At 49.0% G+C, this 288,358-nt stretch overlaps 3 protein-coding genes, 1 long non-coding RNA gene, 1 other non-coding gene and 1 pseudogene across 11 annotated transcripts; 3 read left to right on the top strand and 3 right to left on the bottom strand.

Moving 5' to 3' along the window:
• Nucleotides 1-64,898: 64,898 nt before the first annotated feature.
• On the top strand, nt 64,899-79,174 carry USP1 (ubiquitin specific peptidase 1). The gene is made up of 9 exons (XM_055137881.1): nt 64,899-65,313; nt 67,643-67,877; nt 70,276-70,396; nt 70,923-71,027; nt 71,611-71,771; nt 73,185-73,879; nt 75,200-75,364; nt 75,985-76,186; nt 77,734-79,174. The coding sequence occupies exons 2-9, from the start codon at nt 67,708-67,710 to the stop codon at nt 78,467-78,469; spliced, it is 2,355 nt and encodes a 784-aa protein (XP_054993856.1). The 5' UTR covers nt 64,899-65,313; nt 67,643-67,707; the 3' UTR covers nt 78,470-79,174.
• Nucleotides 79,175-81,055: 1,881 nt separating this feature from the next.
• Nucleotides 81,056-269,044, bottom strand: DOCK7 (dedicator of cytokinesis 7). Of its 7 annotated transcripts, XM_055137873.1 has the most exons (50): nt 268,877-269,031; nt 250,912-251,017; nt 241,804-241,979; nt 241,562-241,630; nt 236,789-236,918; nt 236,481-236,693; nt 236,102-236,187; nt 228,187-228,253; nt 226,692-226,841; nt 224,560-224,640; nt 222,091-222,256; nt 216,194-216,336; nt 213,654-213,747; nt 212,529-212,691; nt 172,683-172,800; nt 168,032-168,102; nt 164,236-164,374; nt 163,227-163,328; nt 155,844-155,930; nt 154,430-154,661; nt 151,833-151,997; nt 149,889-150,058; nt 144,292-144,384; nt 143,089-143,178; nt 141,807-141,902; nt 138,151-138,291; nt 137,884-137,997; nt 135,295-135,465; nt 132,925-133,064; nt 128,309-128,478; nt 126,470-126,624; nt 123,778-123,960; nt 123,525-123,660; nt 121,140-121,236; nt 115,969-116,065; nt 115,537-115,671; nt 112,672-112,824; nt 109,574-109,732; nt 108,594-108,694; nt 107,049-107,241; nt 104,485-104,628; nt 102,379-102,510; nt 100,473-100,487; nt 91,141-91,266; nt 88,384-88,473; nt 88,058-88,294; nt 87,214-87,357; nt 86,796-86,902; nt 82,547-82,714; nt 81,056-81,489 (listed from the first exon to the last, which is right to left on the bottom strand). In XM_055137873.1, the coding sequence occupies exons 1-50, from the start codon at nt 268,912-268,914 to the stop codon at nt 81,447-81,449; spliced, it is 6,396 nt and encodes a 2,131-aa protein (XP_054993848.1). In that variant the 5' UTR covers nt 268,915-269,031; the 3' UTR covers nt 81,056-81,446. The 7 variants fall into 7 exon arrangements, with proteins under 7 accessions (XP_054993848.1, XP_054993849.1, XP_054993850.1 ...); XM_055137874.1 differs by lacking the exon at nt 100,473-100,487 and having other exon boundaries at nt 91,141-91,275; XM_055137875.1 differs by lacking the exon at nt 143,089-143,178.
• LOC129405207 (U6 spliceosomal RNA) lies at nt 90,565-90,671 on the bottom strand. Its single transcript, XR_008630390.1, has one exon. It is a non-coding gene; the product is annotated as a U6 spliceosomal RNA (small nuclear RNA).
• On the top strand, nt 185,811-198,260 carry ANGPTL3 (angiopoietin like 3). The gene is given in 9 exon segments (XM_012932394.2): nt 185,811-186,336; nt 186,966-187,076; nt 190,772-190,889; nt 192,784-192,882; nt 193,425-193,541; nt 197,366-197,630; nt 197,938-198,082; nt 198,084-198,114; nt 198,235-198,260. Coding segments are annotated over 9 exon segments (1,407 nt in total). The 5' UTR covers nt 185,811-185,841.
• Nucleotides 204,008-204,628, bottom strand: LOC129405132 (40S ribosomal protein S10-like; annotated as a pseudogene).
• A 117-nt stretch (nt 269,045-269,161) lies between the features above and the next one.
• Nucleotides 269,162-272,850, top strand: LOC129404833 (uncharacterized). Its single transcript, XR_008630165.1, has 3 exons — nt 269,162-269,273; nt 271,248-271,857; nt 272,398-272,850. It is a non-coding gene; the product is annotated as an uncharacterized LOC129404833 (long non-coding RNA).
• The last annotated feature ends 15,508 nt before the right edge of the window (nt 272,851-288,358 follow it).

Below are 288,358 nucleotides of genomic sequence, written 5' to 3'. Positions count from 1 at the left end.
GAGGTGGTTTCCACCACAGTCCTCCCTTGCTGAGTCCAGGCAGCCCCGGGAGAAACTGTCGGGGGGTCTGTGTCAGACTGTGACAACAGAGTGACTATTGCACTAAAGTCCAAGTCTCAGGGCTCCGCAATGAGCCTGCTTACACTATACTGCAGGCTTGTGAGACAGCGTGTTATCTAGGAAACAATGTCCACATCTTAATTTAAAAAACACTTTGTTTGGGGGCCACACCCAGCAGTGCTCAGGGCTTGCTCCTGGCTCTGTGCTCAGTGCTCAGGAAACACTCCTGGTGGGCTCTGGGAACCATATCGAGTGCCAGGGATTAAACCTGGGTTGACCTCGTGTAGGGCAAGTGCCCTACCTACTGTACTATCACCTGAGCTCCCAATTTTTACATATTCCAAGGCTGAAAATACGACAAAGAGGCCCAACGGTCGGGGAGGGGTGGGGGGAGACGGTACCAGCCCACCGCAGCCGCCACTCGGTATGAAACGCAGCATCTGCAGAGCACGATCACGCGGAGCCACGCTCTGCGGCAGGCGCGGGGAGCAGCAGGCCTGTGGTCGCACAGGACCTGCAAAGTCATGGGAACTGCACCTGGCCCGGGATGGGACAGGCGTGATGCTTCCTGACACCTGTACTGCATGGCCTGTGAAGGAGGCTCTGAACATCAGAAACGGCAGTCGGCAGGTGTAAAGGTTCACCCCCACCCCTGCTCTACCGGGCGGGGGGGGCCACTCAACGCGCACGGGGGTGTCCAAGACCAGAGTGAAAAGGCAGTTTGCTGGGCCTGAACTCCGGAGTAGAATTTCTTTTTGCTTTTTTTTTTTTTTTGCTTTTTTTGGGGGGGGTCACACCCAGCGATGCTCAGGGGTTATCTCTGGTTCTGCACTCAGGAATTACTCCTGGTGGTGCTTGAGGGACCACATGGGATGCTGGGGATTGAACCTGGGTCGGCTGCATGCAAGGCAAACACCCTCCCCGCTGTCCTATTTCTCCGCCCCCCACTCCCCAGTCAAATTTCTCTGTTCAAATCCTCTCTCAGTCCTAGGTTGGGTGAGACACTGAGCTTCGGTCAGGGCATGATCTAGGCCAGGCTGCGACAACAAACTTGATTCCTCCCCGCCTGGTGCAGTGTGGCCAGCCCAGTCCGGTCCGGTCCACCACAGGTGATGGAGATGGTGCTTCTCCGGCAGGAAGACAGGAGGAAATACTTCCCACCTGACAGGACACACTTTGCTCCTGGTCTTTGCCAAGCGGAAGTGGCACTGAGGCTGGGGATAGAAACTCATCGTCCGTGCTAAGGCAAGAAGCCCACATGGAGGTGCTTGTTTGGTGTGCATGGACGCAGAGGCAAATGTCCAGGCTGAGCAGATGGAGTGAGCTCTGTCCCACCGGCTCAATCTATACACTTCTCAAGCTTTTGCAGAGGTAAGCACTATTGATTCCTCGTTGAGGACAGCCAGAGAAACGCCGCCGCCTGGATTCTGCACGGCAGGCATTTCTCGGCTCGTCCGCACGTAGTCAGGAGACCGCAAAGAGTTCTGGTTACAAGACTCACAGCATTTCTGGAAAAAGTAATCACTGTCTCACACCCAGACCCGAGCAGCCCCTGGCCCCATCCCCTTTTTCGGCCACTGCATTATGCCCCTGGGTCAGGTTCTCCCTTTAGCGCCTAAGAGACACAAGGGGACTTTGTCCCACATGAGGGCCAGAATGCTTTTAAGTTGTTTTCTTCTCCTTCTCCTTCTTCTTCTTCTTCTTCCTCCTGGCTCTGCATTCAAGACTTACTCCTGGCAGTGCTTGTGGGGCCATATAGGGTGCCGGGGATTGAACCCAGGTTGGCCACACGCAGGACAAACGCCCTACCCACTGTACTATTGCTCCAGCTCCGATTCTAAGTCTTTTAAAAGTGTGTGTTTCCGCTCACAATAGTCTTTGGCCATCACTTCTAATTGCAATACCTTTTCATCACCCCCAGTGGGAGCATGGTACCCCATTCAGGTCAAGCACTCATTGACACCCAGAAAATAAGTGGCAGGGACAGAGTTCTGAATGGAGCAGTCATGTATTTCCTCCCACTTCTTGCCGCCTCTCTAATAAGATGCATATCTAGGTAAGAATGGCTGCAGGAAGCTGAGAACTGCCCCAGCCTGGGGAAGGAGGCCTGGGCCCTGAGCCCAGTGCGGCCCGACCCGGGGGAAACACACCCATGCAGAACAAGACACGTCGCAGTCAGAACGGCCCGAGCCAAAGAGAGGGGTGGACGAAGAGGCAAGAGAGAAGCTAAGCTGCGGTCTTCGATACTGGGGAAGCCACACTAAACTCACCTCAGACTTCCCAGGCGAAACCCTGCAAACACCCAGAGAACAGAATGACATTGTCAGGAGCACTGAGTGGAAAGATCTGTGACTCGCTGCTCTAACAGGGTCTTCCCAACCCTCGTAGGGAGGCGGGTGCAATTCCAAAGCTGGCAAGCAGCTGCCAGAGGTCGGAGGCCCGTAGCCTCGGTTCACTCAGTAGCATTCCACAAGCGTTAATGAACACCCTGGATGTGCCAAGGGCACAGCCCCCTTGCAGTCGTCCATTCAGGAGAGAAGCCAAGTCAGGGGCAGTGGGCCGCCCTCAGCATTCCATTTCCTTCCTCTTCCATAGAAACACACACACACACTACACATACAGACACATACATACACATATACACATACACGTACACATATACACACGTACACATATACACACAGACACACATACAAACATGCACACATATACATATACACACATACATACACACAGATACAGACACACATACAGTCACATATATACACACACATATACAGACACATGCACACAGACACATACACACATACACAAACATACACACATACAGACACATATAGACAGATACACATACACACATATATACACATACACACATACACACAGACACAGACACATACACACATACAATCACATACATACACACACATACACATAGACACATACACATATGTACACACATACACACATACAGACACATATAGACAGATACACATACACACATACATACACATATACACATACACATACACACAGACACACATATACACATATACACACATATAGACATATACACATATACAGACACATATAGACACATACACATATACATACACATACCCACATACAGACACATACACACAGACACAGACACATACTCATACACACATAAACACGAACATATACACATATACAAACACATGCACACACATACACACACACAGGCACATGCATGCACACACACTCACACGCACATGCATGCATGTGTGTGCGAACTCAGATCGGGATTTCTAGCCAGGCTAACAGCTCATGTCCAGTTGCCTTGGGAACTTGCTCATTCCCGGGCGCTAAGCGCTGGCCGCTGAGGGGACCTACCGGGCTGTGTGACTTCCTGCACGGGCCTTGCGGAAGGCACCCACTTTCCTTCTGTGCAGTGTTCAGGAGCTTAGGGACCCCCAGGTCACACCCACCCCTGACGCTCTGAAAGGAGGCCTGTGCCGGGCTCCCTGAAGCCAGGCGCTCTGTCAGGCCGGCCTGCAGGGCCTATGGCGGCTCAAGGCAGAGCTACGGCAGGACAGGCTCCATGGCCACCACCAAAGCTTCCCGAGCACTGTGATGGGGGCCAGGGGGGATGGCGCGGGGCCCTGGGAGGAGGAAGGGCTCAGGGCTGCATCCTGGGCCTCCTGGGGGCACTGTGCCCTCTCCAGCGGCAGGTGGGCTTGGCCGCAGGTGCTAGATGCCCCGAGGGTCTCTGTCACAGGCCTGCGCCCAGACCCTGGCTCCAGGGGGCGGGGGTTGTGCTCCGGCCCCTCAGTGCTCAGGAGGCCTCGGCAGCTCAGAACAGAGTCACGAAGGCTCTCTGCCCGAAGCTGCCCAGCACAGCGAGAGCCACACCTGCCAGCCCTCCCGGTCCCCACCAACATGTCCCTTATCTGTCGGGGCTCTCAAGATGGGGTCTCCGCCGGGCTCTCCTGACACCCATGTGGGTGCCTGCCTCAAACTCTGGGGCCAAACATACAAGAGAGCCACCCCAAGGAGTTTGCTGACGCAGACTTGCTAGTGAGGTGGTCCGGTCCCAGGGCCTGCAGCCTCACCAAGCCTCAGCTTGGCAGACCGAGGGCTTGCCGGCTTCTCTCCTTTCGGGGGAAGGGACAGAGCGAACCTGTGATGCTCGAGGGAGACTGCAGAGCCTTGGATGGGACCCAGGGCTCCTCCAAACCAAGCCTGCACCCCAGAGGCCGGAGAGAGAAAACTGGAGGGAAGGCGCGTTCCTCTTGCCTGCCCTGTATGTGCCCGACTAGGCGCGTTCCTCTTGCCTGCCCGCGTATGTGTCCGACTAGGCGCGTTCCTCTTGCCTGCCCTGTATGTGCCCGACTGTGGTTCAGTCTCTCATGGCTCCCTGGGCTCCACCAGGAGTGACGCCTGAGCACAGAGCCAGGAGGAAGCCCTGAGCATCTCAGCTTGTGGCCCCCCAAACCAAACAGGGTGTGTGCTGGCCTGCCCTCTTGCCTCTGGCCATCTCCCCAGCCCCTCGGAGGCCTCTGTCTCGGAACCACAGCACTGCCACCGCCTCTTTTCTGACCTGGAACAAGACTGGTTGGCACACAACTGAGAAGCGCTCCATCGGGAGGCTGAGTATGGGGCCAGGGGGGCCAGGCGCTACCCTGAGCCTCAGTTTACTTCTCAGTAAGGTGATTCCTGTGGTCGGGCAAGTGAGGAGCCAGTGTGTACAGACGGCTGCCTTGGAGTGTGGCAGGGGTGCCCCGCTCTGGTCGGCTGGAGGAAGGAGCATAAACATATACTCAGGGGCCCTGGACCCGTTCACTGAACCTTGTGACGAATTTCATCTAGTGACCTTGGCTTTGTCCAACATTCCCGAGGCTTGCCGGAAGGGCCGGTTCTCTTGTCCATGTAGCATCAGCCAGGATTGGGGGTTTGGGGGGGTAAAGCTGAAATCCCCCCAGTTTTTTCCTTTTGGTTTAATCCAGTCCCATTTTGTTGCTTGTGAATGCAGGGCAAGAGTCTCCTGACAGAGCCTGGCTCCGGCCCCCTGGGGTGCAGCGGGCTTGATTTAAGGATGTTGTAGAAATAAACCATCGGCAGCCGGGCCAGCCAGGCAGAGCAGAAGAAAGACACGAGGTGGCAGGAATGAATGGATGGTTTGTCCACGCACACCAAGGTAACGGGGGGTGAGGGTGGCAAGAATGCCCGTGGCTATCTTTTGGAGTGGGGAACAAACATTCATTTCCAAATAGTCCGGGAGGCTGTGTGGCAGAAGGCATCAAAGACTGGGTTAGAATCCAGCTTAGAAGGGGCTGATTCTGGGAAAGCGGGCACAGCCCGGAATGACAGGGTGTCCACTTCCGTCTCTGTCAAACCGCCACCTCGGCGTGTTGGGGTGCTGAAGGGTCTGTGCTAGGAACTAAGGGCAACTGAGGCTTAAGTCAAGTAAATATCACTATTTTGGAGTCAGTTAACTCCCGTGTTACAAAGGCATAGCACCAACTGCCTTCCTGTGTCTATACCAAAAGGACATTGCTAAATGAACCGTGCAAATGACATCAAGGAAAGAGAAAAAGCAATATAGGATTATTAGTGCTTGATGGAAGTGGGAGTGCCTCAGGGGACACTGCTGTGGGAGTAGCTCAATGAACCTTAAGCTCCCTGCGGGAGGAGCAAGGACAGCCCAATGCTATCCAACATCCAAGGTCTGCCCAGGAGACACGGGCAAAACCATTGGAAATAGGCCCCGCCGAGACAGCTCTGAGGATGGATGGATGGCATTTCCCACGCCACACACCATCCATCGCTGCTTAGTGCCAGCTGCTCAAGACAGCTAGTCCTTGGCTCCAAGAGAACCAAGGTGGCGAGCAGGGATGGGGCACGGGAGGGCAGTGCCCTGACAGCAGGGATGCCTGTTCCTGTGCTGGTCAGGTTGGTGCACTGGGAGGGCTTACACACTGTCGGGGAACGAATGACTCCATACAACTCAGGAGCTGCGTGGCATCATTCAGGACTCAGGTCTGGGCACCAAAGAGGGAAGGCACTAACAGGATGAAATGAATGAGAACAGTGAGTTGGGTAAAGAAAGAAAGAAAGAAAGAAAGAAAGAAAGAGGGGGCTGGAGAGATAGTACGGCAGGAAGGACGCTTGCCGTGCAGGCAGCCAACCTGGGTTCTGTCCCCGGCATCCCAGAGGGTCCCCTGAGCCCTGCCAGGAGTGACCTCTGAGATAGAGCCCTGAGCCCTGCTGGGCACGGCCCCCAAACAAGCAAACAAACAAAAACCATTCCAGGAAATAAAGTAGGTGGAGCATGAGAAACCTTCCTGGGCTTTCATAGAGAGAGGTATGAAAGAAGGTATAGGAAAGATTTTACACGAACTGGAGTCACTTTTTCTAGAGACTCATGTTCCAAGGCCAAAGAAACTCTGGAGATTTAAAATTCCCATCACCTGCAGATAGGGTGAGCGACGAGATGGTGAGCCTCAAATAGCTCCAGACAGAAACTCTGGCTTGCAACTTGAATCTAGAGCCTGGTCTCTCAAATGAATATATGAGCATATGTCCACTCTGTGCAGCTGGGAAAAGTAACTTTGCTACTCAGGAAAGTATGTAATCTACTAGTACAGAGGCCAGGAGGAAATTCAGTCTGGGGCCGGAAATTTAGCACAGGGGTTCTAGTCTTCCAAGAAACAGGAGTAAGCCCTGAGCACTGCTGGGTGTGGCTCAGAAGTCAAAAAAGAAAAACAAGAAATTAAAACCATGAGATGAATGAGGCCCATTGTTGTTACATCAAGATCCTTCAGGAGCTGTATTATGGATTCACCACCAGGATCTCATCATTCTACAAGGAAGTGATCACTGACATAAAGAGAGGGGTTTGGCAGGGTGATACCATTTCACTGAAACTCTTCAGTGCCACCCTCGAGAATGTCATGTGACAACTGGAATGGGAAGGAATGGGAGTGAAGATAGAAGGTTGGCAACTACACCACCCCTGCTTCACTGATGACATGTTCTAGTAACACCAAACATTAGCCAAGCGGCACAAATGCTGGCCGACTTTGACCACGAGTGTGGAAAGGTCAGACTGCAGCTGAATCTCAGCAAAACAATGTTCATGAAAAATGAACGAGGAGTGCCTGATGTTCCATTTGCTCTCAATGGAATGGACATCTCCGAGTGCAGGAGCTATGTGTACCTGGGTCGAGAACTCAACATGAGGAACGACTTGGTGCCAGAACTGCGCAGGAGGAAGAAAACAGCGTGGAACACCTTCAAGAGCATTGAAGAAGTGGTTAAGAGGACAAAGAACCTCCAGCTCTGGGCACATCTTTTCGACTCCACCGTTCTTCCTGCACTAACATATGCCTCAGAGACCTGGGCCCTATGCAAACAGGATGAGAATGCTATTCGGGTATCCCAAAGAAGAATTGAAAGAGCTATGCTTGGAGTATCACGTCTCACTCAAGTGAGAGAAGGAATTCAGAGTTCTGACCTCCATCGACGGTCAAGAATCAGGGACACTGTCTCATTTGTCAAGGCATCAAAAATCAGATGAGGCGGACATGTAATACGATTCAGAGGCGACTGCTGGACCAGAACTGTTACGGACTGGATTCCACGGGATGTCAAAAGACCGAGTGGCCGCTCACCAATGAGATGATCAGACTTCTTTGTCAAAACCCTGAATGAACGGTTTGAAGCTCTTCCTGTTCCTGGAGTGAGCAGATACCACTGGGCTACACTAGCACGCAACAGGGACGAATGGAGACGTTACTGGAGCCCACTCGAGCAAATCTAAGATCAACAGGATGACAAGTGATACAAGTGACAAGTGAGATGAATGCTTCCACGTCACATTTAGAAACAAGTTTCACAAGATGGAACAAAACAGTCAATGGTGACTTAAAAGTCTTTGGAGCCATTAAAGAAAATCTGACATGTTCCTCTTGTGAGTTTGAAATTAAAGTGCTCAGGCAATACAAAATAGATTATGTAGGGCCTGCTCTTGGGGCAGGTTGGGTGGTGGTTGGGAAAATTCTAAGTAATGGTGATGGAAAGGTGTAATGGTGGTGTGATTGATATTGGAATATTGAGTGAAATAAATGATTGGGATCAACTTTATAAAAATAAAACTGAAATTGAAGTACTGAAATTTTATTGAATGTTCTTTAACTATTTGGGCTAGAACGATAGCACAGCGGTTGGGCTTTCGCCTTTCACGTGGCCAACCAGAGTTCGATTCCTCCGCCCCGCTCGGAGAGCCCGGCAAGCTACGGAGAGTATCGAGCCCGCAAGGCAGAGCCTGGCAAGCTACCTGTGTGTATTGGATATGCCAAAAACAGTAACAATAAGTCTCTCAATGAGAGACATTACTGGTGCCCGCCCGAACAAATCGATGAGCAACGGGATGACACTAATTGTGACAGTGACAGTTACTTTCAAACGTATGAAGAGGGGCTGGAATGATAGTACAGTGGGTAGGGTGTTTGCCTTGCACACGGTCGACCCGGGTTCAATTCCCAGCATCCCATATGATCCCCTGAGCACCACCAGGAGTAATTCCTGAGCGCAGAGCCAGGAATAACCCTTGAGCATCGCTGGGGTGACCCAAAAAAACTAAAAAAGAAAATAAATAAATAAATAAAATGTATGAAGAGTTGTTGCATTTGGCAAACAACAGTATTTGACTGTTTCAAAGTTAGAGATGTTTTTGGTTCTTCCAAGCTAATGAGAAGTGTCACTGGAGTTTTTGTACCATTTTTTTTAATGGTGAAAAAAAGAAAAACCCAAAACGTGTGTTTAGAATTAGCCAGCTGGACTCAGATTAGATGATCCCAATTTTGTTGGCAACATCCAAAGCAACCGAGGCAGGAGCCTACTGCCAGATGCTTTCTCTCCATCAGCTCTGGTCAGGGACTGACCTTGGCTGCCACATCAGTGCCACAGAGCAGCTTCCAGCCAGCTTCACCTGGTGCTTGTTGGCCTGAGGTTCCTTGCAGAACACGTGTGTGCAGCGGTCTTTCCTCTCTGCGGCTACGTCAGGGGTCGGAGGGACCTGGAGGGCGGCAGTGAGGCCGGGCTCTTCCCAGTATGTTGGGGCTGCCTTAGACACAGCCACTGAGGGGAGATGAGTGTGGATTTTTTTCTTTTCTTTATTTTTTCCCCCCTTAAAGCTGTGGATGCCGTTGAGTGCACCTTTGGGGGCTTCAGCTCTGGGAAGAGCAGGGGCTTCCTTCTTTGCTTTTAGCCATCCTCTGGGAACAGCTTTTTAAAGAAGATTGGGCCGAAGTGATAGCACAGCAGTTAGGGCGCTTGCCTTGCACTCAGCCAACCAGTGTTTCATTCCTGGCTTCCCATATGGTCCCCCAAGCAGTGTCAGGAGAAACTCTTGAGTACTGAGCCAGGAGTAACCCCTGAACATTGCTGGGTGTGGCCCCAAAACAACAACAGCAAATCAGATTTGTTGATCATATTAGTATATCAGTAGCTACTATCAGTAAAGCAGCCCTCTTGAGGTCTGATGCACTTGAGAGAATCAACTACAGGGTATTATTTATATATTTATATTTATATTTAATCAACTATAGGGTTATATTTATATATTTATATGTGAGTTTCCCTCCCCATCCCAAGCAGACCCCCGGCAGCCAAAGACTTCTGGAACCCAGCCACAGCCATGCTCAAGGCCCCTCTCCACATGTTCAGACGAGCCTCACGCATGAAGGAACTGGCAGAGGAACCAGGTGTGTGGGACCCGGGGCTGAGACCTCCAAGCCTGCTCGGATCGGGATTGGGCCTCTTCCACCCAGATCCCCCATCTTCCAGTAGCTTGGCAGTCACACCCAGACACTGCCCTCAGCGCCTGTGCAATCCCATCATTGGCCAACATCCAGAGACTATAAAACCAAGCTCCCGGAAGCGACATTTTATAGCCTAGTTCTCCCTCTTGGAGAACCTGGCAAGCTACTGAGAGTTTCCTGCCCGCATGGGAGAGCCTGGCAAACTCCCTGCGGCATATTCATATGCCAAAACCAGTAACAATGATGAGTCTCATTCCCCTGAACCTGAAAGAGCCTCCAATGTGGCACTGTTGGGAAGGACAAGTAAAGAGAGGCTGCTAAAATCTCAGGGCTATGATGAATGGAGACGTTACTGGCCCCACTCAAGCAAATTGATGATCAACGGGATGATGATGATGATGATGATGATGATGATGATGATGATGATGATGATGACGACGATGATATTTATACTAAGGGTTATAAGTGTATCTGAAGGGAAGTGTGGGAGAGGTGAAAGGTAAATTGGGTAAAAATGTCAGTTTATTGGGGAAGGATGAAAGCTAACTGGGGGGGGGCAGAGAAGGGGACTGGCAGAGGGATATACAGCAGGTAGGGCATTTGCTTTGTATATGGCCAACCTGGGTTCAATTTCCCATATGGTCCCCTAAGTCTTGCCAGAAGTAATTCCTGAGTGCAGATCCAGAGGTAAGCCCTGAACACCATCGGATGGTCCCCCAAAACAAAACAAAACAAAACAAAACAAAACAACAACAAAGAAAACTAACTTTTGGGGTTAAGTTTATACACAGATGTTGATTTTTTAATGCACACCTGAAACCTCTATAATATTACAGTGTGTCGTGACATCAACAGAAAAAGGGGTTTCAGTGTTTAAGGGGGTTTCATGAACCTTAGTAGCCAAAAGGGCTTAGTAGCTTAAGGAAATATTATCTGCTAAATTTAGTTCAGTACTAATTTTTAAAAGTGTGATTTTAATGCAATATTTGTAAAATTAACTAGACTAATACACTGAACTTAAAGACTCACACTCTTTAAAAAAGAAGTTTTAGAAGGGCTATTTTGGGGGACCAAGTTCAGTGGTGCTCAGGACCTGCTCCTGGCACAGTATTGCTCCCGACAGTACTCAGATGACCGTGAGGAGCCAGGGATCAGGTCCAGTGCTCCTGTATGAGAAAATATATGCCCTGCCCTTTGAGTTATCTCACTGACCCTAAAAAAACTGTGTAAAACATCACCATATTAAATCAAATATCTATGAAAACCAGGCAAGTATAAGTAATTCTTTCCAGGTAGAAAGCATCTGTCCTTAAAACAGAATCAACCAACTTAATTACTGATTACGAAGTCCTGGAGGTGGAATTTTCCTGTTAAAAATTGTGGGCCAGGGCCAGAGTAGTAGTACAGCAGGTAGAGCTTTTGCCTTGCTCGTAGCCAACCAGGATTTGATCCCCGGCATCCCAAAATGGTCTCCCAAGCACCACCAGGAGTAATGCTTGAGCACAGAGACGGAAGTAAGCCCTGAGCGTCGCTGGGTGTGACCTCCAAAGCCAAAATTAATTAGTTCATAATTTTTTACAAAAGTTGTAGAACTTCCTTTCTGTCCTTGTCTCATTATGACATAGGATACTGGAGAAATAGTGCAAAGGGTAAGGCTCTTGCTTGCATGCGACCAACCTGATTTTTATCCCCTGCACCCCAAATGGTTCTTAAAGGCCCACCAGGGGTGATCCCTGAGTGCAGAGCCAGGAGTAAGCCTTGAACATTGGTGTGTATAAACCCCCACATCTGCCACCAAAAAATAAAATAAAATAAAACCTTAGGTTTATGTAACTCACTTTAACACTAGTAATAACCCCCCGATGTCTTATCTTCTCTCTGCATGCGCGCGCACACACACACACACACACACACACACACACACACACACAACCTGTATACCTACCTCCCCAATGTCTCCCTTTCCTAAAATCAACCTCTACCCTTTTTCAAAACCAGGCTTTGAATGCATGGTGTTGCATTATTTCATTGATCACACATTAAAAAATTCTGCCTCAGGAGATTCAGTAAGAATGGTGCTAGATATTGAGGAGAATTCTGGAGATCTTTAAATATATATATATATATGCACACACACATAGATACATGTAACATATATCTATGTATACACACGTGTATACATATATATGGGGGCCAAACAGTAGATAAGCTGGGGATTTAACTCGGGTCGGCTGCATGCAAGGCAAACACCTTCCCCGCTGTACTTTCTCTCCAGACTGTGAGAATAGTTTTAAATGGTGCATGGCCTTACTGGCGTTGACTGGGTGGATTCCCAGATCCCAGCTGCCTGTGGTCATGAGACAATCCCATGTGGGGTGAATGGTACACAGCAAGATTTTCACATGTCTGCAGGTCTTTGGTATTGGTGAGAAAATCTAGTCCGAATCTTACTGTCATATATATATATATATATATATATATATATATGTGTGTGTGTGTGTGTGTGTGTGTATACATATACATATATATATATTTCAAACATACTGAAAACTGCAAATATATAATTGCTATCCATAAGCCAAGAAAAGATATTTATTATATTTGAAATGTTACCAGGAATTATTGATCGTTTTGGGAAAATCACATCACAGATGATCAAGCAGCTCTGGTATCGGAGTCATCAGTCTACCAATACTAACAATTTGAATACTGGGATGTCTGTCAGCCATGATGACTGCGTATATGAAAGCAAAAATATCCCTACTCTATTTTGCTCCTTGGCTCAGTGCTCAGTGGCTGTTCACTGCAATGATATCGTGAGGACTTGGAGAGGGGGCTAAGAATATCACCACTTTATCTTTCCTACCCTGATGCAGGGGGTGGGGGGTTGTTCCCAAACCTTTGCTTACTGAAATACCCACAACTTAAGTTAAAATTAAAAAAAAATATTTTAGTTTTTGATCCACACCCAGTGGTACTCAGGGCTTACTCCTAGCTCTGCACTCAGGAATTACTCTTGGTGGTACTTGGGGGACCATACGGGATGCCAGGGATTGAACCTGGGCCAGCCACATGCAAGGCAAATGCCATACATGCTGTGTTGTCTCTTGGGTCCCCCACAAAACTTAATTTTAAAACTCTCATTTATCATTATATGACACTCGAGTCTTAGATTCATTGTTTTAAAAATCATAGGTTATCAGTGAGAATGGCATAAATCAAAGTACTGTGGGGGGGGGGGGTTGCTGGAAGCCAGAGAGAGAGTATAGTGGGAAGCACTTGCTCTGCATGCAGCCTGTCAAGCTTAGCCCTGGAACTGCATGTGGACCCCGCCACTAGGAGTGATCTCTGAGCACAGAGGCAGGAGGAACCCTGAGCACAGCTAGTTGTGTCCTAAACAGCACCCCAACAAAATAAAAATAAACCAGTATTGGTGGGGATCTGGTTTTAAAAATGACTCTCATTCACTACTGGTGGGAATATTGTCTGGTTCAGCCTTTTGGAGAGAGTTTGGGGATGTCTCAAAAAAGAAAAAAAAAGCTAGGGCTTTCTTGGGACCTAGGGGTTCCACTCATTGGCTTCTATCCCCAAACACACACACACACACACACACACACACATGAATGCAAAAAGATCTATGCACATGTAAGTTCATCGCAGCATTTAGCACAATAGCCAGGATATGAAAGAAACCTAAATGTTCAACTAACAAATGAATAACAACGTTTATATATATAGATGTAATGGAATTATACATACATGTACATATTATAACAGAATAGTATGCAGCTGTATGAAAAGATGAAATCATGCAGTTTGCTGCGTAGATAGTGATATCAACAAGTTATAGTGAACATATCGTAATCGCAATCACTTAACCAAGAACTCAAGTTCGTGATGATTAAATACAAATATCAAGCCATAAAGGAGAAAGAGAATGGCTGTCTAGCGGTAGCCATGCAAGCCAACAGATGTGGGATAGATCGATGATGAAGTTGGTTAATCACTATTTGATGAGTGGAAGCAATTTGAGCAAGAACAGTCAGTGGAGGCTATTAGAGGTAGGTGAAATGTGGGTGAGGAACAAGATATTTACATGATCTCAATCTCTCTCCCCACAAGCTCCAAAGGGGATAAATAATAAATTTAGAGTGGAGAAACCTGGCAGACAGCACTTACTCAAGTGCCCACGGTAAGCCCCATCAATAATGGCACAAACTTTCAGTCACACATCTTGAGACACAATGTCACTTGTCCGGTGTTTCTGCCAATGTTGCAGAATTGGAATTCAATCCTGAGGGAACGTCAGATAACCCTAAAATGAAGGGCATCCTACAAAATAATTGGCGTGCATTCTTCAAAAATGCAAAGGTCACTGAAGTGAGGAGCTGCTTCAGATCGAAAAGCATTAGGTAATGTAACGCACTTTCCTGGATTGGCTGTTTCAGAGTTCTTTTTCTGTGACTACCTGGGGCATTATTAGGATAATTAGCAAATATTGGCGTTGCAGATAGATGAGATTGTAGTATCTCACTGTTGATCTGCTTTTGACAATTGTAAAGTGGTTATGTAAGAGAATGTCCTTGTTTGAATTGCACCCTGAAGTATTCAACAGGGAAAGGGCTTGGGGCTGGGGAGAGAGCCCATGACGTAGAACACGTGATCGGCCTGCACCACTGCACCAGCCCCACCCCCCAGTAAGATCCCCAGCACTGAATGTTCCCCACCCCCGCATTGCTTATGCAGCCCTGGTGACCCCCCTGCCAGCCCCCCAAGAACCATCAGGAGTGACCACTCAATAAAGGAAGGTGCAGCATATAAGCTACTCTCAAAATGACCGATCAAATGATAAAATTAGAATTCGAGAGAAAAGAAGGCCATGAAATATATATTTTTTATGACTTCTAAACCTTCACCTCAAGTCTTTTTTTTTTTTTTTTTTGCTTTTTGGGTCACACCCAGCGATGCTCAGGGGTTACTCCTGGCTTTGCACTCAGGAATTACTCCTGGCGGTGCTTGGGGGACCATATGGGATCCCAGGGATCGAACCCGGGTCGGCCGCGTGCAAGGCAAACGCCCTACCCGCTGTGCTATCGCTCCGGCTCCCACCTCAAGTCTGAAGTGATTGAAAAGTTGGGGTTTTGGGGGAAGGGTGGGAAAGGGCGGTTATACCGGGGATATTGATGGTGGGGAATGTGCACTGGTGAAGGGATGGGTGTTTGATCACTGTGTGATTGTAACCCAAACATGGAAGCTTGTAACTATCTCAGGGTGATTCAATAAAAATTTTTTTTAAAAGTTGGGTTTCTTGCTTTTTCTTTTTTCTTTTTTTTTTGGCAAAATAGTGCATTTCTTTGCAAACCATGCTGCCGTTTTTTGTTCTTTAAATAGAAGACTTTGTTTTGTGGGTGTTTTTTTTTTTTTTTTCATTTCACTCTTGGGAAACTTGATTGTACTTATTCAGTATCGATTTTGGCATCTATTTCATGCTTGCATCTGTGGACACTTGCTTGAGAGATCACAGAAAGATGAAATCTGGGGGGAACAATGAAAATAGTGTAAAGGGTTGTGCAGCTGAGCTGACGGAGCCGCGTTCCCACCGCAACACATGCACTCATGTGCTTACCCTCCTTGCTTACGCTCCTTGCTTACGCTCCTTGCTTACCTTCCTTGCTAATCTTCCTTGCTTACGCTCCTTGCTTACCCTCCTTGCTTACGCTCCTTGCTTACCTTCCTTGCTAATCTTCCTTGCTTACGCTCCTTGCTTACCTTCCTTGCTTACCTTCCTTGCTTACGCTCCTTGCTTACCTTCCTTGCTTACGCTCCTTGCTTAAGAGAAGGCCACGCAGTGTCCCTTGTCCTTTTACAATGTCCTTCCTGCCCCGCAGGAGAAGGGCAGCCACAGGAAGCCGCAGACAGCAGCTGTGCCGGCCTGACGCTCGCTGCATGCTCCCGTCCAGAGGGGTAGGAATGAAAGAGGGATATAGTGGCCCGTGTGTGTTTTTTAATAAACTAAGAAATGTTCCAGCCTGAAAAGCAATAAAGTCTGCCGTGGAGGCAGGGCACAGCCTCAATCCTCCTGTTCATTACAGAGATATACATCTAGGGAATTTGGAACCATGTTCTTGGTGTCTTTTTTTTTTTTTTTTTGAAATTTGAACAAAAAGCGGTCTGTTACAGGGCAGCTCTGAAAGGCTTATTAATTCTGATGATAATTTCCAATGAATGCATTCGGCCCTTCCTGGTGTTCTGAAATCATAAGTTTGGAAAGCAGCTCCTGGAACCTGGGGTGAAATTTTAATTGCTGTGCTCTGAACGGATCCCACCTAATCTGGCCATTTAATAAAGCGTGACACAGACCCAGGTCCGGGTCTGAGATGAGTGATTTGTAAGAATATTCTCCTTGTGCGCAGTCTTTGGGATGGGCACGCCTGAGGCTGCAGGGGATATGAAGGATGCCATGGTAAATCGAATCGGATCTGGAGTTTCCTGACTGGGGGGGCACAGGGAATGATCCAAAGGTAATAATGTAGCACTGTCCTCCGGTTGTTCATAGATTTGCTCAAGTGGGCGCCAGTAATGTCTCCATTGTGAGACTTGCTGTTACTGGTTTGGGCATATCAAATACGCCATGGGTAGCTTTTTAGGCTCTGCCGTGCGAGTGGGATACTCTCGGTAGCTTGCTAGGCTCTCGGAGAGGGACGGAGGAATTGAACCTGGGTCGGCCGCCGCGTGCAAGGCAGACGCCCTACCTGCTATGCTATTGCTCCAGTCATAGCTATTGCTGTGCTATTATTACCGAAGGTAATAATACATTCATCAAATAACCTCAAAGTTTCCAGCCTAACCTGTCCGCTGCAGAGGGAGGAAGATGGAGTTGGGGAGGAGGTGTGGTGGAGAGTTGAGAAGGACACGTTTTCTGGAAACTTCTGCTCTGTCCTTGCTAGCATGTCAACGCTGGTGGTCCCCTGGTCTGTCTGGGGTGCCTCTACTCTCTAGATTTTTGCCTTCCCGCTAATCTGGCCCCTTGCTGTGACTGTTTCTCAAAGCTTTTCTAGAAGCAGCAGGAACCTCTGCCCCGTCGGCTGCCACACCTAGTTTTAGGCTTTTAAGTGCAGATCTGTCCAATTTCAGAAAAGTGGATGTGGAAATGTTTTCACCCACAGGCAAGTAAATTAAGAAATAAGGCTCTGTACTATAAAAGAGTTTCTCAGAAAAATCCCTTGGAAAACCCAGCCTTCCAGACAAGTCAGCGGTCAAGTTGGCAAAGGGCAATTTCTCAGGGTCCCTGACTTCAGAGGCCCCTCCAACATGTGGGTTTGTACATCACGTGCTTCAAACTATGGATTTTCATTTTTTAAAATTGAAAACACCATGAAGCGGTTTTCAAACACCATCTGAAGCGGTCATCGAAGCCCTAGCCAAAGAGGGTGTTCAAACTCAGTACATCAAGATCCTCCGAGAGCTGTATTACGGATTCACCACCAGGATCTCACCATTCTACAAGGAAGTGATCGTTGACATAAAGGGAGGGGTTCGGCAGGGTGATACTATTTCACTGAAACTCTTCAGTGCAACCCTCGAGAACGTTATGCTGGACTGGAATGGGAAGGAATGGGAGTGAAGATAGATGGTCGGCAACTACACCATCTCCGCTTCGCTGATGACATTGTTCTCATAACACAAAACATTAGCCAAGTGGCACAAATGCTGGCCAACTTTGACCTCGAGTATGGAAAGGTCGGACTGCAGCTGAATCTCACCAAAACAATGTTCATGAAAAATGAACGAGTCCTTGACACTCCATTTGCTCTTAACAGAACGGACATCTCCGAGTGCAGGATCTGTGTGTGCCTGGGTCGAGAACTCAACATGAGGAACGACTTGGTGCCAGAAGTGTGCAGGAGGAAGAGAGCAGCGTGGAACGCCTTCAAGAGAGTCAAAGAAGTGCTTAAGAGGACAATTAACCTCCAGCTCTGGGAACATCTTTTTGATTCCACCGTTCTTTCTGCACTAACGTACACCTCAGAAACCTGGGATCTACACAAACAGGATGAGAACGCTATTCGGATATCCCAAAGAGGAATCGAAAGAGCAATGCTAGGAGTATCATGTCTCACTCAAGTGAGAGAAGGAATCTGGAATTCCGACCTCTGTCCACGGTCAAGAATCAGGGACGCTGTCTCATTTGCCAAGGCATCAAAAATCAGATGGGGCGGACATGTAATGCGATTCAGAGATGACCACTGGACTAAAGCTGTTACCAACTGGATTCCATAGGACGTCAAAAGACCGAGTAACTGCCCACCAACAAGATGGTCAGACTTCTTCGTCAAAACCCTGAATGAACAATTTGATTGTTCTGTTCCTGGAGTGAGCAGATATCACTGGGCTACTCTAGCACTCGACAGGGACGAATGGAAACGTTATTGGCACCCGCTCGAGCAAATCAAAGACAAGTGATACAAGTGATACAAGTGAAAACACCATGATGGGGCTGGAGCGATAGCACAGCGGTAGGGCGTTTGCCTTTCATGCAGCTGACCTGTGTTCCATTCCTCCGCCCCTCTCGGAGAGCCCGGTAAGCTATCGAGAGTATCACGCCCACCCCGCAGAGCCTGGCAAGCTACCCGTGGTGTATTGGATATGCCAAAAACAGTAACAATAAGTCTCACAATGAGAGACGTTACTGGTGCCCGCTCGAGCAAATCGATGAGCAACAGGATGACAGTGACAGTGATAAGTCCAACCATCCCCACCCCTAAAACATATGTCGCTTGGCTGGGACAGTATCTCTGTGGTAAAGCACATGCTTGGCACGTGTGAAGCCCTGGGTTCCAGCCCAGGCACTACTGAAAAGAATCTTAAACTCTAGAAAGGTCCCATCTCGAACCCATCAGTCCATAAGTGTAGCTTGGTGGATTTTCATACTGGTTTGAAAAGCAAACTTTATCAACATGATTAGTCGTTGATTAAAACCTCTCCTCACAGACTGTAATAATGTCACATTATTATTATTACCGCCGCCCGCCTCTGCTTTGGTTTGTTGGGCTTGATTTTGCTCTCGTCCCCATAAACATGTGACCAACTTTCCCTATGAAGCCAGACTCTAGAGTTCTAGATTCCAGAACTTCCGGATCCCAGCCAGTGGCTGCTCAGCTGAAGGTCATCAGAGACTCGGGATTTCTCCATCACACCTGACTCTGCACAGGGGTCATGCTTGGCGGTTCTCTGTGGGGGGAGGGGGAGTGTATGTGGTCCCTGGGGAATCAAATTGGGGGTAGCTGCCGGCTAGGAAAGTGCCGGACCCACTATACCATCCTCTGGTGCAAGATTTACTTTTTCAAAGTTTTCTAAAGCATTTATTTTTTGTAAGAGATTTTCCAAGTCCCCACCAGAGAGCCTGAGTTGCAATGATTGAACTGAGTGAGGAGGGTTGGACAGACTTGAAGGTGAGCCTCCAGATGCCTTTCTGGGTCCAACAGACGGGTCTTGACCTGCCAGGGACGGTTCAGTTGCTCCCTGAATAACAATCATCACATAAGGAAACGCCTACTTTGACCAGCTCACCAAGCTACTTCACTTAAACTTCGTCATTCCTGTCTTCGGTTGCTCTAAACCCTAAAGTTGTTTTTGGCAAATTTCTAATTGATTTATACTTAAATAGTTGGACTTTTTGTTTGTATGCGTGGTTGGTGGATAATAGTGAGATAGTGTGTCCTGAATACTTAGCACCGCTGTGTTCATTTCATTGCACCTAAGATTTTGATAAGTGCCAAGTCTATAGGCCGCCTCTCTGGTTCTCTTCCTTGCTTCTTCTTGCACCTATTTCCGGGAGACAAATATCAGGGCTGGCAAGTGGTTTAGTCAGGAGGTCACTGAGAGGCCCAGGAGGCTATGAAGCTCTGGAAGCCAGTCCACCGGAAAGAGATAGTACAGAAACTGAGGCATCTGTTTAATGGGCTAACACAAGTTCAGTCCCCTGTGTTGCATGGTCCCCTGAGCATAAAGTCAAGCAAGACCCCTAAGGACAGAGCTGGGAAGCTGGAGTAGCACCTGAGCACCCCTGGGTGTGTCCCTGTCCACTCTCCCCACCCAAAAGAGAAAGTCCAGAACTGGAGCCATAGTATTGTGGATAAGGCACTTGCCTTGCACATGGCTGACCCGGGTTCAGTTCCCGGCATCCCATATGGTCCCCCAAGCATCTCAAGGAGCAATTCCTGAGTGCAGAGCCAAGAGAATCTCCTGGGCATTGCCAAGTGCACCCCTCCCCCCCGGCCCACCCGCCCCCCACTCCAAACCAAAGAGAAAGTCCTGCCCTCACACTTGCATCTGTACATGAGCCCACTCACTCAAACCCTCATTCATAAACTCGGGGTGCGGAGCATTCCAGACCCCATCGCAGCTGCCCTATTCCCCCTCCCCCTGGCTTGGGGGACACCATATGCATCCGGCTGGCCTGTCACCCAGGATGGGAAGTGCCGTGGTTGGTCGGTTTAGGGTCTTTACTGCTTTCATTTGGCCGAGATGACTTTGTATAAGGGTTTTGTGTCTTTGTCCGTTCTTCCAACCCCTTTCCACACAAGAGCCTCTCTCTCTCCACCATGAAATCTCCCATTTATTAAGAAAAGCCCCCAAGGTCAGAGGGGACATCTTGTCTCAATCTGGCCCAGCGCGGCCCTGGCAGGCAGACAGTATCTGATCTGACCTCACAGTAGAGCCGCTGCTGGCCTGGTTTCCAATTCCCCAGCACCGGCCTCGTGTGGTCCAGGCTGGACACGGTGCTCCAAGGGCAGGCCAGTGAGAAAGGAGGGGCTGAGAGGAGCGTCCGGTCGTACGGCCCCATGTCTTGACGGTCTTGGGACAATTGCCTAACCTTTCTGGGCTTCTCCGGTTTCATCTGTGGAACAGACCCAGATGACTAATTCCATTCGTGAGCATCAGTAACAAGGGCTTGTGTAAATTAACGTAGAAAACACTTTTTAAGAAAAATGTGCTTAGCCCACGTAATCACTAAGCATTCACTTAGAGTCTTAGGTGTGGTTCTGGGTTACAATACTAAGTAGTAAATTGGCTCTATCAGACTTATGGACATAAGGTATTGATTTCAGGTGTCTATAACTGGGGTTGTAGCACTTATTTTTTTTTTAATTGTTGGTGTTGTGTAGCATTCACACCAATCAGATGCGTACAAGTTGCAGGCTTTCCACTCCCTTTTGAATCTGTTAAGCATTTGTGCACGGCAAAGAGAGACTAAGACACAGTGCTGAAGTGGCCGGACCAAGGAAAGCGGGTGAGTTTCTTACATCTCTATTCTAGCTTTTAGTAGAGTCTGAAACTATTGCTGACAAAAATACATTTAGGCAAAAAACTGAAGCCTCTGGGGAGATGGCCAATAATGGAGACTGCAGCCTGGGAACAGAGTTATTGTATCAGACACTAATTTAGAGGTGAGCTTCCCAGCAGCCAAGGGGAAAGGGGAAACCATGTGTCCTGCAATGTTTAGAGATGAGCCATTCATGTTTGTCTCCGACGTACCATGGCCCTGGATAGCTCTTTCCTTGCATGTGTGAGGCCTGTGTTCAATTCCAGGACCAAAAAAGAAGGAGGAGGAGGAGAAAAAGAAAAGAAGAAAGAGGAAGAAAGAAAGAAGGAAAGAGAGAGAGAAAGAGAAAGAAAGAAAGAAAGAAAGAAAGAAAGAAAGAAAGAAAGAAAGAAAGAAAGAAAGAAAGAAAGAAAGAAAGAAAGAAGGAAGGAAGAAAGAAAGAAAGAAAGAAAGAAAGAAAGAAAGAAAGAAAGAAAGAAAGAAAGAAAGAAAGAAAGAAAGAAAGAAAGAAAGAAAGAAAGAAAGAAAGAAAGAAAGAAAGAACAAGAGGAAGGAGGGAGGGAGGGAGAAAAGGAGGAAGGGAGGGAGGAAGGAGGGAGGGAGGAAGGAAGGAGGGAGGAAGGGAGGAAGGAAGGAAGGAAGGAAGGAAGGAAGGAAGGAAGGAAGGAAGGAAGGAAGGAAGGAAGGAAGGAAGGAAGGAAGGAAGGAAGGAAGGAAGGAAGGAGGGAGGGAGAATATGGGGGCTGGCCAGGTGGCTCATCAGTTGAGCACTTACTTGCCTAGCATGTGTGAGGCCCTATGTTGGATCCCTGGCACTGTAAAAAACAACCGCCTCCTCCCATCAAAAAAAAAAAAATTCTGAATCAATTCATGCTCTCCTTTTCCTCATGTTTCTATTTGTTTACTCGTCAATAAGCTCTAGTAACCATTTACCTTTCCAAAACACTTCATTCCTTCAAAAGACACACAACACCAAGTTCTCAGCTTGGTTGTGTGTGTGGTAGTGTGTGTGGTAGTGTGTGTGTGTGTGTGTGTGTGTGTGTGTGTGTGTGTCTGGGCCCCGCGCTGCAGGAGCACATGCTAGATGGGGCTGGACGCCGCCTTTGCAGTGGCCAGGGGAGACACAGGAAGCGGAGTCCCCCGCGGGAGCCGAGCCGCACGCATGCGCAGGAACCAACTCAAACACCTCCCCAAGGGAGCAAATGCACAGATTTCAGAGTGGGGCTAGAGAGTTAGCACAGGCTCAGGGCATGGGCCTTGCCCGTGACTGACCCCAGCTCAATCCCCGACGCTACGGGTGTGTGTGTGTGTGTGTGTGTGTGTGTGTGTGTGTGTGTGTGTGTGTGTGTGTGTGTGTGTGTGTGTGTGTATAGAGGTCCCTGGACACTACTGCCAGGGCGGCACTGGAGTGGCAAGGAGCACCACATGTTTGGTTCTTGCATTGAACCACTCATTGACCTGTAGGGTGCCCAAAAATAAAAGATTTGAGAAGAAACTAGAGAGAAACTATTTTATAAGTATTAACTTTTTTTTTTTACTTTTTGGGTCACACCGGTAATGCTCAGGGGTTACTCCTGGCTCTGCACTCAGGAATTACTCCTGGCGGTGCTCGGGGGACCCTATGGGATGCTGGGAATAGAACCCGGGTCAACCCGCGTGCAAGGCAAACGCCCTGCCCGCTATGCTATTGCTCCATCCATTATTTTAACATATTTTCTTTTTTATGTTTGTTTGCTTTGGGGGGGCCACACCCAGTGATGCTCAGGGTTGCTTCTTCCTGGCCCTGCACTCAGGGATTATTCCTGGCAGAATTCATGGACCACATGGGATGGATGACAGGGATCAAAGCCAGGTGGTCCACAGGCAAGGCGGACTCCCTCCCTGCTGGACTAGCACTCCAGCTCCCTTAACAGATTGTCTTGAAGATTGGAGTAAAACCACAGAAATACACAATTTTAGTTGCGGGACTTCCTGGCACAGTTCACCGAGGAAAAGGGACCAAAACGCAGGCTGCGGGCGAGCAGACAGCGCTTCCGGGCTCCTGTGTGACCCTCGGGGATACTCGAGAAGGCTGGTGCTCAGGGAAGAGAAACCAGCCATGCCAGCTTTGGAGGCGCTGTGCTGCCTGCCCCACACAAGGGGCTTCCTCCTGTGCCTGTCCAGGGTCCCATTCCTTTTGGAGATGGGGAGGGAGGCTGGGCCACCCCTGGCAGATCTTAGAAACTGCTCCTGACTCTGTGCTTAGGGTGTTAAGCCCGGGACTATGGGTTCCCAAGCAGCGAGACGGGCAGAAATACTAACCCAATAATGCAAGAGCAGTAGGAGTTTTGTTCCAGTAGACTGGGCTCAACGATCTCACCCACAGAGTGGTCTCTTGATAGCGACCCCGACTTCAGGCAGCGAGCAGTTTACATAGGGTTTGGTTACATAAGCAGTATACGCCTTATTGTTTCAGAAAAGAATCTTATGTAGTTACCAAACAAAGGTATTTTGGCAAGTGTCTAGGGTGACAGTGGTTAGGCAACAATTAAATAATAATTTTCAGTATCCCGGGATTAACCCCTGGCAGTGCTCAGGGAGCCATACGCGGGGCTGGGAATTAAACTAAGACCAGCTGCATGCAGGGCGAGCACCTTGGCCCCTGGACTATTACTCAGACCCCAGGATTCTATTTCTCTGTCCTGGGGTACAAGTGCAGGAGGCTTAAGAGCTCCTTCCCAACACTGGTAGCTTGGGGGCCAGAGTGATAATTCAGAGGAGAGAGCATTTACCTTGCATGCAGTCAACCCCTGTTCAATCCTCGGCATCCCATATAGTCCTCCGAGCAACACCAGGAGTAATTCCTGAGTGCAGAGCCGAGAGTAGCCCCGGAGCACCGCTGGGTGTGACCCCAAAGTAAACAAAGAAAGCCCAAAACCAAGACTGGTAGCTTTTTGGGTCACACCCAGTGATGCTCAGGGGTTACTCCTGGCTCATGCACTCAGGATTCACTCTTGGCGGTGCTCAGGGGACCATATGGGATGCTGGGAATCGAACCCAGTTCGGCCGCATGCAAGGCAAATGCCCTACCCGCTGTGCTATCGCTCCAGCCCCAAGACCGATAGCTTAATACCACATTTTCCAAACCTCCACCAGAACCAATCCTTGTTAGCAGCACCTATGCTCACTGGTCTCACGTCCCAAGTACGCCTAGGTGAATAAACTGGCCAGCGTCCAACGCAAAGGAAACCATTCCTGTACTGTGCTTCCCACCTTGCCTTTCAAGTATTAGTTTTTCTTTAAACAAGGACTTTCACTGTCATTTTTTTGGTGCAAGGTGAGCATTCACTGTCATTTTTTTTTTTTGTGCAAGGAGTGTTTGCATTTCCAAATCTTCTATCTCTCTCTAAAGCTAAATTCTAAATATATGTTGGCTGTGAGAGCCTTTTCTGAGATAATAATTAAAGCTCAAACCAAAGCACAGTCAGTGAGTGAAAGCTCACTGCCCGTGGAATTAGCCCAGAGGGAAGGCAAAAAAAAGAAAGGACTTCTGGGTAATCTTCTCTGTCTATAAATCAGCCTGGCAGCTATGATGCCAACACGTTAGAGAAGCGTGTACGACCATCCCTGTGTGGTGGCTTGGTGGCAGTGACCCTCGAGTCTGTGTCTCTCGGGAAAACGGATTAGTCTCCTCCAGTTGGGGGACGTTGACAAATCACTTTTCCATGCTGGTGCTCATCCCGCCATTCTGAAAAATGAGGGTGTTGGAGGAGGGCACCTCAGAAATCCACGCCCAGGTAAGAAACTCCAGGGTCGTAGTTGCATACTGAGCTCACTCTGCCCTGGATGGAAATTCTGATAGAAAAAAAAAATGCATCTGGGCTCTTGGCTTATATTTCCTGTGTGCTTGCTCGGTTACCTGTCCGTTGTTTTGCTTTTGTTGCCTGTCCACTGGTTTGCTCTGCTTTGTATTTATTTTTTGCTTTATTTTGGGCCGTGGACTGGAGCGGTAGCACAGTGGGTAGGACGTTTGCCTTGCACACGGCTGACCCAGGTTCGATTCCTCTGTCCCTCTTGGAGAGCCCAGCAAGCTACCGAGAGTATCCCACCCACACGGGCAGAGCCTGGCAAGCTACCCGTGGCATATTCGATATGCCAAAAACAGTAACAAGTCTCATAATGGAGACATTACTGGTGCCCACTTGAGCAAATCAATGAACAACGGGACGACAGTGCTACAGTGCTACAGTTTTGGGCCACACCTGGCAGTGCTCAGTACTTACTCTTGGTTCTGAGCTCAAGGATCTTTCCTGGTGAGCTCAAGAGATCATACGGGGGCCAGGGATCGAATCAGCATCAGCCTCATGCAAGACAGCCACTCTACCCACTGTACTATCTCTCCAGCTTCCATTGGTTTGTTTTCCAACCGGGCCCCTGGGTTCTTTAGCTTAGAGACCATTGACAAGGTGGTCAGAGGACCCAGGGCTGACTCCCTCTGCAGCACTGCAGTAATTTTGGTTCATTGAGGATTAACCAACCAAACCAGAAGCTACCAGATGAGACCTTGGGAAGGTTTTCCTTCTTCATTCCTCCACCTTGCTGCAGGTCCTCAGAAACATTTACATGAAAGACAGATCTGCTTTCTCATCAACCTTAAGATGCTAAGCCTGTGAGAAGCAACAAATAAATCCTCGTTTTTGTGCTTGTTCTGACATAGACATTCTTTTTTTTTTTTTTTTTTGCCTTTTGGGTCACACCTGGCTCTGCACTCAGGAATTACCCCTGGAGGTGCACAGGAGACCATAGGGGATGCTGGGAACCGAACCCGGGTCGGCCACGTGCAAGGCAAATGCCCTACCCGCTGTGCTATCGCTCCAGCCTCTACATGGACGTTCTTCCCATTAACTCTTCTTATATAGTCTTCTAAATCTGAGTCCCACTTAGGGTCCTCGCATCCGTCCTCCTCCCAAACACCCAGAAACGGTGCCTGATCCCCCCCACTCTGTGCGTGGCTCCCGAGCTAGAGTGGGCAGTGATGTGTGGTCAAGCCTCCAGCCAGCAGACCTGTCCCCTCACGTGCGCTAGGCGCCACTCGAGTCCTCAGACTGCTGTAAGGACCCATTCTGGTGACGGTGGGAAGCAAAGTGGCGCTCTCTGAGGCACATCCCTGGCCTCTGTTTCATCTTTCTTTTGAAAACTTTTTGTGTGTTTTTGGGGGGCTCCCTAGTGATTCTGGGGGTCACGAGGCTGTACTGGGCAGAGATCGGTTCATGTAGTGCTCGTGTCCAGAGCACACCACGTCTGTGCCCCAGCACGTGAAGCTTGCTCCCTGGCCACCTTCTTTTGTCTTAAAACAAACCGAAAAAAAATTATTTTTGGTTTTGGGGCCTACAACTGGCTGTGCTCAGGGCTTCTTCCTGACTCTGTGCTCAGGGGTCACTCCTGGCAATGCTTGGGGGACCTTATGCACTTGTGATATAAAAACATCACATACACATGTGCATAGATCACATACATATGTTATCTATGCACATGTGTATGTGTAGATATGCACACAAATATGTAAATACATATGTTTGTGTATCACTATTAATCACATAGGACTGGAGCGATAGCACAGCACATAGGGCATTTGCCTTGCATGCCTTGCACGTGGCTGACCCTGGTTCGATTTCTCCGTCCCTCTTGGAGAGCCTGGCAAGCTACAGAGAGTATCCCACCCGCACGGCAGAGACTGCCATGGCATATTCGATATGCCAAAAACAGCAACAAGTCTCACAATGGAGACGTTACTGGTGCCCACTTGAGCAAATCGATGAACAATGGGACGACAGCACGACAGACAGTGCTATGCAGTGCCAAAGATGGAACCAGGGTCAGCTCCACACAAGGAAAGTGACTTAACCCCTATCTCTCCAGTCTCTAGTCTTATACTCTCACCCACTGATGTAACAAAAGTAGCACACAATTGTTTGGTTTTAACACACATGCTTGTAATATCTTACATAAGGGCTTAAATAACTCCACGATGAAATACAACAATCTTCACACACTTTCCTCTTATGGTGGTGGGAAGGTGCATGGCGGTGGGATTGGTGTTTGAATACTATCTGTAATGAACTATTGTGAACAACTTTATAAAAATAAAATATATTAAAAAAGTTTTTTAAATAACAAAAAACTTTAATTTTTTTCCCCTAAGAAGTCTTGCAATGGAGGGGCTGGAGCAATAGTACAGCGGGTAGGGCGTTTGCCTTGCACGCAGCCAACTCGAGTTCAATTCCCAGCATTGCCAGGGGTGGTTCCTGAGTGTGCCCGCTCAACTGATGAACAATGGGATGACAGTGTTACAGACAGTGCTAAGAAGCAAATAATCAATCTGGTTAGAGAGAGAGAGGGGGGGGGGGAGAGAGAGCAAGAGAGAGAGAGAGAGAGAGAGAGAGAGAGAGAGAGAGAGCGCTCACCCAAGATATCGACTAGAGCCTCTAAACCCCATTTTCCACCCAAAGGAACCAGGACTCCTTGGAGAAACGGCTGTTTCCACATCTGGGGCAGAAACTGTCACATGGGCCTGGACTGTACCGTGCTGAAGAACCAGGTAACCATCGAAGCCAGCTCGGATAAGAGCCCAGAGAGGCCCAGCCACTAGAGTAGCTGCCTTGCGAGCTTAGGGCTGAGAGTTCAACTCTTGGTGCCAGCCAGTCCGCCGAGCCGGACCTGGCTGCACTGTGCCGCAACAGTGCGGTCTCCTGCCCGCGGCCAGAGGTGTGCGAGTCCACAGCTGAGAAGGGCAGCCCCCAGCGAGCACCGCGGTAAAGGGAGGCCAGGTGTGGCAGGTGTGGGGCCCAGGGGAGCGCCGCACGTGCAACACAGCGACCCCTAGCGGACCTAAGGACCGAGTGCACAAGCCCCCATGCGAGGGAGCACCCAAACCTGGGTGTGACCCTCCTTGGGCGATGGCGGCGACAATGAAGGGAAAGAGCAAAAGAAAATCTTACGCATTTTTTTAAGGGTCTGGGAGATAGCACGGGGGTTAAGGAACATGCTGGAATCATCCCTGTCACCTCGTGCTTTGTGCCTCCCTGCCCCCTCCCCCCCCCCCAAGCATCCCTGAGAGCAGCCCTGGAGGCCCGAACACCGCACACCGCAGGGCCCAGAAACACGACAGCCCCAGGCCCTCACGTCAACAGACGGCCCAGCTAAGTGAGAATCACCAGCAGTGGCCCCGGGCCCCCTAAGCACCACTCGAATGGAAGGGAGCAGGGGAGGGGAAGGAAGAGAGGGACGGGAAGGGAAAGGGAGGGGAGGGAGACCTCTGGGTTCATGTCAGAAGGAATTGGAAACTTAGGATGCCAGGGTCAAGGATGGAACAGGAAGTGATCATAGCGGGCTGGGGAGAAAGTAAGAGTTGAAGGCGCTTGCCTTGTATATAACCGACCGTGGTTCAACCCCCAGCACCAGGTATGGTGCCCTGAGCTCTGCCAAGAGTGATCCTTGGCAGAGCACGGAGCCAAGAGTGAGCCCCGAGCACATCTGGGTGTGGCCCTAAAACAAACCAAAAATTCACTGCATGGACTGGGGAGAGAGCTTCCCAGCAGTGCTCACAGTGGCATGTGATCTCCCACTAGCCACACCCCTGGCCCCTGTGAAATGTTCTTGCCAAGAAATTCTAACTGGAATCGGATCAAGTCTCTAGACCATACCGCAAAAATATATACAGGGATGGATGGAAGATGGAATCTTCAAAATACAGGCCACAGAAAACTCTCTAAGACACTGATCCGGTTCCTCCAATGAATAACTTGCAAGGAAGAGGAAAAACAGGGGAACTTCAGAATTAAACAGGCAAACCAATCAATCACACAATACACAAATTTTATTGAGATCCTGATTGTAACTGAAAATAGTGAATAGTTATGAGAAAATAAGGGAGTAATAACATTGACTGGCTAGCTAATGATATTAAATCCTGTTCATTTTATTAAGTATAAGAATCGTTCTGGCTATGCTAAAAATAGTTCTTGTATCTTAAAGAGTCCTACTCATTTGTGGGGGAAAATTATATAAGGCCTGATATTTGCTTCAAAATAACCTAGTCTGGGAGAGTAGGAGGGTAAAAAGGAAATCAGATGGGGTAAGAGTTGGCATAGTTACTTGACAACTGGTTATATTAATTTCCCTGCTTTTGTGTTTGGTGCAATTTTTGTGTCATGGAAAGAGCTAAGAGATTTGTTCTTCCCAGCTCTTGGAAGGATTCTCTGGGCAGGACCACCAAAGACACACCCCTTGGTGCTTGAGGGAGGCCGACAGTGCCTGCGGTCAAGCACAGTGTAGTCCAGGGGGTCCCCTCACTCCTGATCTTTTTTTTTTGCTTTTTGGGTCATACCTGGCGATGCACATGGGTTACTCCTGGCTTTGCACTCAGGAATTACTCCTGGCGGTGCTCAGGGGACAATATGGGATGCCGGGGATTGAACCTGGGTCGGCTGTGTGCAAGGCAAACGCCCTCCCCGCTGTGCGATTGCCCTTCACTCCCGATTTTATGGGATGAGCTGAGATGGAGGTGACAGAGGCAGGACAGCTGTATCCCTCAGATGATCCTTTAACACTTGGGCTCTAGGGGCTGGAGCCACTGTCTAGCAGGTAGGGAGCTTGCCTTGTGCATGACTGACCCGGGTTCAATCCCTGGCAGTCCACAGGGTCCCCCAGCACTGCAGGGAATGATCCCTAAGTGCAGAGCCAGGAGTAACGTCTGAATGTTGGTGGGTGTGGTCTGCCCCTCCAAAATAATATATATATACATATATATATATATATGGAAGATAGTACTGAGGTTAGGGTGCATGCCTGGCATCTCACCTTCCTGGATCTGACCACAGGCACTGCATATAGTCCTCAGAAAATCACTGGGTGTGGCCCTGGAGACCACCAGTGCTGGGGGGGTGGGTGGACAATCCCCCACACCTCAGGGGCTGGGCAACACCACAACTTCAGGCTCTTGCATCAACCCCCTGCCCAGGCTGGCTGAGAAAAACCAGGAGGGTGCCCAGGTTTCTGATCACCACTCAAGAGGCCCTTTCCCCAAGCAAAGCAAAGGAAGCTTTGAGCCTTTAGAAATAAGGGAATTGGGGGGCAGGAGGAATAGTACAGCAGGTACAATATTTGTTGCCTTGCATGCCATCAACCTGGGTTTGATCCCCGGCATCCCAGATGGTCCCCATGTACCACCAGGAGTAGTTCCTGAGTGCAGAGCCAGGAGTAGTAACCCCTGAGCATTGCCAGGTGTGACCCCAAAAGTAAAAAAGGAGGAGGAGGAGGAGGAGGAGGAGGAGAGGAGGAGGGAGAGGAGGAAGAGGTGGAAGAGGGGGAGGGGGGAGGGGAGGGAAAGGGGGAGGGGGAGGGGAGGAGGAGGAGGAAGAGGAAGAGGAAGAGGAAGAAGAAGAAGAAGAAGAAGAAGAAGAAGAAAGAAGAAGAAGAAGAAGAAGAAGAAGAAGAAGAAGAAGAAGAAGAAAGAAGAAGAGGAAGAAGAAGAAGAAGAAGAAGAAGAAGAAGAAGAAGAAGAGGAAGAGGAAGAGGAAGAGGAAGAAGAAGAAGAAGAAGAAGAAGAGGAAGAGAAGAGGAAGAGGAAGAGGAAGAGGAAGAGGAAGAAGAAGAAGAAGAAGAAGAAGAAGAGAGAAGAAGAAGAAGAAGAAGAAGAAGAAGAAGAAGAAGAAGAAGAAGAAGAAGAGAAGAAGAAGAAGAAGAAGAAGAAGAAGAAGGAAGAAGAAGAAGAAGAAGAAGAAGAAGAAGAAGAAGAAGAAGAAGAAGAAAGAAGAAGAAGAAGAAGAAGAAGAAGAAGAAGAAGAAGAAGAAGAAGAAGAAGAAGAAGAAGAAGAAAAGAAGAAGAAGAAGAAGAAGAAGAAGAAGAAGAAGAAGAAGAAGAAGAAGAAGAAGAAGAAGAAGAAGAAGAAAGAAGAAGAAGAAGAAAGAAGAAGAAGAAGAAGAAGAAGAAGAAGAAGAAGAAGAAGAAGAAGAAGAAGAAGAAGAAGGAAGAAGAAGAAGAAGAAGAAGAAGAAGAAGAAGAAGAAGAAGAAGAAGAAGAGAAGAAGAAGAAGAAGAAGAAGAAGAAGAAGAAGAAGAGAAGAAGAAGAAGAGAGAAGAAGAAGAAGAAGAAGAAGAAGAAGAAGAAGAAGAAGAAGAAGAAGAAGAAGAAGAAGAAGAAGAAGAAGAAGAAGAAGAAGAAGAAGAAGAAGAAGAAGAAGAAGAAGTTGGATGAACATTAGCATTCAAAAACAGTATTTCCAACATATGATGGCTCAGCTGTCAGGGGTCGCCAGAGTGGTCACTGAGGATATGATGTCAGACTCCATCGAACACAAAACCTTCCTGTCTTCAGGGGAATTGAAACAAGATTTGCGTTTCTTTCTGAGACCCAAAGGAAGGTTCCGGGCCCTCGTCCAGCACCTCCCTTTTGAGGCTCCTTCCTCTCCTTTCTTTAAGAATGGAGAACAGCCCAGAACCTGGAAAGCATTAGATCCCCTGGACAGAAATGAAATGTGAACATACGGTGTCCATTGCTCAAGGACACTGTCGCCAGGGCGTCCTTTTCCTCCCAGATACTGGGAGAATCTTTTGCTCGTGAGCAGCCCAACCCCGCAGAGGACAGGATGTGGAAGGAGGCCAGAGCCAGGCCGACTGCAGCATCTCAGGCCCGGGCAGGGGGGCAGGGCAGGGCCACCGCCTGGATCCCAGAGGCTTCCAGAGTCTCCTTCTTCACACGCTCTTGGAATTCCTTCTGGGGACACACCAAGGACACACAGTCTAGTTTATGACAAATGTCCCTTTTTAGACTTGAAATAAAACATGCATTTGGGGGGAAGGAGAGAGAGCTCGAAGGGCTGGTGTGCAAGCTGAGCATGCCAGGAGGTCCAGGTTCCGTCCCCAGCAACGCATGGTCTCCCAGCACAGATGTGACCCCTGAGCACAGGAGTCACCCACACACTTTGCAAACCTTGCGCACCGCCAGGTGCAGCCCAAACACAAAACTGAGACATCAAAGACTGACACACACATTTCTCTGGACAGGAAGAGCAACAAGCCCAATGTTGCACAAATGGTTTCCTTCATGTGCGGAGCCCTCGTCTCTTGGCTCCAGACACAAATGCCTATTCCGTGGCAGCCTTTGCATTCATTGGCTGGTGGATCTGGCCCCCATCTTCCCCATAAGCCCTCCTCTGTCTCTCCTGAGACCTGGGGTCAAGGTGGAGGAAGTTGTGGTTAATCACCCAAATGAGCTAATCTCAAGCACAAAGCATGCGGAACTTTCTCCATACCACTTCCTAGTGTTTTGTTTTTTCTTTAACTATTATTATTAGTGCTCACACTTCTCTCTGGAGAGAGCGCTTGGCCGAGCCTTCCTTTCACAGCTGAAGAAATGGAAACTTCCGGAACTTGTAAGAGGTTATGACTAGAACAAATTGCTGTTTTACTCCAAAACTCAAGCCTCTCTTCACAGCGATAAACCTTTTTATCAGCAAGCTTCAAAGGAACTTGGATATCGGTGTTGAAAGTAGCAACACTTTGCAGGGGACGTGCCAAGGCAGCAGGCCCCAGGGAGAGAGGACACAGGGCGTCCACATCCGGGCATGAGTATTATGCCACTTAGCTCAAGAGGTGCCATACAAAAAGAAGAAAAGGTGCCATACTTCACAGAGCTGTGGAGCCAGCACCTTCAGGACTGAGCAGGGTGCTATCTGCAGAGTCCCAAGCCTTGGAAGGGCATGGAATTTTACATTTAAATAAGCTCTTAGGGGGCTGGAGTGATAGCATAGCGGGTAGGGCGTTCGCCTTGCACGCGGCCAACCCGGGTTCAAATCCCAGCATCCCATATGGTCCCCTGAGCACCGCCAGGAGTAACCCATGAGCATCACCAGGTGTGACCCAAAAAACAAACAAATAAATAAATAAATAAATAAATAAAATAAGCTCTTAGTGGACCTGGAATGATGGGGCGTTTGCTTTTCGTGCAGCCAACCTGGGTTTGATCCTCAGCATCCTATATAGTCCTCCGGGCACCACCAGGAGTAATTCCTGAGTGTAGAGCCAGGAGTAACCCCCGAGCACCACTGCGTGTGACCCAAAAGCCAATAAAGAAATAAGCTGTTAGCATCTTTGATTTAGATCTAAGATCCCTGGGTAAGTGACTTTATTTCTCTAAGCTCTATTCCCCGCAAATGGGGGTCTTCAACAAACACAGAACTGGTGATATTCAGATGAGAGGATGCCGCTGCCAGGTGCGACTTCCGGAACGTGCCCATCTGTTGTTCGTAGGGAGTGACTTCCGCCCAGTGCTCCTGCGGGGGGGGGGGGGTGGATCAAGTGGGTCTGGGCCTGGCTGAGTCCAGCGCTCCCTTGCCCAGTCTCGGGGGGTTGGGAAGGCGGGATCCAAGGTGGCCCCGGCTCTTTTTCTGTCCAGAGCTCAGCTTTGTGACATCTTATCTCCCTCTACTCATTCTCTAGGTGCACAGTCCAAACACCAACCCAACAGGGAACTCCAGAATTCTATTCCCAGTCCTCTCCTCTTCTAAGGCTGCAGATTCTAAACCTCTCTTCACATTCCCACTCGGCCATCTGCTTGACCTCTAAACTCAACCTAACTTAAAGTCCTAGCCCCAACCACAAAAGCAAACGTAAGAAAGTGAAGGAATCGAGCTTCTAACAATTCCACTGAATATCAACCCCCCCCCCCCCAAAGGCCCAACAACTATCCAGGAAAGACATCTGCACTCCTGTGTTTTCACTGCAGCACTATTCACAACGGCCAAAACCTGGGGGGGCTACACCAAGTGCCAGTGACTGGTTAAAGGGGCGAAGGCACATATACACCATGGAATACTACTGGCTTCTAGGTAGTATTGCAACCTGTTGCTATGTGGACAGAAATGGAGAGTGCTGTGCTCAAGGATCACTCAAGGATCACTCCTGGCCAGCTTCTAGGGGAGACCAGGATCGAACCCCGTCAGCCATGTGCAAGGCAAGCGCCTCACCCACTGTCCCCAACCCACGTCACCAGAGGTGCATCCTGAATACCAAATTGCTTTTATTGCTCTTAACCTCAAACCAGCTCACAGACATCTCTCTTCTCACAGCCTCGGTTTTCCCCTAAGGTACTCTCTGCCTTCTCATTCCCCAACATCCTCCCCCCAGACGATTCTTGACCAGAACCCAGGAGATTCTCTAGACCTTCTCGCAGTGGGGGTCTCTGGTGGCTGCTCATCCCTGCCCATGGGCACCTGAGGGCCCTACCTGCTGGGCTCCTGCCCACCCCTCGAGCACAAAGGGGGCAGCTCTCCTCAAAGACTGCATCTCCGTCTGCCTCCACCCTCCTTTCTCCTCACTCTACTGCCCTTGGCATTTTGCGGGGGGCGGGGGGAGGCTTCCCAAGAAGCCCTCAGTGGGGCTGAGGCCCGCTCTGAGTGATACCAGTCAGACCGGGCAGTTCAATGATGCAAATGGAGTTGCCCAGACCTCTCCAGGCCGAGGATTGTCAGGGACATGTGGGCAACACTGGGGCCCTCCAGGGTCATGCCAGGGGCGAAGGATCTAACTCAGGTCCCTGTGTGTACAGATCATGTACCCGCCACCATCTCCCGCACCTTACACCAACGGTCCTTGTTTCAGTTCGGTTTGGAGGCCACACCCAGTGGCACTCAGGTGCTACTCCTGGATCTGGGTGCACAAGGTGTTTGAGTGGTGCTCAGGGACTTACTCCTGGCTCTGTGCTCGAGGGTCACTCCTGGCGGTGCTCGGGAGGCCAGGTGCGGTGCTCGGGGTCTACGCCGGGCGTCTAGCATGCCGAGCCGACACTCAGTCCTGGGAGCCGGCCCCAGTCCTGGCCAAGTTCTGACATGTCTCATCGGTCCGTCTCCTTTGCCCCTTTGAGAGAGGCCTGCATGGCCACTAGCGCCAGCCCCTCTCGTTCCCGGATGGGCTTGGCCAAAGAAAAGCCATGATGGGAGACGAATGAGAAGGGCATGGGAGAAAGAGGACCAGGGTGCTCTCTCTCTCTCTCTCTCTCTCTCTCTCTCTCTCTCTCTCACACACACACACACACACACACACACACACACACAGATACACAGACACTCAGACATGCACATGCACACAAACAGACACACACATACACAGACACATTCACACAGACACTCAGACATGCACATGCACACAGACACACACACAGACACATTCACACAGACACGTGGACATGCACACACAGACACATGCACACAAACAGACACACACACAGACACATGCACACAAACAGACACACACACAGACACATTTACACAGACACACGGACATGCACTCACATTCACACAGACACACGGACATGCACACACAGATACACGCACACAGATACACACAGACACACACAGACACATGCATACACACATAGACACACATAAACACATACAGACACACAGACATGCCCATGTGCATGCACACACATGTACACACAAACACACACATGCACACACAGACAGACAAACACGCACACTCATACACACGCACACACACATACATACACTGGTTCTCGGTGGTTTTTGGCCTCCCTGGCTCAGCTCTTTCACAGCCGGGAGAACTCTCTCCTCTCTCCTGCTGGCTGTGGGAGTTAATGGTTTCCAGCTGTTGTCAATCCCTGGTGGCTTCATCCTCCATTAGATCATTCCTCCATGCAGACCCCAACCGGAGCCTCTCTGCGTGACCCCCTGAGCTTGCCATCTGCTTCCTGTTGGCTCCCTGGCAATGCAGGACATTAGTTTCCTTACAGAGTGTGTGTGTGTGTGTGTGTGTGTGTGTGTGTGTTTTGGGGGAGATGGCACCCACTTCCGGGGACTGTTGGGAAGCGGCCCTGGAGGTTATGAGCACAGACGCCCAGCCCAGCGCCCAGCGCGCCCAGGGAGCCTGAGACGCGCCCCCCGCCTCCCGCCCCTTTCTGCTGGCTTCCGGAGAGCCCAACTTCGGGGGTGCAGAGACCCGGGTGGAGGCAACATCGTGCAACATCGGGCTTGTCCAGGGATGAGGAGCCGCTGTGAGCATCCAGGCGCCGTCAGCGGGCACTGAAGAGGCCTGACCTGCAGGTCCCCAGCGGGACCCTGGGAACAGAGGCCCCTCAGAGGGCGGGGCAGGGAGGGTCAGGGCGCCCTGTGCCCAGCGTCCCTGTGGAAGAAAGCTGCCTCTGTCCTGCCCCAGATGGTCTCTACCCCACACTGGCCAATTGTTCCCCAAGGAGGAAGCCCGTCCAGTCCCCAAACCAGTCCTTGGCCCCCCACTCAAGTGACCTCGTGAGTTGGAATCGGGGTGCTGTTCGGGGGGAGGAGGCCCTGGACGCTCATCTCAGCACATCTCCCCCCAGGTTGACCTGGGGCCTCTTGAAAAGGGGGGCCAAGAATTCTGCTGGGGGGTCCATTCCAGGTAAGTAGGACTTGAAAGCAACGGAGTTGGAGATCCCTGGGGACAGACTGGACAGAACGTCTCTGAGTGCGTCTCGGACCTCGAGTCCCCTTGAGGCTCGCCGCAAGCACTCGTCAGGGGGCACTGCCCAAGCTCAATGTCACCGAGCAAACGCGTTCTCTCTGCTCACCTGCACGCTCCGTTGTCCCACTTAACTTGACTGCCCGGACACAAGGGCGGAGATAAAACCATGAAGAACATCAGCCACAGAGTAACCAACCAAGCCCAAGCCTTATGGGTCTATGGAAGTGGCACACCGGGGCCCGTACCCCACACCTGCCACCATGTCCACTCGCTCACCGGCTCTGCGCCACCAAATCTTGACTAAATCTCCTAGGAGATGAGCCCAGCAGCTAGACCTTATGAGTCACTGGTCCCCACAGCTGAAAAGCCCGGAGCACCCATGGGAGGGAGGCAGGTGGGCCCAATACCCACCAAGCCAAGGCTCCGGCAGTAGGACCCGTCCCCACAAATACAGCTACCCCCGGGCTCAACCGCACGGTCTCACGAATAGTCTCTTCAGAGATGCCGATCTCTGAATAAGTCCAGTACCCGGTGCCGGGGTTGAGAACTCTGGTGTTTTCGGTCATTTTTGGAGTTGGATTGGACAGCCTCTCCCCCACCCCCCATACTTCGGGTAACCCCAGCAGCTCCGACCCCCTCCCACGTCTCCCCTTGCCTTTGGTCCAGTCCATAGATCTGGAACTGTCTGGATGGCGCAGTCACATGACACCCCTTGAATCAGCAAAAAAGCTTAATAAGTTCTTATTCAAGGACTTACCAACCCTGCGATAACAATGTTCACGGAAACTTACTTTCTAGATCGTGTTATCTAATCAATCTTCATCCTAGAAATGTTTCAAGAGTTGCCATACACTTTTTACATTAAAAAATTCTTTTTTTTTTTTAAAGTGATGAGATGCTTCTACAAATGCACAGTGGGGTAGCTCTTCATGGGGCCAGAAAATCTCATAAACAAAGGCACGAGGGGCAGGGGTGAGGGGTGCGGCGAGGGCTCTTGTCTTGCCAAGCCAACTCAGGTTCAGTCCCAACAGCACATTTCGACTGCCAAGCCTGCCAGGAGTGATCCCTGAGCCCCTCTGGGTATGCCCCTTTTTCTCCACTGCAAAAAAAAAAACAAAACAAGGTATTAGGTGCAAGGATGGAATCCCCCAGATTGGGCAATGCTGGGAGATCTCCTAGGGCCTATGGCGGGTGAGCAGGACCTTGGAATTATGGCAGGAGTTCATGACCTCTGACCTTAGACTCCTCAACTCAACAAATGCTGCATGTATGAGAGCCACAGCAGGTCAACCCTAAAGAAAACCCTCTGTGCAGATGAGGAAACGAGGTCCAGAGAGGGGAAAGAACTCCCCTAACCTTTCTGAAGGTCTCAGGACTCATCAGATCCCCGTTTGGAAGCCCCCTGATGGGTCTCACCTTAGAGAGAATGGTTGAGACCAAGACTTCGTGTCAGGCTGCCTCTCTTCAGCCCAGGAGGAACGCCGTCGACTCTGAGGTGTGGCTGCCTGATATCCAGAGCTGCGTGCTCCAACCTTCCCACATCTGCCAGACGGTACCTGTTGCGCCTGTAGGTCCATGGACCGGCAGTTACAACCACGGCAGTAGACTGTGACTCTTTCAGTCTTCCTGTCGTGTGGACCGGCAGTCATGAACCCTGACCTAGACTCTACCGGAGTGGGGTAAGTTCTAGAGGGAAGAGAGCCCGATGCGGGGAGGCGAGACATGATAGTAGTAGAGGAAGGTAGATTCGGAGGAGAAATAGCTCGAAGGAAGAACCCCAGCAGTTGGGATGACGGGTTGGATATGGGAGTTGTGCAAAGGACAGGGAGTGGTGGACAGGCTATGTTCCAGGCTTAGAGAGGTGAAGGGTGGCGCCCTTTATTGTCCCTGGAGAATTCTGGGAACAGCCAGGTGTGATGGGGTGATAAGAACCTGGGGACGTTGACACATTCGGGTAGAAATATCTCGACGGGAAGATGATGATGTGCCTAGTCCTGGAGCTCACAGGATATTATCTGCCTCATGATGGTCACTGATCTGTGGGGATGTGGATAAGCTTACATAAGGAGAGAAATTTGGGGACCAGAGAGACAGTATAGCAGGTAGGGCACTCGCCTTGCATGCAGATAACTTGAGTTCGGTCCCAGGAACCACACATACGGTCTCCCGAGTCCCAACAGGAGTGATCCTTGAGAGGCAGAAGTTAGCCCTGAGCCCTAAGCACCAACAGGTGTGGTTCAAATGAGAGAGAGAGAGAGAGAGAGAGAGGAGGAGAGAGAGAGAGAGAAGGAGAGAGAGGGAGAGGGAGAGAGAGAGAGAGAGGTTGGCTATTTTTTTTTTATGAGATTTGCCCACATTTCCACCTGAGAGGTGTATTTTCAGCCTTTCTTTCTCTTCTATTTTTCCAAATGAAACTATTTTACTTAAAAAAGAGGAGGAGGAGGAGGAGAAATTGGAGGGCGATGATAGCACAGAACTATGGACTATGTCTTGAGGAATGTTTGTTGAACAACCCAACCATGACAAAACGCATAAAAACTGGCTAAAACCTGAGGTAGAAAGAAAGCCAGGAAGCAGAGGGATTAAGAGAGTATTAAATGGGGGGAGAAAATATGGAGACAATGAGTTACCTTCAGAGAAGCTTGGCTTTTATCTGTTTGTGCAGGGCGGGGCCCACGCAGCGGTGCTCAAGGGCTGTTCCTGGCTCTGTGCTCAGGAGTGCCCCCTGGTGGTGCTGGGAGCTGGGTGTTCCCTGCTGGGGCTTGAACCAGGGTTGGCTGCGTGCAAGGCAAGGGACCTCTTCCCTTTCCTCTCTGCCCCAGAAAACGGTTTTGACGGAGCAAAGCGTGCGGGGCCAGAATGGAGGGAGGAGGACGACACAGAGGAGGAGGACACGGGGCGGGGAGCGTTACGAGGAGCTGTGAGAAGCGGGAGGACAGTTGTCTGGGGCAGAGACAGACAGGGCTTTGAGAAGAACTCCACCAGGCCACGGGAAGGGATACTGTGCACCTGGGACATAGTAAGTGTTCAACAAACACTAGCTTCAGAGAATAGCATGAAGTGGGGGTTTTATTTTATTTTTTCTTTTTGCTTTTTTTTTTTTTTGCTTTTTGGGCGATGCACAGGGGTCACTCCTGGCTCTGCACTCAGGAATCACCCCTGGCGGTGCTCAGGGAAACCACACGGGTTGCTGGGAATCGAACCCGGGTCGGCGGCGTGCAAGGCAAAGGCCCTGCCCGCTGTGCCCTCGCCCCAGCCCGAGGCGGCGTTCCAGAGCCCACCCGGCCTCCTCGCGACCCTCCCGCTCCTGTCCCGCGCGCTGGCCGCCCCCAAGCCTGGCAGCAACGAGGCCGGCCGGTGAGGCGCGCGCGGGACTGCCCAGGGGCGCCGGATGGGCGGGAGACAAGAACTCCTCTCACGCGGCGCTCCGTGGGGGTCCTGAGGGTCCTTTTGTCCCGCGGCGAGCCCCCGCCCCGCGCTGGGCACGCGGGACCAGAGCCGCGGCAGGACCGTGGTGCGAGCGCCACCTACCGCCCAGGCGCTTCCCCGTCTCGGCGTCGGGCCCGGCCCGAGACTCCAGCGGGGCGGGTTGTTCAGCTTGCCAGCCGGCCCCTGAAAATGCGAGAAGTTCCAGGGCGGGAGAGACAATGCAGGGGTTCGGGTGCTGGCCTCGCACGCAGACACCCAGGGTTGACCCCAGGCACTGCATATGGTCCCCCGAGCAGGCCAACAGCCCCCCTGGGCACAGAGCCAGGAGTGAGCTGGGTGTGGCCCAAGCCCCTGCTGCGACCCCTCCCCCCACCCCCAAGTGAGAGGAACAACTTAGAATGCAAATTTTTTTTTAAAAATAAAATATGGAAAATTCCCTTTAACTTTTGACTAGTTTAATGGCACGGATCTGTGTGTAGTCCTACTTTTAACTTGAAAACTCCGATTTAGCGCCTTAAGTTTGAGGTTTTATAAGCAAAAGTACTTATATTGGGATGGGGCTGGAGCGATAGTACAGCGGAGAGGCGTTTGCCTTGCACCCAGCCGACTCGGGTTTCATCCCCGGCATCCCATATGGTCCCCCAGGCGCTGCCAGGAGCAATTCCTGAGTGCAGAGCCAGGAGCAATCCCTGAGCATCACTGGGTGTGACCCAAGAAGCAAAAATAAATAAATAAATAAAAATAAAAATAAAGTACAGATAAGGACCGGGAGGTCTGCCCCACAGCTTAGAAACTGGCCTCACATGCTGGGGGAAAAGGCAGCTGAGATAGAGAAGGGAACACCAAATAGAGGACGTTGGGAAGACCCATTTGGGTTGAAAGATGCGTGCTGAAAGTAGACTATAGACCAAACAGGATGGCCACTCAATACCTCTATTGCAAACTACAGCCCCCCAAAGGAGAGAGAACAAAAGGAAACGCCTGCCACAGAGGCAGGGTGGGGTGGTGGGGGATGGGGTGGGGGTGGTGTGAGGGATACTGGGAACTTTGGTGGAGGAGAATGGGCACTGGTGGAGGGATGGGTAAACGATCACTGTATGACTGAAAAGCAAACACGAAAGTTCATAAGTTTGTAACTGTACTTCACAGTGATTCACTAATTAAAAATTTTTTAAAAAGATGTTTTAAAAAATAAAAAGGGAAAAACTTAAAAAAAAGTTATATTGGGGCCTGAGCGATAGTACAACGATAGTACACACTTGTCTTGCACACGGTGTACCCAGGTTCAATCTCTGGCACTCCCCATATGGCCCCCAAGCTGCGAGGAATGATTCCCGAGCATTGAGCCAGGAGTAGCCCCTGAGCAAAACCTGGGTGTGGTCCCCCAAAGTGGTTCAAGTGACTGAAATCTCTAGACTGGCTTAATGCGCCTGCATCTGTGCTTATAACAGAAAACTTCATTCCCCGGGCGTGGAATAGGCTCAGTGAGTTTGACTCAAGAGGCCGCAAATCAAACTTCAACATCTTCAACCTCACCTTTTGTTTGTGTTTTTGTTTGGGGGCCACACCCAGTGGGACTCGAGACTTCCTCCTGGCTCTGGCTGCAGGATCTAGGCCTGGCAGTGCTCAGAGAGGACCATTTAGGGCCCCAGGGACCCTGAGAGGGCCACATGCAAGGCAAGTGTCCTACCCGCTGTACTATTGCTCTGACCCTCCCAGTTCCATCTTCTTGATCCCTTTCTTTTGGGGGGCTTGGGCACACCCATAAGTGCTCAGAGCTTATTCCTGGCGGCAGTCAGGGGACTGTGTGTTGCCGGGCAAGCACCTGTCTCTCTCTGTCTCTGTCTCTGTCTCTCTCTCGCTCTCTGGTTCCCTTTCTGTTTTCTTTTTCTTTTTTTGGTTGTTGTTTTGGGTCACGCCTGGCAACGCTCAGGACTTTCTCCTGCCTCTGTGCTCTGTGCTCTGGGATCACTCCCGCCAGGCTCAGGGGACAATGTGGGATGCCGGGTATCGAACCTGGGTCAGCCATGTGCAAGACAAACACCCTCCCTGCTGTCCTATGGCTCTGGCCCCTGGTCCTTATCCATTCCTGAGCTCTAGATACTACAGATACAGAGGGCGTCTGCTTGCTGGGTGGAAAGTACTCAGAGATACTCCTGGCTCTGTGCTCAGGAAACTCCTGGCGGGGATCTGGGGACGTATGAGGCTGGGAACCAAACACTGCCGTGCAAGGTAAGTGCCTTACCTGCTGCACTATCTCTCTGGCCCTGTTTGTTTTTATTTTTATGGTGATCACGTGGTGCTGGGGGAATTGAACCCCGATCTCCTGTGTGCAAAGCATGTGCTCCAGCCCCCTGAGCTGTCTCCCCTACAGCTTTAAATAGTTTTCACACCATTTTCTCGACAGAGAGCAACTGTTATTAAAACGGCAACCCAGTTCTAAGTGCTAAAACGGGATAAACAGGGAACAGAGGCAGCAACGCGCTGAGGGACCCTTAGTTCCACTTGAGACTCTGCAGAGGGAACCTCTCTGCGGACAGAGAGCTCACAGGGTGCGTGTTCTGGAAGAGTCTCGGCCTAGAGGAAAGGCAAACCCAGATGCTCCCCTCCCTGCCCCCAGCACAGGAGCAGAATCAAGTGAGTTCACTCGGAACGGAGACGCGAATATCCAAAGGCCCTGTTACCCAGGCAGACTCCGAATCCAGTGGCCAGTGAAACAGGGAAGAAGGATGCCACCTGAGTCCCACTGGAACAGGAGTTCCCCCAGGGAAAACTTGTTCTTTCTTGTTTCGGGAACCCCTGGGCCCCCTCACGAGCCAGCTGTCAATCAAGGCTGGTTGAACCCTGTGCGCAGACTAGGAAGGACCAAGAAAGGCTGGTTGTGGCAAGGTCTGCGCTAACTCTTGGATTCATGTTGAATGTTAGTAGTTTTGTTGGGCTGCTGGTTTGCTTTGTGTATGTGGCGGGGGTCGGCGGGGGGGGGGGGGAGGAGAGGTTCGGGGTAACACCTAAGTGAACCCAGGGCTTCTTCCTAGCTCTGTGCTCAGCCATCACTTCTGGCAGTGCTGGGGGACCATACAGGGATCTTGGGGTCCTGCATGTAAGGAAAGTGCCTTAACCCCTGTACTATCTCCCTGTCCTTTACGAGCCTGTAAAACTTAACAAATAACAGAGATGGGGTGAGCGGGGGAGGGTTACTATAGAGAAGAAAAAAATCACAGCTCACAGGGGAAACAACAAATTGGTATATTTGACTAGTAGATGGATGAGGAAAGAATTGGGCCAAGCAAACTAGAGAAAGCGAGTGAAACACAGGCAGGACCATCCTGTCATGCTCGGGAATTCGGACGTGCCTGAACACGGCCCTGTGTTAGGAGGCCTGATGGCAGCGGGTCAGCGGGAGGAGTCTACATAGGAAAAATCTCTTTTTAAAGCGGGGAGACTGACAGCACAGCAGTATGGTGTTTGCCTCGCATGCTCTTGACCCAGGTTCAATCCTCGGTGCCACATATGGTTCCCCACCTCCACCAGGAATGATCCCTGAGCACAGAGGCAGGAGTAGACCTTGAGCACTGTCAGGTATGGTCCAAACACGAAACAACAACACAAACCTGGGAGATGATCTCAACAGGCTGATGCACACACTTTACATGCAGGGCGCCTGGGCTTGCTCACCAGCAACTACAGGGTCTCCCTGAGCACTGCGAGGGGACCCCCAAACACTGAGCCAGGATTAGCTCCTGAGCACCACCAAGCATGGCTCAAAAGTGAGAGAGAGAAGGGAAGAACGAAAGAAAGAAAGAAAGAAAGAAAGAAAGAAAGAAAGAAAGAAAGAAAGAAAGAAAGAAAGAAAGAAAGAAAGAAAGAAAGAAAGAAAGAAAGAAAGAAAGAAAGAAAGAAAGAAAGAAAGATTGGCTGAAGCTAGGCACAGAGACAGAAATGACAGGTCCAAGTGGTGTTTGTGATGTCCATGTGGGCAATATGGAAGCATGAAAATCTTCTGGGCGTGGGATTAAAAATTGCTCCACCAGGCGGGTTGACCTGGGGCCTGCCCAAACAGAGACCCCGACAGCCGCTTGCTTCCACAATCCAAAATCACTGCCATACCTCCGGCCTGACTCCACCGTGTCAGGACAGATCTCACCAAGATATAATCTGCTGAAAATTCAGGTGTGTGGGTTTTGTGACAGAAATCTCCAGGCTTTCTCGTGCTTGAGATAGGCTACCTTCCCCCACCTCCCTGTACTTCCAGAAGCCGCAGCAGTCACATTCACACCACAAAGTGGCCACCCAATTGAAAGGCTACTCCAGCCTTACTGTCCTGATAAAAATACTAAATTCCCTGAATAAACACCATGACCTCTTAGCACCTGTACTGCAAACCATAATGCACAAAAGGAAAAGGAGAGAGAGAGCAAGAAGGAAAGTGTCTCCCATAGAGGGAGGCTGGGGGTGGGGGTGAAGGATTCGGGGATGGTGGTGGGGAAATGGGGGACATTGGTGGTGGGAAATGTACACTGATGGAGGGATGGGTGTTGGATTACTGTATGACTGAAACCCAATTATGAACAGCTTTGTAATGGTCTATCTCACAGGTATTCAATCAGAAAAAATTTTTTAAAAAGTAATGTGGAGTCCATGCTCAATTCAATCAGAGCTGAATCAATAGCAGTACCCCTACATTTAAAAAAAATTGCTCCACCAAGTAGGAATAACTTTCTCTCCCTCTTTTCATCAGATGAGCTTCAAGAAGGAAAGAGAAAGCTACCAGGCGGGGGAGAGGTGGGAGCAGAAGGAGAGGAGAGGTGGGAGCAGAAGGAGAGGAGAGGGGTATGGAATCAGTGTGTGTGGATGGGGAGGCCACCAGCTAAACTAGAGGCCCTTGGGGGCCCAGGGCGGCTGGGCACCCACAGCCAGGCCCACCCAGGCAGGGACCCAGCAGAGAACAGTGCTAGGTACAGGCAGGACTGGAGGGGCAGTAGGGCACGAAGGGGAAGGACAGAAAAAGTCCTCTGTGTTGGCCTTGGTTCAGGCAGAGGGTTCAGAGGGGAGCAGGAGGAAGGGGTGTGGCATCACACAGGGGATGCTGGGTTAGGAGCCCTGCCATTGCGTTTTCTCCCAAACACTGCTGGAATGCCCTCGCTTCCTTGGAGTAACCCACACATCCCAGCAACCCGGGTGCAGCCCCAGTTCTCTGAAAGAGAGCCAGAGAGAGCTCAGGCTAAGGTTCTCACCTTGCATGCAGCCGACCTCAGATCAACTGCCATCACCACTGTAGGATAACACGGGGTTTGTCCTTTCAGCCTTGCTGCAGGGAACTTAGTTTACCTTAAAGCAATGTCCTTTCTGTATGGACACAGGAAGACAGTTAATGTTATGCTTTGTAACTTGGAAACTGATTGACTCCAATAATATTTACTCCTGGGCATCTGCTTTCTCAACTCAGTTGCCCTTAGTTCCTAGCACCCCAGAAGCAGGGTCCCGATGAGGGACGGAATGGACCCAGGGCAAGCTCTGAGCTACCCTGGCATCGAAATGGGCCAGGCCAAAGCGCCACAATGCTCAACTATAAGTTGAGAGCATGGTCATAGACAAATGCCATCGTGATCCAAAAGTAACAATGAGACTAGGACCCTGCTGGGGTTAAGAAGACTAACCTGACCTGAGGACTGTGGTCTGGAATATATAGTGAATGTCCTCAGGAAGAACCAAACTTTAAATCTGATATATCTCTTACTGTGCTCATACAGAATGACATTGCTAGAAATATTAGAAGTAAATTCACTATAACTATTTAAGCGGATTACTAGCTGAGGAAGGAAGAAAGAGACACACCCTGACACACCCTTGTTTGGACCCCACCCTTGAGTGGATCTCCTAGTAATCTCACCAAACTCCTTAGATGAGATTTTGTTAATCTCCTCGAGAAATGGTCTTACCCTTCTTTGCTGATTTGTTAATGTTCAACCCACCTTTGTGTCACCACCCTATGTAATTTGCTGTATAAACTAAGACTGTGGGGCACTGAGGGGAGACAGAGGAAGAAGACAGAAGAGACAGAGAAGGAGACACACGAGAGGACACGAGAGAAGAACGGAGAAGACACAGAGGCAGACACAGAGGCACAGGGGAGACACCGAAGCAGAGCACAAGGTGAAAGAAGTGAGAGTGAGGGGCGAGAGAGACAGAGAGAGAGAAGCAGAACGGGAACGGAGATTGGAATAAACTGCAACTGATACCGACCAGCCTGGCACTCGTTCCTTCCTTCACCTGCCCATCTCCATCAGCCTCCCCGGGGTGGGGGGAAACGGCGTGAGACTACTGAATGCGGGCCGCAGGAGAGATAGAGCCCCGCGGCCCCTGCACTCTTTTGTGAACACACAACCACCAGGCCTCACACCTGAGCACAGAGCCAAATGACTCCTGAGCACTGCTGGAAGTGGCCCCCAAACCCACCAAACCAAAAATCACTGTATCACTGTATCACTGTCATCCCGTTGCTCATTGATTTGTGCAAGCGGGCACCAGGAACGTCTCCATTGTGAGACTTGTTGTTGCTGTCTTTGGCATATTGAATATGCCACGGGGAGCTTGCCGGGCTCTGCCGTGGGGGTGAGATACTCTCAGTAAATTACCAGGCTCTCCGAGAGGGGCGGAGGAATCGAACCCGGGTTGGCCGCATGCAAGGCAAATGCCTTACCTGCTGTGCTATCGCTCCAGCCCACCAAAAATCAGTTTTTTTGGTTTTTGTTTGATTTGGGTGCCACACCTGGTGATGCTCAGGCTTTACTTCTGCCTCCGTGCTCAGGGATCACTCCTGGTGGGGTTCAGGAGACCGTATGGGATGCTGGGGCTCAAACCCAGGTCAACTGCATACCTGCTGCACTGAATCTCTAGCTTGAAACCAAAAATCCTCAAAGAAAGTCTGCCCTGGAAATTTTGGTGATTGACTGTCTCTCATATAGGTTTTGGTCTAAGTCTACATTTCTCCTGAAGCCCTGAGCCCAGGTGGGTGAGGGCCAAAAGAAATTTTAAAACAGAGAGGCAGGGGCCAGAGCGATGGCACAGCAGGTAGGGCATTTGCCTTGCACACAACCTACCCAGGTTCAATCCCCGGCATCCCTTATGGTTCCACCCCAAGGAACCCAGCCCCAGCAGCCAACCTCCACTACCTAACCACCGCCACGCTCCAGGTCACTTTCTGGACACTCTGGCCGAGCCTCACGCATGAATGACATTATAAGACACTTCCCACCCATTTTCCATAATTACCACACCATATTTGATAGAGGTCAGACAGTAGGCAACAAATCATAGAGAGTAATATATATATATACATATATATATATATATATATATATATACACACACACATGCCTCTCGGAGAGCCCAGCAAGCTACCGAGAGTGTCCCACCCGCACGGGCAGAGCCTGGCAAGCTACCCTACCCACGGCATATTCAATATGCCAAAAACAGTAATGATAGGTCTCATTCCCGTGGCCCTGAAAGAGCCTCCAATCATTGGGAAAGACAAGTCAGGAGAGGCTGCTAAAACCTTAGGGCTGGGAGGAATAGAGACGTAAAGTGCATCACATCCTTCCTTCCTTTTGCTCAAGGTTTAACCATTTAAAACATCATTTCACATACTTGGTCTCTTTGGGTTCTCACACCATCTGAGAGGAAAAGCCAGGGAGGCACTCTGAGCTTCACTTTAGGGTGAGGAAAGGAACCCAAGCAGCTGAGAGCCTTGTTCATGGTGATTCTATTCCAAGGACGGAGCAAGGGCCACACCCCTTACATTTCTCTTTCTACTATTCTGTATTATACCCTGCAAAACTAGCAAGGGTTAATTGAAAGGGAAATCAAAATTAGCTGCATGTAATATTTAATGTGGTAGCACAGCGGGTAGGGCGTTTGCCTTGCACTCAGCCAACCTGGGTTCAATTGTTCCGTCCCTCTCGGAAAGCCCGGCAAGCTACCAAGAGTATCCCACCAACACGGCAGAGCCTGGCAAGCTCCCCGTGGCGTATTCGGTATGCCAAAAACAGTAACAACAAGTCTCACAATGGAGAAATTACTGGTGCTCACTCGAGCAAATCGATGAGCAAATGGGTTGACAGTGATATAAGAGAGAGAAAGAAAAATCGAGAAAGAGAAAGAGAGAGAGAGAGAGAGAGAGAGAGAGAGAGAGAGAGTGTGTGTGTGTGTGTGTGTGTGTTTATATCCCCCTCACCTCCACCCTGTCCCATGTGTGGAATTCTTTTCATGCAGCAAACATTAGCTTTACTGGTATTAGCTGCAGACAACCCTCTAGGTCATTGAAGTGTTGCTTGGTGATAAAGCGTATTTAAAAGACTAAAGAGTAGCACCAGGGAGAGAGCTCTGCGGGGGGCACATGCCCACATGCCGAGTCGAGTGAGGCCCTGAGTTTGGTCGCCGGCACAGCAAACCCCTTCTCCAGTGCTACCCCTCAGAGCCTGGCCCTGTTGACCCTGGACATGACCCAGGCATGACCACCAACCCCCACCCCACCCCGCAACTGATTGAAGAGGGAAAATATCAAATGTTTTCATTTCATCAAAAATGTGCCCTCTTGGCCTATAGGAATAAGATATAATTTTGAAATTACAGACGTTTTCAGATCTAATCTTTTCTCCTCCCAGCTCCACCATTAATTGTGAACTGTTGGTAAAATTAAATTACAGTCCAGCCGATCTTCACGGTGTGAAGCTGGCTTATTTCAAGTCTGAGGTCCTTTGAGGCACTCTGTTTCCCAGATGCATAACTAGATGGAAAATCCAACCTTGGCAATCCACTCAGAGAGCTTTTCAAACCATGCCCGGGGACCTTGCTGGAAGAGGTCCCACATGGCCGGGCTCTGATCCGGGATTAAGCCTCAAGGGAAAGAAAGGTGTGAAAATCATGTCTACACTTAGGGAAGACTGCGGTCCTCAAAAGTGTGTCTCCCTGTGCGGCTGGGGATGAAGCCACTTCCGATTACATGGAGATGGTCAAGCCAAGTTCAAAACTGGATTCAACAGGCTGAAACCAGCCTGGGATGGTGAGTTCAGTAAGCAAGTGTTTGCCTTGCCTGTGTGAGGCCCTACCTGTCACCCCCATCCCCACTGCAATTGGTGGGGTGTGGGGGCCACACCCCACAGTGTTCAGGCCTTGCTTCCGGCTCTGCACTCAGGAATCACTCCTGGCGGTGCTTGGGGGACCATATGGGATGCCGGGGATTGAACTCAGGTCAGCTGTGTGCAAGGCAAATGCCCTACCTGCTGTACGATCGCTCCAGTCCCCTAATTATTTTAAACAACAACAACAACAATGCAAGGTGTTTTAATGATCCCAGAGGTGAACCTGCCAGCCAGATCTGGTTACCCTTCTCCAAGGGGTCTTTTTTTTTTCTTTTTGAGTCACACCCCAAGATGCAAAGGTTTACTCCTGGCTCTGCACTCAAGAATCACCCCTGGCAGTGCTCAGGAGACCATATGGGATGCTGGGAATCAAACCTGGGTCAGCCGCGTGCAAGGCAAATGCCCTACCCGCTGTGCTATCGCTCCAGCCACTCTCCAAGGAGTTTCAAGGGGTGAGGACCTAGAAGGTTCTATCTTTACATTGAAGAAGACGAAGAATAGACACAGTCTGAATATGCTCCCCCTGCATGAAGTGAGGGAACAAACATACCGGATACACTAAGACTGGGTTGTCCAGGGAGAGTTCACTCGCACGAGAACTGAAACATAGAGATTCGCAGGATGTTCTTATTCACAGCCGCAGCATCTACGTTGATGTGGATCGATGAGTTGTGTGCCCTGTGCTGTCAGAAATGCACTGGGGCGTGGGGGGCAGGCACACCCAGAAAACCCTCTGGACTCGACTTTGTGTGAAGGACCATCGAGTTGCTGGAGAAACTTGATGGAAGGAGTGGGGCAGGGGCTGGGGGTGGAAATGTCCAGGATCTAAAAGGTCGGTCAAAATTCTTCCTCAAAATCGGGTTTAGAGTGCACCCACCTTCTTACACCCCCCTGACAAGAAGATAAGGGAGTGAACGAGATGGCAGGAATTATTGCAGGTTTTTATAATTCAAAATGAGGGGAGATTTTTGTCTTTGGAGAATCTTTGTTCTGTTTGAAAGACAAAGGATTAAAAGAGCCTGGTCTGAAAGCCATGTCATTTGCACGGTAGCACTGTCTTTCATTGTTCATCGATTTGGTCGAGCGGGAACCAGTAACGTCTCCATTGTGAGACTTCTTGTTACTATTTTTGGCATACCGAATACACCACGGGTAGCTTGCCGGGCTCTCCGAGAGAGACGGAGGAATCGAACCTGGGTTGGCCATGTGCAAGGCAAACGCCCTACCTGCTGTGCTATCATCAGTCCAGGGCCTTATAATCTGAGGGTTTGTTTGCTTCTCTGTTTTTTGGGCCACTCCTGGCTGTGTTAGGGCTCACTCTAGGCTCTGTGCTCAGGAATCACTTCTGGAGGGCTCAGGGGACCATACCTGGTGTGGGGATTGAGTCTGGGTTGGCTACATGCAAGGCAAACAGCTGGACCCACTATACTATCTCTCCAGCCCCCATAAGGTGAGTTTTAAAGAGGTATTTGTATGTCTCCTCTCCTCAGAAATAATTGTTTGGAAAAGGTTTCTTATAAGAAGCCAAATGAAATCTTTAATTGAGAACATCAATCTCCTGCTGGTTGTAGAAGGCATTAAAAGCAGGTAACTTGAAGATGTCTGTTTATTTATGTAATGTTTTGTGTGCAAACCTAGAGATACAATTTTTACTGGTATTGTGAAAAATCGTTGAAAGCAGAGGTGTCAGGAATGAAAAAGTTTTTTTTTGTTTTTTTTTTTAATAAATTTATTTATTTTTAATTAATGAATCACCATGAGGGTACAGTTACGGATTTATACACATCTGTGCTTATGCTTCCCCCATACAAAGTTCGGGAACCCATCCCTTCACCAGTGCCCATACTCCACCACCAGTAAACCCAGCATCCGTCCCATCCTCCCCAATCCCATCTCCCCCCACCCCACCCTGTCACTGTGGCAGGGCATTCCCTTCTGTTCTCTCCCTCTAATTAGCTATTGTGGTTTGCAATAAAGGTGTTGAGTGGCCACTGTGCTCAGTCTCTAGCCCTCATTCAGCCCGCAACTCCCTTCTCCCACATGGCCTTCGACTACATTATAGTTGGTGATCCCTTCTCTGAGTTGCCCTTTCCCCAGAATGTGAGGCCAGCCTCCTAGCCATGGAGTCAACCTCCTGGTAGTTGTTTCTACAATTCTTGGGTGTTAGTCTCCCACTCTGTTATTCTATATGTCATAGATGAGTGCAATCTTTCTATGTCTGTCTCTCTCTTTCTGACTCATTTCACTTAGCATGAAACTTTTCAAGGAATGAAAAAGTTTTAACTAATAATTTGTTTTTTAGTGTACAAGGACCAAAAAATTTAAAACAAAAATTACATTATGCTGTACTAACTCTGCTAAAATTCATATAAATAACATACCCCCACCCACAGTCCTACATATCTGATAACATGTTCCTCTTTTATTTTTTAAAAAAATTGGTTTTTATGTAGGTGCTGAGAGACTCAGTGCTCAGAGTCTGGCCATGCCTGGCAGTACTGGGGGACTTAGTGGTGCGGAATTGAAGGGCTTCCTGCATGCAGAGTGCACGCTCAGCTGTTGGGCTGTCTCTCTGGCTCTGCTGTTAACATTTTTTTTTTCGACCTTTTTCGGGGGGAGTCACACCCGGCAATGCTCAGGGGTTACTTTTGGCTCCGTGCGCAGGAATCCCTCCTGGTGGTGCTTGGAGGACCATATGAGACCCAGGGATCAAACCCGGGTCAGCTGCGTACAAAGCAAGCACCTGCTGTACTATCTCTCCAGCCCCCCCAGGTGTTACGTTAAACCTTTTAACCAGCAAGTCAACCTGTACCTGTGGGGCGAGGGCATCAGCAGCCTGGTGGTGCCTTCAGGCTTCCTGATATCCCAAAATTGCCGCTTGCCTCTGGCCAGGTTCCAACAACTCAGGACCAAGTTTCCAGAGAAATTAGAAGGCCAAAAGCTAGGTATGTGGGAGTCACACCAACAAACCTCCTCTGGAGCAGCCCCTAAGGACGAGGGTGCAGCTTCCTTTTTTTTCTTTCTGGGTCATACCTGGCGATGCTCAGGAGTTACCCCTGGCTCTGCACTCAGGAATTACTCCTGCCGGTGCTCAGGGGACCATACATACAGGATGCTAGGAATGGAACCCAGGTCAACCGCGTGCAAGGCAAATGCCCCACCCGCTGGGCTATCACTCCAGCCCCGGATGCAGCTTCTTGAAGACCCTTGAAGACCCTGGAGGCTGAGGTAGCACCCAGCCCTCTTGCCCTCTCCCCGGGCTGGAGCGCAGGATTTGCATGCACGAGGCTCAGGGTCCGTCCCTGGCACTGCATGCTCACTTGAGCAAGCTGAAGTGACCCCCGAAGCATGGCGCTGGGGGTAGCCACTGAGCACCATGGGTGTGTCCCCAAACCCAAATACATAAAATAAAAGGCAGTCCTGGAGGGAGCTGACAAAGCCGAGTCACAGAATTGCAGGGAAGCAGAAAGGATTCTTTTCGGCCACCAACCCTTGGGGGGGTCCGTTTCAGGGCCAACACCAAATCTGAACCCGAGATAGGGTGGCAGAGAGGAAAACCCACACTGGAACCATCCAGTTCTCACATTGGAGCAATTGTTCTTACCTGCTCGAGAAACACAGGGGCTCTTGACCCCGACACCCAGAGGGAAATGGTAAACTGTGATAACACAATGATAACACAGTGAATGTTATCGGGCGTGTATTTCAGTGTGACGGATTTATTTTTGAGCTGTCTCTTTCACATCCACGTGGGGCTGGGCATCAAAGCCAAGTCCCACGCGTGCAAGGCCTGGGCTCAACCACTGAGCCACACCCCCAGCCCAGGTCTATGTTTTAATTAGGGCTTGTGAATCTTTAATAATACTTCAACCTCTAATATGGCAAAACATTTAATAGGACATATTCATTACCAAGAAAAAAAGGTGTGTGCATTGCTAGGAATCAAATTCAGAGCCTTACACATGTGAGACGAATTTTTAATATACAGATGATTTTTTCTTTTTTTGGCTGCTTGTTTTGCAGTCACACCCGGTGGTGCCCTGCACTCAGGAGCCACTCCTGGTAGTGCACAGGGACCCTGTGGGGTGTTGGGAATCGAACCTGGATCGGCCGCGTGCAAGGCAGGAGACCTCCCACTGTGCTATCTGTCCGGCCTACACAGCCTTGTTTTTAAACAATCCCATCCCCTCCCTTCTGGTGCCATTACTGTGATGACGGGGTACGTGGCACACCCGAGTGGTGATAGCCAGGACGGCTCCCTCAGCTGTGGTCCTCACTGCTGGAACCTCCTGCAGTGCCAGGACCACACCCAGCAGAGCCTCTGGTATTTGGCTGGCACCTTTGGGGGCACTGGGGCCCGAACTCTTGATCTCACACTCGCAAGGCTGGTGATGGAACCATTGGTCCCAGAAAACAGCTTTGAAAGTTGGGCGTAGAATTGGGCAGAAGGCAAGGATGCTTTCAAGACATTGGGAGGGGCTGGCTTTTCGAGTCTGCCTTCTCCCTTGAACACGCATCTCACTTGCTTGTCTCAATGTTTCTTCGTTCACCTATTTCCACTCTGGAGAAGCTCGTGTTCCCTTTGAACACACATTTCTCCCTCCGTCTTCCATCACATCTTTCTAAATTAAGTTCCAATAAAATCTATCTTGCTTCACCGAAAAAACAAAACAACCCCCCAGACAAACTCCACAAAAAATTTGGAGGGAGTTTATTTACTATTTTTTTTCTTTTTGGGTCACACCTGGCAGTGCACAAGGGTTACTCCTGGCTCTGCACTCAGGAATCACCCCTGGCGGTGCTCAGGGGCCCATATGGGATGCTGGGAATCGAACTCAGTTCGGCCGCGTGCAAGGCATACGCCCTCCCTGCTGTGCTATCACTCCAGCCCCCCAGTTTATTTACTATTATTATTATTACTATTTTGGCTTGGGGGCCACATCTGGCAGTGCTCAAGGGTTATTTCAGGGATCATTCCTGGCAGGGCTCAGGGGACTCTATGGGGGTGTTGGGGATTGAATCGGGGACAGCGAGGCAAGCACCCTACCCACTGTACTGTGTCTGTAGCCCCTAGAGGCGGTTTAAAAACCAGTTCATTTTACAGGCTAAACTGGGGTTCCTTTTCCTTGAAGAAGAACTTGAAATACTGAAATAAGACTGTAGAAAGCCCTGACTCTGAGGACGCACAGAGGAAAAGGCGAATCTGTTTTCCAGTCAACTGGATCCAAAGAAGAAAACATTGGGAATGTTCAATCATTATTTTTTCCCCAGGGTGGAGTAAGTATGCAAAGGATAAGAGAATCGGGTGCCCTGAAATATAAATAGGCGCGAGACTTCCTGATGGGCCCCGCGCACCTGCCCTCCGCCGGACATGCATCTGCTGGGCGGTTTCCAAGGCGGAGGAGGCAGGGCTGGGCATCTCTCTTCTCCCCCTCACCTGGTCTCCACACTGTGGGAAAGACTTCAATGCCGAACGTTCAGTGCATTTTGCTTTTTTTTTTTTGAAGCGGACTTTAATTGGTGGAAATGACCCTTTTGGTTAATTTTAGTTAGTGTGTTTTGCAGTTGTTTGAGGTTGCGTTGCCTTTTGTAGGTCACTACAGATGCGGGATGGTGGCACACATGACCGAGCCCTCCTTGAGCCTGGACTCAGGGGCTGGAGTGGGAGCACGGGGGAGGGCGCTTGCCTTGCACGTGGTCGACCTGAGTTCTATCCCCGGCACCCCATGTAGTTCACCGAGCACCGCCAGGAGTATTTCCTGAGTGCAGAGTCAGGAGAAACGCCTGAGCATCGCCAAGTGGAGCCTGAAATCTCCCCCTCTGCAAAATCTGGACCCAGAAGGCAGAACTGGGACCCCAAGACCAGCTGATTCTACCTCTGCGGATCCTATTTGCTCTGCCCTTTCCCGGGTGATGAAATGAGGAAACAGTTCGTGTACAGTGGGGATCTTTTGAGGGTCGGGGTGGGGGTGGCACCAGGGATCCAACCTAGATCCTCCTTGGGGGCAGAAATTCTACAACTGAACAGACTCCATCTGTTTTTAAGGAAGAAAATTTCTTTTTCCAAAGTTATACATGTGTACAGTTTAGAGAGTTAGGTCATTTCCGTGATACCTTGTATTACCGTACCAAGGTAATATTCCCGCAGGCTGAAGCGATAGCACAGCGGTAGGGGGTTCACCTTTCACGCCGCCAACCCGTGTTCGATTCCTCCGTCCCTCTCGGAGAGCCTGGCAAGCTACCGAGATTATCGCGCCCGCATGGCAGAGCCTGGCAAGCTCCCCATGGCGTATACGATATGCCAAAAACAGTAACAATAAGTCTCACAGTGGAGACGTTACTGGTACCCGCTCGAGCAAATTGATGAGCAACAGGATGACAGTGACAGTGACAATATTCCCGTTCCCCCTCCCACACACAGAGACACATGTATTTTATTCACCACCCCGCCACACCCTGCCCAAACATATCTAGACATGTTCCTAGTTGTACTCCGTGATTTCTCAGCTAGCCACTGACTTCTCCACATGGGACGGTCAGGCTCTAGCTTCCTGTCGCTCCCCACTCTGCACTCGCATGGTGCACGCAGGCATCGAGCTCTGCCCAGGGTGCAGTGCCCTCGACATACCCAGTGAGTGTGCGCCGCATGGGCAAGTTCTGGCCTCTTCAGGGGGGTCATCATGACAGAGGGCGGGAGTGCTGAGCCAGCCCTGGGCCAGCGTAACCGTGTACGCCTACTTCTCGGGAAGCTGACACCTCGGTTCCCATCTGATGCTGGCCCTAGAGAACAGCGCATTTGCTGAACCCGTGCACAGACCTCGGCAGCTCTGCCAGCCTTCGGGGGCAAATACCGCAGGTCGAGCTCAGCAGTGCCCACTGGGCCTCCTCATTGGTGATCCCATCCATGGTCCTACGTCAGGTTCCAGGGGGTTCTCTGCAGCCCCCCCTCCACACACACACACTGTGAGTCAGGGCCAGGAGGGAAGCAGCCCCTTGGCATTCTCTCCGCTTTCCAGAGAGGCACCGAGGCTGCCGGCCCCTCTGGTGAAACTAAAGTGTTCCCAGCAGCTGCGCCCCGTGACCTGAGAGGTAGCTCCGAACCTCCCACCACACACACACACACACACACACACACAAAGGTCCTAGTGGGTTGGAGCCCTCAGGGGAGCCCCTCTAAGCAGGACCCTGCCGTGGCCTCTCAGTCGCTCCCCTGGTAGGGCCAATGTGCTGTTTCCAGTCTCTCGACATCAGGGGACAGTCTGGACCCCCATGTCTTACTGTCCTTGAAACGGGTGGGTGGGTGGGACACAATTAAACAGCCTTGGAGAGGGACGAGGGTGATCAAAACAGTTGACTCAATATACTTGCTAAAGAGCAGCAGGGTCCCTCTTCCTGGGGGCACCACGGCCCACAAATTCCAGTCTAGAAGCTGCCTTGGGTGAAGGAATTGTGACTGTTTGGCATGACAGTCGCCTCCTGCTCATCTCTCCTTTTTTTGTTGTTGTTGTTTTTGGGTCACACCCGGCGATGCACAGGGGTTACTCCTGGCTCTTCACTCAGGAATTACCCCTGGCGTTGCTCAGGGGACCATATGGGATGCTGGGATTAGAACCCGGGTCGGCCGCGTGCAAGGCAAACGCCCTACCCGCTGTGCTATCGCTCCAGCCCCTCATCTCTCCTTCTTATTTTTTATTAAATTTTTTTTTCTCCTCCTTGACTGACACACACCAAAAGGACTCTGATGGCCATCCTTCCATCGGCCCACATCGAGCACAGCAACAGGCTTATTCACTCTTTGCTGACGGGGTGTCAAGTCCTCCACCTCAGGGCGCTGACTCCCCCGTTTCCGGTCATTCAGCCCTTTGCTCCTTGTTTTGGCTTCCTGATGCCTCTGATACCGTCGGCGAGCCACATTCCTAGAGACCTCTGCTGCTGTCAGCTGCAGCTCAGACGCCGCCCCACTCTTTAACCCACTCTTTTATTTACTTTTGATGTGCTGTCACATGATCTTGGCTCAGTAGAAGTGTTTGAGTAGGAGGGAGTAGAGTCAGATGTTGAAAACTAAGGACTATTCTTGGCCATCCGCAAGATCGTGGTGGCAATGAAGGGAAATAGTCAGGAAAAGCCAGAAGCTGTTAGCAAAGTTCTATGAAAGATGAATTCAGGCAGGGGTCCCCAGGCTGCAAGCAGAGACACTTGCTAAGAGAGAAACCGCCTGCAGTCAGTGAATATACAAGCTCCATAGTTTGGGGGTTGGAGAAATGGCTCAAAAGCTTTGCATGCAGGAGCCCTGGGTTTACTCCCTCAAACACCACAGGCGGGATTCTAAAATAGCAGCACAACGAGCACCAGATTCTAGAGCCTTCCTTTAAAGGCTGAAGCCACACTTGGATGCTTCCCAACTGAGCACTACAGCTCACCTGAGCACAAAGACAGTGCCTGCAAGCAAAGCCGTGCCAGGAAATACGCCTTCCAAGCAGCTGCGCAGAACTGACACAATAGGGCATTACTGTGCTGCTGATCTGTTCAACACCAGTTTCAGGTGCCCCTAAGTGAACTGACAGGAGAATGGGGTAGCCATCCCACACCAGGGACTCAAGGCATTAAAAGCTGTGCCTGTAGTCCCTCCCCTCTGGAGCTAACTGGAGCCTTGGACCAGAAACATATATCATTTTTGCATGGATTCCATTAGCAGAGCGACGTCAAACTGCATGTGCATGACCAAGCTCACGCTGTTGATAGTTGGTGTTGATAGTTGGTATATGCTTGTTTGGGGGTCACACCTGGCTCTGTATTCAGGCATTACTCCTGGCGGTGCTGGGGGAACCGTATAGCATGCTCGGGATTGAACCCAGGAGAGCTGTGTGCGAGGCAAGCGCCTTCCCCGCTGTCCTGTCTCTCAGGCCTTGTGCTTAGTGTTTCTGAAGTGCTGACAGCAGGAGTTTCGGTGCTCCGAGTTCTGAGGGCCTTGACAGGCCGGAGGACTCGGGCATGCGTTGTGCTGGCGTGGATGTGCACTATGCGCCCAGGTCTCGGTCTGTGGTGGATTCTAACACACAGTATGTGTCGTTCAGAAGTCACCCCCCATCACAGGCACGTCCCTGCTCCCTGGCTGGTCTGGTTCTGTCAAGATTCTGGAACTGACTCCTGAAAAGCCAATCTGAAGAGTCTGGCAGGGGCCGTGGCTCAGTGGCAGAGCACAGGCCTGGCAGGCGTGAGACCCTGGGTTCGATGCTCTGCCCCATTAACAGGTTACTTTGTCAACACTCCCTACTTAGACCAGCTCGAACGGACTCTGCAACCACTCTCTGAACAGCTGCTTGACAGTAGGAACCGCACCGATGGACAACTGGCTCCAGGAAAAAGCATCTCAACTGGAGTAGGAAAGAATCGGGAAAGTGGAATAAGAAAAGTATTCTACGTTATCCATCCTGGGAATTTTAAAGACTTTGCTGTACTGGAGAACAAGGCGCCCTTGTCCATGTATACCAGTGGCAAACCAGGAGACTGTCCTGTAACCACAATTCTGAATCCTGTCAATATATACTCTTTGACTATCAACAGTAAAAGGCTTTTTAAACTTTATTTTAAAATATATTTTTATAAGGGTAGGGCGTTTGCCTTGCACGCTGCCGACCTGGGTTTGATTCCTCCATCCCTCTCGGAGAGCCCAGCAAGCTACTGAGAGTATCCCGCCCACACGGCAGAGCCTGGCAAGCTCCCCGTGGCACATTGGATATGCCAAAAAATAGTAATAAGTCTCACAATGGAGACATTACTGGTGCCCGCTCTAGCAAATCAATGAAATCGATGAAGGTTGTTCACAACAATTTATTATTCAATATTCCAACACCAATCTCACCACCGTTACACCTTAACCACCACCATTAATTCAAAATTTTTCCAACCACCACTAAGCCTGACCCAATAGCAGGCCCTAAATAATTTATTTTGTATTGCTTGTTATAATTCTCTAAAAAAGTTTTCCTTAGAAGACAGTGTGTGAAGATTGTTGTATCTGACCCTGGGCTATTGAGCCCTTGTATAGATTACTAACACGCTCTTACAGGTTGAGCCCTGCATGCTAATATTTTTTTAATTGAGATTGGTTGCCCTCTACCTTACATCCTGTCCAATATGTGCTACTCCTGGGACAGCAGTGGTAGAGAGGATGAGATGTCACACTCCAGGAATTCTAACATTTTAAATACGGTGATGCGACTGGGTGGTGACTCTGGGATCTGAGGCATCTCTATGGCTTGTGGATCTCTTCCAAGATTTCTTTGCGAGTCTTTGGATGACGGCTAGTTAAGGAGCTTATCTGGTGCCAGAGGCAGTTCATGGGCATGGCTGCCAGGCTCCTTGAAGAACAGGGCATGGGGAGAGGTCACCCATCCCCAACACCGCGAGAGCCCAGAGATTTAGGTCACAAACCCCGCCTATCGTTTTTCAACAGATTCCTGGATGAGGCTCATCTGAGCCTGGGGAGATCGGCCGTGAGCACGGCAGCGATTGGGTTCTGGAGGTTTTCAGCTGCCGGGGCTCTGTTAGGGCAGGTGAGGACTCACCCGCATGCCCCCACCCAGGGTATCCGGGATATGAGATTCAGCCTGGCGCAGTCTGGAGGCATCTCTGCAGCCTGCTGATTTCTTCCAAGATTTGAGTCTCTTGAGTTTCAACAGTTTACTGGCCTCCAAGTGAGTTGGGTGCCTTCTGCCCCCTGCCCCACCCCCGCCCTTTCATGCACAAGGCAGAACCCAGGCCCTTCGCATGCCAAGTGTGGGCTCTGCTGTTAAGCCACATCCCTGGCATGTGGGTGCGCTCTCTTCCTCTCTCAAATGGGAAGAATCCTTCTCTTTGAAGCAAGCCAGGGAGACAGCTGAGACGGCCGGGAAGTACTGAGGCGGCAGGGCGATGGCCCCCAGCACCGTTAGGCTTGGGTAGCTAGCTCCACGTTGCCACGCTGTCTAGCACGGTCAGCCCAGTTCTCAGGAGTGGCACCTGGGAACCCTCCCTTCCAGCTAACCTAGTTTGAGCCCATTTTACCAGGTGCATTGTAGCATCACTTTCCTTGAGGCAACTGAGAGAATATTGTGCTTCTCAAGCAGTGCCCAGGGCCTCCCCGCCCCCACCCCAGGGGCCTCCCTCAGACACTGTCCGCTGATCAGGCCTCAAGGTTCAATGCTCAGGCCAGATATGTGGTGTTGCTTGGGGGAACCTATGGTGCTAGGGCCAGAGCTCAGGGTCTCTGCAGGCAGGCGACTGTCCCAGCCCTCTGGCCATCTCTGCTGCCTGAAAGTCTCTGGGGAACCACATGTGGTGCCAGGCTCAATCTGGGTTGTCACCTTATGTCCTGTATTCTCTCTCTCTGGCCCCTGAAGTCTCTCTTATTTTTTATTTTTTTTTTGCTTTTTGGGTCACACCTGGCATTGCACAGGGGTTACTCCTGGCTCATGCACTCAGGAATTACTCCTGGCCGTGCCTGGGGAACCATATGGGATGCTGGGAATCGAACCCAGGTCAGCCGTGTGCAAGGCAAATGCCCTACATGCTGTGCTATCACTCCAGCCCCTATATTTTCTTTTTAAAAGAAAAATTTTAGGCACTGTGATACATAGTGCTACTTATGGTAGAGTTTCATTAGTACAACGTCCCAATATCACACCTCCCTCCAGAGAAAGTCTCACTCTTAAAACCAGGTATTTGCAATGAACATGGAGTCTAGGGCGGGTAACAAGTGGCAGTTTCTATGGATTTGGGGCTTGGTAAAAGGAAGGCTTACAGACACCAAACAGATTTTCTTCTTTTCCCTTTGTTGTTGGTTATGATCTGGGTCTGGCGTTGACTTGGTTGATGTACTAGAAGTCAGGGTGGGTGGGAGAGGATTCTCCACACCCCCCTGCTGTAATATGATGTGAGGCAGCACAGGAAGGAAACTCAAAGTGAGCTATACACCCAGTCCTGCCTTACAGACCTTTTAGTGCAAATACTATCACTCTAGGTGATTTCTTCTGGTCCTCTGGTTTTAGGGACCACTTGGTGACTCCCTTGTCTAAAATTCTCCTAAGCTCCAAACTTGGTAACTGCTGGCTGCATCAGTCAGTACGTAAAATCAGGCACCTTGGTCTTCCATTCTATCAACAATGGCCCCTTAAACAAAGCCTACAGTTGCTCCGGAGTTTCCCAACTCAGGAAGGACCACCACGGTCCAGCTGCAATAGTTACAAAGCCAAGAGATGGTGCTGAGGGCATGTGCCTTGCACACGGCAGCCCAGGTTTGATCCCTGGCTACCCCTTCCCTCCTACCAACCCTACAGGAGTGATACCTGAGTGCAGAGCCAGGACTAAACCCTGAGCACTGCTACTGTGGTCCCAAAAAGAAAAAGAAAAAAAAAATCCTGCTGCCTGGGATGTGGCTCAAGGCACAGAGCACACGCCATGCATGTATGAAGTCCTTGGGTTGGTCCCCAGGCCGGATGACAAAATCAGAATTGGAGGCATGTGGTCCCCCTCAGCAGAATCTTGTGGACACCACGGAACTAACGTTACAGATTAAAGATGTCATTGCTAAGAAAATCGCTTTGCCACCACAGAATCGAGTTCTTCCAGCAGCTGCAGTCACCCTTCAACTAACAGAAAAAATGGTGAAAATGTTGCTATAGCAACTTTTTGTTGGCGGCGTTTCCAGTGCTATATTGTCTGGATGGATCACCTTTTATGCCACATATGACATCAATGCGTGGAGTTGGAAACAATGCGCTTGTCTGGGCTCCCGAAGGACTGGCTCCTGATGCAAGAAAGTGAACATCATATTAAAGTCAGTTATTGCGTTTATCACTTAACAAGAAAGCCACAACAACATCCTCTGACTCAAATCATGAGAAGATTCAATGCAATGTATGCTGCCGTGAAACAAGGCCTTCAGCCACCAGTCGTCGAGACTAATCCAGCATTTGACTTCAGAGAGGCTGCATTATGGGTGATATTCGCAGGATACGATATCTTCGTTGTAAGAAGCAGCATTTTAGAACTTGAGAACCGACTGAATCTCAATGATACTGGAAGAGCAATGATTGTGCAGATCAAGCTGATTGTGACATATGCTGAAGTGACCCCATACATAACAACGAAAGCCTTTCTCAACGAAGGGCTATCTCACGGGGCAATGCTACCTGGAGTGGCAGCCGAGATCGAATCATTTCTTGAGATTGAGAAGGCCTTGAAGAAGGAACATGGAGAAGAGAATTTTCCATATTTTAAGGCTTTGAAGTTGAGGGGCCATGAGGGACTCATGCCAGAAAAGTTCCCGAATTTGTGCAAAGTGGCAAACACACGGAAACAGAAAATGGATGGAACATTTCATGCTTGTAAGTCTACAAAGGAATCCTTCTCTACTTTAACAGACAAGGAAGTTGAGGATGCAGTGTTGAGGCCACCAATCAAGTGATGTGGTGTAATGCCATCTGACATGACGGCATTATCAAAAAGCGTACAACAATACAACTCGTGAGGAGAGAACAGAAGTATCAGAAAGCTCAGCAGAGGGAGAGACAGGTTCTGTCTTCACAAAGATCCCTGATGCACTCAGAGGGAGACAACAGCATTAAAGAAACAAACAAACAAAAGAATCTTGGGCTGGAGTGATAGCACAGCGGGTAGGGCATTTGGGCCAATCTGGGTTCAATTCCCAGCATCCCATAAGGTATATGGTCCCCTGAGCACCGCCAGGGGTAATTCCTGAGTGCAGAGCCAGGAATAACCCTTGTGCATCGCCGGGCGTGACCCAAAAAGCTAAAAAAAAAAAAAAAAAAAATCTTTTTTCCACAGGCCCGCTTCCCTCTTGAAAGCCAACAGTGGGGCTGGAGCGATAGCACAGCGGGTAGGGTGTTTGCCTTGCACACGCCCCACCTGGGTTCGATTCCCAGCATCCCATATGGTCCCCTGAGCACCGCCAGGGGTAATTCCTGAGTGCAGAGCCAGTAGTAACCCCTGAGCATCGCTGGGTGTGACCCAAAAAGCAAAAAAAAAAAAAAAAATAATAAAACAGTCATCCATGACCAGGAGCCACTTTACAAATCTTGCCACTCACCAAAGCTTGCGACTGCCTTGGCCGGCTTCACCAGCGCCCTCCCGGTGTAACTAAGTCCCATCCTCTGGCCTCACCCTAACGCTCACGGTGCTTTAGGCTTGGCCCCTTCATCCCGCCCCGTTTGCCCCAAGGCTCGCTCGGCCCTCTCAGCCCTGCTCAAATGCTAACGCAAAGGTGGGTGGTCTTTCCGGATTCCCCGACCCCAAACAAGACCCTCTCCTCTTCTCATCATCATTCTGCTTCACTTTTTCCCCTTCCGAGAGCAGGTGAAGGTCCTTTTGGGGGTGGACGGCCAGGCGAGCTGGACAACGCCGGGCGGCTAGAAAAACACGTTTGCATTCACCAAGATCAAGGGCGGGTTTTGCCCAATCTAGCTGCGGCTGCTGCTTTCTCACGGGGCCAGACACGCGCCGCCGGGAGCAACCACAGCAGCGAGGCAGCCTGGCCGTCCCCGAGCCCGCGGCGACTGCAGAGCCAAGCGCCCCCCGCCCCCAAGTGCGCTCCCGTGTCCTTGTCCTGCAGGAAACGGAGAGGGGGCACCAGAGCCGAGTCCCAGAGGGGGCGAGGAAGGCGCCTCGGCTCCAGGTTCCCGGCTGAGAACTGACAGTTACCCCGGGGACTGCAGCCGCGACTCGGAATATATATTTAAAAAAACCCTCCAAAACCCAAACACCCCAGCACGGAGGCGGCAGCCGGCACCAGCCACTTGCCCCAGCAGAGTTCCCCGCCCGCTCGCGCACGGACGCAGGGAAGGCAGGCGGGGCTTCTGGCTTCTCCCCACCTCCGGAAGCCGCGCCCTCCCACCTCCGGGCCCTCCCGCCGTCCTGGGGATTAACAAAACGCAGCTGAAATTTAACAGTCGCCGAGAAAGCGCGCACGCGAGCGCCAATAAGAGCGGAAGGAGGGGGGGGGGAACCGTGGCGGCAGTCTGTATGCTCAGCCACAATTGGCTGGAGCCTTCCTCCTTCTTCTTGCTATTGGCCTAGCTGCCTTTCGTCCCGCCCGCCCAATTGGCTTTTTTTGTTTAGGTACTTCTGATTGGGTCCTCCTCGGGGGGGAGGGCGGGGCGCGACTGGGGGCGCTTGCTCCTCGCGGATTGGTCGATTTGAGCACCGGCGGCTGCGGAGGAAAAAAAAAAAAGAAAAAAAAGGCCCGTCCTAGCTTCCCTCTGTCCAGTCTCCCGACCCGTACGCGGTTTCCTTAACTCGCGCGCACCAATGGCTACAAAAAAAAAAAAAAAAGGGTGTGAGGCTCGAGCGCGCCAGCCAGGCCTTTAGTCCATTCCCCCCCCCCCCCAGCGCGCGCGCCTGGGTGAGGACCCGCGCGGGCTGCCCGTGACGATGCCTGCGCTGTTTGAAAGTGCGGAACCCGTTAGGCTCCGGGGAAAAGCACCGTTCGGGCGGGCTCCGGCGGCCGGGCGGGCCGGGAGAGGGGGCGCGAGACGGCCGCGCGGCGGCCCCGGCTCCCCGGCGTGCCTGCAGCGCAGCGCCGCGGCGCCGGCGTTCGCGCAGGACGCCACTTCCCGTGGCGGCGCTGGCGCGGGCGGAGGCGCTCCGCCGGGGGTCCTGAGACGGAGGAAAACGCGCCAAGTTCCCGTCGGTGGCCGAGAGCCGGGCAGACCCCGGCGGTCCGGGCGCGGCGCGAGCCGGCCGGCTTGGGGCGCTCCTCGGCCTCCCGGGGCGGGCGCGGGCGCGGGCGGGCGCCGGCTCCGGGGATGTAGTGGGCGGCCGGCTTCCCGCTCCCGAGAGCGAATGGTCACTCCCCCGCGGGGCAGGGCCAGCCCAGCAGCGTTCCTCGGGGGCTCGGGCGGTGCGTGCGCGCGGGGCTGCGCGCGTGTGTGTGTGCGCGGGGGGCGTCCCCGCCGGCCCGGGCCCGGTGCGTGTGGGGGCTCACCTGGGGCCGCCCGCTCTCGCCCCGACTGGACTCGCCGGCGGCCCGGCCGCGGACCTCGCTTCGGGTCATGAGCAGGTAACGGCGGGGGGTCCCGGGGGGCGCGCGGGGCAGCCCCCCCCCGCGAGGCTCCGGGCGGCAGGTGCGGGCGGCCCGGTGGGGGCCGGGGCGCGGGTGGTGCCGGGCGGCAGCCGCGCAGCCCGGCGGGGGACGGTCCCCTCAGCCCCGGGGACGCGGGCGCAGCGCGCACTTGAACTTTTTCCTTGCGTTGTGTGTGCGTGTGTGGCTGTGTGTGTGTGTGTGTGTGCGCGCGCGCTTGTGTGTTTTTTCCCCCGAAGTCTTTGGAACGCCACGTGTCTTGAGACCTTTGTCGGGCGCGCGGGGTGCGGGGCGCCGCTCCACGCCGGGAAGTTGGCTTCCCGGGCTTGATTTATTTATTTACTATTTTGCCTTTAATCCCTCCGCCGTTTTTTTTTTTTCCCCCTTTTTAATTTCCCGCCGCGGGCCCGAGCGGGCGGCCGCGCTGTCACCCGGGCAGGCGGGCGGGCGGGCGGCGGGGGCGGCGCGCGGCCGCGGCCTCGGGGGCGGGGGGCGGCGTGGGGGGCAGCCGCCGCCGAGCCGCGCGTTGGATGGCAGCCCCCAGCCGCGTCGGGCCGGCGGCGCGGGAGCGAGGAGCGGGGGCGCAGGGCCCGCCGAGCCCCGCCGAGCCCTAGCGTCGCCGTCCCGTTAAGTCGCGGCTGCCCCGGGCAGGGTGGGCGTCCCGGGGCGCGGGGAGGTGTGGGGGGGGTGGGTCCGTTATTCCAGCTTGGCGCCGCCGCCCTCCACCCTCCCACCCTCCCGCACACACGCCCCCCGCGCCCCCGCTGGTTTAACCCAGTGACTTGGACACTTTTCCAGTCTGGGAATTAGTCTCCGGGGAAAAAAAAAAACACCCCAAAACAAAACCACACACACACACACACAGACACACACCAAGAAAAACCCAAACATCGTTTCCCCCTGGAAGTGGGAGGATCCCGACGCCTCCCGCGTTGGGGCGCGGCTGGGTTTTGCCATTCATAACTTTCTGTTTCCTCGGCGGCGCCGGGAGGGCAGCTGGGAGCCGGCCGCTTTCTAGCAATTCTCCCCGTTTCCAAAAAAAAAAAAAAGAATAAATAAAAATGCATTCTTGCCTCCCGCCGCCCGGAGCAGTGCGCAGGCCGGGCGGGGTGCCCTGGAGGGCGGATTCGCCCCCGCGGTCGCCCGTCTCTGCCCGGGTGGCACCTGGCCGGGGTGGCGCCTGGCTGTGCGGGCGTGAGGGCGCGTGGTGGGCTCCGGTGATGCTTCAGGTGGTGTCGGCGCTGCAGACATAGGTGGGAGGAAGGCAGTTCACGCTGCCGGGTGCTCCCGTGTGTCCCCCCCCCACACACACACACGGTTCAAAAGTTTTACAAGGAAAGGAAGGTGGCAAGTATTGGTTTGTTTGAAAAACTCCCGGTGGTGTCTGTAAATCTTGCGAATTTACAGATTTGCAAGAAAATGAAGAAAACGTTGTGGATTTCTTAGATAACACTCAGTGCAGCACAATTTTTTTTTTTTTTTTTGCTTTTTGGGTCATACCCGGCAATGCACAGGGGTTACTCCTGGCTCTGCACTCAGGAATTACCCTTGGCGGTGCTCAGGGGACCATATGGGATGCTGGGATTCGAACCCCGGTTGACTGTGTGCAAGGCTAACGCCCTACCCGCTGTGCTACCGCTCCAGCCCCCAGTGCAGCACAATTTTATACCACTTTTGCACGTGTTTTAGGTGGTTGTATTGGGTAGTTGTTCAGCTGATATTTCTTATTTTATTACTGTTTTTAAATTTTTATATAAATCACTGTGAGGTACAGTTACAGACTTACAAACTTTCTCGTGCTTGCGTTTCAGTTACACAATGATGGAGTGTCCATCCCTCCACCAGTGCCCATTCTCCACCACCAATGGTCCCAGCATCCCTCCCACCTCACCAGGCCTCTGTGGCAGAGCACTCCCTTTTGTGCTCACTCTCCTTTTGGGTGTTGTGGTTTGCAATATAGGTATTGAGTGGCCATTATGGTCGGCCTGTAGTCTACTTTCATCAGCTGATATTTTTGAATGAGTCAAGAAATGAAGCTTTTGCTCCCATGCTGCTTTTGCTAGGTCGACTAATGTGGGTTATTTTGTGACCCTTTATCGTCTAGCTGCGCTCCGATAATCACTTGAGCATCTGATATTTTTTGTTGTTTGAGAAAATTAAGGATAAATGACAAGCGCTTTAAGATTGTCAAGCATTAGATTGTCAAGTAGAAAGTTTTTATTAGTGCTATTCCTTGATAAACTTACTTTCAGAATTTTTCTTGTCTACAATTGATAACACTAATGATACTTTTATCTCTGATTAACAGATATGATTGGTGATTAAAAGGTCCCTGTGTAAATTCTTGTCTACTCCTTGGGATTTGAAGTGAAAATGCCTGGTGTTATACCGAGTGAAAATAATGGACTTTCAAGAGGTAGTCCGTCGAAGAAAAGCCGACTTTCCTTGAAGTTTTTTCAGAAAAAGGAAACTAAGAGGGCCTTGGAGTTCACAGATTCGCAAGAAAATGAAGAAAAGGCTTCAGAATATAGAGGGTCTGAAATGTATGTATTTTGTTGTATTCTAGGCCACACCCTGTGGTGCAGAGGGCTATTCCCAGTTCTCTTCTCTCAGTCAGTCCTGGTGGTGCTCCGGGCCTCCTGCTCGCGCCCAGCCTGTGTGTATGAAATGTGTGGACTTTAAGTTTCATGTTCTGATTTACTCAGTATGCCAAAAACAGTAACAAGAAGTCTCACAATGGAGACGTTACTGGTGCCTGCTTGAGCAAATCGATGAACAGCGGGACAACAGTGCTACAGTATTCTGACCTGTAGAGGCAAGCTAAATAAAACAAGAACAGTCTTATTTAGAGCAGGCTCTCATGGGGAGAAGAGAGCTGGTGCTCCCCCGAAGGGATCACATACATGGGCTAATCCATTGCTGCTTGCTTAGCCTAACTTGGTGAAATACCGAAAATTATTTTTCCAATTCAAACTTAGCAGTTTGGGGGAGGTGGAGATGGAGAGCTATTTCAGTGGGGTTAGGTGCTTGCTTTGCACCCTGTCAGCCCAGATTCAATCCCCAGCACACCACATGGTCTCTCGAGCCCCACGAGGAGGAGTGATTCCTTAGCGCAGAGCCTGGGTAAGCCCTGAGCACAGCTGGGTGTGGCCCTAAAACAAATGAACTTGTGAAGGACCATTTTTTTTTTAAGGGTAAAGAAATGGGTAGTTTAGGGCTGGAACAACAGTGCAGCAGGTAGGGTTTTGCCTTGCATGCAGCTGACCTAGGTCTGGTTCCCAGCATCCCATATGGTCCCCAAGCTCCCCAGTTACTCAGGAGTAATTCCTGAGCGCATGAACCAGGAGTAACCCCTGTGCAATGCATTGTGTGACCCAAAAAGAAAAGAAAAGAAATTGGCGGTTAATATTTACCTGACATTGAAATTGTTCTTCATTTACAAACAAATTGTTTTGGGCATACAATTTATAATTATATTAAAAACTTGAAATGCTTTTGATGCAAACAGAAGTGACTGAAAAATCAGACAGGATGGAATGCTTTATTTCACCAGCATTTGCACTGTTTGAGGGCCTACATCTCACTCCTTATTATAAAAAATAGGTGGGTACTCTGCTGTATCTAAGCCTAAAGTGGATTAGGTCCCATGTGTAATTTTTGAATATTTACCAGTAATTGTTTTGGAAGGTAGTGTGAACCTTTTGATTGCTTGTATTTAGCTTATAGACACTTTGAGGTATTAGAGTAATAGCTAGTAGGTATAAATTAAGTAAAAATGTCAGGAAAACCCACCGTTTGTTCAAGTGAGGTAAAAGAATTATAAACAGGAACGCTTGTGTGTGTGCCGGGATTGTATCCTGGGCTCTACCTACAGCACTGAGGTGCATTCCACACTGACGCTGGATTGTGGACCGTGCCCAGTGATGCTCCGGGACTTGGTGTCTGGTTGGGGCGAAGTGGGGGGTGGACAGATCGCTACTCTCTGGGGCAGGACTTCTGCATCAAAGCATGCACTCCAACCCTTTGAGAGATCTCCCTGGCCCTGAAAATTGAATTTTAAGTGAAGGGACAACTGTTGAAATCTCTTCATGGATTATTTCCTCTTTTGTTTGAGATTGAATATAGGTTCACACTTTTGTGGCATGTGGTTTATCTGAGCCACCATCATTGAGCCTTCCTCTTAATCTTTTATTAGTGGAGTCATTCTCTCCCTTCCACCCTTCTTCCCTCCCCCTTCCTTCCCTCCTTCCCCACTCTTCTTCCACACCAGGTGTGCTCAGGGCTTACTCGAGGCTACAGATGGTGCAGGGGATTGAGGTGGGGTCAGCTGTGTGCAGGACAAGCCCTAACACCCTGTGCTGTCCCTCCCGCTCTGTAATAGTGTTTTAAAATGTTTATTTAACTTCCATTCTTGATAGATGAATAGCAGCTTTTGAGCCTGTCGTGTCGATTTCTTCTCATAGTAGTCTTTGAGGGCTGGAGAGATAGCTCAGGTGGTGGAGCCCGTGCCCGGCATGCTCCCGGCCCCGACTCTGGCCCCTGCACCGCGTACCCCTGGCACCTCCGGCTTTGACTGATGGCAAGCGTCTACAGGCCCCTGTGTAGCTAGGAACACTCCCTGTTTTCTTTTAAAAAAGTGGATAGAATATATAATTTTCCCATCACACAACTTTATTTTTGCTTTTGTTTTCTGGCCACACCTGGTGATGCTTAGGGATTACTCCTCACTCTGTGCTCAGAATTACTCCTGGTGGTGCTCGAGGGACCATGTGGGATTCCGGGGATCAAACCTGGAGTGGCCCCTGTAAGGCAGACGTCCTACCTGCTGTGCTGTCAGTCCAGCCCAGCTCAACCCATTGCAGGACCTTTGAGAAAAGGGAAGTAATATTTCCCCTTAGTCCTAAGAAACTGTGTCATTGTACTTTCTCCCTTCTCTGTTAGTGACCAAGTTGTTCCTGCGGCACAGTCCTCACCTATAAACTGTGAGAAGAGAGAACATCTGTTACCGTTCGTGGGACTGAATAATCTTGGCAACACTTGTTATCTTAATAGTATACTTCAGGTAAATCAATAGTTCTCTGTAGTAAGACTTGAGTAAGCATGTAATTACGTAATATATAATGTTTGAGGCTTTCACATCATGGGGAGATGGTAATTATCTATACTATCTTTGTTTTTGCTTGTGAATATGCGAATAGTAGGGCAGGTAGTGAATGTTATAAACCTCCATAAGAGATAAGTGATGTAGTAAATGAAATTGGGGTCACAAATGGAGTGGACTTTGTGTAAGTGGAAAGATGCCAGGATGCTCTAGTTTCTCAGCGTCCCCTCCTCCCCTCCATTCCTGGGTGTGCTCTGTGTTTCATCCTCACAGCCATGATCCTTGAGCAGCAGCACCTCCAGCTCAGTGCTCTTCTGCCAGCGGGCTATTAGCTGGAGTAGGAAATAGTTTTTTGGCACAATTCTTAGAATTTTAGGTTCTAAGTAATGCACATTTAAAGGTGTCCTATAAAAAGCATGATTCTATGTCAGTGATGATAGGTGTATTGCTTTTGTTCAGTAAACACTCTGTCAATCCCGTTTTGTAGGTATTATATTTTTGTCCTGGTTTTAAATCTGGAGTGAAGCACTTATTTAATATTATCTCAAGGAAGAAAGACGCCCTAAAAGATGAAGCCAATCAAAAAGAGAAGGTAAAAAGTTAATAAAATGTAATATAAAAATACTTGGAAATTCCCCTTGTTAGAAACAACAAAGATATTGATATACAGAGGGTTTGGGATATAGTTTATTTCTCTTAACAAGCTGCTACTGGGAATTGAATTTCTCATTATCTTAATAGCAGAAAGGCAGTTATTTTTTGTTCTTACAGGATAGCTAACTATATCTTTATCTGTTATTTACTAATAAACATTTATATACCACCCACACAGTTGTTCCCCCTGTTACTATCTATTGCATTTATACTGACTCAGTTTTAAAATTTAAGTGAATGTCACAAAAACCTTGTGTTATAGGAGTAGAAAATCTTTATCCACATAGAAAGTAAGCAAAAATATTCCTGTTTTAATTTTACCCCTATAAAAATAGAGCTATTGTGAGATTAATTTAGGAAAGCTAGTAGTGTTCCCGTGAGACAAAGATAAAGGGAACTGCACTTGATTTGTTTATATACTAAAGTTTTTATATATATATATATATATACATATATATACTTACTCACATTTATATTTATATATTCATTATATTTATATGGGGGTTTGTATTTTTTGGCAGGGAAATTGCAAAGAAGATTCTTTGGCAAGTTATGAACTGATTTGCAGTTTACAGTCCTTGATCATTTCAGTTGAACAGCTTCAGGCTAGTTTTCTCTTGAATCCAGAGAAGTACACTGATGAACTGGCCACTCAGCCACGACGACTGCTCAACACGCTCAGGTACAGCGTAGGATACAGTTTCAGGGTTTCGGGTGAGCTTTTTCTTTAGAGGCTGGTGATGAATGAACACATGACAAGGAAATGATGGAATCTGTAGGTCTCCTTATGTCATGCTCTGGGAGTCTTTTATTTTTCGTGTTTTGGGCCACTTCAGCAGTGCTCAGGGATTACTCATGGCTGTGCACTCAAACATCACTCTTACTGGTGCTTGGGGGACCCTACCACATTTTTAAATAGAAAATAGTAGCACTGTAGCACTGTTGTCCCATTGCTCATCAATTCGCTCAAGTGGGCACCAGTAACGTCTCCATTGTGAGACTTGTTACTGTTTTTGGCATATCGAATACACCACGGGTAGCTTGCCAGGCTCTCCATGTGGGTGGGATACTCTCGGTAGCTTGCCTGCCGGGCTCTCTGAGAGGGATGGAGGAATCGAACCCGGGTCGGCCGCATGCAAGGCAAATGCTCTACCCACTGAGCTATTGCTCCAGGCCAAATAGAAAATAGTAATGTGTTTAATTATGGGGTATTGCCTGTATTTTATTTTACTTGTATCATATTTTTTAATTGGAAAATTCCTGAATTTTTGTTTATTTGGACCCTAAGGGGCTCAGATTATGAATTATAGGTTTATATTCAAAATATTAAGTATAAGAAGAATAAATTTCAGATATTGTGTTAATGTATGTTTAGAGGAAAATTACTTGGATTAATTTGTAGTGTCTAAAAAAAGGAAATATATAAATGTTCTAGACAAAAGAATAAGGTCTTTTAAACATTATATCATTTAATTTAGGAATACAGGTAGGTGTAATAAATTGATTTGGGGGTATGGCTTGGGGGTGCTCAGGTGCTGATAACCTAGGGATCATGTGCCAAGGATCAAACCTAGAACCATCTCCTCGGCCCACACTGCTGTTTTCCTGTGCCGCAGTATGTATGGTGGCCAGGAGCAAATCTGAGTCTTGGCTTCCCGTTTCAGTTTGCTTTTCACTCCTAAGGTACCTATTGTACTAAAATGGTGATTTAATGCGTACTTCAGGGTTATTTATAGTGAGAATTATACAGAACAGTTTGTTCCATACAGAGCAGTTTGAACAAAAATTGGTACATGTACTAGCTATTAAAATAGGATCAAAATACTTATGATAGTGAAAAAAATGAGTGTCTACACTAGCTCAGAGGTGTAGCCTAGGCTCTGCATAGGTGAGATCCTGGGTTTGCTTACCAGTACTCAGGTCTTATTTTTACTTTCATTTGCAAGATTATAGATTATAGATAAGAAATATCAACTGAGCTGAATAAGTGCTAGTAGATTTTTAAAAGTATCTGTGATAGGCTTATGGATTAAAAGTTTTTCTTTGTATTATATTTCCTAACTTGAATGGATGAAATTGAAATTTTCGTTTATAGGGAACTCAACCCTATGTATGAAGGATATCTCCAGCATGATGCACAGGAAGTATTGCAGTGTATTTTGGGGAACATCCAAGAGACATGCCAACTCCTAAAAAAAGAAGAAGTGAAAAATGTGGCAGAATTACCTACCAAGGCCGAGGAACAACCTCATCAGAAGGAGGAATTGAGTAGCATGAAAAACATAGAGATGGACAATGTAAGGTATCCTGAGGACTGTAAGGATAAACTTCCCAAAGGAAATGGGAAGAGAAAAAGTGATACTGAATTTGGTAATACGAAGAAAAAAGTTAAAGTGTCCAAGGAACACCAATCATTGGAAGACAACCAGAGGCAAACCAGATCAAAAAGAAAAGCTACAGGTGATGCGTTAGAGGTTCCTCCTAAAGTAAACCCCAAGTACATTTCTGAAAATGAGAGTGCAAGATCCTCACAAAAGAAATCAAGAGTCAAATTAGATTGGTTGAAGTCTGCAGCGAAGCAACCTAGCATTCTTTCTAAATTCTGTAGTCTGGGGAAAATAACAACAATCCAAGGATCCAAAGGACAATCTAAAGAAAACGAGTACGATCTTGATGAAGAGGACCTGGGCAAATATGAAAATGATAACACGGCTAATGGTTGTGGACTTGAATCTCCAGGGAATGATGTTAACCCTGATGCTCCTAATGAAGTTAAGCCCATAAACAAAGGTTGGTGTAATTTATTCTCAGGTATTGATAACTGGAAGTCACAACTGCAGAAGTGTAATTTTCTACTGTCAGGTGCATGTGGAGCATAAATATGGCCCGAGTTTTGGGTTTGGGGCATTTGGGGTGCTCTGCAGCTCAGATCGGGCCAGAGTTTGAAGGGAGAATGAACACAGTGTGAGCAGGAGAGTTTTTGACTGGAGACCATACCTGCCAGTGCTGCAGACAGCCCGGGGCGGGGTCCCTCCCAGCTGGCGCCAGAGGGGACCCCGTCCTGTGCCAGGCCTGCTCCCCGGGCCGACTGTGGTGGTCGCTGCTTGACTGTGCTTAGGTGGATTTTGGGAGTGTATGTCTATCTCAGGTTAATTTTTCACTTATAAATGAGGGGAATTTAAGACACATTAGTAGATGAACATACTTTTTTACTCCTTGATGCATTGTGCTTTGGGACCACCCCTGGTGGTGCTGTGGGCTTACTCCTGGTGGGACCAAGGGGATGTACAGGGTGCCAGAAAGAGAACCTGGGTTTGACATGTGAAAGGCGAGAGCTTTAGCCACTGTACTATGTCTCTTCCCTCCCCCCTTATGTATTTGTTACAAACCCCAAAAATTATATTTAGTGAAGTGCAGTTTTTAAGTAGAGAACTAAGAGTTAATACTATATTGAACATATTTCGACCGGGGGCTAGAGCAGTACTGCAGCGTGTGGCTGACCTGTGCTCCACCCCTGGCACCCCATTTGGTCCCCTGTGCTGTCAGGAGTAAGCCGTGAGCACTGCTGGATGCCGTCCCAAAACCAAAATAATTTCTGCCTAGTTTTGTTGGGAGCAAAATTTTCGAAAGTGAGGTAATCCGATGCCACCCCCAAGGGGTACTGGAACCATCCAGGAGAGTAGTGGTACTCTCAGCTCAGGTGAAGTGAGGGCTGGAGGGAGGCTTTCTGCTTGTTCCCTTAAGAGAGGGAGATTTCTAGTGGGTGTGCACCGAGGCATTTTTTCCTAAAGTGTTTGGGAGCCTCTGGTATAGGTTTACAGATTTCAGAAGAAAGTTGTGATAACTGGTATAGTTAAACACTTTCCAGGTTTAACCCTATTGGGAAATTAGGTATAATGGGTGTCTTTCAGGGAATTGACAAAATTTTCAGGGTTTGAGACAACTATAATTCAGATAAATGTTTTTTAGATAGGGAACTTATACTTCATAAATGTAGATACGAAAACCAGCTATAATGCATGATGCAATTAATTTAACTGGGGTTTGGTTATGTTTATACCAAAGAACTGATCTATAGACTTGACATATACCTTTTTTTTTAATGCACAGAGCAAATTGGTTTTGAATTGGTAGAAAAATTATTTCAAGGTCAACTGGTATTAAGAACTCGTTGCTTAGAATGTGAAAGTTTAACAGAAAGAAGAGAAGATTTTCAAGACATCAGTGTACCAGTACAAGAAGATGAGCTTTCTAAAGTAGAGGAGAGTTCTGAAAGTAAGCAAAATTGGAGTCTTATGTGGACTGTACAATAGTTTTTTAGGAAAATTGTCTGATTAATTAGCTTAAAATTATTACTGACAAAACCTAATGTCTGGCATAATTTTTCAGCTTTTAAAATACCACTTGTTAATAGTATGTATATATTTGGTGGCATCTTATATTTTGATGTATAAAATATGTTTTGATGGGACAGTGAAATATATTAACTTGGGGACTGCAACCACTGACTAACATTAACTTGATTAACATATTTAACTTGTAATGTTTAGGCCACTGTTTTGTCCGGTTTAAGTTTCAGAAAGTCTGGAATGTCATGGGAAGTTATTATGAGACTAGTTTTAGCTTCTCAGGTATTTAAAATTGTTTATGGAAAGCCTCGCTAATCAATAGGATTAATAACACTTATTATTTACTGTCCTGCCATTTACATTTTTTCCCTTTTTCTGTTGATCAAATCGAAATATATAAAAGGTGTGTGCACTACTGGAAAAAAAATTAAAAATACATTATTTGTGAAATCAATTGAAGTGTGCAATTTAATTTTAAACACTGAATTTTATAGTTTTATTTTAAATGTCTGAGTTTTTTATGAATAAAAGAATTCTTTTTCGTAGTTTCTCCAGAGCCAAAAACAGAAATGAAGACCTTGAGATGGGCAATTTCACAGTTTGCTTCAGTGGAGAGGATTGTAGGAGAAGATAAATATTTCTGTGAAAATTGTCATCATTATACTGAAGCCGAACGAAGTCTTTTGTTTGACAAAATGCCTGAAGTTATAACTATACATCTGAAGTGCTTTGCTGCTAGTGGCCTGGAGTGAGTATTATAAATGGTAGGGGTGGGGAGAAGAGTTGCTATATGAGAATTTTTGTTTAAAACCTGTTAATAGTAACAAAAGTGTAATGAAGTATAAAGTACTGACAAATAATTTACAAGTTACCTTAGAGAAGTACTCTTATGAGCCTTAGCCTTTTATATGGAAATGCACTAGTTTAAATCCTTTTGGTACGAATATGTATTCTATTGTTTCCCATGCTTTTATTTTTATTCCTTATTAGATGAAATTGTAGCAGGACTGCTTAAAAGGGAACAGATATTTTATATGTTAAGATTTGTGTTTTGTTTTTGGGCCACACCTGGCAGTGCTCCTGTCTGCACTTGGGAATCACTCCTGGCAGTGATCAGGGGACCATATGGCACGCAGGGAATCGGACCTAGGTCAGCTGCATGCCAGCCAAGCTCTGTTGCTCCAGCTCTCAAGATTTCTTTTTTCCAAATTTTAATTTTTGCTTTTTGTGTCACACCCAGCGATACTCAGGGGTTACTCCTGGCTCTGCACTCAGGAATTACTCCTGGTTGTGCTTTGGGGGGACCATATGGGATGCCGGGGATTGAACCCGGGTTGGCTGTGTGCAAGACAAACGCCCTACCCTCAAGTACTATTGTTCCAGCCCCCCTCAAGATTATTTTAAGGAAAGACAAAATTATTTTAGTTTTGGGATAACCCAGGAAATAAAACTAGGTTTTGAACAGTTTAAGAGATTTTATAATTGAAAGTTGAATTATCTGAAAGCTATTTTAAAAAATTCTCGGGCCGGGGGATGACTGAGGCCTGTGTGCATACTTTGTATGCTGGGGCCCTGGTGTGATTCCTGTCTCCGGGGCCCAGCGATAAGTACAAAAATGCCAATTATATTTTGGGTGCTTCTGGCTTTCTGACACATCATAGTGCAGAGTTTTCTTCATGTGTTCCGGGTGAGGTGGTTGTGGGGGGGCTGATGCTCTCTGGCCGTGTTCAGGAGCTGCTGGGGGATCATGCAGTGTCCGGGGTTGAACTCAGGCCCTTGCCCGTCCCTGGCTCCACTAATTTATTTTATCTCCAGATCTTAGGAGAGGTAGGCTTGGTGTTAGAAGGACTTACAGTGAAAGGTTCCGATTTGAAGTGTTTCTTAATGTCATTACTGTAGAGAACAAGGGAAATGAAGATGGAAAGACTCTTCTTGGAAGCACATGAATCATTAGCAGTAATTTTGCTCTTTTGTATGGAGATTTTCAGTTTTTTTTTTCCTTTGCTTTTTTTGGGTCACACCCAGCAATGCTCAGGAGTTACTCCTGGTGATGCTTGGGGGACCATGTGGGATGCTGCGGATTGGACCCTCGTGCAAGGCAGAAGTCCTACCCGCTGTACTACCGCTCCAGCCCCTTGTATGGATATTTTAAAGGTGGCATCTTTTGGTTTTGTTTATTCATATGAGCACTAAATTATTAAGGGTTCATTTAGACTTAGTTGTTTTCATGTTGAGTGTAAAATGAGTATATTTCAAGTACAGTTGCAGAAAACTTTTTTTTTTCCCCTCATGAAGGTTTGATTGTTACGGTGGTGGACTTTCCAAGATCAACACGCCTTTGCTGACCCCTCTGAAGCTGTCCCTGGAAGAATGGAGCACAAAGCCAACCAATGACAGCTATGGGTTATTTGCAGTGGTGATGCACAGTGGCATTACAATCAGTAGTGGGCATTACACTGCTTCCGTTAAAGTCACTGACCTTAACAGTTTAGAACTAGATAAGGGGAATTTTGTGGTGGACCAGATGTGTGAAATAGGTAAGCCAGAACCATTGAATGAGGAGGAAGCAAGGGGTGTGGTAGAAAATTATGACGATGAAGAAGTATCGATTAGAGTTAGTGGGAATACACAGCCAACTAAAGTTTTGAACAAAAAAAATGTAGAAGCTATCGGACTTCTTGGAGGACAAAAGAGCAAAGCAGATTATGAGCTATACAACAAGGCATCTAATCCTGATAAGTTTGCCAGTACAGGATTTGGTGAAAACAGAAATTCTGAGACTAACAATACTAATGGGATACATGAGTCTGATAGAAACAAGGAATCCATTGACCAGACAGGCATAAACATTAGCGGATTTGAGAACAAAATTTCATACGTAGTGCAAAGCTTAAAGGAGTATGAGGGGAAGTGGTTGCTCTTTGATGACTCTGAAGTGAAGGTTACTGAAGAGAAGGACTTTCTAAATTCGCTTTCCCCTTCCACATCTCCTACATCTACTCCTTACTTGTTATTTTATAAGAAATTATAGAGTGTATTTTCCTTGTGTATATATTAAACAGATCTGGACAAAGATAAAGTTGATTACATCTATAGCTCATCTTTTCGAAGCTATTGGATATTATTGGTCTCTAGGTTTTTATATAGTGAAATTTAAATAACTGAAAACCATGTTAATTCTTAGAATTCATTTTTCTTAGAGACTAGTGATGCATTAGCTTCTGGGAACAAACTTGTATCAGTTCTTAATTGAATTGCAAAAATAGGGGAAGCATTTAAATACTCTGAATCTACACCTATATTTTGTTTGCTTTTTAAAATAAAGTGCTTGTATTTGTATCTCCAAATTTTGGAGTAATTATATGATGTTTATAGGTCCTGTGGTTTTTCAACTAAGCAGAATCTCATTTCAGTATAGTTTTATAAAAGTCACGAAGCAAAATCTTTCAATGGGCCGTTTGGGGGCAAAGTCTGGACTATGTGTATTTTATGCCTTGAATCACTTTAAAAAGTGTCTCAAAAAACAGACAGTCCCTTTCTGTCTTCCCAAGAATTTTATATGTATTTATGAAGATTATTCTGTAGTAAATCTTTTGGGCATGGACTAATTTGTATTTCTTCATAGTCATACTCTGCACGTTCTGTATATATTACATCAAACCTAGAGGTGTGACCTAAAATTTAACGTTTTTTTTTTTAAACTGGGTGGTTAATAAAACTTAAACTGCTTAGCAAATATGTACACAATGCTTGAATTATTTTTTACTTGAATATTTTTACTATAAATGTAGCTAGGGAACAGGATATGTATACATATAATACATATGTTTACATACACAATATGTATTATACATATACACATCTAAGCATACAGGGTTATCTTTAATAATACTCAGACAATGGAAGTTGTAGTAATTTTCAAATGGAATAGTACTTAATTTTCCCTAAGTCACTTTACAGTAGAAGCTGTAAAACACACTTAATGCTTTACAGCAGATATATAACTAACTCTGGAATCCTAACCTGGAGAATTCAAGATGTTGCTTTAGACGGATTTAACTGGGTTAAATTTCGTTTTGAATTGGAAGACTTGTAAATAACTTAAGACATTTTTTATTAAGAATGTTAAAAAGATTCCTAAGGAACATAAAAGGGCTGTGAAGAATAATACTCATCTCCCACTTCAGTAGATTACCAGTCAGTAAGTTCAAGTCTGTTAGAAGCAACTCTGATGACCAATTATGTAATCTTATGATGGAGTATGGGAATCACTGATCAAACCTTTAAATGTAAATAGCCCTGAACAAAGACACTCAAGCTGAATGAAGCCATGTAGGCTGGATAGAGCTTGGGCCTCTTCAAGGTTAATTTAATGAGAGGAAAGATTGTTTTGAGAAAGCTGAGGTACGTAAGAAGTTGAGAGGTATGTAGTATCGTACCAGCATTTCATTAAGTGGGCAAAAACAGTCTTCTGACTTACAATTGTATGATAATTATGTCAGAAGCAATTCAGTATTTTTTGTTGTTGTTTTGAGTTAAATCTGGGGCCTTACACTTAGAAAGCACGTGTTCTATCAACAAAAATGTACCCTATTGAGAAGTGGCCCGAGGAAAATAACATCTCTACTCTGCACTCCTTTTGAAAGCATCTTAAGTTCCCTGTTGTCACTGCTGGATCCTCATCTTCCCCAGATGTTTTTTAAGGTTATGCTGGCTTTTCACTTAAATTTTGGTCCAGCTGTGAAGACTAATCTGAAAACCCTTTGGGGGATTTAGTTTTTTAATTTCTACATAGGAATTTGAAACAATATTACTCATAAAGGTAGGTGCAGGGGAAGATAGAAAACTATCAGTAGACATTTTTCAGGTCTTCAAGAATTAATCTGTACAGTTAAATTTGATTCGTGTGACTTCACTGCTCATTAGGACAAAGGTAGGCTCTCGATAACAGTTTTCTCTGAACTACGATCCTACACAAACCAGTAAGCACCTGGAAAGACAAATTTACTGAAAGATATTTTTGAAAAATTCTGCAAAATTTTACGAGTTTATAATTAAAAATTCTTTATTACAACTAAAACAGCTAATTTTACTTTTTTACATGTACTTTATAAATCCATACAAGTATCTGAAAATAACTTCCCATTCAACTGGCAGATTAAAATTAAATGCCAGTTCTGTTGATTTTTATAGGGATGTAAGAGCTCGAATGCTAATTATCAGCTTAGTTTAGATCTTAACACCTTGACCAGCTTAGTTTAGATCTAAACTAAATTGATGACTGCCTTGTTCAGTCCGAAACAAGAGTTCGTTTTTGTTGCTGGGAGTGACAAGAGTCAAACATCAATCTGCCATCACTGGTATCGCTGTCCCAATCTTGAGTTTTACTATGTAAACTTACCCTGAATTTTAATTTACATTTTTTGGTGTCCAAATAGAAACCAGGAACCAGTTTTCAGCCATCAAACGAGACCTCAGTATCTTCCCCCTAGACTTAGTTCTGGGCTCTTCTGCAGGCCCGAGAGCAAGGACAATGTTGCTTTCGTTTTACTGAGCTCTGAGTCAATTCTTAATTTCTAATCCTTGTCAAAAACGGTTGAAGTCCCACTCAGTAAAATTAGTGTAAACGTCCACATATTTAATAGTACCTTTAAAATAACTGCATTACTACATTTAAAATGGTTCCAAAATGATTCTATAAATGATATAAATTAAAAAATACAAACTTAAGGTAAATAACATTAGCTATGTTATAAATAAGGTAAATGTATAGTGTACCTTTGAGTCATTGTGTCTTAAAAAAAGCACAGCATATACCAGCACTTTTGAAACCACAGCCATGATTCTCACGTCAACACGCTATGTGTGGACAGTTTCGGCCTCTGCCTTCTTCAGTGACTATATTAGTGCTACACTCCCCAGAAATCAGTCCCAAGTCTAGTTTTCAGCAGATCTTAACTTCACACTCTGAATACATGGCTCTTTTCAAACGAAGAGAACAAGTGCTTTTAAAGGTCCATTTTGCGTAGGCTCATTCGGCTGAAGGAATCTCTGAGGAGAAAAATGAGAGATTATTTACACGCGCACTTAAACTTTTATTTCCTGCAAGTTATTTTAAAATCTGACATTCACTTTGAAGTCACATGATCATCCTCCTGGTTAACATATATTCTATAAGTCCTACTGTGGGGCCCAAGAGGACAGTAGGTAAGGCACCCAGCATACAGGGGACCCGAGTTTGACACGTGGAACCATACAGGGTCCCCCCAAGCATGGCCAAGAGTGACAGCCCTGAGTACCCTTGGGCTTGCTGCAAAAGTCTACACCTACCACTCTGCCAAGCTCATTTGTCATTTACTCCTCTGGTCATGAGGGACATTGGGGCCTATGGTGAAAAGGGCCCAAGGCCCCCTCCCCCCAAATAGAATAGCTGCTCAAGGGGTCCAGAGAGATAGAACAGCGGGTACAGCATTTGCCTTGCATGTAGCCGACCCAGGTTTGGTTCCCAGCATCCCATATGGTTCCTTAAGTCTGCCAGGAGTGATTCCTGAGTGCAGAGCTGGGGGTGACCCCTGAACACCACCCCAAAACAAACACAAAAACCAAAAAATCCCTACTCGAGCTAGACCTAGGATGGCTGAGTGGAAATTCCGATTTGGCGGCGGTGGTGGTTGGGGCGGGGGTGGGGAACGGGCATGGCTGGAGGCTTCCATGCTCGGGGCCTCTGCGACGAGCCCGGCAGTGCTGAGGGTGGGACTCGGGTCTCCCGGGGCCCAATGTTCAGCCGGTTTCATTTGTCACACAGAACTCAAGGCTTCCAGACACCTCACAGGGGACAAATCTAGGACACCGGCAGGACCGGGGGAGAATCCCCAAGTCAGAAAGTGCGCCAGGGTTTTGGAAGCAGCTCCGGGAGGTGGGGTTTCCACGCGTGCGGCTGCCCTGGCTGTAAGAGCCTCCCAAGTGGGCTGTGCTCACGTTACACAAAGACCTGACTATGTTCCTCCTGACAAGAGGCCGGACGCCAGGGTCACGCAGACAGCGCCCGGTCCCCGCTGGCCGGGGCAGGCACGTTCCTGCACAGAGCAAGGCCTTGGGCAGCACATACCTGTGGCAGGTGATGGGGTGTGCGGCCTTGTACAGCTGGGGGATCTTCCTGTTAATGAGTGGCTGCAGGGCCTCTTTGAGCCGGTGGTAGTTTCTCTCCAGCTCCCTCTGATACTCCTTTTGATCGGGTCCGATCAAGCTCTTATTTTTCCTCAAGGCATCCTCGCACCTGAGAAAAGCCTTGTGTGAGCAAGGGGCTCCTTCCGGGCACCTCGGGGTGGCTTAGGGCAGAGGGCCCTGATCTCAGTCTACTGCCCCCCCTTTAAGAATATAAAAGCACTCACCAACCCCCCCACCCCGCCCCCCCAAACACACCTGAATTCTACCTTAAAGAGCAATCCCATCACTGCCCCTTGGAACATTCCAGCACAGCCCCCAGCCTTGTGGGTGTCACCCACTTCGGCAAACACTCTTAGTGTCACAACCACACACACAAAATAGGTACTGATTTTCCAGGCTGAGAGCAGCGTTTTTATTCAGCTGGATATTAAATATTATCCTCTTGGTCAGACTCACTACCGGGAACAGATAATAAAAGGAGTTTCCTTAAGTTCTAACAACTGTGGGTCAGGGGTGTGGCTCTTATAAAAGGGAATAAAGGGAGTACCTCAGACACCTACAAGTCAAACCTAGAAGTAAATCTGAAATCAATAAGTTAAATCTAAAATTTTAAAATCTAAAAGTGGGGGCCGGAGAGATAGTACAGTGGGTAGGTGCTTGCGTGGCATGAGACCAACCTGGGTTCGACCCCCCCAACACCCCAAATGGTCCCCTAAGCACCGTCAAGAGTGATCCCTGAGTGCAGAGCCCGGAGAGAGCCCTGAGCATCACCAGATGTGACCCCAAACCAACACCCCAGAAAAGGAAAAAAAAAACCACCAAAAAGCTGAAAGCGAAATAAAAAGCAAAGTGGGTTTCTTTAAGATCATCCAGCAGCTGTGGCTCAGCGGTGCAGCACTGGCCCTGTGTAGGCGAGGCCCTGGGTGTGAGCCCCCAGCACAGATGCCCCTCAGAAAGCTGCGGTCCCCTTCAAAGGTTACCACGCTTCATAGCAGAAACGCCACGGTCCGGGGGAGTGGACAGACGGGAATTCCCAGCCCAGAACACGCCACGATGACGAAGAAATAAAGGCTTCCTGAGGCCGACCCCATCAGACAGGCCTCCCAAGGAAGGCCAGAGCAGCCGGACACAGACGGGACAGAAGCAGACACAGTCCTGAGATGCCGAGGGCCGAGTGACAGACCAGGGCCAGGGCGCTTGCCTTGCCCGTGGCGGGCTCCTGTTTGATCCCCCGCACCACATGTGGTCCTCCGAGAACCCAGAGGAGCGACCCCTGAGCACCGTCACACAATCCCCAAACGGAAACAACGCGAAACCTCGGGAAGGTGGAAGGCCCAGAAGATGGCCCCCGGGCCTTGCATGAGTCCGACACGGGGGTTCTGCTCGTCCCACTCCTGTCCTTTCTGTAGACTCAGTGCACTTCTGTGCACAGGCGTCGGGCACTGGGGCTGAACCACTGGGGTGAAATCCAGTCGCCCAGGAAGCTGTGCCAAGACAGCAGGGGAGAGTGCCCTGGGGACTGCGGTGGGTCTGAAGTGTAACAGGACACAGATGTGACGGCAGGATGGTGTGCGCAGCCACACAGTGGGCCAGCAGACAGCTCTGGGCTCCAGGGGTCAGGGGCGGGGGGAGGGGGAGTCTTCCTGGGCGGTGTGGCCCCTGGTTGGGAGCGGGGCTGCAAACTCTCCACTGTCTGTGAGTCCCACAGCCTGGGCGGGAGGCTGGCCCTGGGCTCAGGGGGGCCCAGGCAGGGAGGTGACCCGCCTGCATTCCAGACCAGGTGGGTGAAAGGCTGTGGCCTGCGTGAGCCAATGACCAAGACCGTCCCCTTCCGTCCCCTCCCCCCCCAGCACCATCGGAGTGCAGCCGTTGACTCGGAGGCAGAGAGGAGACAGACCAGGGAGGAGGAAGGGCCGGTTCCGGGGCACACGGAGCCCCACTCTCAGCACTGGTGGGACTGGGTCCCGGGGAGGCTGCGCCAGACAGCACTGCTGTGTCTGCCGTGGGCGGATGTGACCCAAACCCAAACCCAGGGGCCCTGTGTGGAGCTGGTGGAGGTGAACCCCTAAAGGGCTACCCCAGCCTGCGCAAAACCTGACCTTCACCCCTCACCCCTGCAGCGCGTGGACACGAAGAGTGGAGGAGTCCACGGAAATGAACGAAGACAAGAGCCCGGAAAGGTCCCCCAAGCCCCCGAGAGCAGCATCACGTCTCGGATGAGGACTTCAGAGGGACCCGAAAGAATCAAGGCAGCAAGCCGCCAGCGGAGACAGAGAACGTACGAGAAAACGGCAAAGAGGAGTCCCTGAGCTGAGGAGCACGGAAGGAACGTGGGAAAACCCACTGTTGAACTCAGAGGCTCAGGCACAGAAGACAGGGAACCAGTCAGGGAGCCGCGGAGTAAGACACAGGGAACCACCCGGGGCAAAGCACGGAGAGACGCGGAGACACGGCGGCTCTGGCATGACTGCACAGGGCTGAACAGACGCTGTGCCTGCGGAAGGCCCAGGGTCCATCACTGGTCCTGACCAGTCCCCTGAATCCTGCCCGGCAATGATCCTCCAGCACCGAGCCAAGCACAGTCACGGAGCACGCTGGGTGTGGTCAGAAACCAAGGACAGAGGACAAGGGCCAGAGAGTACATAGCTTCACGGACTGTGCCCCGCTGGCGTGCAGGAGGCCTGGCTGGTGCCCAGGGCACCACCAGGAGTGACCTCTGCGGACACACCTGCCAGTCGCCTCCAAGCACTGCTGGGTGTGGCCCCCCAAACAGACACGAAATGGAGGCAGTATCAGAGAATGATGGGGTGACCCAGTGAGAGGAAAGAGAATGGGGAAAGGGCGGCTGGCCCAGGAAACATCATTGCGGAGGATGTAGGCGTCACAGGTCTAGATCCAGGAAGCTCAAAAAGTTCTACAATAAGACAAACCTCAGGAGATGAACTCCAAGGCACACTGTAACTAAAATGACAGAAGTCGAAGACGGCGCCAGAGCCCAGAGAGAGAGCCGTGGTCAGATGAGAGCAGCAGCACATACAAAGGACGGACGGAATCCCCACGGGACTCCCTCTGTATCTATCAAACGCACCTCTGCGGGCCGGGAGAGAGGGAGTCGGCACGCTCACCGAGCTGGGGGAAGGAGACACCCCCGAGAACCCTCACTTCAGCTGGGTTCGCGTCCCCACGCAGTGGAGTGACACAAGGATTCGTGAACAAACAACAGCCAACCAAGGCCACAGCCACTAGTGGTCTGGGCTGAAACGGCACCGAGGGGAGGGCCCTGGGCTTGTTCACAGCCGACCTGGTTTGATCCTTGGCACCCAGCCCTTGGTCCCCTGAACCGGGTCAAGGAGTAAGTCCTGAGCGCAGAGCCGGGGGGAGCCCTGAGCACTGCCAGGAGTGGCCCCAAAGCAGAGGCAAAAACACCGACTACGGAACAGTCAGAAACTGAAAACCTAAAATGGGGAAAGGAGAGGAATCGTGGCATCGTGGACAAGGCACACGAGGCTCATTTGCTTTGAGTTCAAGTGGGGTGTGTGTGTGTGTGTGTGTGTGTGTGTGTGTGTGTGTGTGTGTGTGTGTGTGTGTGTGTGTGTTTGGGGTGAGGGTGGCAGGGGGTGGGTGAATACACACAGGTATTTTGCTGCCAAGTGCGTAGCTTGTACGTCTCCAAGGAAACTCACACTGAAGGGGCATGATAAAATAGCTCTTGAGTTAAAGAGTCAAATAGGGGGCTGGAGTGACAGCACAGCGGGGAGGGCGTTTGCCTCACACGTGGCCAACCCGGGTTCGAATCCCAGCATCCCATATGGTCCCCTGAGCACCGCCAGGGGTGATTCCTGAGTGCATGAGCCAGGAGTGACCCCTGTGCATCGCCGGGTGTGACCCAAAAAGCAAAAAATAAAATAAGATAAAATAAAATAAAAAAATAAAGAGTTAAATAGGTTCAAGTAAAACAAAATAATCCTGAGTTTTGGCATTGGATGCTTAAAATAAAAAACAGGTGGTCCTCTTGCCAGTGAGGGGGTGTGAACGCATACCAAAGGAATAGTAAGCTTTCTCGGCCTCTTTCTCACTGAGAGAACCGTGTTCCCAGTGGCTTCTCTCTCCAACACTCCCTGCGGCCCTCGGGTCCGACTGAGGCACGGGGCATTTTGGACCAAGTGCTGCACGTCAGAAGCCTGGAGTACCTTTTAGTGAAATCTTTGAAGCAGAGTCGCAGCTTGTTGTGATGTCTGAAGAGCTTGGGATCGCTGGGAATTTCCGAAAGAAACACTTGGGCAACTTCCAAAGGCCCCTATAAAGTAAGGGGGGAAAAACAAAGTGAGTTTTTGTCTTCTTGAAAAATCACAGAATTCAGATTTTTCTTGGCAATGGAGCTGGTTGCACGGAAGTGAAAAGCCATTTTGCTTCCGCCTATATTCAAGCTCTTTAGAGACAGGTTCTAAGAGACACGTTTGTCGTTTCCCCTAAAGCAAAATCTGTATCCTTCGCTCTGCCAGGGAGTTAGTGGGGAACCGTTACTGGCTGAGGAGCGGGCCCGTGCTTGCGCCACCGCTGCTGTTGGCGGTTCTGGTGTCGCGTTATCTGGGTGCCCCCCCCACCAACCTGGTTCACGGTCGTGCCCACTGAGCCCTGGAGAACCATCTGCAGCATCTTGGGGTCTGCTGGGTCCTGGTGGGTGGCGAAGGCCAACTCCTGCGTCTTTTTCTGCATGTCTTCGATGGCCACCTCAATGGGCGTTAAGATGATCTGGGAGAAAGAACAGTTTATGAGAGGGCAGGGTTTGGGCAGAAAACCATTTCACAAGAGCGACAGAATATCACGGAGAAACATGCGGGGTGGGGAGGCGGCTGGAGTGACAGCACAGGAGGTAGAGCTTTTTTGCCTTGCATGCGGTAGACCCGGGGGTTCGATTCCCATTCCCAGCATCCCACACGGTCCCCGGAGCACCGCTAGGAGATAGGAGTAATCTCTGTGCATTGTTGGGTGTGACCCAAAAAGCAAAAAAAAAAAAAAAAAAAAAAAAAAGAAACACACAGGGGGAATAAAGTAGAGGCAACTTAAGGATTATTATCTCCTAATGAAATACCAAACTCTAAGGGAAAACCAAAATAAGTGCCAGGAACCAGAGAGACAGCACCATGGGTAAGGAGCTAGCCTCACACGCGGCCGGCCAGGGTTCGATCCTCGGTAGCCCGCAGGGTCCTCTGAACACCGTGAGGAGTGATCTCTGAGCACAGAGCCAGGAATAACCCCTGAGCATCACTGGATGTGACTCCCTCCACAACAACCAAACCAAAACAACAACAACAACAGCAGCAGCAACAACAACTCGACCTTTAAATCAGTGGCTGAGGGTCGACTTTAAGGCACACCCCAATGCCAGCAGGGACTCCGAGGAGACGCGGAGGGTGGAGGGCTCCCCGGGGGCGTCTGGGCGAGGACTGACCTCCTCCTTGTGGGTGACGTTGACTCTGGTCTTGATGTAGGGGAAGGCGTGCGACGTGGTCAGGATGGTCTTGCGCTTGAACTGCTCGTGCAGCTCCCCGTGGGCGCGGCCGTCCAGCGTGAAGGGCGTGCAGTACATGAAGCGGCGGAGGTTGTAGTTCTTGTCGAAGTACGTGATTCTGTCCTTCATCTCGTACGTGTCGAAGTAGGGCTCCACGTAGGTGATCTGGATGTAGGCCTGCGGGAGGAAGACGCCCCTTATTTTGTGCAGGGGGGGTCCCACACCCGCGGCGCCAGGAGCGGCTGCGAGCAGCTGGTCGACCTTACCTTGTTGGGGTCTAATTTGCACTTGTCCACTGGGTTGGAATCCTTGATGACTTCAACCACGTCCTCTCCAAATCTCTCTCCGTAAAAGCCCTATGAAATATATCAACAAACATGACAAAAAAACCCCACAAAACCCCACATCTTTACACATGAAATCAACACGTAAAATGTAGAGAATTAAAGGAGGTTCCAGGGAGACTCCTGAGCACAATTATGCCATTTAATTGGTTCGTGTCACTATTACAAAACATTGGATTAAGGGCCAGAGAGACAGCACAGTGGGTAACGCTTGCCGTGCACACGGCCAGTTCAATCTCCAAATAGTCCCTGAGGACAGACCCAGGACTAAGCCTTGAACAGCCCTAGGTGTGGCCTTAAAACAACAACAACAAAAAAAACCATGGGGGGGGGCGGGGCAGAGAGATAGTAGAGAGGATAAGGCCTTGCATGTGGTTGAGTGATTGACCCCGGTTTAATTCCTGGCATCCCATATGGTCCCTGAGCACCACCAGGAGTGATCCCTGAGTGCAGAGCCAGGATTCGCCCCTGAGCATCGCTGGGCGTGGCCCAAAACAACAAAAGAATTAGGTTCGCAAAAATTCTATTTCCTCTCTCAAGTGAGCAGGCCTCAGGGGCCAGGAAGATAGTACAGTGGGTAGTCCACTCTCAGGCTGGATCTCAGCATCACCGAGGGCCCCCTGAGCACTGCCGGGAATCACTCCCGAGCACAGAGCCAGGACTATCCCCTGAGAATTGCTGGATAGGGCCCCCCAAACAAAACCACCTCCCTCCCCCCAAACAAAAACAAATCAGTAGGTCTCAGCCTATTTGCATTATTATTTGCATGTACTTGCATTAGATAATAAAAAATTGGGGGAGGAAAAAAAAAGTTGAATCTATCCTATTGAAAATAGAGAATTCCACCACCAGAGGTCCTCAAGGAAATAGAGAATTAGTCCTACAAAACAGGACTAGAAGGCTGAGGCCCAAGAAATTTCTTCACTGACAAGTGCTTACTTCCCCTGAGCTCCCCGGGGCTGACTTCTGGCAAACACAGGCCAGTGAACAAGCACTCTTTCTGTGGGTGATGTAACTCAGTATTTCAGACATTTCAAAGGAAAGCGCTGACCCAGTCCTGTTAAGTGGACAGCTTTCGGACGGGCAAGACTGGGTCAGGTACGCCGTGACTTTTTCTTATGACACCGAGCGGCAGAGACCGTGGCTGGAGCGATGAATAAGGGAAAATGACATCAGGATCTACAAAAAAGGATGAATCTCCACTGCTCTCCTAGAGGAGTGCTTTTTTCTTTTTCTTTTTTTGGCTTGAGTACGTGTGAGAAAGCTGTCTTGAGATTTCCTACGACCGACTGGCTTCATGAAAAGCAAAGCATGACAGTTGAAGTCAGTTAAAGGAGGCTGAAGTCTCATCAGCTGAGCACGCCCACAAGCTTTTTAAAGTCTTACGTGAAAGCAAATCATCTGGGGAATTTACTGAAATAAAGGTCTGGGGCTGGGGTTATGGAGGACCTAAGTCTTGGTTCCTGGCACTGCTAAATTTATCATTACCATTATCATTATTATTATTATTATTTTAGTTTTGGGGCCATACCGGGCGATGCTCCCGGGTTACTCCTGGCTCTGCACTCAGGAATTACTCCTAGAGGTGCTCAGGGAACCATAAGGGATGCCGGGATCAAACCCAGGTTGACTGCATGCAGGGCAAACGCCTTACACACTACTCTCTCTCCAGCCCCCAAATTAAAAAAAGTTTTGATTCAAAATATCTAGTTGAGGGCCTGAGATTCTGCATTTCAAACCACCTGCAGGTAAAGCCAAGATTTCTGCTCATGCCTCACACTTTGAATGACAAGAATGGGAAAGGCTGGAAAGAATAACTACAGAAGAAAAAATTAAAAAGTAAAATAGTAGCCTCACAAATATAAAAAAGCCTAATTTATGCTAAGAAATAAGAAATGATAAAGGTTAAGGAATTCTAAGATGTGTTTTTAGGGTGTGATTTCAAATCTCTAAGTGCTAAAGACGTCTCCCTGGGAATCAGTTAAGTCTAAGAGATAACACATTTGGATCAAAACTTCCTTGGGTGTTTAGTTTTTTTTTTTTTTTTTTTTTTATAGTTTATTTTTAATTAGTGAGTCAACGTGAGGGTACAGTTACAGATTTAAAAATATGGAACGCTTCACGAATTTGCGTGTCATCCTTGCGCAGGGGCCATGCTAATCTTCTCTGTATCGTTCCAATTTTAGTATATGTGCTGCCGAAGCGAGCACTTGGGTGTTTAGTTTTAAGAGGAAGTGCTAGCTATATTTCCCGTGTCTGTTTCCTACAAAACGTAAATAACACTATCCATTTCTATGGAAATCAAAGTAATTTTAAAGGGCATGAGGGGTTCCAAAAAAATGTGTGAAAACAACACAAAAATAAAATCAATATTAATATCTCACTGGTGTTAAATATAAAAAGACTTGAAAGAGTGAAAAAAAATTCAGTATAGACTCTATCAACACCCCCCTCTTTTTCTGAACACAGAAAAGATTGTGTTGAAATGGGGAGAAGGAACCCTCCCATATTACGGAAGGGATCTCCTAAGCAGAATTCCTCTATCAACATTTATACTCTAGAGAGTCATTTACTGAGCAAAAGCTGGCTTAGTAAACTAGACCCGGATCTTAACTTTTTTATTTTTTGATCACACAGAATAAAAACGAAAGATGGTATTTCATGAAGTATAACATTCACCTCCAATCTGTGAGATATCTCTGCCAGTTTGGTTATTGCAGGTTCCTTATAAACAAATTCTTGTTCATCCAAATCTCCAAACTTGGTTCCATAAAAACCAACACGAAAATAAGTGCCAAACATCCGCTTACCATCCTAGGTTTGGGAAAATAAAAGACATATTAGTGCGAAGTCATTTTGTTTTTCACATGGAATTTAGATCATATAAAATTCCTACAGTACTGCACAGTCACAATATTTTACTTATCAAAGGAAGATGAAATAATCTTCCTTTATTATTATTATTATTCTTTCTAGCACAACATTACATGATTAGGGTTTTTTTTTTTTTTTTTGCTTTTTGGGTCACACCCAGCGATGCTCAGGGGTTACTCCTGGCTCTGCACTCAGGAATTACTCCTGGCGGTGCTCAGGGGACCATATGGGATGCTGGGGATCGAACCCGGGTCGGCCGCGTGCAAAGCAAACGCCCTACCCGCTGTGCTATCGCTCCGGCCCCCCATGATTAGGATTTTTACCAAGTCACATAGGGTGTTTTCCAAAGTTCACACCTAGTGACCACCTTCCACTGGTCTGGAGTAAATCATACCTTTACAACAAATTATTTCCCTATTTTCAAGAAAAGATGCTTCAAATAACATGACCTGTGTCTTATCTGCCGGGACACTAGTGCGTGCTGAATGAAGTCCAAAGTTGGGAACAACACTAGCATCTGGAGCTAGCACTAGCCTGTGCATGATCTCTTTCCACACAACCTCAACCACACGAGTTAAGAGTCACACATGGCACCCAGCAGAAGCAGGTGATCAGGAAACATCCGGGCCACTCGGATGCACTCAAGTGATGAGTTACGAGCATCCTTCTGCCAGTGAAAACCTTTCTAGGTGGAAGGGGAACTGAAAATGGGGTAGAGAGGAAAGACATGTAGGAAAGAGGAAAAGAGAAAAAAAAATGGGGCGAAGCTGGTTTCTCTAGTCTCCAAGCCACACTCTGCAAACATAACCACACACTCAGGAGCGAAGGTCGCTGGCGAAAGCAGATTCGGATGCTAGTGTTTATTCACTCCACCCACACACTTGTTCCTGTGTACTCCTGAGAATACTGTACAAAGATGTTGCAGAAGGATTTTGTGGCCTGTAAATAACCTCTGAATTCTAAGCTTTCTCTGATCTATATTTTCCCCTATTTTGAGTCCTGACTTGGAAGTCAAATAGGCACGTAAAACAAGCCTTAAACGTCACAGCTGATCAAGCAAACTGGGAAACTGTGATATATGTTTTTGTTTTTTGGTCTGTTTAGTTACACCCGGCGACGCTGAGGGCTTATTCCTGATGGTGTTTGGGGGACCATATGGGATACCGGGGTTCAAACCCAGGTCGGCTGCGTGCAAAGCAAATGCCCTATTGCTGTCCTGTTGCTCCGGCTGGATTCTTAAGCTACTTTTTTTTTTTTTTAAACAAGCAAGGCAAGTACTTTACTGATGAGCTATATCCCTGCCCTTAATTTATTAGTGGTTGGGGGGGGGCCCTCCATTTGCTTATGGGCCACACCTAGTGGTGCTCAGGGGCGGTCTTGTGGACAATGTGATGCCAAGGACTAAACCCAGTATCCCTCTGGCTCTCAATGTATCAGGTTTGCTTGTTTGTTGTTGTTGTTATTTTTTTTCCTTTTTGGGTCACACCTGGCGATGCACAGGGGTTACTCCTGGTTCTACACTCAGGAATTACCCCTGGCGGTGCTCAGGGGACCATATGGGATGCAGGGATTTGAACCCAGGTCGGCCGAGTGCAAGGCAAACGCCCTACCCGCTGTGCTATCTCTCCAGCCCCTTGTTTGTTATTTTGGGGCCACACCTGGCAGTGCTCGGGGCTTGCTCTCCACTCAGGTGTCACTCCTAGCAGTGCTCGGGGATCAGGCGTGGTGCCAGAGATGGAATCCGGGCTGGCGGTCGGCAAGGCTCGGGGCCTGCCCGCCGTACTATCTCTCTGGCCCCATTCATGTACCAGTCTTATAGGGTGAAAAGCTAGCGTGCTTGAACATGTCTACCCCCCACTTCTGTCCCAAAGGAGGAAAATGTTTGTGTTTGGGAGGCCGCGCCCAGTGGCGCTCTGGAGAGACTCCAGATTGGTCGGAGCGGTGTTCCGGGGCCCCTACAGGGGATGGGGGTCGACTTCAGCCTCGTACTTGCACGTGCTCCAGCCCACGCAGCTGGACAGCCTCCGAGGAAGTCAAATTTCACAAAAAAAAAAAAAGTTTTAGGAGGAAAAGAAACTTGAGGTCTCCAGTGAAACTGGATCATAACGTATTTCAAAATTTAATGAAATAATTAGTTTCTCAAGCGAATGAAATTTCCCTGATAGGAAATTCTGATGGAAACCCATCATATAAGTTAATGGAACAATGGCAAGTTTTTGAGAAAATTCATATGCTTTGTGACTAATTAATTTTGGGTTTTGAGTCACACTGAGAGATGCTCAGGGCTTATTCCTGGCTCTGCACTCAGGAATTACTCCTGGCGGTGCTTGAGGGAACATACAGGATTGTGGGGATTGAACTGGGTCGGCTGCGTGCATGGCAAGTGCCCTACCCGCTGTCCTGTCTCCCTGGAACTGTTTGTGGCTTTTTTTTTTTTTAAATAAAAGTGTCATAAACAGTTTTGCATTTCTATTAAAGTTTTTTTTTTCTTTTTGGGTCACACCCGGCAACACACAGGTGTTATTCCTGGCTCTGCACTCAGGAATTACTCCTGGCGGTGCTCAGGGGACCATATGGAATGCTGGGAATCGAACCCGGGTCGGCTGCATGCAAGGCAAACGCCCTACCCACTGTGCTATTGCTCCAGCCCTGGACAGAGGTTTTGAGTTGGGGTTTCTTGACTTTTGCAGGCTGGCATTTTGGTCAGGAGCTAAAGCAGAGTGTGTGTGATGGTGTGCCATGGCTGGTCCCCAGCAAGAGGAAAAGACACACACACACACACACACACACACACATGTAAATACATGTAAATATATAAGAGCTGGATGCCCCAGAGCGAACAGAGCGTGCTGGTGCCGCGCTCTGCCCTGGGGAGCCAGAGGAAGGAGAGGTCTGTTCTGCGGGGAGTCTGATCGCCAAAGAGGTGACACAGTCAGTGTTCTGGCCAAGGGGGTGGGGGACGGAAGGCAGGGACAGTGTGGTGTGAGAGAAAGAGACAGGAAGCCATGAAGCAGGCGGGCCGGACAGACAGCTCAGCGGAGAGGGCCTTGCGCGTGGCAGACCCGGGTTTGATCCCTGGCACCCCAGAGGTCCCCCCTGAGCCCACCAGCAGTGCCCCCTGAGGGCAGGGTCAAGAGAAGGCCCTGAGCACCAACTGGGTGTAGCCCCAAAACTGGAGCAAAAAGAAAGCCATGTGGGGGCCGGAGAGATAGTACAGTGGGCAGGGCGTTTGCCTGGCACACGACTGATCCGGGTTCGATCCCCGGCAACCCACATGGTCCCCCGAGCACTGTCAGGAGTGATTCCTGAGCGCAGGTTCAGGAGTAACCCCTGAGCATCGTGCTGGGTGTGACCCCAAAAGTCACAAATAAATAAAAATAGGAAAGCCACGAAGAGAGAGACCAATCACTCGTCTACTCGTGTCTTTACTAGGTGCCTAGTAGGCGTCGCCAACTGCTCCCGACACCCCTGGGATGGTGAGGGACTCGGAGGGAAGGTGACGGTTGAGCAAAGGCAGGTGGGGTATGAGTCACTCACGAGGCACAGAGGCAGGGCCAGGGCAAAGGTCCTTGGAGGACAGGAAGGAGACCCGGGTGGCACAGCCGCGGGCGAGGCGAGGCCGGAGAGTGTGCGTGCATGGAGCGGGGGCAGAAGTGGGCAGGCAGCACGTTTCGGGGAGTTTCTCTTTCTGGCTCCTGGGTCCCGCTCAGGGTGTCTGGGAACTACTCCCACCTCTGGACTGGGGGGTTTCTCCTGGTGGTGCTCAGGGGACCATGGAGTACCAGGAACTGCGCCCAGGGCCTCCCACACGCTCTGCCGCTGGGCGTCCACTCCCGCCCTTCACGGAGAGCTGGCAGCCCGTTTCCTTCCGGAGTCTTCCAACCTCCTTCCTGAGGATTTCTGTCTATATTTTTCTAGCGTTACCCCCCTTTCTGACAGTGAATTCTCTTTTTTTTTGGGTCACACCTGGCGATGCACAGGGGTTACTCCTGGCTCTGCACTCAGGAATTACCCCTGGCGGTGCTCAGGGGACCATATGGGATGCTGGGATTTGAACCCGGGTCGGCCGCGTGCAAGGCAAATGCCCTACCCGCTGTGCTATCGCTCCAGCCCCCTCTGACAGTGAATTGTATGGTTCCCAAGCTTTAACTTACACGGCCTTAGCAGCTCAATCTATCGACACCACCACCTTGTGGGGGGTGAGACTAGGAAATCCAGCTACTCATGTGACCTTCAGAGACTCCCCCCCCCCCCCCCCGCAACCCGTCCTCTGCTTCCCTCAACTGACTCCACGTGGGCAGGGTGGGCTTGATTCCACAGAGTGGCAATCACTTTCCCCCTTCTTCGGTTAAACTTCCTTTTTACCGTTTTTGAGTCCTAGATCTCCACTCGGAAACAGAACGCCTCTTAGGTTTTATGAACCGAATGGTGCTATGATTTCCAGGGGCCGCAAGAGAATGACGACGTGAACGATTCAGTACAAGAGAGGCGACTGACTTTTCACAGGATCTGAGTCTGCTTCGGGCTACACACTAGCTCTCCAGTTCCTGTGCGTCCAGTCAGGTCTCACCCCAACTGTGGGACGCAGGGTACCATTATTTTCCCCTGAATTTTATAGATTCGAGAGAGAGTCTTTTGTCCACGTTTACCCTATCAGCTCAAGTGGCTCTGGATTAAATGCCAATATGCCCCAAGCTCAGGCCTGAACTAAGCTAGATAAGCGCCCCCTATTCTTGTACCTAGTTCTATCACCATCGTGTTTTTGTACCAAGTACGAGCCCTGAGTCCTCCTCCGTTTCCCTGAGTATTTCAGAAGTTCTCCGAACGTCAGTAGTCTCGTGCAAGTTTCCGGTGCCTCTTCCTTGCTTGCAGCCCTTCTTACATGCCGGCGTCTATCCTGTCTACTCAGGATTGAAGGTTGCTGGCGTACCGGCTAAACTCACTCTTTTTGGATAGGGCAGGACAGAGCAATCTCAGATAGGAGATCTCCATCTCTTATAGCCCTCTGGTGATGCTCAGGGGTTACTCTTGACTCTGCACTCAGGATTCGCTCCTAGTGATGCTCAGGAGACCATATGGGGTGCCGAGGATCGAACCGGGGTCTGCCGCGTGCAAGGCCTTACCCACTGTGCTATCGCTCCAGCCCTGTCAGAAGTCACGCCTCAGTCTCATTTGCTGTGGGAAGTGTCCGCTGTCTGTGTCTTTTTCTCTCCGAAAGCACAGCGGGCTGAGCACGGTCAGGGCAGCTCCTCCCCTGGTGCTCCGCCACGGGTCTCTGGCAGTTCCCTGTTTGGGCCACCCCCTCTTCAGAGAGCACCTCCACCCAGAGACAGGAAGGCTCCCCCTCCCCCCCACCACTGTGTTTTCCTTAACAGCAAATCTCACTTCCGGGTCTGTGGGCAAAGCCCCGCGGGGTGTCCCCCCGTGCGCTGGTCTCACTCCTTCCTAGTGGCAGGGCGAGGCTGGGTTTCCCACGGGGCTGCCTAGAAATGCTGATGTCGGGGGAAGACGCTCTTGGGGTTTTCTTCCCATGCCCTGCTTTCAGCAATCTCCCTCCAGCGCTTACCTGGGCTATTCTGAATTCTGCTCCCCCTTCTCCGGGCTTGGGTAAGTAAGGAAAAAGTAACCCAGCGCTCCGAGCCAGAAGGACGGCCTGGATTTCTGAACTTGTGCAGACGGACATGGGGACGCTGCTCCTCGCTCTCAATGCCGGGGCTCCCCACTCCTTTGTGACCCCTTGGAGAAGCGAGCTTAACAAAGGCCGCCTCAGCCTCTCTGGGCACTGTCAGATAAACCTACTTAGCTAGAGACGCTCCCCTCCAAGAAGTATCATTTTTTTTAAAAAAAAAGTTTTTAATGATAAAGTATTATGTGACCATGTTATTAGTGTTTGGGGCTTAGTTTTACTGACGTAACTAAACTTGCATTGATCGACTGTTCTGTTTGTTTTGTTTTGGGGCCACACCTGGCCATGCTTATTCCTGGCTCAGCTCAGGGGTCATTCCGGTGGTAGTTGCGGGACCAGATGGGATGCTGGGGATTGGTCCCGGGTTCACTGTCTGCAAGGCAAGCGCCCTTGCTGCTGTACTATTGCTCCAGCCCCCAGCCCTGATCTACCTTTAAATACAAACGGATTAAATATATAACCCTCTCTCTCTCTCTTTTTTTTTTTTTTTTGCTTTTTGGGTCACACCCAGCGATGCACAGGGGTTACTCCTGGTTTTGCACTCAGGAATTACTCCTGGCAGTGCTTGGGGGACCATATGGGATGCCGGGGATCGAACCCGGGTCGGCCGCGTGCAAGGCAAATGCCCTACCCACTGTGCTATCGCTCCGGCCCCTAACCCTCTCTCTTTTGTTTCTACATTCTGGGGCCTCCCAACAATGCTCAGGGAGTCTGGGGGCTACTCTTGGGGACACACCCCCACCTGGGCTGGGAGTGCAATGTCGGACTCCAGCAGTGCCGGGCCACCAGAACCAACCTTCACAGTGCTGGAGCAGTGGGGGGAGGGGAGAGTTGGTGCTCGGGATCAAGTTCAGGGCCTGACAGGTGCCCAGCACGGACCCTTGACCTGGAGCTATCTTCATGGCCCCATAATTGCTTCTTTGGAAACAAAACAAAACATAAGGGCCAGAGTGAGGTAGGGCATGGCAGGCAGGGCACTAGCCTTGCACGCAGCTGACCAGGGCTTGGTCCTCAGCATCTCATACTATGGCCCAAGCAGCACCGGAAGTGATCCCTGAGCAGAGCCAGGAGCCCCCAAACCAAAATAAATAAGGAACTAAACAAAATGAAACCTACACACATAAAATATGAGACGGTTAAAAAATTTTACAGAAATTCAGTATATATATATATATATATAATATTTTCTCACACAATGATTTAAAATGCAGCCAAAAGAATAAAAAGAATTTCCATTTTTATTTGCTCCCTGTTTTCTTAGGAAAAATAAGTGGGCTTGGGAGAGAAATGAAAATAAAAGGGAACACTAGCTTGTCTTTCCTATGCTGAAACTCAAGGAGCAGACGGAGCCCGGGTGAGTTATCCAGGCTCGCTGGTGAGTCATTCTGCACAGTAAATACTTAACCACATCGTTAGGCGTCAAGTTTTAGCGTTATCTCTTACACACAGACACACACACACAGACACACAGGCACATGTAATGAAAAACGAAAGCAAAAGATATAATTTGTGATCTGGGAAGGACTTCTCCAGGACCGAGTTATATCAGGAAGTAGTTCTAGGCAAAGAACCTTTCTACAGTGTGAAACCAGATTATTGAATTCTAATGAGCTGAGAGTTCTTAGAGAATACTAAGAAATTAGCTAGGAAATAACAGTTTTTTAGAAAAATGAAATCATCCAAGTTTTCCCAGAGCCAAAAAAAAAAAAAAAGAAAAATATTCACAAGATAGGAACTTACCACAATAGACAAGAGTAAAAGTAGGGAGTAGGGCCAGCAACCAGGGGCGAGAGAGAAAACAGAAAGCATTTTAATTAGGGAAATTTCAAAACAAATGAGCAGCATATGGTAGCAAACACATTTTTTTTGTGGAAAAAAAAAAAGAAGAAAAATGCAAGCATCCATTTAAGTTTTACACGGGAAAAGCAAAAAACAAACGTGCAACCACTTTAGAAGCTACAAGACTAAAAGTCCAGTGAAAGGTAGTGACAAGAATATAGATGAGAAAATAAAGTCTACGTGCCTTGGACCATGCAGTAAACGTGACGAGAGAATGGTATTAATGTCATAACCGGTGGGGGAGGGGGGAATACGAGACCGATCAGGGGTCGATTTAGCATCAGACAGACAAGCGCGCAACTGCTCAGAGGTTTCTCCAGACCTTCTCTCATGCCTCCTGCTCAAGCGAGTTCCCCTTCCGGTCGGGAAGCCCACAGGGAGCGTCAGCCCTTGCAGATACCCCAGGTGGGTCTCTACGGCCGGCCTAACTGGGGGGGCGGGGTAGGGGGGGCCAGAAGTGGGAGGTCTCTATCCTCGGGGGTTCATCCAGGCCCTTCGCCTCTATTCTGGGGAATGAAGGAAAGTCAAAGGAGATGCGACGGGCTCGTTTTCTCCTGGGCTTTCTATCTGACATGCCCCCGTCGGGCAGGGGGGCCCCGGATGACGGAGCCCACACAAACCCAACTACCAGGCGGAGGCGAGGGGGCAGACGTGGAGCTGGAGCTGGGGGCTTCGCCTTCCGCCAGCCTGAGCGAGCGCCGTCTTGCTTCACCTGCGCTGGGTAAGTCAGGGCACACTGCATCCAATTTTTTCCTATACAGGAAGATTTAGAACGATGCCTTCCTGGCATTTTTCAAGTTAAGAATTGATTTATATTAGAACTTTTTACGAGCCCTAACTACCACATAAAAAAGCAGCGCGGTTCATCTTCATTAAAGACTAATTATCAAATGCTGTCAGAATGAGGTCAAATGAAGATTTCAGGCGCTCCTGCAATCTCTCCCCACCCCCCCCCCCAGAAAATTTAAATGACAAAAATGATTTTTTCCCCCCTCCAGAAAGGTGTACACTCAAGGTGAAAGGATTCAGCAGCGAAGGAACACATCCTCCTCTCAATTCTAAGATGAGGGTTCTGGCCTACATTTATTTCAACTGACAGAGATGTGTGGGTCCGTACATAGGTGTGTTCTGGGAGGGCGGGGAGGTCTATAAAAAACAAAACATCAAACGATGGTGTGTCTTACAACTGATGGGCCTTAGGCGGGATGAAATAAACTTTCTACTTAACCCCTCTGAGCAGTAACACATAAATCGACCACTGTAAAATGAGGTGAAAACAATATGGTTAAGAAAAGAAAAATCTTGTGTATAAACGCTGATGAAAGAAAATGTTCAAAGGATAAAAACAAACTGAAGTGAGGACAAAGTGGCTCATTTACCAAAGAATCTCATTAGTGTAACATATGGATTTCCATGCACTACCTAGACCCTCTGAACGGCAGCTTTCCTCAGGATAACTAAGAGCGTTTGAGCACTTCTTTGGTTAATGAATTCAGCTGACAGCAGATAGCAACAGACTGCCCACAGCTAGCACATGTGGGCGAAGCATCGGCAAAAGAAATCTGATTAAATCAATCTATAAGTGTCTTGAACTAACTAAAACATTACCTACCTCCCAGCCAGTACTCTGTATGATAAAAAGTAAAAAAAAAAAAAAAAAAAAGGGCAAGTCACCAAAAAAAATTCGTGCAAAGGCCAAAGGAAGTTAGTTGGGTTCTGTCAGGCACCAGACGCCATGAGCTCTTCTTCGTGACAAGCTGTGGGAATTGCCAGCACCTCACTCCTCACTTCAGACCCGTGGTGGCACTAAGGACCTTGCGTTTCCGACCCGGCAGCTGCACCTGCACTTCTGAGCAGTGCCAAGAGTGCCCGTCTGGGCCCAGGCACTGGCGGCTCTTTCCTTTGATGCTCCTGAGACCGTTAATCACGCCTCCCAGCTACCCCGGGGAAGGAGGCGGCAGCAGGAACTGCCCCTCTGCGCGAATGTGCTTGTTGCTTGGAGCACTGGGAGTTCCCCCGGGGGTGGAGGGGGTGGAGCGGGTGCTTGTACTCAGCCAGGTACGGTTCTGGAGGCTAGTGATGAGGTTCTTTTGACCCTCTCCAAAGGCTAAAGAGACCCACCTGTTTGGAGCACGGATCCTTGTCAACCTTTTTGCAACTTCGGTGTCTCAGAGAAGGACCGCAAAGTCCTACCAGCACTACAGCGGCCCTGTTTTAAGACTTTTTTTTTTTTTTTTTTTTTTTTTGCTTTTTGGGTCACACCCGGCGATACACAGGAGTTACTCCTGGCTCTGCACTCAGGAATCACCCCTGGTGGTGCTCAGGGGACCATATGGGATGCTGGGAATTGAACCCGGGTCAGTCGCGTGCAAGGCAACCGCCCTACCCGCGGTGCTATCGCTCCAGCCCCCTGTTTTAAGACTTTTTTTCAGATCAATGTCTAGAACAGCCTTGCATCCGGGAAGAAAGAGCAGGCCACACTGAGAGACATCAAGAAAAGGCCTTCGAGCCATGAGTGCACCACCTCTTCCTCAGGGGCTAACGGGGGCAGGTACTAGAGGTAGGACAGGGGATGAAAAGGCAGGGAAGGGGGAGGACGGGAGGCTACAGAGCATTCCAAGGAGGCCGAGGATTTAGGGTCAAGATATTAACCCCTAGTCGTCTACTATTTTTTTTTTTTTGCTTTTTGGGTCACACCCGGCGATGCACAGGGGTCACTCCTGGCTCATGCACTCAGGAATCACCCCTGGCGGTGCTCAGGGGACCATATGGGATGCTGGGATTCGAACCCGGGTCGGCCGTGTGCAAGGCAAATGCCCTACCCGCTGTGCTATCACTCCAGCCCCATATTTTTTTTTTTTTTAAAAAAAACCCTTTTATTCTTTCCTCTATACTTCACTCTAAAACCAAGTTTAATCTGATTTTAATTTTAGTGATAATAGGTAAATCTCATAATCGCCAGTACTGAAATTATACTATTGTAATGACCAGACAACAACCATTGCACAAAGTCTTTTGGCCAGTGTCACCTGCATTTTAGAAATACATCAAAAGAAGACTAAATGGAAACATCTCAGAAAAACAGGTAAAGCTTCGAGGAAGTGAAAAATATTCACTCACTGAACTTTTATACATCACTTAATGAAAAATTAATTTAAATATAACAACTTATTTTGGGGGGGTAGCAAGGAGTCAGACTCAACTTAGAATTCAGATTCTTCAGCCTAACCTGTACCGTGCAACAGAAACTATTTCTAAAAAATGTGGCAACTAGTAATAAGTGAAAAAAAGTGAAGAGGAAACGCCCCTCCCCCCAAAAGGGAAAGTGACCGTGGAAAGTGAAAGGGGATCATGAGCTCCTTTAGGTAAATTCACTGTACATTGCTAAGGAGTCTTGCTGTGGCACTAACCACCACTCTGCACTGTCTGCCCGTGACCTGCTCACGAGGTTCGCCTCCCGGCCTCTCCTGTCCCCAGCTCCCTCCACTTGTTCAGAAGCCAGAAACGGGAATTGTTACCTGATGGACAATTTTGCTGAACGCCTCCTGGAGTTTACCGTGAATGGTGGACAGCTTCTTGGCGTCCCGGTTGGCTTCGTGGATAGGAATGAGGACTTTGTAAACCTCGTTCACGGCTTCGTACATGCCGGCCTGTGGGAACAACGTGGAGGGGTTGCTGCCTTAGTGAAACACATCGGCCCGGCGTTTCTCTCGTAGGTGGAACAGAAACAAGCAAACGGCCTAACACACCCCACGCACAGCTCTTGAGACTGTGAAAAACAACGGTTGCTAGAGGAGAGGAGAGAGTAAGCAGGAGCAAGACCTTTTTTTTTTTTTACATTTTTTTTTGTTGTTGTTGGGGTGGGTGGGCCCCAGCCTGCCACGGCCAGGGTTGCTTGGGGTGGGTCGGAGCGCTGGGGGCCCCTTCAGGCAGCTCGGCCACCGGGAAGTGCATCAACAACTAACATTCTTCCCTTCGAATCAGTGCAGTTAAGCTGGCTGAGTGCTGATAACGGTGGAACTGATGACCGTGGCCAGCAGGCTGGTACTGACCCCAAGCCGAGTGCCGTGATAAGCACTTTCCACGAGCACTCACATAACCCGGCTGGCAAGCTTATGAGGTAATTCCCATTATTTAGAGCTTCAGGAAAGTGAGATTGAACAGTTGAGTCATTTGTGCCGAGATGACAGATCGACTAAGGTCGCGGAGCCGGAGCCTGCAGGGCCGCGGGAGGTCAAGTCAGGCCCTTTGCCAAGAGATGGCCGGGAGGACTGGGCCGCCTCGCGCACTCTCCTGCCCAGCCTGGGCCTCGAACCCGACGCTCAGCAGAGAGGCTGGGGAACTGTGACCCGCACAGGGGCCGAGACACAGGGCCGGGAGCCCACCTCCTGCTCTGACAAACAGCCGCCTGAGAGCTGAATGCATTCTTCATGCGCCGAGGGGGAGGCACAAGCAGAGGGTTAAGGGGCCGGGTGACAGCACATCGGGGAGGGCGTCTGCCTTGTGCGGCATCCCATATGGTCCCCCGAGCACTGCTAGGAATAACTCCCGAGTGCAGAGCCGGCAAAACCCCTGAGCACTGCCAGGTGTAGCCTCAAAAGACAAAAACTGAAAAAACGAAACAGAAGAGGGTGAAAGCCTGGGCGAGTGGGTCCGGGAAGTGAGGACACGGCTGGCTGGGGCTGACAGGGCGCCTGGCAGGGAAGCGCCAGGACTCGAAGACTATTTTAAGAGGCTCACAAGCAACTAATAGGATGAAAGGTGGCACTTTCCTTAGGGCCAGGCCCCCCACACCCAGGAGATCTGCTCTTTTCTGAGGGCTCTATTTCCAGTGCCATATTCGGTCACCCAAACAGGAACTGAAGTCAGCCAGGGGCCTTTGTGTTTTGTACGGCTTTTTAAAATGGAAGGTCTTAGAAAATGTTTGGTGGGAAATGTTTTGGAACACCACCAAATCCATACTCTACCAAAAACACAAAACAAAACAAAAAGAACCAGCTAAAGATTAGAACTGGTTTGATGGTTATCTATTTTTTTTTTAAATTTTATCTTTATAAAGTTGTTCACAATATTTGGTTACATTTAATATCCAAACACCAATCCTGCCACCGTTACAACTTCCCACCACCACATCTCCAGTCCAAACCCCAAACCTTGCCCCCCAGGCAGAACCAAAATAAGTTTTGTATTGCTTGGTATGAATGATCTGCTAAAAAAATGAGACAAAAACGGTTTTTTAGAGGAAAGAGTGTGAAGACTGTTGTATTTTACCCAGGAGTCAGTGGTATATCTTTAACTGATGTATTCCTACAGAGGCTTTTTGGTTTTTTTTTCATTGTTACTGTTGTTTTGGGACTCCACCTGGCAGTGCTCAGGGCTGATGCCCGGCAGGGCTCGGGGACCATAGGGGTCATCAGGGACTGAACCCAGGTCAGCCATGTGCAAGGCAAACGCCCTACTCGCCGTACCCTTTGCTAGGGCCCTTCCTACAGGGTTCTGAAGGTGCTTGGGAAAAACCACCGTCAAGGGAAAGCAGGATCCCAGGAGAGGCTGAGGCCGCCTGTGTGGACGCGGGTAACTCTGAGGCCCGGGACTGTGGGCGAGAGCGAGTGAGAAGCCCCTACCATAGAGAAGGACGCGGCGGCCTGCTCCAGCAACCCCACGAGTCCGGACTCGGTGAAGTACTTTCCAGAGCAGATACCCTCTTCATCTGGAGACACCACGTCGTCGGAGACCGCGGACTCTTCTAGAACATTAGATGAAATATTCTAGGGGAGAAACAAAAGGTGTGTAAAATAGAAATAATTTTCTCGCGTGGAAGAAATGTATATGCAAGGGATAATGGAAGCTAAAAGGTAAGGATCAGCTTATGGTAAAATAAGTAATTGATAAAAGACATATCTAAAAATATGTCTTTTTTTTTTTTCTGCTTTTTGGGTCACATCCAGCGATGCACAGGGGTTACTCCTGTCTCATGCACTCAGGAATTACCCCGGCGGTGATCAGGGGATCATATGGGATGCTGGGAATTGAACCCGGGTCAGCCGCCTGCAAGGCAAATGCCCTACCCGCTATGCTATCTCTCTAGCCCCTCTAAAAATTTTTTTTTTTTACAATAAAATAGCAACATCATAGATGTCTTTCCACAAATAAAAAGTTGTGAAAGAGAAACTAAAGAAAATTTATGGGCTATGGAAAACAGAGATAAGACAAATGACATCTAAGAAGACCTAACAAGGGGCCGGAGCGATAGCACAGCGGGTAGGGCGTTTGCCTTGCATGCGGCCGACCCGGGTTCGATCCCCGGCATCCCATATGGTCCCCCAAGCACCGCCAGGAGTAATTCCTGAGTGCAAAGCCAGGAGTAACCCCTGAGCATCGCTGGGTGTGACCCAAAAAGAAAAAAAAAAAAAAAAGAAGACCTAACTAGTATTCTTGGTTTTTTTGGGGGGTCATACCCTGTGGTGCTCAGGGCATACTCCTAACTCTGTTCTCAGGGGTCTCTCCTGCCATAAAGAATCCCAGGACGGAACCTAGGCCAGCCTGTAAGGGAAGTGCCTACACTCGGCCCCCAGTCTTTATTTTTAATTTGGTCTTGTCAAAATTCCTTATAAAGGAAATTAAAGCCATAAAAATTGTCTGTCTGGCTTATCTACATAACGCTGAGTTAATGAAACAAACAAATATTATAAAATCTGCTTAACTCAATGAGATTGGACACAATATCATTTCTTCTAAAAAAGAAATGCTACGGAGGGCTAGAGCAATAGCACAGTGGGTGGGGTGTTTGCCTGGCACGCAGCCAACCCGAGTTCGATTCCCAGCATCCCATATAGTTTCCTGAGCACCGCCAGGAGTAATTCCTGAGTGCATGAGCCAGAAGTAACCCCTGTGCATCGCCGGGTGCGACCCAAAAAGAAAGAAAAAAAAGAAATGCTACGTACATACCTTAAATACTGTATTTTAACCTAAACAGACACTCAATTATCAATTTGGGGGAGTTGGTCTAAGGTTTGTCCCTGTGTACCGGTTTCCAGATGGGAGTTCCGTTTGCTCTCTCTCGATTCAATAGCTGTAACTGAGGGCTGGAGCGATGGTCCCGTGGGTTGGGAGCTTGCCTTGCATGACCCACTTCAACCCCTAGCACCAGATGTGGTCCCCTGAGCATCACCCGGGAGTGACCTCTGAGTCCAGAGCAGGAACAAGCCCTGAGCATGCCGGGTATGACCCCCACACCAAAGAATCCAACTAAATTAGAGGAGTTACTGCGGCTGAGATGAAACATTTATTTTTGCTGTGTGGGGGTGGTGGAGGGATGTCTGGGTCACACCCAGCAGTGCTGGGGTGGGAGTGGGGGGTACTCAGCTCTGTGCGCGGGGGACCACGTGTGGTGTGGGGGATCTAACCAGGGCTAGCCACATGCTAACACGTGGCTTAAGGTCAAGCCCTTCGGCCCGTGTCCCCTGGCTGCTGCACTGTCATTACGGAATCATGGCATTCCAGACAGGCAACAGGCGTGGGCTTATTTGACTTGTTGCATTAAGCAAAAGCAGTCTAAGAGTTTATACCGGATCTCAGTATTTTGTTTGGTTTTTGTGGTTTGGGGGCCACACCCAGTGATGCTCAGGGCTCGTCCTGGCTCTGTGCTCAGGAGTCACTCCTGATGACTCCTGGCTGTGCCTGGGAACCATCTGCGGTGCCAGGGACTTGCACAGGGGTTGGCGGCACGCAAGGCAAGCTTCTCACCCTGGCATTAAACACTTTCTAGCCAGAATATTCTTTTCTTTATTTGGGGGCGTGGGGGGTGGTGGTGAGGGCACATCTGGCTGTGCTCAGGACACCCCACGCGGTGCCCGGGAGGGGACCTGGTTTGGCGTGTGCGAGGCTAGCTCCTAACCCACTGTGTATCCCTGGGGCCCCGATTCTCAGTATTTTGAGGACACTTCATGGGTGCTGTGACGCCTCCGTTGGGACAGGCCAAGGGAAGACAGGAGACGGCGCAGTGAGGACGAGAGGGAAGAAACCGTGGGAAGCAGAAGGGAGGATTTTAAACAATGGGCTGCGGCAGTGACGCCGAAACGTCCACGCATCCCCTGAAAACCCAGTTCCATAGTGAAGGGGTCGTCACGGCAGGGAGGCAGGCCAAGCCCACCCCGCTCCCTCCCCAAAGGCCGTCGCGGGGCCCTACCTGGAAGGTGACGCAGCCCACGGGCAGGTACTTGCGGTCCTCCAGCATGCTCAGGTACTCGGCCACCAGCGCGGCGGAGTGCACCAGGCACTGCGCGGCCTCGGCGTGGTTGCTGCGCTCCGAGTGTTTGCCCGCCATGTTCTGCAGCCACGTCAGCCGCAGGTCCGGCGACGTCTGGTAGCCCTTGGCGATTCTGGTTGGGACAGAACGTCCCTGCCGTTAGAGGCGCCCGGCAGGCCGGCGGGGGGCTGGGAGTGCTTGTTCCCCCTCGGCCCAGAAAGTCCCAACACATGGGCCGGAGAGAAAGCACGAGACAGCACAGCGAGGAGGGCGTTTGCCTTCCACGCGGCCGACCCGGGTTCGATCCCCAGCATCCCATAGGGTCCCCCGAGCACCGCCAGGAGTAATTCCTGAGTGCAGAGCCAGGAGTGACCCCTGAGCATCACCGGGTATGGCCCAACAACAACAACAAAGCGAAGGAAGTCCCAACAGAACCCACTAAAGCAGGTTTTCGGGGGCTTTGAAAATGTCCTTGTACCCGTAAGAGAAATAACTGGCTCAAGGAAACGGGGACTAGAGACATTTGTTGATATTCTTAGTGTGTCTGTGTGTGTACGGGAACACGTAAGCTTTAAAAAGGAAGTTATATCATATTAAAATCTGCTAAGGAAAGAAGTGGAAAATATGGGAATTTATGGGTTTATTATGAGAATGAAAACTTAAGAGATGAACAAAAAATATTGGGCTTAAGGCCTTCCCAAAAAATCCAGGGACCAGGACACCAAGGTTTTAAATATGTACTACAATTGTATTGTATTTTATTTTATTTATTTATTTTTTACTTTTTGGGTCATACCCAGCAATGCTCAGGCGTCACTCCTGGCTCTGCACTCAGGAATTACTCCTGGCCATGCTTAGGGGACCATATGGGATGCTGGGAATCAAATCCGGGTCGGCCGCGTGCAAGGCAAACGTACTACCCGCTGTGCTATCGCTCTAGCGTCCTACAATTGTATTTTAAAAATCTTCTTTTTGTAATTAACAAATATACTACATAATTGTCATCATGGTTCTTTTTACTTTTTTGTTTGGGAACCAGCCCAGCGGTTCCAGGGCTCACACCTGGCTCTGCCTCTGACGCCCGAAGGATGGGAGGGACCTTTGCGTGCTGGGGATCGAATCCAGGCTGGCTGTGCACAGGGCGAGTGTCCGAGCCCCTGTGCTCTCTCTCCACCCCAAGTCCTTTTCTGGGGGGTGGAGGCAGCTGGGGAGGGCAAACCCAAGGGTGCTCAGTGCTTCGCCCTGCCTCTGGGCTCCAGAGTCCCTCCGGGTGGGGCTTGGGGTCACCCCGGGGCACGGAAGGCAAATGCCTCAACCCCTGAACTATCTCTGGCTTCGTCAGAGTTCTTCAAGCAGTGTCACGGGACGTTTTGAAAGAGCCACCAGGACAGAGTGCCTTTGGTTTTCCGGTTCCTCTGCCGGGAACGGGGCCCTGTGTTCCGGTGCTACGTCTGCTGAGTCTCCCCACACCCCGCTCAAAGGTACCTGTACATCAGATCGATCAGCATCTCGGGGTCCTCCTGGTGCTCTTTCATCTTCACAGTGTCAGAGAGGATCATGTGGAGATTGAAAACCAAATCTTGGACCTGCGGCGGAGGGCCACACGGGGCACAGGTGTTAGTGGACACTCACGGGCACCGACGGCGTCTGCAGCCGGAGGGCGCTGCAGAGCAGGACCCGAGTGGGACAGTGACAGCCCTACGGGGGGTGGGCGATCGCCGGGATGGCGGGGGAACCTGTTCTCGAGCAGACTTTCCCCAGACCCCGTCAACTGGGAAACAAACGACAAATGAAATATAAGGAGAGAGAGGGCATGGCCAAATAATTCAGGAAGAAATTGCTTCTGTTTTTCGTAAAAAGCAACTGTAGAAACTTTTGCTTTTATTTTTATTTATTTATTTATTTGATATTTTGGGTCACACCTGGTGATGCTGTGGGGTTCCTCCTGGCTCTGAACTTAGGAATTACTCTTAGGGGACCATATGGGATGCCGGGTTCAGCGTGTGCAAGGCAAACGTCCTACCCGCTGTACTACTGCTCTGGCGTGAAACTTTCGCTTTTAAAAGCACATGGCTAAAAATAAATAAATAAATCAATAAATAAAAGCACATGGCTGTTTTATTGGGGTGTGGAATACTTCCGTCCTAAGGCTTTTTGCTGTATAGACTTATAAATTCACAGAACGAAACATCAGTTTTATCTGTTCTAAGAAGGAATGGAGGCTTATTAAAACAAAGAAGATGAAAACAAATACTTTTTTTTTTTAAGGAAGATGCCAAAAAAAAAAAAAACATTAGAGGGAAAAAAGAAGACCCAAGCTTAACGATGGTATCTGCCATGTTGGCTGAAAGAAACAGGGAGGTTCCTTCGCTAAAAACCCAAAGACCCCAGCGTGACTGCACCATCTGGAAGTTCCTGCTCGGAGTCCCGTGCCCGTCAGCGAGGCAGATGGCGGCGCTCCTGACCTGGTCGGGGAAGGTGGTTTCCCGCAGCTCCAGGTCCTCCTCGGCGTACGTGAGGATCGTCTTCAGCGAGCGCCGGAGGAACTCTTCGTTGAAGTTCTGGGATGTGCCGACCAAGGAAGACAGCGACATGGTGACCTGCATCTTGACTCGGGCGAAATTCTGAGGGAGAAATCGCCAGGGGAGCACTTACGACCAGAAGGCCGTGAGGAACAGACTCCGAGCCTCTTCTTCCTCCTAAATGACAGGCCCGGTGGACAAAACGCCGTTCTGGGACGGGAGCGTGTGGTCTGCGGCAATTGGACCAGCGGCACGGTGAGCCACGTAAGTCAGGAGAGAAACGGCCGCTGACCTCACTTAGCCGGGGCAGACGGGAGCACAGCTGAGGGAGGCCTTGCGCGTCCCAGTGCCTAATTACAGAACTGAGAGGGACAGTGGAGAACAGACACCCAGCGGGGGATGGAGGCAGAGATGGATGGAAAGTCGGGGGCGGCCAGGGCTCGGCCCATCGGCAGTGTAGAGACGTGGGATACAGATACACCGAAATCACAGAGCCGAGAGCACAGAAAGCGTGAAATTCAAACTAAAACCACCAAACTTCAAAAAAAAAATGTGTCTGCCAAGGAAGCAGGCGGGGGGGAGGGGCCTGGGGACACTAGTGACGGGAAGTGGGACTGGCGCTGGGAGAGCGTATGCGTGAAACGCGACCGTGAGTGAACTTTGTAAATCGTCGTGCTTTATTTATTTTTAAAATACCACTTCGAGTTAAATTTATTTTTGGCTTTGGGGCCACACCTGGAAGAGCTCAGGGCTTGCTCCTCAGAGAGAGGGTGAGCTAATGTTTCCGATGTGGAACAGGAAGCCGGGTGCTGCTGGTGGAATGGGGACTTCGTGGACACTGGTCTGCAGGGGCCTCGAGAGTAACGGAACGTCCCCAGGGCCCTAAACACCGCTCCTAAGTATCCGTGCGACAAGTGTGGAAACACACGCGTATACACACACATACACACACACACACACACACACTCACTAGCATCCCCCTGCTCACAAGCAGCCTTCGCGCACGCGCACACACACACACACACACACACACACACACACACACACACACACTAGCACCCCCCTGCTCACGAGCAGCCTTCGTTACTGTCAGAGTCAGGACAAGGGGAGCGCCCAGGGCCCACTGACGGGACAGGGAAGTTGGGGCACGGCTGCTTAACAGAACCACTGGGCTATGTCCGGAAAGAGAGCCCTCCCCCCACCTCGGTGACAGCGGGAATGGAAGAGGGGAGCAGAGCAAGTGAAATAAGTCAGACAGTGAAAGGCAAACACCAGTCCCAAGTATTTCATGCCAAAGGAATGTTTCTGAAATGAACTGAGATGCATACAAAAGGCACCAGAAGAAGATGAACAGAAGTCAATGCTGTTACACTGACTAGAAAAGGGGCACTCAGTTTGCTTTTGGTTTGGGGGGGCCATGCCAAAAGGGGTACTTAATTTTTGGTCTGGCGGGGGCTTACTCTTGCCTCTGCTCAGAGAGAAGACGAGCCTTCCTGAAAGGCCGCGGCCACTCGTAAGGACACTGCCTGCTGGGGGCCCAGAAAGACGGTCACAGCGCAGGGAAGGAGAAAGAGAACGTGCGCTGGACAATGACACGGAAATGAAACAGGGGAGAACGTCAGAACCTTCAAACGGAAACTTGTTGGCCAGGGAGAGCGTGCAAAGGGCCGAGCACAGCGGAGAAAGAAAGGGCACCCACATGTGACCCTCGGCACCCTCGGTCCCCGAGCACAACTGGGTGAGGCCCCCAGACAAAAACAAACAGAAAGGACAGTCATCTCCTGGAGCCGGAAAGAAAATACACATTGAAATTCTAAAATACCCACACAAAATGTGAACATCGAGAGGCCAGAGCAACAGCATAGCTGGCGGGATGATAAACCATGGTGGGCTGAATCCCTGGCACCCCATACATTCCCTGAGCACCCCTAGGAGTGATCCCTGAGTGCAGCCAGGAGTGGCCCCCAAACCGAACAAAAAATATGAGAAGTACTGAGTATCAGAACCAATGAAACACTAAAAGCAGTAAAAACAGATATAATATCCACTCATTTACATACACGAGCGACAGTACCATAGCTAAGCTATGCATCAACCTAGGGCCCAGCGACAGGTGAAAGGGTTATGAAGACGTGGGATATATACACACGGAGAAGCACGCAGCTGGGAGCAATCATGAAATCATGCAGTTTCCTGCACGGCGGCTGGAGCTGAATGAAGGAAGTGAACCAGAAGAAGAAAGACAGACAGGATGGTCTCACTTCTCCGTGGCATGCGGCACAGTGTACTGCAGTAAAGGGGATGCCGGGATGGTGCCTGCCCACAGTGCTCAGAGAGGAGGACTAGGAAGGAAGGAATCCAGGGGGCAAGCAGAGATCAGGAAGCAATGGGTGAACAGGCACCGGGCTCCAGGCAAGCTGGGGGTGTGGGTGAGTGGCCGAGCCACACACCCCACACACAGACGCAGCAACGCTACCAACAGGAGACCTTAGCTGAACCGCCGGGACTCTGTCACGTGCCTGTCAGGATGACAGGTGGGCGTAGATGGAGTGGGGGCTGGGGCGGGAGGGACTGCGGGAACACAGGGGGAGGGAAGCTGAACTGGGGCTGGGACTGGTGTTGAAGTATTACATGCCTCAAACTCAACTGTGTAAATCACAGTTCTTTAGTAAACAAAGGAAACAAAAAAGAAATACACCGGTGAAAGTATAGGAGTGAAACATCTGGCTCATAAAAATCAGAACAAATACAAGACGCATTATAAAAAAAAAAAAAAAATTCTATTCTTAAATAAGAAACAAATTAAAACCGAGTTCTTCCAGTTGCATAGAATTACGGAACAGTGAGCCAAGATACGCCCCCCCCCCACCGTCACTTTCACGTCACCCCGTGATAATGCGCCTCGCAGTCACACTCCTAGTGGAAACCAGAAGGACTCTAGGTTGTCTCCGGTCCAGGAAGCAACCCGGTGAGGAAAATGCTCCGCCCCAGAGCTCCATGGCCCCGCCCGGCCCCGCTCCTAGGCCGTGGGTGCGACTCACGTTGCCGATCTCGAAGTTCTGTCTCATGAGCAGGTAGAGCGAGGCGCTGGCGTGGGCGCGGATGGTGCCCACGCTGCTGCTGCAGTGGCGGAGCAGCCGCAGGCACAGGTCCGCACACTGCTCCGTCTCCTCCTCGAACAGCAGCTCCGGGAACTGAAACACACCGCAATGCCCTGCTTAGACAGAGGCTTATGTGGGTAGCGTGGGTCGAGACGGGGCGTGGGGGCAGGGAGAGGCAGAGGCATTATGTGTTCATTGCAGACCCATTCGCAATAGTCAGAATCTGGAAACAACCCTAGTGCCTGAAGAAGCTATGGTACATCTACACAAGGGAATACTATGCAGCTAAGAAAAATGAACTCATGAAATCTGCCAATCCATGGATGGACACTGAGAACTTAATGCTGACCAAGAGGAGTTAGAGGGTGAGGAACAGGCACAGGAAGACATAGCATCATCTCACTCATTTGTGGGACTATAAAGACACACAGTAGGAGAATGATACCCAAAGAGAGTAGAAACGAGAGCCGGGAGGATTGATCCTTAGTAGGAAGCTTGCTGCAATGGGGGGAGGGTGGTTAGGACAGAGAAGGGACCAATATGACCAGGACAGCTGAAAGGGGATAAACTGATATGCATGATACCCCTTTCAGTAACAGTATGGCAAACCACAGTGCCTAATGGGAAAAAAACAAGTGTCTGTCACAGCGGTAGGCTGGGGGCTTGGAGGGGGATGGGGGACACTGGTGGAGGAAAGTGGACAGTGAAGGGATGGGTGCCTACTAACTATTTATGACAAACTCAATCATGAGCAACTTTGTAACTGTATTTCATGATGATTCAATACTTTTTTTTTTTTTTTGCTTTTTGGGTCACACTCAGCGATGCACAGGGGTTACTTCTGGCTCATGCACTCAGGAATTACTCCTGGCAGTGCTCGGGGGACCATATGGGATGCTGGGAATTGAACCCGGCTCAGCTGCATGCAAGGCAAACGCCCTACCCACTGTGCTATCGCTCCAGCCCCGATTCAATACATTTTTTGAGAGAGAGAGAGAGAGGGAGAAAGAGGGAGGGAGAGAGGGAGAGAGAGAGGGAGAGAGAGAAAGAGAGAGGGAGAGAGGAAGAAAGAGGGAGGGAAAGAAGGAGAGAGGGAGAGAGAGAAAGAGAGAGGGAGAGAAAGGGAGAGAGAGAGGGAAAGGAGGAGAGAGAGAGGGAGAGAGGGGGAGGGAGAGAGGGAGAGAGAGGGAGAGGGGGAGAGGGACAGAGAGAGGGAGAGGGAGAGAGAAAGAGACGGAGAGAAAGGGAGAAAGAGAGGGAGAGAAAGGGAGAGAGAGGGAGAGAGGGAGAGGGAAAGGGAGAGAGAGGGGGAGAGGGAGAGAGAGAAAGGGAGAGGGAGATAGAGGGAGAGGGAGAGAGAGGAAGAAAGAGAGGGAGAGGGAGAGGGAGAGAGAAAGAGAGGGAGAGAAGGAAAGACAGGGAGAGGGAGAGGGAGAGAGAGGGAGAGGGAGAGACGGAAAGGGGAAGCGCCGAGGAGAGGAGGGTCTGGAGGACGGGGTGGGGGAAGATCTCTGGGATGCTTCTGACGAGAACAGGAGCTGGCGCGGTCACTATGGAAACGGCAGAGACTCCTCAGAGAGATAAAAAATGGCAAGTCCCTGGGACCCGGCTTCTTCTAGGGAGGCCATGAGGACACGCCTGTGGAAGGCCGCTGTCCCGCCGTCGTCACAGACATGCTTCCCGGCAGCCCGGACACGGAACCCGCCCCAGCACCCCCCAGGGCCGGGGAGCAAAGCTGCTGTGGAGACATGCTCGGTGGCGACGGCTCTGCCGTTACCAACCACAACACCGGGCCCCTGGTTCTGACTGGACAGAACCTGGGTCACGTGAGCAGGGATAAGGAAGTGAAGGGCCGCGATCAGATGGTCTTGGCAAATGTGGCCTCGGAGCGACAGGTCAGCCCTGGGCGAGACCCGGCAGTCCTGGCTGCCAGGCTCGGGGAAGACTGCTGCTCAGAGGAGGGAGGGGGAGGAGGGGGCTGGGCGCTGGGACCTGGGGTGAGAGTGGTGACGATCACACACACCCGAGGCCGAAAACAAAGACCCGAAATTCCAGAACCTTGTAAATCGGTAAGCCAACGAGAAAATAAAGACAAAACCAAATACTAAGATACGAAGACACCTAGGGGGCTGGAGCGATAGCACAACGGGTAGGGCATTTGTCTTGCACGGGGCCGACCCGGGTTCGGTTCCCAGCATCCCATAGGGTCCCCCGAGCACCGCCAGGAGTAATTCCTGAGTGCATGAGCCAGGAGTAACCCCTGTGCGTTGCTGGGTGTGACCCAAAAAGCAAAAAAAAAAAAAAAAAAGATACGAAGACACCTGATCGTTCCAGTCTCCCTGTCACACCCAAGCACGGTTCTTTGGGATCTGTTTTAGGGGACACACCTGGCGGTGCTCAGGGGCTACTCCTGGCTCTGTGCTCAGGAACTACTCCTGGCGGTGCTCTGGGAACCATCACGGATGCTGGGGACCGGATCTGGGTTGGCTGTGCACAAGGCAAGTGCCCCCCCACCCCCCACGCCCAGCGCCACTGCACTATTCCTCTGGCCCTAAGGCCGGAAACTAGTTCAAGGTGAACCAGTAAGAAGCACTCAGCCCCTGTTACTCTGTTGCTCCGATGCCACATTCGCCAAGACCATTTGATCGTGGCCCTTCACTTCCTTGTTCAAGGAAGGAATTCCAAAAGGCATGCAGCAGGAGGAGGCCAAGAAACCGTCCAGGGTCGTGGGTGTCCGGTTGACTCTGGGTCTATATTCGGGAACGAGGCGACGAAGGGGTCTCGGGACGGGAGCCCGGCACTGACCTTGGAGACCAGGGCCCGCTGGGTGGCGAAGCAGTGCTGCAGGTAGAGGGCGCTCTGGTTGCAGGCGAGGCTGTGCAGCAGCACCTTCAGCACCCCGCCCAGGATGCTCTCCTTGGACTCCGTCACCGAAACGGTCTGAAAGAGCAAGTGGGCGGAGACCGGGCTGAGAGCTGGGCGGGGAGACGCGGCGCGTATGGACAGACCCGGGGACGGACGGACGCTCGCCTGAGGTGGCTAGCGAAGGGGAGGGGTGAAGAGCGCGAAGGGAAGGGGTGAAGAGCACGGAAGGAGTAACTGAGGGGGCGTTGGGGGCGGGGAACTCCCCGTACTGAAAAGCAATCACAAAGCGCAAGGAAGGACTTTCAAAGCCCCACTCCAAGTACCGGGCCCGGGGATCAAGTCTAACCCCCGCATCCCTCTGACTTGTCTTACCTGGACGATGATCTCTAATGTGTCCAAGATGATGAGGTTTGCTTCAGTCGCCAGATTCCCGTCAATCAGGGCCTCGTGCTCGATCTCTGCTCTTGACCTAAAGCAAAATATTATGGGGGGGGGGGGAAATCCACCTTTTGAAAAAGCCAAGGCTGGCCCAGGCTTGATCCCCGGCATCCCCTATGCTCCCCCGAGCACCACCCGAGTGCGGAGCCAGGAATAAGCCCTGGGCATGGCCAGGTGCGGCCCCAAACAAGTCAAATTAAAAAACAAAAAGTCAAGAGCTCCACAATTCAAAAAGATTCAGAGATGGTATTGTTATAAGGCAATCTTTTTTTTTTCTTTTTGGGTCACACCCAGCGATGCTCAGGGGATACTCCTGGCTTTGCACTCAGGAATTACTCCTGGCAGTGCTTGGGGGACCATATAGGATGCCGGGGATTGAACCAGGGTCGGCCACGTGCAAGGCAAACGCCCTACCCGCTGTGCTATCGCTCCAGCCCCTAAGGCAATCTTTTTTGCAATCCATCTTTTTTTCATATTTGAGTACAACGAGAGTCTCTTGACTGAGTGCCTGGCTGTCTTCCCTGGGGCCCCTCGGAGGGGATGGGCTCCAGCTTCCTTCCCCGCTCCAAGCAGAGCTACCGGCGGCCGAAGACCACTGGAACCTAGCTACAGCCATGCTCGAGGCCTCTCTCCACACGTTCGGACAAGCCTCACACATGAAGGTACCGGCAGAGGAACCCAGGTGTGTGTAATCCCATCAACGGCCAACATCCAGAGATTTAAAAGCAAGATCCCAAAAGCAATATCTTATAACCTACTTCTCCCTCTGGGAGAAACTGGCAAGCTACTGAGAGTTTCCTGCCCACATGGGACAGCCTTGCAAGCTTCCCATGGTTGTATTCATATGCTAAAGCCAGTAACAAGCTGGATCTCCTTCCCCTGACCCTGAAAGAGCCTCCAGTGCGACATCGTTGGGAAGGCCCAGTAGAGAGAGGCTTCTAAGATCTCAGGGAAAGGATGAATGGAGATGTTACTGAGCCTGCTCGAGCCACTCGACGATCAACGGGATTTCGTGATTCATGATGACAACATTACAAGAAAGGCAATATTTTCACTTAATAGAAATGTTTTATTTCGCCCTGGTTGTGTGTGTGTTTGTGCGTGCACGTGTGCACATGCTCGGGATTGAACACGCAATGTTTGCTGAGCCACAATCCAGCCATTTTAACCAACATTTTGTTTGTAGGCTTTGGTTTTCTGGGCTAAACCTGGCGATGCTCAGGGATCAATCCTGGCAGGGCTCAGGGAACTGCGCCTCACTCAGCGTGTGCAAGGCGAGCGTCTTACTTGCTGTGCTCTCTTTCCTACTGACATTTTTATCAACCGTCCTATTCCCACAGGAGTAGTGTAAACGGTCAGCTTCAGGGATGCCGCCAAGAGGCAGTGTTCCACTCAGACACTAGGTGGCGCTGTGTTACCGAGCCCGCTCCCTACAAAGCCAAACCCTAAATGCTTGCTAGTCCCCTCCCCCACCCGGGGTTCCCAGTGAGCTTATCTAGGTGAAAGCACTTTACTGTTTCCCTAAGTTTCATGTAATTCTCTACATGAAAAAAAATCTTTTTTGGTAGAAATCTGATGTCAAGAACCACGTCACTCAGAACTGGATAAAATCACTCATTAGAAACAGAAGCACACCAGTTCAGTAGCGGGGTTTACTTGAACATCGATGCTCATAGAAAAATTACCTCCTTAAATAAAAAATTTTAAGAATACGTGATTTATGAGTATAGCTGACATTTTTCTAAAAAAACAAACAACGACAGAGAGAGAGTACTGAATACCTCCAAGCAGCCAGGACACCAGCCAAGGCAAGGGCGTTGGCATAAGGCACTGACTTCCTAACGCCCTTCTGTCTCCCAGTCTCTGGCTCTTTCTTACATTTTGAAAATGTAAGCGGGAAATAAAAAAAAAAGCCCCAACATATTTATTTATTTTTTATTTTTTTGCTTTTTGGGTCACACCTGGTGATGCACAGGGGTTACTCCTGGCTCTGCACTCAGGAATTACCCCTGGCCGTGCTCAGGGGACCATATGGGATGCTGGGATTTGAACCCGGGCCGGCCGTGTGCAAGGCAAATGCCCTACCCGCTGTGCTATCTCTCCAGCCCCCCAACATATTTATTAGAGTGAAATCAGAAAAACAGCAAGTCCAACCTTAAAATTCTGGCAATATCTTGTGATCTAAAAGAATGACAAGATACTTATTAGATATAATAACTTTTCCTTATTAGATAATAAGGAAAAACGGCCCCCGAAAGACTTCCTCACAATTAGAGCAAGATCAGCAGAGAACATGCTATCAAGCTGCGGCGAAAGCAAACCCTCTCGTGATAGACAGTGCCTGGCTGCTTGCTGATTTCTGAGAAGACACAACACACGTGGGAAGAGAAAGAAAAGGGCGAGAGGAAGTTAGGAAGTTAGTATCTGTGTTCCCCTCCCCCACGGGCCTCCACCTCCTTCAGGCTGGCCCTGGGGACTGCGAGTGGCTCGAAGAGTGCCTTAACAAGCGCTAAGACTGCAGCCTGGCACTGCATGTCGGGTCCCAGCAAACACCACTGGGAATCCGTCTCTGCTGTTGAGAAGCAACCGGCCGGGTGGCAGTAAGCGTTTCAGAGCTCCGGGCTCCGATGATGCGGTTCTTCCAGGACCCGCTTCCCGGCCTGTGGTTTTACCCTGAGAATTCCCTGAAACTCAGCTGACGGTGGTTCTCAAACAGGGTGACGGACTGCCTGGGTGAGAAGGTGGCAGTGCTCAGTGGGAGAGCAGAGGGCAGATTTAATGAGTTGGTCACTGTGTTTCCAAGGTTTGGGGACCAAGTGACCAGAGAGCTAACCTGTCATCAGGAATTCTTAGGAGAATCACACCCACGCCAGCCTTCAAGTCAGGTGGCTTGACCTACAGTAACGGGGGAGTTAGATGCTTCTCTCTGTCTCACTCGCTGTCTCTGTCTCTGTCTCCATCGCCCTCTCTCTCCACTCAAGGGACAATCCTGGTGGCGCGCAGGGGATCACTGGCAGTGCTGGAGGTCAAACCGGGGTCAGCTGGGGTCATCTCCATGCAAGTCAAGCGCTTTAAGCCCTGTACTACCTGGCTCTCTCTCTCTTTTCCTTCTGAGCTAAGAAAGGCTTTCCATTACAGATGTGTGGGGGGGAAAAACCCTACTATAATAGAATAGCAAATTCCTACTTGCTTCAGGCAAAAAGAGCAAACACAAAAGGTCTGCTTAATGACAGGGACAAATCTGAAACTCAAACAGTGGGAAAAAAGAAAGCATGCCAAAGCACTTGAAACTTCTTAAATGCAACTTTAAAACGTTTGGTTGTACAAGCTACACCCCATGCAGGACAAATACGGAACAATCTCTCGTATCTGTGGTATAGAGAATATATATATTTATATATATTTGCTTTTTAGGTCACACCCAGCGATGCACAGGGGTCACTCCTGGCTCTGCACTCAGGAATTACCCCTGGCAGTGCTCAGGGGACCATATGGGATGCTGAGAATCGAACCCGGGTCGGCATGTGCAAGGCAAATGCCCTACCCGCTGTGGTATTGCTCCTGGAAAAGGGAATGCCAGGTATTAAAGGGGGCCTGACAAGATCACCCCTGGCCCCAAACTATAGGAAGGTGAAGGTCAGAGGGGAGAGAAATTGAGGTGGGTAGCAAGAAGCAGCAGAGGATTGTGAAATAAATTTTCCAAAGGAATTTTTGGGGGGAAGCAAACAGGGGTTACAATGCATAACATCTGGTCCTACTCTATCACATGAAAACACCTTTCTCCAACCATTTTTTGGGGGAGATCTGGGCCACACCTGGTCCAAGGGTGCCAGGGTTCACCCTTGTCAGCTGCCTGCAAGGCACGCTATACTATCTGGTTGCAACCGTTTTACCTTTAAAGGTAACAAATGTCTAGGGGGCTGGAGCAATAGCACAGCGGGTAGGGCGTTTGCCTGGCACACGGCCGACCCGGGTTCAATTCCCAGTATCCCATATGGTCCCCTGAGCACCGCCAGGGGTAATTCCTGAGTGCAGAGCCAGGAGTAACCCCTGTGCATCACCAGGTGTGACCCAAAAAGCATAAACAACAACAACAACAACAACAAAAAGTCTAATAATGCACATAAGATCTTAAAGATGCATATTAAACTCCATCTATTGAACTTGGTATACTATAAACTTTATACATAAGCTTCACCATTCTCCTTGTGTATCTGGAGTACAAGGAGCCATCTACTGTATCAATAACACAGACGGTTACAGGGCAGGCACGGTGAACTAAGAGGGTCAAAAGCAGCAAAGCTCCAGGGATCGAATGCAGAAGTCAGGCTGGGGAGAGAGTCCCCGGGGCAGGAGTGCACGCCATGCCCTTGGGAGGCCTGGCATCACTCACCGGCACCACCTGGTCCCCCGCCCCTGCACCGAGGCAGAGGGAGCCCCCGAGCACAGCCGAGATGGCCTAAAACCAAACATCTCCCCCAACCAGGTGACAGGCAGTTAGTGATTACAGCTAAGCAGGCTACGCTGGATATCTGAAAGTTGAGAAGAGGGCAAATTCCCTGTTGGGGCGCAGAGCTGGGGGTTGAACCCAGGGTCCCAAGTACCAGGACAATCAAGAGTTCGGCCTGTCTGGGGGCGGCGGGTGCTGAGGGTGTTTGTCCTTCATGCAGCTGACCAGGCTTGATTCCCAGCATCCCACGGGCCTTTCGCAGTGACCCCTGAGCTCGGAGCCGGGAGCAAGCCCTGAGCACCGCTGGCTCAAACCTCCCCCGCCCCCAGAGTGAGTTTGGGCTGTAGGAAGAAGTCTGCAGCTGTGCATGGTGACAGATGGGATGAACGCTGACTAAACTTGCTGCCTAAAAATTCCCAATCGGGGCCAGAGAGACAGCAAGGAGGGCATTTGCGTTGCACGCGGCCGACCCGGGTTCCATTCCCTGCATCCCAAATGGTCTCCTGAGCACTGCCAGGAGTGATTCCCGAGTACAGACCAGGAGGAACCCCTGAGCATTGCCAGGTATGACAAAAAAAAGCCAAAACGAAACAAAACACCGCATCACCCGCAAGCATGTCCCGTGCCCCCTCAACCGTGATGGGAGTCACATTACTTGTCGAGTTTCTCCGTGTTTTGGCGCCAGTGAGTCATGTCCTTCCGCCACCTCAGGTTCTCCTGACTTCCAAAGGCACTTCCGGAGGGGCTTCTCTCTGTCGGGGGAATTCCACAGCCACTGGTCAACGCGCCGTCCGTGGGCAAATACACACATGCGCAAGTATACCCATCTATTTGCAAACTTGCACAAAATACTGCACAATGTCACTCACTGGGCTGGGAGCCATTTTATCCTCAGGGTGAGGAGCCAACCCAGACAATGGTGGCGCTTTTCATTAAAGATTTCCACCAGAGAGACAGAAGCAGGGCTGCAACAGGGAACAGCATGTGTGTGTGTGTGTGTGTGTGTGTGTGTGTGTGTGTGTGTGTGTGTTAGTGGTGTGTTTGGGTGTATGCGTGTGTGAGTGTATAAGTTTGTGTATGTATATGAGTTTGTGTGAGCGTATGAGTCTGTGTGAGTATGAATGTGTGAGTTTAAGTGTGTGAATGTAAGTGTGTGTGTGTGTGTGTGTGTGTGTGTGTGTGTGCACGTGCGCAGACACACATGTGGTCACTAAATCAATTTCCCGACGTTGATTTTCTCGAAGTCCGCGGCAGGGCGCCCAAGGCCGCATGTGACAGGACCTCCCTTGCTGTCACGCTGCCCCCTGCTCACGCCTCACTGTGAGGATGCGGCCCTGGGCGTGAGGTGATCGTCCCCCTCACCCGGCTCTTCTTCCCCCGGAGGGTCACTGCTCGGCCACGTATCTCCGGCCCAGAAAGGCTCCACCCGCCCTCCTACCCTGCCTCCACTGTGCTGTGCACCGGCTCTGTTGCTCTCTAGCCCGGGTGGTGGCGAGCACTGAGATGCTGAGGAACGGAGGGGAAGTCCACTCTGGCTTCCCACTTCATGCCCAGTGCAGACAAAGGCTCGGCACTCACTGGGAAGCCGACAAGTCTTAGGCTGACAGGAAGACAGAGCAAGACCTCCCGGCTGGGGAGACAGTATGCGGAAAACACGGGCCGGCCTAAGGCTGACCTGCTTCATCTCCCGCACCACAGGGGTCCCCGAGGCACTGCTGGGTCCCTGAGCACCCCTGGACACGATCGGGTGGCCCTGGTGGTCCCTGGCTCTGCAGCCCAAAGAGCACCACCACCCGAGTCTCACCCTGAACCAGCATCACGGCTGGCTGAGAGCGCTAGGAATGACCGCCACACTCCTGAGCACTGTGGGACCCCCACTCAGCCCCCACATAAAAATAACTCCTCAAGGGGACATGTCCGTGATGCACGGGCGGCAGGACGCCACTTCTTCCTCTGCCGGGTAACGACGGGAGGCTCCCGGGTGGAGCCCACGTGATCCAACAGACCCGCCGAGTGGGGGGTCTGAGACGCGGTGAGAAAGGGACTGTGAGTCCCAACCTCCAACACCCAGGCTAGGAATGTGGGTGTTGTGCACGCGCACACAAATTGTTTCAAAATTAATGTATGATTTCAGTGAAAGAGCGTCCCTTTTCCCCCACATCCACTCTAGCACTGGCTGCTTTTGTTCTTTTGAATGTGAGAAACACTAACATCTTATCCCACACCATATTTGATAGAGTTCAGACAGTAGGCAACAAATCATAGTTTTATATATATATATATATATATGTATATATATATATATATGTATACACACACACACACACACACACACACACACACACACACACACACACACACACCCCTCTTGGAGAGCCTGGCAAGCTACCGAGAATGTCCTACGCTCATTAGCAGAGCCTGGCAAGCTCCCCATGGCGTATTCGATATGCCAAAAATAGTAACGATAGGTCTCATTCCCCTGACCCTGAAAGAGCCTCCAATCGTTGGGAAAGACGAGTAAGGAGAGGCTGCTAAACTCTCAGGGCTGGGAGGAATAGAGATGTTACTGGTACCCACTCAAGGAAATCGACGAGCAACGGGACAGCAGTGTATCACCATGACAGGGATACCTATTTTATTTAATGGTTGGTTTGGGGGCTGACGGCCGTGGTCAGGAGCCCACACGCAGTGCCAGAGCTCGAGCTGGGGTCTGCACCACGAATGGCAGCACCTTACCCCCTGTCTTATAACTCTTGCTCCTACATCTCTCTTTCTCGGTGGAAGCAGGGGCAGCCCCAGCAGTGCTCAGGGATCACCCCTGGCAGGCTCAGGGGAGCAGGCGGGGGTGCTGGGGACCGGACCCCGTGGGCCGTGGGCAAGGCAGGCGCCCCACCTGCTGTCCTATCACCCTGGCCCGCATCCTCGCAGTCTCAGACCCTCCTTCAGAGGGCAGGGCTGTCACCGAAGCCTCGCCATGCGGGCTGCGCTCAACACGGCCCCAGGAAGCGGCGCGACCACGGGGAGGGGCGTGTGCACGTACCGAGCTGCCCGCGGCTCCGCCGCACCATCTCCTGCCGGGCCCCGATGCTCCCGAGAATCGCTTCCTCAAGCTTGGCTCTCATGTCCTTCGATTTCTTAAAGGTCAGACTGTTCATCCGCTCGAACACTTTCTTCCCCTAGGGTGGCAACAACGGGAGGGAGGGGGGACAAAGCTTTGGCCGTGAGCACCCTCCCGGCCTCCGCCCCCCGCCGGGGGCTCCCCGCCGGCTCTCCGCGCGGGCTGCGGCACCCACCTTGTACTCAAAGCAGGACACGCAGAGATACAGCAGGTCCAGGAGCCGGTTCAGCTGGAGCACCGAGAGATCCGTGAACCACTTCTGGAGCACCGTCTCGTCCGCGTTCCTCAGCACCCACAGGAGGCAGATGAGGAGGCTCCGGCTGGACTCCGCCGAGAAGGCCGAGTGCTGCCGGCCACTCTGAAACGGGCAGAGCAGAACCCCGCCCCTCAGTGCTGAGCGACCTGCAACCATCCCCGCCTCACTTATTTCATTCTAAACAAGTAAACCAAACCTTGCTGAAATAAAATTTCTTTTTTCTTTTTCCCTCCTTGTAGTGAATTCATCCCAGTTCTTTTATTTAGAGGTGGGGGAGGGAGGTTGGTCAGCCTACACCCAGTGGTGCTTGGGGGGACCGACACCAGGCTTGCCGGGATGCTGACCCCAGTACTCTCTCTCCAGCCCGGTGTGCTGGTGTTCTCCCCCAACCCGTCCCTTGGGAGCTGAGTTGCTCCTGCACACGGGGGCGGGGGGGTGCCATGCTCTGGGCTCTGTGGTGCTCACACACCTTCCCAGCTGCCGTGCTAACCGGGGAGGCGTGGAGCTTGCACCCACCTTTCTTGGGGAACACAGATGCACGATGGTGCAAAGATCCTCAGCAAAACACTAGCAAGTAGGATCCATCCCCAGGATGTAAGAATGGTTTAACATTCACAAGTCAATCAACATACCACCCCATATCAGTAAAAGGAAAAATAAAAGTCGTATGACCAGATCAATAGATACAGAGAAAGTGAGTGGGGTTGAGGCACTGTGTGTCCACTGCAGCACCATCCATAAGAGCCAGAATCTGGAAACAACCCAAGTGCCCGAGGACAGATAACAGGGTAAAGAAACGATGGTATGCCTATACAATGGAATATCATGCAGCTGTTAAGAAAAATGAAGTCATGAAATTGGCTTATGTGTGGTTGGACTTGATAGTATCATGCCGAGTGAAATGAGTTGAGGGAGAGGGACAGAAATACAATAATTGCACTCATTTGCAGAATTAAAAAAAATACATAGTATGAGAATAACACCCAAAGATGCTAGAAATGAGGGCCAGGAGGACTAATTCCATGGTAGAAAGCCTGTCACAAGAATCTGGGGGGTGGAGTGGGCAGTTAGGACAGAGAAAAGACCACTGTGATGATGATGGTTGGAAATGATCACTCTGGACAAGAACCAAGTGCTGAAAGGAGGTAAAATAATATACATGATACCTTTTCAGTCACAGTATTGCAAACCACAGTGCCTAGGACAGATAGAGAGGAGAGGAAGGGAGAGGAGGGCAAGGGAGAGGAGGGGAGGGGGTAGGAGAAGGGAGGAGAGAGAGAGAAGTCTGCCACAGAGGCAGGCTGGGGATGGGAGGGTGAGAGGGAAACTGGGGACATTGGTGGTGGGAAATGTGCACTGGTGAAAGGGTGGGTGTTGGAACATTATATGACAGAAACTCAATTGTGAACAACTTTGTAGCTGAGTACCTCACAGTGATTCCATGAAAGAAAGGAAGAAAGGAAGAAAGGAAGAAAGAAAGAAAGAAAGAAAGAAAGAAAGAAAGAAAGAAAGAAAGAAAGAAAGAAAGAAAGAAAGAAAGAAAAGAGGAAGGAAGGAAGGAAGGAAGGAAGGAAGGAAGGAAGGAAGGAAGGAAGGAAGGAAGGAAGGAAGGAAGAAAGAAAGGAGGAAAGGAAGGAAGGAAGAAAGAAAGAAAGAAAGAAGAAAGGAAAGAAAAGAAAGAGAAAGAAAGAGAAAGAAAGAAAGAAAGAAAGAAAGAAAGAAAGAAAGAAAGAAAAGAAGGAAGGAAGGAAGGAAGGAAGGAAGGAAGGAAGGAAGGAAGGAAGGAAGGAAGGAAGAGAAAGGAAAAGAATATCAACTTGCTTAAATGCAAAAAAGTTGACATTTAAGTACAAATCTTCATGGACTGAACAAACAACACATACTTCAAGTGCTAATCAATGAGATTATTTCTTGGGCTGATTAAACAAAACCGACTGTGGTACTGAAAATATGTATGAGGAAAAAAATATATGTACAAGCAACCATTACTAACTGTATTGTAAAGGATGGAACCTCATTTTAATTTTTTCAAAGGATTGAAAACTCAGAGCCCACCAGGGCCCGGAGAGAGTTTGGGGGACGCAGTGTGGAAGGTGCGAGTCTGAAGACCAGACCCGTGGAGCCCCCCACGTGGCTAAGCACTGCCACGTGCTCCTGGGCCACAGCGAGAGAAGGAGCCTGGCACAATGCAAGCAAGGATGGGGTCCCGCACCGCTGCAATGAAACGAAGGGAAGGGACAATTTCTTTCCCCCTGGGAAACAAAGGTTATGACAGGGCTGGAGAGACCCTCACAGGGCTGAGCGCATGCTTTACAAGTGGGGGGCTCCGGTTCCACCCTGGCACGTGTTCCCTAAGCAACCCTAGGAGTGCTCCATCTCCCTCCTCCACCAAAAAAGATATAGGTCATACATAATAAAGCGATCTTGAACATTCTGAACGACGAAACACAGCTTTATACTCATACCCTTTGGGAGTTCAAAAACGTCATATTGTCGTAATGTTTTCAAAAAAATAAACTCAGTGCTTTGCACTGGCCACTGTTAGCAATCTCAGCTGCTAGCACAAGCTCCGCACGTCCCTGCAAACAGGGGGCTTGCAGGGCAGTTTTACCGTGGATGTGAGCAGGAAGCTGCCGGGTCGTGTGAGCTGGGGGACCGAGGTCCCCGCAATGGCCATGGCGACGGTCTGGCTGATCATGCTTCCACTCTCGTTCTCGTAATCATCGGGGGCTGTGCAGATGGGCCTTCCTCGCTGATTGTGGGTTTCTGAAAAAGCGACCCTCAGTGAAATCACAGAACTTCCGGTTCAGAGTGACCACACAGCTGTTCCATCTCCTATGCTTGGGTACTTTATTTTTTTTTCTTTTTGGGTCACACCCAGCGATGCTCAGGGGTTACTCCTGGCTCTGCACTCAGAAATTACTCCTGGCGGTACTTGGGGGACCATATGGGATGGCGGGGATTGAACCCAGGTTGGCCGCGTGCAAGGCAAACACCCTACCCGCTGTGCTATCGCTCTGGCTCCTCAGTTACTCTTAAAAACATGTGCATACGCAATAGCCTTAGGTGTACTTCTTGGAAACAAAGCTGGACAAAAAAAAAATGGTTTTTGTTTTTTTTTTTTACTTTTTGGTGATGCTCAGGGGTTTACTCCTGACTCTGCATTCAGGAATTATTCCTGGCGGTGCTCCGAGGACCATATGGAATGCCAGGGATCCTGGGTTGGCTGTGTGCAAGGCAAATGCCCTACCCACTGTACTATCCCTCCAGCTCCCAAACAAGACTGTTTTAAGCACCAACTTGTCATCCTGATAATTTCTGTTTGTTTGGTTTGCTTTTGGGGCCACACCCGGTGGTTCTCAGGACTCACTGCTGGCTCTACACTCAGGGATCACACCTGGCAGGGCTCAGGGGACCCTACGGGGTCCAGGGGATCAAATTTGGATAAGTCACATGCAAGGCAAGCACCCTACTCACTGAACTATCTCTCTGGCCCCAATCATTTATAGCTTTTAAGAGAATTTGAACTTACTTATGAAAGAAGACATGACATATAAATATTTCTGACTTCAGATAAGAAATCTCACCTCAGTGGGCAAATTACTGGGAAAACTACTCGATATTCCGTCACTCACTCTACCCCCTCAAAGGTAAGGCGTTGGTTGCTTTGTATCGCCAGCATCTCCTAACGCTTTTCAAATACTTATTCAGCACTCCATAAATGTTTTGTTTTTACTGAACTGGAATTACTTTATTATGTTACTTGCTAATCTACATACCAAGCTATTGCATTGGATTAGGACAAATAAAGGAATTTAAATAACCTTTACATATTAAAAAAAAGCAAGAGCATTAAAACTTGACCTCATTTTTTAAAAGCATATAACCTCAACTTATTCAGAACATAATCCTTGCGGGGCTGGAGCGATAGCACAGCGGGTAGGGCGTTTGCCTTGCACATGGTCGACCCAGGTTCGAATCCCAGCATCCCATATGGTCCCCTGAGCACCACCAGGGGTAATTCCCGAGTGCAGAGCCAGGCGTGACCCCTGTGCATCGCCGGGTGTGATTGAAAAAGAAAAAAAAACCCCATAATCCTTGGTATCCAGGTGAATTTGAATTTCAAGTACATAAGTGGATACAAACCACATTCGGCTGAGGCTCACAGCCTATGTCCAGGGCGGCTGAGCGTCTGCCTACACGCAGTGCACACCTGCAGAATGCTCAGATTATTCTGAAAGGGACCCAGGGCAATACCGAGAGTGGCTTTAAAATCTGCCATTGGGTTTTGTGCCCTCTCTGAGGACACTCCTCCCTCACACGGCGTCTGTCAGCCGCGGGCCCAGGGCTCAGTTAGCTCAGGTCAGTGGACATCGGCTGACTTGGTGTCCCTCGGTCACAGCGCTCTCCCGAAGGCTCCTGAACCCTCTCCGTCCCGCGCGCCGAGCACCTGTGAAGTCGTACAGCTGCGGGACGGTCTCCATGACGATGCCGATGAGCGGCAGGTAGAGCATGGCCACCCGCGCCTTGGTCTGCGGGTCCGAGTACCGGGGGTCCGAGTCGTGGCTGGACAGCAAGTTGTGTACCATGTTGATGACTTTCTTGTGCAATCCAAACAGTCTATTTAGAGAGGAGAGGAGAGAGAGGAAGCGGTAAGGCCACAGAGACGAGCTGCTATTTTTAAAGCAAACAGCGAGCGCCGGTGCCCAATCGATCCTGCTGGACACCTGAGGGCGGGCTGCATGTCCGCGGCACTCCTGCAAGCCCGCTCTCATTGTTAAAACACTTTGAAACAGACTTGAATGTCCCCTGACGCAGAGACGTTATCTGTCCCTGTATAAAGAACTGAATAAATGATAATAATGATCATTGTCCCTGTATAAAGAAAGGAAAGGAAACGAAAGAAACTGGTAAAGGTAATTTAGAAGGAAACCTGAGTTACGTTTCCATCAACTTATTGTCAGCTCGTCCTGATATAACATAACCCAAGGCCAGTTATGGGATACTTTAGAGGAAAGCAGGGTACATTTCAGTCGCTATAAATCTTTTTTTTTTTCCTTTTTGGGTCACACCTGGCGATGTTCAGGGGTTACTCCTGGCTCTGCACTCAGGAATCACCCCTGGCGGTGCTCAGGGGACCCTATGGGATGCTGGGAATCGAACCTGGGTCGGCCGCGTGCCAGGCAAATGCCCTACCTGCTGTGCTATCGCTCCAGCCCCCGCTATAAATCTTATTTACTTAAATAAAACCTTTTCACATTAACTGGATTTTTTTTTCTCCCCATAAGGGCCGCGCCCAGGAATGGTCTGGGCTGTCAGCCCTTTATCTGACAGCTCTCAGGGGTCCCACGTCGCACCGGGATCCACCCCGGGCCTGGCACACGCCCAGCCGGTGCTCTGCCACTTGAGCCACATCCCTGGCTCCCGCAAACACATATGTGTTACCTGGAAGAAAGAAATCTTCAACTTTTCAGTCATGTAGGAAATGACTCAGCTCCCAGGCGGGGGACGTCCCTAGTTCGAGGGGACGGCCTTCTTCGTAGGCCTCTCGGGGGCCTCACAGCCACTCGAGAGCAGCCTCTTCAACCTTTCCAACCTGTGGGCCAGCACCCGGCTGCACCCGGGCCCACGGGCCAGCAGACAGGAACAAGGCGGGGATCGGTGGCTTTTCCACCTGTCTACACCTGCGGACCAGGTAGTGCTTGTTGAAGATCAACGTGGTCGACAACTCAGTTTTAGTGGGACCCACCCGCTAAGCAGAGGCGGCCCTCAGCCCCACGCTTGTCTTGCTCACTCTCGCTGGGGTACGAGCCTCCGGGAGGGGCCAATCTTTCCGATTAAGACGGACACGGCAGCTGCTATGAACCATCCTTCCTCCTGAGTCCTCACCGTCAGTCTCAGGGTAAGGGCTGTTATTTATTTATTTATTTTTTTGGTGTGTGTTTGATTTTTTTGTTTTGTATTTGCGATTTTTTCTTTCTTTTGTGTTTTTGGGCCATCCGCAGCTCTGCTCATGGCGTACTCCTGGTTCTAAGTTCAGGGGGAACACAAGGCAGGCCTCAGGGCCCACCCCGGGATGCCGGGGTTTGAACCCGGGTCAACCATGTACAAAGCAAGGGCCTTCCCCGCAGTACTGTTCCCGCACACTGAGTAGGAGAGCTCATGCCCAGCTCTCCAGAGACGAGCCACTCTGACTCTCTCCAGTGGGATCAATAGCGCCCGTCTACGTGCTACACAAGGTACCCTATCTCTGTCTCGAAGAACCTCGGTCTTCTTTCTCTCAGAAAGTGACTTCGACGAGCCTCATCTTTCTTCAACAGTTTCAATAGCCCCCTGCCCCCCAACTTCTTCCTTGTCCTCAAGCGTTTTGGGGGCTGCAAATACAAATTCTTCAGTCATTTTTGAAAATCTTTTTAATTGAATCACTGTGAGACAGATCCTTCCAAAGCTGTTCATGATTGGATTTCAGTCACACAGTGTTCCAACACCCACCCCTCCACCCGGGTACATTTCCCAGCACCACTGTCCCTCCCAGGTTCCCTCCCATCACCCCCACCCCACCCCCTGCCTGCCTCTATGGCAGGCGCCCCTCTCTCCCTCCCTCTCTCTATCCCTTTCTTTTCCTCTCTTTCTCTCTCCCTGTCTCTCTTTCCCTCCCCTTCTCCCCCCCCCCGGGCATTATGGTTTGCAATATTGATACTGAAAAGTTATCAAGAAAATCCCTCTACCTACTTTTAACCCTCAGCTCTTGTCCAGCGTGATCATTCCCAGCTATTGTTGTCACACTGGTCTCTTCTCTATCTTACCTACCCTCAGCCCCACACACCCTTGTGGCTAGTTTTAACCACTGGCCAGTTCTCCTGTTTTCCCTAGCCAAGGATATCAGTCTTCTACTAGGTATTTTTTATATACCACAATCGAATGCGGTCATGACATCCCCATGCCCTTCCATTGATGGCAAATTTCACCCTTCGTTCATTTTTGCAGAAGAGTTGGAGGAAGAGGCGGGAGGAATGACACAGTGTCGCGGCACAGCTGTGCCGGACAGAGCGTGGGGCTCGGGCCAGAGGCGGTCTTCTGTCCCGGCCTCTCCCTACCCGAGTCACCTAAGCTCTTTCCTCTTCCTTCTGCTTCTCTTGGTCGTCCTTTACTCAACTTGGAAAGGAACTTTCTGCCCGACGTCCCCAGGTGCGGCGTCTGCCCAGGACTCACTGCTCCCTGCTCCCAACTCCCTTTCTCGGTGCTGGAGTGCTCACCGCTCGGAGCCCCCAGACACTCACTGCCTGCCTCCCTGTCCGAGCAGCAGGGTCACAAAGCGACTGTGATGTCTGTGAGGAGTGAGCACTGTGACCTGAGGAAGTGGCTTCGCCCAGCACCCCGCAAATCTCCCATCTCTTTTAAGGCCCCACAGACTTGAGGGCAGCCCCAGGGTGATGAGCACTCCAGAGCCCTCGATTCGCTCATTTATCACCTGTTCCTCCCTCGAGGGCACAAAGGACTCGATCATCCCCGTCCTTTGGAGGCAGACAGAGGAGATACGGCCTCCGTGGGTCTTGGTGCCTTGGGAGGATTTTGTTTTTTGTTTTTGTTTTTTGGGTCACACCCAGCAATGCTCAGGGGTGGCTTTGCACGTAGGAATTACCCCTGGCGGTACTCGGGGGACCATACGTGATGCTGGGAATCGAACCCGGGCCGGCTGCATGCAAGGCAAATGCCCAAGCCCCTGTGCTTTCGCTCCAGGCCCTTGAGAGGAAATTTTTCAAGGGGGGACACCCCCAGCTTGGCTGAGGGCAGGGTGAGGGGCAGGGCCTCCCGGACGGCGTATCAACTGCTGCCTCCAGAGCTACTTTCAAAACTCTGTCTGGGCAGACCTCGCCCAGGGACTGTCACTGTCACTCTCATCGATTTGTTGGTCATCGATTTGCTCAAGTGGGCACCAGTAACGTCTCTCATTGAGAGACTTATTGTTACTGTTTTTGGCATATCCAATACGCACGGGTAGCTTGCCAGGCTCTGCCGTGCGGGCTCCATACTCTCGGTACTCTCGGTAGCTTGCCGGGCTCTCCGAGAGGGGCGGAGGAATCGAACTCGGGTTGGCCGCGTGAAAGGCGAAAGCCCAACCACTGTGCTATCACTCCAGCCACAGTATTTCTTATTTCCCTCACAGTGGGGAGCCTGGAAAGCACTGTAACCCCACTAAAGAGGTCCAGAGGACAGAAGGGGAGGGACGAGGGATCCCTCTGAGCGGGGACAGAAGGCAGGGGCAGGGGGGCCTGGCTCGGAGGTCAGGGTCATGAGACCACAACACAGCACTTTTTTTTTTTAATTAACCCGCCGGCTACTGTCCCCTTTCTTTCTGACAAGTTCCGTTTCCCAAAATTCTCCGAGAGTGCATACAAGCGGGGAAGCCTCTGAAACGGAGGAACACTGGCTCGTCAGGAGAGGCCGGGAACAGAATGCTGTCATAGAGACGGTGGCAGACGGGACGCTGTCCCCGAAAGGCCTCCAACAGAAACTAGTCTGTTTCCCTTGCCCGCAATGTGCCCTCTGTGCAGCAGCAAACGCAAGCGGGGAAAGAACCTAAGGCGTGTGGGGAGAGGGGAGAGGGTGGACACTGGCCAACAGGACATACAGACCCACGATTTTAAGACAATCTTCAAATTCAGAGATGCCTTCAAATAAAAAGTATTTGAAATAGCCAAACTAAGGGGTCCCCCACCCCCAAATATTAAAATACAGAAGCATGAGAATGGGTGTACAGACAAGTCGAAGCATCGGGAAAGAATTTTCTTGTGATTTTTTTTTTTTCCTTTTTGGGTCACACCCGGCGATGCACAAGGGTTACTCCTGGCTCTGCACTCAGGAATTACCCCTGGCGGTGCTCAGGGTACCCTATGGGATGCTGGGAATCGAACCTGGGTCGGCTGTATGCAAGGCAAACGCCCTCCCCGCTGTGCTATCGCTCCAGCCCCTTTCCTGTGATTCTCAGGCGGTGTAAAGGGGGCTGCCTCGGGCCCTGTCCCAAAGTCTAGCTGAGACAGTCCCGCTGGGGAAGCGGCCACTCACCCTTCCGCGTCGGGGTCCAGGATGACGGCCAGCTCCGTCAGGACGAGGCCGGCCAGGTAATGCTGCTGGCGGAAAGGCACCGACAGCTCAAACATGTTGGCGATCTTCTGGTCTTGCACGTTTGTGGAAAACCCAGAGCTCTGTGTTGGGGGCAGGGGGAGAGATAGCGTGGAGCTGTAACAGCTGTGCGACACGGTGGCGCGAGCACAGCGCAGGACAAGCACGGGGCAAGGCGAGCCCCGTGTGTAAGTGACATAGTGACATCCCCACCCCGTCCCTGTCATCAGCCCGGGGCAAGCTGTCAAGGAAACTAGGGCAAAATGCTACTCTCTTGGAATGTTTCTAGTTCCTTCCCTTCATGCTGAAATTTCCCCATCTGGTTATTTACAGGTCGGTGTGGGGGGGGGATCAAGACCAGAGACCCCCACACCTGAGGCAGGTGCTCTACCACGGCGCCACAGCCCTGGCCCTTTCTCCTTCAGGCCATGAGCCACTTCACGCTTCCAAATCACCCTCCGAGAGGGGAACAGAAGGTGACCGCAATTAGATAATATACTATGTCGTCACCGCTAGGTACTCGAGACGTACTGTCAAGGCTGCTACTGGTTTTCAGCAAAATCCCACATACTAGTCAAAACGTTTTTTTAGAATCACTTTGTGGCTGTTTTCGGTCATGTTTTTCAACACTGCCAGATAACACCCTGCAGAGAGAGTTCAAAGCAGGAAGTGTCCACAACTCCCACCCGTCTGCTGCATATTCTGGAAGCTTCAGAGAAAACTCAATACAGAAATGATCTTCCCAACACATACACACAACTCTCCCTGTCCCACCCACCCAAAGTGGCCTCTCTGGCATGTATCGGAATCTGAAAGTTATGCAGCCCGATGCAAAGTGGGAGCAATCAAATGCCAGAGGGTGTGAATTTCTCAGCTGAATGGGGCATTCCGCAGGGCGCTGGGCATACATCACTGTGTCTGATCAAAAGCTCGCCCGATTTATCTCCGACCGTGCAGCTCTATCTCTGGCTGAGGATGGGGAAAGGGAGCAAGTGGTGAGTCTCAGGCCATCCAGGAGCTGTGTGTGTGCCAGGGAAGTGAGCACGTGGAAGCAGGTGGATGTATATGACCTTTAGCCAGGCTCAAATGAAAAGGGGAGGGTTTTTCTCTGCTGCTTTCCAATCTTTCTAAATTGATTTAAATTTTTTCTTTTATTAAACATAATTAAAATAGTAATTGTTAAGCATTTCACCAAAAAAAAAAAAGGTTAAAAAACCAACTTTCGCTTTAGAACTTCAGGAAGTAGTTGTTTGCCTTGACAAAAATGATTTGTCAGTTGTTTCCCTTTTCATTAAAAGGCAAAAGGAAACTGTACTGACACTAACCCCACAAAATCACTTCCTCTCCGTAGGAACAATGGGTCGTAGAATTGCTCCGACAACCCCTTAGCATCTTTAGAGAAGCTACGGCTGGCTGAAGTCTAGCATAACCTAGAAGCATCGATCTTGTTTCTTTGGGGTTTTTCTGGTGGGGCGGGAGCAGGCCTGCCGCATACTCTGATTCTCTGCTCAGTCGCTCTTCATCCCCCTTCGTCCTGCTGGGACCAAGCCCTAGGACAGAGCTTACACCCACAATCTGATCTGCATTGATCTGTTTGATGGGTTTCTGGAAAATGGGGATGCTGTAGAAAACAACTAAACGTATGAGTGTCCAGAAGTGGGTTCATTTGAGTGGGCATGAATCTGCAGTAGGAAATACCCAGAGCTTAAGAGGGGGGAATCAGGAGCAGAGTTGATGTGGGCCTGGAGTCAACCCAGGCGTTTTACTGTGTGACCCTGGGCAAATTATTCACTGTCACTGTCATCCCGTTGCTCATCGATTTGTTTGAGCGGGCACCAGTAACGTCTCTCATTGAGACTTATTGTTACGGTTTTTGGCATATCCAATATGCATGGGTAGCTTGCCAGGCTCTGCCGCTCGGGCTTGATACTCTCGGTAGCTTACTGGGCTCTTGAGAGGGGCGGAGGAATCGAACTCAGGTCGGCCGCGTGAAAGGCGAACGCCCAACCGCTGTGCTATTGCTCCAGCCCGGGCAAATCATTAACAATAATAATTAACAAAATAATTATTAAATTATTAATCTGCTTCCCCCCCCCTTTTCCCACCCTCTACCCTAGCGATGGTAATAACAGCATTTATCTCCAAGAACTGCTCTGAAGATTAAACGGCTACTGCTGATAAAATCCTCCGAAGGCACTTAGCCCAGAGCCTGTCACAGGGCTGTGATTTCTCACAGTTTTTTTGGCCTGCGTTTAAAATGTCTTTCCACAGACGTGGCCTGTGAGGACGTCTCGTCCCACACAGCCCGCGTACCTGAGACGTGGCCGAGGACACAGAAGGGGAGGGCGAGGCAGGGGGAGTCAGGAGGCTGCAGGGCAGGTTCAAGGTGACGTAGTGCTCGTGGCTGCAGACGATCCGCAGGAAATCCAGCCTCAGAGACACCAGGACGCTAGGGTTTGGCAACGAGTAGAGCTTTGAGGAGACCTTGCAGTGATGCAAAAAATAAAAGAACAGCAAGTGACTAGATGGTTTCGCTAGTACCACTACCAGGAAGATGACGAGAGGGTTAAAAGAAAAGCTGTTCTGCAGGCAGACTGGGGTTCCGGAGTTTACAAAACCGGATCAGTTTCTTTTCACTGTTACACCATAAAAATATGGAACTGAGACTCACTGCCTAAATTCCCTGTACAGAACTAAAAGCCACTCGCATGTATTTCCAATATAGCACCAGTATGTCCAGGTCTCAAAGATGCACTTGATAGAAAGGAAAATGAAAATTTGCAAAATAACTTTATTAAAGGTTATCTATTCTTCATCAACACCCTGTGTTTGCCTATTTTTGTAACTTCTTTTGCAAGTTTATAATAGCTACAAACTATTAGAACACATTGAACAGTTAAAATATTAACTTATCATAAACTAATAAGGGTTTTTTTTTTGTTTTTTTGCTTTTTTGGGTCCTACCCAGCAATGCTCAGGTGTTACTCATGGCTCTGCACTCAGGAATTACTCCTGGCGGTGCTTGGGGGACCATATGGGATGTGTGGGATTGAACCCGGGTCAGCCGCATGCAAGGCAAATGCCCTACCTGCTGTGCTATGGCTCCGGCCCCAGGTTTATAGTTAAAAACTTGAGACACAGACACTACCTTAAGAGCTTTAGCCTCCCTGCAGTCTAGCTGCATGTCTGGCCAGTGCATGCGGCCAACAGCCGAAGAATAAAGACAACACTGAATAAAGACAACATTGTTTTGGGGGAAAGTGGTCTATGGGATTTGAGAGGGAAAGTGAAAATAATATATATGATTGCAAATCTTTACAAGTGGGTCAGTGCCCACATGAAATTTTAACTGCCCTATTAAAGAAACACCTTAAAAGCAGCCAGGAGAGTATGGAGAGATATTCCAGCAGATAGGGCGTTTGCCGTGCATGTGACGAACCTGGAGTGGACCCCCTGCACCCCATAAGGCCCTCAGAGCCCCTCGAGCAGTGACCCCCGACTGCAGAGTCAGCAGTAAGCATTGGGTATCGCCAGATGTGGTCCCAAAACTATCAAGACTTCAACACCACATCCTTAACCAGTAGTTCCCCCCAAACTCATCGGTGGACTGGGTAGGAAGTGCTCCCAAACGCCATGTGTTTAACTTCTCCGTAATACCGGGTGGCTGGGGAGATCTGGAGGCTTTCAAAGCTTGTTAAAAAGCCAAGTCTAGAATCATTACGCGGCTCGTTACCCAACTGGTCTATCAGGCCCAGTAACTAATGTTCTCCCCAAAGCAGGTTTCATTAATTAAGTTGATAATTTTTAATTTTTTAATTTTAAAAACAAAGCCAGCGTAACCAGCCTGTAGCAGCAAAGTTTCAAGTGGCTTTTGGTTTAGCAAAAGCAAAATCATGACTGAGATGTGGGGTCTGGAGGCTAGAATCTGTCATTGTCACAATCATGGGCTTGAGTGACAGGAACATGCAGTAAAATCCTCTGTTCTGAAGATCACTCAAGACACAAACCCCAGGGGCCCACAGGACAGAGGTAGGGCATTTGCCTTGCACGTGGCTGACCCAGATTCAATCCCCGGCTTCCCATATCCCCTGAGCACCACCAGGAGTGATTCCTGAGTAAGCCAGGAGTAAGCTCTGAGCAAGACCAAAGCTTGGTTAGCTGCTCATACCATACCAGTGCTCCTCCTGGGTACCATCTGGAGGCTGCTGTACTTTCATTTTTATTGGGGGCCAGGTGTGTGTGGGCGCCTCTCAGAGATCTCAGCCAACAGGGCTGGTGTTTCAATCAAGGCCCCGGGGGGAGCAACGCTGCTCAGGCCTTGCCTTTCTGGGCACACCGGGAGACTCAGGCAGTACTTGGGGGGCCCTCCAGGGTTGCACCCAGTGATGCTTGGGGGACCACATGGTGCCAGGAATGAGACCTGGGAGAGGCACGAGCTAGGGAAGCCCCCTCACCACTGTCCTGTCTCTCAGCCCCTCCGTGTTTTGATTCCTGGCTGGACAGTGGGCTCCAGCCCCGGGAATGACAGGTCAGGAGGGGGCCAGCAGAACCCGAGGCATAGGTCAGTGGTCCGACAGTAGCTGGAGTCCTGAGTCCTGAGCAAGCAGACGAAAATTACCATCCCTTTGATAATCAGGCCATGAAATACTTGAGGGATGCATTTTGAATATCCTAATTCCATCCCAGCAGACAGCAAGCCCAGTGTTCACTGACTGGCTGGGGTGGGGGTGGGGGCTTGAGGCCACAGCCAGTGATGCCTGGCGGGGCCACTCCCAGTTGGGCCGGGGAACCCAACAGTGCCGAGGACCAAACCAGGGGTGGACACATGCAAGGGTCATCACCTCTCTGGTCCCGAGCCCAGTGTGTATCATGTTGGTTCCGGATCGGTTCCAACTCTGTTACCTGTTTATAGCAGGTCTTTATCAGGGTAAAGACAAATCCTCTGTCCATCACAGACAACAGGTCATTGAGAAAGAAGGCAAGACTTGTGTTGAGCCTCTCGACCATTTCTGTGTCCTTGGGAAAAACAACGATGACAATGAAAAGCACAAACAAGTCAAAAAAGAAAAAAAATACCACAAACAAGTTGGTTGACAATTAAGGCTGAAAGAGGAATTTAACTGAAAAAACACAACACAACAAAACAACCCCAAACCAAGTCGTCCTCACCTTCTGAAACCGGGACACGATGTCACTAGCGATGGTGCTGACCAGCGCCGCAATGTCATCCATGAAGCGTTCTGGAAAACGGTTCTTCCGCGGGGTATCGAGTTTATCATTGAAATATAAATGATGCACCATGCTCTTCACCTGACCAGAAACGGACAAGCCACAGTTCACATACGTGTAATGAACAGTTACAGGGACTGGAGCATGAGGGTCATTTTTACAGTTGACTATGTGACTAAGTAGGGGGGGAACTACTTTCAGCGCCCCATGTTTTGAAAAGGTTGCCGGCAATATTTCAGGTACAAAACCAAGAGCGGACTGGCTACCCCTCAGCCACTGACAGCTGTCACCACCGTCCTGGCACTAGGCAATGCATTTAGAAAAACTCACTCAGGAGCTAAACATTATATAAGCAAATGAAGAAAATCATTCTGTACCTCAGGTTGATGAAAAAAAAATTTTTTTTCACCCTTTCAAGTTGTTTAAAAGTAGGGGCTAGAGGGGCTGGAGAGATAGCACAGTGGGTAGGGCGTTTGCCTTGCACGTGGCCAACCTGGATTCGATTCCCAGCATCCCATATGGTCCCCTGAGCACCGCCAGGAGTAATTCCTGAGTGCAGAGCCAGGAGTCAGCCCTGTGCATCGCTGGGTGTGACCCAAAATGAAAAAAAAAAAAAAAAGTAGGGGCTAGAGCCATAGTATGGCGGGTAGGGCGCTTGCCTCGCTCACGGCTAACCCAGGTTTGATCCCTGACACCCCAGATGGTCCCCGAGCACTGTCAGGACTGCTCCTTGAGCACAGAACCAGGAGTAAGCCCTGAGCACCATCGGGTGTGGCCCCCAAACCAGTCAAGTATGAAATCGTATCAAGACTCAACCGAGTCAGCAGGCTCCGAGACAAAAAACCTGGACTCCCTGGGGCCCTTAGCAGCACACCGAGACACACGGGGGCTCACATCAAACGTTCACAGTATTGTCAAGGCCGGGGAGATGCTCAAAGGACTGGAGCATCTGGGAGTCCTGAGACTGATCCCTGGGACCACGCGGTCCCCCGAGCAAGCACTGCTAGGAGCACCAAGCATCCCCCTGGGGTCAGCCCCTGAATTCCGTCGTATGGAGCCTGCTTGCTCCCAATATGAACGGAAAATAATAACTAGGCAAAAATTAACCATTGCGGGACTTCCTTAAGCTGACGAAGCCGTTTCGAATACAGACCCGTATCACAGTGATGAGGTAACGGGAGGAAAGAAACTTAAGTTCAGGGAATACTGAAGGCCAGGCTCAAAGTTCCTCAGAACAGCGCCCGGAGTTCAAGTGCAGCGCTTCCACTACTTAGGTTTAGAGAAGATCATGGCACTCTGTGAAGGCTGCCAAAAATAAGTCAAAAATTGATCTTTTTTTTTTTTTTGCTTTTTGAGTCACACCCGGCGATGCTCAGGGGTTACTCCTGGCTCTGCACTCAGGAATTACTCCTGGCGGTGCTCAGGGAACCATATGGGATGCTGGGAATTGAACCTGAGTCGACCACGTGCAAGGCAAGCGCCCTACCCACTGTTCTATCGCTCCAGCCCCTCAAAAATTGACCTTATCGGCAAAGCGCGTCATTAGAAATGTGCAGTCCATTATCTTGGGGGAGGCGCGAGATGCGTATCACTGGCACGTGGTCCCTGACCTCTTTCTCTCTAATTTTCTGACTTTATTTCCTTGTCCTTGCAGATCAAGACACTCCATGGGAAGTGTCTTATCCTCAGGGACAGGGACCAGGGCTGAGGGTGAGCCTTGGGCACGCACGACGCTCCCTTTGTTCCTTCACCCTTTCTGGTTCTTGGGTCTTGCTCTTTTCTTCTCCTTTTGTTTTGTTTTCCTGGGGCTGGCAGTGCCCATGCCCTGTTGTGCCCTCCTACTCCTGACTCTACACACAGGGCTCATTCTCCGGGCAGCTCGGAGGACCATATGGGCTGCTGGGGGTTGAACCCGGAGCAGCCACATGTAAGGCCAGCACCCTACCCACTGTATTATCTCTCCTGCCCCTCTTTTCGTTTCTTACTCATCTTTTCAAAATACTTCTTTCGGAAGAGAACATGTCAATGACTTCAGCCTTCGAGGGCCAGGGGACCAACTACGAGTGTTAGGAATCCCTGCTGTGTGTGGCCCAAGCTGTGTGTACTCAGACATGTTGCTCCACCTCTCTGATCCTTGCCGGGCAGGGGGTTTCTGCTCCGAGTGCACCTGAGTGCTTACATGCATACCCATATATTAGATATTAAATATGCACGACCTCTTTGCAAAGGCACTTAAAATGAAGCAAGAAGGGTTTCTTTTTTTTGTTTTTTGTTTTTGTTTTTGGGTCACACCCCACACCCGGCGATGCACAGGGATTACTCCTGGCTCTGCACTCAGGAATTACTCCTGGTGGTGCTCAGGGGACCATATGGGATGCTGGGAATCGAATCTGGGTGGGCCATGTGCAAGGCAATGCCCTACCAGCTGTGCTATAGCTTCAGCCCAAACTTCTTCTTCTTCTTTTTTTTTTTTTGGTTTTTGGGTCACACCCGGTGATGCACAGGGGTTTCTCCTGGCTCATGCACTCAGGAATTACTCCTGGCGGTGCTCAGGGGACCATATGGGATGCTGGGAATTGAACCTGGGTCAGCCGTGTGCAAGGCAAATGCCCTACCCACTGTGCTATCGCTCCAGCCCCCCAAGAAGGGCTTTTGTTTGCTTTTCCTGGCTCGACCCAGGGTGGTGCCTTAGACCTCACCCACACTTGGGCCATGGCTAAGCCACCCTCTCCCGGCCCAGATTTCACTGGCCATGTAACGGATATTGCCCTAAGAGCCTCCTCGTTACAAGAGCAAGGGGTGTCTATAAAGTTCTTTTATAAATCTTAAAAAAAATTTCATTTAAAGAACCATGATTTACAAAGTTGTTCATAATCCCGCCGTTTCGGGCCTTCAATATTCCCAAACCAACCCCACAAGGTGCCCTTCCCCCCCCACCAACTGCCCACATTTTCCCAGCTCCCCGCCCCTGCCTGCCCCATTAACAGGCACACAATAAGTTGTTGTATGTGCTTGTCACAGCCAAATGGCTAGAGGAATGATCAGAAATGCCTCCGTAGAGGAGTAACCTTTGTGCAAACTGTCCCAGCTCACCGCGGGGCAGTCTATTTGGTAAGCGACTCCGCAGCGCCTCAACTCCAGACGAAAGACTTTTGTCTCCCGACTAAGACAGCACCGTAGGCTCCTCCCCTGGTGCTTTTTGTTTTGTTTTGGGGCCAAGGCTGGACTCTCGGGGAATCTCTCCTGAGAGGGTCTGGAGAATCGCATTTGGGGTGCGAACCTGGGTTGGCCCCACGCCAGGCAAGCGTCCTACCCTCTGTGCCACCTCGAGGGACCCTCCCGCAGCCCCCACCCGAGGCCTCCTCCTTTTTCTACGCACGGCTGCTTTCTGCAGCACCCCCTGAAGTGAGCTAGGACGGCTGTTAGCTGGACGACTCCACCACAGTGCTCGGCGCAGCCACGGGCAACGAGACCCCGGCCGTGGGGGGTCTGGAAGGCCCCTGGGAAGAGCGCTTGTTGGGGGGGGGGGTGGGTAGCGCGAGGGAGAGACCCTGGCAGGGCGCGGGGAGGGCCGACCCGGACGCGGGGTTGCTCACCATCAGCTCGAAGAAGAACCAGGCCTGCTGCAGCGCCGCCTCCCGCACGCTGCCGCTGCACACGACCCACTGCAGCGCCAGCTCCTCGTGGAACAGCTGCGCGGAAGGAAAGCCAGGTCAGCGCGGGCGCCGCGGGCCGGGGGCGCACACACGGACGGATGGAGGGACGATGGCATCGGCCCCGGGGGGGGCCGGTGAACGGTCATGGATGCAGCGACCACGGGCGCCCATTAACGAAACGGCGACGCACAGGTGAGACGGGGACCCGCGCCCGCTCCCTCCGGAGAGAAGACGCGGTGCGGGAAAGGAGGGTGGGGCGGGGCCCCTGCATTGTACCTGCAGGCAGCGACAGGACAGCGACTCACGGCTGCAAGCGAGACCCCGTTTGCGCCTTTGCACACGGACTTCAACAGGGGCCGACACATTCGGGAACTTTGCTGGTACAATGTAGGAAACACCCTTACATTTTTAAAAAAAAATTTTTTTGATAAAAAGCCATTTTAATTTCCATCTTTTCAGGTAGTTTAAAGGTTTGTTTTTTTTGTTTGGTTTGGTTTTTTTTTTTTTTTTTTTGGTAAATGGAGTGGTGATTTCCTGCCTTCCAACGGCTACAGACACAAAGCACTGGCATAGCCGTGTGTACTGGTATGAAGGACCCGCGGGGCTGTGCACGAGAAGCAAATCGACAGATCTTACTAAGAGAGACAATTTTTCTAACTCATCTTCCTTTCCCTGGAGATTTAAAACAAAACAGGAGTTACAGGAAAAGAAATAAGAGTTGATACATTTCTTTTTTTTTTTAATCTCTTTTTTTTGGGGGGGAGGGTCAAAACTGGATGATCAAAATTGAATTCACTAGAATCCCCCCAAAACAGCCAAGTCCAAAGATTATAAATTATCTATCATCATAGTGTGACGAGGCTGGCGCTGAAGAGGCAGACCCTCTTCAACAGGTACCGGCCCAGCAATGTGGCTCAAATATAATTTTTTTTTTTTTTGCTTTTTGGGTCACACCTGGTGATGCACAGGGGTTATTTCTGGCTCACGCACTCAGGAATTACCCCTGGTGGTGTGCAGAGGGCCATATGGGATTCTGGGAATTGAACCCGGGTTGGCCACGTGCAAGGCAAATGCCCTACCGCTGTGCTATCGCTCCAGGTCCCAAATATAATTTTTTAACCCAACATGATGACCGCCAGATCTCATACTGGCTACATGAATGGCCTTCTTAACCGTGGGAGGTAGGTACCCCTTGTAACAAATTGTCTTTATATAAATCTACCTTTTTAGTTGGTAAGCGTCCCGTTAATGTTTGCAAGAAACTTGACGTCTCAGTGTGCGAAGACATACGATTACAACTTCGATCCACAGCCTATGGAGTGAAGATGAATGAATGACGAAATCACATCAAAATCTGTTGTGGGTGACTTTACACAGGACGTTTTAGTTTCACTGACCAGGTACATCCTACTCATCTCATTTTCATCATTTGAGCTGAATTAAGGACAATGCACAAGAAGTACCAAAGTGACTTCTACATAGTTTTAGTCTTTTTTTTAAAATGCGTATTTTAGCAAATATATAAATTCAAAGTGCTGCAAAGAATGAAACTTTTTTTACCATGTGTTTTAGGAACATGCACATAGCTAATAAGAAAATGTAAAATGCAAAAAACATACTTCTCAACTGGTCTTAGTCCAAAAAAAAAGTAAAAAATAAACATCAAGAATTTTATATTCCATAAAGAAAATAAAAAATTTCTTTTAGAACAAATTCTTTGATTTTTTTTATGATTTACACACATTTCCCAAATACGTCAGATACGCATTGTTTATAATATAATACATGGACTTCCCTCCCGCCCCCATCAAAAAAGAACAAGAGCATTTTTGTCCAAACCCAGTTCACAGAGGAGAAGTATATTTGGATGTATCATGCAGATCAGCCACCAAGCAAAGGCAAGACGCAAAACCTAATTTCACGGGGCTACACCACATTTCATACTTTGCAACACAGGACAAATGAATGCATCTGACAGCCTGGGGAGCATAGGCTGTCCGTATTTAATTTCGGCGGGTCGCCAATGTTTCTGGCCCGTGGCTAGGAAAAGAGAGTGACCAAGAGAGTCAATGTTAAATGAAAATGACACAACGGCTACACTTAGAGCGAGCGCCAGTGGAAAACCACCCGGGTCTTTTCCACACAGAATTCTTTGCACTCCTACCGAAGACACGAGGCCTTACGGTAGAGACTCACTTGCACGGGCAGCAGGCCCTGGGGCAGGCAAGGAGGGCGCGGCGGGCAGGGGGAGGGACAGGGGGAGGGGCAGGGCATCGCAGGGGCAAGTGGCGGCTTTCATGCAGAGCGGCTGGAAGATGCGCTATGGACACACACGGAGAGACACTTTTCAAACCACAGCGGACACTAAGAAAAAGGAAGGTTCTAGAGGGGAACAGCATCAGCCAACCTCTAATAGAAACACCACCTGTGTTGATTCTGTGCCTGGACCGGGGTTGGATCCCCAGGGGGCCGCTTTGGGACCACCAGTGTTAACCCAGGAATTGGAGCGATCTAAACCCTAAGCACACAACAGAAAGCAGTTGGAAAGGATAGAAACATCACACGTGGCATGCCATACATTATTCCTGAGGTAACTCGGAATTTCTAAGGCAGACATGAGTTCTCATTAGTACTGTTAAGGTGATCAGAGATTTCAGTCATTACAGAACTGCCATATCGATAAGTCAATAAGAACAGTGAGCAGAGGCATTGAAATGTAACTTCTCTTTATGTAAAGGGTCACCCTGAGGTATCGAAAAGTTACGTTTCCACGGCATCACGCTCACCACCTCCACACCCACTCCGGTGCACGCGCACACACACACATACACACACACCAAACACAAGCTCTATTTCAGGACAGGCTGCACAAATTAATAATGGGTAACTTCCTCTGTATTTTGACGGGAGTTTAAAGGAAATATGCCATTCGTCTCTCTTTTTCTTTTCTTGTTTTTGTTTTTGGGGTCACATCTGACAATGCTCAGGGGCTACTCCTGGCTCTACGCTCACGGATCTCTCCTGGGCGGGCAGAGGGGACCATAAGGGATGCCGGGGATGGAACCCAGGTTGGTGGCACGAAAGGCAAGCGCCCTCCCCGCTGTACTGTCACTCCGGCCCTCCCATGCTTTTCTGAACAGCTTGTTTCTCGTTCTGGATCCACTGAAAAGCTCTGCACAGTGTTTCCCCCTTACTGCATCTGGTCTTGTCTCCTCATACTGTTTCTTTCAGGGACCAATAGCAAAGTGAAGGGGAGGGGGGAGGATGCTTACAAAACAATGGCCACCCTTGGCCTTGGACTAGCAGAGATCACAGAGCAGTGGGGAAATCGGGCAAAGGGGGAGGAAGAAGTGGACTGAGGCGACAAGGCGGCAGTGATGGGGGAAGGGTGTCTTCGGGGCTTCTGTGGAGAGAGGCAGTAACTTTGTACACTGAAACCATGAAAAGCTGACACTATCTGTAACTGTTACCTAAATAAAAAATTTAAAAATTAATGTAAAAAGTGAGCCGGAGCGACAGCACAGCGGTAGGGCGTTTGCCTTGCATGCAGCCGACCCAGGTTCGATTCCTCTGCCCCTCTCGGAGAGCCCGGCAAGCTACCAAGAGTATCCCACCGCCAAGGCAGAGCCTGGCAAGCTCCCCGTGGTGTATCTGATGTGCCAAACACAGTAACAACAAATCTCACAATGGAGATGTTACTGGTGCCCGCTCGAACAAATCGAAGAGCAACAGGATGACAGTGACAGTGATAGTGACAATGTAAAAAGATGCCCCAAGTTTCTCCTCCCTAATATAATGATGATAGATTTGGGGCCACTGTACTTGTTGCAATTAAACATAGCGGGTTAACTATTTTATCTAGTTATTATAGGGAAAAACTTTAAGCTGGCGCTATCTTTAGGAATCTTCCTTGTCACTATACGATTATAGATAATTTAGCAGCTGCTAATGTATCCGATATACTTCTGTCCTCGGAAAGAGGCTAGTAGGTCCTCAGGTGAAGGGTACAGGGGCTTTACTTCAGCGTCTTAAACCTGACTGATGACTAAAATCACTTGAGATGCTCTAGACTCCAGACCCAGAAGTCGTGGGCCAGCCTCCGGGCTGGATCCTGAGAATGCACGAACCCCTGGGACAAGCTTAAAGGGGGCAGGGGTGGGGGATAAGAGAATTACTGGGCAAAGAGAGGCCAATCCAAGAGGGACCGACCTCAGCAACAGAGCACAAGCCCGGGACCAACCCGCGGAGGCTGAAAGAGGGGCAGAGAAAAGAAGAGACAGAGGAGTGACGGAGGCAGCAGGAGCCGGGCCCTCGCCCTCGGGGTCGGCCAAGCCCCACACGCAGGACGCTTTCGTCTCGGAACAGCTTGCTCAGCTCTCCGCCGTAACTCAGACGCCGTGGAACTGAAAAATCACATCAAGTGGCCCTACGTGGGGACAGGGAGATGGCTCAGCGGGCCGGGGCCCCAGCTCGATCCCCAGGCCCGAAGGGGTGCGTTCCAGCCGACAGCGTCCTCGGTCAAGTGACTCGGCACTATCCCAACCCCAGCTTCCTGAGCACTTCCTGGACAGTCGCTACTGTCCCAACCCCAGCTTCCTGAGCGCCAGCCAACAAGGAGCAGGCTAACTGAGTATCTGCATGTGTAAGTGAGCACGCCTGTCAAGCCCACGTAACATTACCGCCTGGTGCCGCCAGCACATGAGCTCCTGGGTCAGAATCCACATCTACACTGGCGCTGGGTGAGAAGGGGAGAGAGAGCAGTGGAGAGTAACGGGCGTGCCAGGGGTGGGTGAGGCTGCGTCCCCAGACGTCCCCATGCAGGAAGGAAACAGGGGCTGAGCAGCTGGCGTGGGTCCAGGTGCAGCGAAGGGGCAGGGGAAACTGGCTGATGAAGCCCGTGGCGAGGACAGCGGCAGGCAGATGTGCTGGTGAGTCTGCCACAGAGTCCTTGACTTGGTGGCCTGCTGAGGCAGGGCTGGGGTGACAAACGAATCCACAGAGCCCCTTTCTGGGACAGTGGGAAAGGAGATGGAACCCAGGCGTGCCAGGTCTAACTCGGAGACCCCCCTGGGCTCGTGGGCTAAGCCCAAGGGAGTGGTCACGGGGCTTGCTCAGGCCAGCTGGCGGCCCATGGGAGCTAACAGGGTGCTGGAAGTCTGAGGTTTAGTGGACAATGGAACAAGAGACGACGGGGAGTGGGGTGCAGGGGCAGGCTTGAGCAGAGGGGGACAAGTACAGTGACTGGTCATGGCTTTTAGTGGCAAAAGAGCAGGAGAAAGAGAAAGGGCGTGGGACGCAGCAGAACACCGTATGATCGAGTCAGTGGAGCCCTCACAGCGGGGAGAGAGATGATGAGAGCTGGGGCAGCAGAGGGCGGAAGGAGACGAATAGTTAAACAAGAGGCATGAAACCGAGATTCCGAAAAGCGCAAGATGTAGGACCAGGCGTGGGCTGGGGTGAAGGACACCATCACCGCAGACGAGGTTCGTGAATTTCCAGGCCAGTAAACTCAGAATAAATGCACAGCAGCTATAAATAAATTTCTGATGCGCTGAAAGTCAACTCTGAGACAAAATTATATACCATTATTATTAGGAATTATGAATAACTGATAGCCCAAGAATCCTGCAAGGAAAAAGAGAAGACAGAAGCCATTTAAATAAAATTTGATGAGGATAAGGCTGAGTTGTCATAAGATAAATTCTCGTTTTTCTCATCTTCTGATGGCTCTGAAGTCTACATATATGTCATTACCATCAAAAATACGTCTACATTTTTATGTGCTGTTTTATGAACTTCTTGGAAAAATGCAAATCATCATTCTAGTGTATGTAGACCTCCGTGCTAAATCTATCCTTGATATTATAATCAAACATATCGCATAAAGGAAAATTCTAGAATTAGGATGCTAAATGAGGCATAATATAAAACCTACAAAAACTGAGACATTTTAAGTGTGAAACCTTGAAGAAAATGGTATCAATAGCTCTTTAATGAAAAAACTTTTTATAATTCATACATCAGAGATATTCCATTGAAAACTATAGTACTTTACAGTACATACATAATACTAAGTACTACCTCTATTACAATGAAATAAGATGAAAAGCGAAGACAAGGATTTAAAAATTTGAATTCTTTTCTAAACACAGAAATATATGTGGGGGAGAAACAAACTTGTTCTTTGATAATAAAATTATGAATCACATAAATAAAACTTGTCATATTACTCAGGTTACTCTGTAAAATAAAAAAAAAAATAAAACTAGGAATGCCATAGCTCAATAAAAGCTTCTGGGCCAGAGAGAGAGCACAATGGGTAGGGCCCTCCCACCGCACCCGGCTGAACCAGGTCCCATCTCTGCACCCCAAGTGTCTGCCTGACCCCCCAGGCCACCTGAGCACAGGGCCAGAAGGAGGGCCAGAGCACTGCCAGGTGTGGCCCAGAAACAAACAGAAAGCTTCTGAAAAAGCAAAATATACTTAACTATTCATAGATATTTCTGATGTTTGTGAGCACCGCTGAAATATATCACCTAACAAACAAAAATCATCCACATCTTTAAAATAGAGTTCTAATAAGTTCAAGCTTATGTATCTGTGTGTATATATGTATGTATATACATATAAATATATATACATATATATATATAATATAATATAAGCACAGGCCCTAGAATATACTGACTATTTTTTCCACAGATCCTAATACACAGACTAAAATACCCAAAGGGCTGGCCATGACTCCGTAACAATGATCTCTTCTTTTTTTTTTTTTTTTGCTTTTTGGGTCATACCTGGCAATGCACAGGGGTTACTCCTCCTCTGCACTCAGGAATCACCCCTGGCGGTGCTCAGGGGACCATATTGGATGCTGGGAATCGAACCCGGGTCGGCTGCTTGCAAGGCAAACGCCTTACCCGCTGTGCTACCGCTCCAGCCCCAGATCTCTTCCTTCTTTCCAACAGGAAAAATACGTTTGAATTTGTTTGGTCAATGTCCGATGTGACAGGATTTCCTGGCCTACATCTTAGCCGACACCTTGGCCTACACTGTTCTTTTGCTCAGCTTTTCAAACATAGAGCTATTTTTGTTCTTCAGATATGGAAAAATAGTTACGATTTGGTCCTTGAGTATATTTGGGGGTTGACAAAGACATAGGCGCTACAGTCTACGGCTGGACAGTAATAGATGGGCTGGCCATTCCTTGCTGTCTGGGACAATACTAGGCATCGTTCGGGAAGACCTACTTTTTAAACTCTGAGGTAGCAGACACAGTTTTAATGTGACATGCTCCCGGAGTAACACACCTGGCCAATCCATGCTCCTATTGTTTCTCTGTGCCAAGGAGATAGCTCAATGGGCCAGGGTGTGCTTTGTTGTTGTTGTATTTGGGTCCCACCTAGCAATGCTCAGTTGCTACTCCTGGCTCTGCACTCAGGAGTTACTCCTGGCAGCGCTCAGGGCAGACCACATGGGATGCCAGGGATCAAACCCAGGTCATCTGAGTGCAAGACAAACACCCTACGTGCACAGAAGCACAGAAGCCCTACGTGCTGTACTACTCACTGCGCTCGCCCACGACAGTGCATGTTTGGATTGTGGGAGACCCGGTGTGATCCCCGGGAGCCTACGTTGGCCCATCAGAGAGTGAAACCTCAAAACAAATATGCAGGAAAAAAAAATCAACAGGGACCTGGCCCTTTAGCCCTGCAATCACACAGGTATCTTTTCATTCCACAGAAAATCAATCTCGCTGTTTTTCTACATGCAGAAGCATCAGACAGACAAGAGTTATACGTGACCAGCTGCCCTGGCAGGTTTCAGGATTTGGGAGGTGTTTCTGAGCAGAGCTCCAAAGACATATTAATAGAAATGTGAAACAGTGTTTCTACCAAGACAGTGAAAAGGTACAATATCATATTAATAAGTCAAATACTTTGTGAGATTAAAAATAAAATTAAAGCTGGACCTTCCCTCTATGGTTGAGAGCCGCACTTCTGCGGGGAGGGTCTTGCTTACCTTGCTGCCGATGATTGAGCGGACCTCATCGTCGGGGGACGTGGGAGTCCCGGAAATGTCAGGGTTGCTGTTACTGAGGCTCCGGGAACGGCTGAGGTTAAGGCTGGCAGGTCGCACAGCAGATCTGGCCATTGTGGCATAATGCACGGACCCGCCCAGGCCCCCGGGCCCTGAAGCCGAAAATAAGATGGAATCAGACAGACTCGGCCACCGACCCGCCAAAGGCTCGGCCACTTTCTTAGTATTCCAAAGATCATGAATTGTTTTTACTTTAAAGTGAAAGATAGTATGATTAAGGGAAACATTCAAGTACTAATGACAGAAGTTGCTATCTTTCATAAGAGTTGACAAAGTGTATGAATCTCCAATAACATGATGTTCTCGTGAATGTTTCTAAGATTGTATGTTCACTGTATCACTGTCATCCTGTTGTTGGTCGATTTACTCAAGCGGGAACCAGTAACGTCTCCATTCGTCCCAGTCCTGAGATTTTTTAGCAGCCTCTCCTTACTCGTCTTTCCCAACGATTGGAGGCTCTTTCAGGGTCAAGGGAATGAAACCTGTTATTGCTACTATAAATACAAAATAGAAAGCACACATTTCACTTCTGCTGCCCACATGTTCCTGCTGATATCTGCTCCTCTGTCCTGTCCTCCTGCACAGCACTTTGAGGGTCACTAGAGAGAAAGCCAATTTACTACTCACATGTCTTAAATGAGCCTTTTGTCTTCATGAATGATAATCTAAACTACAGACAAAATGGCATCTTTATAATAAACATTCAAGAAACAAAGGATAATTCTCCTAAAAGAACAGATTTTATAAAAAGGCAAAATGCCTTCTTTACATACATAGTAACCCAAAAGACTATGGATTAGTTGGCAGAGGAGTTATTTACCAATATGGCACTTTGAAAGAAGTTTTCTTGGGGGCACCATACCCTGTCGTGTTAGGGCTGACTTTTGGATCTGTGTTCGGGGATCACTCCTGGCAGTGCTTGAGGGACCATATGCCAAGGATCAAACTGGTGTCAGCTGCATGCAAGTAAACACCTGAACCCCTGTACTGTCTCTTTTAAAAATTGGGAGGGGGGAGAGTTAAAATCAGTAAAATTACAGATTTATTGCTGGACCTTTGGTTAAAAGATAATGTTGGGTTTGATTATAGCGAAAAAGGCACTTCTTTGCCTTTTAATCTAATCACTAACTGAACTACTGAGGATTTATTCAAACTCTGGCATCCCCTTGCCCTCCCAGCACTGCCAACCAAGGTTACACAAAGAGCAAGTAATGACTCTGGATTCTAATTTCCCGAATTCTATTAATACTTTCTGAACATGATGAGCTCAGAGTTGTATCCTAGAGAATAGTCTCAATTACTGTCGCTTTCACAAGGTTATCAAGGAACAGCTGAGCCATCACAATCCTTCATTAATGTCACCATCACTCTGAATGACCGACAGAACATCCTAGTTCTCTTTTTGTTATTGACGGTGGTGTCAGGAACTGAACTCAGGACAGACACGCAGGGCAAGTGCTCTACCACTGAGCCACATCTCCAGCTTTATATTTTAGAGTTTGGGGGGTCACACCTCGAAGTGTGCAGGGGCTAGTCTATTTCCACCACTGGGGATGGTACGTGGTGCCAGGGATTAAGTCAGGTTGGCACATGCGACGCCAGGGCCTTCTTAAAAGCCTACGCCATCTCTGCAGCCCACCTTCTCTTGATCTTAGAAAGGAATAACAGAACGCTTCCGGAGACCTAACTTTCAAGTTCATTTCCAAGAATGAATGCACCCAGGATCTAAGTGAGATGAGAGAACGCGATGCACACAGGAGGGCTCCACAACCCAGGCCTGCAACTGAACGGACACACCGCAACGGGCCCCCAGGGTGCTCGCCTCCCTGGCCCGAGGGCATGACCTGTGCGAGACAGGACTGATACCTGGTGACGGAGAGTTCGGGTAAGTGTTGGGCAGGCGGAACACGTAGTAGATGTACGAGGCGAGGAGGCTGTTCCGGCCGTGCTGGTCTTGGCTGCCGTCCAGGTTCTTGTGAAGTCGATTGATAATCGATGCCATGGCTTCAAAGGAGGCTTGACCTAGGTTCACTTTGAAAGCGGAGGACATGCTGGCATGAATTCCCAGACAGTTAAGCTCCGAAACAAACCCCCTTACGTGCGTTACGTATCTAACAGGTATCAGTTAGGCAAAGCGCATGAGGATGTCTGATGCTGAGTTTCCTATTTTAGGAGCGCTGAGTCAAAACGGCTTTCATATAAAAATGACGAAAGTCGATTTAATGTGAAAATGGTAAAGGTTTGGTAGTCAAAAAAGAAAACACCAGCCAACCATTAATTGTAACGACTGTCAGATATAAAGCTGCAGATTAAAAGGGGGGGAAAAAAAGAAACTGATTTGTTGCATTACCTCTGACAAGTAACTACTCATTTTTTTGGTTTTTTTTTTTGGCTTTTTGGGTCACACCCGGCAATGCACAGGGGTTACTCCTGGCTCTGCACTCAGGAATTACCCCTGGCGGTGCTCAGGGGACCATATGGGATGCTGGGAATAGAACCTGGGTCGGCTGCATGCAAGGCAAATGCCCTCCCCGCTGTGCTATCGCTCCAGTCCCTGTAACTACTCATTTTTAAAGATGACTTTTGAAACCTAAGTAGCATGTCTCATGTCTCATAAACTCTTGACGTCTTTAAGACTTTCCTACGAATCATCAGAACCCATTTTCCTCTCCTTTCCGAGGGGAACGGGGCCTCCTCTCTGGACCAAGCTACCACGTTTCCTCTCCTCCAGGCTTGCTTCACTGAGGAATGCTCTGGAAGCCTTGAGCTGGTTTTAGTCTCTCCTCAAACCCATGCTCAGTGCAGGTAGCCATACCCGGAACTCTGCAATTCTCAGGCCTTCACTCACTGCTTTCTGCTCTAATGACATGCCTTTGAGGAGCAAAATAAGCTGTTCTAGCTCTTTCATCCTCGACTGTTGACTGCCTACTTCTCTGCATCCCCCAGCAGGCCTTTCCCCAGTGAGGCTGAGGCAACTGCTTGGCCTTGCATCCTCTGGCCTTGAGCATGACACTCATCAACTCCTTCACTAACGAAAGGGTGTGGGGAGTAAAGACCCCGCGTTGTTGAGAGGGTTTCATGCAGCAGCACGAATAAAGCCCAGAGCACAAGCCCCAGTGCATGGTGCTCTGCCCGGGTCCGTTACTACAATAATATTTCACTACACAATCCCCAACAATAAACAGCATTCACTTTTTTTTTAAAACTGTCTCCAATGTGCTCTCTTCAGTACTTTGTGACCCGCCCCGTCTCCTCTAGCCCCCATCCCTTCTGACCCCCATCTCACTGGCTTCCTGTTGCTGAGGCCCCACAAGATCCTGTCTCCCTGCTTGTCGACTCTCCACTCTCAGCCCTTCTCCACCCAACGATCATTGCTGCAAAAACCAGACGAGTCACGTGACTTTGCTAACTGCCAAGACCCTTCAAGCATGACTGACCCCCACCAGAGAACAGTCCCCGGATATCACGAGGGCCCTGCGTCAGCCCCTCACACCATCTCTGCCCACCAGCCCTCTAAGTTCTGAGAATCCCCAGGACCCCGAAGGCTGGCGCTGGCCTGCTGTTCCATCCCTCAGGACCCGAGGCTCCCTCTCACCTTCAAATGCTCAGCCCAGGCCGTCCCTCCACTGAAACCCCTCCTCCCTCAATCGGATCCCTACAAGGCTCAGTGATGTTCTTCTCTGTGTCACCACTGAACACAAAATTGGGAGTCTCAGGACTCTCAGGTGGTACTCAGGAGGTCCAGGGCCACTACCCATGACTCTCACCAACTGAGCCAGTGGTTCAATGAGAGGGTCCTCGGGTGAGGTGTGGCGCAGGCCCTGCAGTGTCAGGCCATCAGCCAGACCACCGTGAGCACGGAGCCAGGAGTAAGCCCTGAGCACCTCTGGGTGTGGCCTCCAAACCAAAACAAATAGCCCAGAAATAGCTATCTCTTTCTGGCATTAGAAAGACGCCAAGAGGGGCTGGAGCAATAGCACAGCGGGTAGGGCATTTGCCTTGCACGCGGCCAACCTGGGTTCGATTCCCAGCATCCCATGGGGTCCCCTGAGCACCGCAGGAGTAATTCCTGAGTGCAGAGCCAGGAGTAACCCCCATGCATTGCTGGGTGTGACCTAAAAAGCAAAAATAAATAAATAAATAAATAAACAAGCTAAGAATCCACCAAAAAAAAAAAAAAGGCGGAAAATAGAAACAAAACGCACAGAAAATATGGTTCTTATGGACTGTGCTTAAATTTCTACAAAGTCAGACCTTAAGAATACAAGTTCAGGGGCTGGAGTGATAGCACAGCAGGTAGGGCGTTTGCCTTGCATGCGGTCGACCCGGGTTCAAATCCCAACATCCCATATGGTCCCCAGAGCAAGGGGTGACTCCTGAGTGCATGAGCCAGGAGTGACCCCTGTGTATTGCTGGGTGTGACCCAAAAAGCAAAAAAAAAAAAAAGAATACAAGCTCATTACCAATTTGCCCAGCAATGACAGGAGGTCGGACGACTAAGAGTATCAGCTTATCAAGCAGAAGGTGAAGGAATCGAACCACCGGTTCCAGCTGGGACGAGCTCAGGGCGGAAATACTGCTCTTCAGCTCGTTCTCCAGGTTATTCTCCATGATGCGCATGTCTCCGATCCGGACCGGGAACATGTGTTCGTCCAGGGCATTGACCAGGGCAAAGAACTTGTCGAGATACGGGTCCTAGAACAGAGCCGGGAAGAAAGCGCAGGACAGTGATGAAACTCTGCCTCTCCCCGCCCCCGACCACGAACCTCGAACAGAACCTGATCCTAACTGACCACACCGCAAGGTCCCTGGGCAGACAGACCCCGCCGCTGGCCACACAACCAGTGACTCAACACATGGTATAAAATGGCCCCTCCGCATCCCAGCCATCACTCGAGAGATCAACGGACACTGAGTTGGGATTTCCTTTCTCTAGGGAAAGGCTGCCGTCCTGAAGCTCAGCCAGGGAGCCACGGAGTCAGGCGTGTCAGCAACCCACCCACGCACCTGCAGGATTTATTCACCCCCCCCCCCCCCGCCCCGATCTTTGCCACATTCTGCAACCCTGACGCTGGAATAGCTGCACATCGCCTCTGCTGGCTGACAGGGCGTGTGGGAAGTGGTGTGCCTGGTCTGCGGCCGGGGAACGGACTTCCTCCTCCCAGGGGTCCGGTGTGGTCAGCGGGCGTGAAGGCTGTGGGTCTGAGGGGAGGGCAGGCGCAGCGGCAGCCACCGCGGTCCCCAGCAGCCCCCTCTCAGCCCCTCCGAGGCCAGAGCACGGTGGCCCCGGGGCCCCACAGAAGTGGCAGCGCCCACACTGCAGCCTCAGCTCAGCCTTCGGAATCGGCCCCGTCGACCTTGTCCCTTTCTCGGAGTCTCCGGCTCACGCCACGCAGGAGGAGACGGGTCACTGGCAGAGGGCCCAGGAGCCCTTGATTGCTGGTCCCCGGCTGGTCCCTGACCGGTTCCCTCTCCTGCCTCAAGCTCTCCCTCCAGTCACGCGAACAGTCCGGGGCGAGGGCTCGCCCTGCAGCTCTGAGAGTCAGGGGAGAGAGCGGGACTGAGGACCCCAAAGGGCCTTTTCCCCTGAGACCCCTGAGACCCCGGAACCTAGGAGAGGCCAGGGGAGGTGGGGGATGAGCTTCTCGGCTCAGGACCAGTCCCGCACAGGGCTTCATGCGGGCTTGGGGACTCGGACACGGTGTCTGCTTAGGAATTGGGCACGTAGGAATGCCCAATGGGGCATAAAAATAGACTCCAGAAGTCTTCCAGAGAGATAACAAGATCCTATCTAAATACTAGCCAATGTGTTCAATCCATTCAAGTGAATTCAATTATAAAAACTTTTTATTTTATTTTTTAAAAATAAACACTTACTTGTGTATGGATAGAAGAAACAGCAGCAACTTCCACATTAAAAACGCCTTTGTGATTATCTACCCATTTCATGCCAGGAAGCGGAACCTATAAAATACGAAGCGGAACGATCACGGACGCGTCAGCAGCTTACGAACTCTGAAAGCAAACACAAGCTCAGTGCGGAAAGAATACTGAAGGGAGGGGGAAATACTTTTTATGCATTGTGAATAAATTTACAAGTTACGGCTGGCTCTTAAAATTGATCTATCTTTCCTCCAAAAGGCGTAAAAGGCTTAGAGTGTGAAAAAGCAGCAAATATCAACTCCAGGTTTCATCATCCCGGAGACAAAGATCCCTTCCTGTCATTTCCAAACACTCCTCCACACACATATATTTTTATACACACCCTTTTTTTTCCCCCCGCCTGGAGGGGCAAGACACACCCACTGGGGCTCAGGGGCTATTCCTGGCTGTGTGCTTAGGGGTCACTGCGGCTATTTATACACATTCCGATGTGCTGAGAGTGAGGGAGTGAGTCTGGACAGATTCCTGCGTACGTAGTTCCTTGAGTGCTGTCCCTAAGGTCAGCAGGCGACATGGCAGAGGCTCCTGATTAGCTACTGAACCACCGAAGAAGGCGGTTCTGGTTCCCCTGATGCCGTGTGTCGTAGCTCTGGTCTGTCCCTGCAGGATCTCCCACAGAGCTCCTATTCCCTGACCCCGGGACCCCGGGACCCCGTGCTGGCCTGAGGCCGCAGCTCTGCACAATCCGCTCCTCACTGCTGGTGTCTCCTGACGCTCTCGGTCCTTCTCTTCCCTGCGCTCGCCGGCCACACCTCAACACGCACGGGGGATGACCACTGCTACTTCTCCTAGGAAATGTTTTCTCCTGCTGGCCCCAGCAACTCCCACCCTCTCTTTGCTGGGCATCGCCCCTAAGTGAGCAAGAAAATGACCGGCTGTACTTAATTAGATTTATTTATTATTATTATTTTTAAATCATCTGACTCTAGATTCTCCATTTTTCTTTTTTTTTAAAATTTTATTTATTTATTTTTGCTTTTTGGGTCACACCCGGCCATACACAGTGGTTACTCCTGGCTCTGCACTCAGGAATTACTCCTGACGGTGCTCAGGGGACCATATGGGATGCTGGGAATCGAACCCAGGTTGGCCGCGTGCAAGGCAAACGCCCTACCCGCTGTGCTATTGCTCCAGCCCCTGTACTTAATTTGATTTAGATGATCTGGTGCCTCCTCTGGGACCTCTCCCCTTTCACCCTTTTGTGTGTTGGTTTTGAGTCCCACCCAGCAGTGCTCAGGTCTGACTCCTGGCTCTGTGCTCAGAGGTCACTCCTGCTGGGGCTGGGAGGATCAAATGGGATGGTCCCGTGCAAGGCAAGGGCCTTCTCTGCTGCACTATCGCTCCAGCCCTCCCCTCCCACCTTCAGAAGAACAATCAATTTATTCTGAAACCTGTTTCTCACATGATAAACTCTTCAATCTCTTCCTGCCAATCAATCTAGATTTCAGTGGCCCTGGAATGGCTCACGATCGTCTGTTTCCTTTATTTTAAATGCATGCTGCCTTAATGGAGCTTAAAATCTTCACAAGTGAAGAAGCCTATTGTTTTAAGGATTAAAAACTGGGTTCTGATGTAAATCGCTAGGAATGTTAATGAAAATATTATCCTAAAATTGTTTTCATTCCATTGGTTATGTAATTAGACTGACTGACTTGCTTTCGTTACATGGTAGGCTTTGGGTTGGGGGTTCTTGCTGTTTTTGTTTTGTTTGGGGGCCACGTCTGCTGGAGCTCAGGGCTTACTCCTGGCTCTGTGCTCAAGGATCACTCCTGGCAGGGCTCGGGGGACTCTCTGGATGCCGGGATCTACCCCAGGTAGACTGTATACAACGACAGTGCCTGGACTACCCTCTGCTATCTCCTACCCAGTTCCTAACTCTGCAACACAAGATGTGCTTTCAGAGAAGAGGAAGGAGAGACAGAAGGAGAGGGGAGGGAGAGAGGGAGGGCGAGAGAGAGACAGAGAGAGACAGAGACAGAGACAGAAAGACAGAGACAGAGAGGGAGGGAAGAGGAGAGACCCATGGAGAATGAGACCCACATCTCCCACAAGTCCTTAAAGGTCGGAGCCAGGGAGAGCGCCCCGAGGGCTAGGGGACATGCCTTGCCCACGCCACAGTGCTGAGCTTAAGTCCTGGCACTACACAGCCCCCCATCCCCAGCCGCCCCCCACAGAGCAGCACCATAGGGAGGGCTGAGCATTCAACTCAGGTCCAAGGGCCTGTGTCACTGGAAGTGACTGCAAGAAACCTGGGGTGACCCCGCACCCCCCCCCCCACGAAAAGATCTTAAAAGTTTGATTTGAGAATCAGCAGCATCAGTGAAATCAAGGTATTTGTAAGAAATGGAATCAGGCCAAATTCCAACCCAGATCCACCACGGCAGAAACTCCAAGACTTAGGTTCAGAACTGGGGTCTCCGAAAGTAGAGAGAGTATGGGTGTCTGCCATGGAGGCGGGGGGAGGGGTGGGATACTGGGGACACTGGTGGTGGAGAATGCGCACTGGTGGAGGGATGGGTGTTCGACCACTGTATGACTGAAACTCAAACATGAAAGCTTTGTAACTGTAGCTCATGGTGATTCAATAAAAGTAAAAAAAAAAAGAGAACTGTGGTTCCGGGGCCAGGCAGACAGTAGAGCAAGGTAAGGGGCTCGCATCTGCCTTGTGTGCTGACCGACCCAGGTTCGATCCTTGCCATGAAATACGGTCCCCTGAGCACAGAGGCAGGAGTAAGCCCTGAGCACCACCGAGGAAGGCCCCCAAACAGAAACCAACCGGAAAAAACATGGGTTCTGATAAACGCTCCAGAGATTCTGAAACCATCGAAGGGAAGAGCTTACGCCCGGAAACACTGGAGCGAGCAGTGTGGCAGCGGGAAGAGCCCACAGCAGCAAGCAGGGGCGCGCCCCTCACAGCACCGAGAGCCCCTCTGAGCTGCACCCGACACTACTCTACTCTAGCAGTGACCCGCTAACCCTGTATTTATACGGGCAGTAACGCTCATCCTCTATTCACAACTGAGCAAATCCAGGCCAAGTCCTCCTGGTCAGCCCGGCTGCTCTGACAAAAGGCCCCCTTGAGGTGGCTCAATAACAGCCTTTTGTTTCATAAACCCAGGGTCAAGGCACTTCACGGAATCCGGACAGTGAGACTCTGCCCGTTTACAGAGCCCTGGGATCCCGGGGGAGCAGACCGCTCCCTGGGGCCAGCTGACCTCACTACCCCCCAGACACTCCCCTCCAAACGAGCAGGCGGAGGGGTAAGGCCTCAGTCTGAGGAACTGAGGGTGGGGAGGAGGTTTACTCGGTTCTAGTCGAGAGAGTGACAAATTCACCCCAGGCACACAGGGAAGACCGGAGCGGCCGGGAGGAAGACTCCCTCTGCGAACACAGCCTTCACGACCCCAGAGCCCTTCAGGAACTCACCGGGCTCACCAAGCATTTCCCATGCTCTTCCTGACATGCGCTTTACACGCTAAGTCTGGCTGTCAAGACAGGGTTTGTGTTTGTTTTTATTATAAATGTCCTACTGGGGATCCAAGAGACATAGTACTTGGTAGAGTGCTTGTTTTTTTCCTTTTTTTAAAAAAAAATTGAATCACTGTGGGGCTGGAGCAATAGCACAGTGGTAGGGCGTTTGCTTTGCACACGCTGACCCAGGTTCGATTCCTCCGTCCCTCTTGGAGAGCCTGGCAAGCTACCGAGAGTATCCCGCCCGCATGGCAGAGCCTGGCAAGCTCCCCGTGGCATATTCGATATGCCAAAAACAGTAACAAGTCTCACAATGGAGACGTTACTGGTGCCCGCTTGAGCAAATCGATGAGCAATGGGATGACAGAGAGACAGAGAGAGAATCACTGTGAGCTGCAGTTACAAAGCTTTCATGATTGTGTTTCAGGCAACAATGATCGAACACCCATCGCTCCGCCAGTGCACGTTTTCCACCACCAATGTCCCCAGTATCCCTCCCCCACCCCTCCCCCTGCCTCTATGGTGGATAATTGCCCTCTTTCTCGCTCTCTCTACTTATGGGTATCATGGTTTGCAATACAGACTACAGATACGGAGAGGCGTCATGTTTGGTCCTTTATCTGTTTTCAGCACACAGCTGCCATCCAAGCGAGCGATCCCTCCAGCCATCGTTGACTTAGTGATCCCTTTAGAGTGCGTGTTTTGCATGCAGCTGACCCACGTTTGAGCCCTGGCATCCGGTATGGTCCCCAAAGCCCTGTCAAGCGTGATCCCTGAGCACAGAAACTGAAGTAAACCCTGAGCATCGCTGGGTGTGGCCCCAAAACCAAACAAATAAAATGTCTTACTGGAATATATTTAAAGCACCCTCATTTTTGTTAACTATCAACGAAGCACCACTTGCAACAATGCTTGTGGGGCTGTAATGGTTCCTGACGGCTTCACGGGCACCAGGCCAGGGGCTGGGGGCGGGGCGGGGGCGCTTGGTAGGGGAAGGTGTGCCGGGGCTGGGGCAGGTGTAGGCCACACCAGGGATCGAACTCGGGGCCTCACACACGCAAGGCCTGTCGTGTTCCAAACCTTTGAACCACTCTCCTGGCCCAACAATGCTTTCTTTTAATTTTTTTTTTCCTCTCAAGAAAAAACAGGGCTGGAGCGATAGCACAGCGGGTAGGGTGTTTGCCTTGCACGCGGCCGACCTGGGTTCGATCCCCAGCATCCCGTATGGTCCCCTGAGCACTGCCAGGAGTGATTCCTGAGTGCAGAGCCAGGAGTAACCCCTGTGCATCGCCGGGTGTGACCCAAAAGCCAAGAAAGAAAGAAAGAAAGAAAGAAAGAAAGAAAGAAAGAAAGAAAGAAAGAAAGAAAGAAAGAAAGAAAGAAAGAAAGAAAGAAAGAAAGAAAGAAAGAAAGAAAGAAAGAAAGAAAGAAAGAAAGAAAGAAAGAAAGAAAGAAAGAAAGAAAGAAAGAAAGAAAGAAAGAAAGAAAGAAAGTTTTATTTAGAAAATCTCAGAATATCATGCTCACGAGAGAAGTCGGCTTCCCCAAAGGGGAGAGCTCTGTACCAGGGCGTTCCTCAGGTCACAAAGTGGTCCAGAGGACGGGAGGGAGAGTGCAGAGGTTAAGCCGCCTGCCCTGCTCAGTCCCAGCGCCCCATGTGGTCCCCCCAACCCCAGCACAACCAGGAATGCTCCCCAAGTTCAGAGTCGGGAGGAAGCCCTGGGCGTGGCTAGTAAACCACTGGGTGTGGCCCCAGAACCAAACAAATAAATTAAAAACAAAAAACAAAAAACGGAGGAGCAGAGACACGGATCTAGGATTCTAGCTCTAGCAGCCTGACTTCCTGGGAGTCGGACCCCGCCCCTGGGAGCGCCTTTTCCCAGGCCCCCGGACCCCCAAAGAGCTGGGACAGCGGGGGCTGCACACGGGGGCTGAGGGGAGCAGAGGAAGACCTCGAGCACGGGGTTACACAAAGCCAAGCCAAGCGTCCCGTCCTGCTCACCCGGCGTGAAGGCGGAAGTGAGTCAAAGGTCATCAAGGAAGTTTGCTGGGTAGGGTCTGAGCATACCTGGAGGACAAGTGTCACCGCTCGAGGGAGCACAGACCCAGGCCTGGCGCTGAGTCCGAGAGTGCTGGTCTCAGTCAGGATGCAAAGCCACACCAGCAAAGACCCCTGAAGCCGAGCGCCGTGTCACACTGAACTCGGAACGATCAACACGTTATAGCAACATCACGGCGCAGGAGCGAGGAGAAAGCGGCCAACAGCCCTTTGGAAAACTCGCTTGCGTTTGTGAACCAATGAAGAACAAAAAAATGCACCATTCTCTTTTCCTTCAAAATATCTCCTTCTGAGCTAATAATTTTGCTCCAACAGGCAAAATTGTTAGCTCAATTGCTCTCAGGAGTCACAGCACAGCGGGTAGGGCGTTCACCTTGCATGCGGTCAACCTGGGTTCGATTCCTCCGTCCCTCTCGGAGAGCCCAGCAAGCTACCGAGAGTATCCCGCCCGCACAGCAGACCCTGGCAAGCTCCCCGGGTGTATTCGATATGTCAAAAACAGTAACAACAAGTCTCACAATGGAGACATTACTGGTGCCCGCTCGAGCAAATCGATGACAATGACAGTGACAGTGACAGTGAGCTGACAATGCTGCTTAACAAGGCTCATTGAACCTACAGAAAAAGACCTGATCCCTAAGAAAATGATGGCTGGAGGAATCAGTCGGGATGGGAGATGTGTGCTGAAAGTAGCTAAAGGGCCAAACACAACAACCTCTCAGTTTCTGTACTGCAGACCATAATGCCCCAAATAGAGGGAGAGTATGGGGAAAACTGCCATGGAGGCAGGGAGAGGGTGGGAAAAGGGGGAGATTGGTGGTGGGGAATGTGCATCGGTGGAGGGATGGGTGTTTGATCATTGTGTGATTGTAACCCAAACATGAAAGCTTGTAACTGTATCTCACTGTGATTCAATTAAAAAAAAAAAAAGAAAAAGAAAAAGACGTGATCCTAGAAGGCAACCTTTGGGGGTGCGGGAGTCCTGTTTCTGTCCCGGTGTATTGAGATTTTTTTGTTTGTTTGTTTTTGCTTTTTGGGTCACACTCGGCGATGCACAGGGGTTACTCCTGGCTCTGCACTCAGGAATTATTTCTGGCGGTGCTCGGGGAACCATATGGGATGCTGGGAATTGAACCCAGGTCTGTCAAGTGCAAGGCAAACATCCTACCCGCTGTGCTATCGCTCCAGCCCCAGTACTGATATTTTTTTCAAAAAAAATTTTTTTAAGTCATTGTCATTAACAACATTGTGACAATCTCTTGCACTGCATGGCTCTAGATACTTAAGTTTTGGGTGTATAATCAACTAAAAAAAAAAGGAATCTAAAAAATTTTTAATCTTTTTTTAAATGTATCTTATTTATTGAGCTACCATGATTTATAGTACTGTTAATGGTAATGATACTTTTTCCAAGCATACATTGTTCTAACACCACAACCATCACCTGGGTGCAAAAATCACTTAAAATCTAATCTTTCCTTTAACTTTAAAGTAGAATGCTGCCTGCAACAGAGCAGGAATGCTTACTTAAAGAAGATTCACATGCAACAAATGGAAAATCTCCCAATTTATCTTTTCTTCAAGAAGTTACTTCATATGTTTCGGTGACAAAATGTACACACCTAAGTTTCTAGCATTCTATAATCTAAATTACAGGAGAAAATAATGCTATTGCTTATATGTACACCTAAAGAAGGAAGAAAAGAAGCGACGCCTTGTGTGAGACAAACGACGCCGGAATACGAGACCGTCTGACCGACCTAGAGCCTCGGTGTAGAGATACTGACCTCGGGGGACAGGACCGAGTAAGCCTGAGGCGGCTTCTCCAGGGAAACGGGCAGGCAGAACTGGCCCGTCTTCAATCTTCCATTCTGAAGCATTGGGATCCACTTTTAAATGAAAAGGAAACAGCATTAGGCTACGTGTCTGTGACCAAAGGAATTTCGGTGGAAAATACACTGAAGAACTGGACGTGAGTCCAATCGTTCGGGCCCCACTGACCATCCAGGAGCTTTGATTACGTCAGATAATGCGCCTTCCTGACTCCCACAGAGCTGGGGGAACTAGCTAACTCCGTGGCAAAGTCTTGCCTTACACGTATGTCTCGGGCCCTGGGTTTGGTCCCCAGCATCTCCTTGCAAACACACAGAACGGGAAGCATGCTAACTCTAAAGAAGTGTTCTACAGCAATATTCTATTAAGGAGGAGCTCCCCCAAATTTGGAGTTAGTGTTAAGGTGACCAGGCAGGGCCAGCGACTGAATTCTGGTTGTCCACATTCAGTCCTTTGGAACATCTCTCCGTCCTGCCTTTCACTTCTTACACGTATCCAAGTTCGTGTTCCCGGCTGGAAGTGCCAAGTGAATCCGATGTGGATTATACTCACAGCGAGCCCAGTGGCCTTGACCTAGGGTTGACCCTTGCAATGCAGTGCTAAGGAATTTCCAAAACCACTCGGCACTTTTAATTGCTTTCATCAAAGGCAATTTAAACAGGTGTGAATAGCAAGGGTCTCCTTCCAGTGTTACTTTCAAAAAGGCTCTCTTTTGAAGAATCCCCACATTTATTGTACTTACACTCTATTATTATTGGGTAACCCTACAAAAATCAGGACCAGTGTCCATACATGTTATTTAATTACGTTACTGAGTAACGCTAGGACATTTCCACCAAACCAATGTGTAGAATCATGGAAGGAAATACCCTAATAATCTACTGAACAGCAACTGTATTTCTAATCTTTATAATTCTTTTTAAGAGGAGCAAGCTAAGCATGAAGTTAGAAAAATATACTTACTGTATAACCAACTGGAGTTTCAAGAGGGGTATTTTGTTTTTGTTGACAACTAACATGATAGAAAGTAAAAAGCAAGTGATGGTGGTCAGTTAGAGTAGCAGGGAGTTTAACCTTGATTTCTTCATGAAAATCAGGAGACCTTCATACAACAAAAACAAAAGACAACACATCAATAAGGACAGTCAGTAACATGTTCAAAATAAAACATTAGCCATTTGCTTAATGAACTTTTAAGTTTGGGATTCATGCTTAATTTTTCTCTTACTCCAAAATACTTTTTTTTGTTTTTTTCTCCCCAAATTCAAAGTAACTAATTTTGTTTCTGAAATTTCTCATCCATTTTTATGGATGCGTTGAATAACCTTACTATTTGTGGATTTACTAGTAATCCCCACCTTGATGCTGAATCTTCATTACACTGAAAACTGTGTAGAAGACTAGAGTGAAGTTTCCTATATTTGTAAACCAATTCTGATGAATATTACATAGGAAAAAAAATCGAGCTGCTTTAATAAGTGTGTATTTTTAAACCATATCATAGAAAAATATTTTCCTCATATAGCCTTAAATAAGACTAACTAGCATTTTTCTTGTTTAAAAAAGGGGTAGGGGATATTTAGATAATTCAGTTATCAAGCTGAGCGACCCGCTGAATGTTTTGTATCAATTATTCCATTACTAGAGAAACAATGTTTGCAAACAAGGACTAGTCTATTTATTAGTAACTAAAAAAAAAAAGGGAGGGGGTCAGCGAGCACCCACCAAATGCCTCCGAGTTTAGAAACACTCCCTGCCTCTCTGCCAGTACAACAATATCATGCTCGAGCAAGTCAAGGGCACCCTCCGCTCAGTATTTCTCGACAATGGAAACCAGGAGCATTTTAACAGGGACACGCTGCTGCTACCGTGATACAGACATTGACAAAAATCGGACCCTGGCATCTGACCCTTCCGTTTTCACCATCGCTCGGCGTTCTAGTCAATGACAACGCACACACACTGCACGGTTCCATCTGCCTTGAAGGGCATGGCTGTTCCAGGCGTTCTCTTTGATGCTAACAGATCCTCCATTTCCAAGAAGCCTCAAAAAATGCTAGCAGCGTGGATGCGATCACAGAACTACTGAGGGGCATGAGGTGTTTGGAATCCCAAGAAAGAGAGACCGTGCCAGCCCCCTGAGAACCTGACGCCTCTGGTGAAGAAAAGATGTTAATGCATCTTTGCCAGTGACCTCATTCGTCAGCCCTGGACCTGAGAAGGCTGAACTTCCCACGGGCATGGTCGGCGTTGTTATTTTATGCCTTGCTAACGCTGTGCAGTAAAAATACAGATCTCCTTACAAATGGAGATACTTCTGAAAGCATCTTCGTGGGTAACGTCTTTCCACCTCCATGTGTTTGAGTTTGCCTTTTCCGTTGTGGAAAGGTTTTCGTGGAAAAATAAACATCTACAAATTAATCAGCCATCGACTATCTCTCACTGCCCACCTTTAGGCTAAGCCCTGTATGACTTCTTCTGCAGTGGTTTTAAAGATGAACATGAAAAAAAAAAACTACCCTCAAAAATACGTAATTAAAAATATGTAATTTTGTAGAAATAGAAATAAGACTCAAACGATAACTGCGCTATAGAGCACAGGGGTGGCAAGCTGTGACCTGCAGGCCAAAAGCAATGACCTAGTTCTGCAGAGTAAGAATGTTTTTGACTATTTTTTGTTTGTTTGTTTGTCCCTTTGTTTTGGGGGTCACATCCAGAAGTGCTCGGGTGACTTGTGGTGCTGGGCCTCGAACCCAGGACTCCCAATGCAAAGTCTGCACTATGGCCCATTGAGCCTTCTTCCCACCTGGTTTTCACACTTTCAAGTGGTTGGGGGAAGGAGGATAAAAGTAATAGCATTTCATTTAAAAATATTATGAAAAATTTCAAATTTCAATGCCCACAGTCAAAAATTTACTGGCAGTCTGACTCACCGTCTGAGGCTGCTTTGTGCCCTACCAGCACTGTGGGGGCAACCGAGGCCACATGAGGATCTAAAACGAGGAATTTTGGCCTTCCTCAAAAAAAAAAAAAAGTTGACCACCCCTTGCTATAGAGCATATAGGTGTAAGAGCTTCAGAAGGGAACTAGAGAAGGATTTCCTGTTGCAGGCCAGGGAACGTTGTACAGGAAAGGATCAATGATCTGGGGCTTCAGCCGCTGGGTAGGAGTGCGGCAAATAGAAGGGACTAGAATTGTAATTAAGAACAAGATCGGAGAAAGGCTCTGGCACAGGATGTGTTTGTTATGGGATGAGTTAGTAAGAAAACCGCCAGGAGGCAGATGCTGATTGGACATCAGAGGAAAGAAAGGAAAGATGCCTTAGATTTTGAGTCTGAGTTGCCTTGTAGAATGGCGGTACTATGAGCAATGCAGAGTGTCAGGGTGTTAGGGAGACTGCAGAGGCAGCCAGGTATTCAGTGAGTATGTGATACATGAGCCCACCAACATCATGTTTGGCCTCAGAAGGAAGACTAGGGCTGAAAATAGAAACACTCCATGCGCAAACAATAAAAAGCAGCACTCTTGTTGAAATTAACTGAGATGTATGATTAAAACTCTTTGGGAGAGAATAGGAAAAAGAAGAAGGGAAAACTGTGTGTGGAATGTAGATACTTACAAAGGATAATCCGTGTGAATTTGCAAAAGCGTTCAAAGAAGGAGAACACTCAGAAAACCATAAAGCAAAGGTGAGAAAGAAGAAAGTCTTAAAGGATGCTAGGAAAAACCATGCTCTACGCCAGCGCAGAAGACAGATTTGCTTTGTTGGCATCTTCAGTACAGGAAATGTCAGCTGTTGTTTTGTTCTGTTTTGTTTCTAACAAGAGATAGAGTCAACGAAGACTGGAGGAGCAAGAAAAGGAGCGACTGGTGGGAGATCCTTCGGGAAGAGGAAGAGGGGGAGAGAGGCACAGGAGGGGTGGGGTCATCACTACCTCAGAAGCGAAGGATCAGCACAAAGACAGGAGGAGAGGAAGGGGGAGTTGTTGGGTCCCAAGGTGGACGGTCTCAGAAGTGGGAGTGTTAGGGGACATACAGGAGCCAACAGGAGAGCAGGAGGAGCTGGTGACAGAAGAGGAGGAACATCACTGCCAAGCAGAGAGTGTGTGTGTGTGTGAGGGGGGTGATGGCAAAAACGGTTACCAAAGTGTGCTGCTGAGTCAAACTGAAATCAAGTGATTTACTGAAAGCCCCGCCCCTTGTGCAGTCAAAGCAAATCAATGTGGCATAATCCGGATTTGGTACAGTTAGTGGTTTTTCCCAACAGCATCCAAATAATGCTTTTTCTAAAGAGCAAAAATAGAAGGTTATCCAAAATTAGGTATTTCCCAAAGAAGCGAAGTGGAGAGTTGCTCAGCACAAGGATGGCTGAACGTTAAGGTACCATCAATCTGAGTGACTAACCGAGTCAGGGTTAAGGAGGATTATAGAGTACTGGAGGGGTGGGGCTGGGGGACACAAGAAAAGACCAAAGAACCAGGGGTGACAGTGAAAAATCAATAAACAACATCCCGAAAAGGGTAAGAGAATCTGCTAGGAAAGATGTGGGTGTACCAAGTCTCACACTGGAGATGTCCACAGAGAAGGCATCTCTAGGCTGAAACTCGTAACTTCAATGTCAATCGCGTCTTGAATTTGCACAATCCGTGCAGCCAAGCATTTGGTAAACACACGAGTGTGCGTGCTAACACACGAGTGTGCGTGCTAACAGTGCTACTGAGAAGTGAGTAACTTTGAAAGAAATAGTTGAATTCAGTACCTGTTATGATATACTACGGCTGTATAGGCTTCCTTTGAAAATTCTGAACAGCTAGATTTACCAAAGATTACCTGTAACAAATAACAGCATGTTGAAACTTTGTTGTAATAAATGCTGGATGTTTCATTTCTATGTAAGAACTTGTCTGATTTAATAACTATTTGAGAACAAAGGGCAAAATTAGCCCAATGAAGAACAATGTGCCTACAGGCCCTTATTAATAAGCTCAATTACTTAACTTTTCAGCGACAGACCCAACTGACATTCAAACACATTCGAAAAAATTTCTATCCATTATACTTATAGCTATTGGACAACAAGGTACATTTAATGACAGTGTAAAATTCACTTGAAAATCAGATGTGGCATATAACTTAGAATGTATATGAGAAACATGAGCCTTGAATGAACCATATCGACTTAACAAATCGATATTCACTCCAATAAAACAGCAGTCATTCTGTAAGCCGAATAGAAATCATTTGCAAACGGTATTTATTTCAGGTGAGACTCTACCTTTGCCCCGAGTATCCCTGTAAAGCTATTCTAGTGGGGGTAAGTTCCAGTCCTATATTCTTACATGGATGTTTAAAAACAAAATGAAACAAAAATCCATCACGTTGAAAAAAATAAAATAAAACAACTACGACGTGTGGAGATTTAGATATTCAGTCCAATACATTTGCCTCAAATTCTCACAGCAACACCTTGACTCGCTAGGGGGACCTGCTGGAGAAACGGCTGGGTGATGGTGCGGGCATGGCGGAGATTTTGATGGGAAGCGGGCTGGCTTGATGCCAGCTCCTACCTGTGTGAGGTAGCAGTTGTTTTATCTAACCAGAGCTTGCAGCTTACGTCTGCCCCAGCCACCTCTATGGGTGAATGGACAGCTAAACAGGCGTGGGTCACTCCATCAGCAAAGCCGGTGAAACAATCCAAGTTTTATTCTTTTTTTTTTTTTTTTTGCTTTTTGGGTCACACCCGGCGATGCACAGGGGTTACTCCTGGTTCTACACTCAGGTATTACTCCTGGCGGTGCTCAGGGGACCATATGGGATGCTGGGATTCGAACCCGGGTTGGCTGCGTGCAAGGCAAGAGCCCTACCCGCTGTGCTATCGCTCCAGCCCCCAAGTTTTATTCTTAAGGGCATGGTTAGTTGGGACCATCCTTACACAAAAATGATTAGTGTTAAAAAAAAATCAAAAATTTTAATTTTAATTCTGATTAAATTAAATTAAAATTTATTAATTGCTTATTAATAAATAAAAATTTTAATTAAAAATTTTTAATTGATTAAATTAAAAGAACATAATTACAGGCATTTGAGTTTCCTTTTCCACATTTCAATCCAGTCCTAGTAAGTTAAGGGTGTGGAATAATTATGTGAAAATATATCTAATTTCATCGACACATGTCTAATTTCATCCATCCGCTCATAACACAAAGTTCTGATTCAAAACTCCCAGTGCCAGGATTGTGAGTGACAATTTATGGTTTGCTGACCAATTCTATGATCACCTGATTACGTGACTACAGAATTACCCCCGACCTCTCTGAGCAGATCTTATTTTAAAATATACACATTAGCCCACACTGTATTGCATAAATCCTTCCAAACCGGTCACGGACATAGACACAGAACATGACTAATCAAGACATGACAGGAATGCAGGCCCATGCTTCCCCTCCCCCCAAAGCTGTGACCTCTCCCCCCAGCAGCTCATTAACTCTCCAGGCCCCGAAAGCTTTAGAGGGTGGAAAGTGTTTTTAATCCGTCCTCGTGGCGTCAGTGACGTGCCTCACCCCGGTAGGAGCTGGGCATCACGGCGGGGCGGAGACATGATCCCTGCCCTCGAGGAGCTCACAGTCTAGTGGGCAAGGGGAAGAAACCAACGTCGGACCGGGCAGCGGGTCCCCTAAAAAGTGGAGAGAAGGACTGTGCTGGCATCCCCAGGCAGGCGCTCCACACGCCAACGGGGGCGGGGGCGGAGTCCGCAGGGAGTGGCAGCGGAGGCCGCAGGTGGGATTCGATAGATGCTAAGACAGGGGAGAGTTTGTTGGGCAGACAGTCAAGGCAGGCGTCACTGACCACCTGTCATAAGCTGGGGTTCACGAGGGCAAGTCACAGAGAGGGTGAGGGGACGCCACCTTCCCGTGCTTCAGGACCTTCTCACCAATTGTGAGGCGACAGTCGGTTCCTTGGCAGGACGGAGGAGCTGACAAGGACCTTGAAACACTAATTCCGAACCTCAAAAATAAACTCCATAAAAAAATATATATATACATATATATATATATCGGTTTTTGGTCATACTGGCGATGCACAGGGGTTCCTCCTGGCTCTGCACTCAGGAATTATTTCTGGCGGTGCTCGGGGGACCATATGGGATGCTGGGAATCGAACCTGGGTAGGCCGAGTGCATGCTATGGCTCCAGCCCCAACTCCATAAAATATTTACTCGACGTGCATCACATGCACAGAGGTGAGAGGGCAGCCCGAGGGGGAGAACAGGGAGACGAGCAGTCTGGGCGGGCTGTTTCCAAAGTCTCTACCCGCTGATGAATCCCAGGCCAGGTGAGGCGGGAAATCGGCTGCTTCCCAGTTAAGAAACGGGAGGGACTGGCGCTGGCCGACGGCAGACGGGGAGGCAGACAAGGGCCTATTTTTAGCTTATTTTCCTTTCGCTCCAGTTCTGGGAGGGCAAACATGGCTGGCCTCGTGCCTGACAGCTGCTCCGCAGTTCCTAGCCGCAGTCCAGTGTCTAGGGTGGGGTGGGAGAAAACGACTCCGTGGGTGATGCACGAGTCCTGCTGGGAGGACAGGCACTGTCCCTGGCACCGCATGGTCCCTTGAGCACCGAGGCAGAAGTGGCGTCTGAGCACTGCCAGGTGTGGCTCCCAGCAAAACATAAAATAAATAAATAACCTGGAGCAAAGGAACTTGTGTTTATTAGGGTCCCGCCACCGCTAACTAACTGCCAAGGGAGGAGAAGCGCCGAGCACTGTAGAGGTGGCTCCCAGCAAATAAATGAATAAATAAGCCAGTGTAAAGGAGCTTGTGTTTACTGGGGTCCCACCACCCCGCCGACTAACTGTCGGGCAGTCAGGAACGGCCCCAGCCTCACGCTCTGCGGACAGCTTCCTCACTGACCTCTGTTTGGGGACAGGCGCCAACAGGACCTGCCTTTCCGCTTCTCTCCCTCCATGCTCCGGCCCCAGGGCCATGAACAATCTCCTCGGCTCTGGCTCAGCCTGGCGCTAGCCCCCTTCAACTTTCCTGTTACATCCCGGAACGCTTGCAAGCGTTTCTCTCGCCCTCTGCACACCTCATCTCGGACTCCTCGGGTCAACCCCAAGAACCAGCGCAGACCTTGCTCCTCGGTCTTGGGTCCGAGACGGAATCCCTCAGGGAGATCTTATGCCAGCGATACCTGTCTGGATGCCCTGCCCCCAAATCAGACTCTAAATCGGGATAAGACACGGTCTGGGCACTGGGATTTTTCTTTACTTTAACTGGGGAAGGGTGGAGGGGAGCCACAGTCCGAGGTGCTCAGGGCTTTGGGGGCTTACTTCTGGCTGTGTGTCCAGGGATCATTCCTGGCAGTGCTGGGGGCGAGGTGGGGGGGGTCCGTGGATTAAAGCTGGGGTCTTAGCTGGGGCTGCTGGACTCCGGCTTTATCTCTGCGGCTCCTGGCATTCTTAGTTAAAAAAAATTTTTCTTTTTTTTTCATTTAATTTGGGGTTCTCACCAGCGGTGTTTGTAAGTTCAGAGGCAAACAGGGGATATATGCCCAGGCCGTGCAGGCTTCACGGTCCAGCTCCCAGTACTGGAGCTCGGGGGGCCTAACTTAGGGCCTCGAACAGGTAAGGCAGGCACATCGCCCTGGCCCCTGGGGGATAGCTTTCCTTTTCTTTCTTTTCTTTTTTTTTTTTTTTTTAGTTTAATATGTAGCCAAGGTAGAAATCAGTATTGAACATGGATGGGGAAATGATGTATATTAAGATCACCTGTGCAGCGTTCCCAACGGACACTGCCAACTCCTATGCCATTCCGCCACTTTTCCACCACGCTTTCATCCCGAGGGCACTGTGAACCCAAACCACAGCCAGCCACAGCGGAGAAAGGTGACCTGCGCCTCACGGGTACACCCACATTAGTGGTTTTGAGGGGAGCACCTGTCCGGCACCTGTCGTGGCCATGTTACAGTATTAACACGGATGCTGACTAGTCATTGGTCAACACCACTGCAGGGGAAGGATGGAAGAACGGTTTTTCAACCACTTTATGCCTGGGACGAACACCAACAGGGGACAAGGATCACCGCCTGACACGCTGCTATTCTGATCCTTTTTACCATCTTATCGTGTTTTTTATTTGCCTTATATTTTCTGCATCGCAAGTCTGACTCATCTTGGTATCTCTGGGAGAGCCTGGCATATGCTAAGTTCTCAATCAAAAAAAAAAAAAGATTGCATTTTTTTTTTAAATGAAATTCTGAAAAATCCACTGCTATCTGCAAGATAGCAATGCAGTTAGAAATTTCGTTTTCAAAATCATGGGTATTTCTAGTTTAGTGCTGCCAACCAAGTGGAACCAAAGAATGTCTACAGGAGAGATAAAGAACAGGAGGAACAAAGGACATTTCTTACCGGCATAGCATTACTCGGGTCCTCCCCATACATAAACTGGACCTTCACGGTTATATTTCTGGCAGAACCTTGGCGATTGGCAAAATTAAGACTTTGCGGGTAGATGTAGAGAAGATTTCTGTGAAAGCAACAGCAGACATGGCAATGAACTCATTTATAATACTCAATAATGAAAAAACAAAAATTAGAGAGAAACAAAAATACTTAGAATTTGCTAGCCAACGTGCCAAACATTTTTACACACAGTATTTAATTGATTCTCGAGCAATTACATTAAGCAAATGTACCCCATTTCTTAATTAATAAGGCCCAGAGGATTTCAATGATTTGACACACAACCAAGTTAAGTAGCAGAACTGAACTCAGAACACAGAAGCGCTAAGCTTCAAAACGCAAGCTCTTGCTTCTTCAACACACTTCGGGGCAATACGGATTAAAACAATTCAGACGTTAAAAAGCAGGGGCTGGGGCGACAGTACCACAAGTAGGGTGTTTTCCTTGCATGAGGCCGACCTGGGTTTGATCCCCAGCATCCCATATGGTCTCCAAGTGTGATTCCCGAGGGCAGAGCCAGGAGTAACCCCCGAGCAGAGCTGGGTGTGCCCCTTCACCCCGTCCCCCCAAAAGAAGTTAAAAAACAGTTCCGATATTATATCTCGGACTATCCTCCAAGCAAATAGCAGAGGATACATGCACACAAGTCGCTTTCATATAAGCAGGGGCTGGGTCCCAGGCGCTGGGATACTGCACATTAGTACCCGTGGCAGACCATCACACGTCCCGTGAAACAGCGACCACCACCAGACGGGCACGGGTGGCTGCACTCCTCTGACGTCACGTCCTGCTCGTGATCTAGCATCTCACCCCACACAGTGATCCCTGCTGCCAACAGAGAGGACAGGAGTAAAGACATCTGGGGGGAGCGAGGGAGGGGGAGGGAGAGGGAGAGAAAGAGAAAGAGAGAGAGAGAGAGAGAGAGAGAGAGAGAGAGAGAGAGAGAGAGAGAGAGAGAGAGAGAGAGAGAGAGAGAGAGAACCTTTGTTGCTTGGGAATGTTATGAATTGTTTAAATATTACTAACAGGATCACTTTCATTTACGTCATGGTGTTTTCCCATCATTATATGACCTGCTCTTAGAAGTTTTAAAATTGCTTTTTCTAATTTTTATAGCTCCTGATCTAAAGCCTCCTTTTTGCTTTTTTAGAATATGGTCTCGGTTATAGCACTCCTTTGTTTTATTATGCTCATCTGAAATTTATTTTGAGAAAGCAGTGAATTACGAACTTGGTCCCTGCGAGGAAGAGAGGGCTCTCTCCCGTCCCCTTGCCCTAAGCGTGTGCAGTGGCACGGGAGCCCCTCGGAGTGAAACTGGGCGGCCACAGGCTGCTCGGGGGCCCAAGGGCTGAGAGCGGAGACACAGCCCTGGGCTGACCCACGCCACTGTCACCCAGAGGCTCCGTGCGAAATGGATGAAGCAGGTTCCAGAGGAAGTTGGAGATCCAGAAACGTGTGAGGAGAAACTGAGAAAGTGGAAGTCAGAGAGCCAGGAGCGAGGATGGGGAAGACGCTTGTCTGTTTGTTTGGTCTTGGCTTTCCCCGACCCCCCCCCCCCACCGCTTTTTGGGTCACACTCGACGACGCTCAGGGATTACTACTGGCTCTGCACTCAGGCATTACTCCTGGCAGTGCTCGGGGGACCATGTGGGATGCTGGGAATTGAACCCAGGGCGTGCAAGGCAAACGCCCTCCCCACTGTGCTATCGCTCCAGCCCCTTGGTCTTGCTTTTAACATGTTTATGTCTGCGGTTGCTTTTGGTTTGGGGCCCCATCCCGTGGGACGGGAGGCTGCTCCAGGTCGGGGCCCAGGGGTCACTCGTGGTGGTGCCCTGGGGGCCGTGTGGTGTTGGGGATTAAACCCTCGGGCCCCACCGGCCAGCATGAGCTGCAGCTCTCTGACCTCTCCTGCCTGGCCTGAGGCTGTGACATGCCGTCTGGTTTCACCCTGATGAAAAGGATCCAGATGCAACGGGCCGCCGCGTGTGCTAGAGTTTCGGGGAGCAGATGCCCAAGAATGGTGGGAGACGAGGGGGCCCAGAGCTGAAGCACGGGCCTTCGTGGTTTTGGTGAGCATTTACTTAGTAGAGAAATGAAAGATGAAGGGCTTCCTTCACAGACTCACGGTCTAGGGTGCTTTTTCGGTTTGGGGTTGTTTTCATTTTCTGTTTTGGGGCCACACTTGGCCATGTCCAAAGGTTATTTCTGGCTCTGTGCTCAGGAGTGACCCTGACAGTGCTCAGGGGACCACAAGTGGTACCTGAGATTCGAACCTGGGTCACAGTTCTAACAGCCGCATGCAAGGCTGCCTCACCTGGACTCCCTCCGGGGACATTACTTAACCGTTCCATTTACAACTCAGAAACAAACAACCTGTCTAACAAAAGTCTACAATGCCTTGTTTGTTCATTTATTATATTATTATTATTATTATCATCATCATCATCATTATTATTAGGTTTTGGTGTTACACCTGGTGATGTTCAAGGGTTACTCCTGGCTCTGCACTCAGGTATTACTCCTGGTGGTGCTTGGAGGACCACATAGGATGCCGGGGATCGAACCCAGGTTGGCCCCGTGCAAGGCCTTACCCACTGTGCTACCACTCCGGCCCTCACTTATTTGAATCTTTCCAACAGGGCGAGGGCTTTATCCAGCAAGTTGAATGTTGTATCCCCAGTACCAAAAACAGTGTCTCATCTTTACGGAATGAATAGTGAAGGATGAACACAAGTATTTAGTCATTTAACACTTTCCTGAGTTAAATTCCAGGAAAAAAAAAAAAGGGAATTGGCTGCATATTACTTATATTGCCACGTGTCACTTCAACTGTGGGCAACGAACTTGAGACAGGACCTGTCTCTGGAGGTGGAAGGCGTACAACATGAGTCCAGATTCCTTTCCATTTGATGGTCTTCTCAGGAGTCAAGCTGCCAAGAAACCAAGGACAGCTTTGCCTCGGGTTTCAATGAACCTCTCAGAGGAATTTCAAATCCACAGAGAATAAGCAGGTCAAGTTCAAGTGTTGAGATACCTAACCAGTCATTCAGAATGAATTCTTTTTTTTAAATGTATTTTCGGGACACACCGTGGCAGTAGTCAGGGCTAACTCCTGGCGAGGCACTCAGGGACACTCCTGCTGGGCTCGGGGGACGATGCGTGATGCTGGGGATCAAAGGTGGGTTGGACGCATGCAAGGCAAGCAGCCTGCCCGCTGTACTAGAACTCTGGCACTTATTTCCCCCGCTTTAGCTTTTGGGGCAGAATTAGTGATGCTCACTCCTGGCTCTGAGCTCAGGAATCACTCTTGGCAGCGCTCGGGGCACCATATAGGATGCTGGGAACTGAACCCAGGTCAGCCACAAGCAAGGTTAGCGCCCTACTGACTCTACTAGGACTAAATTTTTTTTTAATATACTTTTTTCTTTTTGAAAATTTTATTTTCATAAAAGTTGTTCACAATACTTTATCACGGTCAATATTTTATTTTATTTTTTTTTATATCACTAGGTATGAAAATACATGTTGTATATAAATGTAAATGAACAAAAATGAAAGCATAAATGTAAACTTACTATCTTTAACAATAGTTATGCAATGTAGAATTACAATCTAATTTAGATGGCCTAATATGCTAACACTTTGGTTTATTTTCCTTAAGGTAGTTTGCTTTTGCCTTCATTTATTTTTTTTTTATTAAATTTATTTATTTTTAATTAGAGAATCACCGTGAGGGTACAGTTACAGATTTATACACTTTTGTGCTCATACTTCCCTCATACCAAGTTTGGGAACCCATCCCTCCACCAGTGCCCATTCTCCACCACCCGTAAACCCAGTGTCCCTCCCACCCTCCCCAATCCCATCTCCCCCCCACCCCACCCTGCCACTGTGGCAAGGCATTCCCTTCTGTTTTCTCTCTCTAATTAGCTGTTGTGGTTTGCAATAAAGGTGTTGAGTGGCCGCTGTGCTCAGTCTCTAGCCCTCATTCAGCCCGCAACTCCCTTCCCCCACATGGCCTTTGACTACAATGTAGTTGGTGATCGCTTCTCTGAGTTGACCTTTCCCCGGAACGTGAGGCCAGCCTCGAAGCCATGGAGTCAACCTCCTGGTACTTATTTCTACAGTTCTTGGGTGTTAGTCTCCCACTCTGTTATTCTATATACCATAGATGAGTGCAATCTTTTTATGTCTGTCTCTCTCTTTCTGACTCATTTCACTCAGCATGAAACTTTTCATGCCCATCCACTTGACTACAAAATTCTTGACCTCCTTTTTTCTAACAGCTGCATAGTATTCCATTGTATAGATGTTATCACGGTCAATATTTTAACACTAATTCCACCACCACTACACCTTCCCACCACCATTATTTCACATTTTCCCACCACCACCCAAGTTTGCCCCAAAGACAGATCCTAAATAATTTATTTTGTATTGCTTGTTATGAATAATCCACTAAGAATGATCCAAACTTTCCTTAGAGGAAAGTGTGTGAAAATTGTTGTATGTCACCTTGAAGCCAGTAAGCCCTTGCATAAGAGATTACTAACATGTTGTTACAAGTTGAGGCTTATGTGCTAATATGTGTGTGTATGTGTGTGTGTGTGTGTGTGTGTGTATTTATCAAGATCAGTTGCATCTATTTACACTTCATCAAATGTGGTGCGATACTCCTGGTACATCAGTGGTGTAGACTACGAGATGTTGCTCCAGGAATTCTAAAATATTAAACCTGGTGATAGAGCTGGAGTTAAACTTTTAACTGGATGGTGACTTTGGGGTCTGGAGGCATCTCTGCAGCTTGTTGTTCTCTCCTGAGACTTATTTGTGAGTTGTTGGATCATGGCCATTAATCCGCTAACATGGCGCCAGAGGCAGTTCGTGGGTGTGACCACCAGGCTCCTAGAAGAACAGGGAGATGGGAGGAGGTACCCATTCCCAACTTCGTGGAAGCCTGAAGATCTGGTCACAAATCCCGCATAGCTAGGCTCTTCAGCAGATTCATTCTCCTCCTGGCACTAAGTTTTTAATTCATCCCTGGTGACAGAGCAACCTCTCGGGGAAGAAGGTGCCAATGCAGCAAGATGCCCTACTGTCTTATTTTAAGAAATCTTGGCACTCACCCCAACCTTCAGCCACGGACACCCCCATGCAGTCAGCAGTCACCCGGAGACAAGACCCTCCACCAACAAGAGATCTGGCCTCGGAGGAGAGATCAGATGGCGGCAGGCAGTGCTTAGCCACCGAGCCTTGATGCTTCAAGTATCTTCTTTTCCTCCTTCTTGCTGCTCCAACGGCCAGGGCGCGTGCGCAGCTGGCCAGGAACGGTGTTCTCACTAGGTTTGCAGACCTGGCCACAGTGTTGGTTTGTGGTGCCAGGGACCCCAGTGGCAAATGCCACCAGACTCGGTGCACATGGAGGGTGCCGGGGGTGGAATTCGCCGCCTCACGCTTGCAAGGCGGGTGCAGTGGAGACTGACTGAGCATTCCTTGAGCCCCGGAAGCAAGGTCCGTCCTGCTTTGTTGGAAATCTTATTTTAGGCACTTCTGCAAACCTGTCAATGCAGGGTTTCGTGCCCAAGACATGCCAACACCACGACCTCCACCGGTGTCCTCTTCCCTCCACCACTATCCAGGTGGCCCCATGCCCAGGGGAATCCTGAAGGCTGTACACTGTTTTTATACCAACGTCACTGCACACTGCGTCTACACCACACTGCATAACACACTGCTCAACACAACAGGCTCTAGCACGGTATAAATGTTTTGGGGTTGTTTTTTTATATATATAGGCTGGGAAACAAAAATGCATGTGACTCACTTTATTGATGGATTTTTCGTTTGTTTTTTGGACCACCCCCAGTGGGGTCCAGCACTGGCTCTGCCTGTGTGCTCAGGGATCACTCTTGGCGGTGCTTGCGGGACCATACTGGGTGCCAGGGATTGAACCCAGGTCAGTCACTTACAAGGCAAATGCTCAACTTTCTCTCTGGGCCAGTGATCCACTTTTCTGCCACAGTCTTTACTGTGTGGGCATGAAACTGAGCCCAGGATCTTGTACATGGCAAGATCTAATCTGTGCATGTGTGTGGGAGGGGGTTGGGGATAGGGAGATACGCTGAGCTCACCAGCCAGGGAACCGGGCAGGAGAGACCCCCATAATGTTAACAAGTAAAATCAGAACCTTTATTTTTTTCTATGAGTTCCTAAAATGTTTCCACAGTAAGTTCTTTCAGCACAATTTTATTTCTATTTTTATTTCAATTTAATTTTTAAAAACTGCTTATGAGAGGGGCTGGAGCAATAGCACAGCGGGTAGGGCGTTTGCCTTGCACGCGGCCGACCCGGGTTCGATTCCCAGCATCCCATATGGTCTCCCGAGCACTGCCAGGAATAATTCCTGAGTGCGTGAAGCAGGAGTAACCCCTGTGCATCTCCGGGTGTGACCCAAAATGCAAAAACAAACAAACAAACAAACTGCTTATGAGGATTCGTAACATTCAATATTCCAACCCCAACCCCACCACCATTGCACCTTCCCACCACCATTTTTTCCAGTTTTTCCCACCACCATTCAAGCCTGCCTCAAGAACAGGCTCTGAATAATTCATTTTATACTGCTCGCTAGGAATGATTCTTTCAGCACAATTTTAACATTTATTAACCGTGGCTAAGAAATGTAAAGAAAGAAAACAGACTGGGGGAATAATTCAGGGGGGGAAGGTGCTTTCCTTGCTTTCCTTTCTGGGTCAATCCCGAGCACCCCATACGGCTCCCTGAGCACCGCCGGGAGTGGTGCTCTGAGCACTGCAGGGTGTGGACCACCCGCCACCCCCACATGAAACAGCAAAACAAAACGGAAAGCTGATGCTTTCCTCTGCTGACCGGCACCATCCAGCAGACAAGGCGGGGTGACGGGGAGCAGCTGTGTGTCTGCCGTCACCGTAAGGTACGCAGGTAATGAAACACAAACCACACCTGCAAGCGCCTTATAAAAACAGACCCTAAACGCCCAGCATGCTCAGACTGATCACCCACTGAGACAAACTTTCTGATGTCCCGCTCCATTGGACTGGAGCGACAGCACAGCGGGGAGGGCGTCCGCCTTGCACGCAACAGACCCAGGTTGGATTCCTCCGTCACTCTCGGAGAGCCGGCAAGCTACCGAGGGTTTCCCGACCACACGGCAGAGCCTGGCAGCGCCTGTCAAGCTACCCATGGCATATTCGATATGCCAAAAACAGTAACAACAAGTCTCACAACGGAGACCTTACTGGTGCCCGCTCGAGTAAATCGATGAACAACGGGACAACAGTGCTACAGTGCTACTCCTACATGATGCAGACATAAAGTCATGTCACTTGTGTGTGTGTGTGTGTGTGTGTGTGTGTGTGTGTGTGTGTGTGTGATTTCACATTTTTAAACTCGCACTGCATTTCCTCTGGACGGCGCTGTCTGGGACAAAGAGAAAAAGGGAAACCGGCAAGTGAGTGCTCCGACTTTCTGCTCTCCCGGGGCTGAGACCCACATTTGTACTGAGAAGCGGGTTTTTCTCGGCTATGTTCAGACTGCTGCTACCAGACACACTAATTCAAAATCAGATGCTCACAGTGCAAAGAAACAAGAAGGGGGAATTATGCTCAAAGGGATCATGGCCTCGTATTTCACCTGGAAGCCACCCCTCCGTGCGGTTGCACAAGCGGGGAAGGGTCAGGGACTTTGCCCCGCCGGAATCTAAACACAGCTCCTGACTGTCCTTCGATGTCACGCAGGTCAGCAGTTCCATATGCTAGTTCTCATGGCACCTTCAGAGGAGGATCTGATTTTGCTTCAATATTTAAAGATTTTATAAACATGCCTGCTTTCGTTGGGCGGAGGATTCAAGCTCCCGTGTACACACCGTGTGTACAGGGGCAGGCGGCTTCAAAGGTGGCTGTGAAAGGGTCTCAACGACTCTGATTCAGTTCCCCGTGCTGGCACTCACTCGAAGTGTGTGATTAAGCCAATTATTTAACCCAATTTAACTGCATTCAATAACAGCCAAACTACTACAAGAAAGGGGGGGGGGAGGGAAAGGATCCAGATATTCCTCCCTGGAGACAACAGTCTATAAACCAACAATAATCACCTGTAGTGTGTCACTGTTCCATGTGAGCAGTTCTATAAATTGTGTCAAAACTGAGAGCATTTCGGGGCTGGAGCGATAGCACAGTGGGTAGGGCGTTTGCCTTGCATGCGGTCGACCAGGGTTTGAATCCCAGCATTCCATATGGTCCCCTGAGCACCGCCAGGAGTAATTCCTGAGTGCAGAGCCAGGAATGACCCCTGTGCCTTGCCGGGTGTGACCCAAAAAGCAAAAAAAAAAAAAAAAAAAAAGAACTGAGAGCACTTCTAGCACAGTAACTAAACCAAGAGGAAATTTCACAGTCTTTCTTTTCTTACTTCCATGTACTGGAATGAGCTACTTTTCAAATTCTCTTAAAAAATATAATATATATAGATATATATTTCACCTTGGATATACATATATCACTGTCATCCCGTTACTCATCGATTTGCTCGAGCGGGCACCAGTAACGTCTCTATTGTGAGACTTGTTACTATTTTTGGCATATCGAATAGAGCATGGGTAGCTTGCCAGGCTCTGCCATGCGAACGGGATACTCTTGGTAGCTTGCTGGGCTCTCCGAGAGGGATGGAGGAATCAAACCCGGGTCGATATATATTTCAAAATGGGACAAACATCCACAACATGCAGATTTTCTGTTTTGGAAACTCCCATTTACAATTCTCTTATTCTCTAATCCATTCGATAAAAATTTATTGCTTCTCTAACATGTCAGGCAGTGTACTAAAATGCTACCAAGAAAACAATTTAAACACAGAAATGAGGGGGGGGGGGAAAACACCCAGACATGGATCTTGCAGAAAGTAGTTTATGGTACAACAGATGAGAAGTTGACCTGTCTCAAGTCCAGCCCCAGTAGAGAGCAGATGAAACAGCAGGGTCAATAGTTTTAAGCCAGGAAAGCAGACAGTTTGGTTAGGAGAAGTTTCGAAATATGCCCTTCGTGACCAGCGATCACACCACTAAACGGTCACACTGGAAGGAGGGAAAAAGTTCAGGCATCTTCTCAGCCCAGCAGATACTTTTACATTCCCACATGTTCGAATGGTCAGGACAAGATGGCATTAATGAATAAGGACTTTTTTGGTTATTCTCCCCTATTAATATAATATTTCTCTTTTTTATTTACTTGTATTCTTTATGTTATAAGCAGATTTGTGTAATATTAAACGGTTAAGAAGAAACACACACGGTCTAGTCAAAAAGACATAGTTTCTTGTCTTTATCATGGATCAAAACTCAGAATAACTAGTTTCTAGGAAAATTACCAAATATATTATTATCTTACCAAGCGATTAGATCATATTAACTAATTAAGTATGAGCATGGACATTAAGGTATCAAGAACTTCTAATTGCAAAGATTAGTATATGATGTTATGTGGGATTTACCTACACATCAGGTGCTTTGATATTCTTTGGAGCTGGGACTCAAACCTAGGTCTTAAACATAGAAAGGACACTGTCAACTGCTAAGTTATATTTCTAGTCCCAAATACTAAGTTTTACACATTACTTTAACATAGGTATTATCTTCACTAGACAGAAGCAAAAGAGAGGTAGGGGAAAGTAAGTAATTTGTCTGCAGGTCACCGAGCTAAAGAATCACTGAGGCAGAATTCTAATTCACACAGTCCTGCTCCAGAATCCGGCTCTGAACTCCTCTGGCCTTTGACCTCGCCTGTTCTAGGAGCTCTACAGACCCTGAGGTGGAAATATTCAAAGAAGGGGCCTCAACTTCCTACCAGAAAGAGGCACGCTGAGACCAGACACTGGAAATGGCTCGTTTTATAGGGTTTTACCAGACACAATTTATGTATTCATTTATTTACTATGCTTTTTGTGTTCCTGGAGTGAGCAGACGTCATTGGGCTATACTAGCACTCGACATGGTCAAATGGAGATGTTACTGGCGCTCACTTGAGCAAACTGCCGAACAACAGAATGACAAGTGATTACAAGTGATTATTTACTGTGAAATACACAGTATTTATTAAAGAGGGAGAGATTGGGGAAAGAGAAGAGAGAGAAAGGGGATTGAGGAGGAAAAAGGAGGAGAGAGAGACAGGTCCATAAAATAAAGCATCTATCTATAATCTATCTATCTATCTATCTATCTATCTATCTATCTATCTATCTATCTAATCTATCATGGGGAGAATGCTAGGGCCACACCCAGCAGTGCTGGGGGCCGTTCCTGGCTGTGCTAAGAGGTCATTTATGGTGCTGCTTGGGAGAATCACATCTAGTACCCGGGATGAACCCAAGTCCCCTGGGCCTCCTGTATGGAAAACTTACACTCAGTCCACGGATTCACCATCTATCAGGGCCCAAGAAAGAGAATTCGGAACAGGCACTGGTGGACGGATGGGTATTCGATCATTGTATGACTGAAATGTAATCATGAAAGTTTGTAAATCCATAATTGTATCTCACAGTGATTTATTTAAAAATAAATAAATAAATATTTCATCAAGGGGTAAAAAAAAAAAAAGAAAGAGAATTCACCCAAATGGCCCCATAAGGCAAAGGCATGCACCCTTTGTTGAGGTGTGGGCAACTCCAGAATGAAGTACTGGCAATTTACAATTTAAGATGACATTTAATTAAATAAAAGTCTCTGTGTTTTTTTTTTTAAGCTGTCTTTATGGAAATCTTATCTTTGGTAGAACTGAGTGTACTCAGGGACACAGGCTGAAAGATTGTTTCCTGTCACACCACTAACATCGGCGTGCCTTCTCCCTGCCAGCTACTGCTCTAAGTCACGCGTATACAGTATTTACTGCCCATAACCTGATCCCAGCTTTACAGATAAAGACACTGGGGTCTGTGGACATGAAGTGACCGGTCTCAACCAGGCAGGGAGACCTGGCTTTTGGACTCAAGTCACAGTCTGGTTCCAGAGCCACACTCTTAAGCCATGCACCACACTGTATCTCTAATTGGGTATTCTGAAAGAATTTGGGTTCTGGCAAATGTTTGGAATACAAATATTCGAAAAGGATGATCACTTAAGCAGAAGTGTTCAGTAAGCATTCCCTTCAAAGTTAGAAGCACAGTGGGACACTTATTTTTATACATGTGATTTGTCTGCTTTTATTAAGTTTATATTATCCAATTAGCACCCCGCTTACAAACCAGAAAGATGTACATGGACAAATAAGTTTTTGACTGGGATAGATTGAGGATTTAACTCTGCTTTCACCTTAAAAGCCTTTACATAACTGTAAGTATTTCAGTGGAGACAGGAAAAGGAGGCCAGAACACAGCTACAGCATATAAGGGGCGGGGACGGAGAGACAGCTCGGAGGCGAAGGTGCCTGCTCTGCATGCAGCTGGCCTGGGTTTGATCCTCGCACCACAAACAGTCCCCTGAGCACCACCAGAAGTGATCCCTGAGTAAAGAGCCAAGAGTAAGCCCTGAGCACAGCCAGGTGTGACCCCAAAACCCAAAACATCCACCTAAACAGATGCAAAATGAAGCGAGTAAAATACCTCTTCATTGTACTTATTTGAGGGAACTTGTGATAATATACGAAGATAATGAAGATGGATCATCTAAACTTAAAAAGATATACTGATAAGTCTAGCTTATCAGTATATCACACACTCTCCACACGTTCGAATGAGCCTCACACATGAAGGAACCTGCAGAGGAACCCAGGTGTGTGGGACCCAGGGCCGAGATCTTCAAGGCTGCTCAGATTGGGACTGGGCCTCTTCCACCCAGATTCCCATTTTCCAGTAGCTAGGCAGTCACACCCAGAAACTGTCCCCAGTGCCGTGTAATCCCATCAATGGCCAACAATCAGAGACTATAAAACCAAGCTCCTGGTTGGTCGGATGTGGCTGTGCAACATCAGCCTAGTTCTCCCACTTGGAGAACCTGGCGAGCTACCAAGAGTTTACTACCCGCACAGGAGAGCCTGGCAAGCTCCCCGTGGCATATTCATATGCCAAATACAGTAACAATAATGGGTCTCATTCCCCTTACCCTGAAGAGCCTTTATATGAGGTACCATTGAGAAGGACGAGTAAAGAGAGGCTGCTAAAATCTCAGGGTTAGGATGAATGGAGACATTACTGGTCCCTCTCCAGGAAATCATTGATCAATGGATTGACAGTATATACATACCTCTCGGAGAGCCCAGCAAGCTACCAAGAGTACCCTGCTCACATGGGCAGAGCCTGGCAAACTACCCGTGGTGTATTCGATATGCCAAAAACAGTAACAATAGGTCTCATTCCTCTGACCCTGAAAAAGCCTCCAATCATCGGGAAAGACAAGTAAGGAGAGGCTGCTAATATCTCACGGCTGAGAGGAATAGAGACATTACTGGTGCCCGCTCGAGTAAATCGATGAACAATGGGATGACAGTGATACAGTGATACTGATAAGTAATTACAAATAATAAAGAACACATCACCGTGAATGTGTTAGTTTAAAGCATTATGGGAAAGCATTGTTGAAATCTATTGCTACCCCTCGGAGATATACAGGAAGCTGCACAAAGAAGGCATTTTGATGGATGGGTCACTAGTACTCACATAAATAAAATATAACTGGGAAATACTATCTCATTCATTAATTTTTCTTCCATTCAAATGATAAATTTACCAGTCAAAGGAATTTAATTTTCACTCTTTAAAGATCATGATAAATCAAAATAAGCTTTCAAAAAAAGGTAGGTATTGTTAACGTTAAAAGTGTAGATTATAATACAGCCAAGTTAAACATGGCAACACTTTTTCATCAGATAGCTGCTCATTTCTTTGATTTCATTTAGCACTGATCTTATTCAATGCGGAAGGTTACATTTGTACAACCTCACATCGCTTAATGATTAACTCTATTCACCTGCCACCCTTACTGTTCATGTGGCAATCGTGGTTATATATAGAGTTCAGACACCTAGGTTAGCTTAGAGGAAAAGAGTAATTCCAAATTCCTTGAAATTGAATAATTTGGGTAAAAATGTACACGATCAAGGTCTTTCTTTTCATCATTCCTCTAGTTATTTCTTCCAGAATTGACCAAGATTATTCAACACTTGATTCGGCATCTCCAGAGCCAAACTCAAGATTTGCTATGCTAGATGATGTGAAAATCTTAGCCAATGGCCTCCTTCAGTTGGGACACGGTCTCAAAGACTTTGTCCATAAAACCAAGGGCCAAATTAATGACATATTTCAAAAACTCAACATATTCGATCAGTCTTTTTATGACCTGTCCTTGCAAACTAATGAAATCAAAGAAGAAGAAAAGGAACTTAGAAAAACCACATCCAAACTGCAAATCAAAAATGAAGAAGTAAAGAATATGTCTCTTGAACTCAACTCAAAACTCGAAAATCTCCTAGAGGAAAAAATTCTACTTCAACGAAAAGTGAAATATTTGGAGGAACAATTAACTCACTTAATTAAAGAGCAACCTGAAATTCAGGAATACCCAGAAGTAACTTCACTTAAAGTAAGTAGAAACAAGGAGGGTGCATTATTGTTTTCAATGTGGTTCTACTGGGGGAGGGAAAATTTAAGACATGCTATTTGAAATATTTTACAACTATTTACTTTTCTCAAGGACAAAAGGCTCTAGAAAATTAAATTCCCATTATAATTTTAAGCTGACTTTATGTTTGCTTAACGTTATATATAAAAACACTGTGTCCATGTGAAAATGAAAAATCTATTTCATACATGAAACATGAAGTTATTATTGCATTGCAAATTACTAGAAACAATAAGCAAAAGGAAAATAATCTTGAGACTGTTCTCTTGTGTTTCAAATGTACAGAAGCTACACAGTAAATATTACATATTTATTCCTTAATAAAGGACTCTTATCTATGTAATTAAAGCTTAAGGTTCAGAAAATCTGATTTCAGAAATACAACTTTCCAAATAACACAAACAGAAGTGCGTCATATTTGAAAAAGCGCGCAAGGTTTTTCCCACCATCTACTTGTCTGATCTACTATTTGTTTCAAAAACTATATTGTGCTAGTGTTACTGGAAATAAAAAATGCACAATATTAAAAAAATTATAAAAGAGGAAAAAAGAAAGAAGAAACTTCTAACCAACCTCCGATCTATATGCAGACTTTTGTAGAACAGCAAGACAACAGCATTAGAGACCTTCTCCACACCGTGGAAGAACAATACAGACAATTAAACCAGCAGCACAGCCAAATAAAAGAAATAGAAAATCAGGTAAGTGGCGACTTACTTCCATGCCCAGCCTCTCACGGCTGAGGTCTAAGAAAACAATAAGCTCCACAATCCTTGAAATTAGCCCTCTCTCAACAGTGAGCAAAAGGCTCCCATAAGCTGAAAGCACCGGGGTCTGCAAGTTGGTTCTGACTTGCGTGTGACCTGAGGGCCTCTGTCCCTCCGTCTCCTCCCTGAGTCAGTGAACAGAACAGAACCCATCCTGTAGAACTGTTGGGGGGGTGAGAATTAACTCCTCATAAAGTATATCCTCAATTTGCACCCAAAGGGATGCTATTGAAATTTAAATCAGACCATAAGTCTCTTTCTTCAAACCCACAGTGGCTGCCCGTGTCACTCGGGGTGGCCCCCAAGACCCCAGAGAGAGGACCTGCCCTCTTGTTATCCCTCTGACTTCACTTCTTCTCTGTCACCCTCTCCGCCGCTAAGCAAGCCTGCCGGCCTCCCCCTGGGCGGCTCCCCTAGTCTTCCTCGCTCTTCTCCCCTGGGGTCTGCACGGCCCCCTTGCTCGCTTGTGTCCTTCAGATCTGGACCGGTATCAAATGCCCAGAGAAGCCTTCCCAGGCTCCACCGGTGACAGACTTGTTAGATTCAAGTGCTCTGAGTTCCCTCTTTTCGGCCTTAAATCCTCTTACCATTTCCCTTACCTTTTTCCTTAGTTCTTAACCTCTGACTTGATGTAACAAATATTTCGCTGTCTGTCCCTGCAGTAGAATATAACTTTAATGAACTGTCTGGTATGAGAAAGTGCCCAAAAAATATATGTTGAAAATATTCAGGACACAAAAGTCAATAAAAATTTAATGTGAACACCAGAAACTGTAATACTGGATATCAGGAGAAACCAAATGTCTGATAATTAATCTATAGGATAAAAGAGTCAGGAAGGGGAATGCCTTTTCAGAACTAAACATATTCAAAAATAAGCATTTCAATATGCAGTATTAATTCAAAATATTAATATAGTAATACTATAAAACAGCCATTCCAAAAATTCCAAAAGAAAAGCTACAAAAAAAAAAACTGCCACTAATTAAAACCAGAGAATTAGCAGTTTCTCCTGAAGAAATACAATATTGAGGCTGGAGCGACAGCACAGCGGGTAGGGCATTTGCCTTGCACACAGCCGACCCGGGTTCAATTCCCAGCATCCCATTTGGTCCCCTGAGCACCGCCAGGGGTAATTCCTGAGTGCAGAGCCAGGAGTAACCCCTGTGCATCACCGGGTGTGACCCCCCAAAAAATAAGAAAGAAAAAGAAATACAGTATCATTATGTTTTAGTATTTTAAACATAACTTTAGGTTACTTTTCCACATTTAATGACTCAGTATAGTAGGGTATTTAATTTTTTTTTTTTTTGGCTAACTATCCAAAATAATTTCTTGCAAAGTATACTCTAGGACCAACCTTATTACATTATGTTTATGAATTATTAGACTATCCCCTTTGTGCTGTTAAATAAGCCTGCTCACAGACGCAGAAGGCACTACTGAACTGGTGGTGTGCACTGTGTGTAATTACACGCACACAGAAAATCAAACAGTGAATTTCCGAGGGAGGCTCACCCCGAGCAGTGCTCAGGAACCCGGGGTCACGCTCAGCCACGTGGGTCAGAGGAAGGTTTACGTCTAGGGCATGGGGATGCAGAAGTGCTAGAACAACAGTGGCGCTGCGGACCGCCAGGGCCACCCCCACGATGCTCAGGCGCCACTAGGGCCACACGTGCTCCGGAGGCCCGAGATGCCGGGATCAAGCCCCATCCTTGTACACTCAAGTACGTGCACTTGCCCCCGAGCTATCTCCCGAGCCCCAACACCAGATTTCTTTTTTTTGGGGGGGGTCACACCTGGTGATGCACAGGGGTTACTCCTGGCTCGTGCACTCAGGAATTACTCCTAGTGGTGCTCAGGGGACCATATGGGATGCTGGGAATTGAACCTGGGTCGCCCGAGTGCAAGGCAAATGCCCTAACCAGTGTGCTATCGCTCCAGCCCCAAACACCAGATTTCTAAACTGGAGGAAGGTTTAGATGCTCTAACTTCCTCAAACTGAAATTAAGAAACCAAAATTCTAAAAAGTGCTCCTAAAACCACATATTTCCTTATCAGAGAACACTAACCCCCAAACAAATAAACTACTATAGGTCCATGAGGCGGGTCCTGGGGAGTCCTATGTGTGCTGACATCAAAAAGCTAACGCTAGTGATGTATCTGACATTCTACTGTCCTTAGCCCATTAATAAGAAAACTCATCAACAAATAAATTAAAAACCAGAGCACTTAATTTTTACATAAGACATAAAAATGATTTGTTTTTAGGAAATCTTTTATGTTTACATTTGGGCCAGACCCAGTGGTGCTCAGGGCTTACTCCTGGCTCTGTGCTCAAGAATCACTCCTGGTAGTACTATGGAACATAGGAGGTGCTGGGGATTGAACCTGGATCTGCACGTGCAAACAAGTGCACTACCTGCTGAACTATCTTCCCAATCCCCCAAAGCTTTGCTTTTATAAAAAAAACAAGAAATGGGCTAAAGCGATAGGATAGCAGGTAGGGCATTTGCTTTGCACACAGCAAATCCGGGTTCGATTCCCAGCATCCCATATGGTCCCCCGAGCACCGTCAGGAGTAATTTCTGAGTGCATGAGCCAGGAGTAACCCCTGTGCATAGCCGGTTGTGGCCCAAAAAAGAAAGAAAATTGTGGGGTTTTTTTGTGTGTATGTGAGTGTGTGAGAGGGACAACAGCAACGCTTAGGGCTTATTCCTGGCTCTGTGCTGGGTGGTCACTCCTGGCAGGGACTGAGGGCCCGCCCCTATGTGGTACTGGGGATCAAACCTGGGCTGGCAGAGTGTCAAGCAAGTGCCCCAGCCACTGGACTATCTCTCCAGTCTAAAACCAGCACACTTCAATAAAAATTAACTGATAAACTGACAATCAAGTATGAAATATTTTGAAAGTAAGCAAGTAAGTCTGCCGACTTGCTACTTCTACAGATATGTTTGGAGCGATAGCACAGCGGGTAGGGCGTTTGTCTCGCACCCATGTTTGATTCCTCCATCCCTCTCGGAGAGCCCGGCAAGCTACCGAGAGTATCTGGCCCACACGGCAGAGCCTGGCAAGCTACCCGTGGCGTATTCGATATGCCAAAAACAGTAACAACAAGTCTCACAATGGAGACGTTACTGGTGCCCACTCGAGCAAATCGATGAGAAACGGGATGACAATGACAGTGACAGTGACAGATATGTTTACATATCAGAAGTTAAGAAAGCAGGACAAATTAGTTGCTGTTTGTGGTAGGCATGAGCACCAATACTATTTAAACTGAAGAGTTATAAAATTAAAACTGTCTGGATTACTGAATATAATAATAATAATGAATTCTAGCCATATAAATGTATGGTAATATTTTCTAAGCAAATTCTCACCTTTTGGTCTTGCTCTGTTTTAACAACCTGTCTCTTGTCTTGATCTCCCATTTTTAACTTATTAAATATGAGTTTGATTAAATCTTTTGAAAACAGGTAATCTGTATAATCAGGTTATTCCAAAGGAATCACCATAATGACTAAGGAATAACCAAATGACTAAAACTTGCACTTTTAATATCTTCCTTCAGATCTCCTTACATGTCCAATGCTATCATTAAAAGTAAATTTGCATTCTTTTATTAGCTAAGAAGAACGGGTGCGATTCAAGAATCCACAGAAAATTCTTTTTCTACCAAAGCAAGAGCACCAAGAACTACTCCTGGTCTTCACTTGAATCAAACAACAAATGCAGAATATGATGGTAAGATAATCTGATAGTTTTCCCTCTGAAGTTACGATCAGCAAATTCTTCAACGTCTAGCACTGCCATCAAAAATACTCATTCGAAAGGCTGGAGAGAGGGTACAAAGGTGAAGGTGCTTGCCTAGGATTTAGCAAGAGCCGTGACCAACTACATCACCGCAGAGGCTGGGGCCCCTGAGCAACCAACAAAACTGAAACCAAAGGAACCAACAAAACCCAAAGCCCGAAATCCAAACGACAGGACCCAAGTTGGAAAAAGTGCCTGTCAAAAAGGCAGGCTGGGGGTTGGGAGGGAACCTGGGGACATTGGTGGAGGGAAGAGGATGGGAATTTGAAGAAGTTGGGACACTGTGTGTCTAAAATTCATCTCAATAACTTTGTAAATCATGGTGTCTTAATAAAAAGTTTTAAAAGAAAACCCATATTCAAAGTCTTTTCTAAACAGATTGACCAAATGCATTGTGTTGGACTAAACTGAATTCTGGAATTTATTTTCTAATACCCTATGAAGGACTGGAGCGATCGCACAGCGGGTAGGGCATTTGCCTTGCGCGTGACCGACCTGGGTTCAATTCCTCCATCCCTCTCAGAGAGCCCGGCAAGATACTGAGAGTATCCTGCCAACATGAATACTCTTGGTATCTTGCCTATGTGGCAGAGCCTGGCAAGCTACCCATGGCGTATTCAATATACCAAAAACAGTAACGACAAGTCTCACAATGGAGACATTACTGGTGCCCGTTCAAGCAAATCGATGAACAACGGGACAACAGTGCTACAGTGCTACCCTATAAAACCTGCTCATTCATAAGACAATCAGGGACAATCCAATATAAATATGGACCTGATATCAGGTAACATAGAGTTAGAGTTGATCTCTGAACTACGTGCGTTTGAACTGCACGGGTCCACTAGTATCGTGTGCTTCTCTCTGTAAATACACTTGGCCCTAAGTATCTGTAGATTCCGTGCTTACAGATTCAAATAATGAGGATTCATATAGGTTGAATCCACAGATGGGAAGATGAGGACAGGGAGTGTCCATTATTAGGAACTTGAGCATCTACAAACTCTGGTATCCCGAAAGCAATCAGCCTCTCAGCTGTGCAGACAGACCATGCTATGTAAGTAGGGGGGAGGGGGAGTCAGAGTTATACATGTGTTATACATGGATTTTTCATTACACAGAGGTAGGAACCCCTAATATCACATCATCCAAACACTGTTTAAGACTTGATCGTATTAGTGGTTTTCTTGAATATGTAAAGGCAATATTGATGTGGTAATATAAGATAATTTCACATTTAAGAGATGCATGTAAAAATATCTAAGGGGTTAAGAGTCAAGGTGTTTGCAGATTACTGTCCAATAGCATGGGAAAAGGCATGTTTGCACACAAGTACTTATAGGGCAAAAACATCAATGAACTGTTGAATATAAATGGAAAGATTTTCATGTCCCTCTTTACTTTCCTTGTTTGGAAAGGTTTAATAAGGAAATAATAAAGAAGGAAAACTACGTTTCCCTTCCCAAACGTCTACAGAATTACATATTTAAAAACATGTATTTTCCTGCAACTCATACAGGGAAAAAAAAAAATTCTGATTACTCCACCTATATCTTGACTACCAGTTACATACTACACACTAATGTCTCATGCGTAGTATTTTATATTTTTCCTACACTTACAAAACTTAATGTTTTTAAAATTCTCATTTCACCTATTTTCTTTTTAAAAATCAGTTTAATAGCCATTTCTATATTATTTATGTAACATGTCACGCAGTGATGCCCTAGTATAAAAATGCTTTGGACAAATTCCATTAAATCTCAAGCCCTAAAGGTAACAATCATTTACTTTGTCTAATTTAATAACATTTCATTGATTATAGAGATTCCTGTTGATTGCACCACCATTTATAAAAGAGGAAAACACATAAGTGGTATTTACTCCATTAGACCCAGAAACTCTCAAGCTTTTCATGTCTACCGTAAAGTTACAGCAGCTGAAACTAACCTACGAAGGACACGGACAGTATTAAGCTCAGATCACCACTAGCAAGACTAATCCTATCTATTTAGAAAACCTACAAGATGAAGTTTACATGAGTAGTTATACAGATGTTATTTATAATTGTCTTGCTTGCATATATATTTGTGTATTCATACAATGTTGTTTTTCCATAAAATAAAATGAAGCAAATACTTCCAAAAGTTTATTGATAAAAAGATAAGCTGCCTTTAAGACCTTGGAATGATAACTAGTAGCATGCCAACATTAATAATGACCTTTCATAACCACCAACTGGAGTCAAGCCAGGCCACCCAGTGCTCACCACAGGCTGTGTTCTTTACTGCGTTCTTTCTTTACAGGACGAGGGGGCACAGTAATCCCACCCCGTGGACACCCCAGCCCAGGCCCTTTGCCTGGGGATTACTGTGAATTATTACGAAAGATGAAAAAAGTCAAACCAAAATTAATAAATGAATAAAAACAGTATTTTGCAATAGCTATATAAGTCTACTAATATAGAACATCACGCATTATATTTAGGTAGTTCATGGACTCTACTTAAGCATCTAATAGACGGATCACAAAATTTCAGTGAAACTTGGAAAAACTACCAATATGGTTTGGGGAAGCTTGATGGTAAAATGACTTCATTCATTCATTCATTCATTCATTCTTCATGGACTAGGCATTAGGAATGGAAAAATGAAAGAGGAACAATCGTGCCCTTCACAGAACTTACAAATAATTGTATGCTGGTTAGCAATTTCTATTCTAAGTATTCTTATACTTACCACTTACCACATCTAAATGTCTTTTCTTAATTATACCTATCACAATTTAATTTGATGACTTATAATTATCATAATTATAATTATTAAAGTAAAATTAAAAATTCTAATTAAGTGCTATGTACTTTGATAGGGCAGATGCCATGAGTAAACTATTAAGAAACCATCTACTTTCTTAGCCAAATTTTCTTTAGTTATTTGGAAGCTGGAAGAGGCAAAGAAGCCATGAAATGATTCATATAAAAATGTCCAGACTCAATTATTTAAACATTATAGATGCACCCCATGGAATGTTTGGTCAAAACGCATGAAAATTATTCTGCTCCCAAAATAAACATAGTAAGTAAAATCTGAAAAAAGGCAGACGGTCCAAAAATTCTACTATAAGCATTCATGAATAATGTACAAGTACTTATTTATGAAGTTTTAAAAAATACATTATTATATCAAATAAGGGTGTGAGCGAGATAGTACTGGAATTAAAGCTCAGGCCTTGCATGTAGCTGACCCTGTTTTGCTCCCTGGCACTGCTGGGGAAGGCCCAAGCACAACCAGAAGTAGCCACTAAGTGTGGCCCAAACACTCTCCCCCAAACTACGTCAACTGTGGAAAGAGAGCATATCTAATCCTTATAAATTTGTTCACTCAGAATACCAGTCAGTCTATCACCAAAAGTGTATACTCAGTAGTGCTGCATTTAGTAACCAAATCTTCTAAGACACCCAAAAGGTATCTTAGAAGGCTGGGAGGTCCAGACTACTCATTTATTAATATCTGTAAACCATCTGTGCTTGCAATCCTTAAAATGAAGTCACCCACGAGTTCAATACCTATAAGACAATTTGGATGTTTTTCCTTATGTAAAAATAATTGTGATTATTAGAGAGATATATGACTATTTGTTTTCAATTCTTTTGAAACAAACAAAAAATTATTTGTTTGGGGGCTACTTCCCAGTGGTGCTCAGGGTTTATCCTGGCTCGGGGCAGGCACGGGGCCCCAGGTAGCACTGGCCGTGTGCAAGGCATGTCCTGCCTGCTGTTACCTCTGCTCCAGCCCGCAAATTACAAACTTTAAGTCAGAGAAAAAAAAAAAGTCATGAATTATGCAGCTTAATTCAAAATGTTTATCCAAATTTACTTTTTTTCCTACATAAAAATAAACAGAGCAAATATAGAAAAATAAATCTATACTTAATAAACTCACGACATTTTTATTGCTATTGCTATTCAGCTTGGGACCACCCTGCTGTACTCAGGGCTTACTCCTGACTCTGGACTCAGGGATAGTCCTGGCTGGGTGAGGGGCCCGGAAGTGGTGCCAAGGTTAGAATCCAGGCCCGGCGTGTACCAGGCGAGGGCCCTCCCTGCAGTACTCTCTCTCCAGACACATGATTTTTATCTACTCATCTGGGAGCACGACGTGCAGCTGATAGAAAAGCCGGATCACAAAAGGAACAAGAAATGATGAGCTACTCGTGCCCACACCTGAAGAAATGTATTACGGGGGCCTGAGAGACAGCTCGATGGGCTGCGTGACGCTTTGCATGCAGGAGGCCTAAGTGCAAACCCTGGAACCACACAGTTCATCCACTGAGCACTGCCAAGGGCAAATCCCCCAGAACACAGCTGCGTAGAGTCCCTGAGCACTGCTGGGTGTGGCCCCCAAATCAAAAACAAACAAAAACCACATATAATTAGCGTAATATATGTTACGGGCTGGAGCGATAGCACAGTGGTAGGGCGTTCGCCTTGCACGTGGCCAACCCGTGTTCGATTCCTCCATCCCTCTCGGAGAGCCCGGCAAGCTACCGAGAGTATCGCGCCCGCATGGCAGAGCCTGGCAAGCTCCCCGTGGCGTATTCGATATGCCAAAAACAGTAACAAGTCTCACAATGGAGACATTACTGGTGCCCGCTCGAGCATATGGATGAGCAATGGGATGACAGTGACAATATATTTTATACAAGCATAGTCTCAAAGTATACATTTTTAAAAAGACAGTTAAGACTTTAGATAGGCCGATTAATATTGTCAGTATTTTTATCTGTAAAAATTTGTGGGGGCTTGGGGTCAGGGGCAAGGTTTAGGCCTCACCCGGCAGTGCTCGGGGCTTACGCCTGGCTCGGGGCTCAAAGGTCACTCCTGGAGGTGCTCAGGTAACATATGCGGTGCTGAAGACCACACCAGGGTATCTCCCACCCCAACAGGTATCTCACTTTGGAGGTCGGCATGATGCAATAATATAAGTTTGAAGGTGTGAAACATTTCTAAAACACACACAGTGCTGTGCACAGCAGGACCGCAACAAGGTATCTGTAATCACAAAGTAAACAAATAAGCGGTGGTGTGGTCTCTCTCCCGCCATGTGCACTCAGTGGCCATGAGCCGCCTCCCTACCACAGCCGACAGCTGCCGCCAACAGACACACGAGGGAGGAACAGGGCCACCGGGCTGGTTGGTGACCAGCTGTCATTTACTCCAATCTCGTCTCCCTCTGCCTGCTTCCGGTCTTACCCACCCACTCCTGTGTTCCTCCGGCCCCCCATGCTCCTCTCCCTGTGCTCCATCTTGCCGCCTTAGCCTCGACCCCAATCTCAAGCACTGGGGGTGGTAACTACACCGAGGTCAGACAGCACAATCAGCACACGGGAAGCCCTTCTCTTCCTTCCCGGGAAGCTCTTCTAGGACAAAGATCCCTTCAAGGATGGAATTTCATCTAGGGGAGCGATTCTCCTTTCCGTAGTCCAAAAACCATTCAAACATTCATCTTAATTCCACTTCTTAACAATATTAGTCATTATATATGGACACAGTAGAGATACAGTGAGCTTTAAGGTGGCTCTCCTGGGAATATCTTGCTATAGATCCCAGACTACAGTGCTCAGGCCAGATGAGTCCTTCCTAGCCCCACGCAGGGTCCTTGTCCAGTTGTTTCTCTTTGGATCATGACAGAATTTGTCCATGACCATGTTCTTAACTCATAGCTAAGTATTATGGCCTTTGGCCTGGCCCATTTCGATGCCAGGGTGGTTCACAGCTTGCCCTGGGTCCATCCAGTCCCTCGTCGGGACCCTCCTTTTGGGGTGCGAGGAACTAAGGGCAACCGAGGCTTAAGTTGAGAAAATATGAGAGATGCCCAGGAATGAGTATTATTCAGAGTCAACTAACTCCCAAGTTACAAAAGCACAGCAGTAACTGTCTTCCTGTGTCTATACAGTAAGGACATTGCTCTAAAGTAAACTATGCAAAGGACACAAGGGAAAGAGAAAGGCAAATTTCACTTATAAATACAAATCCAGAGATTTCTGAGGAATTTGACTCTGCAAGTCACAGGCACTGCTCTGGGGGTAAAGGTGACAAACCGGTTGGGGAAGCAGAGCACAAAGAGGTTACAGATAAACAGAGAGAAACGGGAGTGCCTCAGGAGCACTGTGATGGGTGTACGCCAATAAACCTCAGCTCCCTGTGGCCAGGGAGAAAGGACAAACTAATGTTATCCTACAAGATATACTGATTTACAAAGAAATACTTTTAAGAGCCTCTAAAATAACTATGGAATTTGAGATGAAATAACTCATTTACAGATAACAATTTTAAAACGACTTAAAATAAAACAGTTGGGTGTCTAATCTGCAGTTACCAATCCACAAATTTTTACTTTTATTTTCAGGAGAATTTTGGTTGGGTCTAGAGAAGATATACTCCATAGTAAAGCAATCTATTTACATTTTACAAATTCAGCTAGAAGACTGGAAAGATAACAAGCATCTCCTCGAATATTCCTTCCACTTGGGCAATCATGAAACTAACTACAGGTTAAACCTGGCTGAGATTACTGGCAATGTGCCCAGGGCCCTTCCAGAACACAATGATTTGATGTTTTCCACTTGGGATCACAGAGTGAAAGGATACTTCAGCTGCACTGAAAGTTACTCAGTTCCTAGAATCACTGCTTTACTTTCCTATCTTCAAAATATCTACCTAGAGTATTAGCTAATACTAACAGTGTTAACTTTAAAAATCTGGATTTCTAAATAAATATTTTAATAGGTTAAAAAGTCTCTTAACCTGCAAGTTAATTTGGTTCTAGAAAAGTACTTTATTTCTAGTCTTCCTTAGATATTTTCTTAAATATCTAAGGAAACTTTACGCAGATTACTGGCCTACAAGAATCTGTAACACTGTCTTATTTATATATGGGGATATACTTGTTGGAATAAATGTGTCTCTATGACCTTCCTTAGGAGGCTGGTGGTGGAATTATAAATTCCAGGAAAATAACCTAAATGGCAATTACAACAAGCCCAAAGCCAAAGCTAAACTGGAGGAGAAAAGAAGAATTTGCTGGAAAACTCAAAACAAAACGCTACACTTGATCAAGTCAACCAAAAATGCTGATCCATCCAAAAAACAGATTCAGTGAGCCCCAAATGAACTGCAGCAAATTAAAAAGCCAATAAATTCAACATTAAACGCAACCCAAGTTTCTGTGGCTTAATAACTTGGTCGTAAATCCTTAACGGGCGATCTTAGAAACAGATTACAGCAGCTTCGATTTAAGATGAAACGTACTGCCACATGAGCTCAAAGGACTCAATTACCGAGCTCGGTCCAAATTCTGATGCCATCTACTTGGAGATTTTGGATGTGGAAATAAATTTAAGATGATTATAATCAAATTCTAACAAATGGGTTAATTTTCAAATTATTTTTTAAATTTTTAAACTAATCTCTTGGAATTACCTTTAGTTTTTATTAAGACACCATGATTAACAAAGTTGTTCACAATCTCACTGTTTCAGGCATGTGATGCTCCAACACCAATCCCAGCACCAACGTCCCCTTCCTCCCACCACCAACGTCCCCTTCCTCCCACCACCAACGTCCCCTTCCTCCCACCAGTGTCCCAGGTTCCCTGACACCCCCAGCCTGCCCCCTTTGCAAGCATTTAAAATTTATTTCATACGACTTGCACCAACACAACTCAAAGAAATGGCAAATGGAATTATCAGAAAATAAAATAACAAAAGTCAGTTTGTGGTAACTGATTGCGATATGATTTTAACCTCTGTAAAAAAAGAAATTCAAATTATTTAATACAGTACTGTGCCCTGCCTATTCTTGTTTACGTTAACTAAGTCCTCAACTCTGGCATCTTAAATACATCGCATTAAATTTTATTTTATACTTTGGATCTGATTGCAGTAATCATCCTATCTTCCTTGTCATAAATCCATTTCTTTTATATCCCTTGACAGGCATATAACACATTTTTTTCATATGACTTGCTCAAAAAACTCTTAAAAGAATGGCAAACAAAAGTCTCATAAAATACATCACCTGAAAGTCAATTTGTGGTGATGAGTTGCTATACATTGTCAACCTTTCTTAATCCAGCAGAAGACAACCATAGGCACCATTCACTCCTGAGTGCTGCACCAAGTACCACGTGATGGGAAGTTTCTCCCCTCTTTTAAAGGAGCTCTGAACGCTTCTTACAAAACTGGCTTCAAGACTATCAATGTCCTAAGCTGTTGCCTGTCCATGAAGCTCTGGGTAGTTCCTTCACCTCTGCATGATTACCTGGCTGGGTAGAGTACTCCTGGTGAGGTGCTCATCTCGCTGGGTCTTTGCACGCTAGTCTCCCATAGCCTTCCGACGCGCCGAGTGTCATCTGATAGACCTGCTGTGTATCTTCGGGGCTCTCCTTTGTACAGAAGCTCCTTCTTATTGATCTTGCTGCTTTCAACATTGTTTCTATCTTTGAATTTTGTTATTTAAGAGTATAACGTGTCTTGAAGTTTTCCTAATTAAGTCTATTTTCGCTTGGACCCTTCCGGCCTCTTGGATCTCGGCATCTGTGATGGTCAACTCTGGGCCTATCATGTAATTTGTTGTGCAGACCTGTTGGTCACGTCAGGGGCTGTGGTCTGGGCCCGTGAGATAGAGCAGGCTGCGGGTGGGGGGGGGGAGAGGCGGGGTCCGCCTCCCTTTCAGAAAAGGCCCAGGGGTATCGGCCAGGTGGTGGCGTAGCAAGCAGAAGGTCCCAAATGGGATCTCCATTTTTAAATCGCTTTTTAAAACAGAAATACCTAAATAGATCTCATTTTTGTTATCCCTTGGACTAATATTACAGCTTTTCCCGAAACTTTTTTTTTTTGCCCAAATTTTAAACTTGAATAAATATAAACAAGTGAGAATTACAGGTTTGGCAGTTGTTGTGTTTTTGGGCCACCGTCAACTGTGCCCAAGGCTTAGTCCTAGTGCTGCGCTGGTGTGGGGGGGTGTCATTCCTGCTGGGTCTCAGGGCCCCTTATTCAGTGCTGAGAATCAAAGCCGAGTCTGCAGCATGCAGGGTAAGTGCTCTATCCGCTCCTCTATCTCTCCGGCCCCAGAACTAGTGTCCAAATGCTGCCAGAGCATTTGTTTCAAAACTAAAATCTAGTCAGCTTCATTTACATGCAAAAAAAAAAAATGTGGAATACGAATATTGAAAACGATAGCTTATTTTGCTGCAAAAGAACATATTTAGGGGGGCTGGAGCGATAGCACAGCGGGTAGGGCATTTGCCTTGCACACGGCCGACCCGGGTTGAATCCCAGCATCCCGTATGGTCCCCTGAGCACCGCCAGGGGTGATTCCTGAGTACATGAGCCAGGAGTGACCCTTGTGCATCGCCGGGTGTGACCCAAAAAGCAAAAAAAAAAAAAAAAAAAAAAGAACATATTTAGTTTGCCTAATTTATGAAGCCAAATAAAATACTATATTGAAATACGTTCACAGTCGTAAATATTGTAGACCATGAGCACGAGGTCATATGATCATATCAGATTTCACCCACTGTGCCCTAGTGTATCTGTTAACTTAGCTCTAGTCTGTAGTTTATATATCCAAAGAGACTACAGTGAAAACAAGCACTTTTAAAGGAAGCTTGTGAAAATAAACTAAAGCAGTATCAAGGTAAGGTTTCTTAACGCATTCACGTGGACACGATGTGCGTCTAATGCCTCCAACCTTTCAAAAGACCTTTAGAACCACACAACTAATGAATGTTGAGGTAGCCCGCAGACACATGAGAAAGGCAAGCCCTACCACAGCCAGAGCCCCAGTACCACTGACGCACTGACATGCATGTCTGTTTTCTGTTTCTGTATTCAGTCCCCTTACAGCTATTTGATTTTTTTTTTTTTTTTTTGCTTTTTGGGTCCCACCTGGCGATGCACAGGGGTTACTCCTGGCTCATGCACTCAGAAATTATTCCAGGCAGTGCTCAGGGGACCATATGGGATGCTGGAAATCAAACCCAAGTCGGCCGCATGCAAGACAAATGCCCTACCTGCTGTGCTATTGCTCCAGCCCCGCTATTTGAATTTTTATAGTTCGGACTGAAATCACAACAGCAGCACGTTATGTTCAAATTTAAATTAATATGAATCCTAAATCCTCAACAGTTATTACCCTCTGTCCACAGCATCACCTGTTATTATTTACCTTTAAAGTATGTCTTGAAAGAAACTGCCAGAGAAAAATGATAAGTTGAGGCCAGAGCAACAGCACAGCGGGGAGGGCATTTGCCTTGCACACTGACCTGGGTTTGATCCCCAGCATCCCATACGGTCCCCTGAGCACAGTCAGGAGTGATTCCTGAGCGCAGAGCCAGGAGTCGTCCTTCTTGATGCAGAGAATTCCCATCACATCTCCACAATGAACATTCCCTTTGGTCCAGTGTGAAAGTCACCGAGAGCAAGCATGCACACCTAGGCCCCGCTCACACTGGGGATGGGACACTCCCACTCTGTACCTGGAATCAGCACGTCTTCATGTCTGTACGCGTTTCTTCCTCACAGTGCAACAAGTGAAATTCAATGAACTCAGTCGTTAAACAAAACATTTTTGTGTCTGCAATTTGTGCAACGTGGAGAGAACTGGAGGGGCTGGTGCTCAGCCAATGGAGCCATGGTTTTAAATGACAAATCTGAAATGAGACTCACCGTGATCGTTCTCCTAAGTAAAACCTAAAGAAACAAAGTAAGGGAATAAGCCATGGCCAGTGAGAGTCCGCCTACAGAACTCACTGAGTTTCTGCTGGGAGGACAGAGAGAGGGACAGTGACCATCTGCTGGTGGGTGTGGTACAGCAATACGGTCTTCTTGAAACAGACAGATTAATGGTGTTATAAATCATGGTGCGTAAAGGGAAAAACAAGCAACACTGTAGAAGTCAACTACTTTCACCAGAGAAAAGTATTAAAGGATGGGGCCTGAGAGATAATCCAAGGGCTTAAGGCATTTGTCTTGCACGGTGGCTGACCCTTATTTGAATCCCAGCACTGTATAGGGTCCCCTGAGCACTGTCAGGAGTAAGCCCTGAGCATCACCAGATGCAGACCAAAAGCAAACCCGAAGTTAAGGAATATAAATGGCGTTCCAACGAATAAAGTTATGTAGTTTAATTTTTTTTTTTAACTAATCGGTACCTACTATCTACCTTCTTTCCAAAAGCTATGTAAAGTATCACTGAGCTGTTCCAAATTCTGTTACAGAACAATCAAACTGCCCTGGGATTGTTCCCCATTCCCAACCATCACAAGTACTGCACTCAACCTCTGTGCTACCAAGTGATCATTCAACAAACCAGCTTTGTAAATGGAAAAAAAAAAAAAGGTGAGCAAATGGTTGACCCTTTCATTAAAGTCCAAAGTGTTCTCATGGTAAATCAACTAGAGCAAAATTACTCAATTGGTGGGAAATGTGCAGCTCAAGGTTATGAAAGTAGATTAATCATCTCCTACCGCTAATCTTTATAAAACGCAATTTCAGTGACATTTTAGGTAAGAAAAAAAAGGGGGTGGGGTATCAAGGATTCCATCTTAAACCTAAATTTCCTAAATTTCTGTTCGCCTCTAGGAACGATCTTACACTTAACAGAATAATCAGGCCTGTTTGAAAGAACAGTCACCTACACTCTGAATAATGTAGCTTAGGCTGGAGACAGTACTAGAAGGGTTCACCCCATACCACACGGGCCCCCAAGGACCAAGTACCCCCAGGCACAGTCCCTGGTCCATGGCTCCGAGTGGACCCCAGCACTCCTGGGCTAAAGAACCATCTCACAGCCACTTTCAAGCACGGAATTGCTGGCCCAGCTGGCAGAGTATTGCTGGCAGTGAACTGTGGGCGGCCAGGCCCCCTAGAACCCGCTTGGGAGACCCTCCTCTGACCCCCCCCCCCCAGAATGGAAGGCTCTACCTTCAAACCAGCGACTAAATCTCAGTGTGACACGCAACCTACACAGGGATCCCAGTAACCTTGGCAAACCGACTTTATGGGGTGGTCCTGGCAAAGCAAGGGACTGGATCTGAAAGGTTTTATGAACTGCGGGGTTCTCAACACAGGTGCGTGTGGGGCTGGAGCAATGGCGCAGTGGGAAGGGCGTTTGCCCTGCAGGCAGCCGACCGAAGTTCAGTCCCATATGGTCCACTGAGCAAGTAATTCCTGAGTGCAGAGCCAGGAGTAACACCTGAGCATCACCAGGTTACAAACAAAACAAAACGAGGACGTGTGAGTATCTTGTGTCTCCTGCTTCACGAGCACTCCGAGAGGTCACTGTCACTGCCATCCCGTTGCTCATCGATTTGCTCGAGCGGGCAGCAGCAACGTCTCCATGGTGAGACTTGTTACTGTTTGGGGCATATCCAATACGCCACAGGTAGCTTGCCAGGCTCTGCCGTGCGGGCGAGATACTCTCAGTAGCTTGCCGGGCTCTCCGAGAGGGATGGAGGAATCGAACCTGGGTCCTCAGCGTGCAAGGCGAATGCCCTACCCGCTGGGCTATCGCTCCAGCCCACTCCGAGAGAGAATCTATAATAATGCTTCCTCGTGCTCTGAGGCCTTCTCGGGAACCCGGCTCCTTCCCCTGGGTGTGCACTGACACTCGGCCTCAAAGACAATCTCTGCACGGGGAGAGCCCCGGTGGCCATGTCCAAATGTCGGGAAGTCCGTGCTCAACTCCACAATTTTTACCATTAAAATAAACAAGCACCAACTAGATAGACTAGAAGGCCGAGTGGCTTATCTAGGGAAAAACAAACTCTTTGGAATGTGTGGCAATCGTTTGCAATATCCATGAAGACTAAAAATAAACATAAGGAAGAATAGTCTAAAACTAGAGACCATAAACCTGAGTGTAAAAAAAAAAGAAAAAAAATCAATCCTGAATTTCCACTGAAATGGGTCCTTCCTAAATTCTGAGTGTAAGGAACGAACCGGAGCAGGATCGGCGATCCATGAGGCGCCACCCAGAATGGGAATCGTCAACAACGCTCTGCAACAGAGCACTGCAGAGTGCTCAGCGTCCTGTTGACGCAGTTAGAATACAGGCTCACTTTCAGCATCTGGAGCTTGTTGCTTCTTGCTTCTGTCTTTCTTTCAGCTTTTCTGGCTGCAGGCTGGTTCAACCCAAGGCGATCTTCAACTGAGACTGGGAGGGGGTTGACCAAGTCAGGGGCTTGACCACGCCCGTGACCAAACCCACCTCTAAGCTGGAACGCAGTTGCTGACCCAGCCCCAACCTTCTTGCTGGCAGCGGGGACACAGTGCCCTGCTGGTGGGGACCTCTGTCGGCTTCCCCGCGGAGGAATCGTGCAGGCCTCTGGGTCGTGGCCTTCCCATTTCAGGCCGACAGGCACCGCCTCAGGGGAGGGGCAGGCGAAGGGACGCCTCGTGGGTCAGGTACCAGCAGAAACGTCTCCGGGCCACCTGCTCCTTCCCGCAGCCTCGTGACCTGAGAGCGTCCATGACGGAGGACGGGGGCACGTTTCCGTCCGCCAGCTCTGGGTGTCTGGGGGCACGTGGACATCCTTCTTGGCCACCTTCGCCCCCTCCTTGAAACAGTGCTCCTAGAGGGCGATGCAGTTCTTCCTGGGCATCAGCATCACAGCGTGGGCGCCAGGCTCTAGAGCGTGGCCTTTCATTCATTCGTGAAGAACCACAGTTGGGGCCGGAACGATAGACAGCACAGCAGGGAGGGCGTCTGTCTTGCACGGGGCCGGGCCGGGTTCAAGCCGGGCATCCCATATGGTCCTCAAAGAATCGGCAGGAGTAATTCCTGAGCACCGAGCCAGGAGTGACCCCTGAGCATCGCCAGGTGTGATCCCAAAGCCATGACGAACCACAGCCACCATGACTTCAATATTTCGATCACTTTAATTCTCTGTATTTTATCTGATGAGTTTACAAACAGTTTCAAGGGGCCGGAGAGAGCACAGGAGTGAGGGGTGAGTGTGAAACATGTGAATATGCAGATTAACTGATGGCGGTAGGTGTACCAAGGATCACGGGGACGTGGAGGAGGGAGGAGAATATCCCTAACTAAGGCTCAGATCACAACACACTGTAAACTGTCAGTCTGACGCTCACACCGACAGCTGTCAGGTTGCAACCGCCGCGTCCCGTCTCTACACTCTGAGCCATACCATATTGCTAGAGAGTCTTTCCAAAGAGCTAGGGGAAAAACTAAGATAGGAAAGTTCAACGGGTGATTACAACTTAGACGACTATTGGGGAACAGGCTCACTCAAACCTGCACGCACGGACTGGCCAAGAATAACACGGTCAGTGACGTATCTCCTAAACGTACGATGCCAGTGAGACACACAACCCTTTGCCCAGCTAGGAGTACCTTGATCTTTACAACCGAAGTGCAACAGCCGTGGTCAAGTACAAATCTGGGACCCAGGTAACTTTACACAGGACCTTCGTGTCCCTTCCAGGTGATGTCAGTTAGCCACTAACAACCCCATAGGTCGTGACTCTTGCACTGCTGGGGCCAGAGATAACACAGCAGTGACTGTACAGGTCAGACGTGGGCCCGGCCTCAGTTTGACTGACAGCACCATGTGGTCCCTGAAGCATTGCCCCTGGAAGCCCCCAGCGCCATCAGGGTGGCCCAGAAAGGCCAGGCCCTGCGGGGCTCCAGAGTACCACATCCTCAGGTCCTTACCCTGACCTGAGGCCAAGAATCAATGGTGAGGGCTGCCCAACACCACCTCAGCACCACTTGGGAAACCCTCCAGGCTCATCAGGCCCCAAAGCAGAAAATCAGGGCCAGAGAGACAGCACAGCGGGTAGGGCGTTTGCCTTGCATGCAGCAGTCCAGATTGGATCCCCGGCACCCCATATGGTCCCCCGAGCACTGCCAGAATAATTCCTGAGAGCAGAGCCAGGAGTAACCCCTGCGCATTGCTGGTGTGACACAAAACAAAATAATCAATAAAAAGTAAAGCAAATTTCTGACTTTATATAATAATTACAACTGATTTTGAATGTCTTTGAGTAATGTCAAGAATATTAAAATAAAAGTGACTTTATAAGGAAATGTAAGTAGGTTAAAAATTAAAATGTGCCAGAAAGACAGCATGAGACCCTTTATTAAATACTCATTTCACACTAAAAATAGATACAAACATATTCTCAAAATGCACATTAAAATGCTTGTATGTCTGTGGCTTTTTCTCTTCCTATAAATTTGAACCCTCTGGAATATCAACTATGTGACCTATAAAACTGAGAAGATTTTATTGGTTTTTTTTCCTCAGACTCTGTAGAGATAACGAGGCCTTATACACACTTGAAGGAGCCCTAGTTTCAACTCTGCTTTCTTAACTTAACATTATGCATTGGGAAAATGGACACATATTAGTCTAATGACTGCTAGTGTGTGTGACCAGACCATGGAACATTGGTCAAGTGAAAAGGAGGGGGAGCTGGAGCGATAGTCCAGCGGGGAGGGTGTTTGCCTTGCACACGAACGACCCGGGTTCGATTGCCAGCATCCTAGATAGTCCCCTGAGCACTGCGAGGAGTAATTCCCGAGTGCATGAGCCAGGAGTGTAATGCTGTGCAATGCTGGGTGTGACCCAAAAAGCAAAAAAAAAAAAAAAAAGAAAGAAAGAAAAGAAGGGGAGGGAGGAAAGTCTTCAAACTGAGCCAGAAGCCTGTGACTGTGAGCTGGCACAATTCAGTCAGCAAATTCTCGAGGAACTTTATGTCAAATTTTTCTGGTATCTGTAGGTTTGCTGTTACTTAAAAAGGCTCTCCTCTGGAGAGTAGGAAAGTGCCTGCCATAGAGGCAGGCAGGGGGTGGGGAGGTGGGGGTGACGGGAGGGACGACGGGGACACTGGTGGAGGGATGGCTGCTGGAATACTGTACTACTGAAACCTAATCATGAACAGCTTTGTAAGGGTCTATCTCAGAACAATCTCACAGATTCAATTAAAAAAAAAAAACTTTTGCAAAGGCTCTCCTCTGCCTTCTGTCATCATTCTGAAAAAATTTCTATCTATGCCAGGCTTTCTAGACGTGCTAAAGGTTGCTTTAGAAACTGAATTCCTGCAAAGACAGGCAGGCCACAAGACCAAGATTGTTTTGTTGGGGGCCCACGCTCACAGGTGCCCAGGGCTTACTCCTGGCCCTGCCCTTGGGGGTCACTTCTGATGGTCAGCAGTCCACAAGGCCAGCATCCGACTCGCTGCACTGTCTCTCAGGCCTCAAGGTTTTTTGAGTTTTGTTTTTAAAACACTGCTGAGTAAGCACCTAATCTGACTGGGTGTTCAAGGGAAGTGGGAGCCAGAGCTCCAGTACTAATGCTAAACAGACCACTACCGGGGTTGGAGCAATAGCACAGTGGGGAGGGCGTTTGCCTTGCACTCGGCTGACCCGGCTTCGATTCCCAGCATCCCATATGGTCCCCTGAGCACCGCCAGGGGTAATCCCTGAGTGCAGAGCCAGGAGTAACCCCTGTGCATCGCCAGGTGTGACCCAAAAAGCAAAAAAAACAGACCACTACCAACTCCCATGACCTCTCTCTTCTTAAACCACTCTCTTCCCGAGAGTCAAACTGCCTAATATGATTATGCCTCCAAACCAGCTCTATCAAATTGGGTACACTTGGGTAAACGCAATCCAATAAAGACAATGATAATAAGAACTAATGTCCCTAGAGCATGTAAAAGTGCCAAGCACTTTGCAAAACGCTTTATATGTGTCAACCTATGCAATCCTCACATACTCCTAACCACAGAGGTGTTTTTTTTTATTATCCACTGGTTAAAGGAGGGAATAGCAGTCAATGCTTATTTTGAATAACTGCGAAAAAAAATTAATGGTTATAAAATATTAGTTATAAACACTTATCCACCCAATTTTCATGGTACGTATGTCATATCTTTTCAAATAAAACAAAATCACTATTTCCTTTTTTCTTTGTCTTTCTCCTTTTGGTTTGGGGCTATACCTGGTAGTGCTCAGGGCTTCTTCCCAACTCTGCACTCAGGGGTCACTCCTGGTGTGCTCAGGCACCATAGGGGGTGCCAGGGATCGAACCTGGATCAGGCACATGCAAGGCAAGTGCCTTACCCCCTGTGCTATCTGCCCAGACCACTCATTATATTTTTATTTTATTTATTTATTTATTTTTCTTTTTTGGGGTCACACCCGGTGATGCTCAGGGGTTACTCCTGGCTCTGCACTCAGAAATTACTCCTGGCAGTGCTCGGGGGACCATATGACATGCTGGGAATCAAACCTGCATGCAAGGCAAATGCCCTACCCGCTGTGCTATTGCTCCAGCCCCCCCTCCACTTATTTTTTCTTTATAAAACTTTAAGATTAATTTTTATTTGTACCTTTCTCAAAAAGAGAGATTTCTTGGGTAACCAACTTAACAATAGGATACATTCAAGATTGTAATGAACTTAACTTCCTTTACTTCCCTGATGATATTCATATAAAAAGGCATCTCTATTTTAAACAAATTCCACGTCCATCTAATTCTAAATCTGTCTAACTAACAGGTTTTACTATTTTTTGTATTATTAACAGAGCACCATTATCATCTCCATAGCACTACAGTAGCACTGTCGTCCCGTTGTTCATCGATTTGCTTCAGCGGGCACCAGTAACATCTCCAATGTGAGACTTGTTGCTACTGTTTTGGCATATAGAATACGCCACGGGGAGCTTGCCAGGCTCTGCCGTGCAGGCGGGATACTCTCGGTAGCTCGCTGGGCTCTCCGACAGGGACAGAGGAATTGAACCCGGGTCGGCCACATGCAAGGCAAATGCCCCTCCTACTGTGCTATTGCTCTGATCCTATCATCTCCATAATCTTAAGAAACTTTACTTTGATATCCTCCATCCCAATTTATTCACATTTGCTAATTAGTTGAAAAAAAATTCTAACTGTTCCTTATAAGCTGTACATAAGGAGAAAAGAATATTATGCAACATCTAATTTGAAATCAATTTGTGCTGATGAAAAAATATTAAGGTTGAAAGCAGTACTCCTATTCAATGAATTAGTTTAATAGGAATAAACCTAATCCCACTGATAAGTTTAACTAGTTCTACTATTCTCCTAGAATACTTGCTGCTAAACATTCCTCTTTATCATCATCATCATCATCATCATCATCATCATCATCATCATCATCCCGCTGATCATCAAATTTCTCGAGCTGTCTCAGTAATGTCTCCATTCGTCCTAGCCCTGAGATTTTAGAAGCCTCTCTTTACTCGTCCTTCCCAATGAGGGAGGCTCTTTCAGGGTCACAGGAATGAGATCCAGCACAGTTACTGGTTTTGGCATATGAATATACCATGGGGAGTTTGCGAGGCTCTCCCATGTGGGCAGGAAACTCTCAGTAGTTTGCCAGGTTCTCCCAGAGGGAGAACTAGGCTATCCGATATCTTCCGGGAGCTTGGTTCTAAGTCTCTGGATGCTGGCCATTGGTGGGATTACATGGTGCCGGGGGCAGTCCCTGGGTGTGACCGCCTAGCTATTGGAAAATGGGAAATCTGGGCGGAGGAGGTCCAGTCCCGATCCGAGCATGCTTGGAGGTCTCAGCCCCGGGTCCCACACACCTGGGTTCCTCTGCCGGTACCTTCATGTGTGAGGCTCGTCCGAACGTGTGGAGAGGGGCCTTGAGCATGGCTGTGGCTGAGCTCCGGAGGTCTTCGGCCTCGGGAGCTCTGCTCGGGGCAGGGAGCAAAGCTGGAGCCCATCCCCTTCAAGGGGCTCCAGGGAAGACAGCCAGACACGCGGGCAAGAGACTCTCTTTATAAAGGTTCCTTTTTATACATTTACTAAATCATTTTAAAAAGATTTTTGTCTAGAATTTTCTCTAATAGTGCCTGAAATGATTATAAGTTCTGTAATTAGCAGTATTTAAATACAGCCCAAACTAACTTGCTATGATTTTGTGGGGGGTGGAGTGCTGGGCCACACCCAGTGGTGCTCAGGGCTTGTTCCTGGCTCTGTGCTCAGGCATCATTCCTGGACGTGCCCCTATCCTGCAGTAAGGAATCAAACTAGCTTGCATGCTAGGCAAACATCTTAACCCCTCAACTACTTTATTCAGTCTCTACTAAAATCTTTTAAAAGTTACCTCAAAAATCATTCACAGGGGCTGGAGCAATAGCACAGTGGATAGGGTGTTTGCCTTGCACAAGGCCGACCCAGGTTCTAATCCCAGCATCCCATATGGTCCCCTGAGCACCGCCAGGAGTAATTCCTGAGTGCATGTGCCAGGAGTAACCCCTGTGCATCGCCGGGTGTGACCCAAAAACAAAAAACAAACAAAAAATCATTCACAACTGAACATGCTATCCATTCATTCCAGCATGTGATAATTACAATTTTGGTATGATTGTCCTTTCCAATGTTAAATACTTCAAGTGATAAGTTGTACTTTCATAAACACTGAATTCAACCAAATAAAACAATTATCTTAGAAGACTACTAATACATTTTCATAAAATTTCCACGAATTTATGTACCAGAACCATACTAACTTATAAAATAAGTTAGACAGGGGAAGCAGTGAACCTGTTTATTGGTGATGAGAATAAACTTTTCCAGGAAGTGACATGTCAGCAATTCAGAACAAGGTGTCGAGCCAGATGAAGATCTGGGGAACCACACAGTAGTAAAAGACTGAACTTGATCTGCTCAAGGGTGAACAAAAAAAAAAGAAAAAGACAAAAGAAAAAAGCAAGCCACTGGGACTGAAATTAAACAGGCAAAGTGGAGATCAGCATGGTCTGAAGGGAAAGGCAGGAAATGGACGGAAAGAGCACAGCGGGTAGGGCACTTGCCTTGCCCACGACTCACCAGGGTTCAATCCCTGGCACCCCCGTATGGTCCCCAAGCTTGCCAGGAGTGATCCCTAAGCGCAGAGCCAGGAGTGAGACCTGCTCCAAAAGCCAGGAGTGAGCCCCGAGTGTAGAGTCAGGAGTAAGCCTTGAGCACTACTGGGTTTGGCCCCCAAAATAAAAACAAAAACAAAAATAAGAAAGGCAGGAGCCATGGGGCTGGAGCAAGAGCACAGCGGGGAGGGTGTTTGCCCTGCACACGGACAACCCGGGTTCGATTCCCAGCATCCCATAGAGTCCCCCGAACACCGCGAGGAGTAATTCCTGAGTGCATGTGCCAAGAGTAACCGGGTGTGACCCAAAAAGCAAAAAAAAAAAAAAAAAAGAAAAGCAAAAAGAAAGGCAGGAGCAGGTCATATAGAAATTTACAGAGTATTATAAAATTTCTTTATTTTCTGCTTTTCATGGAAGTCTCTGGAGGGTTTGAGGCAAAGAGAAGCATGATCTACTTAATAACCTTTAATAATCCGCTGTACTGTGGCAAAATGGCGAGAGCAGTGGTGGAAAGAAGAGGCCTAATCAGAGACAGAGCAGAATCCCAGACCTGCAGCCCCTCCCCCACCACCCGACTGTGTGAGGGGCTCCAGCCATATCGGGCTAGGAAGCATGGAAAGGTAGCGCATCGAAATCAAGGCGTTGCTTTAACCGTGGGCTATACAGCAGATTCTGAGACCTGGGAGAGAATGAAAGTCACCCACCTCAACCCCTGTGTTAGATTTATCACTTGTTGAAATAGTGGTCACACTGAATAAAATAACACGCTTAACATTGTGTTTTTACTTTTTTTAGTGGCACAGCTATAAAATCTTCCATTACCAACGCAGTGGCACTACCGATGTCTCCATTCTAGTCCTACTTGACAGGACTGCTCTAGCCCGGGACACAAGCTGGGACAGTCACATATAATGTGCCAGACTCAGAACCCGGCGGGAGAGCAGGACTTAGGGGCGGCCCGTGGGAGGAGTAAGAAAAAGAGAGGAGAAATCATTTTGACCGTCCACGCCACGTCCATGGTGGTGGCGTGTGCTCAGAAAGGGCCGCCTGGGTCAGAACGTCCATCTGTGCGAGCGAGCCGGCTCTCACGACAGACACGTCGGATGCCACCATCCCCAAAAGGAGCAAAGGGAGCACCCGGGGGCGCCGTGAGGTCGCACCCAGCAGCCCTGGGTAGCACACTCACGAAACACAGCCGAGCCAAAGAGCACAGGGCGGGCACAAATACCTGGCTCAAGTGCAGTGCCAGCGCCCGCCCCTAAGAACATTCCAGGCGCAGCAGTAAGTAGGAGTGAAGGGCGAGCCTAACAGCGCACGGGTCAAACGCCAGCCCCACTGCAGTTGCAACGTTCATCTGGGCACCTCTCCGGAGCACCACTCACCTCTAAAGCCACGGTCACGCCCACCTCAAGCTCTGAGGCCCGCATCCGATAATACGCGTAAGGTGGCCAGTGTGACATCGGCCAGGAAGTTAATGCTTAACGCCTGACAACTTTTGTTTTTCCCCCTTAAATTACTCAATATGAAACGGAGTTAAGTCATAACGCTACCCAACAGTCTGGGAGCACTGGGACAGACAGACAGCATCTCATCTCCGAAGTCTCCGATCTGAAACGGAAATGTGGTACCTGTAGGTGGTGTTGGGGACGTACACATCCCGGGCGGGAAACTCCAGGATTTCTCGGGTGGGCCTGACCCTGCTGTCCGGGTAGAGTTTCACTTGGAGGAGCTCCGGAGTGAGGCAGTAGTGGGGATTTTCCGGAGCAGGCGAAATGTCTATCTTCAGCTGAGCTGCATACAAAAATAATTTAGAAAAATAATGTAACTTTTTTTTTAACAGAAATGTATTTGTTTTATTTTTTTATTTTTTTAATTAATTTATTCTTTTATTGAATCATCACATGGAAAGTTACAAAGCTTTCAGGTTTAAGTCTCAGTTATACAATGCTCGAACACCCATCCCTTCACCAGTGCACATATTCCACCACCAAGAACCACAGTAAACCTCCCCCTACCCCCCACCTCCCCACCCCCCCACCCCGCCTGTGTAACTGATAAATTTCACTTTACTTTCACTTTACTTTGATTATATTCAATATTTCAACAAAAAAACTCACTATTATTGTTTGGAGTTTCTCCCCCCCTAAAATAATGTAACTCTTATACAATTGCCAGGTTTAAAAAAAAAATAAAACCTCAAAAAGACTCAGACCTTCCTTTTCTGCAAGAAGTCATGGAGTAAACCAAAATTACCATCAGCTCAGACCTCCCCATTATCTCATATTACCAAGCTCAAACTTCCAAAGTGCTGATGCAGATGTAAGTGCAAGTGAAATAATACACACAGCACGGGAAGAAATAAGCAAAAACAAAGAAAATAAAAACAGGGATCTAGTACAGGCCTAAGTCAACATTTTGAATATGAAATGATTTATTTAAACTAGGTCAAGTTTATAAATAAGTTTTACTCCAGAATGGTTTGTTTTTATCACAGTCTGAGTCTATTCCTAAATATTTAACACTCTCTGTTCCTTTCCTTTCCTTTAGGAAGTATTAAGCCACAACAGTATTTATCATTTTCATTTCGGGAATTAAATTACTGAAGGTCTGAAATTCAACTTCCAACTGTTAGATCACATGAGCAGACGGAGGCCAAAATGATGGAGTCTCTGGTGTATGCACCGGATACACGAAAAAAGGAATATAAGTATAAACAACCCATGTGTGATGATTATCTCAAAATTTAAAAATACCTGTAATAGGTCTTAAACGTCGTAAAACAGAAGATGGTCTTCTCATGTCAGCAAGAAATTTGTAGAGATCCTCATCACTTAAGCGGTCTCCTTCCTGATTTTAAAAATAAAAAGAGTTTTCCATAAAACAAATGTATTCAACTGAAATTTGCTTTTTTTCCCCCTTTTTTTTCTGAGTACCACCTGATGGTACTCAGGGCTTACTCCTGGCTCTGCACTCAGGGATCACTCCTGACAGGCTTGGAAGACAGTATGAGATGCTGGGGACAGACAGAGCCTGGGTCGGTTGGATGCAAAGCAAATGCCCTACCCACAGTATTCTCACTCCAGCCCTGAAAATAAATTTCCGTTGCCTGTTAATCCTGCCTTCTCTCTTTAACTTAGTGTAAGCTGTAAAATTAACATCAATGTATCACTGTATCACTGTCATCCTGTTGCTCATCGATTTGCTCAAGCGAGTACCAGTAATGTTTTCATTTTGAGACTTGTTGTTACTGTTTTTGGCATATCGAATATGCCACAGGTAGCTTACTGGGCTCTCCGAGAGGGACGAAGGAATCGAACCCGGGTCAGCCGCGTGCAAGGCAAACGCCCTACCCGCTGTGCTATCGCTCTGGTCCAAAATTAACATAATCATCATTAAAAATATCGTGTTGATTTCCTTCATATACTCAAATATTAATAAGAGCTATGGAACTATTATTATTTTTTTAAAAAGTTTACTTCTTATAGCCTATTATTTTTGTCTATAAGGTATTACAGTTCACTCTAAAATACAGAAAATCAGTACAAGGTAGGCAGACTTTTTTTTTTTTTAAAAAAAAGAGGGAGGGGCTGGAGCCATAGCACAGCGGGTAGGGCGTTTGCTTTGCACGCGGCCGACCCGGGTTCGAATCCCAGCATCGCATCCCATATGGTCCCCTGAGCACCGCCAGGGATGATTCCTGAGTGAAGAGCCAGGAGTGACCCCTGTGCATCGCCGGGTGTGACCCAAAAAAAACCAAAAAAAAAATAAAAAATAAAAAAAAGAGGGAAAAAGTATACAGACATAAAAACATTATATAGGATAGCCCAATAAATTTGTTGTACTTAAGTTCATATTTGTTCCTGAATTCAACTTACATGATCAAATTTCTCTAATACAAGCAAATAGCATTGGCCAAATTTTAAAAAGAACCTCCCTCTTCACCCCATTTATTTTTTAAGTTTCATGGTCCACCCTGTTTGTACTCAGGACTTATCCCTGGCTCTAAATTCAGGGGTCACTCCTGGTACACTCAGGAGACCCTATAGGGCTCTGGGCATTGAATACAGGACGGCCAAGTGCAAGGCAAACACCTCACCCACTGTTCCCACTCTTGCCCCAAAGAACTACTCTCAAGAAAACACACAAATATCCAGATACAAACATCAGAATGAAACTCTGGACAGATACCAATCCTTAGGCAAAGGGACAGACAAACCCTACCACATCCAACTAGTACGGAGTTTTTTATTTAGTGTTAATGTTTGCTTCATAGAATGAAGATAACTCATTCCTCCAGACTCAATCTGTAGGTTTACTGATCCCAACCTCGTGTTTTAAATATGTTACTGCTTTAATGAATAGTTCATATTTTACCCTTTTATTTGTCCACAGCTCATTTTTCTTGTTATATTTTAAATGGGGTACAGGATTTTCCTTTAATCCATTATTTACAAAAGTAATGTGTAAGGGGCCTGAGGTTGAGCACAGCAGGGAGGGCATTTGCCTAGCATACGGCTGACCTGGGTTCGATTCTTGGCACCCCATACGGTCCCCCCACGTGATCCCTCAGTGTACAGCTAGGAGTAAACCCTGAGCTTAACCAGGTGCAGCCCCCAAAACAAACAAAAAGTGATGCTTATTATCTAAGTGGCTGAAAGTTCTGTTAATTATGGTTCCGGGAAGAGGCAGCAGCCTCCCAAATCAAGGGGCCCCGGGGCTACCCCTGGTCGCCCTGGCCCAGAGGTCCTGGCAGGGCCACCCCAGCCATGATCTTCTGCAGGGAGGGGGCTGTGATGCCAGGGAGAGAACCCAGCCACCCCGGGCTTCCTGGCCCCTAGATCTCCAAGTTACAGTTTGAAAATTAAACTTGGTGAAGAATTTTTCCCAATGACCTGAAAATAATTTCTTTCACGTATATATAGATAACAGATTATGGCAATTAAGTAGCTCCCTCACTTGCTACAACAGCACATTCTCTTCTTTGAGCGTAGGATTTGCACAGATTATCAAATAGCCCTTATTTATTTATAACACATGAGACTATCTAGACTTTATCCTGTTGCATGTTATTTCGTGACTGACCTACACCTTTATTCCCTGTTTCCATGCCTTTTTCGGGGATTGGGGGAGGGAGAGTTCATCACCCTCCTCTAAACCTTTTTTAAATTTCTGAAATCACTGCCGTGCTTACGTGCACATACCCCACATGTATATGCCCGACAACTATTTTTCTGAAACCAAGGGAAATGCTCGTGTGAAGGGCCCCTACGACTGCTCCCCGCCAGGACAATACCTGCTTAAAAAAATTGGTGACTGTGAGAGTAGCAGGCCGGAAGCTTGCCAGGTTACACGCCTCATCACCGCTGGTGGTTCTCTCCAGCGACCGCCGGCCCACGATGCTCGAATTTCTCCTCTCGGACCAAGACCCTTTGCGCTCTGCCGAAGGAAAAAGGCAGAGACTCATTTTCAAGGTGTTTAAGATGTCTTTTAAAGCAGCTTTCCAAACACAAAAATAATAAGAAAAAAAAAATGCAGTGAAGTTGAAGACCACCCAGTTCAGCCCATCGGTCACCCCAGGGTAACTGCTGCCCCTGCAAAGATGGCCGAGGAAGCGTGCGCACAATCTCCCAGACCTCAGTTGTAAGAGTGTAAAAGAAGACATTTTAGGGGCCGGAGCGATAGCACAGCGGGTAGGGCGTTTGCCTTGCACGCGGCCGACCCGGGTTCGATTCCCAGCATCCCATAGGGTCCCCTGAGCACCGCCAGGAGTAATTCCTGAGTGCAGAGCCAGGAATGACCCCTGTGTATTCCCAGGTGTGACCCAAAAAGAAAAAAAAAAAGACATTTTAGTCACCATAAAACAGTCCCTCAGCTCAGATAGCCCTTGGGTGTGGGAACAGTGAGGGTGGAGTGGGATTTGGGGTTAAACCTGGCGGTGCCAAGGCAACTACCAGTGCTGTCTCCAGGGCCTGTTCCTGGCAGTGCCTTGGGGGATCATAAGGTGCCGGAGACAGAGCCCAGGTCGGCCACACGCAAAGCAAGCGTCTGAACTCCTATGCTATTTCTTTAGCCCTGAGACAGAATCTTCGGGTAACTCGAGTTAAAAAATGTTGCAGGTGGGGGCCGGAGTGATAGTACAGCGGGTAGGGTGTTTGCCTTGCACGCGGCCGACCTGGGTTCGATCCCTGGCATCCCATATGGTCCCCCAAGTACTGCCAGGAGTAATTCCTGAGTGCAAAGCCAGAAGTAACCCCTGAGCATCACTGGGTGTGACCCAAAAAGCAAAAAAAAAAAAAATGTTGCAGGTATCTTTATTATTTAAGATCAATTAGAAGAACTGGGTTGAAGATCAAAAAGGAAAAGGAGACGGTTGGAGGGACCGTTAGGAAGGGAGATGTGCACTGAAAGTGACGGCCTGAAAGTGAGGTGTGATGAAACGTGATGGCCTCTCGGTATCTGTATTGCAAATCATAATGTCCCAAAGCAGAGAGAGAGTATGGGGGAAACTGTCTGCCACAGAGGCGGGTGGATGGATGGGAGGGGGAGGGACACTGGGGACACTGGTGGTGGATAATGAGCACTGGTGGAGGGACGGGTGTTCCATCATTGTATGACTGAAACTCAAACATGAATGCTTTGTAACTGTTGTAACTGTATCTCACGGTGATTCAGTAATAATAATTTTTAAAAAGGAAATAAGAAAGAGGGCGGGGAGTCTTAAGATGACTACACTCACTTACGGATATTAGGGGGCCGTGGAAGTATGGGAGTATTTCCCAAAGCCAGTAGAAACCAGGGCTAGGGGGGCTGGTCCAGGGTAGGAAGCCACAAAGGAGGAGGGGGAGGGCAGTCAGGATAGAGAAAGGACCACGGTGACAGTGACAGATGGAAATGATCCCTCTGGACAAGAACTGAAGGCTGCAAGGAGGCAAACTGTACGCGGAATACCTTCGCAGTAACAGTACTGCAAATCACAGGGCCTAAAGGGGAAATTAAAGACAGAGACAGAGACAGAGACAGAGACACAGAGAGAAGAAAGGTATCTGTCATAGGCTGTGGGGGCAGAGGAGGAGGTGGCAGGAGGGACACTGGGGACACCAGGGGTGGGAAATGCACACTGGTGGAGGGACAGCTGTTAGAACAGGTGGTATGACTGAAAATCATGAACAACTCTGCAACTCTGAATCTCATGGCAGTTCAATAAAAAATTATTTTTTAAAAAACCCAATATATAGTAAACAATACATAACACATTCAAATGTATTAAAAATTATGTAAAATAGATGGACTAAAAATGGTCAAATTTATCTATAAATTTTCTAACAGAAGAAAATTGAGATTTACTGTCTGTGGTAGTGAACTGGTACCCCCCCCAAATAATCAACAGCTGAAAGAGGAAATGAAAAGGGAGTAAATTAGAAAATACAAAAATAAAAGCATCATATCGCAGGCTGGAGAGAGCGTAGAGCTGGTAGGGCGGCTGCCTTTTACACAGCTGACTCAGGGTCAATCCCTGGCACCCCCTGAGCTCCCAGAGCCCCACCAGGAGTGACCCTGAAACTGTGGGGTGTGGCCCAGCCCCGAGCCCCAAATACTGTAGCACTGTCGTCCCGCTGTTCATCGATTCGCTCGAGCGGGCACCAGAAACGTCTCCACTGTGAGACTCGTTACCACGGGGAGCTTGCCAGGCTCTGCCGTGTGGATGGGATACTCTCAGAAGCTTGCCGGGCTCTGAGAGAATCGAACCCTAGTTGGCGGCATGCAAGGCAAACACCCTACCCGCTGTGCTACCGTTCCAGCCATCCCCAAATACAATACCATAAAAATAATTGGGACATTACTGAAACAGTGCTCAGAGGGACACGCAGAGCTCCTTTTTTTTTTTTAAATTAGTGAATCACCGTGAGGTATAGTTATAGACTTACAAACTTTCGTGTTTGTGTTTCAGTCATACAATGGTCGAGTACCCATCCCTGCACCAGCGCCCATTCTCCACCACCAATGGTCCCAGCATCCCTCCCACTACCCCACCCCACCCCCCCACCCTACCCGCCTCTGTGGCAGGGCATTCCCTTTTGTTCTCTCTTTCCTTTTCAGTGTTGTGGTTTGCAATAGAGGTACTGGGTGACCATCGTGTCCGGTCTATAGTCCACTTTCAGTACACATCTACAAACCCGAGCATGTCCTCCAAACACCCTTTCCTTGGTGGTCCCTTCTCTTTCTGAGCTGCCTTTTCCCCCAGCACGTGAGGCAGGCTTCCAAGCCGTGGAGCAAACCTCCTGGTCCTTATCTCTACTATACCTGGGTGTTAGTCTCCCATTCCGTTACTTTACATTCCACAGATGAGTGCAATCTTTCTATGTCTGTCCCTCTCTTTCTGACTCATCTCACTTTACATGATACTTTGCATGTTGATCCACTTATATGCAAATTTCATCTTTTCTAACAGCTGCATAGTATTCCATAGTGTAGACGTACCAAGTTTCTTTAACCAGAGACGCAGAGCTCTTTAGTGCTAGATTTGAAAAAAAGGAAGAAGGGGACAGCTCAAACTATAAGTGTCCATGCTTTGCCAGAGCTCATTCCCCGGTACTAGGGCCCTCAGAGCAGCACCGGGAGCAACCCCCAAGCACAGACAGGCATGGTTACATCCCCCTCCACCACCACCAAAAAAGAAAACTCTCAAATCAGTAACAACTGTCATTGTCACTGTCATCCGTTGCTCATCAATTTGCTCAAGCGGGCACCAGTAACGTCTCTCATTGTGAGACTTATTGTGACTGTTTTTGGCATATCCAATACGCCATGGGTAGTTTGCCAGGCTCTGCCGAGCGGGCGAGATACTCTCGGTAGCTTGCCGGGCTCTCCGAGAGGGGCGGAGGAATCGAGCACGGGTTGACTGCGTGAAAGGCGAATGCCCTACTGCTGTGCTATCGCTCCAGCCCATCAGTAACAACAACACTGAAAAATAGAGAAGGGCTGGGGCAGGCGCTCAAGGACCAGAGCACATGCTTTGTGTCTCCAGCACATGGTCCCACCCTGCTCCCAGCACCACTAAGAGTGACCCCAAGTACTGAGCCAGGAGTAGCTTCCCCAGCACTGCCAGATATGACCCAAACCCCAAAAGAATCTAGATGAAGAGAATATTAAACCCAAAGCAAGGGGCTGGAGTGATAGCACAGTGGGTAGGGAGTTTGCCTTGCACGAGGCCGACCCAGGTTCGAATCCCAGCATCCCATATCGTCCCCTGAGCACTGCCAGGGGTAATTTCCTGAGTGCATGAGCCAGGAATGACCCCTGTGCATTGCCGGGTGTGACCCAAAAAGCAAAAAAAAAAAAAAAAACCCAAAGCAAGCCTGAGTAAAGTGACTAACAAAGACAAATGAATGCAAATAAATGGGAGAGAGACCAGAAAAGCAACAGACAAATCTGTGTGTGTGTGCTGGGGGGGGCAGGGAGGAACTCATGTTTTCTGAAAAGATAAAATTTTGTTGTTGTTATTTTGAGGCCATAGTCAGTGGTGTTTAGGGCTTAGTCCTGGCTCTATGCCCAGGGGTCACTCCTGGCAGGCTAGGAAACCACACAGGGGACCAGGGATCAAACTGGGACAGCCACATGCAGGACAAGCCTTACCCCTGAACTATCACACTGGCCCCCAAAGATAAAATTTTCAACTTTATGGGTCCAGAAAGATAGTACAACGGGCAGGGTGCTGGCCTGATACACAGCTGACCCAGATCTGATCTCGGGGATCCCACAAGTCACCGAACAATGCCAGAAGTGACCCCTGAGCACAGAGCCAGGAGTAAGCCCCAGAGCACCATGGGTGTGGTCAAAAAAACTGTTCTTTTTTTTTTCTTTCAGTTCTTTTTCAATGAGAGGAATGTGATTTACAAAGGCTTTGCTAGTTGCATTTTTGACATATAATATTTCAACACCAATCCCTCCACCAATAACTGATGAACCATTCGCAACTTGTCCTCTGAGATGAGAGTGAACCCAAGGTAAAACCCAGACAGAGACATAACAAAAAACAACCCTGGGGCTGGAGAGATAGCACAGCGGGTGGGGCGTTTGCCTTGCACGCGGCCAACCCGGGTTCGAATCCCAGCATCCCATATGGTCCCCTGAGCACGGCCAGGGGTAATTCCTGAGTGCAGAGCCAGGAGTAACCCCTGTGCATCGCCAGGTGTGACCCAAAAAGCCAAAAAAAAAAAAAAAAAAAAAAAAACCCTGCAGACCAGGAGGGCACCCCGGAGCTGAACGTGGGCAGCCCAGCCAGGTGTGTGTGTGTGTGTGTGTGAGCCGCGACACGGCAAAGATGACAAAGGAAGGGGGAGGTGGAGGGGAGCAAGACTGAGAAACAGATGGTCAGTGCAACATTCCAGTAACGAAAAGACGAAAATAACCTAAATATCCGTCAACCGACCAGTGGTAAATAAGATAGGGATGACATAATACCCACATTTTAAGCAAAATGCACGCCAAGGAATATTATTGAGCCCTAGAGATACTGATAAATTCTACAACTCCTGCAGAGCCAGGAGTAACCCCTGAGCATCGCCAGGTGTGACCCCCCCAAAAAAAATTCTACAACGTGGACGCACTTTTAAGACATTATGCAAATAGAGTCCAAGAGATAGTATAAGGGGAAGGCGTTTGCCTTGCAAGCGGCTGTACAGGGTCCCTGGAGCCCTGCTAGAAGAGATCCTTAAGCACAGAGCCAGGAGTGACCCCTGAGCCCCACCAGGTGCGGCCCAGACCCCCAAGCCCTGCTAAGTGAAGGAAGTCAGGAAGCAAAAAAAAAGCACTAAACTCTGCATCACTTAAGGTGAGATGTCTGGCATGGCAAATTCCTACATGCAACACAGGAGAGAGCTTGTTTAGCGTTTTGAGGATTAAGGAGCAGGTAGGGAGTGACAGCTAATAAGCTTCAAAATTAGACTTTTAAGATGTCTGTGGAACGTTGTAACTATGCCTGAAAGCACCAAACTGTGCTCATTGGGCAGATGGATTCTGTGGTATGGGAACTACATTTCTACAGTCGTTTTAAGAAAGAAAACAGGTAAAATGAAAAGTGAAGATTAGTTATGTCACATTACATTGCCAAGTCTGCAAGGAAAACCACGCTGCATGTGAAAAAAGGAAAATGATATGTATGTAGAAATCCCTCACATGAAGCACTCTTACCTCCAGTGCTTATTTCTACCTCTGTGGAGTCTCTTTCCAAACTGCCGGCGCTGCTAACAATGTTCATTAAGTGGATGGCCGTCCAAGCAAAAGGCATGCGGTACTTCCCCAGCCTCTGGCAAAACTGGTCAGCTTGACTTTTCAGCTTCTCCAGCTTCTCCTTATTCTGCAAAATGAAACTTTATAATTATATGATTATGCTCAAAAGAAATGAATTAAAGGCTAGTTCACAGATCTATAAAAATCCAGTTCTCAGTGCGGGCTGGAGCAATAGCACAGCGGGTAGGGCGTTTGCCTTGCACTCGGCCGACCTATGTTCGATTCCCAGCATCCCATATGGTCCCCTGAGCACCGCCAGGGGTAACTCCTGAGTGCAGAGCCAGGAGTGACCCCTGTGCATCACTGAGTGTGACTTCCCCAAAAAAAGCTAAAAAAAAAAATAGAGAGAGAAGGGATTTGAGCCGATGAAATAATCCCTACGTCTACTGTGGGCACAACGGGGGAATCACAAGCAGGTTCAGAGTGATAAGAGAAGTGAGGGAGAAAAGGCTGTTCGCTGAAGACTAACCCCTAGGCTAAAGCTACTGGCGTTCTAAATAGTATACGCTTGTCTCGTTCAACTTGTAGGTTAAAGAAGGAAATAACATAGCTTGCCAGTGAGAACGGCCTTCAAATCTCTCATACGCCTTCCTCATCAGGTGCTGGTGCAGGCTAGTCCCAGGCACACTAGAACGGGCACAGGGCTGGAAAGCAGGCAGAGGAAAGCTGACCAGCCCCACCTGCGGGGCCTCCAGAAGAGCGTCCGCTGCCTTGAGACTTAACCCAGGGAGCGTCATTCTACATCCTGGCTTGGAAAACTGTGGGTCAGAAGCCCAAGCGGGGCCATGTAACTTTAAAAAAAAAATATTCCCTTAAAATAAATTTCTTTGTTGCCAATAAATGTTTGATTTACATACCTCCTTTATATAACTATATACCCCAGGGCCAGGAAAAAAAACACCATTTCAGGTGAAAAACGGTCATCAGTAGGAAAAAAGTTTAAGAAGCCCTGATTTATAGGACTATCTATTTAGGTACAGTTTTATCTGCTTCAAAATATGTCACTGTACTACCGCCACCACTGAGGCACCCGCCTCTCGACCACAGCCCTCGGGCCCTCCCGCCCCCTCGGGTCTCCCCCGCCCACTCGGCAGCCCCGGCTCCGTGCTGAGTCCGCGGGTGGGTTTCCGTTTGGTTCTATCTGGTCCGGCACTTGGCAGCTCTCCCTCTGCCAGCCAAGCTACCGATCTCTGTTGTCTATTAAGTTACGTCCCGGAGGAGGCGGGTAAGTTGCTTAGTTCCATCTATGCCCTCAATCTACTGAGAGAAAATGCGATTTGTGAAAAGGACAGTCTCGGGCAAGCGAGGTTCCAACTTGGACCAGGAAAGGAGTGCCTGAAGAACAGCGTCAGCCCCCCACCCTGACCCAATGCGTGTTTGACTTCATTACTCTTCTGAGACGCGGAGCAAGAACTGAGCCTGTTCTGCGTTAGCACACGGGACTCCTTCACCCTGACTCGGTCCAGCTGGAAGCGATGTTCAGTACTAAACTCTGTAGTCAAAAGGATGCAAGATCACCTGTTATTCTTTGACTGTCCTAGTGTCGGTCTACCAGTGGCCGGACAAGCTATCTTCTCTCTGACACGCCGGGCAACCCACAGTCACCTGCTGTCTCAGCGTGTCTGGGATTTGGTACTAAGTGTTCACCTCTGTGTCCCCCTAGACTAATAAGGTGATTCAAACTCTCGACCGACCATCTCAGAGCCAAACAGAGATTGTCTTGTCTCCTTTTTCCCTTTTTGGGCCACAGCTGGCGGTACTCAGGAGTATACAGTGCTTGGGGTCATTCTGACAGTGCTCAGGGGACCCCCTGGTTCCAGGGACACTGCCTAACCCTCCCCCATGCACGGTAGTTTCTGCTTTCATAATATCCACAGTTAGTCGCAGGGCTAGAATATGGTTTATGAGGAAAACTTCCATCAGCATGACTATTTTGTAAAATACAGGTGAAAAGAAACTTTTAGGTTTTTTTTTTTAATTTCTTTTCGCCAAACCTAGCTTTTGCTCAGGGCTTACTCCTGGCTCTGTCTTAGGGATCACTCCTGCAAGGCTTAGGGGACCATATGGGGTGCTGGGGATCAAACCCCGGTCAGCCATGTGCAAGGCAATTTCTGGCAATATAGAAAGATTTTAATTGTTTAGAAATTAACTCAGTCTTCACCAAGAGGGAAAGAAAACAAAATAATTAACTTTGGGGTCAGGTACATAAAAATAGTACCATACATGATACAGAGGTAGGTGACCAAAAAGATGTCGAAGAAAGAATATAAGTGGAAAACAAAGAAAAGTGGAATTCTTTAACTGTTGTGTTGTAGATCCCCAAATCACAACAGGAATGCGGTGGGGAAAATGAGAGGCAAGACGTTCTACCTTGGTGGCATCGGCTTCTTTAAAAATCATGTATGGTTCTGCACATTCTCCGATATCTCCTTGCTGGAGAACTTTCTCGAGCTGTCAAAGAAGAAAAAAAAAAAGGTGTTAAGCTTAAGAAAAAAGAAAGCAATGAACTTGGAAACCACCAAGAACCAGCGACAAGGACTGTGAACTTGACCCTTTTTGGCATATTTGTTGCTTTAGACATCCGGGTCCCAGCAGACCACCCTGAGCCCCACCTGGTTTTTATTTCTGCCCAAGCACGTTTTTTCCCGTATTAGTCTTAAAAACCCCTCCTGAGGAGGCTTCTGTCTTTGCTCCGAGGGCTTTAACCAACTGAATGAGGCCTCTCTCGGCAGGATGATTTGCTTTATTCAAAGTCCACTGAATTATATTCATTCACCTTGAAAAAATACCTTCACTCAACATCTAGAGTTCGATCAAACACCTACATCACAGCCTAAATCAGGGTGATACAGAACATCAGCTGTTGCCGGGGCTGGGGAGAGCGTACCGGGGTGGGGAGGGCGCTTGCCTCGCCTGTGGCTGACCTGGAATTCAATCCCCCGCATTCCTGCGGGCACCCTGAGCCCTGCCATGAGTGATACATGAGCGCAGAGCCAAGAGTAGCCCGTGAGCGCCACTGGCTGGGGCCCCCCAAAAAAAGTGATTAGACATCGTAGGAACTGTGCCCTAACTTATCACTCGAATCCTAAGTGACAGTAGCAGCTGAGGAAGTCAGAGGTGATAGGCCTGTCGGCCCACTCCCAGTAAAGCTTACAAACCCTCAGGCCTAAAGCACACTTGGCTCCTTAGCTTAGGGTAACGGCAAGACTAATTTATCTGGGACCAGGGAGGCCAGTCCGAGAGCTGGAGCTCAGGCTCTGCATCCAGAGGCCCAGGACTGGTTCTATGGTCCCCTGCTCTCCCGGGGGTGACCCCAAGCACCTGGCAGGAGCAGCCCCTCAGCACTGCCAGCTGTGATCCTAAAACACAACAATAACAACAACAACAACAACAACAAAACACACAGCTGTTAAAATCGAGAGTGTCTGTGCTCCAGGGGAAACAGAATTTCGGCCAGGCAAGACCTGTGCTCACATACACCAAGAAACAGCAGCCAGGGGAATCCTGGCGGCAAAACCCAACAAAGCGGAGGAACTCAGACCCCTGGGAATGCTGGCAAGGTTCACGCCCAAATCCAAAGCCACCTTCCCGTAGGCCGTGAATCTGTGTGACAGACACGTCCTGCAAGGATTTACTCAGGACCGGGGTGCAGCTCGGGGGCAGAGCACATTCCAGGCCTGAGTAAGACCCCCAAAGTCCATCCCTGGCACCTCCGAGCACTGCCGGGTGGAGCCCTGGAGCGCCCCCAAGAAGTACCAAAGGACCAATCACCAAACCCGTCAGGCCGAGCACTGCAAGGAGAGGCCCCGGGACCCCCGCAGTACAGTGGGACCCCTAGGAAATGGCCATTTATTGCTTCTCATCAAATTGACCATAAGATGGAGATCTGTCCTCTTGGGGAACGGAGCAAGAAAGCAGCCCGGCCTGGGCGCCCACGCCAGCCCTGCAGAGGCCACACCCCGGCGGGCGGTGTGGGCAGCCCCAGCCACGGCTCTGTCCTCTGGACAACTCCGATGAGTCAAGACGCCACATCAAGACTAGCTGAGGCAGTCCTGAAGGTGCAATAGAGTATTAAGGAATCTGAAGATTAAGAAAGGAAGGAAGGAAGGAAGGAAGGAAGGAAGGAAGGAAGGAAGGAAGGAAAGAAGGAAGGAAGGAAGGAAGGAAGGAAGGAAGGAAGGAAGGAAGGAAGGAAGGAAGGAAGGAAGGAAGGAAGGAAGGAAGGAAGGAAGGGAGAGAGAGAGAGAGAGAGAGAGAGAGAGAGAGAGAAAGAAAGAAAGAAAGGAAGGAAGGAAGGAAGGAAGGAAGGAAGGAAGGAAGGAAGGAAGGAAGGAAGGAAGAAAGAAAGAAAGAAAGAAAGAAAGAAAGAAAGAAAGAAAGAAAGAAAGAAAGAAAGAAAGAAAGAAAGAAAGAAAGAACCCAAGTAAAGGGAACATCTTTGCCCTCGGAACGCTGGTCAGGGGCAGGGAGGCCGAGGGGAGACAGGGCCGCACCGTCCTCACCTTTATCACCAGAAACACGTCCTGGGAAGGGTAAGTGATAGAAAAGATCGCCGATCTCGCTAGGGTGGTGATGGCCGCAGGGGGCACGTGCGGGCGCAGCAGGCCTTTCATCTGCTCCGAGTTCAGGTCAAAATAAAAGTTTTCTGAAATCTAAAAGAAAAAAGCATTCCCATGTGAGATTTTTTTTTTTAAAAAACCTGCACCTTTTGTTAAAGCTAAAAAGAATTTCATAAATCCCCAGTTTTAATATACGACAGAGCTCATGCCATGACACAAGGCCATGTAGGATGCATTTCACGGAACACTCAATATCTCTAAATGAAGGCAAAAGAAACAATGTAGGCTATTTGGGAAAACACCCGATCCTTAAGAATCCACAGTCCAAACTCTTGATTGAAAAACGCGACAATACCTGGAAGAATTTATCGCAGGGACCCCGGGGAAGCGGCTCCTGGAGGACCTGGCACAGGGAGACCCCAACTCCAACCCCCGGTACTGCACAGGAGGCCCAAGCAGCACTATCCTGTCAGAGCCAAGCACTGAACCGTCCAGCCCCATGGCCAGACGAAGAGTGGACCCCAAAACTCCTGAGCACTGTCTGTGAGGAGCCTCGGAAGATTATCCTTGAGCCAAACGATCCCAAACTGCGTTGCTGCTGCTCTTGCTGCTGTTTATAGTCGCGGCCCTTTAAACTTTAACAAATACAAGTTGAGGGAGCAAGTTTCCGTCGCAGAACCCCACACTGGCAGAACCCCACGCTGAGACACACGGCACCGAGGGCAGCTCGGGTTCCGTACAGGAGCCTGAGGATTCTAAACAAGGAAACCAACGGCAGGGCCGGAGACGGACTCCGGGGCTCCGGGGCTCTGTGGCACGCACGCTGGCCACGCACAGGCCTGGCTCTGGCCCCCAGCAACACCTGGACCCCCGGCCACCAGCAGCGGCAACCCACAAGCCTCTCAGCAGGAACCCCTGAGTGCAGCCAGCGTGGCCCAAAATGCAAAATACCAGGACCAAGAAAAGGGAAAGAAATGCTGTAGGAGAGTGTCTGCAGAACCTCACAAATTGCCAAGAAAGGTGGCTGCAAGACTAAGGGGAGAACTTTAGACGGAGTATTTCAAATATACACGCGTGGTTTCTCAGTTGGAGAGAGTGTGAATGGTTTGCCAACAAACACTGACCATCAATATCACGCTAATCTTTGGAACATCTGCCAGAAATGCTATTCCTGTCTATTTTTTTTTCTCTCTTTCTTAAAATAAAGTTAATTAAAAGCAGGTTTCTACTACTTGATTTTAGAACTCTTTTAATACAATAAAACTGGGGATCGACTATACAATACTAGAGAAGGAAATTACTTCAAAGGTCCTAATAAACTATTTTCTTTTTTATAAGATTCACATTTAGTACTTTTCAGAAATCATGACTGATCTACTTAAAAGGGACCTAAAATAAGTCTGTGTAGCAAAAGACTGTTCAACGTACACTGTCTTACCTTTTTCTTTTCCTTAACATCATACAAAGCCAAACTTGCAAAAATGGGTTCAATTTCAATCTCAAACCTACAGGAAAAAGGGGGGGAAAGAGAATCAATATTTAAAAATAAATATGCAATACGGAATTGGAGAAATTTCTTCCCCCAAATAAATTCTCTCAGCCTGTTCTATTCTGCATCTATTCTACACACCACCTTGGCTACTGCGACCTGAAGGTCTCAGGTCATAGTCAAAATTCTAAGTCGAGGGGGCTGGAGCGATAGCACAGTGGGGAGGGCGTTTGCCTTGCACGTGACCAACCCGGGTTTGATTCCCAGCATCCCATATGGTCCCCTGAGCACCGCCAGGGATAATTCCTGAGTGCAGAGCCAGGAGGAACCCCTGTGCATTGCCGGGTGAGACCCAAAAAAACAAACAAAATAAAAATTCTAAGTCGAAATTAACATTCGAAATTTCACAGTCGAAATTCTAAGTCCCAAAGTTATATGGTCTTTTCTCTTCAGAAAAAAACACTGACTCAGTGATCCTCCTCTGAGTCTACCTTGCTTTCGCAAACACCCACCTTTAGCTCCCCCTCCCGCCTTCCACTTTGGGAAATGCTGGTCTACACCACCATCCCCTCCTTGAGGTCACCATTAGTTTCCCCAGTGGCAGTCATCTCAAATCACCTCAAAACTCCTGGGATTTTATGTTCATTTTGTGGCACTGCTCACCTTCTGACCTATAATTTGGTTCTGTAAGAGGACAGGCTCAGATTTTCAACAATTTTTAAAAATAAAGGCTTTAGAATTACGGACTTAGATATTCAATGTAAAAAACTTGAGTAATATGTAAATGTCCAGAGAAAAAAATGGCATCACCCAAAATTTCACCCCGAGGAGAGAACTCAAATTTGGTGCCTCTCCATCCAGTTTGTTCAACATTAACACTTGTTAAATGGGCTTTGCTAAATAGTGTCACTGTACACCTATTTTATAGCCTGCTTTTAAAACATTTTATGGATATGTTTTTATGTCTTCAATGTAAAATATAAACACTATTATTTTAATGCTTGCATAGTAACTTTATACAAGTTTCATCTTAAAGTTAATTATGCAGTTGGTCTCAGTTTTTTCCAGGAAAAATGACACATAGAGGGAATATTCAGTAATTATCTGCTGAATGAAATATGTAATGTCAGTTCACCAAAAACCCCCGAGCAGGGGGTGTCAGACAAGGATAATGTCCTGTGTCTCCATGCCCCCCTTAATCTGGGGACGGCGGCAGTGTCTGGAAACATTCCTATTGAGGGTGGGGGTTTGGGTCCACCCACCAGCAGTGCTCAGAGCTTATTGCTGGCTCTGTGCTCAGGGATCACTCCTGGCTGTGCCTGAGGGACCATCTGGGGTGCCAGGGATAGAACCCAGGTTGACTGCATGTAAAGCAAGCGCCTTAACCTATGCGCTATCTCCCAGTCCTCCGGAATACTCTCCTTTTAGGGGACTTTTTTTTTTTTTTTGCTTTTTGGGTCACACTGGGCGATGCACAGGGGTCACTCCTGGCTCTGCACTCAGGAATCACCCCTGGTGGTGCTCAGGGGACTATATGGGATGCTGGGAATCGAACCTGGGTCGGCCGCATGCAAGGCAAATGCCCTACCCGCTGTACTATCGCTCCAGTCCCCTAGGAGATATTATTAAATTCTATTATAACTGAGGGAACTAGAGTGATAGCACGGTGGGTAGGGCGTTTGCCTTGCATGTGATCGACCTGGGTTCGATTCCCCACATCCCATATGATCCCCCCGAGCACCGTCAGGAGTAATTCCTGAGTGCATGAATCAGGAGTAACCCCTGTGCATCACCAGATGTGACCAAAAGAGCAAAAATAAATAAATAAGGGGCTGGAGCGATAGCACAGCGGGTAGGGCGTTTGCCTTGCACGCGGCCGACCCGGGTTCGATTCCCAGCATCCCATATGGTCCCCTGAGCACCGCTAAGTGCAGAGCCAGGAATAACCCCTGTGCAATGCTGGGTATGACCTAAAAAAAAAAAAAAGCAAAAATAAATAAATAAATAAAACAAATTTATTATAACTGAGTTGATTTACCGAGTTGCTCATAATACGGTTGTTTCAGGCATGACATGTTCCAACACCAATCCCCCATCCCCCGACAGTGTGCCCTTCCCCCTACCAGCGTCCCCAGGTTCCCAGCCATCCCCCAAGCCTGCCCCCTTTGAAGGCACAATCAAACTGACTGCTGCTGCCAAGTGGAATTAGCAAATCTTAGCGAGAGTCCCTCGGGGATCATGGCCTCATGGCCGTAACCTCACAGTGATGCTGCTAAAGTCACCGCCTGAGCATCTGCCACGCTGGTCGGTGCTGGGTGCGCCTTCGGAGTCGCTGTTTAGGCCCTGAGAGCTTGGGGGTCTTCTGGGCAACTCTCCCATCAGATCAGCTCTGATCCCACTGGGCTGACGATGCCATGAAATTTGGAGGTGTCCCGGGGGCCTAGATCTGGAACCAGCGGGTGGCTTGGCCCTCGATGTGGATCAGTGATCCGGGGGCTGTCATGGGGCAGAGGCAGAGAGGGGCTACCTGCACACCCCCCTCCCACCGCCCCCACCCCGTCCCCAGCAGGCCCCTGGAGTTTTCAGCCTGGACCAGTCCCCCGGGGGAAGACTCAGGGGAACCTGCTCTCTTAGAGCTGTGGCTGGGCCACTTCTCAGCTGCCCAGACGGCAGGTGGGGGTGGGGGCTGGGTTTCCCAGTGGTGGGGGTGCGTGAGGGGCACTTGGCCGTCCCCCAGTTCTGAGAACAGCCCAGAGTTTCCAGCACGCAGACTGGCCCCACCTGAGCGGACTCGGCAGCTCGCCTCTTGCTCTTTAGGATCAGACGTGACTCAGGCCGTTTCTAAGTGCGAGGCGGCCGCGTCTCCAGGCGGGAAGGGAACCTCCCTGCGCCTGCGCTGAGAGGACCCGCAGTCACGGCCACGCGAGCTGAGACTCTGCGACTCCAGGTTCTTTTATTTTATTTATTTATTCATTCATTCATTTATTCATTCATTCATTCATTCATTTATTCTGCTTTTTGGGTCACACCTGGGGATGCACAGGAGAATTACCCCTGGTGGTGCTCAGGGCGCCATATGGGATGCTGGGAATCGAACTGGCCGCATCACCCACCTCTCCACCCTGGCTCTTCACAGGAGCCCAAGCAATGGGGTCGCCCTGCCCCAGACCAACCAGGCCTCCCCCCGTCACACTTGACACTCTCTCATTTTGTCACAGGGGCAGGTGATCAGTGTCACGCTGGAATGATTTGTTTTGTCTTGTGGTTTTAGGGTCACACTCAGTAGTGCTGGGAGGGACCAAGAGGGTGGTAGCAGGGACCAAACTTCAGTCCCCTTGGGGTTAGAGCGATAGCACAGCCAGTGGGGCATCTGCCTTGCACGCGGCTGGCCTGGGTTTGATCCCTGGTACCCCATAGGGTGCCCCAAACCCAGCAGGTGCAATTCCTGAGCACCACTGGGTATGCCCTTCCACACCCCCACCACCAAAACACAGAAAAAAACCTTTGGTCCCCAGACATGCAAAGCATGGGCCCTTACCCATCAAGCTAACTCCCTGGATTTTGCTGTTGTTGTTGTTATATATGAAATAACAACAAAATTGTTAGTTTAGTTTGTTTTTTTTTAGTTAGAATTTTTAACAAGAACTAATCAAACTACTGCTATCAAACATAGAGTGATGTGGGGGGAAAGTCACTCTATACTCTATTTCTTTAAGAAGATGTGAATTTGGGGCTGGAGTGATAGCACAGCGGGTAGGGTGTTTGCCTTGCACGTGGCCGACCCAGGTTCGAATACCAGCATCCCATATGGTCCCCTGAGCACCACCAGGGCTAATTCCTGAGTGCATGAGCCAGGAATGACCCCTAGTGCATCGCTGGGTGTGACCCAAAAAGAAAAAAAAAGAAGAAGAAGTGAATTTGTAACTTCAGGCATGACAACAAGTGAAAAACCACAATAAACCACTTCATTTCCAGTCGGACGACTAAGATAAAAAAGACAGCATTAAGAAGGTGTTGGCGAGAACACTGAGGAGTCAGGAGGCGCGGATTTGCTGGCAAGAAGGTAAAACTGCGCTGCTGTGGAGAGCATTCTGGCCACCCCACAGACTGCAGCGAGGAGTGACCATCTCCCCCGGAGTCCTGCCCCCGGGCACGTACTCGGGAGAAGTGGCAGCCTGCCACAGCAGAACCACGCACGTCACTGCCACGTGATTCTAAATAAACACCCCAAACAGTCGCCGGCTGGTAAATGAATAAACGAGACGCAGTGACCCAGACGACCACTCAGTCATAGAAAGCAACGAAGAACTGCTCGTGCCACACTGCAAATGAATCTAAAGTGCGTCCCTTTAGGCGGGAGCACAGGAGGCCACACGCCGTGCGGCTCCATGCACGTGGGACATGTGGAAAAGGAAAACTCAGGGGCACAGGGAGCAAATGAGCGGGTGCCTGGCGCTGAGAGGGAGAAAATAGGCAGGTACTGAAACTGGATGCTTTTATGTCCTAACGTCTGTCTAACTAGAGTGTCACCATCCTGAGAAACAGAACGTTTAAGAAATTAGAGTTAACTAAGGATAAGGCCCTAATCCAGTGGGACTGGCATCGTAAGGAAACGCAGAAGGGGCCAGAGAGAGCGGAGGGATGAAGGTGCTTGCCTTGCACGCTGCCGACCCTTATTTAATCCCTGGTGCTTCGTACGATGCCCTGAGCGTGACTGGGTGCAGCCCTAGAGGCTCCTGACAGGGTGACCCATCACAGGGGGGCTCGGGTCACTCCTGGCACCTCACGGCCCGAGCAGCACTGAACTGAATCTCTGGCAGAGTTGGCCAAGAACCACCAGGAAGGGCCTGTGGAACGCTTGGAACCCACCCCTCTCCCGTAAAAAGGAGACGTGGAGAGCTAGACCCTGCGCTCCTCGCAGAAGCAAAGGCAAGGCCTGAGCGCCCCAGCGAGAAGGTGCTCAGGCAGGCCTCCCCAGAAAGCCTTCCCGAGGGCACCCTCACTTTCAACCCCCAGCCCTGAAATGTGGAGAAAATCAACTTCCGCCAGGAAAGATGCCCATGACGGAGTGTGTCAAGGCAGCCGGAACAGACTAGTACTAGGATGGGTACGGAGCATTTTTCTTGGGTAAAGTCTCACAATGAAGACGTTACTGGCGCCCGTTCAAGCAAATCAATGAGCAACGAGATGACAGTGACAGTAATTTATTGCAGTGCTGGGGTTCAAGCCAGGATAAATGTTCTTTTTAATTTAACAAAAGTGAAGGCCAGAGCAATAGTACAGCCAGCAGGGCGCTTGCCTTCCATGGACCTAACCAGGGTTCAATCTCAGATACCACCTATGACATATGGTCCCCTGAGCCCACCAGAGCAATCTCTGAGTCAAGGCCTGAGCAAACCACCAGGTGTGGCCCAAACCAAAATAAATAAAGCCATACAAAAGTGGCAGCTATAATACTCTTAAGAATATAGCAAAAACCACTTTGAGAGGTTGAATTTTATGATATGTAAATCGCATCACTCTAAAACTCTTAAGGAAACTCTTAAGCTGATATTAGTGTCCAGAGAGTCAGAAGATTCAGGCATTAAGTCTAAGGCGCTTCTAAATAAACCTAATTAAGTATATTCAATCTGAGCTTTCAAAGAAAGAATAGTCTGAGCTGCCCTTGCACAGAAGCGACTTGTGGTAAGTTGCTGTGTTAAGAAAATGCAAAGAGGGGCTGGAGCAATAGCACAGCGGGTAGGACGTTTGCCCTGCACACGGCCGACCCAGGTTCGATTCCCAGCATCCCATATGGTCCCCTGAGCACCGCCAGGGGTAATTCCTGAGTGCAGAGCCAGGAGTAACCCCTGTGCATCGCCGGGTGTGACCCAAAAAGAAAAAAAAAAAGGAAAATGCAATGAGGAGCACTAGTGCAGCAGGTAAGGTGCTCACCTTGCATCCAGCCAACCCGGGTTTGATCCCTGGTCCCCCTCATGGTCCCCGAGCCCCGCCAGGAGTGATCCCTAAGTGCAGACCGGAGGGAGCCCTGGACACCAGGTGTGGCCCAAACACAAAACAAAACAAAAACAAATTTTTTTAAATGCAATAAACTGAAAATCTTTTTTTCTTTTTTTTGCTTTTTGTTTGCTTTTTGCTTTTAGGTCACACTCAGGCGATGCTCAGGGGTTACTCCTGGCTCTGCACTCAGGAATTACCCCTGGCGGTGCTTGGGGGGCCATATAGGATGCGGGGGATTGAACCTGGGTTGGCCACGTATAAGGTAAACGTACTACCCACTGTATTATCACTCTGGCCCTGAAAATACCTTTTTGTTATGTGAGAATTAGTATCTACCATACTAACGTGATATAATAGTGTATATTTTCCATTACTAAGGCATCAAATGAACATGTCAGCTGACCTCTGCCAAACCTTTCAAACCCACTTTCTCATTTGTTTCCTGAAGAAAACAATATCTACCTGAGAGAACCACTCTAAACCCAGCACGACATCGAAAATGAGTACAGGGGCCGGAGCGATAGCACAGCGGGTAGGGCGTTTGCCTTGCACGCGGCGGACCCGGGTTCGATCCCCGGCATCCCATATGGTCCCCCAAGCACCGCCAGGAGTAATTCCTCAGTGCAAAGCCAGGAGTAACTCCTGAGCATTGCTGGGTGTGACCCCGAAAAAAAAAAAGAAAATGAGTACAAATGTTTTGTGACAGAGCATGAATGTCAGATGCCCTGCTGCATAAAGCTCAATCAGAGGTCAGTCGACTTTCTTTGGGGGGGCACACCTGGCAGTGCTCACGGCTTACGCCTGGCTCCGCACCCAGTGATCATTCTTGGCGGTGCTCGAGAGACCGTACAAGATGCCAAGGATGCATGCAAGGCAAATGCCCTACCCGATGGACAATTGCTCTAGCTCAAGTTAACTTTCTTTTTTGCTCTTTGGGTCACACCCAGCCATGCACAGCCATGCTCCCCCCAAGTTACTCCTGACTCTGCACTCAGGAATTATTCCTGGCAGTGCTCAGGGGACCATATGGGATGCTGGGATTCGAACCTGGGTCGGCCGCGTGCAAGGCAAATGCCCTACTCGCTGTGCTGTCACTCCAGCCCCATCAAGTTAACTTTCTTTAAAAAAAAAGTTTCAAAATCTTTTGGAATTGTTTTTTTTTTAAAAAAAAAAAAAAGAAAGAAAGAAAAAGAAGCCCACTACATAACAAATGTAAAATCAAGTCTTTAAGACAAAAGATACTTCATTTTTATACTCCCCAAGCCAAGAACAATGTCTGGTGAATACTAGAACTTTCTGTGCCTTCTTGTTTCAAATTTCTAACTAAAGCCAAGGAGCCCACAAAAGGTTTCAATTTTTGGGTTTTTTTTTTTTCCCCTACTTTTTGGGTCACACCCAGCGATGCACAGGGGTTACTCCTGGCTCATGCACTCAGGAATTACTGCTGGTGGTGCTTGGGGGACCACATGGGATGCTGGGAATCGAACCCAGGTCGCCGTGTGCAAGGCAAAATGCCCTACCCACTGTGCTACCATCCAGGCCCTCAAAGGTCACTTTAAAGATAGCACAAAAGGCAGCACAGCAGGTGGGGAGCTTGCCTTGCAAACAGATTAACCAGGTTCAATTCCAGCCCAAAAGGTTAGTTTAAAGGCAAGCTTTGCATGCAAATGCCCAGGCTGGTGTGGACCAAAAACAAAGAACCCAAACCTAATTGAATTTCTGTGACACCCACTTTCACCCGTGAGCCCCAACATGCTTCAGAGCTCAGTTTTATTCTGCAAGGTAAATCTAAAAAAGACGTCTGCTGTGCTGGTACTCCAAATATCTCAAAAAGGAAAAGTTAGATAGCACAAGATATACTCACTTGAGTGACAAGCATTTTACAAGAAGTCTTTGACCAAAGTGTTCCTTGGGTACGTCAGGGACACTAAGCCGTTCTATCGGTTCTTCCTGCAAGTTAACAAGCAATGCCAAGGTGAACATGCTTATATTTGAAATCTTTGAGTTTTTTTTCTTTCAAAACTGCACAATCAAATCATAGGAAACATGAACTTCTCCTGACACAGGGCTCATACACTTGTAAGCTCCACGCACAGAAACCGCACAGGAAGAATACTACGTTCTCTAATACAACAAAAATTAGAGCCATGATCTAGTTTTTCCCCTACATTATCACAATACTATACACATTCCATGCTCCCCCAAGTCTCCATTCCTGCTTCTCTACGGCCAGACACAGATACCTCATCGGGGGATGGGTGGAGAGCGAAGAGTTCCTTGTGGCGATTCGCTTTCCTTTGGTCGTCGTTCTGGTGGTCGATTTCTTCATTGGGAGTCCGGTCGAGTAAGTTGGGAAGCAAAGGATCGGGAAGTGAATTTTTCAAGTCAAAAATGCTGCAGGCCCAGCTACCCCGTGGGGTATCGTCTATGGACATTGACCGTCTTTTCAGATCATCCTGTCACGTAAAACATTCGACATAAGCACGCTAGCAAATTCAAATAAGCAAGTTCCAAATAACGTCTCAGCATCATCTGAAATAGAAGTTATTACTTGCTCGTCCTGGTAGCTGTTGCCGTCTGGAGCTTCATCGGATTCAAAGATCTGCTTGGGCAAACCTTTCTGCCGTTCCTTTTGTTTGTCTAGTGTGTTGGGATTGAATCCTGTCCCAAGTTTATGATACCTATTGAGATAAAACAGATCCACCTCAGCATATTTTTTTTAAAACTTTGTATCTCATCATTACGCCAGCTGTTTTGTGCATTATTTCTTTGTAGGAAATAGGACTGTAAGGACACATCCCAGTAGATGTGCATGTTAAATATTTAACCAGGAACTTAAGGAAACTTCCATTGAAGTTCATTTAAGTTAACCATGTTTCCCTTCTTTCCATGACGACTGTGTGACTATAAGCGAAGCTGCACTCTGGCTTCAGAGAATGGTCAGTAAAAAGCATGGCTGGGAACACAGATATTGAAATAAAAATGAATGAGGGGCCAGGGAGATAGCACACTGGGTAGGGCTCTCGTCTTGCAAATAGCCATCCCGTCTCAATCTGTCATATGGTGCCCCAAGCTCGCCAGGAGTGATCCCTGAGCACAGAACCAAAAATAAGCCCTGAGCACTCCAGGTGTGGCCCCAAACCAAAAATAAAATAGAGTGAGAAAGCAATATGAACTATATTATTAATAATAATACCAGTTTTTAAAAGGCAAACATATGTAAAGCATTAATTCTTAAAACTTCAGACCAGGGGTTGGACCGATAGCACAGCGGGTAGGGCATTTGCCTTGCACACAGCTGACCCAGGTTCAATTCTCAGCGTCCCATATGGTCCCCCGAGACGACCAGGAGTAGTTCCTGAGAGCAAAGCCAGGAGTAACCCCTGAGCATTACCCGGTATAACCCAAAAAGGAAAAAAAACATCAAGGGAAAAGTTTTCCTTGCAGCAACTGCGGTAGTCACATCCACACCCCGAAGCTTGCACGGAACCTGCCTAGGAGTGGAGGTGGAGTACCGAGGCACACGGACACCATACACTCACGCTAAACCACGCTTCGGTAACTACAAAGACGTCACACAACCTGTGTGTCGTGTTTTGGACATTCTTTCACTGATCAGAAACTTCAGCTTCCCAAAGGTAGCCAGCTGATTCTCGTACGGTTCCTGTCCTTTCGTCTCTCTCCAGGAATATTAATGATACTGAGCTCTGAGGCTGAAAACTCAGACTCGGGGGTGGGTGACCTCCCCCCACCTCCTGTACTTCCCAGAGGCCCCGGCAGCCACACCCGTGCCCCCACCCCCACCCCCCATCCCCCGACCGCCATGTAAGCTCGTCTACCAGCATTGTTCCAGAGGCTCATAAATAAATCTCCAGAGGGATCAGCTAGCTGCAAAAACTTCTGGGACAGCTGTTCCCGGCTGAGACCTCTGGGGAGATCTCAGAGGGCTGTGGGCCGGCTCTCGCTCAAACAAAGCTCCGGCAGCTGCTCCCGCACCCCAAAGCCACAGCCGTGCCTGGGGCCGGACCCCACTACAAGCAGGACTGAGCCCCACGAGGAAACTGAGGTACTGAGAACTCCTGGTGGACTGGTCTTCGTGGACGGAAACTCCAGGCCTCCTCAGAGTCAGGCAGGGTCCGGGAGCCACGCCCTCACCCCACCCCTGCTGCCGTGGAAGCTCATCCACCTGGCCCGGTCCAGGGACTCAGACATAAATCTCAAAGGAGAGAAATAGGTGTATCAGTTATAGTGACGTGTACCAATCTAAGCTGCTTCCTACACTGCTGGTTGTCGGGTAGTTTGAAGCTTCTCATTCAGGCCCACTGGGATGCCTCAGAGAGCAATTCCTGGTGCTCTGCTCAGTGTGGGATCCTTGTTTTTTGTTTTGTTTTGTTTTTGCTTTTTGGGTCACACCTGGCGATGCTCAGGGGTTACTCCTGGCTCTGCACTCAGGAATTACCCCTGCCAGTGCTCGGGGGACCATATGGGGTGCTGGGATTTGAACTTGGGTCAGCCGAGTGCAAGGCAAACGCCCTACCTGCTGTGCTATCGCTCCAGCCCCTGGGAACCTTGGATTTTGAGCCTCGTGGTCTCTGGCTGCCTCAGGCTCTACTCTGGAGTTATCGGGACAAGGAATAGCACAGTGCCAGCGTGCTCAGCCAGTGACGAGCTCCTTCTTCTGCCAAGGAGAAGAAGTCCACTGGGTGCACTATTCTATTTGCTCAAATCCCCAAAATCACCACTCTCTCAAAAAAAAAAAAAAAAGGTAGAGAAGGGTCCAAAGGGTCCCAAAGAAACCATATGTCCAAGTCTCCCTTGCACCCCGGTCCACTCTCTGGATCCATGACTTCTGAGCGTCACGCAGAGGCTCCTTCCCCCATCTCCTTAGGTATCTGCACCGTGGCTCGCTCTTACCCCCGGCCACGCCCAGCCACTGACTTTCAGGCTATCTCTGAAACCACTAGTTCAGTAAAAGTGCCCCCTTTGTCTTCCATTTACAACCAAAGGACAATAATAAAAGCTTGTCGAGAGTAACAGGGCATATGCCCCGGGTCCTGGTGTCCGCTACCCTACTTTTCTGGCAAAAGGGTTACGAGATAGTGACTTTGCTCAAACCTCAGCTGCCTGAACTGCCAGGACAGTTAACAACAGGAGAGTGCCCAACAAAATACCCAGCACCCAGCAATCATGCATAAATGCCAATTATCTTCCCCTAGGCCTAAACTGAGGCCAGCAACCACAGAATTAAGTAGCAGATTCTGAGGTCAACGTATCTTGCAAACTAATCTCTTCTTATTAAGATGTCTAATTATAAACCTCCACTGTGCGTGTGGAGAGATAAAGATGCTTTGAATAGTGTGAATGAGGAAGGACTTTCTTCAGGGATGTCTTTTCTTTGTGGGGGGTCACACCCGGCGATGCTCAGGCGTTACTCCTGGCTCTGCACTCAGGAATCACTCCTGGCGGAGCTCAGGGGACCATATGGGGATGTCGGGGATCGAACCTGGGTTGGTCGCGTGCAAGGTAAATGCCCTACCCGCTGTGCTATCTCTCCAGCCCCCACTCAGTGATGTCTTTGGTCTGGCAATTTAAATATGTGTAACATCCTGAGTTCCTAGAAACAGCTCTTTCTTCATAAAAAGGGAGTGAACTCTGTTTTGAAAGGGTCACATGCCAACTAGCAGGCGCCTCAGCAGGGTCGCCCAAAATGCTGCTGAGCGTACCAGTCGGGACTGTGACACGAGAGAGGAGCAAGGCAATAAGCCACTGCTGCTTTGGAGTAGCGCTTGAAGTTGGGGAAGGCGATGCCACCACCTTCTTCTTTCCTGAGGATTGCTTTAGCTGCTCCTGGGGGGTTATTGCTCCATAGGAATTTCAGGAGTATTTTGTCTATTTATTTTGCAAAATGTCATGGGTATCCTTATGGGGACTGCACTGAATCTGTATATAAAATAATATGAGACCAACACACCCAAGGACAGTAGAGACAAGGGCCAGGAGGGTCACTCCGTGATTTGGAAGCCTGCCTCGTGTGCTGGGATGGAGAAGGGACCACTAAGTCAATGATGGGTGGAGGAGTCGCTAGGGATGGGAGATGTGTGCTGAAAGTAGACCAAGCAGCAAACACGATGGCCTCTCAGTATCTGTATTGCAGACCATGATGCCCAAACGTCGAGAGAGTAGGAAGGAAGGTGTCTGCCACAGAGGCAGGGGGCGGGGTGGAGTGAGGGTGGCGGGAGGGATACTGGGGACACTGGTGGTGGGAAATGCACACTGGTGGAGGGATGGGTGTTCGATCATTGTGAGACTGACACTCAATCGTGAACGCTTTGCAACTGTAGCTCACAGTGATTCAATTAAAGGGAAAAAAGACAAGCCACGGCAGCGGCCACTGCCCCATCACTCCCACCAGCCTGGCAGCACGTGGCACATCACTGCTGGACACTGCGCTGTCTTTCGAGCCTGCGCTACTACTCTGGTCGCTGCAGTTCCTTAGGAAAACAAGGAAAGGGGCCGGAGTGACAGTCCAGCAAACAGGGCACTTGCCTTGCGCACAGCTGACCCACGTTCGATCCCCAGCACTGCACGTGACCCTCCTGACCCCTGCCGGGAGGATCCCTGAGCTCGGAGCAGGAGTAACGTCTGAGCACCACTGGGCGTGGCCCAAAGAAAGCACGGCCATGAAGTTCCGGAACAAAGCCCCTTCTTCATATATGCAAATTAGCCAGTGCTAACTAACGTTTTACTGTATTTCTTCATTTGACATGACATTTCAAACACAGCCCATTAAAAATAAATTTTGTCGTAGAATATTAAAAAAAAAATACTTAACTGAGTTGATCTACAGGAAAAGAATTAAGGGCAGAAACCTTTCTAACAGCTTGATCTGGAAAACTAGCTCTTGAAATTCACTATCTGTTTCAACAAATTGGATTTGTTCTCAAAAACTATAAATTATTCATCAATGCTCACCCATGATTTACTGACAGTCTCAAAGAATTGAACTATAAACTACTGTCCCCATATATATTAATGATGATCTTTAATATCACAGAAATACCACCCACAAACCTACTGTTTTGTAAGGAGAAATATTAATTGATTAAGCGCATTCTTTGCTTTTTTTTCCCTCCAAATGCCAGGGATCAAACTCAGGGCCCCACATATGCAAGACAAAAACTCTCCCACTGAGCTTTACATCCCTGGCCTCTTCAGCTGTATTTTAGAATCAGTTCCCAGACATTGCAATTCTTTTTAATCTGCCCTCATCCATTTACAAACCCAACTCAGAGCTTGTAAATATTGTAATCAACATATAACTTACTTTCTGGTTACAATTGCCCAATCTTCTGTATAACTTCTTATACAATCTCTAACATGGGGATCCATTTCACTATTTTAAAAAGAGAGAGCAGATTTTTAAATTAGACAAGAAAGCATCCTTGCTGTGACTTGCTACTTATAACAAGAAACAAAACCATCGAGAAATACCGGGCCTCTACCCTAACGGCAGGCCGTCTTTCGACAGTTACCCGAACACCAACAACACCTCCCGCCCCTTCCTACCTTTCTTCGGGGACAGCTGAGACGAGGGTTCTGCAGTCCCTGGGACTATAAACAACTTCAATATCATCTGGCGGGAACTCGATCAGATCCCTTAAAGGCCCAGAGTCCACGGCGACCGGGTGAGTGATGAGGTAATCTTCCAGGTCCACGGGATCCACTGCTTCGGTCAGGGGCACCTTTGCAAGGAGAGGAGAGCGTGGGGGAGGGTGAGAAAGGAAGGGGTGGAGGCCAGGGTTTGAAACATTAAGGAAAAGACTCGTTTTTTTAAAAAATAGGGTGTTTTTGCCCTCCGGCACAGAAACTAATCCCTGAAAGATGCCAAACCACTGAACCATCCAAGGTAGGTGGGTCTCTGGGCTGAGAGCTCTGGGGCCTCCTCCGGACTCAGGGTGGGTGGGTGGGTGGGAGGTGAATTCCCCTCCCTACCACAAGGCCTGGCGGTCTCCACCCCTGCCCAACGGAGTCCGGCATAGAAACGATCCAGCTCCACAACTGATCTTGGAAGATGCCGACCCGCAGACCCACACGCTTTCGTCATACGGACAGCCCAGCAGGAGCACAGCAAATCTGACGGGGGAGCTGCGTGGAGGCCCGCCCAGCTCAGCAAGCACAACCAGGGACACAGAAGGTCAACTAGCACGGACCAGCTCAGCGACTCCTCAGACAACGACGGCAGCAGCGCCACCGTGAGCCAATTATCACCCGACCCTTAGGGACCTGGTTTTCGATGACTCCACTTGCCATCGTGCCGTGATCAGCAATATGAAGCCGGTTTGCTTGTGCCTGCTAAGGGGGCAGGCTGGTTAGTGGGTGGGCAGCTGGGACAATGGTCACGGGTGGGTGACACTGGCGGTGGGACACTCAACGCCTAAATGCCTGCCAACTCTATTACGAAGAGCTTTGTGAGTCAAGGTCTTTAAAAATTTAAAAATACATAAAAATGAGCTCACATTTTGACAATGGAAAACAATAAAATAAAATATGATGTCTTTTTACCCGAGTTGCCGGCTTCTAAATTTTCAGCAGACACCACAGAGGGAAGGCCTGGCCTTCCTCTCCTCCTGCACGCGGCAGTCTCTGACCCCCGCCCCCCCGCACCCCGTCTGACTTGGCCCAAACCACGGTGAAACTGTCACGCGCGTCAGCAGTTTGATCACACTTTCCAGTTTACTAAACGCCTGGTGGAGGGTTGGTTCTTGCTGCTGACATCTCTGGAATGGAGACAAAAGGCAACAGGACAGCGCGTAGGGCATTTGCTTTGCACGCAGCTGACCACGGCTTGGTCCCCAGCCTCCCACACAGTCCCTCCGAGCACCGCCAGGAGTAACTTCTTCAGGCAGAACCAGAAGTCACCCCCTGAGCATCACCGGGCGTGCCCTTCAAACAAAAACAGAAATAAAGCGAAACAAAAAGATACTAGTATCAGATAAAGCTACCATCGAGCAAAGAAAAATACTGATAAAAAGAGGCATTTTGCCATATGATAAGAGGTGTGACCCTTTTATCATATGGCAATTTTATCACAAGGCACAGCAATCCCAGGTGTGTGTGTGTGTGTGTGTGTGCGCGCACACACACGCGCTATACCACAAAGCTATAAATTATGGAAAGCGAAATGGACAGAACTGAAAGGGAAAGGACCCATCTACAATTACACCTTCAAGACACATCTCAACTGAAAGACAATCAGAGAATCAGCAATGATACGACAGAACTCGACACACTATCAGTGTGTTCTCAGGCACATTTTTAGACACTCAATGACAAGTAACAGCATTTAAAAAAAAAAAAAGGCCGGAAAGCAGATCGCAATAGAAATTACACACATATTATATTATACGCGCATACATATACCTACACACATCTGCACTACACAGCTTTGGGCAGTGTGTTTTAGGGCCACACCTGGCAGTGCTCAGTGACTACACACCTAGCCCTGTGCTCACGGATCATTCTGAGCAACGCTCAGAGGATCTTGGGACTCCAAGAATCACTGGCGTCTTGGCCGCGTGCAAGGTAAGTTCTTTAACCCTGCACTATCTCTCCAGCCCCAGAGTTGATACTCTAAGCCATAAAATAAGATTCAACATAGAAAAGAACTGAAATTATATATCCAGCATTGCTTTGTTATAATGGAATTAAGCTAGAAATTAACAATAGAAGGGGCTGGAGCGATAGCACAGCGGGTAGGACGTTTGCCTTGCACGCAGCCCACCTGGGTTCAAATCCCAGCATCCCATATGGTCCCCTGAGCACCACCAGGAGTAATTCCTGAGTGCAGAGCCAGGAGTAACCCCTGTGCATCGCCGGGTGTGACCCAAAAAGCAAAAAAAAAAAAAAAAAAAAAGAAATTAACAATAGAAAAGGAACATAAAAAGTGCAAACACTCAGAAACTGAACATGTGAGGCGAAGAAGCCTGAAAATATGAAAAATTCCAAATATATCTAATTAGGGCAGGGGAGCGAACTCAAGGGGATGGAATACATGTCTTGCTCTTACGAGCCCTAGGTTTGATCCCCAGCACAAAATGATTCCCAAAATATGCCTGGAGCACTCCCAGAGCACTGTGCCAGGAGTAGCTCCCCAATCACCACCAGGTAGGGTCCTGACACAAAACACCCACAGAATTAGATGAAAATACAACATGATTTTCAATAAAATACAATATAATATATAATACAATATAAAATTTGTGGGCTGATATATAAATCAAACCCCGAGATAGATAATACTTGATATCCATCTTGATGGCTTTATAATTTTTGAAAACTAGTCTTGAACACTGCTGATGAGCTATAAAATGATATCATCTTCTGTAGAAAAGAGCTTGGTGGTTCAGGGGGAAGCAATACCAAAACAAAGAATTTTCATATAATCCAGCAATTTCACTTCTAGGTGTATATCACCCCGCCAAAAATGAAAACTGAAACCCAAACAGACACCAATACATCCGTGTTGAAAGCAGCATTGTTATTATTAGCCAAAAGGTGAAAACGACCCCACTGCCCGTGGACAGACGGAAGACAGAGCAAGACGTGGGTCACACATATGGCATATACTACTCAGCCAGCACACGGAGTGAGTGACATTCTAGCAGAGGCTGAAACGGGATCCCTGAAGACTGCACGCTGGTGGGATTAAATAAAGTCTGATTCCACTTCCAGGAGATGGAACAAGACAGATGCAGTAGCCAGAGCGAGAGTACAGTAGGCCTTGCATGCAGCCAAACTGTGTTCGATCCCCAGCACCCCGTAAGATTCCCCGAACCCCACCAGGAGTGATCTCTGAGTGCAGAGCCAGGAGTAAGCCCTGAGCACAGCCAGGTTTGCGCCCCCCACCCCCACCCCTCGAGCCACCACTACCAAAAAGGAAAGATAACCCAAGAGAAGGGGTCAGATTCATCAAGGCAGAAGAAGGGAAGTAAGAAGAAGTTACCAGAACTGAAAGGGGGAGAAAAAAATAAACATGAATCCTGTTTATTTTTATTTGTTAAAGGCAAGAGGGTTTTAGTTTGGGATAATAAAAAGGTTGGATACACATCACTGCGAATGCAGTTCACGTCACCAAACCGTGCATTTAAAAACTGTTAAAATGATACATCTCACAGGACGTCTACTTGATCACGATATAAACAGGTTACTGACGGCTAAGAATAAGTTCAAAGGCTAAGTCAACTTGCCTCCCGGTCATGATTCCCGGGCTTCCCGGGACTCCGAGTGCCATAAATGACCGTCCGGTGGAAACAAGGGCAGAAGCCCGGGAACGTTTCTACGTGGAATTAGCAGTCAGGCCGCCCGGGCCGGAGAGACGGTACAGCGGGGAAGGGGCTGGCCCTGCACACGGCCGAGTCCAGCCTGATCCCAGCATCCCACAAGGTCCCGGGACACCAGCGGGAGTGACCCCTGAATGCAGAGCCAGGAGTAAGCCCAGAGCATTGCCAGGTGTGGCCCCCCGCCGCAACAAAAACAAAACAAGTCCAACAGCAAAGCACGGAAACGTGTCACGGCCGGGGAGCGGGGGTGGGGGTGGGCAGGGGAAGCAATGACAGTCTCTTCAAAACACTTTATCACAGAGGATAAACCCGTTTCCGAAGGTCCCACGTGAGCTCACGCACCACGTGGGTGGCGCACAGGCTGGCTCCGGGTAGAGCTAACCGGGGTTGGATCAGACGAGTGAGCGCTGCTGCGCTCCTCTCCCCGGATGCTCGGTCGAGGGCCTCCATGCTCAGGTCTCGCGATGCAGTGACGGGAAGCCATCCTGCGGCGCGATACGGGTCTTCCCAAGCAAAGATCCCACAGCCAGCAACGCCAGGCGGACGGCGGCTGGGCAGAGGGCAGGGCCGAGGCCAACGGGCAGCAGCAGAGCCTTGGGGCCCTCACGGGCGAGGGGAACCTCCTCTCGCCCCAACAGCCGTTGCCCTGGAGCTTGGGCTGAGATATTTTACATTAAAATCTCTTCCAGGGGCTGGAACGCTAGCACAGCGGGTAGGGCGTTTGCCTTGCACGCGGCTGATCCGGGTTCGATTCCCAGCATCCCATATGGTACCCTGAGCACTGCCAGGAGTAATTCCTGAGTGTAGAGCCAGGAGTAACCCCTGTGCATCTCCGGTTATGAGCCAAAAAGCAAAAATAAATAAATAAATAAATAAATAAATAAATAAATAAATAAATAAATAAAATCTCTTTCAACCCTCTCTGGTGTGGCAGGAGAAACTCTGGTATTTGGATAGTGATGGCTTCATGCCCACAGGATGGGGGCAGGGGGGAGAGGGGGGAAAGCTTAGAAGTTTCTTTTCGAGTCAATAAAAAAAATTGTTTGAAATTGTCTGTGATGATAGTGGCACATGGGCATGAAAACATGAAAACCATAAAAGTGAATATTGCACATGGACAGAGGAGCAGGGCAAGTGGGGCGGGGGGGGGGGGGGTGCGCTGACGGGAGGCAGGAAGTGGCCCAAAGTATGGGGCCAGAGGGACAGTACAGCAAGTAGGGCACTTTCCTTGCACACAGCCGACCCGGGTTTGATGCACAGCGGGTAGGGCGTTTGTCTTGCACGCGGCTGACCGGGTTCAATTCCTCCGTCCCTCTCGGAGAGCCTGGCAAGCTACCGAGAGTATCTCACCCACACGGCAGAGCCTGGCAAGCTCTCCGTGGTATATTGGATATGCCAAAAACAGCAACAACAAGTCTCACCATGGAGACGTTACTGGTGCCCGCTCGAGCAAATCGATGAACAACAGGATGACAGTGACAGTGACAGGCTCCCCCAAGCCCTGCCAGGAGCGATCCCTGAGCACAGAGACAGGAGTAAGTCCTGAACACCACTGGGTGTACCCCAAATTTTTTTTAAAAAAAAGGTTTAGAAGCCTCGTCATGAAGTAACTCATGGGACTGGAGCTCATGTATTATCTATTTCAAAGCTGCTCAGAGTGAATCTTGAAAGTTCTTTCTTATCAGCAGAAACTACGTAGGATGAAGCTGTTGGACCCGCCGGGATGCATTTCACAACACACACAGACACAAAGCCCGCGCGACACCCCCACCTCCACGGAGCAACCCCGAGTGCTGGCCGGACCTCACTCTAAGGAGAAAGGCCCGGGGGAAGTGACTGCTCTCACTTCTCCGTTTTTAAACGCGGGGGTCTACGACCGGAGTTCACCTGTGGGTTCTGCCTGAATCCGGATTTGAGTCAACTGGCTGTAAAATGCCATTTACAAGACAACCGAGGACAGTTAAGATGCAGCGGATAGTAGAGATGAGGAATTACTGTTAGCTCCAAGTGTGACAACAGCGAGTGGCAGAGAGAACAAGCCGGTATGTGGACTAATCTTCCTCCCTCTGGGTCTATTTTAAGGTGCTCATAATTTAAAAATAAATATATTCTTCAATAGAAATTGAGGCAAGAAAGCAGATTTTTTTTTTTTTTTTTTTTTTTTTTTTTGCTTTTTGGGTCACACCCGGCGATGCACAGGGGTCACTCCTGGCTCTGCACTCAGGAATTACCCCTGGTGGTGCTCAGGGGACCCTATGGGATGCTGGGATTTGGGATTTGAACCCGGGTTGGCCGTGTGCAAGGCAAACGCCCTACCCGCTGTGCTATTGCTCCAGCCCCCAAAAGCAGAATTTTTTTAAATGGAGAAAAACATTGCAATTCTGCATACTCATTAGAACGTTGTAGTAAACAGTGAGGAAAAGTCATAATATAAAAGAACAGGGAGAAGTATTAAACTACTACATTTGAGTAACCGGGAGATGCTGGGACCTAATGAACAAGTGAGGGTTCGGCTAACCACCTGCTGACTAGTGGTTCGTCTCGGGTAGCAGGTGACTGAGAAGACTGTGTGGGTCCAGGTGAAACAGGTGAACAGACAAGGTGATGGGCAGGAGTATGTGAAAGTTCTCCTCTGAGGGCTCCGACTGTTTTCCATCAACAAAGAAGTCGGGTCATCCTAAAGAGGAAGCCGAGCAGGGGATGTCGGGGCTTAAGGAAAGAGAAGACGAAGGCAAACAGTGAGACGCTGAAGTCGTGTGAGGTGATGCTCGGAAGTTTAAGACGAGACCCGTCAGAGTCAGTGCGACTGTGTTCTCCGCGTCACTGTCAACCACACAAACGCACAAACCAAGAAGGATCAAGAGGTGGATGAAAGGAACAGTGAGGTTGTGCCGAGAGAGCAGTACAGTGCCCCAAGAGGCAGGTAAGGAAGTGGCGCTACCACAAGGGCAATCCCAGCACCCAACAGATAATTTCCGCTGGGTGAGGAGGGAGCTGAGGGCCTCGAACGGTGAGGACGGGACAGGGCCTGGGTTCAGGTGCTGGGCGGGTGGAGCCTCGCGGGCGTCAGGCCACCGGAAGAAGAGCAAGAGAGACGCGAGGCCCCGGGCAGAAGCGTCAAGCTGAGGGGCTGGAGCGATAGCACAGCGGGTAGGGTGTTTGCCTTGCACGCGGCCGACCCGGGTTCGAATCCCAGCATCCCATATGGTCCCCTGAGCACTGCCAGGGGTAATTCCTGAGTGAAGAGCCAGGAGCAACCCCTGTGCATCGCCAGGTGTGACCCAAAAAGCAAAAAAAAAAAAAAAAAAAGAAGCGTCAAGCTGAGACCCCAGCAGGGCCGGTGACCGTCTGCACGTGGCTGTGGCTCTGGAAGGGACAGTCAAGGGCCATGGGTGTGACCCCGGTGCTCCAGCGCCTCCCTGGCAAGCTCAAAGCCGTGAGTTCAGTCCCTGGCACTGCCCACGTGCCAACGGCAAGGCCAAGGCACTGCCCTCTGTGACCCCCAATACCACCCCGGCAAGCTCTGAGAACCAAGTATGCAAGGACCGGTGAACCCCACCTCCCCCCATCAACCCAGCAAAGACACAACAATGAGGAACGGAACCGGACGAAGCAGTAAGAGTGAAGGGACGCCAGGAGGCAGGGCAGCCGGAGCAGCAGTGCGGCAAACAGGGCGCCTGCCTGGCACACAGCCGACCCCAGTTCGATCCCCAGCCCTGGCACGGGCATCCCACAGGGCCCCACCTAGCACTGCCTGGAGTGGTTCCTGAGTGCAGAGCTAGGAGGAACCCCTGAGCACCACCGAACGTGACCCAAAAATAATGAAGGCAGAACTCGGGAGGAGAAGGGGGTGGAGGGGTTAAGGTGCTTGCCTTGATGTGGCCGAGCCTGGTTCAAATCCCCGGCATCAAACACAGCCCCCAGGCACAGCTGGGAGGGATCTCCCGAGCAGAAGAGCAGGAGTAAGGCCCGAGCACGGCTGGGTGAAGCCCGAAAAGCAAACCGAACTGGTAGGATTCGAGACCAGTGGAAAAGAGGCCTCGGCATTGCACGGGCACTAGCTAGACAACCTCCTCGGTGCACTGTTGGAATCTCCCTGAAGCCCACAGACTCAAAATGTCCTCTGTTGGGGGCTGGAGCGATAGCACAGCGGGTAGGGCGTTTGCCTTGCATGCAGCCGACCCAGGTTCGAATCCCAGCATCCCATATGGTCCCCTGAGCACCGTCAGGAGTAATTCCTGAGTGCAGAGCCAGGAGTAACCCCTGTGCATCGCCGGGTGTGACCCAAAAAGCAAAAAAAAAAAAAAAAAAAGTCTTCTGTTGGCATACTCTTGGTACTAAAAGGAAAGTCTTATGTCTTAACATTTTGGTGACAAACATGACAAACATGAAATTTTTGTCTGCCATAGAGGCAGGGGGAGGGTTGGGACGGTGGAGTGAAAGACTGGGGACACTGGTGGTGGAGAATGTGCACTGGTGGAGGGATGGGTGTTGGAACACTGTAGGACTGAAACTCAAACAGAAAAGCTTTGTATCTCACGGTGAGTCAATAAAAAAAAATTTTTTTTAATGAAATTTTAAGTCTGTTTACTGTTAACCATGTTGTCCAACAAAACTGGTACTTTTTCCCAGTACCAGTGACGATATACACCCCAAGTCATTTTCCTTGCTTGAACAGAGAAATTCATATTCCTGCTATAACTAATAGACGTGAGCGTTTTTTTGTTGTTGTTTTTTTCTTTTTGGGTCACACCCAGCGATGCTCAGGGGTTACTCCTGGCTTTGCACTCAGGAATTGCTCCTGGCAGTGCTTGGGGGACCATATGGGATGCCGGGGATCGAACCCAGGTCGGCCGCGTGCAAGGCAAACGCCCTACCCGCTGTGCTATCACTCCGGCCCCAATAGACGTAAGCATTTTAGAACTACAACGGATTATTGGCATGGCAGCTTCTTTGATAATAAACCACATGTCAATGTCTGACACAGTATCTGGCATTAGAAGAAACAGGTGACGCTACACATGCACATCATTACTTAACAGTGCCGTCCGTATCTATTTATAGAATCGATTCCCAGATGTTTTTGTAATTACTCAGGTTGGGTCCGATACAATCTTGGAGTTGATGAAAGCCTGGATGTAACATTTCAAAGTTCGTTTAACATTCTTATTACCCCTCACTGGCACCCCACACACACACACCACCGCCGCCACCAAAACCGTATTATCATTAGACTAGGCCTGGGACCCAAGTGCCCTGCCCTGACCCCTCCACGCCTTTTTCCTGGCCTACTTGGTAACTCACCAGTAAAATTCATAGCAAAGAGGCCACTTACTGTGGTATGGTGGGAGATATTGCCGACAATATTAAGGTTTTTGAGCATCTGGGGAGAACCAATGTACTGTCCAGAGATCTGCTTCCGAACTTCAGCGGCCACAGTTCTATAAACAAAAAGGGAGCAAACATGTTATTTTCAACGAGAGAACAACCCCGTTTCAACCAGAGGGAAGTACACTCATGACTCATCCCAAAAACAACAAAATCTCAGCAGCTCAGTGGGACTATAAACTCATAAAATCTCTCGGTAAATATGAATTATAATGGCAGTGCTATGATTACTTTATCGTGACGGCATAGGGTCCAAGAGTGACGGCTAAGTTACACAGAGCTTTCTGTGCAGTGGCATGTCGGGACCGCGCTCTGGCCTCCAACAGTGACAAGTATGCAGTAAAATAGAGACATCCAGGGGCCAGAGTGATAGCACAGCGGGTAGGGTGTTTGCCTTGCACTCGGCTGACCCGGGTTCAATCCCCGCCTTCTCATATGGTCCCCCCAGCACCGCCCAGAGTAATTAACCCCTAAGCATCACTGGGTGTGACCCAAAAAGCTAAAAAAAAAAAAAGAGAGAGAGAGACATTCAAGTGTTAAAAAGTGGTAAAGGGATGGGGGCTGGAGTGATAGCACAGTGGGTAGGGCGTTTGCCTTGCACGCGGCTGACCCGGGTTCGAATCCCAGCATCCCATATGGTCCCCTGAGCACCGCCAGGAGGAATTCCTGAATGTAGAGCCAGGAGTAACCCCTGTGCATGGCCGGGTGTGACCCAAAAAGAAAAAAAAAAGTGGTAAAGGGATATTCCGACAAACTTTCAGTATCTGCCTTGCAAACCACAATGCCCAATAATAGGGAGGGGAGGAGGGAAGTCGCCTGCTCGCCCTCAGGAGACCCGTGGCCACAGATTCTGGTGGACTGTCCGGAGCCACAGCCAGTGCCTGGGACTTGTGACGGTGGCCCCTGACCGAGGCCCAGGGCTGCCTGGACACAGACTCTCACCCACGGCCCTCACACAGCACAAGACCTACAGGAGAAACGGAAGCATCCTCCTGCCTGACAGACGGGAGCAAAGGCTCCAGGGCTCCAACCAAATGCATGCTTCCCAGGCACCCTGAGGAAAACGTCAGTGCCACCAAAGTGCTGAGAGAAAACAAAACAGGACCGAAACATATAATACAGCACGGTTGCAAAGACCCTCAATCCACATGAATCAAGCTCAGCAACACAGGAAAAGAATCGGACATTGTGACCACGTGAGATTTATCCAGGGGATACCAAGATGGCTCTACATACCCCTGGCTGTGCTCAGAGATCTCTCCTGGTGGGCCTGGGGGACCCTAGGGGATGCTGGGGACCAAAGCTGGGTCAGCAGCATGCAAGGCAAGCGCACTACTTGCTGTACTACAGCTCCAGCCCCTACCTTTTCGAATTAATGTTTTTGTGGTTGGGAGGGTAAGTGCCAAAAAGTGGCATCTCTGGGTCACGTGGAAGTGCTATTCTTCCACTTTTGAGAATCCCCATGCTGCGTCCCCTAGGTGTTGAGCCGAACATCCCCACCGGCAGTGCATGAGGGCACTAAGAGAAAGAACTTTTTGAGAGAGCAAATAAAAATTGAAAAGAGAGCAAAGAGCAAAATTCTGTCAAGTCTCTAAGCATGAAAAGACAAGAACATTCACTTCAGTTCAGGACAGCCCTAGATCTGCTAATTAAACTTGGTGATTATTCAAAAAATTATTCAAAAACAATATATATATATATATATATTTATAAAGGGCTGGAGGTTAAGATGCTTGCCCTGCACTCCAGTAACTTGGGTTTGAATCCCGTAAAGCCACACGTGGTCCCCTGAGCACCATCGGGGGTCACTCGTGAGCACAGGCCTGCAAACAGCTTCAGCACCATTTGGTATGGCTCAAAACCTCAAACATCATATACAGCCATATACATATATGAGAGTCCATTACTGTGTTTAGTAAAATACTTGACATCTCTTGACCCATTCATGATGAGACTATGAAAAAATCACTGAGCGAGAGAAAAGGACATAAACAATTAGTACATGTCTATTGCTCTCAGTGCTACTACTCAACTCGGTTTACCCACCCTAAGTACTAGCGCAGTGTTTCTGGGGCCAAGCCAGGAGCAATCTCCGTTATAAACTCATTATTTCGCCAAAACCACCACGCCACTACTAGTTAAGATATGCCATGATTCAGGGCCAGAGCAACAGGACAATAAGGCACTTGTCTTGCACGAGGACAACCTTGTTCAATCCCCAGCACCACATACGGCCCCCTGAGTACCACCAGGAATGATCCCTGAGCACAGAGCTAGGAGGAAGCCCTGAGCACAGCCGGGTGTGACTCTCCCCCCCACATACACACATACACCTATACCAAGACAAGCTGTCATTCCACTTACAGTTAACAAACCTTGTCAATTACCCACCATGTCATCAATTAATCCAAAGACAGAGACAGACACTGGTTTTAGACACCGTAATGCAAAAGTTAAACGAAATATGGTTACTTAAAACAATCTTTTGTTTATTAAAGGAAACATACAAGAATCTCCAGGTGAAGGGGCTGGAGTGATAGCACAGCAGGTAGGGCATTTGCCTTGCACTCGGCCAACCCGGGTTTGATTCCCCGTATTCCATATGGTACCCTGAGCATCACCAGGAGTAATTCCTGAGGGCAGAGCCAGGAGCAACCCCTGTGCAATGCCGAGTGTGACCCCTCCCAAAAAAAAGCAAAGAATCTCCAGGTGAAGTCAGAGTGACAGTACAGTGGGTAGGGCGCTTGCCTTGCACACAGGCAACCCAGGTTTGATGCCCTGTGCCCACCAGCAGTGATCTCCGAGCACAGAACCATGAGCACTGGGGCCCACAAATCAAAAACCAAAATCTCCATGTTATAAACACTTCACCCCTACATGACATGATTCTCTCCAGAAAATTAGCAATAATTTGAAAATTTTTAAAATATTCCAAACTGAGCTAAAATAACAATAAAAACTCTTTCCACTCTGAAGAGGCCCATGTTCTCTCTTGAATCTGTATCATTCTTTCTCTTCCCTCACATATTTCTCAATTTCTTTAAATAAAACTACTTTTTGGGCTGGAGCGATAGCACAGCGGGTAGGGCGTTTGCCTTGCACGCGGCCGACCCGGGTTCGAATCCCAGCATCCCATATGGTCCCCTGAGCACCGCCAGGGGTGATTCCTGAGTGCAGAGCCAGGAGTGACCCCTGTGCATCGCCGGGTGTGACCCAAAAAGCAAAAAAAAAAAAAAAAAAACACAAAAAAAAAACTACTTTGCATCACTAAAATAAAACAAAAATAAATAGAGCAAAAATAAAATAAAATAGCAATGAAATACCAGGCAAGAGGTAGCCTCTTCCAGAGAAGATTCCATGGACTGGTAATGAGGAAATTTCCCCCAATAAAGCCATCATTTCTCTCTTTTTTTTTTTTTTTTTTGCTTTTTGGGTCACACCCGGTAATGCACAGGGGTTAGTCCTGGCTCTGCACTCAGGAATTCCTCCTGGCGGTGCTCAGGGGACCATATGGGATACTGGGAATCAAACCCGGGTCGGCCGCCTGCAAGGCAAATACCCTACCCGCTGTGCTATAGCTCCAGCCCCAAGCCATCATTTCTTAACAATATAATGGTGCGAAATGTGTGCCGAATAGTAAGAAAGCTCTCGTTATCAGTGAAAAATCTTCATCACAGATTACTTTTCCAGCTGTAATTTTCTCATCATGGACACAGTAAGGTAATAAGAAAGTCTTTTCCCTTCGAATAAACTATTAAGTGCAGAGTAAAGCAAAAGGTCAGAAATTTTAGTCACTCCCTCTTCTAAATTATATGAAACTTCCATTCGTTCCACCCCCACAAAGAAATGTGATCCAATACTTGACCTCTTTCTTTTTTTTTTATTATTATTATTTTTTTTTTTTTGCTTTTTGGGTCACACCCAGCGATGCTCAGGGGTTACTCCTGGCTTTTCACTCAGGAATTACTCCTGGCGGTGCTTGGGGGACCATATGGGATGCCGGGGATCGAACCCGGGTCGGCCGCGTGCAAAGCAAACACCCTACCCACTGTGCTATCACTCCGGCCCCAATATTTGACCTCTTTCCTCCCATCCCCCCGCCTCCATTTCCACAAGCCCCCTGACAGTGTGAACATGCACAGGGTTTTCCCAGGAGAAACCACTCAAGTCACTCGTTACGTGATGCTGAGAATGACCGGGTCTGGGGAAAGGGCATCTCCTCGCCTCGCCCCGCTAACCTCCTCCCACTTCAGACGCCCCGTGCATCTGCAGTTTCCAGATCCACCATGAAGACAGTATGGACTCGTCTCGTCTCTGGTCGCTCCTCGTGGAACCAGAAGGAGAGCAAGAGAACAGCTACGTCGAGTTTAGAATAAAATTTAAAAGTTTAGTTGCGGCTGGAGGCAGCTCCAAAGGGCTGGACCATGAGCCTGGCTTCTGGCACGCACAGGCCCTGGGTTAAGGCCAGCACTGCACTGCCTCCTGAGAACTACTGGGTACAGCCCTGGTGACCCCCGGCCAAAAAAAAAAAAAAATTATATTGAGCTATTCCTAGAAAGTCAGAGACACGGAGAAAAATAGGTGCGCTGTAATAGTCCAGCAAGACACAATGAGCTCTCGGAACCGACGCTGTTCATATGTAGAGTGAAGTCAGGAAAGAAACAGAGTAAGGGACTAGATCATGGAATATCTCGGGGAAAGGAATGTATGAGAAACAGGGCCCTCAGCAGAGCCAGTTAAAAAGAAACTCTCGATGATCCAGAGCTGCGGCTCGAGAAACGGACCCTCTGCTCCTAAAGACTTTGATCGAGAGGTCTTCTAACCCACTTTGGCACCCAGAGCGGCTTCTTGCAGCTATGCATCCAGACTGTGAACTGTGCTTCAACCTCGTGCCGCCCGGGGAGGGATTTTCCCTCTCTGCCCTGTTTTTCTGAGCGAAAATGGAGGCGGCGGCAGCATCCAGGTGGCGAGAGCCACCCTCTAAGACCCCCAACCCGGAGGTAGGACTTTTTTAGTGACATAGCCTGTAGGTGGTCCTGGGAGGGGGGCAGTTACTGGCACGCCTTCCGCCCAGATATGATCCGGAGCTGCAGCTCGAGAAACAGACCCTCTGCTCCTAAAGACTTTGATGGAGAGGTCTCCTAACCCATTTTGGCACCCAGAGCGGCTTCTTGCAGCTATGCATCTAGACTGTGAACTGAGCTAAAATATCAGAAAGCCAAAACCTGAAGAACTCAGAGTCTTCACTCTCAGCAATGAAAAGAAATTATTAAATGATGCCTTTTCCGCAGGCCTGATTGTTGGGGGAAAATTCCAAACAATAATAGCGAGTTCTCTATTGAAATATTGAAATGTATTCAAAGTATAGAGAGAATAAAGGGAAGATCACTAGCTACTTAGGTGGGGAGTGGGTGGGAGGGGGGTATATTGGGGTTCTTGGTGGTGGAACATGTGCACTGGGGAAGGGATGGGGGTTTAATCAGTATATGACTGAGACTTAAACCTGAAAGCTTTGTATTTTTTTCACGGCGATTCAATAAAATAAAAACTTAAAAAAAAAAAACTCTCCGTGAGCCAGGGAGCGGGGAGCATCGCTGATTGGCCAGGGCTGAATCTCTCGAGCCAGAACTGGTGGCTGAGGCCTGAACCCAGAGTTCCACCGTCATGTACAGCTGATAGGGGAGATAAAGAGGAGCAAGATAAAGAAAACAAAGACAAGCAGTGTTGCGTCACCTACTAAATGTTTGTGCCAAAAGTGTTTCACCTGAATGGAACTGCACGCATACACTGAGCTCCCAGGTTACAGGAAGTGCCGGGGAGAAAGCGCAGCCAGCTACTCTGAAGAGAGCAATCCCGCGTCGGCAGGGACGGCCCCTCGACAGATCCACGTGATGGAGAAACAAAGGCAGTGGGGACGAAAAGGAGAAAGTCTATTTTGAGAGGGGCAGAAGGGGCCGGATAGAACTAAGTGTGATAAAATGTTCTGAACCAGATCTCAGTTTGAATAAACCAGCCATACACGACCCTTCTGGGGATTATGAGAAATTCGAACATGGACAAGGTATCACCTAACCAAGAACTGCTAAGTTTTGTCTTGTTTTTTAATATGTGAAAACAGCTCTGTACTAATGCAGAAGAAATATATGCAACGGGTGGGGAGGTGAGTTCGGGGATCAAACTCGTGGCCTCAGATATGCAAAGCTAAGCTCTATCTCCGGCTCTATGGACCTTCTATTGGTTTTTAATTTTATTTATTATTGTTAATGGGCTGGAGCAATAGCACAGCGGGTAGGGCGTTTGCCTTGCACATGGCTGACCCGGGTTCGATTCCTCCGCCATTCTCGGAGAGCCCGGCAAGCTACTGAGAGTATCCCGCCCGCACGGCAGAGCCTAGCAAGCTCCCCGTGGTGTATTCAATACGCCAAAAACAGCAACAATAAGTCTCACAATGGAGACATTACTGGTGCCCACTCGAGCATATCGATGAGCAATGGGATGACAGTGATACAGTGATTATTGTTAATGGGGAGGGAGAGAGCTACAACTGTTGATATAATTCTAGAGTTGAGACTGATTAGATAACAAAGCTCCAATATTAAAATCAACAGGTTTAAGAATCAATTGTTTTATGTGGAAGTTGCTGCATCTCACCACATGGACACTAAGTCCGTGTCCAAGGACCTACAAAGCTGTTGGCCGCTACAAAGCCTCCTGTGTTGTTTCTGTTTGATGAGCTGAGTTGGCATCTGTCTCACTTTCCCATCTAGTTTGGTGGGCCCCTACCAGAATTGCAGTATCTGAGGAATGTGGAGGTATCACATGGCCACTATCTGTGGCCACACAGTCCAGAGAGTAAGCACCTGATGTCTGGGCCAGTAAGCTGACAGGGGGGCAGCTATGGGAGGGGGTGTGGCTGCCGGGACTTCCAGAAATGGGGGGAACTGCCCGCCCCCACTCCAAGAAGACCCCAGAGTTTTCAACCTGGGTACTGGGGTACCTGAAATTTTTTTTTGCAGAGACAGTCAGTGACGCGGTGGGGCTGAGCAGTTGGTCTGGCTGTAGCAGTGAGGTGGGGTGAGGCTGGGTGGGCATTGGCGGGACAGGCACCAAGTCCACCCACCTCCCGAGGGCACACCAGAGTTTTCAGCCAGGGCCTGGGGGTGGGGGGTGAGGACCCGTGTGTCTGTGAACTTCAGACTCCTGGCCCGCAACTCCTCAGAGATCCCGTCGTGACTCTGTAGAACAGGGCTGGTGGGTGACCCCACGGGGCGGCAGCTATGGAGGGGGTCGCGGCCTTTCTATTTTAAAGACGCAACAATGTCCAAACTTTAGATCGGGGTCGGGAGTGTCCTCCAATGGCCCTGGTCCATGATGGGACAAAAACGGTGCTCCTGGTCACTTGCCACAGCCTCAGTGCCCGTGTCATACGGCCCCAGAATAATGCTATACACAGGGCAATGGCCTTTGGCGGGAAAGGCTCCCAGCCCTGCTCTGGAAGAAAACTCTGACCAGGTAAGAGCAGTTCATTAAAAACGGAATACAGAGTGGACAAATGCCCTGCAGGAGATTTACCGTTCCCCCCACAAAGCCCTGCTGGATTACTTCTGTGAGGGCGGGTTCCTGGGTACTCTCCATGCACTGTGTTTATCCAAATACATGCAGAGGAAGGGAGATTCCAGGAGGCTAATTCGACCGCAGACGGCCAGAAATAAGCCAGATCTGTCCCTGCTGGCAGCGAGTTCGACTTCAAGAACAAAAAAGTCCAATGTTTGTAAATGTTCCCTCTGATAAAAGCATACCAATCACACGGTAGATGTTTCTGGAATAATGGGAACACAACTCTCAAAGATTAAAAAAAGTAGGTGGCGGGGGCTGGAGTGATAGCACAGCGGGTAGGGCGTTTGCCTTGCACGAGGCCGACCCGGGTTCGATTCCCAGCATCCCATATGGTCCCCCGAGCACTGCCAGGGGTAATTCCTGAGTGCAGAGCCAGGAATAACGAGTGTGACCAAAAAGCAAAAAAAATAAAATAAAATAATAAAAAATGTAGGTGTCAGTAGGGCAGGGGGGAGCGGAGGGAGTAGGGGGACATGGACCCCAATTTGATTCTCAGCCCTGCACACACACACACCCTCCCCCCCAGCACCTCAAGCCTTGCTAGGGCCTAAACCACACAGCATCCTGTTTCTCTGGTTGCACCCCCGGCCGGCAAGGCCGAGAATCGCTGAAAGTGAGCCTCGGGCTCCCTGAGCACTGTTCGGGAGCCTCTCCCTCCAGTGCTGAATAGACAGTATTGTGGGACAGAACATGGTAAGCGGCAGAAGATGAAGAATTTGCCTTCCCTGGCGCAGCAAATTCTCAGTCTTCAGCAGCTCCTTGGCCACCTCCCTAAGGAATGAGGGAAGACAAGAAGCCTCCCGCCTGAGTGGAACCCCTTCCCCGACCCGCCTGCGGACGGACGCCGTAAAGCAAAGGCAGCCAGAGCAGCACCTCTGTGAATGTGACACTCAGACATCACCGGGCAAACCCAGTCAACTGCGAGCAGCGACACTTTCTTTTTGTTTTGTTTGGTTTTTTGGTTTTTTTCTGCTTTTTGGGTCACACCCGGCGATGCTCAGGGGTTACTCCTGGCTCATGCACTCAGGAATTACTCCTGGCGGTGCTCGGGGGACCATAAGGGATGCTGGGAATTGAACCTGGGTCAGACACGTGCAAGGCAAACGCCCTACCCGCTGTGCTCTGGCTCCAGCCCTCGACACTTTCAAAGCCAGGAGGCAGCTCAAGCAGCACAGCCCACCACACCTGTGCGGGGCCTGAACTGGATCCCGGCACCAAGGCTCAAGTCCCTGCAGGCCCGCGAGACCCCAAGCACCACGAAGACCAAACTTCTTCAGAATGTCCTTGGCCAGAGCCTAGTGTAGAGGCAGGAGTGTGCCTTGCACAGGGTCAACCCGGGTCTGATCCCTGGCATCCCATGTGGACCCCCGAGCCCTGCCAGGAGCGATCCCTGAGTGCAGAGCCAGGAGTAAGTCCTGAGTATCACTGGAAGTGACCCAAAAACAAAAACAAAAAATAACAAAACAAATTTTTTTTAATTTTTTGAAATTTTTTTCAGAGGGACCAGTGCAACAGTACAGCAAGTAGGGCATTTGCCTTGCACACAGCTGACCTTGCTTCCATCTCTAGCACACTAATGCTAGAGTGACCCCTGAGCACAGAGCCAGGAGTAAGCCCCAAGCACTACCAGGTGTGGCCCAAGAACAAAACAAAAAAAAAATTTTTTTTTTTTTCAGAAAAATAAACATTCATCATGATCAAGTGGGATTCATCCAAGGAATGCAAGAACAGTTCAATATACATAAAGCAATTAATAGAAGATATCACATCAACAAAGAGAAAATAAATACACGTAAACATATCAACAGATACTTAAAATGTGTCATCAACAAGATCCAACATCCCACTATGATGAACAAAAAAACAAAAGAATTAGAGAGAAGAAACATACCACGCTATGACAGGGCAGAAACGAGAACCCCCCAGTTAACATCATACTCACTGACGAAAAACTGGAAACGTGAACAAGTCAAAGGGTGTGTGTGTGTGTGTGCGAGCTACGTTGTGTGTATGTGTGTATGACAGGGCATAAATGAGAACCCCCCAGTGAACATCATACTCACTGACGAAAAACTGGAAACGTGAACAAGTCAAAGGGTGTGTGTGTGTGTGTGTGTGTGTGTGTGTGTGTGTGTGTGTGTGTGTGTGTGTGTGTAGGGCCCATTTCTCACACACTTAGCATGCGCTGGTTTTCCGCGCATTTCTGTAGTTTACCAGCTACTTTTCCACCTTAGGGCTACCTCTATGGTGACTTATACTGAGGTCAAACGATTTAATATGCGTCATTTGCTTTGGTGGGGGGGGAATTGGGGCCACACATATTCAGGGGGACCATGAGTGTTGCCAAATCAGCATCATGCAAGGCAAAGGGGGTAGGGGGAGGAGGTGCACGTGGACTCTGCATGCCGGAGCCCCAGGCTCATTCCCCAGCGCCGCCAGGAGTAATCCTGAAGAGCCCCGGGGAGGGCTGACTCCTGCTTTTGTGCTCAGGGATCACTCCTGACAATGCTCGTGGGACCGAACACGGGCTGGCCACAGGCAAGCCAGCACCTTCCCCGCTGTGCTACCTCTCTAGCCCTGCGAGATTGATTCATAACGACTTCAAGGTAATACGGCAGTTCTTAAACAAGACCCTAAAAATGCTATTTTTAAAAGACTTGATAAATTGCAATGAAACTAAAAAAAAAAAAAAAATACCTAGGCTGGGAAACAGTGCCCTCGAGGAGCTCAACGCACACCTGGCGTTTCCATATTCAATCCCTGGCACTGCGTGTCCCTGTGGAGCACCGGCAGGTGTGACCCTGAAGCCACCACCCAACCCCCCGCTAAACACATCAGAGGTGCTCTGTGGGGCGTGGAGTGGCAGGGGCCAAACACGGGCACGCCAGGCCCCTGTTCACCAGTGAGCCACCGCCACCACCCCTTGTAGCCAGCCCGAGCGTGGAACCTTCCAACCCAGCTGGCTTGGACTTAACTGCTGCTACTGCTGCTTCTTTTTGCCACTGGGGAGGTCATTGTCACTGTCACTGTCATCCTGTTGCTCATCGATTTGCTCGAGCGGGCACCAGTCACGTCTCCATGGTGAGACATGTTGTTACTGTTTTGGGCATATCGAATACGCCACGGGGAGCTTGCCAGGCTCTGCCGTTCGGGCGGGATACTCTCGGTAGCTTGCCAGGCTCTCCGAGAGGGATGCCACTGGGGATGAAACACGGGATATTCATGAACAAAAGAATGCTGAGTCCCCGGCCTGCTGTGGGAAGCGGGCTGGGTGAAGACTCCGCTTGAGATGCAGCTGAGTTAGACAAGGGAGAGAGGCCCCAGCGCTGGCCCTCACGGGGCCCTCTAGAAGGGCGCTGACCAAAGATGCCCCAGCGTGCACTGATTCAGACATGTCCGAGCCCCCGCACACACAGGATTCTGTGTTAAGACTTAAAGAGATTCTTCAGAGACTGTTTAAAGACAGTTGTTCTGGCAAACAACTGAACTCTCACTTTGACAGTTTTTTTTTTTTTGCTTGTTTTTTGTTTGGGGGTCACACCCAGCGATATTCAGGAGCTATTCCTGGCTCTGCACTCAGGACCCCGTGCTGGTGGTGTGGAGGAGACCATCTGAGACACCGGGGATCAAACCCAGGTCGGCCACGTGCAGACGCCCTCCCCGCTGTCCTACCGCTCTGGCCCCCAAACCTTACTTCAATTGGGTCTGGTCTGGTTTGGGAGCGAATCTGCTCAGGGGTTACTCCTGGCTCTGAACTCAGGGATTACTCCCAGCAGTGCTGGGGGGTGGGTCATATAGGAGGCCCCAGATCCAACCCCAGGTCGGTCACGTGCAAGGAGGGTGCCTCCCCGCTGCACTGTATCTGCCTTAATGAGATCCTGACTCCGGAGCTGGCCAGTGACAAAGACCCAGACCCACCACCAGCAGAGAACTGGGGGATCCTTCAAGAAAGAATCTGGGCAAGGGGACGGGGCAGCACGGGAGGTTTAAGAAACAAAAAGCTCATGAGTTCAGTGATGAAGAAAGAGAAAAAAAAATAGTCGAAGGCACCTAACCCTCACGGGTGTCATCACTCAAGTCCACACAGGTCAGCAGAGCCCTCTGGCTGGGGACTGGGGACAAGAAGAAGCAGGAAGTCGCTGAGGCTTCCCACATGCACGTGAGAAATGCAGCGGGGGCAAAGAAAGGAATGATGAGTTGGCAGCTGGAGACGCTGGAAGGCTCAAAGCGTCTTTGTGTCTGGTGACAAAGGCACAGTCTTGCGGCTGCAGGGAAACGCGTGTGAGGAGGAACAGAGTGAGGGGCTCGGGGTGACCGACACCCACCGCTCAAGGTCCGGAGGGAGGAAGCCACGGGTGGGGTTCACAGGACAGTAACACGGACAAGCGCCACATGAATTAGCAGACACCGGGACATTAGGGCGCAGAGATTAAAACAAAGGGACGGGGACCGGAGTAACAGTACATCAGGTCGGGCACTTGCCTTGCATGCGGCCGGCCCGGGTTCGATTCCCGGCACCCCATATTCCCCCGAGCACTGCCAGGAGTCATTCCTGAGTTCAGAGCCAGGAGTAACCCCTGAGCATCGCTGGGTGTGACCCAAAAAGAAAAAAATTTTTTTAATTTTAAAATAAAATAAAACAAAGGGACAGGGGGTGCAGCTCTCGGATGGGTGCCCTGCACGTGCCGAACCTGGGTTCAATTTCTGGCTCAGCCTGGTCCCTCAGCACTACCAGGTGAACTCCTGGAGGCCCCCAAAGCTGCCCCAGTGGCCTGGGAGACTCCAGGCCCTCAGAGCTGAGCCTCGTCACCTCCGCGGGTGCCTCATCACCTGAACTGCCGGTCCACCTGGCCAAGAACCACTAGTAGGGCCCTTGGCCCTCCTGAGCACCGCTTGAGAGTAACCCCCTGCCCCAGGAAATCAAGTGAAAAGATGAAGAATCCACGTTCATGTTCAATGGTCTCAAACATTCTCATGCAAGATGAGGTAAGGGAGCAAGGAAGGTGAAAAAGAGAGAGAGGGCCTGGAGTAAGTCAGCGTCATGTCAAAACGATAGGGTATTAATGAATAAAAGATTCACTCTGGGGGGCTGGAGCCATAGCACAGCGGGTAGGGCGTTTGCCTTGCACGCGGCCGACCTGGGTTCGATTTCCAGCATCCCATATGGTCCCCTGAGCACCATCAAGAGTAACTCCTGAATGCAGAGCCAGGAGTAACCCTTGTGCGTCGCTGGGTGTGACCCAAAAAGCCAAAAAGAAAAAAAAAAAGATTCACTCTGGACTGTTAGGGAAGGAAAGGGAAGGAGGAGGGAAGGAACTGTGGGATGGGCAAGGGACGGACCAGGGAGGGGTCGCAGTAGCCCGACAGCGCTGGCACCTGTGGGAAGGACCCGTCCCCACGGAGTGAGGGAAAGAACTGCGCAGAGTAGATTCAGCAGGAAGACGGGGAACGAAAGGCCGGGCCGACTGCTCAGCGTGGAGAAGAGATGAAAACCAACTGAAGCCGTGGGGCCGGGGAGGTGACGCAAGGGGCTGGGCCACACAGGACCCCCGGCACCACACAGGCTCCTGAGCACTGCCAGACGGAGCCCCAAGTAGCTTTTGTTTTGAAAAGAAACCAACTTGAGTTCTATGTAAGCCTCTGCCCAGGAAGACCCCCTCGATCGAGAGCATCCTGAGAAACGAGGATCTGCGGGGGCTTTCCACGAGGTCCAGAGGCAGCAGAACAATACCCACGTTACAGAGGATGGGGGGCCAGGGCCCTGCAGAGCTGCGCCTGGGGACAGCGGGACCACCACGGGCGTCGCTACGGTAAAGGAAGTAAGCGCAGGCCGGGAAGAAGAGACCTCCGGTGAGGGGTGGGGGGGTGAGATCCCACACGGCTGCTACCCTCCTGCTCACCCTCTGCCCGCTACCCTCCCGCTCACCCTCTGCCTCCCCCCGACCATGGGAAGAACAGTGAGTAACACAGGAGTAACAGGAGCCACACATATCTTATTCAATGCCAGTTCTATTTCAGGTGTGGTTCTCAGTGTTTTACATCTACTCAATTCATCCTGCCATTTGGCTAGACAGGAGTTCGGGGGGAGGGGGGAGGGTTTGACAGGGAGGGTCAGAGCCAACAGTTATGGGCTTCTGGGAGGTGGGGGGTCAGTTCCTGACTCTGTACTCAGGAGTGACCCCTGGCACTGCTCTGCAGACCACATGCAGAGCTGGGATTCGAACAAGCATCAAAACGGTCACATGCACGCCAAGTGCTCTATTATCTCTCCAGCCCCGAACCTGATGGGTGTTTATGCCCCGTTTTACTGATTAAAAAAAAAAAGGGGGGGGGAACCCCATGACAGAGAGGTTAGATCAACGGCACAGAACTGCTGATATTGTGTTTGTTGGGTGCAGAATTTCAGCCTGGACTGAAATTCTCAGCTCAGACGTTAATTTTACTATGCTCTTCTGCTTTTCTGAATTAGGAAGATGAGAGCGTAGTTTAAAAATAGTAAGCAAATGTTCATTATTACTGCTGAATGCCAAATGACAAGACAAAATAATCCAAACAAAATCCTAGCTCATTCATCTACAGCCGACGTTCATAAATTACCTAAGGTGAACTATCATTCATAGGTCTCTACTATAGCACAGCGGGGAGGGCGTTTGCCTTGCACACAGCCGACCCGGGTTCGATTCTTCCGTCCCTCTCGGAGAGCCCGGCAAGCTACCGAGAGTATCCAGCCCACATGGCAGAGCCTGGCAAGCTCCCTGTGGCGTATCCAATATACCAAAAACAGTAATGAGTCTCACAATGGAGATGTTACTGGTGCCCGCTCGAGCAAATCGATGAGCAACGGGACGACAGTGCTACAGTGCTACAGAACTATCATTCATAAACCAGCTGCTTAGTAGGGGATGAGGTGAAGGGTAGCAATAGAGCAGCCCCCCACTCCAGATGTGGGGGGAGGGGCAAACAAGCAACACTTGAAATGGACAAAATCCAACTGTCCAATCAGGGAGGGGCACAGAACAAAGAACTTCAAGAAATCCTCAAATCACAGCCTCAAGAGCCAACGGCACCAAACACAAAGGCTCGGGAAGCAGCTGAACCAGAAACAGAGATCAGCAGAATTCTTCTTAAGTTTTCTGATCAGAAAGCTTTTTACAAAAGAACAGTCAGGTTTCAAAGTCACGACGGGCTTTTCACAGAGCAACAGCAAATTTCGTTTCTGCACATTATAGAAAAAAAGCATCTCTTCGAAGAAAAGGCCACACTATAAATACTGTAATAAAAATAATTAAAAAAAAAAAAACAGTGGGTACCAGACACGCATGTAAAAAGCACCAACCGACACTGACCGGTTTTTGCCTGACTTACGCCTCACCACCTGGTAAGACAAGTTCTATTATTATCCCCATTTTATAGAGGGGGGAGGAAAGAGGCGGGGCGGGGGGAGGGGGGAGGGCCACAGAACCTGCTAAGTCTAGACTTAGGAGGGCAGTGCTGGCCTGTCCCATCAAGGTGGTGGTCTTGGAGCTCGCACGGCACTTCCTCGAGCAGGAAGCTCAGCCTCGGCAGAACAAGAACACAGAAGTTGTATTCAGCCAGATCCCGCGATGAGGAAGAAAGGGCCTGTCATTCTCCACTCACTGGCGCTTCATCTCCTCAGCAGCCCTGCTCAGGGTCCGCCCCTATCCCCTGGACCTCCTCCTCAGGCCTTAAGGACAACTAACCACTGCCGATGACTCCCCCACCGAGAGCTGCAGACCCCTTAAGCCGGCACCAAGAACCTGGCGAGTATTTCCCCAGGGGCCCCTGGAAATCAACATGCCAAGTGCAATCTGCATCCATCCCCACCGCAGCTCCGACCTCCTCGCCTCCCTCAGAACATGCCGGCCAGGGGCTGGAGCGACAGCACAGCGGGGATGTGGCCAACCCGGGTTCGATTCCCAGTATCCCATATGGTCCCCTGAGCACTGCCAGGAGTAATTCCTGAGTGCAGAGCCAGGAGTAACCCCTGTGCATTGCCAGGGGTGACCCAAAAAGCAAAAAAAAAAAAAAAAAAAAAGAATATGCCGGTCATCTACCTCCTTGCCCAGGCTAGAAAACCAACTGTCCACCCCTCGGTCTCGGTCTCATCTTCCCTATCCACGTGCACCTTCTGAGCACCCCCCACTCAGTTCTCGCCTCTTCATTCCCGTGGCCTCAATTTCATGACTGCACAGCAGTCTTGGAACCTGAGAATCTGAATTCTGTGTTATTTATTTAGCACGACTGTTTTTCTTTTCTTTTTTCTTTTTTTTTTTTTTGGCTTTTGGGGTCACACCCAGCAACGCTCAGGTGTTACTCCTGGCTCTGCACTCAGGAACTACTCCTCGCGGTGCTTGGGGGACCAGATGGGATGCCGGGGATTGAACCCGGGTCAGCCGCGTGCAAGGCCAACGCCCTAGCCGCTGTGCTATCGCTCCAGCCCCAGCACGACTGTTTTTCTCCTTGTGTTCAGTCCTGAGCCACCGCAGGATGAACTCTGTGGAGAACGCACGTTGCCTGTACTTCACAGCTAACCCAGATCTCGCCTCCCTAGGACACACTAGCTACTCAGAGTTCAACCATGGAGAGTACAGGCGAGACACCAGGCGAGAGGCACTTTGCATCAGTCACGCCATTTCATGGTCACCGTCCCACCTGCCGGTTACTGTTGCTACGACCCACTTGGCAGGTGAGAATCCTGAAACTTGAGAGCTTAGATCATTTGGCCAAGGCACCAAGCTGGAAAATAACCGGGAAGATCTGAACCCAAGTCATTTGACTCTTGAGCCTCGGTTTTAAGCTAGTCTCCGGAGAGAACGAGATGGGGAGTTCTAAAGCTCCACGGGGGTGGGCGAGGGTGGGGATGACATAGCACACAACGGGGACACGGAAAACGTGCCAAACGACAGCCGCACTATGGAAGTTCAGGCGGTGAAGAAATGAGCCCTTCGCGTTGGTCCGAAAGCCTTTAAGAAAGTAGGAGCAAAGCAAGAAGCGCAGGGCCACAGGAAAACAGCGGTCCAAGGAGGGCAGAGCAGCGGGACGGGAACGTTTCTCTCCTGGGGACAAGCCTGTGTCCGGTCGGTGGGTGACTTCGGTGGGTGACTTCAGATGGCAACTCAGCCGCTGGGGGGTCCTAGGGACCTGGTTCTATTCTCAGTGGGGCCGGGGGTGGGGACGGGTGGGAACCAACTTCACTCGACCCTCAGCTGAGTGCAGGCCGGGACCCTCACCCCCACCACCACACACACACACACACACACACACACACACACACACACACCTGGACACCCTCAGCACCACACATACACATACACACACACACACACACACACACACACACACCACTGGACACCCTCAGCACCACACACACACATACACACACACACACACATATACACACACCCCTGGACCCCACCACCTAGACACACACACATCCTTTACTAGGACCCCACCATCACACACACACACACACACACACACACACACACACCCCTGGACCCCACCACACACACGCACACACACACCCCTCCCTCCATCCTTTACTAGGACGCCCCATCTCCAACCCCACCTCTCCCGTTCACCCCTCCCCCACACACACCTCCCACCCCCCCTTTACTGGGACACCACCATCACCACCCCCCCCCCATACACACACCCTCGACCGGCTCCCAACCCCACCATCACCACACACACACACACACACACACACACACACACACACCCCTCCCCCTGGATCCTTTCTTTGCCGGGATCCCCCAGCCCACCACACACGCGTGAGCGCGCGCGCTCACACACACACACACACACACACACACACACACACACACACCCCTCCCCCTGGATCCTTGGTCGGGATCCCCCCCCCCCACACACACACACACAGACACACCCCTCCCCCTGGATCCTTTCTTTGCCGGGATCCCCCAGCCCACCACACACACACGCATACACACACACACACACACACACGCACACATGCACACATGCACACACACACACACGCACGCACGCACCCCCCTCCCCCGGCCCCTGCGCTCGCACCCCGGCTGTCAGGCGCGCCCCGGGGCCCGGCCGCGCCTGGGGGGTCCTGCGGGGGGCCGGCCCCGAGCCCGGCCCGGGGTCCCGGCCGGCGGCGGCGGCTCGGGCCGAACTTTTCATTGTGCGGCGCGGCCGGGCGGGCCGGCGGGCCGGGCGGGGCGGGGCGGGCGGGGGCGCGGGGGCGCGGGCGCGGGCCGGGCGCGGGCGGGGGCCGGCGGGCGCGGGGGCGGCCGTACCTGCTGATCTTCTGCGCGAAGGCGCGGCGCTCGGCCATGGCTGCGGCGGCGGCTCCGTCCCGCGCGGCCTCGCCAGGCCCTGCCCGCCCGGGAGGCTGCGCCGGGCTCGCGGCCGGAGCGGGGACGAGCCCTGCCGTAATGCTCCGGAGAGGCGCGCAGCCGGAAAGCGCGGCCCCTCCCCGCGCGCAGCCCCGAGGGAGGCGGGAGGCCGCGCCCGGCCCGCGCACGCGGCCGCCCTCGGGACGCTCGGGTGTGGGGGGGTGTTCGGGGGGGTTGGGCGGGGGACGACGCCTTCGCTGGGCTCGGGTGGGGGGGCTGCGACGGCCCAGGCCTCCCCGGCCGGAAAGGGAGAGCACTGCACGCCGCGATCCCGAAAAGGCCGGGAAGGAAACGGAAGGTGGGCTCCCGCCCAGGGGGGCTGTGCCCGGCTGCCCCCCGCCCCCCTCTCCGGGTGACCGGGCGCGTGCGGGTCCCTGCAGCCCTCCTCTCCCGTCGCCTGCACCGTGCTGGGGGGCCGGGGGCGTCCCGGGGAACGGAGCTGGGTTTCGTATAGAGCAGGGTTTGGGGGTTGGGTGTTTTTTTTTTCCCTTCCTAAGGAGGTAACAATAGAAAGTTGACTTGAGGCCCCGAACGAGGCGCGGGGTGGAAGCTTTTCCCATGCGTGATATTTCCACAGTGTCCACACCGGCTCTTTGAAGAAAATTGTGGTCACCCCCCACATTGGAGAAGGGAAGGAAATTGGCTCGGAGTTGCTAAGCGACTGGCTCAGGGCACACAAGAGGGTCCGGGCATGGTTGGAGGCTCGAACCCGGGGCCCAGGTCTTTTCCCTGGGAACAAGTGGCTGTGGGTGCATGGCCCTGTGCCTGCTCTCTCCGCCTTGCGCGCCAGTGCACTTGTACCGTTCGGAGGGTGTGATAAGTCCGTTTGCCCGTGAAATAAGCCCTAGAAAGTAGAACCCAGCAGGAACCAAGACGGATCTTCCTGCTGCTGGGTCCGCTCCCCACGGGTCTCTGCTGGCCATAGAAGCTGACTATGAAAGGAAGGAAAACGGGTTTGTCCCACCGCGCGCCTGAGCGCTGAACTGTCACCAGGCCTGAATGTCTAGTTCTATTTATTCTCCCTATTGTCCCTGCAGGGTCTCTTGGAGACCTGTCTTCTTCTCTGTGCAGCTGGAAAATCTGTAGCATGGAACCATGAAGTCATTGCTCAGAGACACATGAGTCAGAGGTGAAAGCTTCCAGAACTTCCTGTCTCGGGCGCTGACCTCTGGAGGACTTGATTGATTTTTATATAACAAAGCCATTCCTGGCAAGCTAAGAGGAGATATGGAGAGAGAGGAGAGAGAGAGAGAGAGAGAGAGAGAGAGAGAGAGAGAGAGAGAGAGAGAGAGAGCGCGTGCGCCCACCAGCCCTGCTGCTGATGGCAAAACCAGTAAGGTGGGGTTCTAAAGAATACAGGAATAGGGATGTGGACCGGCGCAGACCTGCTCAGGGAAACTCAAGTTCATTAGGAAAGAGGAAACTGCATAGGGGGACTTAAGGAAATGACTGTGCTTGGACTCAGACATTCCCAAGAGATTTCTACTCAACTCTAAAGGGGGGGCGGGGGGCGGGTAGAATGATTGTATCTTCTAAGAGAGGATTGATCGAGGGGCTGGAGTAATAGCACAGTGGGTAGGGCGTTTGCCTTGCACGTGGCCGACCTGGGTTCGATCCCCAGCATCCCATAGGGTCCCCTGAGCACTGCCAGGAGTAATTCCTGAGTGCAAAGCCAGGAGTAACCCCTGTGCATCACCAGGTGTGACCCAAAAAGCAAAAAAAAAAAAAAAAAAGAGGATTGATGGACTTCATTCTTATGAAGTTGATTGTTGTCGCCTTCATTTGGGAGTGACCATTTGTGGAATATAAGATAACATGAGACTGACACCGAAGGACAGTAGACACAAGGTCCAGGAATATGGCCCCATAGTTGGAAGTCTGACTCATGAGCTGGGGGAGAAGGCAGCTGGGATAGAGAAGGGATCACTAAGTCAATGATGGTTGGAGGGATCGTTCAGGATGGGAGATGTGTGCAAAGAGGAGATAAAGGACCAAACATGATGAACTCTCAGTTTCTGTATTGCAAACCATAATGCCCAAAAGTAGAGAGAGAGTATGGGGGAAATTGCCTGCCATGGAGGCATGGGGAGGGTTGCAAAGATGGGGGTATACCGGGGACATTGGTGGTGGGGAATGTGCACTGGTGGAGGGATGGGTGTTTGATCATTGTGTGATTGAAATTCAAACATAAAAGCATGTAACTGTATCTCACGGTGATAAGAATTACTAATATAAAAGTAAATGAAGGAGTCACTGCTGTCTCTCTTCTCAGGGGTCACTCCCAGCCAAGCTCAGAGGACCGTGTGGTGCCAGGAATTGAACCTGGGGCCCCCGCTGCAAAGCATGCACTCAGCGCCTTGAGCCTGGCTCCCAGCCCCGCAGGGATTCCTTAGACCAGGGCCTGACCTGTAGAAAGTGGCTCTGCCAGCTGCCTCAGTTGTCATCCCCGTGGCGGTCATTATGCACTCTCCACTCTCCACTCGGGCCGGTCCAGGGTGCTCCATGGCCACTGAGTGGCTCTCTGCTTTCATGATCCCAGCCAGATGTTGAATGGCTTTATCTGTGCTCTCCAAACATCTTGTTCAGGCCTCTGCGAGGGAACCACCACGCTCTGCTCTCAATAGGCCTTTGTGTCAGGCCTCTCTCCTCGCTGCCAGCCTGTCTGAAAAGACATCGCTTGCACTGTGCAACCGACTGGGAACATTTCAGCAGGGAGAGGACAGCCAGGACCAAAAAGTATAGGTGGTGTGGAAGGAGTCGAGGGCAACACTCAGAGCCCGAAGGGTGATGGCCCACCTCTGGGGGAAGGGCTGGGAGCCGGCAGCAAACCCTGAGTGGGCAGCTAGCCTGGCTCCCCAGGACCCAGGATCCGAAAAAAGTGGGTAAGAGTGGGGTTGCTCTTGGCTGTGCATGACCTCCCAGACTCCCCCCTGAGAATCACGGGGCGCGCGCGCACACACACACACACACACGCACACATGCACGCACGCATGCACGCACGCACGCACGCACGCGCACGCGCGCGCGCGTTCTTCAAGCCACGGTACTTCTGCCGAGCTGGTTCCCAGCCCTGCAGAGCAGCGCGTTCCCCTGGCTTCTGAGCCGTTCCCAGAGAGCGCACGGGTAGACAAATGAGCGTCAGCAGAACTAAACACCGCATCCACGTCGGTCCAGGGCCTCCATCTAAAGAAGGTCCATCCACGTGGGAAAACGAGTGCCGTCAAGCTGGCCTTGATATTGTAGTTACCTGAAGTCCTAAAAGGCTGAGGAGGAGGGTGAGAGGTGAGGGGTCGACTTGCCTTGTTTCTCAATGTTGGCTTAAACCAGTTAAAGTTGGATTCTGTGTCCCTAGCAACTAATTCTGTTTTTATTTTTTTTTTCTTCTTCTTCTTCCTCTTCCACTTCCTGACTTTGCTTGGGAGACCGTACGGGATGTCAGGGATGGAACCCAGGTTAGCTGCATGCAAGACACGCTCTTTCTCTCCAGCCCCTCATGCAGGCTTCGATCTAGTCAACCGATCCCAGTGGGAAACGCGATGGTGAATAACACACGATTTCAAGTCCATGGAGAGTCAGAGATCTCTGAAAAGAAACACAAGGAAGAGATACGCATGTCAGTTCTGTGCAGAGACGAGGAAGCTCTCGGAATGCAAGTTCGAGACACAGCTTCTCAACAGCGGGGGAAGACAAGGTTACCACCAAGATGCCCTTTGGGTAGGAGGTGGTGAATTGGGTAAACAAGCTAAACCTTGTTTAACTGTTACGACTCTGAAAAAGAGCCCGGGAGGCGGGCAGAGGGGAGTATACTGTGATTCTTGGTGGTGGAATATGTGCACTGTTGAAGGGATGGGTGTTCGAGCATTGTATAACTGAGACTTAAACCTGAAAGCTTTGTAACTTCCACATGGTGATTCAATAAAAAAAATTTTTTTAATTAAAAATTAATTTAAAAAATAAAGAGCCCAAGAGCGCCGGAGTGACAGTACAGCGGAGAGAGCATTTGCTTTGCACGCAACAGACCAGGATTCGATCCCCGCATCCCTTATGGCCTTCTGAGCACCGCCAACAGTAAATTCTGAGCGCAAAGCCAGGAGTAACCCCTGAGCATCGCTGGGTGTGCCTCCTCCCCAAAATAAAACAATAAAGGACCAGAGAGCTTGCTCAAGTCAAAGTGAAGCCCGTGTCTAGCGTTCTCAGGCCCTGAGTTCAACCCCTGGCACGGGGCGCTCCTCTCCCAGCCCTCCTGAATTTACCCCCTCTGCCCCTGAACACCACTAGGTGTCGCCCTAGTGGCCCCAGCTTCGCTGGTGTGATCTCAGGGACCCCTGAGAACGCAACCAGACTGGACCCAGGATAGCGCCCTGGTGGCCACTGTCCACCAACTAGCCTGAGCATTCCCACAGAAGGAGCACTGAAATTAAATTCAAAACATGGGGGAGAGGTCAGTTGCCACTCTGCAAGCAGCAGAGCCAGTCTTGGCCTGGTTCAGGTCCCATGGCGGTTTGGGGGGGGGAATGCCGGCCTTGAAGCTCTACCAGGGGACAGGGCCAAGCCTCAGAGCAGCCTGAAGACAGTCTGTCTGGGGAAGACAACCTCAGGTCAGTGGCTCTGGAGTCCTGCAGAAGGAGACCTAGGAAACTGAAACTGGGTGGATGGAAGGAAGGCGTGACATTGATATGTTAATTTAGGGGCAGGAAGGAAATAGGGTGAGATTAGAAAGAAGCAAATGACTGCAGAGAAAAATGCCCAAGAGTTGACCCAGGATATGCAGAAGATAATTATTCTCTTCTTAAACACGATGCAAAGTGCTCACCCATTAGCCTAGTTTAATAATAATAATAATAATAATAATATATGGGGGAGTGATAGTACAGTGGGTAGGGCATTTGCTTTGTATGCAGCTGATCTAAATTCAATCCCCCAGTACCCCATATGGTCCTCCGTGCACCGCCAGGAGTAGTTCCTGAATGCAGAGCCAGGAGTAACCCCTGAGTATCACCAGGTGTGACCCAAAAGGCAAATACATATACATATATATATACATATGTATATATATATATATATGTATGTATGTGTGTATGTATTTAAAAAAAACATGGTTTGTCACCTTTCTGTGGCATTATGGCTTGGAGAGATAGTGCAGAAGATAAGGAAATTGTCTTGCATGCAGCTGACTTTGATTCAGTCCCTGGCACTCCATATGGTCTCCTAAGCACTGCCAGGAGTGATCCCTGAGCACAGAACTAGGAGTAAGCCCTGAGCACCGCCAGGTGTGGTTCAAAAAGAGAAAAATGTCTGGGTTCTCCTAAGGGAACTCCCTTCCCCAGCTTCCCTGCCCTGCTCTTCCTTCCCTCAAATAAAGTTTCTACCAAATTCAGCATCTCATTGCCAGCAATCTGCTTTCCCTCTTGACTCCCTGAGCACAGGAACCTGAGTGCTCTCTCACTGTATCGGTTTCACAGTCTGCCCTTTATGGAGCTCGCTGCCCCTTTAAGAGAGCACCAAGGCTCAAGGCTGGGACCAGGGCAAGGTTCTAAGGCTGGAGCACCAAGGTCAGAGTCTCGCGTCAGCAGCCATGAAGTTCTGGCTTGGCAGCAGAGTGGATTGGGCAGGGAGAAGGCAGTGGCTCCTTTGGTCGGGCTTAGCTTTTGAGGAGCACCTCTGAGTCATACATGGAGGTGGGCACCGGGGTCCCTTCCCTAAGACCCCTCAGGAGGCTGAGATGAGCAGGTCTTGGAGGGGGAACTGGCTCCTACCATCCCAAACTGAAACCCTTGGGCACAAAGTCTAAGCGAGGGATCCTTTTGCCTACTCGTGTCCTCTGTCACTCACTCTTTTGTTTGTTTTCTTTGGGGGGCCACACCCGGCAGTGCTCTGGGATCACTCCTGGTGGGCTCCGGGAACCACACGGGGTTCCAGGCATCGAACCTAGTTGGCCACGTTCAAGGCAGACGCTCTCCCAGCCGTCCTGTAGCTCCGCCCCCTCTCACTCTCATCCAACCTAGCAAACGTGCTTTCTGCAGAGGACAGATCTGGATCCTAACGCAGCGCACATTCCCAACTCCTAGTGCCCCTGTTAACTGTGTTAGAATAGTCACTATGCCGCTGGCTTTCAACCTTTTTTTTTCTTTTTGGGTCACACCCAGCGATGCTCAGGGGTCACTCCTGGCTCTGCACTCAGGAATTACCCCTGGCCGTGCTCAGGGAACTATATGGGATGTTGGGAATCAACCCAGGTCAGCCGCATGCAAGGCAAACTCCCTACCCGCTGTGCTATCACTCCAGCCTCTGACTTTCAGCCTTTTTATAGCTGCGGGTCCGCCCCAGTTCAGTGAAATATCCCTGGGACACAGCCTTTCGTTATTGCCCAATCACCTGGGCGTCCATCAGACTTGATCTCTTGTTCACGATCAGGTTTCCAGCGTGCAGGACACTTCCTGATCACCAAATGTTTTTGAGTGCACCAACACCGTGGTCTCAAGTCTTGTGCAATCCAGCTTTCGCTGACACTTCCCCCAAGTTCTTGTGACAAAGCCGTGCAAGCAGATCTCTCACCAGGGACGTGATCTTGGGAAGCTGGAGTGAGGGCGTGGAGAGAGCAAAGGTGAGAAAGTCCATCAAAGGCCTGTTCCCACTGGGGGCAGCCAAGGCTCCTCCACTTGCTGCCTGCGACCCTCTTAGGAACTGTACGGTATGAGCTGCAGCTCGGGCTGGCTTTCCAAAGCCCAGTGGTTGAAGGCTGCTCCTGTATTAACTGCCCCCACACTCCTTACCACCAACACACTGAGGGTCCGGAGACATTGCTCAGAGAGCTGGAGCACAGATTTACACAGGAGAGCCCAGGGCTCCCTTTCCAGAACTTTAGGGTGTCCAGCACCATCAGGAGCGACACACCAAGCGGGCAGTAGCCCCTGAGCACTGCTAAGTGTGACTCAAAGCAGAGAAGCTGAGGAGCCAGAGAAACAATACAGTGAGTAGGGCTCTTGCTTTGCATGCAGCGGACCTGGGTTCGATCCCCAGTAGCCCATAGGGTCCCTAGAGCACCACCGGGAATGATCCTTGAGCACAGAGCCAAGGGTAAGCCCTGAGCAGTGCTGGGTGTGAAGAAGAAGGAGGAAGAGGAGGAGGAGGAGCGGAGACAGGAGGAGGAGGAGCGGAGACAGGAGGGCTTCAGGAAAGGTCATCAATGTGTCAAGTGTCCACCGCAGCTGCAACTAAATCAGAGGTCGCCAGGCCAGGGGCAGTGGGAAGATGGTGCCCCAATAGTATCTCGACAAACGCCCAGAAAGAGACCCAGAGATGACTCAGAAGGCATTTGCCCTCCCTGGTTTTGTCTCTTGGCTGAGCAGAGGGGGGCTGGCAGGTCAGGCTGCTGGATCAGGCTTTTTCTTCTTTGCACCCAGCACTGCTCAGGGTTTACCCCTGGCTCACAGAGACTCAAAGGCCACTTTATTTTTTTTTTTCCATTTGGGGTCACACCCAGCAATGCACAGGGGTTTTACTCCCAGCTCTGCGCTCAGGAATGACTCCTGGCGGTGCTCGGGGGACCATAGGGGTTGCTGGGAATCAAACCCGGGTCAGCCACGTGCAAGGCAAATGCCCTCCCCACTGTACTATCGCTCCAGCTTCTCAAAGGCCACTTTAAAGATAGCACAGCCGCCAGCACCGCAGGTGGGGAGCTTGCCTTGCACCCAGATGAACCAGGTTCAATTCCCCAGCACACCCTATATCAGTTCCTGAGCACAGAGCCAGGAGTAAGCCCTGAGCACTGCCGAGTTTGGGCCCCAAATCCAAAAACAAACCACAACAGCTATTAAACTATCAAAAAAAGAGAGAGAGAGAGAGAGAGAGAGAGAAGTTCAGAGAGAGACTAGAGAAAGAAAGAAAGCTCAAGTGGAAGAAGTGATGCTTGGCACATGCAAGGCCCTGAGTTTGAGCCCCACACCACATGCCCGGACCTGCGGGCTCTGGCCCTGGTGGCCCCAAGCACAGCCAGGCCTGGATAGCACAGCCAGCATGGACCTCAGCGCTGAGACATCAGGCTCGCTCCAAGCATTTCGCGGGGTGGCCGCCCAGGGTCCCCGAGATCTGTTGGGTGTGACTCCAAATAAAAGAGCACTTGTACCTGCTGCCAGATGGATTCACACCGGAGCGTTATGCTCAAGGGGACATGCCCAAGGGCACCCCTTGCATGGCTTTGAGTTTTGTTTTGTTTTATTTTGGGGTCACAGGCAGTGAAGCTCAGGGCTTATTCCCGGACCTGCTCAGGGATCACTCTTGGCGGGATTCAGGGGACCGTACGGTGTGCTGGGGATTGGAACTTAGCTGGTTTTGTGCAAGGCAGTACCTACCTGCCATACTATCTCTCTGGGCAGCAACTGCTTCATTTTTATGAGATGTCCAGAAAAGTCACCTCATTGGGACAGACAGTAAATCCATGCTTTCTGGAGCTGAGAGGAAATAAAACTAGAAATGATTGCAAGTGAGTGAAGGTGTAGTTGTAATGGAAATATATTTGCATTCACTGGTCTGGCTGCAACGGTCCTACAAGCTATGAATTGGGTGCTGGATCTGGTCCAGGAAGAGGAACTGTGCATTTTATCTTGAACAGTTTGTATTCCCGACTCTGACACCCAGTGCATGGAACTTCTCCTGCGACATAAACCAACTCTGCAACTTACCTGACACCACCTGTCAAGCGTTCCAGTCTGACAACACCCAGAATTCACATAGATCCTCCTGGGGGAAAGACTCCATCCCACCAGACGCCCCCAGCTCAGGTGCCGGCTGAAAGTCTCAGATTATCATCTCTATTTCCACCCACCTAGCCTGAGTTCCAACAGAGAGGTCTTTCTGGGGCGCCCATGATGTTTTAGAAACACTCACTAGTCAGGAAGTCACCTTCACTGCCGCCACCAGCCTAATAAAAACATACCAATGAACACGTAAAGAAGCACGTGGGGGATCCATGAGCTGGAGCTTCTGCCACGTAGAGTTGGGGTGCCGCTGAATTCCGGCACACGGATGAGTCCACGAGTTCAGAAAGCTCCCCAGACCCCAGCAACTACACAGGGTTCTTGTGGCAGGGCCATTACACAAGCACAACGGAGTCAATTTTCCGTCACTGCTGGCAAAACTCAGTCGCCCTTTCGGAAGAGGGAGATTGAAGGTGCTTAAAGTTCCAACCCTCTAATCCTAAGGTTGGACCTCTGGCAACCAGCTCCCGCTCACCATGGCCCACAAGAGACACCCAAAGAGCAGGAGCTCGGATATGATTAAAAGCTGTTCGTTATGAGGAGTCAATGAGGAGTCAGGAAATTCCAAGGTTCCTTCGGAAGCTCTCTCTCTCTCTCTCTCTCTCTCTCTCTCTCTCTCTCTCTCTCCCCCTCTCTCCCTCTCTCCCTCCCTCGCTCTCTCTCTCCCCCTCTCTCCCTCTCTCCCTCCCTCGCTCTCTCTTTCTCTCTCTCCCTCTCTCCCTCCCTCACTCTCTCTTTCTCTCTCTCTCCCTCTCTCCCTCCCTTGCTCTCTCTTTCTCTCTCTTTCTCTCTCCCTCTCTTTCTCTCTCTCTCTCTCTCTCTCTCTCTTCTTCCCTCTCTCTCTCTCACCACCTCAATCAAAGTACCACAGGGGGGCAAACAGCATGAAATAAATTTAATGGACATGTTCTAGGAGTCTGGGTTCTCCAAAAACAGCAGGGGAGAGGGGGGGAGGAAATTATAAGGAATTGGCTGATGTAACAATGGGAAATGACAAGGGCCGGAAGTGCTCAGATCAGCAGTTATCGAGCCCGAGTGCAGGGGCGACGGTAGTTCTGCTTCTAGGGAAGGGACTGAGCGCTGAGAGGGCTCTGCGCAGCTCCTGCCTGTCCCAGGGCCAGTGGACTCAGGCTCTGGAAAGGCCAGTGTTTGTTCCAAATCCCAGGAAGTTTTTTGTTTGGTTTGGTTTGGTTTGGTTTTTGGGTCACACCCGGCGATGCACAGGGGTTACTCCTGGCTCTGCACTCAGGAATTACTCCTGGTGGTGCTCGGGGGACCATATGGGATGCTGGGAATCAAACTTGGGTCGGCCTCGTGCAAGGCAAACACCCTACCTGATGTGCAGTCGCTCCAGCCCCTGTTTTGTTTTGTTTTGTTTTGAAGTCAAAACATTTGATTTGGGTGACCCAACCATGCTCAAGACAACTCTCAACACGAGCCTCACTCAACAGAAAACCCAGGAAATAGGAGCCCCATGACTGAGATCTCCAAGCCCGCTTGGATCGGGACTGGGCCTCCTCCCCGCAGCTCACCAATTTTCCAGCAGCTTGGTAGTCAGACCCACAAACTGCCCCCGGTGCCATGTAATCTCATCAATGGCCAAGATCCAGAGACTTTAAACTAAAGCTCCCGGTAGAGAGCCACACAGAGTTTCCCGGAGCACTTGGCGGTGACCTCTTATACGCTAGCCTACTTACTTACCAAAAGTAGCACACATTTGTTTGGTTTTAACATACTTATTTGTAGTCTCTTCTATACGGGCTTAAATGACTCCACAATGAAATACAACAACCTTCACACACTTTCCTCTTAGGGTGGTGGGAAGGGATTCGGTGGTGGGGTTGGTGTTTGAATATTATCTGTAACGAACTATTGTGAACTGTAGCACTGTCGTCCCATTGCTCATCGATTTGCTCGAGCGGGCACCAGTAACGTCTCCATTGTGAGCCTTGTTGAAACAGTATTGTGAACTGTCACTGTCACTGTCATCCCGTTGCTCATCGATTTACTCGAGCGGGTACCAATAACGTCTCTCAGTGTGAGACTTATTGTTACTGTAACAATTGTGACTTACTTTATGAAAATAAAATATACAAAAATTGCAAAAAAACCCCACCATTTAATTTAGAGGTTTTAGGCAGGGGAAGGAGGGAGAGAGAGTGAGAGGGAGTGACACGCTCAAAAGAGAACACGGGCTTCTTCAAAGGCTGAGGGAGAGACCCCCTATTCACACCCAGCCTTAGATAGGAGAGTCCACATCTCAAGAGGGGAGATGCGGGCGACACACATGCTCGGGCACCACATATGCTCGGTCACGTGGGCACAAGCAGCACATGGGCACGGGCAGCACATGCGCCCAGGTCCCAGGGTGTTTGATAGCACTGCAGTTCATCCTGGAACTCGGGGCTCGGAAACCAACACAGCTCACAACTCAGCCTCAGAGGAGCAGAACTTAGGGACCAAGAGACAGTTTTCTAAATTGGCGAGCTTTTTTTTTTAATGAGCAGAAATAGCTTTTATTAAGTAGCTGTCACATCGATAACAAATAACAATTATTATTTCATTTTCTTTTGGGCACCGTGCTTTACGAGATTGATAATGGTGGGGTTTCGTGCATCAGGCACTCTAACACCACGCCCTCCACCCGTGGCAGCCTCGGTCTACCATTGGCTCAGCGTCTCCCCGCTCATACCCTCCTCAACGCCCTGCAGTGACGCTTCCTACTAAAGACCAGTTTTCAGGGGCTGGAGCCATAGCACAGCGGGTAGGGCATTTGCCTTGCACGCGGCTGACCCGGGTTCGATTCCCAGCATCCCATATGGTCCCCTGAGCATCGCCAGAGGTAATTCCTGAGTGCAGAGCCAGGAGTGAGCATTGTGCATCTCTGAGTGTGACTCAAAAAGCAAAAAAAAAAAAAGGACCAGTTTTCAGTTTTTGTTGCCTTTGAGTATCTGTTGCACCCTTACTGTTCTGTCTCCACAGATGAAGGAAATCAGTCTGCCTCTGTCCCTCTCCTTTAGATTAAACTGGTGTTTCTTAACCTTCCTCTAGCCCAGCCCCTTTTGATCTTGTTTTCTTCCCATGAGCCCCTGTCCTACAGATTGGCCCCTGGTCTTGCACTGTGGCTCCCCATTTCTGTGATTTTCACCTGTGACTCCCTTGACGGGGCCATCGGTGGTTCCGGTTGAGAACTATTGCTCTAATACATAACTATTTCACAGAAAATCCAAACTGTTCCCCTGAGTAATGAACAGCACTGGGAGTCTCGCCCACCTCATGCCAGTGAACTGACGTTGCCTGGACTTGCCCTTCTTTGCCTTTAGAGTCTGTCCCAAACCCTCAAGGGACTCATCTGGAACTTGCCAGCGCTTGCATTTCCCAAACTGCGATCCTTTGGTAAATAAAACTCAACTTCTGGTAATCTGAGTGGATCTCAGTTTGCCTCTTTACTAGAAGGTAAGAGAGCACCAACATCCCATCTTGAAGATCACTGCACATGTATAAAAAAAATTATTATTATTTTTTAAAGATATTTTGAGCCACAGCAGGGAACCCCTCACTGCCGAAGAGGAAACCCAGGTCTCCTGCATGCAGAGCACGCCTGCAACCTGCTCAGCCATTGTCCCAGCCCCAGGAAAGGACTCTTGGGCAGGAGAAAGTGAGTCTTTCTGTTCTATTCAGACCTCTAGCTGATCGGATAAGGTCGTGACCCACTTTGGGAAGGGCGTCCACCCAATCTGTCCACCTAAATATCAAACTCATGATTGAAGAGCTGGCTCAGAGGCCCGGAGCGCATACTTTTGCATGCTAGAGACGCAGAGTCAATCCCCACATGGCTCCTGGAAGCAACCCCAGCCAATCATCAGTAGCCTATGAGAGCCACCAAGTCTGACCCAAAACTAATTTTTTAAAATTATTTTTTGAGTCACACCCAGCAATGCTTAGGGGTTACTCTGCTCTCAGGAATTACTCCTGGCTGTGCTTGGGAGACCATATGGGATGCCGGGATCGAATCTGGGTCAGCCTCGTGCAAGGCAAATGCCCTACCTGCTGTACTATTGCTCCGGCCCAAAAATTAAATATTAAGCTCATTCCAACCTCTTCTTTTAAAGAAAACCCCACTATCATGTTTGTGCAATTATCTGGGGTCCCTTGGAGGAGTTGTGTTCATCACCCTTACCAACACAACAACTACGTGAAGGTTCAGGATCCAAAGAAGACAGACCCAACTGTGAAATAAAAGGCATGTGTGAGACCAAGAGTCGGCATGGATTTTTATCAGCAATGGGGATTAGATGAGAATAAGAATGATCATTTTCTGGCTACCTTCCACTTTGCACCTTTGGATCTGTTCTTCGCCATGTTCTCAGATATCTCAGCAGGGTCCCCATGTTCTTGGACTATCTCATTGCTCATCGATTTGCTCGAGTGGGCACCAGTAACATCTCCACCATTGTGAGACTTGTTGTTACTGTTTTTGGCATATCGAAGACGCCACAGGTAGCTTGCCAGGCTCTGCCCATGAGGACGGGATACTCTCTGTAGTTTGCTGGGCTCTCCGAGAGGGGTGGAGGAATCAAACCCGGGTCAGCAAGGAAAACGCCCTACCTGCTGTGCTATCGCTCCAGCTCCAGCCAGCTGTATAGTTCTTTAACTATGCAAACTTTATTAGACTTGACCGGTGAAAAATCTGGGCCAGAAAACAAGAAACAGAAGAGAGTGATATCAAGGTATTATTCCTCTCCTCCCTCACAGTCACCTCTTGCTCTGACTCTTGACTTTGGTCCTTACCTGTCTCAGAGGAGCCGATTCTCTAAGCTCTTTGTCCTTCCGGGTTTTCATCACCACTTTCCCTCCTCAACCCTTGGACCCAGATGGAGTCACTCGGCCCCTGAGCTGATTCACTGCCTTCTACCTGTGGTTCTCGCTGTGGTTTCCCATCCCACACGCTTTAAATAAAGCCACTGAAAGCGCTTGCTTTGAGCGAGTCATCTATTTCCTGTTGAAATCTTGATTTAAGTGTGATAAGGGTTTTGTGGTTGTCTTTTTAAAAAATCTTTTTATTTCCCTAAAGAGATACGGTAAATTATTTATGAATGTAATAACAAAAAGACTGGGATATGCTTTTTTAAAAAAATAATTCAACATGGGGCCTGGCTGGAGAGACAAATACAGGGGATAAGGCATTGCCCTTGCATGCGGCTAACCCCAGTTCAATTCCTGGCACCAAACAGGCTACCCCGAGCACTACCAGGTGTTGCCCTGGAGACCTCCAAGCACCACGGGGGTAACCCAGGAAATTCCCGGCATTCCAGTACCTGAGCAGCACTCTGTCCTCAGGCCCTTGTATGGAATTGTTCTCCAAATCATCTGAGAATTGTCCTGAGAGTCCTCCGGACTTTGGGAGGCCCCAAAAGTTGAAACAACAAATATCTAAAATGTTTAGCACTTACTAATGCTGAACTTTCATTATTAGAAGATGGAAAAGCTCCAGAGATCTGTCACAATATGAATTACTTTGCATTTTAAACTAATTTGGGGCTGGAGAGACAGTACAGTAGGTAAGGCACTTGCTGGCACACGGCTGACCTGGGTTTGATTTCTGGTGTCCCATATGGTCCCCTGAACTGCACCAGGAGTGATCCCTGAGCACAGAACCAGGAGTAAATCCTGAGCACCAGTGGGTGAGACCCAAAAACTTAATTAAGTGATTAAGCTGGTGGTGCCGGAAAGATAATATGGGGTACCATATATGATGCCCCAAGAGCTACCAGGAGTGGCCATTGAGCACAGGGTTAGGAGTAAGCCCCGAGCAATGCCAGGTGTACCGATGCCAACCTCCGACACTCCCTGCAACAAATAAACTGGTTGAGCTGGTAATTGATATCCAGATGCTGGTTTATATTGATGGTTGTAGAAGTTGGATGATGGCAATAAATTCTAAATTCTGCCTCATTCTTTCTAAGCTAAAAACAAACAAACAAAAAGTACAAAAAGATTTGAATTAATATGAAGGGAGAAGTCAGTTTGAAGTCAGAAGTCAGTTCTGATGGGAGGAGAGAGTGTGAAGCTCAGAGAACACTCACTCACGTAGCCAGACCAAGGGGTAAAGAAAATAAAGCAAGTCGGAGAAGCCCTGGGTGCAGGGCCAGCTCGGAATCGATGCGCGTGGTGCCATTGTGTCGTTCTCATTTCACTTGCTCTCCTACTGAGAGAGCCAGGGGGAGTGTTGGTTCTGGACCTGGGCCCAGCTGAACCCAGTGTTCTTTTCAGAAGAAGCAGGGCTGGCAGAGAATGGAAGGAGAACCAGTGTCAAAAGTTCTGTGTAAGAGTCTGTTGTTCTGAGACCCTATGTGCTTAAAGGTTGGGAAAATGACTTAGGGGACAGAGAAAACTTAAACATAAGAGAAAAACCCTCGGGAGAATGATATTGGGCCACACCCACTAGTGCTCAGAGGCACTCAGGGTTTGCTCCTAATATTACTTGGGGACTAAGTGCAGGAGTTAAACCAGGTTAGACTGCAGGCAAAATAAGAAGTTTGCAAGCAAACTCTTGTGCTATCTCTCTGACCTGAGAAAGACTCTTCTGAGAAACACTTTTCTCCTTGAAAAGAGGATAACTTCCATCCTATTCGGGGAAGAAGAAAAGGATGTAAAAATCATACAGTACATAGGTGGGGAAGAAGGGTGCAAGAGAGGGTAATTGAGGAAGCTACATTCAGAAGACATTCCAATTTTCTTATTACATGTTTCCCATTGGGCTGGAGTGATAGCACAGCGGGTAGGACGTTTGCCTTTCACGCAGCCGACCCGGGTTTGATTCCTCCGCCCCTCTCGGAGAGCCCAGCAAGCTACGGCGAGTATCTCGCCCGCATGCAGAGCCTGGCAAGCTACCTGTAGCATATCCAATGTGCCAAAAACAGTAACAATAAGTCTCACATGGAGACATTACTAGTGCCCGCTCAAGCAAATCGATGAGCAATGGGATGACAGTGATACAGTGATGTTTCCCATCATGATGACACCAAAGGAGACATCATGTAACAGGTTTACCCAGGGAGCCACTACATTCACAGACCTTGCCCACACACGGAGGAAGCTTATAGAGGAGTTTATACACCAGGAATAGAAATCTTAGAGAGAGTTTAAGTCTGATGGCCAGAACTCAGAAAAGATAGGCAACTTGGATTTATGGGGTCATTACTAGAATTGGTTCAAATTTGTAGCCAAGTAAGGCCACGGCTAGATAACCAGGGACCATAATGGGGAAAATGGGGAAGGTGCTGCATCCCTCTAGATATGATTGGAATGGGGACTGGAAATCTGAAAAGGTGTTCTTTGCCTTCTTTTTTGCCACAATCATATTATGTGATCAAGCAAGCTGCCACCTTTCTGGGTCACAGTTACTTAGCTATCAAATGAAGATGATGTTGCTAAATGAAATGTAAGGCCAATGAAAGCTCTAAGTTATTCATATTGTATGGTGCTGAGACAAGTATGACAAATAGTTGTCATAAATTCTTTCTCCAGTTATTTTTAAGAATTGCACAATTTTGCTCCTTGTGGGAGCTACAAAAGTAAATAGGTATATAGTCTTGACTGAAGTAGGACCAAGGTAGATAATTGCTCTTAACCGTGCCAAAACCCTGTAATTATACCATCCTAAAATACACTGTCCTCTCATAGCTTAGCTTGCTATTGGCCATCTTAATATATCAGCAAGTTACTTTAAAGTTTGCAACTGCTTACTGACTGTGTCACTAAGACTGAGTCATACTGTGACAAGGTGGGGAAAAGGGTTTTATCTCTTCTGGTAGTGTGCCGGGTCTCTTCTTGGCTCTGTGGGCAGGGGACCATATGCAATGTTGGGCATAAAAGCTGAGTTGGTAACAAGTAAGGCAAGTGCCTTCATCCTGTGCTCTCTTTCCAGTCTGTAATAAGATATTTTTATATTAGGTGAGATAAAGGCTGAATCAAATACATATCTGAAAGAGCTTGTGAAGATAATTGGTTCTGTAAAAATAATTTGGAATATGAAAATAAATTGAAAAATGACAATTATGATAGAACATAAACATTTTATTAAAGCAAGATTTTATTTGGCAAGTTTTTTCAAAGCATTTTTTTTTCTTCTTGGGTCACCCCCGGCGATGCACAGTGGTTACTCCTGGCTCTGCACTCAGGAATTACTTCTGGAGGAATTACTTCTGGTGGTGCTTGGGGAACCCTATGGGATGCTGGGAATTGAACTTGGGTCAGCCTCATGCAAGGCAAACGCCCTACCCATTGTGCTATTGCTCCAGCCCCAGCACTTTTTTTTTTGCTTTCTTGGTCACACCAGGCGATGCACAGGGGTTACTCCTGGCTCTGCACTCAGGAATTACTCCTGGCGGTGCTCAGGGGACCATGTGGGATGCTGGGGATCGAACCCGGGTCAGCCGCGTGCAAGGCAAATGCCCTACCCGCTATGCTATCGATCCAGCCACCCCCCCCAGCACTTTTTTTTTTTTAGTGCAAAAAATTACGGGCATTGAGAGCTAGTACATAGCTGAAGTCACTTGCATGACACATCGTCAACCCTGGATCAATTACTAGCACCACACAGGGTCCCTCAAGCTCTTGGAGTGAGCCCTGAGCACAGAGCCAGGAGTAAACCTTGAGCACTGTGGGTACAGTCCACTCAAAAATAAAAAGTTTTTAAAAGAAAAAGGAAAAAGTTACTGGGGCAATCCCTTAAGATTGCTTCCTGGCTGTATTGGCACTTTTCCTTCTCCTTAAACAATGTGCTCATAAATCAAAGGTTTGAGAGGAAATTGAGCGGTTATTTGGCTGGCTTATCTGAGGTGGAGTGAGTTGATTTCAAATAAAATCATTCAGGAAGTGACAGAACCAGGCACAAAACTCCTGTCTCTGTATTCGCCTCCAGTGACATTTGTATGATTCTGTAGTGTTCATTCATCCAGCGACATACTTGCTGAATACCTCTTGGATACCACTGTATACCGGGGTTTGTGCTGGGGCGTGGTTGCACAATTATTAATGAGGAAATAGTTCTTGACACCAGGAAACTAATAGAACGGAGCTGGGGACAGTGTCAAACAGAAAGTTCATTTAGTGAAGTGTGAACCGACTACATGGGAAATGCACAGGAGCCAGCTACAACCGACTCTGGGGGAGTCAAGTGCTCTGAACCCTTGAAAGTAGGAACTAGCAGGAAGAGAAGCTAATGAGAGTGGGTCTGGGCGCTCCGAGCCGGGGAAGCTGCATGTTCTGACGCACTGCGAGTTGGACTGAATATGCTTAGAAACTGCAAACAGTGCCGGGTGACTGGCTCCTGGCACGCAGGGCGGGAGTGATAAGCAGTGGAGCTGGAGAGATAAGGCAGGGGCCACATTGTGAAGGGTCTGGAATGCCAGGCTCAGAAATAGAAAGGAGGGCTGGGAAGACAGAGGGGAGCATTTTCATGGGGGGAGGCCTGCGTTCCGTCCACAGCATCACCTGATCTTCTAACATCGCCAGGTGTGGCCCTGAAACCAGGTGTGCCGCGTCCCCCACCAAAGAAGAAAGAAAAAAGAAGAAGAAAAAGGAAGAAAGGAAGAAAAAGAAAAGCAGGAACGTGAAAAATAGGAGATAAATGAGAAATAAAGGATGATGGGAAATAAGGTGATCAAACTTGGATTCTGAACTGGTTTTTTTTTGTTGTTTTTTTTTGCTTTTTGGGTCACACCCGGCAATGTACAGGGGTTACTCCTGGCTCTGCACTCAGGAATTACTCCTGGCGGTACTCAGGGGATCATATGGGATGCTGGGAATCGAACCCGGGTTGGCCGCGTGCAAGGCAAACACCCTACCCGCTGTGCTATTGCTCCAGTCCCCGGATTCTGAACTGTTAAATCAGACATTTATCAAGAAAAAGGGTTGAAGAGAAGTTAGAAGGCTGGGGGCTGGCGGCTGCTTGACTCACAGACAGTTCCAGACGTGGACTGTCAGCTTCGAGAATGAGGGACCTCAGAGCCGGAGTGATAGCACAGTGGGTAGAGCATTTGCCTTGTACCCTGCTGACCCGGGTTTGATCCCCGGCATCCCATATGGTTCCCCCATAGGGTCCCCCGAGCACTGCCAGGAATAATTCCTGAGTAGAGAGCCAGGAATAACCCCTAAGAATTGCTGGGTGTGACCCAAAAACAATAAAATAAAATAAAACGAAGTAAAATAAGAAATAATAAATTAAAAAAAGAAAGAAGAAAAGAATGAGGGCCCGGGCCAGGGAGATGGTGCAATGGGATAAGCAGGTGCTTCGAATGCTGGTGGCCTGGACTCAATCCATGTGGCACTGCGTGATTCTCCAGTACTGTTAGGAAGGACCCCCAAGTGCCAGGAGGAGCCCCTAAGTACAAATGGGTGTGGCCTAAAGAATAACACACGCACGCACGCACGCACGCTTAGGACTTACTCCTAGCTTTACACTCAGGGATAGACTCAGCCATACAGGGTGCTGGGGATTGAACCCAGCTCAGCCATATGCAAGGCAAGTTCCTTACCTGCCATACTATTATTCTGGCCTAAGATAAGAAATTTTTTGTTTTCTTTTTGGGTCACACCCGGCAATGTACCAGGGTCACTCCTG

This window comes from Sorex araneus, chromosome 5 (genome assembly GCF_027595985.1).
Source record: "Sorex araneus isolate mSorAra2 chromosome 5, mSorAra2.pri, whole genome shotgun sequence".
In the NCBI taxonomy this organism is placed as follows: Eukaryota; Metazoa; Chordata; class Mammalia; order Eulipotyphla; family Soricidae; genus Sorex; species Sorex araneus.
Note: the sequence above shows the minus strand (reverse complement) of the source record. Positions and strands in the feature narration are given on the sequence as shown.

Coding starts and splice junctions, on each gene's coding strand:
- USP1 (XM_055137881.1), top strand. CDS start 67,708: ATGCCTGGTGTTATACCGAGTGAAAATAATGGACTTTCAAGAGGTAGT. Junction 71,772..73,184: donor CGACTGCTCAACACGCTCAG/GTACAGCGTAGG, acceptor TTTCGTTTATAG/GGAACTCAACCCTATGTATG. Junction 73,880..75,199: donor AGTTAAGCCCATAAACAAAG/GTTGGTGTAATT, acceptor TTTAATGCACAG/AGCAAATTGGTTTTGAATTG.
- DOCK7 (XM_055137873.1), bottom strand. CDS start 268,914: ATGGCCGAGCGCCGCGCCTTCGCGCAGAAGATCAGCAG. Junction 222,257..224,559: donor AAGAAGCCGATGCCACCAAG/GTAGAACGTCTT, acceptor TTCATTTTGCAG/AATAAGGAGAAGCTGGAGAA. Junction 123,661..123,777: donor TGTCCTGCTTTGAGTACAAG/GTGGGTGCCGCA, acceptor TTGCCACCCTAG/GGGAAGAAAGTGTTCGAGCG.